Source organism: Telmatherina bonti (genome assembly GCF_933228915.1).
Source record: "Telmatherina bonti genome assembly, chromosome: 4".
Taxonomy (NCBI): domain Eukaryota; kingdom Metazoa; phylum Chordata; class Actinopteri; order Atheriniformes; family Telmatherinidae; genus Telmatherina; species Telmatherina bonti.
In genome coordinates, this window is record NC_136622.1 from 37,191,475 (window position 1) to 37,479,832 (window position 288,358).

At 43.3% G+C, this 288,358-nt stretch overlaps 7 protein-coding genes and 1 pseudogene across 8 annotated transcripts; 6 read left to right on the forward strand and 2 right to left on the reverse strand.

The window, feature by feature from the left end:
- The first annotated feature begins 5,311 nt into the window (after window positions 1-5,311).
- Window positions 5,312-18,070, forward strand: asxl1 (ASXL transcriptional regulator 1). The gene is made up of 9 exons (XM_079239007.1): window positions 5,312-5,425; window positions 5,519-5,708; window positions 7,965-8,125; window positions 8,212-8,296; window positions 10,123-10,289; window positions 10,370-10,466; window positions 13,779-13,884; window positions 13,984-14,941; window positions 15,017-18,070. Exons 1-9 carry the CDS (start codon window positions 5,339-5,341, stop codon window positions 17,651-17,653), a joined length of 4,488 nt encoding a protein of 1,495 aa, XP_079095133.1. The 5' UTR covers window positions 5,312-5,338; the 3' UTR covers window positions 17,654-18,070.
- Window positions 18,071-21,401: 3,331 nt separating this feature from the next.
- On the reverse strand, window positions 21,402-37,135 carry LOC306754586 (myelin transcription factor 1-like; the record flags this gene model as incomplete). The annotated part of the gene is made up of 22 exons (XM_079238604.1): window positions 21,402-21,545; window positions 22,387-22,530; window positions 22,947-23,050; window positions 23,178-23,269; window positions 24,405-24,626; window positions 24,970-25,053; window positions 25,778-25,840; window positions 26,041-26,109; window positions 26,862-26,924; window positions 27,159-27,307; window positions 28,366-28,581; window positions 31,051-31,253; window positions 31,398-31,615; window positions 31,699-31,812; window positions 32,497-32,587; window positions 32,740-32,859; window positions 33,297-34,110; window positions 34,264-34,379; window positions 34,555-34,775; window positions 35,584-35,652; window positions 35,737-35,773; window positions 37,084-37,135. The coding sequence occupies 22 exons, from the start codon at window positions 37,133-37,135 to the stop codon at window positions 21,402-21,404; spliced, it is 3,405 nt and encodes a 1,134-aa protein (XP_079094730.1).
- Window positions 37,136-42,341: 5,206 nt separating this feature from the next.
- Window positions 42,342-53,034, forward strand: LOC306755270 (protein-serine O-palmitoleoyltransferase porcupine-like). Its single transcript, XM_079239595.1, has 13 exons — window positions 42,342-42,382; window positions 44,586-44,722; window positions 44,849-45,041; window positions 45,189-45,232; window positions 46,393-46,574; window positions 46,646-46,776; window positions 48,448-48,573; window positions 48,637-48,737; window positions 48,808-48,884; window positions 49,207-49,270; window positions 49,351-49,436; window positions 50,797-50,907; window positions 51,591-53,034. The coding sequence occupies exons 2-13, from the start codon at window positions 44,587-44,589 to the stop codon at window positions 51,690-51,692; spliced, it is 1,353 nt and encodes a 450-aa protein (XP_079095721.1). The 5' UTR covers window positions 42,342-42,382; window position 44,586; the 3' UTR covers window positions 51,693-53,034.
- Window positions 53,035-55,472: 2,438 nt separating this feature from the next.
- On the forward strand, window positions 55,473-63,731 carry LOC306754587 (organic solute transporter subunit alpha; the record flags this gene model as incomplete). Its single annotated transcript, XM_079238605.1, has 7 exons — window positions 55,473-55,539; window positions 55,806-55,957; window positions 56,917-56,990; window positions 57,054-57,209; window positions 59,804-59,915; window positions 61,403-61,655; window positions 63,334-63,731. 7 exons carry the CDS (start codon window positions 55,473-55,475, stop codon window positions 63,729-63,731), a joined length of 1,212 nt encoding a protein of 403 aa, XP_079094731.1.
- A 1,478-nt stretch (window positions 63,732-65,209) lies between these two features.
- Window positions 65,210-173,710, forward strand: LOC306754692 (histone-lysine N-methyltransferase SUV39H1-like; the record flags this gene model as incomplete). The annotated part of the gene is made up of 6 exons (XM_079238747.1): window positions 65,210-65,255; window positions 65,717-65,862; window positions 68,305-68,964; window positions 170,241-170,387; window positions 170,470-170,599; window positions 173,577-173,710. 6 exons carry the CDS (start codon window positions 65,210-65,212, stop codon window positions 173,708-173,710), a joined length of 1,263 nt encoding a protein of 420 aa, XP_079094873.1.
- An 8,268-nt stretch (window positions 173,711-181,978) lies between these two features.
- LOC306754588 lies at window positions 181,979-199,285 on the forward strand (annotated as a pseudogene). Its single transcript has 3 exons — window positions 181,979-183,433; window positions 194,945-195,237; window positions 197,645-199,285. The product of its transcript is annotated as an uncharacterized misc_RNA (transcript).
- Window positions 194,185-195,369, reverse strand: gpr173 (G protein-coupled receptor 173; the record flags this gene model as incomplete). The annotated part of the gene is made up of 1 exon (XM_079239640.1): window positions 194,185-195,369. One exon carries the CDS (start codon window positions 195,367-195,369, stop codon window positions 194,185-194,187), a length of 1,185 nt encoding a protein of 394 aa, XP_079095766.1.
- Window positions 199,286-280,257: 80,972 nt separating the features above from the next.
- On the forward strand, window positions 280,258-286,197 carry foxp3b (forkhead box P3b; the record flags this gene model as incomplete). The annotated part of the gene is made up of 10 exons (XM_079238606.1): window positions 280,258-280,327; window positions 281,104-281,272; window positions 281,885-281,977; window positions 282,821-282,908; window positions 283,484-283,552; window positions 283,706-283,859; window positions 284,737-284,813; window positions 284,900-285,001; window positions 285,089-285,210; window positions 286,140-286,197. 10 exons carry the CDS (start codon window positions 280,258-280,260, stop codon window positions 286,195-286,197), a joined length of 1,002 nt encoding a protein of 333 aa, XP_079094732.1.
- Window positions 286,198-288,358: the final 2,161 nt, after the last annotated feature.

Below are 288,358 nucleotides of genomic sequence, written 5' to 3' on the forward strand. Positions count from 1 at the left end.
ATAATGTGATTAAATCTTTAGTTTATCATCGTCGTGTAGCTGATCATACGCCAGATGTGAGAAAGAATCTATTAAAATGCTGCGGAGTCGTTGTGTTTTCATTCAGCCTAGTTTATTTCGCTGCGACCGGTAAAGATGTTGACTGCAGACATGAGCAGAGCTGCACGTTTATTCCAGACAATCCTTTTACATTATTTTACACACATCCTGATCCAAACTTCACGGTGGATAAAATGAATCTAAACCGGAGCGTTCCTGCAGCGCGAGGAGAAAACAGCTGATCTGTATGATATGAAGCCAGTTGATGAAAAGAAGGTTTCCTCACATATAAAACGATGTTTCTAAAAGCTGATGGGAACGTTATGGAATGAAAAAGAAAATGCAACGACTTTATCACCATATTTGGTTTAGTATATTAAATACTTCAAAGCCTGTAAGACGTACTGCGAGTATTTTGTCTGAATAAAGTTTAATGGAATTCAGGGAACATTCGGAGACGTCTGTTGTATCACCATGGCGACATTGGCTATACACTACGTTTCTCCGCTTCTTTGGCTTAGCGGCTTGGGGCTGGAACCTGATGCTCACGTTGTCGTCATAAAGTCTGTCAGATCCCGGACTAAACAAGTTCAGAACCCAGCACCTCTTTCAGCGCGATATCATCCACCTTCACCAGTCTGTTTTAACTATTTATTTACGACAGCAGCCGTATTTCACCTTCCAAATATTCACAACGTCGTTGTTTATCTGCATCGGTGCCAATGTGTCAAAGCCGTCATCCTCAACAGAAATAAACTGTAGAGAAATGCTTCTTTCTTCTGAGTAAAATATAAAATGGGCACCATTTCCATTCATTCATTCATCCATTCATCATCCTAACAGTTTAGTCCGATGAAGGGTGGCGGGGAAGCTGGAGCCTATCCCAGCAGTCTCTGGGTGGAAGGTGGGGTACACCTGGACAGGTCACCAGTCCATCGCAGGGCAGTCACCGTTTTATTAACTGGTAAATATTAATGATGAATCAATGTATCAAAGCCAGCTGCATCGTATCGTTTCGCCTCTTCCTGGCGTTTGTTTTCCCCACAGGGGAAGAAATATTTAACGTCTTCACTTTTAAATGTTTGCCGAGAAATAAAAAATAAGTTTGTAAATTTATTCATCCTCTAAAAAACTAAATAACGAATCAATCCAGGATGCGGACGAGATTAAAGCGAAGCTTGGCGTCAGCAGTTGCCAGGGGCAACAGAATCACATGAGCGATGAGAGCAACCAAACTGCTTGTCGTCCCGCTGCGGTAACAAACACGGACCCTGATCTAACAGCTGTTTTTTTTGCTGCTCGGGTTTGGGTCCTGACCTGCGGCCCCACGGCTGCATATCATCCCCGACTCTCTGGAAGTGAGACAGCGGAACATGTTAAGCAGAATAAACCCGCTCCAGTCTGGAGATCCAGATCTGATCCTGATCATTTGGATCAGAACTTTATTCTGATTGATGTGAATGAAAACACTCTGAGTGGGAGAGATACTGTCTGATGTCTGTAGCATCACGGCTTTTGCATCGTTTGGTCAATAAAGTTTATTCAAATCGATAAAACTGGGTGGCGCAAAACACAACAGCTAACGGGCGTTGATTAGCGTACGATAGCGCTAGCAGCGATTATCATCTGTGTCTTTACTGGTATTCCTGCTTATCCGGCAGCTAGCTTTCCTCTCCATGTGTCTCCACCTCGCCGGAAGAAGCTTACCTCTCGTAGCTTACCTTGCTTACCATACCATAGTTAGGCCACGCCCCCTCTCCCGCCTGCTGCGTTGGCATGGCAGCAGTAGTGTCCGACAGCTGCAGCGTTTCTGGAGGTTCTGGACATTTTAAAGTTGTTAGAAACAATCTAATATTCAGCATTTTGAGGACATGACGCCACCGATATCGCCGCCACGGCAGAGTGTGTCAGGGAAACGCCGACTAGGATGTGGATATCAGCAACCTGAGTCAGCTGTAAAAGGTGACTCAGCGCTTTACAGCGTTGCAGTAGGAACATGACTCGGCCACGTCATGGCTGGGCTGGGCGATATATATCATCTGGACGATAGAAAATGTCGTTCCATATGAGGCTCTAACGTTTACGCCATAGACCTCATACAAACATAGACGCTGCATTGTATCACGCTGCCTATAGAGCTGACGTCACAAAATACGGGAATAGTTGCTGGATTGCTCTTGACTACGATTGACTCTTTTATTTACATTTATTAATTTATCAATATAGGGATACAGTTTACATACATTTCAGATACGTTGTCTGAAAATAAAGTATTGTATCAAAACTGCATTTTACCCAGAAGTTACCCAGAAAAACAGTCGGAGAGCGCAAACCTCCGCCAAGATCTGTAAAAAGTTCCTGGATCCAAACGATGATCCGGATCACCACCAAATTAAATCAGTTCTTCCTTTTCACGTTTCCAACAAGTCCTGAAAATTTCATGAAAATCCGTCCATAACTTTTTAAGTTATCTTGAACACAAACAGATAAAGCCGGTAAAAACATAACCTCCTTGGCAGAGGTAATTATGCTTCCATGTAAAACTCTTTGTGAAACATCAATATCATAAACACCTCATAGGAGTAAAATTTATCATTTGCATTTAGTAAATTATTCACTGTGTTAACATTATTTATAACCCAGTTATGTAGAAAAGTGTTTTGTTTGTGTGTAATATATACGCATTGTTCCACAGAAAACAGTTATGTGGGAAAACCCTGTGACTCTGCAGCGGAGACCCATCCAATATGGCAGCGACGTTGGTTCGCTGTCAGGCGCTCAATGAGGCGTCTGTGTATACGAGTCTCTATCGTTTACGCCACAATAAGCTGCTTCACTGCAGTATTTTACATCAAGATGCACTTTACGGCACGCTGAAATACATAAACAACATGGAGGGAGACGGTAGCAGACGTGTTTCATAGCAGGATAATTCACTAAAAGATGAGCAGCCAACCCAAACCGATGAACTTGTTCCTAAAAGAGGAGAAATTTCTGTGGCATGGATGCAGTTTAGGTATAAAAAGACAGACGTGGAACCGACAACAGACGAGCTCACAGTCCCAACAACAGACTCCATCACAACTAACTCATTTTATCACCTGCAGGAATCAGGATAAAGAATACAGAATAAAGAATAGAGTCAACCAGCAAAAGCAGCGTCAAGTGGAGGCGAAAGCTCAGAATAAACTCCAGACACAAACGCTGCAGCAGGTATTTACCTGTGGAACGGCATACGGCCATAGTTCCCCCAGATGGAAGGAGATCACTGCTGCTGTTGCCTAGCAACATCTGATACATAACTGATGACTGACACAACATTACACAGTTTTATATGGTTATGTATCGTTATGGGGGATAAGATGAGTGATATCGGGTCATATAACTTCATGTTGCATCTTCAAACTTCATCAGAATTTTCCAGAAACAAGTGAAATGTAACGATTGAAAATCTTTAAATTTCTGTTTTATTCAGAGAATTCGCTTCAAATCTATGGAAAGTTCTTATTTACACCGTTTCATCATAGAATGCCAGAGATGAGAGAGAACATCCTTCATTCCTCCAGTGAGGCAACTTGTTCGGGGGTTACGTTGGGGTCAGGGTGAGGGTCGTCTCAGGGATTGGTGTGAACTTGTTAGCGTTTCGTCGGAGCTGGAGTTAAAAACTAAAACGTCTCGCTCAGGAAAAAGCAGTTCCACGTAGAAAGTAAAACACTAAACATGGGAGGAAATAGTATTTAAAACTACAAACTGATATTTTTCTTTGATTTTCAGCTGCCAGACGTGTTTTCTCTCCACTGACGTCTGCTCACCTGTGTTACGCCACACCCGTGTCCGTGTTGCATCATCGTTAAGTTTTAACGAAAGAACTCAGGATAAATGTGATCCAGTGGAAATGAGACTAAAAAACTGGATCAAATACACAAACTTCTGGTTGCTCTTTATGCTGCTACATTTATTCACACGTTCATTTTATGTCGTTTCAGCCTCAGAATCTGCCAGCTGAGGCTGAAACGCCACGTCTGCATGCTGACTGGGGTTATAAACTGGTTTCTTCTGCTTCCAGGTGTTGGAGAACTTCTCTGATGCTCCGATGACTCCGAAACAAATCCTTCATGTCATCCAGACCAAAGGCTTGAAGGAAATGAGGTCAGAAAAATTAATCATTTTCTGGAGCGGCTCACACCGACCGAGATCTAAATGTCCCGATTATTTTCTTCACTTTATCATCAGTGTCTGGTTTTCATCAGGAGACGTCCAGAAACGATAGTTCAGATTGATAACAACAAGCAGTGTGAAGTATTTAACGACTTTCTATGTCTAGTTATGATGCACGATGTTGGATTTTTGGGCCGATAACCGAGACCGATATTCCCTCCTCATTCAGAGATGGCCTCGTTTCCTCTGTCCTTGCGTTAAAACGCAGCGTTGTCCTGCAAACTTTACCTCTTTACAAATGCTGTAAACTTAAAAAAAGCTGAGAGATGATGCAGAAAATCATTTCAGCCTGCATCGTGTGTTATCATGCACATGATGTGTACGTCCTGTGTGGTTTGGTATTTCGCTGTTTTCTACCGGAAAGCTCAGCTACCTCAAAACAGCAGATTATAGACATAAACAACGTAGAAAACGGACAAAACCGTCTGCAGACATTAATGAACCTCCAGCTACTGGTAAACTTTTAGTAAATGTGCTGGATGCTGCATCTGTCGGCAGCTTGGAGGTTTGTAAAGTCATGAATGACCACGTAGGAGCTGAACCGGTTCAGTTAGTGCACAGGTGTCAAACTCCAGTCCTGGAGGGCTGTATCCTGCAGGTTCTTGTTGTCTCCCTGCTCCAACACACCTGGCTAAAACTGATAAATGGATCCAGCTGGTTCCATTTGCATTGAACCAGCTGTGTTGGTGGAGGAAAACAACGAAAACCTGATGGATACCGGCCTTAGAGGACTGGAGTGTGACACCCCTGCGTTAGTGTGACGTTTGCCAGCGCTTTCCGCCTGATAACGCCTGGTCACCTGATAGCTGCGGCTAGTTTTCTACCAGCCAACAAGCAGAGTGACTCTGGTGAGGGTGGTCCATAGAAGTGATTTTTGCAGGCTGATTTAGTCTTTAAACATTCTTTCATCTTTCATGTTTTTCTTTTTCTTCCTGAACAACTTGACGTGCTGCTGGACGCAAACAGAAGGTAGGTAAAGTCGTAACTTTGTCTTCAGGCTAGCGCTGCTTCCAGCTGCTGTAACCGTGTATCTGTGTGGGTTCTGTCCAGCGGTACGGCTCCTTTGGCCTGTCTGGTCACCATGCTGCACTCCCAGGTGAGAGGCGACCGAGTCAAGAACAGCATCTTCTTCAAGCTCCCGGGACGAATGAGCCTTTTCACTCTGAAGGTACCGACTCGGAGAACCCGAGCTGCCGTCCGTTAGACAATCTTTGATGCCCAGGATGTGATCAAACGTGGGATCTGCTGTTATCTTCTGCAGAAAAACGCGCTCCAGTGGACCAAGGCAACCTCGGAGGCGGAGGCGCCGTCAGAGGCCGCGGGCAGCGCCACGCCGCCAGCTCCCAGCAGCAGCAGCACCCTTGCGGCGGGCCCGGTCGACTCCAATGAGGCGGCTGAGCAGGAGAGCTGTGACTCCACAGAAACCATCGTAGCTGCGATCGACAACGATGGTGAGATCTCAAGTTGATTACTGCTGCTAAGGCTGGCTGTCCTTCATCATGGTCATCATCATCCATAACGAAACATCCCGCATGTCGTAGCGTTTCATGTCGCAGACTCGTCATCATCCATAACGAAACATCCCGCATGTCGTAGCGTTTCATGTCGCAGACTTGTCATCATCCATAACGAAACGTCCCGCATGTCGTAGCGTTTCATGTTGCAGACTCGTCATCATCCATAACGAAACGTCCCGCATGTCGTAGCGTTTCATGTCGCAGACTCGTCATCATCCATAACGAAACATCCCGCATGTCGTAGCGTTTCATGTCGCAGACTCGTCATCATCCATAACGAAACATCCCGCATGTCGTAGCGTTTCATGTCGCAGACTCGTCATCATCCATAACGAAACATCCCGCATGTCGTAGCGTTTCATGTCGCAGACTCGTCATCATCCATAACGAAACATCCCGCATGTCGTAGCGTTTCATGTCGCAGACTCGTCATCATCCATAACGAAACATCCCGCATGTCGTAGCGTTTCATGTCGCAGACTCGTCATCATCCATAACGAAACATCCCGCATGTCGTAGCGTTTCATGTCGCAGACTCGTCATCATCCATAACGAAACATCCCGCATGTCGTAGCGTTTCATGTCGCAGACTCGTCATCATCCATAACGAAACATCCCGCATGTCGTAGCGTTTCATGTCGCAGACTCGTCATCATCCATAACGAAACATCCCGCATGTCGTAGCGTTTCATGTCGCAGACTCGTCATCATCCATAACGAAACGTCCCGCATGTCGTAGCGTTTCATGTCGCAGACTCGTCATCATCCATAACGAAATGTCCTGCATGTTGAGGCGTTTCATGTCGATGACGATGGAGGATGTGACGTGCAGGTGCTTCGCTGCATGATACGCTGTCATACGAGTCTCATATCGATGTGTCTTACGGTGCGTTTCTTCCTCTTCGTGTTTCCATTCCGCCATGTTGGCAGCGAGATTGTTTCACCTCTAGCCTAAAAATAAAGATGTGCTGCTGGAACACGGTAGAAAAGGATTGTCTGGTCATCTCATCCTGAAGGAAAACCACTTTACTTTCACTTAAAACAAGAGGATAGAATCGTGGATGAGGAACGAGTCGAGTTGTGCTTTTTAACCGAGTTTCTACTGTTGTGTTGTTACGCAGCAAATTAGCATAGCTGCACGTTAGCGTAGCTGCATGCTAGGATAACTGCATGTTAGCATGGCTAATGTTCTACTGGGAAAAGTTACTTTATAGATATAGTGTCCCAATTTCTGAATTCCTTTCTTTCTCTATTTATTTTGTATTATTGTTTGCATTGTGGAGTTTGCACTGCTGGAGAGGACAAAAGAGAGACAGAAAGAGAAAGAAGAGAAAACACCTCATAAATAAAGTGAAAGAGAGAAAGAGAAAAACATATATATATGTGTATATATATGTGTATATATATATATATATATATATATATATATATATACACACACACACACACTCGCCTGTATGAATACATACACACACACACACACACACACATACAAGCCAACCTTAGATTCATATTCCCCCTGCAGAGGTGTGAGCTACCAACTGTCGAAAGCCACAGAAACAAGTTGAATATAAATCAGAGACATAGCTGCATGTTAACGTAGCTGTGTGTTAGCATAACGGCATGTTAACATAGCTGTGTGTTAGCATAACTGCATGTTAACATAGCTGCGTGTTAGCATAGCTGCTTCTTAGCATAGCTGGATGTTAGCATAGCTGCTTCTTAGCATAGCTGCATGTTAGCATAGCTAGATGTTAGCATAGCTACTTCTTTTTTTCCATTATGAATGTTAAACACCAGTTTCAGTGTCTGCTCTCAGCCTGATTCTGTTTCCAGGTGTTTCCCTGCACTGCTGTGCTTGCTAGCTTGCTAGGATTCTGTTTTAATGGCTTACAGAGTCAGCATGAGGAGGAAACTGAGGAAACATCCTGCTCTCCATGTTCGCTGCAGTGCAGGCTCCCTCTGCTTTGTTTAATCAGCAGTGTTATGACAGGACTTGTTCTTGTGTGATTTCTCAGACTCGTCACTTCTAAAAATAGATTTATCTCACACATGTTTTTGTTCGTCTTCCACGCTTTAGGGAAGTATTTACACACCATTTCTTCTTCTTCTGTGCAGCTGCAACAAGCCTGACATGTTGACACTTCTCTGCTACTTGCATGACTGTTTTTCTCTAACTCTGGATTTTAGCATCGGTGGATGAGAGTTCGTCAAGCGCTTCCTGCTCCACGGAGCTGCAGACCACCAGCAACCAGCCTCAGACTCGCCTCAGCAGGGCAGCGGGACAGCAGGGACGCACAGAAACGCAGCAACCCCAACACGCCCAGACCAGACTGAGCCGTTCCAGACAGGTCAGCTCCTGGCCAGGACATTCCTCCCTCTGCAAGAAGGTCTTCCTGTATTTACCGTGTGCGTCTGCCTCTTTGTGTCTGCACAGTCGGGAAGGCAGAGGAAGAAAGCCGTCATGATGCCTCGAGTGGTCCTCACGCCTTTGAAAGTGAACGGAGAGCATGTCCCCTCAGGTAAAGATGATTACTGTCACGCGTGAGACGAGTCCGGACCTGAGGAGACGTTTTGTATTTTCATGAAACTCCTCAGCATGAACTGCTGAATTCACGCCTCAGTTCTCCTCAATGGCTACGGTTACTTGGTGGTTAATTCGGAATTAATAATTTGGAATTAAATAATTCAGATTTAACGTATTCTCCTTTGAGTCTACATGAAAACAATAATTCCAAATGGAGGTTTACATGAAACACATCCTAACCTAATTCCTCTTCAGAGCGGCGGGTTCGGAAGGGTTCTGATTGGACAGAGGGTGCACGTGACGTAAGACGTATACCGGAAATAAACAAAGTGGGCTCCCTGCTTCTCGTCTTTTCAGTCATAACTTGTAAAAACTACATATTAAGTACCAGTTTCACCGCTATTTTTATTATAAATGTGAAGTAGCAGCTCAACACGAGCATACTACTTCACTTTCTGGAGCAACTGAGAAGGAGAAGAAAGATAGAACACCAAACATGGGAGGCAAAACAACGTACGTCCTCAGGACAGGACAAGGTAACGAGCATGCTCAGAACGACCAGAATTAACTTAGAGAAGAATGAAGGTTTACATGACAGAGGAATTAAATAGTTCTGAATTAAAATGCAAATAAACCAGACACTTACGTCGGGATTAAGTTTAATTCTGAAGACATTTACATTAGGAATGAAGTGTTTACATGGTCGTTTCTCATCAGTTTAAAGCGGAATGAGCTTTTATTCGGAATTAAACAGGAATTAAAACTTCCGTACGGATTGTGCTCCACGTCTGACGGCCTTTCCTTCTTTTCGCACCTCAGACTTCATTGCATGAAAGAGTGACGTGTCACTTCCTGTGTGCACAGGTACTCGTTGGAGAACTACAGATGGAAAATCCTGGTCTGGAAGATGCATGATTAAAGTAACTTCTTGTTGTTTTCAAGGCGTCCCGTCATTGAACAAAGTGTTGTTAGCGTGAGCTGCTAACTGGGGAGCTAACGCTTTACTCCGTGTTTTCCCTGACTTCCTGCTTTTGCACGACGGCCTGCTTTTCTTTTGTCCTGCTCACGTTGGGACGGCGTTGCTTCCGTCTTTTTAACGGAAAGATGTAGAAAAGCCAAGCAGCCCTTTGCATGTTAAATCAGACATGCAGGACTTCGTTGTTCCAGTAATTCTTCTTTCTGTCGGTAGAAAACGTCATGTCTTCAAAAAATACCATCAACTATTGTAAAATTATTCAGAAAAAGTTAATTTCATGGGAAAGTTTTAAAGTGAAACTCCAGTTTTTACAGATCTGATGGTTTTCTTTTTATACAAAAATATTTGTCCATAATATCCTGATTATGCTCTGTATCATCAGTAACTGGTTTATACTGGGACATTCCCCGTTCTCCCACCAGAAGGAGCTGCAGGACCATCCACGGAGTTTAACCTGAACAGTTTTTTACTGGACAGGATGAAAAGGAGCTTCGCAGCTGTAAACAAACACAATTTGCAGAAATTCATGTAGCTTCTGTTATTTTTAAAGGAAGCAGTTTGTTTAAGAGGAAAACGACGAATGAAGATGAAATAAACACTTTTTTCCTCTGAAACTGAGCTGCACTTTGTTTCGATCATCAGTGATGCTGATTGGATGGAGAAGATGCTGCATCTTCATTGTTTCCATGGAAACGGCTCCCTGTTCAGCATCTGAACATTGATTTCCGATCAGTTTTTAGCTTTATACTTTTCTAAACAAATGAATAAATATGAATCATTAAGTGTCCCGACGGTGTCGGTGTCATTCAGACCCGGCTGGATAACCAAACCGTTTGTCGTGGCAGGACCGATGAAGAGGAGCCGAGGAGGCGTAGACGTGGACTTCGAAACCCCCGGATCCATCCTGGTCAACACTAACATCAGAGCCCTGATCAATGTTCGGACCTTCTCAGCCTTCCCGTCGCACTCGCAGCAGCAGCTGCTGCAGCTTCTGCCGGAGGTGGACAGACAGGTAGGCTGCTTCCTGTTGGCTGCCGTCTCGGCTCCGTTACTCTGGAATTCTGAAAACTTTCTCCGTACGTCTGCTCGTAGATTGGACCTGATGGTATGGCCCGGCTGAGCAGTTCTGCACTGAACAACGAGTTCTTCACCCACGCCTCCCAGAGCTGGAAAGAAAGGCTGGCTGAAGGTAAGATGTTGGTCGATCATAGCTTCGTTTTGCTACTCAGTGTAGATCCGTTTTGTCTCGTTCTGCGACTCTTGCAACATGCCGTTCTGCATGAAGTTACAATGTTTTAATATTCCGGATCTGGTTCCACTTAGACGTCACGTCGCATCAGGCTCCCAAACATTTCATGTCTGAAATTTAACTTTGTTACTAAGCAACACGACGACACAGCGCCAACCGGGATTCACCTGGAGAGTTCAGCGGGAGAGTTCGGATGATCTGGAGCTGTCCTACCGTCTTGCTCCTGTCCTGGACGTGTGACTCCACTTCTGTCCAAGTCTTTTGTTTTCTGTCAGTTTTCCTTCTTTACTTTCTGAAGCTGATCTTTTTTTTTTTTTCCCTCAAAACTTTATTAAAACAGCGTGAAGATGTATTAACATTAAAGCTGCAACTATTTGTTGACAATGAAAATTCATCGACATGAAATTTCATTGTCGACGCGTTATAAACGGCCATAACACTTCGTTAATAAAACGCTGCGCCAGGCGACTTAACACCGTGTACCAACCACGGCTTTTCAGACAGTAGAAGAACTCTAAACACCAAGCAAACGACGCAAAGCACCACAGGAAGTGCTGGGGGCGGCATCGTCCTGCAGTGTCTTTGTTTAAACAACGAAGAAGAAACTGACGGCGGCGCAACCTGTTTCCAAAGTTTGGGGACATTTCCCACTAAACAAAGTGTCAAACAGGTGAAATGTGTCGTCTGCCACACAGAGTCGGCGTACCACGGCAGCACGACAGTCATGCATGAGCATCAGGAAGGAAAGCAGCCGGAGTCGTGGTTTCCAGCGTTCAGGATAGCAAAGTTAGCATTAGCAAGTAGCAATGTGCTGCTGTTACCTTTGCCAAAGAGCTTCTGTTTTTACCGCCGTTTATCTGTTTGTGTTCAAGATAACTCAAAGTTATGGAGAGATTTCATGTAATTTCAGGAGTTGTTGGAAATGTGAAAAAGAAGAAGTGATTTAATTTAGGTGGTGATCCGGATCACCGTTTGGATTCAGGAATATTTTAAAGGCCCTTGTTTACCTACAAAACAGTTTTTTTCAAAATGTAAATAATCATTTCAATGCAATTCGATGAATATTAAGATGTTAAAATATTTATTTTATTTTCCTTTTTGAGAAAAATTCTGTCCACCTTGGATATGACACTGTAGCTAAGTTTGGATGTTTCTAAATTAATTAGTAGGAAGCTGTTAAGCTTAAATGTAATATTCAACTGGTTCAGGAGTCGTTCATTTAACTTCCTAAAGGACAATATGTTGTGACTGACTGGGACTCAGGGGGACATTCATATGATACAGATGGAGAGAGTGGGGTAAAACATACTGGAACCAGTAAAAAGATCTGCGTCAACTGGAAGCACAGATGGTGGGCGGGACAGAAATAATCCTTACTAATCTAAATAATTATTTACAGGTTAGTCGACTATGAAAATAATTGTTAGTTGCAGCCATATTGAACATTGTTCTGGCTACTACTTTGTTATCCTTTATTACATTGTAAGTAAAAGTAAGTTTGCTGTTCAGGTAAAACCTTCGGTTTGCGACTTAGATCCGACTTGTTACAAACAGACCAACAAACAAACTTGGGTTCAGGAGCCGACGCTGAGCGTGTTGGCACTGAACAGCATCAACCTCACATTGAGCCGCTTATGTTGCTGGAAATCCGACCACAGTCGTGCAAACCTACAAATGACACGATATTTAATTTCAGTTTTACTGAAGGCAAAGATGACCATGTGTCTGGGTTAAAGGATCTTTAGCGTACTAAGCGGCTGGTTATCCTGCAGGTGGCGAAACATTGGACTTTTCATGTCTCTAACACTGTGGTGATGTTTTCCTAGAACCAATAAATCCAGATAGGATGATTTAATAAGTTAGTTTGGAGGGAAATCTCCACATAAAGAATACCAACAAAGCAGCAGAAGCAGAAACAGATGTTTATCTTTGTTTTCAGTCCTGATCTCATGTTGTTTGGACATGACCCTTTATGAAAATGATCATATTAATGACACTTTATCGTGCTGTGAATTCTGAAATTCCTGTTTCCACCTCAGTTCAGTTCCATGTTTTGCTCCCAGTTCAAAGACTAGCCTGATTTAAGTCCATTTCTGCTCTTTAACGTGTAAATGTTATACATCGTCTACTCCCTTACATCTGTCGATATGCCGATTAACAGTCATTTTCCTTGGGATGAGTTGAAACGGTGGAAACACCTTTGTGGGAAAAATATTAGCATCGACATAATTCTCTTAAATATGTCCAGTATACGCGCTGGGGCTGTGAGGATATGCTTTTGTTCAGATTTTTTTTAGGGCCGATTTAATTTAAATTGCGATTCTCACAATTCTTCGATAGTGCTGATTTTTGAAGGTTAATAACAAAAAAAAATGCAGAAAACTTTTTTGCACGTCTTTTCTTTTTTTTTTGTATTTCCATGAGGAAGAAAAAAACCCGGTAGCCAGATCATCATTCTGCTGCTATAATGCCAAAGGAGATGAGTAAAAAGATAAATCAAAACAATAAAAAATTACAAAAATTTTAAAATTACAAAAATTTTATAATGAATTATTTTAACAAAAAAATCTATTTTCAAATTGTGAATAAAAAAAAATTGAGATATTCAGTTTTTCAATTAGATTTTCCCGCCCCTCGTAAAATATGTTCGTCTCAAACATGCCGTAAGTTGCTGCCCTCATACTTCCGTGCAACGTTGACATGATTACATCAGCTCATCTATCCACTGAGCATGGCTGAGCGATAGAAAGCTAAACTGCTTGAAAACAGACCAAGTTGCGCTTGTAAGCTCCGCAGGAGATGGGCAAAACTGTCCATCCATCTGCATAGTCGTCTTTGTCGAGCCTAAATGGGCTTTAAAGCAGAAGACGATCTTACGATGACTCTTGTTTTGTCTCTTTCTTTTTAATCTTCTTGTTTCTTTGCTGAATCCGAGACGTTACGTGTTCAGAACAATTCTTTATTATACTGTGAAGCGAAACTTCGCGTCCCGATGTAGACGTTGTATCGTGTCAATTTCTCAGCCTCAGGACGCTGCCTGGCAGCAGCGGCTCTAGAAGTACAACTGCTAGACGTCACTGTGTCATCGAACACGTCCAGAACATAAAGTTTAAAGGTCAGAAAGTTCCGTAATGCGTCTTTAGGATTCAGCAGCTGTAAATTAGCTGAAATGTTTCTAACCAGCAGCCTTTCTTCATGAAACTTCCTCGATTTAAAACAAAAAAAACCCTCCATGTTTTTGACCTTTTTTAGGCGAGTTCACCCACGAGATGCAGGTTCGTTTCCGACAGGAGATGGAGAAAGAGAAGAAGGTTGAAGCATGGAAGGAGAAGTTTTTTGAGGAGTACCATGGTCAGAAGTAAGAGCCAAACCGTGACGAGTTCATTGATACCAATATAATAATATATTGATCAAGCTGAATGTACAATATTCTGAGACTTACCTTGTGTCACCGCAGATCTGGATTAACACGAGAAGAGTCCCTCAAACTCACCATGAGTGAAGCCAACGAAGTCGCCAGCACCGTGCTTGAAAGTGACGTTGCCGTGGTAACGAGCGCCCCCAAGAGGCGCAGTGTGGGTCGGCGGCGGAGAGATGGCAGGATGAGGAGACGTACGCGGGCCGATCTTCGTCGCAGAGCTCGCCGGACCCTCTGCAAGGCCACGCCGGCACTGCAGCCCACGGAGGCGGCAGAGACCAGCGCCACTCTGGAAATGGCCGCCGTTTCTATTGACTCTCCGGTGTGCAACAACACGGTGGTTCACGGTGAGGTGGTGCTTCAGGCTGACTCCGGCGTGGAGCTCCCAGTGGAGAGCGCCTCCGCAGAACCTCCGGCCTCTCCTGCTCCGGAGCCGGTCACGTTGCCGCCCCCGACTCCTGCTCCAAGTCCCAGTCCGAGCCCGGCGTCCACCAGCGCAAATGAAGAGCCGGAAGTTGCTGCCCACCTGCTCCCCAAGGAAGACGCTCCCGTTCTGGCTTCAACTACCTCGCCATCCTCCTCTTCTTCTCCTTCCTCATCATCCGCCTCCTCACCTGCCTCCTCGCCCTCCTCACCTGACAGGCAGGGAGCCTTTGCAGCAGGTCTGGACTCCTCTTCCTCGTCCTCAGGCTCGTCCAGTGCCACCATTCCTGCGGACCCGCTGGATGACACCGCCTCAGTGGTCACCTCGGTCACAGGTGGGACTGCCACCAGCAGCCGCGAGAGCAGTCCGTCGGCCAGCCCAGCCACGACCCCCGTGCTCAGCAGCCAGCTCAAGGAGCAGAAGAGGAGGCAAGATGAGGCCGAGGGCCTTTCCAGCTTTCCCGAGAAAAGGCCGCGAATTGACGACCGTCAGTCCTTTCGTACCACAATCGACGGTGTCTGTTCGGAGAAGCCGCAGCCGACAACCGAAGAACCCAAGGTGCCACCAATCCGGGTAAGACGCCTCACGTTTTCCTGCATGAAGCAAATTCAAACAGTTCAAAGATTGACCTGCTGTCTTCTGTCCTAGATTCAATTATCCAGGATCAAACCTCCCTGGGTCAAAGGGCACCCCACCTACCAGATCTGCCCGCGGATTGTGCCCCCCGGCGAGGGCTCGCGGCGGTCGGGGACGGGTGGGGCGCGGACGCTGGCAGACATCAAAGCCCGCGCCCAGCAAGCCCGCGCCCAGCGGGAGGCCGCTGCTGCTGTTGCAGCCACTGGCGACGGGTCAGCGTCGGCCGGTGTCCGGCTGCGGACTCCTGCTGGGCTATCGGATAGCAGCAATGGACGACGAGCGCGAGAGCATCCAGGACCTATCGAGCCCGGAGGAGGAGGAGGAGGAGGAGCAGGAGGAGGAGGAGGAGGAGGAGGAGGAGGACGTGATGGAGATGGAAGAAGGGGAAGTGGTAGAATGGAGGAGAAGGGATCATCTTCAGACGCTAATTCGTCTGGAGCACAATTACAGCTTCACAATGTAGAACCAATGTCCCACCCTTCCCCTTCGTTGTCCAACACGTCCACTTCCATGTCTTTAGAATCCCCGCAGACTTTGAGTCCACTTCGAGATACGTCAGCTGAGGTGCCGAAGGTTGGAGAGGAAATTGAAGAAACATCTGCAACTATCCAGAGCTCCTCCAGTGGCTTCACGGACGGGGCTAGCTCTCCTTCTCCAGAGCACGATACTGTATCCGAGTCATCCGCCATAGAGTCGTCCAGGGAGAGCCAGCTGTCTGAGTCTACTACTGTCCCTTCGGAGATGCCAGACCAAGCTTGTGAAAAGCCGTCGCTAACCCAAACTTCAATCCCAGATTCCCTTCCTCGATTCGGAGCTAAAGGTGTGGACGTTACTCAAACGCTAGCTAGCTCTTGTCAGACGAAAGAGCAGGAAAAAGGGAAGGATGTTGGACTGGGGGGCGTTATCCAGCATGGTTCCCTCCATGTGGACTTGAAGGAGCCGTTCCCCAAGTCGGCCAGACAGCAAACGGACGCGTCCTCTCCATCGCATGTGGACAGTCTTAATATCTGCAGAGAAAAAGAGGAAGATGCTGCCACACACAGCGACTCGACGGAAACTGCTTCAGACTGTGAGAACGAGAGCCCAGAGGACGAGCAGCAGCAGTATTCAGATCGGGACTGGTGCTCGCAACTCAACGCCCAGCGAAACGGCCAGTTGGTCATCTGCAGCCCTCCTCCTCCCAACCAGCAGCCGGTCATCCAGGCCCACGTGTCCAGCCGCCAAGGCCAGACGGTCATTCAGCCCTGTTTCCCCAACGGTCTGCCTCAGCCGCAACGCAATCACTCCCACTCCCACTCCCAGGGCCACCTCCCTCCCCCCAAAGACAACAATGTTGTAGTGAAAATGGAGCCGGGAGATGACTGTCGGCCCTCCAGACAAACTGCTGACGAGGAGTGTCGAGGCTCTTCAAAGGTTTCTGTTGCTCATTCGAACGCTTCAGCTGCCTCCAAAAGACTGTCCAGCTCAGCGAGACCTGTGTCCAGTGTGGAGGCCAACAACCCTTTAGTGACTCAGCTACTGCAGGGCAGCTTGCCTCTTGAGAAAGTTCTTCCCTCTCACTCTGCAAACAGACTGGAGATTAGCCGATTGCCTGGACCCCCAGCCAGACCACCAGCAGCGAGAAGCACAGGGTCGCGTGGTAAGCCCGAGCCCCCGGTCCAGTCCCCTTCTCCAGACCTGAACTCCGCCTCGCATATCCTCAACAAGTCGCCAACAGGCCACCCAGTCTCCTGCTTGGTGGAGGTCCCGGCTGTGTCCCAGTCCCAGCAGGCTCCTGGTGCTGTCCCAGTCATCACCTCTGTGCCGCCCTCCTCCTCCAAAACAAAGTCCGATGTCGGCACTCCGGCTCTTGTGGAACCTGCCGTCATCAAAGAGTCTTACGGTCACCAACCTCCACAGGAAAGCACTCCTGACAGACTCCAAGCGGACCACCGAACCATACCCAACGGCCCCTTGCCCTCCCACGCAGACCCCAGTCCCCCAGAGGGGGTGACAACCATTAAGATCAACCTGCGGCCCCCACAGTCTCAGCTCTCTCACCCCCACCAACAGCAGCTGTCTCCTACGCCCGCCGTCAAGAACGAAGTCGCAGCTCGACCTTCTTGCCAGGCCCTCGCCAAATCCACCCCGACGTTACCCCTCAGCGTTGCCAAAAAGGAGCCGGGGAACTCCATGGATGGGTACCTGAGCGGCGGGGCGATGGAGGGACTCCTCAACATGGAGATGACTTTGGCGAGGATAGCAAAAAAAGAGACCGGCAAAACTCCGTACTCGTCCGGCTCTCCCTCCTCTTCCTCGCCTTCTCCTTCCTCATCCACCTCCTCCCTCCCCTTCCAGCTGTATGGAAAACTCCCCAAACAAGGCTCTGGCATGGGAGGGGTAAGCTACACGGCCAACCTGTCGATGATGGACAACGGCGGCTTCTCCCGTGGCGTGGCCGACGGTGTGCTGCAGCTGCGCCCCCGCCTGGCCTCCGGCCACGCCGCCCTCAGCATCCAGGCCTTTACGGATAGCACGGCAGAGGAGGTGGCGCTCAAGTGCTCATGCCGCCTCAAAGCCATGATCATGTGCCAAGGCTGCGGTGCCTTCTGCCATGACGATTGCATCGGACCTTCAAAACTGTGCGTGTCGTGTCTGGTGGTGAGATAGTGTGTTGACGTCGCCATGCACTGTAGAAGTGCTGCCTGAAAGCATCGGCAGCATGACCGGGCAGCTTCAGAGTGTACAGAAGCCTCATTAGTGCAGAGCACACAGGACAAGCCTGATGGGCAAGATATCGCCTTGTATGATAGTTATGTATCTTTTATTTTCAGATTTTCTTTTTTTTTATTAGCTGTATTATTATTATCATTATTATTATTGTGAATTTGGGGCATGATTAATTGTAAATTTTGCAATTTACCTCATCTTGTCTTGCTCCATCTGTCACCATTTGGAGGTCATCATTGTTTTGGTTCCTTGTTTGCTCTGCAAATCGGGACGTGTTCTTTTCTCTTTGCTCAAAGAAGTATTTTTTTAACCATTAAAAAGAGTAAATGACGTTTGTTTCACTGTTTTTGTGTTTTTGACTCATTTTATGGTTCTCTGAGACTGTGCTTACAGTTGAGTGCAATGGACAAATAAAGTGATCATTGTGTGGTAATAAGGTCCTTGAATCCTTCATGATGCTGTGTAAACATGACTGGATTTGTGTTTTGGTGCAAACTGGAAAGATGGAAGCTAATTCCAGCTAAATGTGACCTGTGAGGAGGACTTTGTATCCTGGAGAGGTAATGGAGGTGCTAGATGATGGACAGGCCACTGTTTAATTCTGGGAAAAAGAAGCAACCATGACATGCGTTAAAAACAGCCGCTGAGTTCATGTCCAGGTGTAGCGTCTCATGGTTTGTGAGAAGCTGCGATATACTTGATGTATACGTACTTAAACATCAATGTTTTGTGACATTTGTGTGTACTCACTGCAGCCAAAGTGCTTGATACTGGAGGTCATCACTAGGGGGCGGCACACCACACAGGCCGATCCGCTGGGCACGTCTTTTCCTAGCAATTCTCAAGCTTGTCTTAAGGCCTTTACACACCTACTCCAAATAATTTCACTAAATGTTAATGTTCACATCAGTAGTGAAATTCCGTCCGGTCAGTTTTAGTTTTAGTTTTTCCACAGATCTGTAATTGACCAATTGGAGAAGGCATGTTTACTGATTGATAAGCAGCTACGAGCTTTGCTGATGTGTCATTTAAACTTTGTATCATCATGGCTGAGCATCTTTATTTCTTCTCTGATTCTTACAGCTTAAACAAGCAAGGTACATAACTTGGTTGAGATGACCATGTGAATGTGGAAAATATCAGTGTCATAAATATGAGTAAAACTGATATTTTTAGTGTCAGAAATTAAACAGCAAATGTAACCCTTTAATGCCACGAAGTGCCAAAACCTCCAGTTCCCCCCTCGTCTACTAGGGGCTCCAAAATTAAATCCCCATAGACTCCCAAGTTAAAAAGACCAACTTCACAGCAGTAATAAACATATTTACAGCCTGGTTCAAACACATTTTAGGTTTAATTGGTCAGGTCAGTGACAGTGTGTTGGAAATTATTTTCTTTCTTTTCTTTTGTTTTTACAACTCTTCAGAAGTAACTTAATCTTGAAATTCGGGCACATTTAGAGGCGTGTCCTTTTGATTGACAGGTACCCGATCTCCCGCTTCAAGTCAGAAGAACGTAGAACAACTGCGGTTTTTAGCCGGTAAACAACGTGACTTAGCTTTAGCCCGCTTACCTCCGTTAGCTGGTTATCTCCTGTAATCTCCAGGTTAGCTCTTAGCTACAGAAAGCTCAGAGTTCACTCGATGTCAATCATCCACCATGATGCTAACAGACCCCCTCTCAGCTCCACATCTGTATTTTCCGGGAGTGACGACACGCGTGACGCTGCCAAAATGGCGATGGTAGGAACCGCCCACCGAGCTTCAATTAAGCTCTGTAGAAAGGTGACATCACCGAGGTTCTGCACATCCTTTATATACATTCGATGCACTTATCATATCGAGAGGGTCTTGGCTGCCACCTGGAGAATAAGGCGAAGCTGGCCCAATATCCAGCTCCCTCAACATTTTGATTGGATTAACCCCAACCCTAACTGTAACCCTAACCCCACGCCCATTTGACACCCAACCACGCCCATTGCACGTCCAACTCCACCCAATAGCCCCGCCCAATTCTCCAGGCTGCAGCCGGGGTTATTGATCATATCTGCTACATACAGCTTCTGAGTTCATTTTATTTATTCATTATCTGAACCACTTAGTCCGATTAAAAGTCGCTGGGAAGTTGGACTCTATTCCCAACAGTCTTTGGGGCGAAAGGCAGGGTACACCCTGGATAGGTCACCAGTCCATCAGAGCCTTTTTTATTTACTTCTTGTTAAAAAAAACAATAAAAATAAAACCTGGTTAAATCCGTATTTTTAACAATCAATGTCTTCTGCCCCCTGGTGGACACCCTTTGCACTACAACCAGTTTGCCACATCGCAGCAAAAACAGTAAATATACAAAAATGATCAAAATTTTGTTCAAGGGTCAAATTAAGACTTCAGTTATAACACAACAACAATTTTCTCCCCATGTAGGACTGGCTGACCTGTCATTTTTTACCCAGTTTTATTGTTCTGAGGGCATTGCTTTGGCTTTCAGAGGCACTGTGAGGAACCTTGGTGTCATTTACAACCTCATTTGTCATTTTATTTATGTTGTTTCACATTAAACAAGTTTGTGGAACAGTTTTATTCTATCTGCAGAATATTACCAATCAGGGGCGTCATGTCCAAACTGATTATATTACACCTTGAGTTGTTATCTCGTGAAGCTTGTGTTCAAACTTGTGTTTTACACCACTAGTAACCAGTCATATATTAATAAATACTGTATTAATAACCACATCCCAATCACTCCAGTTCTCATTGTGGGTTAACCTTTATTCCAAGAGGAACTTAAAGACTAATCCATTTACAACCATCATAAACACATAGACAATACAAAATAAATATTCACCATCACTTTGTTTCTCATCACCAAATAAATACCAAATATGTGCAGCTCGCTTTTTCCTAGTGTATAGCAATGTACTCAAAATAGTTCGGGGAAAATAAAAAGCAAATCATATAAACAGAAACACACAAAAAAATCTTTACAAAATTATTTAGAAACCTTTAGTTACAAAATATTTGCACGTAAAAAGATCCCAGTACTTTAAATAAAGAATAAGATATATAAAACAATTCATAGTTGATATCTTAAAATATGTCCTCTTTGTTCAACTATGCAGAGGAAGATTTCCCCCTTCTCTTGATTATTGTTTGAAAATCTTCTCAAGTAGGATTCTGAAATAAATAACTTAATAAAAACGGATAATGAATAATAAAGTGAAATAATACAGCCGACATGAGTAAGTTCGTTGTCAAACCAACGTTTTGCACAGGACTTAAATAGTTTCACATCAATATTAAAATGAAGCTACAAACTAGTGGTGGAGGTGCAACAACACTATGTTTATGTGGAACACTATCAACATTATCAGGTGAAGATGGGATCTGTTCACTAACTAAGAAATCAGCTCAGGTTGTATACTGCACTCCTGACATTGTTCTGCACTCGCTGGACCCCCCCACACCCCCTACCCCACCCACCCAACCCATAACATCTGATTCCAATGTGCAGACACACACTTTCCTGTCATAAAGCAACATGCAAACCAGAAACAAACGCAAATAACAAAGATACGAAATGAGAGGAATTAATTACGTAGAGTATCCAAAGGGTTTAGGAAAGAGAGTGGTGCAGTCACTGAGATGTGTCGTCGTCGTCCCCCAACCCCCCCCATTGCCCCTCTGCTCCATCACACCTCAATGCCCTTTACCGCCTGGTTAATGGACTCCAGCAGAGCCCGGTTCTCGGGGTTCTGGTAGCAGTCTTTATTGGTAAACATGTGGGTCAGGGTGTCCACGTAGCTGTCGAAGTTCTGCTCAGACAGCGGCTCCTCCTGAACCAAACGTCAAAAATACGAGTTAGCCGCGAAGGCAGCACGAGATGCTGCGATACAGAAGTAGGGATGGCTGATAGCAACATTTTTCCTGTCGATACCATCGCATGATGTCACGATATCTTGATACAGATATCAATATCGACACTGAAATCAATACCAATATCAACACATATGTTGATATAGATATCAGTATTGATATAGGAATCTGTATCAATGTCAACTGCTATACCAATGTTGTCACATATCAACATTGGCACCGATACCAATATTGATACAAATATGGATAAAGATACCAATATTGATACATTAGTGTTTTCTGTCCCTTAGAGCCAAATCATGATTCTACCACAGAAATATGGAAAAAATAAACTCAAGAACATCAGTACTTAAAAGAAATGGTGGTAAAACAATGAAATATATACGAGTAAATAAAAACAGATTAAACAAATCCAAACAGATCCAATCAGATAATTAAACTACAGATAATATGAGATTTTTCACATTTTTGAAAATGGAAATGAAAAAAATCAAATATATGAAAGTAAGATAAATTAAAATTCAAATGTAATAATAAATAGTAATTTGTATTAAATGTGTAATTTTAGCTAAATAAAAGCTCATCATCACTAAAAGCAGCATCGTCATCATGACATCATATCGATGAAGGTACTCTGGAGTGTCAGTATGACTATCCCAAGCAGCAATGCTAACATGTAGCATAACAACATGTTGGGGAGAAAACAAACATGAGAACATCTCTGCTACGTAGCTATGCTACATGTTAGCATTGCATTGTCAGCCTGCTGTGCTGGGGGTCCTCATGTTGTCTGATACTCACCATGGTGGGCAGGCGGATGTTGGCCAGGCTGCGGATCAAAGCTTGACTCAGACCAGATAACTCCAGGAACAAGGCCTCATTCCTCTCCTCTATCTGTTTGTTCTCCTCCTCCATGCTCTTCAGGTTCTTCTCCATTGAGGATATCTGAGTAGAGAAGACAGAACTCACTTTATCCTGGAATTTATAGCTTAATGTCAGCCAGACGACTTAAATCTTAACTATATGTGCTGAAAATATAAAGATATCTGCCTCGTAGTTACAGAAAAACATTGTTTTCATTCGCCCCTCCCTGACAGAAAAATGTGAACTACGTCTGCAAACATGTGGATGATTTCATGTGATAAAATGTGAATCACATGTTCTGTGCATGTATAGACACAGCACATGGACGCACATGGATGTTTTAAACGACCTGCAGGTTTGACATGTTTGCCTTCCACGTGTCAGCAGTTCTATTCTTTTTAATCCTTCTAGAATGGAAGAGCTGTGAATTGTTGGTTCAGACTTGGGGGGTTAGGCTACGTCCCGCAGCTGGAGCGTCTCCTGTTGAGCTTTCTCACCTGAGTGTGCAGATTCATCATGTCGGCTTCCATCTCTGAGTTGGACTCATTCAGCTCATTGATCTCCTTGTTGAGCTGCTTGATGTCTTCATCGTTGTCCAGAACTGTGGGCGAGCGGACATGTTATGGACACATCTGCAGGTGTCATCATGCTACATCGTTCAGTCTGTTCTGTCAGAACAGCGGCAGTAAAAACCTTTTAAGTATCAGGAAACAGAGGGGTCCGCCTACCGTCACTTGCTCTGAACTTTGCAGTTATATACTCGTCTCCAGGAAGCTTCGCTCTTTTCTTATTGGCGGACGCTCTGGGACAACCTGACAGGCTGAAAGAAGGAACTGGTTGAGCTCACAGCAGCAATGTTAATGTCATCAAGTTACCGATAATGTCCTGGGAGAAAGGACCGGCCTTTTCTTGTTGGACGTTCGGCTACAGAGGCCTGAACATGTTATTGGGATTAAAGGAACCACATCTGGCTGGTGGAAGCCATCTTTGTCTCTTAGATTTCATGAGTCTTCCTCATAAACCCTCCCCCGAGTGAAGGCCTTTACACACCAGGGCCGATACAGATTGCAAATAATTTGGAGGTGACATATCAACGTTTTTTTTGCAAAATTGTGAAAAAATGATGAAGATTCTCAAACAAACTCGCACAGTGACAAAAACTAACATGTATTCACATCAAGTGATGATGGTGATGCTGCAAAAGTAAAGAGGAGAACTTGTTAAGTCCAGGATCTGAAGCCGGTTGACTGAGTATCTGTCAGATACAAATATAAAGAAAAATCAACCTCTGTTGGAGAAAATAAAACTTCCCAGGATGGAATTTTGTCTGTGATGTCGAAGTTCTAGTTAACACTGATTAGTGATGAAATACTGCAGTGTGAGTGTATAATGCATGGAGTTCCTCAGGGTTCCGTGTTTAGACCGATACTTTTAATGTTTCACGTTTTAATCAGCGTTGCGTAAACGTGTCTTGTTATGCAGAAGATACTCAGATATATTTCAAATGGAATTACTCTGGATGGTATTAACTTGGCGTTCAGTACTACAGTGAGGTACCTTGAAGTTATTTTTCCTCCTTTAGCTCATATAAATCAGGTTTCTTGAACCACTTTGAGGATGAGGAGCCTCATGTCTCAGAGTGATGCAGGAAAACTGGTACATGGATTCCTTTTTTCCAGACTGGACGACAGGAATTCTTGATTATTGTTCCATCTCTGAAACATCCTGAAACGTCTCTATGACCTTCTAAGATTCTGGAGGATCTTTTGGCTCCTTTTGGAAAACAATGACTGTCCAGATGTCAGTTAATGAGAAACCTCTGCAGCGAGGCAGTTAGTCATTACTAGATCGTGTCTTTGTTGTGAACAGCTGAATAAATACCTCCGTCTGGAGGCTGGATCGGCTCAGATCGGCCGTTTACGTGATTATTTCTCAGTGTGGGATGTTCGGGATACCTGCGGTGAGTCAAGAAACTTCCATTTGCATGACCAGAGCCGTCGCAGCCTGGAGTCGGGCATGCCGGGCCCTCGGCCTTGAAGGCCTTCCAGGAGAAGGGCGTGCCGTTGAGATGCCCCTCCCTCTGCCGGCGTGCCGCCAGCGGACAGCCGTAGGCACTGCGGTGGGTGGCGTACTTCCCACTGATGTGGCCGAGGCTGTCGCAGCCAGGAACTGGACACCTGGATGCAACAGAAAACATCATTTACACGTCGAGACAAAACTGCTCCATGAAACAAGAGGCCTGGAAGTTTTAGAGGAGCAGAATGGACTTTGGCCCTCGGCCTGCAACTTTTACATGTTTGCCTACTGCAACACACCTGATTTAAATGAATGATGGCCTTTGAGGCTCCCCACCACTGCTCTAAACGGCATCAGGAGCAGCGATAAGGAATTTATCCACCCTGACAAACCAGCCTGATTTACTGAGCATGGGACTTTTATTTAATCCTTTCTGTATTATCAGGCTTCGCCATCACGCCGAGACTGTTGTCTAAACAGAGAACATAAGCAACCGTGGCTCACCTCAGCAGCTCAGAGTCCTCCTTGTCGTCCTTCGTAGGGGTTGACTTGACTCCGCCCTTCTTAGCTCGCGGACATCCTGACAAGCTGGAAGCGCAATGAAGAGAAGAGTCAACGCTTGGTTCAGCTGCTGTGTTCCCTCAGAATTCCTTCAGGATGGGAATCAGCAGGTATCACAACGTTAGTAAACTCCTTTTTCTGTCAATCCAGTAATACTTCTATCATGTAACAGTACGGCTGTGTGATACCGTCCCGCTCTGTTGCTCTTTGGACTCCTCTAGCTTTGATTCCAGAAAGACTTTCTGCTGCATCGTCTCGACAAACTTCTGCAACGTCACAACTTTTATTTCCCCCCAGAGTTGCTCTGATTTCGTCCTGACGAAGGGAGAGTTGGACATCCAGCACAGGTCTGGACTCTGGGGTATGAAAATGATCCCTGAAGCACTCCCTCACGATCCGAGCCCTGTGAGTCTTTGGACACTTCAATGCTGATCTTGGACTAGAACCTGGACCTGACCAGATCATAGACCCCCCCCCCCCCCCCACACACACACACACACACACACAGGCTTGTACAGTAACACTAGGCATGATGTCTGTCCATTCATCTGTCTCTCTTCTCCTGATGCTCCTTCACTCTGGAACAGGGTCTGGACTCATCAGACCACATGACCTTCTTCCAGCTCCTGACTCCGGTCTTTGTGCTCCTCTGCAAACTGGAGCCGTTTTTCCTCACTGGTAATGTTCTGGTTAAGGCTACGCCACACCCAGCCAGTGCACTGGCCTCAGGTCGTGTAAAATGGAGACGAACCTTCTGTGTGAGGCGTAGTTTCCCGTGATGTGTCCGGATCCATCGCAGCCTGGAGTTGGACACCTGAGGGACACACAGACATGCCTACATGAGAAAAACTGCGGCGCTTCCACTAAACACTTGAGATCTTTGATTAGATTAATTTTCTGTAAATGAGTTAGGATCAGTTCGGAGTGTTGTAGCATGAAGGGGAAGGTGGACAGAGCTGTAGATGTAGAGCGTTCAGTGAGAGTGTCGAAGACTCAGAAGAAAAGCACACATACTTCAGTTCAGCCGTATGGGCAGCCATGAGGGTCCGAAGTGATTTATCAGCAAGAGGACAGCCTGACAGACTGGAAGATCAGAAAGAGAACGTCAGAGAAGCAAACACACAACCGAGCTGCTGTGTATAACTGAAGGAAAGAGCCAGAACCTGAACTGGACTAAAGAACCAGGACAGGGTTGCACACAGAGAAGAAAAGAGTCTGGCGAAGTCGTGTAAAAGTAAAAAACGGTTACATCCAGACAGAGTAACGCGGCCTGAGTGTAACTGATCCAGCTGGGAAGTCCTCATGGTCCCTGAGCTACATCTGACCATGAGCTGATGCTCTCACCCATCATCAAGACAGAAGAGGTTGTTTTAGTCCACTAACCTTCACCAGTCTCTTCAGTAACCTACAGAAGACTACGACCCCCCTGGCGAGACCTGAGGCGGTCTGCACAGGCATGCTGACGGGCTGCATCAGCTCCCGATGGCTTCAATTCAGAGACAACAACGCCAACGTGCTTGCCAGGCCTTTACTGCATCAGAAATGTTACATTTGTCCAGACTTCTTATTTCTCGTTTGCAAGTGTTGTAAAGTCAGTAAGTAGTTTATTTTCTTCTGCTTAGAGCTGGAACAGACCAGTCTGGTCCTGAAGAGCTGCAGTCCTGCAGGTTTTAGAAGCGCTTCCCGAGCATGTTGACCCTGTCTAAACGTCTAAAACCTGCAGGACTGACCAGGTCTGGTTTGCAGCGCTGGTTACCATGACGACGTGCCGGCAAGACAAAGACAAACCAGAGGGATTAAAACCTGGGGGGCTCGGCCTGCCTGCTGGGTCTCACCTTCGATGCGAGGCGTAATTGCCAGTGATATGTCCACTTCCATCACAGCCTGGAGTCGGACATCTGAGACGAGGAGGGAGAGCTCTGATTAGTTCGGCCAACAAAGGAATTTAGCGGTTTCCTTCCCTGTCTCATGGACTGGCAACAAGCTTTCTGTCCAACTTTACTGACTGACAAGATTCCTTCTTAATCTTCAGCCTAAAAACAAACGTCATCACCAGCTGTTTGTTCAAGCAGGCTAGAATGAAATTAGGTTAAATAATGGCACCTTGAGTTGTTCCCGGAGGTTTGACTTACACTAGAACCTCTTTTTTGCTGTCTTTGGGCTGAAACTTGACCTTAAAGCTGGTGGTCGTAACTTCACCAGGGTACTTCCTGTCCTCCAGGTTTTCTTGGTCGTCTTCTTCCCCTTCAGATGAGGTATATGATGGAGCAGTAAACTCCACCTGGTAAGAGGTAACACACACACAGAAAAAGAGGTTTTATTCTGGACGTTGGTGATGAAGCAGCAACTGTGACGTGAACCAAGAAGGCAGAGAAAATGGAAACGTAAGTAAAATTAATGCATTTTCCACATATAGTCATACCTATAAACGAGCATTTTACACACAACAAATGAATTCATCACAATTAAAACCTATTAAAACATTTTCATCATTGCCCAGGACTAATACATTGGAATTAGGGGTTGTTATATATATATATATATATATATATATATATATATATATATATATATATATATATATTATATATAATATATAATATATATATTATATATTATATATTATATATTATATATATGTGTGTATATATATATATATATATGTATATATATATATATATATATATATATATATATATATATATATATATATATATATATATATATATATACACACACACACATATATATATATATATATATACACACACACACACATATATATATATATATATATATATATATATATATATATATAATATATACGCCTGGTGTAAATGGATTCCCAAGACATTGTTTCCTCACTTCAGCCAGATGTTCATCTTCCTCTTGAAACTATGATCAGTGCACCTAAACATACCTGTGTATGATCAGGTGCATGTTTTGAAATCCTAATGTTTTTAACTTGAATGTGGGATGATTTTTATATATAAATTCATAATTTGTGTTTATTGTGAACAGCACTTTAAGCTGCTTTTGTATGAAAAAGGCTGTAGAAATAAAGTTTGATTTGATTTGGTAGTGTACAGTTATCCATTTCCAAAATCGATAATGAAAAAATAAGTTAAGATGAACCTTGTCTACTTCCCTGCGAGGGTACTGCAGGAACACCCAGTTCTAATAAGTTTTGGGACACTTTTCTATATAATCCAACAGAAAACTTTCCCCAAACTTTTGTAACATTGATGCTTTTTTTTTAGATCATTTCTGGAACTTTCTTTCTTTTTATTTGCCTGCAGATTTGTGACACAGTGAATTAACCAGTGCTGTGTTCTGTACCTCCTCATGATCTTCGTCCTTGACTTCACTTGGCTTGGTGAAATCTAGAGGTTCCTCCCAGTCTGGTTGAGTGTGGCCCTGAGACAACGTGGCTCCCACGTGCTGCGAGGAGGATGAGGATGAAGACGAAGGCTCTGGGGACTGCATGCCATCCCTCTTGGTCTTCTTCATGCTGAGGTCCAAGGTGCCGTTTTCATCCACCTCGATATCCGACTCCTGCAGGGTTGAGAGACAGGGTGAAAGTGAAATGGGTCTGCTGTGAGGTGTCTCCAGCTGCTCCAGTCCTACATGAAACGTCCTCATCCTGACCACACAAAGAAGAACCTGCATAGTTCACACCACTGGTGTAATGGTCCCTTAAGAAGTGAGTTTCCTCTAAATGTTTTGCCTTTTTATAAAAGAAAAAAAGAAAAAGAGTGCTGTCGGCTGCTGGACATATAAACATCTTCATTATGTCCATGGACAGGCTGAGATTATTGGATCTGCTGCTAACTGCACCATTGTGGCATCAGTGACAGCTGAGATGCTGGTTGACGTACATTTGTTGGGATGTTTGTAACCATAAAAGCATCACAGGGGTTTTAGAAGTGGGTATACTCAATGTTATAATACTCAATGTATACCCGCTTATACCCTGGACTACACCACTGGTTCATACCTGGTTTACACCTGGTTTACACCTGGTTTACACCTGCAACACTAGTCATCAGTTTGAGGACAATTTCCATTTGAATTTAATCCAAAACTTATGACCAGAGGTGTTCATGTGTTCCATCCGTCCTGCCTATAGTGACGGGGTCCCCAAAGGGCATGGGGGGTCCCAAAGGGCACAGAGGGTCCAAAACAGCACAGAGGATTCCAAAAGGCACAAAAGGTCCCCAAAGGGCACAAGAGATCCCACAGGGCACAGAGGGTCCCAAAGGGCACAAGAGATCCAACAGGGCACAGAGGGTCCCACAGGGCACAAGAGGTCCCACAGGGCACAGAGGGTCCCAAAGGGCACAAGAGATCCCAAAGGGCACAGAGGGTCCCATAGGGCACAAGAGATCCCACAGGGCACAGAGGGTCCCATAGGGCACAAGAGATCCCACAGGGCACAGAGGGTCCCAAAGGGCACAAGAGATCCCACAGGGCACAGAGGGTCCCAAAGGGCACAAGAGATCCCAAAGGCCACAGAGGGTCCCAAAATGCACAAGAGATCCCAAAGGGCACAGAGGGTCCCAAAGGGCACAAGAGATCCCAAAGGGGAACAGGCGGTACCAAAAGGGCACAGAGGGTCCCAAAGGGCACAAGAGATCCCAAAGGGGAACAGGCGGTACCAAAGGGCACAAGAGATCCCAAAGGGGAACAGGCGGTACCAAAAGGGCACAGAGGGTCCTAAAGAGCACAAGAGATCCTGAGGGGGAACACAGGATCCCAAAGGGCACAGGGGGTCCCCAAAGGGCACAAGAGATCCCAAAGGGCACAGAGGGTCCCATAGGGCACAAGAGATCCCACAGGGCACAGAGGGTCCCATAGGGCACAAGAGATCCCAAAGGCCACAGAGGGTCCCAAAATGCACAAGAGATCCCAAAGGGCACAGAGGGTCCCAAAGGGCACAAGAGATCCCAAAGGGGAACAGGCGGTACCAAAAGGGCACAGAGGGTCCTAAAGAGCACAAGAGATCCTGAGGGGGAACACAGGATCCCAAAGGGCACAGGGGGTCCCCAAAGGGCACAAGAGAGCCCCAAGGGAAACAAGGGTCCCCAAAGGGCACAGAGGTCCCAAAGAGAAACAGAGGGTTCCCAAAGGCACAGAGGTTTGCAAAGGGCGCAGAGGGTCCCAAATGGCTTTATGTCGTGAATTTCACTTTGGCCTTATCGAAGGGCTCAGGCACCCCTAATTCCAAACCCTTTCATTTAGCAGTACATCTCAACTAATGCTAACAGAAGTCTTCTTTAAATCAACAAATACTCAGACAGAGAAGCTCAGTACTTTTTCTTCTGAAAACTACATCATCATTTCCATCACATTTTTTCACAAAATAAAAGCAACATTTCTAAGTTTCAAAAAACAACAATTGCAATTTGCACGTGTTTCCATTGAACAGTGTTTAGCGCAGAAGCATCAGTTCTCTTAAGATCTTGTCCGGCTGACAAGCTTTTATGAGGCTTATGCACGGTGGCCACGTATTTTGGGGTTTTCTACTTGCTGTGGAGAATTTGCTATGACTTTTTGAAGCTTTTCTTCCCATTTTCTTCTCTAAAACCCTGAAATTCACTGTTGTTTGTTCCACACCGCGCCATCTTTACTGGAAATGAACTGGTCACATGACCCACACGTCGCGTCTGGGGACACGTAAATGCGAAGTGTTTCCATTACACTTTTGCGATGTATTACTATATTGAAACATCTGAAAAACCACCTCATGAAAACCTTTTTAGCAATATTTCGGTTTTATTAGCAAAATTTGTGTTTTTTTTATTGCGGTATTTAGTTTTTGTGTAATTTTAGGAGTAGCAGAAATGCAGCTAATGTAGATCTCATGCAGGTAGTTCTTGCTTTCAGTCAACCTACATTCATGGCATTTTCTCTTCAGCTTCCAGGATTTTATGTTTTAGACAGATTAGGAGGTCTTGGAAACGTGACTTCTGTAAGTGGTTTTGGATTAACGCTCTGGCAGTTTGAGAAAAAAAGCTTGAATACCTTGGTGCAGGGCTCTGGAGGTTTGGTGCTGAGGGTTTCTGGTCTCTCCCAGCAGCGAGTAGACAGATTGAGGATGGCTGTTGCTGCCATGTGCGCTGCCTCTGCATCTTGGCTGTAGTCATAACTACTTGAGGACAGATTGCTCTTGGAAAAGCTTCCAGATACGCACTGAGTGGGGGACGACTCCTTGGGAAATGATTTAGCTGTGTGCAAATAAAGCAGAAAGGATTTAGAGAAACAACTGCAACAGAGCTGAGTACTGCGTATCCTCTGAGGTATTTAACTGGTTGCATACAAGTTTTGTCTACAACTTTCAGGCATCACGGGGTCTGGAGTTCAGGTCTTACACTTGAATGCTTTGGGCGATGTGTCAGCATTGCTGGGTGTCTTTGGAATGATCATCCGCTTTCCAAACACCTGCACGTCAAAGCTTGCATAGTCAAACGACACCTTGGAGTATTTCTCCAGCTCCTTGGCCAGGTTGGCTCGAGGTGTGGTGGTCACCGTGTTGGGCCCGTAGCTGCCATACTGAGGGATCTCCAGCTGCTTCACAAAGCACATGGGTCTGCAGGAAGAGTCAGACGTTACATACGCCGTCGTCCATGTCAGCATTACCAGATGAGATTAAAAATGGCCGCTGCGTCTTACCTCAGAACCCTGTCAGAGTTGGAAGAAGGTTCGGTGGTTGAAGGCTGTAAATGGACCTGTTTGTCCTGGTTCTTGTTCAGCTTAGCTGCTGCAGCTATGGGGCAGCCCGACAGACTGCCGGAGGGACACACATTCACGTTTGCACCTCATAAAACTCTCATTAACCGGCACATTTTGGTTAAAAAGTATAAGTACGTGTTAGTTATATTAACCCTCGAGGCACTGTCGAGAACCAAACGTGTAGCTATGGCTCATCTCGTGTTATTGATTTGCAGTTTTTGCTTCAGTTTAAAGCCCAAATAACTAGATTACAAATATGTTTCGATACTAATATTAATACTACAGAATACTACATATTCTGTGTTGTTCTGTTTCCGTTACAGCAGGGGTGTCCAGCTCCGGCCCTCCAGGGCCACAATCCTGCAGACTTTCCAGGTATCCCTGATGCAACACACCTGACCTAAATGAACGACTCATTGTGCCGAACATCATAGGCTGTTGAATCCATTTAATTTTATTCAGGTGTGTTGAAGCAGGGACACACTGAAAACCTGCAGGACTGACTTCTCATCCAGAGGACAGAGAAAGTCTGAATCAGACCAGGTCTGGTTACCATGACGAGGACCGACTTTGGACGCCCCTGCTTTAAAGTCGAGGGAATAAAAGCCTAAAAATACTTTTATTTTTATGGTTTTGTCTGATTTCCACGTTTTTATGAGACTTTTCTGAGAGTTGTATGTTGTTTCTGAAAGGTGCCTGGAGGGTTAGTAGATATTTAGTTTCTGGGTGTTTATTAACCTGCGGTGTGTGTTGCGGTTGCTGTTCACATGGCCCTGGCCTGTGCAGCCTGGAGTGGGACACTTCAACACATTCTCATGCATGGCGAGGACTACGGACACACAGCAGTCAGTACGTTTAGTTTCTTCCACATGTGAGTACAAGTAGGATTAAAAGTATCTGCAACAGGAAGATGAGCTGAGAAAGCAGCTGAGACGCGAGTCATGTGACCTGTGTGTTCTGGTTGCAGTCTCGTGTACTCACTCTCCGGTGGGATTCTGTCTTTGTGAGGACATCCGGACAGACTGCGGTGGTGAGGATACAAGCCGGTCACATGACCCGTCCCGTCGCAGCCTGGAGTCGGACACTTCACTTCCTTCTTGTCTGAATGGGAGAGTTTAGGATGTAGAGGTTAAAGCAGAAGTTCAGGCTGGACGCCGGAGCCGTTTTACCAGAAACCATCAGAGTTTACTGGCCAAACTGAAGGGAAGCAGGGAGGGAATTTAGCTGAACGTTTTAGTTTTAGAGTCCCAGTGATAATAATGAGACGCACCGCGTGGCTACATGGAAACTAAACATACGGAATATGACTTTAAATCTGACATTTACAACTTTGACGACTTTTTTCTCATTTTAAATGTTTCTCAGAAGAAAAACTATCTGAAAATACTTCCTGTGAAGTTTTTTTTTGCCATATCAGAGTGTTTTAGGACATTTTTATATTTCTGTGTTTACATTGGTTCAGAATCAGATCACGTTGCCATGGCAACGGCGTCCCGGCAACACGAGGCGTTTCTGATGCCCGTCAGCAGCCAGCCTACCTTTGCTGTAGTGCGTGGGCCGGCGGGCCGCGGACGCCTCGCAGTTCTTCACGGAGGAGCCGAACGGCTGGTAGTCCGGGGAGCTCCGGGCCTCCTGCCCCCCCTGCACCTCCTCCGCCTTCAGCGCAATGGCCTGCTCCAGCAGCCCCAGGTTACCCCGGGTCATGTCCCAATTCTCCGAGTCGTCGGTGATTCCTGAGCCCTCTGAGGCACGATCCTGCTCCTCTCCTTCCTCCTCCTCATCCTCCTCCTCTTCCTCCTCCTCCTCCTCCTCCTCCTCCTCGTCCTCCTCCTCGGAGCGGACTTCTATGACCACCGTACCGGGAGACGCTTTGCTGGAGTCTCGGTCCTCCTCTTCGTCTTCCACTTCGCACTCCTCCTTCTCCTGCCTGTCGTCCTCCTCCTCCTCCTGCTCTTCATCCTCCTCGTCTTCCTCGGTGATGAGGGTGCTGACCTTTTCTTCCCTGAGTGACACGGCGGTTTCAGATCCCTGAGTGGTCGGACTCATAGTGTATGGGGTGTCAACCTCTCTCTCATCTCCCTCCTCCTCTTCCTCCTCCTCGTGTTCCTCCTCCTCCTCCTCCTCTTCCTCCTCCTCCTCCTCCTCCTCCTCCTCCTCTTCCTCCTGCTCCTCCCTTGAACGCTGCTCCTGTTTTGATTCTTTGGCCTGCAGGTTGTAGTCGCCGCTGGAGTACTGGTGGTCCGTGTTTTCCTGCCTCATCACCTGCCTTCCAACCTCCCTCTCTGCCTCCTGCTGCTCTTCCTCCTCCTTCTCCTCCTCTTCCTCCTCCTTCTCCTCCCCTTCCTCCTCTTCCTCTTTTGTAAATTGTAGTTGAAGAGTTTCTTCTTCAGGTTGCTCTGACGTCAGCAGCTGGACCTCCTCCTCCTCCTCCTCCTCCTCCTCCTCCTCCTCCTCCTCCTCCTCCTCCTCTTCCTCCTCCTCCTTGGGCTCCGTTTGCTCCTGGACGGGCTCTTCGGCGAGCGGCTCCTCCTCCTCAGCAGTTTTCGGCGTCTCCGAGGCGGCGCCGTCGTCCAGAGGAGAAGCTACTTCTGCGTCCTGTGTCTCCACCAGGAGAGCGTCTGCTGTGGAAGGAGAGAAAACACCAACATGATGACAAACAGGTGGACTTTACCTTCCATCACAGCTCGTCCTCATGTCTGCTCACGCTGCTCCTGATTGGACGAGTCTGACAGCTGAAGCTCTCTGATTGGTGGAAAGTTTCTGAGGAAAAGTCCTGATGAAGAGGAGATTTCTTACTTTTTGTTAACTCCATTTCGCTCTTTTCTTGGTGTTTCTCCGTGTCTTTGATGGCGTCTTTAGCCTCCTCTTCCTCCTCTTTCTGCTCCTCCTCCTCAGCCGTGTCGCTGTCTTCATCGGCACGTTTCACAGGCTGGTTCCTCCGTTTGGATGCAGACTGGTTCTCCTCAGCTTCGGCCTCCTCCAGCTTCCTCTTTTTCACCAGCGGGCAGCCCAGCACGCTGAGGAGAGGAAGATGAGGAAGATGTCATGAGGTGCTTTAAGGTCCGGTTACTGGTTACCAGTAATGAACAGGGAAATGTTTCCTCTACATGCAATTGGGCTGAATCCTATCGGACAGCTGTGAGGGGAGACGTGATAACATCCACGTTGCTTCTGGTAAAACTGGAAAAACTGGCTTTACTGGAACTAGAAATTCTACTAAAAACACGAGTCAGAAGCAGGAATAATAAAGACAGCTGCTGGTTGAATGAAAGCAGCAATAAACCAACAGGAGACGCTGTTTCTACTCAGAAAAGCCAGAAATAGGAACACAACATTGGAACAAATGAAACAAAAAGAAAAAGAGGTGAAAATAGTCAATTTTACGTTAGTTTATGTGACATAGTTTTTAATAAAAAAAAAACATGGATATAACTTCATTTTAAACTATTATTAATACTAATGTTCAGCTATTGATGTAACAGCTAGAGAAGTTGAATGAATGAATGAATAGATGAATGAATGAATGAATGAATGAATGAATAGATGAATGAATGAATGAATGAATGAATGACTCTGTGTGAATAAGAGCGAATAAAAATCCCACTGTAAATTTTTTTTATCAGATTTTATTTGGTTGATAATTTAAATGCTAAAAATGTTTGTAGTCTTTTCAGTAAGAGGTAAAATAGAGAGAAATAAACTCTAATGTCCATTTTCTGATCATCTAAATGAAAACATTTCTCTGGTTTAGTTTCTTTTATTTTCCAGGCTGCAGACTCGCTGCATCCTGCAGGGTTTTACCGTCATTACGGAGCAGCGTCATACCTTCTGTGTCTGGAGTATCGTCCACTGACGTGTCCTTTTCCGTCACATCCAGGGGTGGGACAACTGCTGCTGATCACACAACAAGACAAATGAACACACATGAACAATTTAACCATCACTGTGGTCTTCGCTCCATGCATGATGTCTGTTTACCTTAATTCCAGCTTCATCTCCTGTCCGACCTGCTCCGCTGACACTGGAGGTAAAGCAGCAGGAACACACGAAGGAAGAAAAACTTTCATCATTATTATACAAGTACTGCTGTGTGTGTGTTGTTACATGTGCTGTGTGTGTGTGTGTATGTTGCTACATGTGCTGTGTGTGTGTGTGTATGTTGCTACATGTGCTGTGTGTGTGTGTGTATGTTGCTACATGTGCTGTGTGTGTGTTTGTACAACAATTTGTCTCAGTCACTTCTCGCATCAGAAGTTTAACTCAGTTATCAGCAGGATAGTAACCAGAATGTTGCCAGGTTCCACACCTATCTTTGATATCTTGGAAAACCTGTTATAAACACACACATGTATGTGTGTGTTTATAACACATGATTGTGTGTTTATAACACTTGAATGTGTGTTTATAATACATGTATGTGGGTTTATAACACATGTATGTGTTTATAACATGTATGTGAGTTAATAATTGCATGTATGTGGGTTTATAATGCGTGTATGTGTATATATAACACATGTAAGTGTGTTTACAACACATATATGTGTGTTATAACATGTGTATGTGTATGTGTACACGTTTGTGTGTTGATAACACATTTGTGGGTTTATAACCCATGTCATTGTGTTTATAACACATGCATGTGTGTTTATAACACATGTATCTGTGTTTATAACACATGTATGTGTGTTTATAACACATGTATCTGGGTTTATAATGTATGTATGTGTGTTTATAACACATGTATGTGTGTTTATAACACATGTATCTGGGTTTATAATGTATGTATGTGTGTTTATAACACATGTAAGTGTGTTTACAACACATATGTGTGTTGTAAACACACTTACATGTGTTATAAACACATATCCATGTTATAACACATATATGTGTGTTATAACATGGGTATGTGTTTATAACACGTTTGTGGGTTTATAACCCATGTCAGTGTGTTTATAATACATGTATATGTGTTTATAAAACATGTATGTGGGTTTATAATGCATGAATGTGTGTTTATGACACATGTATCTGGGTTTATAATGTATCTATGTGTGTTTATAACACATGTATGTGGGTTTATAACACATGTGGTTATAACACATGTAGGTATGTTTATAACACATGTATGTGGATTTATAATGCATGTGTGTGGGTTTATAACATATATGTTGGTTTATAAGACATTTATGTGTGTTCATAAGACATATGTGTGTTTAAAACACATGTATTTCGGTTTTTACACATGTAAGTGTGTTTATAAGACATGTATGTCTGTTCATAGCAAATGCATGTGTGTTTATAACACATTTGTGTGTTTCTACTAACCACGGATGGCTTTAGAGCGACTTCTTGTTCTGGTCTCTGTGTCCTGACTCATCTGAAGAACAGAAGATAGTTAGATTAGATGGATGGATGGATGGATGGATGGATGGATAGATGGATGGATGGATAGATAGGTACTTTGTCTCTGAGGCTCGTCCTCTGGTAGATTTTCTCTCTCCGTTCACCTCTGGGTTTATTCTCTGCAGGATGAAACACAACCAGACCGTCAGCAGCCGGACAAACAAACAAACAAACAAACAAACAGTGCTGTGTTCCTGGCAGCTGGTCTAAATGAGGGCGGGAGTTTTTATGGATCTACAGGTCTCAGCTGTGAAGATCTTTGTGTTCCCTCTGCGCCACCATCAGGATTTGTCTGGAATCTGGGCTTCTAGAGGTTCCTGGGAAACTACCTGGCTCATTAAGAAAGTCACGAACAGCTCTTTAAGTGCTTTCTACAGCCTGAAATGTTTCCAGCCTACTGAAAGGTTGACTTTTCTCTGATGATATTAATTATGTCTGTCATGTCTCCATCCACCCTGACTTTTCTGCTATGGCTCTAAAATAATTTCAGAAAAATGTTTGACTCTGAACATTATGGTGTATTATAGCTCCAGAAGATTCTGGAGGAATCTCTGTATGTCGGGACAAGGCTTGATGCAGGTAAACAGGATCCGGAAACACGCCGTCTTCTCTGGACCAAAGCTCATTTAAAATGTTCTGAGTGGAAACCTGGATGAAGATGTGGAATAGTTTGTGGACAGCATGGACGGCGTGTCCTGCAGACTAAAGAGGAGAGGGAGCATCCAGCTTGTTATCAGCCTGCATCTCTGATGGGGTTGCATTAGTGCCGATGGCGTGGGCAGCTTCCACATCTGGGAAGCTCCATCAATGCTGAAACATCTGCTCCCATCCAGACAACGTCTCTTTCAGGGAAGACCTTGCAGGTTCCACCATGCTGGACCACATCCTGCAGCTCCAGGACTGGATGAACGGCTAGAAACCTGCATCAGACCAGAATGGGACATTCCTCTCCAGCAGCTGGGCTCCTCGAGGGGTCCAACACGATGCTAAATATCACCCTGGAGCTACTTTTTACACATGCTAATAGATGCTAACAATGCTAAACATTACCCTGGAGTTGCTTTTTACACATGCTAATAGATGCTAACAATGCTAAGCATTATCCTGGAGCTGCTTTTTACATATGCTAATAGATGCTAACAATGTTAAACATTACACTGGAGCTACTTTTTACATATGCTAATAGATGCTAACAATGTTAAACATTACCCTGGAGCTACTTTTTACACATGCTAATAGATGCTAACAATGCTAAACATTATCCTGGAGCTACTTTTTACATATGGTAATAGATGCTAATAATGCTAAACATTACCCTAGAGCTAATTTTTACACATGCTAATATATGCTAACAATGCTAAACATTACCCTGGAGCTACTTTTTACATATGCAAATGGATGTTAATAATACTAAACATTACACTAGAGCTAATTTTACACATGCTAATAGATGCTAACAATGCTAAACATTACCATGGAACTACTTTTTACACATGCTAATAGATGGTAAGAATGCTAAACGTTACCCTACAGTTACTTTTTACAGATTCACAGTGAGCTCATATTTTCATCGAATGATGAAATGTCTCTTTCATCATCTGACATATTTGTGTTCTGTTAGGAATAAAATCTGGCTTGGTGAGGTTTTATTTTTTTCCATTTTCATACAGTTTCGACTCTTTTAGAATTGAGATGGAAAGAACAACAGAAATATTAATGCTGTGTTCACAGACAGTAATTTCTGAAGTCTCCCTATTGACTTCCATGAAGTCATTACAAATAGGAAATCCTTTCTGGTTTTAATGCTGGAGATCACCATCTGGCCTTTTCCTGTGCATACAGAGATTTCTTCTGATTCTCTGAATCTTTTCGTGACATTTGGATTTTCAGTCTTTATGATGGTATATTGAATAAAATACGAGACCCAGTTGGAGTTTCCATCTGAGAGACTCTGCCTCCCTGAAATGCTCCTTTTACACCAACATGGTTACCGAATGCTCCTCTGCTTGGTTTTCATTTGTTTCAGTTACTTTTCACGCCTTTTGTTGCTCCTGGTCCAACTTTTCCCAGATGTGTTGCATCAAATTAACAATAAGCTCATAGTTTCCATCAAATGATGCTCATCTTGTACTGGGAATAAAATCCCAGTTAGCAAATGGTTTTATCTACGATTTCCTCCCAACTTTTTGGAGATGAAGTCAACTGAAGACAGAAAAGTCTTTTATGTGAGTTTTTGTCCATCAGGACATGGATGCATCGCTGGAGCACCAGCTACGTGACAGCTTCGGTCCATTTCTCCCAACGGGACGCAGCTCCGCTCCTGTGCGGGGTTTGTTGCGCCAGAAGTCACTGCGGCAACATTTCCAGCGACTTTTACTGGCTGCTTCTCTGACATCTGACATGAGAAGGCGAGCAAGGAGAGGATGCTGACAACAGATGCAGGCCGGGCTGCTGAGGCCTTCATCGCTCCTCAGCTGGCACGCGGACAAAACCAGCAAACAGCCCAAAGCAGCCGCATGCGCCGCTTCACAAAACGCACGTCCTCATGGGGGCTGAAGGTGAAAAGGGGGCGACAGGAGTCAAACACCCCCGCGCGAAAATCATGGAAATAATCGCTTTAAAGAGCCCGGCCGCGCGCACGTTTGGACCGAGCTGTAATTCCTCCTTGCGGGGGTAAAACCGCGAGAAAAGCCGGTGACACGGCGCGGGGTGACCCCGCAGCGCGTGCCGTCCCGCCCGGTGTGCGGTGCGCCGGAAAGTCCGCAGCTCAGGCCTCAGAAAACAGCAACAAACACAGTTCTTTGTCAGCGGGACATAAAGCCTTACCTTCCGCTCAGACTACTGTCCTCCCCTCCCCCTCCGCCTTGACATCTCCGGGCTGGAAGGCTCAGACTCACGCGCTCCTCGGACCACGGAGACCCCCGCAGCTCGACAGGAGGGTCTGGATCAGCGCGACAGCCCCGCAGACATGGCCCTGGACCCCTGAGCTCTTTCAGCACCCCGGACAGAGCCGAATCTTCAGCACCATGGACAGAAGCCCCGCTGCACTGCCCCCTGCAGGCGTCCAGGAGGGCTGCAGCCGGAGATAGAACCCCCCCCATCCCTCCACCCGGACCGCCAGGAGCCCCCACCTCAGTATTTAAAGAGCCAAACAGCAGCAGGCTGACAGGCGGACAAAGAAGCAGCTTTTCTCTTCATTTTACTGAGTTTATTCACTTCATATAAAGCATTCTTTTTTCTGACAAACTCAAAACAAAAACAAACAAACAAATAAATAGATAAAAACAAACAAACAAACAAACAAATAAATAAATAATAAAATGAATTAAAACAAACAAATAAATAAAAACAAATGAATAAATAAAGATAAATAGATAAAAACAAACAAATAAATAATAAATAAATAAATAAAAACAAATAAATAAATGAATTAAAAAAAACAAAGCTGGGACTCCTCAGAAAACTACAGTTAGTTTTCTGTTACTACTGCTAATGTAATGTGAGGCTATTAGCCTGTTAGCGGCTATGTAGCAGTTATGATCTGATGCTATGCTAACACCAGATCATTTTTAAGATAATGTGGAGAAACTTTCATATTTAGTTTTCAGGAAGTATATTTAGAAACAACATATCAATAAGTTGGAGCTGAACTATAAAGGAAGCTATATAAACTATAAAGATGCCGAAAGATTAGCTTTGTGCTGACCAAGCTAGCGCTACATAGTCCAGTTAAAACAGGAGGCTAGCATGGTGCTAGCTGGTTGTAAAGTAGCTACAGCATGAAAATGTGGCGAAATATATTCTGTAAACAGTCTGATTGTGTAAGGAGGTATGTAAACGGGGATAATATCTCTAGGGAACCCTAGTTGAGAAGAGTATAAAGAGTTTTCTTCTTGTACATAACCGTCCTCTTCATCAGGCCGTTTCTTCAGAACTGCCTGAATTTTTGATGTGATTGAACACGGTGGAGATTTTTCTCCCTTTTGACTTGAAGCATCACAGAGTTAACGCAGATTATTTATCCCAGTTTGAACCAGTATTTATTTGACTTCCTGTTGCCTTTCTATCATCTCCAACCAGTGCGGGACAAGCTGGTTGCAGTTTGTGGCTGTTATGGTGAAACATGGCATTTTGTACACTTTGTACCTCTGTTCTGGATGTAAAATGTCGTTGCTGGTCTATAAGGCTCTAAAGTCCTGAATATAGATCCGATCTACTGATGCCAGATAAGCCATCGAGGTCATCTGGGTCAAGTTTGCTTTTCATACAAAGAGTTCAGACCAAAACCGTAAGTCTGACCCAAACCCAAGTTTTTTTTTTAACTGAATCTTAAAATGTTTTTATTTTGCACAACTTTTATTAAAGATGGATGTTTTTCATTTTATTTCGAAAATATTTTCTTGCACATGTTCACTGAGAGATTATGCCTGATTATCTAATTTCTTGTCAGTTTCTGTCCATTTTAACTTGTTCCAACTATATCTATGTTGTGAAATTTTATGTTCTGACTTAGATTTTCATATATTTCATAGTCCTAGCGTATATTCATTTCTGATTATGGCTTTGTGGGCTTTCTGAAAAGATCATGATGAACTTAAGAACTTAAGCTTAGTTACTCAGTGTCTGCTTATTTCCCTTTACAGACATAGTAATGTGTAGAGAGCCTGACATGTCTGCATTCAGACATCTGGGATCTGATTAGTTAGAACACTCTCTTCCTTGAAGAGGGTTACAGCTAACAGACATTTCTTGTTTAGAATAACAGATTCAGAGCAGACACTTGACACGCTTTTGGATGGTTCAGCCTGGAACTCAGGTAGAGAATTTGGCCTTGTCGGACCTCTGGACTGTCTTTCCAAATTCCAATTTGTATTATTCTATACTTTAATTTCTGTTCAATAAACTTTGTAATCTCTTTCACTTCAGAACCAAACTCCTTGTCATTGACCGACTTTTTCCCATTAACTATATCTAATCTATTTTATTCTTGTTAATGAGTTTAGATTCTGGTCTGGGCCCCATAAAGGCCCGGTTCGGCTCTGAAACCAGACAGGGAAACAGCAGGAACAGCTGATGAACGTGTTGTAATTCACCACAGCGCCGCCTGCAGTTCTCCGGTCTCGCCAGCAGGTGGCGGTAAGGCGCCAGAAAAGCGGTCAACCACCGTAAACCTCCGAAGAGGAAGAAAAGAAAGCTCCGTTCTGCAGCAGCAGCGGTTCAGGTTTGTCTGAAAATAACAGAAAATAAACAATAAAACCCTCTTTCAGGTGTTAAAACGGACCAGAAACTGGACCGTGTTTAGATGACGGAGTTACTTTCCCGTCGCAATAAGAAGTTAACTAGTTTAATAAGTCTTTGTTAGGAAAGTTGGAGGCGTCGGCAGAGTATTAATTAGTCCTAGTTAGGTACTAACTAGTCCAGATAACATGTATTTATATTCATTTCTACGTGCTAGAGGTGAATTAGCCTGTGTGCTAAACCAACCAGTTCTGTGGTGGTTTCTACACCTTTACGAGCAGTAAAGTCAGGATATGTACTGGTCAGACTGGGATGTAACCAGTTCTGTGGTGGTTTCTACACCTTTACCAGCAGTAAAGTCAGGATATGTACTGGTCAGACTGGGATGTAACCAGTTCTGTGGTGGTTTCTACACCTTTACCAGCAGTAAAGTCAGGATATGTACTGGTCAGACTGGGATGTAACCAGTTCTGTGATGGTTTCTACACCTTTACCAGCAGTAAAGTCAGGATATGTACTGGTCAGACTGGGATGTAACCAGTTCTGTGATGGTTTCTACACCTTTACCAGCAGTAAAGTCAGGATATGTACTGGTCAGACTGGGATGTAACCAGTTCTGTGGTGGTTTCTACACCTTTACCAGCAGTAAAGTCAGGATATGTACTGGTCAGACTGGGATGTAACCAGTTCTGTGATGGTTTCTACACCTTTACCAGCAGTAAAGTCAGGATATGTACTGGTCAGACTGGGATGTAACCAGTTCTGTGATGGTTTCTACACCTTTACCAGCAGTAAAGTCAGGATATGTACTGGTCAGACTGGGATGTAACCAGTTCTGTGATGGTTTCTACACCTTTACCAGCAGTAAAGTCAGGATATGTACTGGTCAGACTGGGATGTAACCAGTTCTGTGATGGTTTCTACACCTTTACCAGCAGTAAAGTCAGGATATGTACTGGTCAGACTGGGATGTAACCAGTTCTGTGGTGGTTTCTACACCTTTACCAGCAGTAAAGTCAGGATATGTACTGGTCAGACTGGGATGTAAACAGTTCTGTGATGGTTTCTACACCTTTACTAGCAGTAAAGTCAGGATATGTACTGGTCAGACTGGGATGTAACCAGTTCTGTGATGGTTTCTACACCTTTACCAGCAGTAAAGTCAGGATATGTACTGGTCAGACTGGTCAGACCGTGTTAGGTCAGACTGGGATGTAACCAGTTCTGTGATGGTTTCTACACCTTTACCAGCAGTAAAGTCAGGATATGTACTGGTCAGACTGGGATGTAACCAGTTCTGTGATGGTTTCTACACCTTTACCAGCAGTAAAGTCAGGATATGTACTGGTCAGACTGGGATGTAACCAGTTCTGTGATGGTTTCTACACCTTTACCAGCAGTAAAGTCAGGATATGTACTGGTCAGACTGGGATGTAACCAGTTCTGTGATGGTTTCTACACCTTTACCAGCAGTAAAGTCAGGATATGTACTGGTCAGACTGGGATGTAACCAGTTCTGTGATGGTTTCTACACCTTTACCAGCAGTAAAGTCAGGATATGTACTGGTCAGACCGTGTTAGGTCAGATGTTCTGGTTTTCTGATGTTTAACAGCAGTTTGGTCCGATGCAGCTCAGTGAGCCTCATTATGTGATGTGTGTGACGTGACGGTGTGTGTGTTCCCGCTGCAGGATGGACCTCCCCAGCAGGCTGATGTGTGTGTGACGTGACGGTGTGTGTGTTCCCGCTGCAGGATGGACCTCCCCAGCAGGCTGATGTGTGTGTGACGTGACGGTGTGTGTGTTCCCGCTGCAGGATGGACCTCCCCAGCAGGCTGATGTGTGTGTGACGTGACGGTGTGTGTGTTCCCGCTGCAGGATGGACCTCCCCAGCAGGCTGATGTGTGTGTGACGTGACGGTGTGTGTGTTCCCGCTGCAGGATGGACCTCCCCAGCAGGCTGATGTGTGTGTGACGTGACGGTGTGTGTGTTCCCGCTGCAGGATGGACCTCCCCAGCAGGCTGATGTGTGTGTGACGTGACGGTGTGTGTGTTCCCGCTGCAGGATGGACCTCCCCAGCAGGCTGATGTGTGTGTGACGTGACGGTGTGTGTGTTCCCGCTGCAGGATGGACCTCCCCAGCAGGCTGATGTGTGTGTGACGTGACGGTGTGTGTGTTCCCGCTGCAGGATGGACCTCCCCAGCAGGCTGGCCGTGTGGCAGCAGCTGGCTGAGAGCTGTGGACTGAGCATGCTCCAGCAGAGCGTCCAGCAGGTGTGGACGCTGCTGCTCCTCTGCCTCGCCTGCAGACTCTGCTTCAGGCTCGGTGAGCTGCAGGACTGACCCTAAACACCATCTTCCAGCAGTCTGGGAATGTGTTGTCATGGAAACCAGTTCTACAAGCTTTGACTCGCTGTGGTTTTAACTGGCGTCCGTCCCGTTCTACCTCCAGACGTGACCTCCAGCGTGAAGCACGCGGCATCGGCGCTGGCCGGGGCATACGGCCTCTTCCTGTTCTTCGAGCTGCACACGCTCTGGGTGCTGCTGCTCGCCGGCCTCTCCTACCTCATCCTGCTGCTCAGCAGACGCTCCGGTAGCTCAGGACTCTTCCTCTCCGCCGTCATCCTCGTCTACCTCCTCATCGGGTGAGAACGCTGCGGATCATCATCATGATGACGATGCTTCTCCTACATCTGAGTCGGTCTGATGTTTTATTTAGGTGTCCTCCCCACGTGGTCTCCTTTATTTACTCATGTTTGGACTCTTGTGATGTTTTCTCCTCTCGTCTTCAGGGAGCTGCATCTCATCGACATGGTGACCTGGCATAAGATCAGAGGTCAGTTCCGTCATCCGTCCATCCATCATATAAACCTGAAACACCAGCAGCGTGGAACTGTGATGGTCATGTGACCCTCCAGCTGGTCTACGGAGGTTTTCCAGCGTTTCTATTCGTCCAGGAGGTTTACAGTCCAGACACAACATGTAGTGTTTATTCAGAGACTCTAGATGGTAAATCCACCATTATTTATCACATCTTCATCACTACTAGGGACGATACGCTTTTGTCCCGATTCCATTTAAATGTCGATTGTCACAATTCTCCGATATTACTGATTTTTTTTAGATTAAAAACAAAAAAAATGTAGAAAACTTTTTTTTTATTTGTCATTTTTCTTCATTTCAATAAGGAAAAAACCACCCAGCAGCCAGACCACCATTCTGCTGCTGTAATGTCCAAAAGAGAAGTTAAAAGATCAATAAAAATTTTTTATAGTGCATTCATTTGATTTATTTGAAAAAAAATTTGATTATTTAAAAAAAAAATCTATTTTAAAATTGTGAAGAAGAAAATCCCGATTTCCGATTTTTTGATTTGATTTTCCCGCTTCGAATCACGACCATGTTGCTAAGAGACATCTACTTTCTCCTGGACATGAGGATGAAGACACTTCCTGTCAGACTTTCCGCCGGCTGAAAGCTTCCTCCGCGCCGACACCCGTGTGGAGGGCTTGTATCTGTGGAAGTTTTAGGGGGTTGGGGTGGAAATTGTGGGACTGTTTATATATGTCTATGATAAATGGTTAGCTCCCATTAATAAGCTAAAGATAGTTTCTCGGGAGTCCAAGTATAAAATGTATTTATTGGTGTGTCACTGTATTGTCATTAGTAAAAATGAAATAAACTAACGTCACTGTATTTTAATGTGATTAGTAAAAATGAAAATGAAAGCAGTTCCAGTAGATGGGTGCAGACCGGACAGGCCTGATGAAGTGGACCAGTCAAACTGGGGTCCAAACGCCCGCAGGGCTTCCAGCAGAGGTTCAGAGGGTCATCAGCTCATCTACATTAACGACGAGGGAACTGACATTACTGATAAATAAATGAGAGCTGCAAGGTGCCGTTTGGGTGGTAGCTCAACAGCATCGGGACCGTCTGGACAAGGCGGCGAGGGGTTTTTGGTGACGTCTGTGTTGACTTGGAGTCTTTTCCCTCCAGGTTCCCAGATGGTGGTGGCCATGAAGGCCATTTCTTTGGCCTTTGACCTGGACAGGAAGGCGGTGGACCTCCTGCCCTCCCCGGTGGAGTTCCTGGGCTACGTTCTCTTTGTGGGCACCGTGGTCTTCGGTCCCTGGATCAGCTTCTCCACCTATAAGGACGCCGTTGACGGAGCCAAACTGGTGCGTGTCGCTCAGCTGCGCGTGTGTGTGCACGTTTTGGCGCGTTGATAATCAGCTGATTTGCTCCTCAGAGCTGGTTGTGGCTTCGCACGTCCTTCACCAACCTGCTGAAAAGCCAGGTCTGCCTGCTGGTGTCCAGCTGCGTCGCCCCGTACCTGTTTCCTCTCTTCGTCCCGCTCTACGGCAACGCGCTCACGCAGAAGTAAGACTCCTCCTCTGTTTGGCTGGGTGGACCGCCGCTTACTTTCACTGCACGCTGCGTGTGTTTCCTGACATGCAGGAAGGCGAGGTTTCCGTGTTCCGTGTTTGCAGAACACGTTTCTGTCTCGTCCGCTTCCTTTTCATGCAGAATGAATTTGTTTTATGGAAAGTTTAGAGTTTTTAAATGACAGACACACGTTGTGCACGCTGCTGGAGGCCGGCAACCCTGCAAGTTTTAGATGTTTCCCTGCTTCACATCAACCAGTTGGTAAACTGGAAAAGGTGAGAAACCAGTTTGAGGCAGCTTGGAACCGAACAGCAGGTTTCCATTAGGTCTGGTTAATTAATCAGATTTTAATCTCAGTACGATCTGGGTTTTCATCGATGATAAGAATAAAACGGTGTCATTATTTCTCTCTCTGCAGTTTCCTCTCCTGCTGTCTTCAGCTGCTAATCGAGCGTCTCTGGCGTTGCAGCGCTGTGCTGTAAACTCCTCCCACAGCCGCTTTGCTTTCATTCAGACACTGTTGCCAACTTGGAGACTTTCTCACTAAATCTGGAGACTTTTTTTGTTAAAAGCGACAAATCTAGCAGCTTTTACTGGAGTTATTAGAGACTTTTCTGGTGTTTAGGCGACTGACTTGAAGGCACATATTGTTCTGCAGTTACTGTAAGGAAGGAGCAGCGGGAGCCTCTCCCGTCCTAAAGCACTCCCAGGCGGCCAGTCTCAGTCGGCTCCGGCTGCAGGTCAATGTAGAATAACTGCAGTAGGTTGTGGAAGTTCACCTAAACATAGTTTATACCATTGTCAGTGACAACTGGCTGCATTATTTTCCTATACATAGTTCGGCCAGTTAAACGCTGTAATATCCCTCCATCACGGGGCGTTACCATAGCAACGCGTTAACCAGCTGGTTCAGATCAGCCGTCTTTTAACAGGTGAATGAGAATAACGCGCTGCAGCCTGAAAGCGGTTGTTTGGTATAAAAACGTACATCCAGGCCAACATGAAATAGTTCCTATATAAGCGGTTAAATCAGATTAAACAACTCATAACCGTGCATTAGACGGTTATAATGCACGGCACGGAGTCTAGAACACCACGACGCGCCACGTTGTTTATAAATACTGGATAATCGTGTTGTCATCATCCAGCAGCCCTAGTTTCCATCCAGTGTTGCCGTTTTCACATGAACACCTGAGGAATGAGGCAGGATGAGAACCGTTCTCAGCGCCGCCATGTTGGCACTAAACGCCGCTGTTATGACAGCTAATGTTCTGTTTCATCACACCCAGTACGACCAGACTTCACGCTTTCCAAACTAGTTTAGCTTTTATGAGTTCAGATCAGCAGCAGCAACGCATCAGTTTGGGTATGATTCACCTGCAGGAATGGACCAATAGGAGGCTTCCGCCTGCTAGCTCGGTAAATCCAGGTGAATCAAAGCGCAGATCGTGCTTCTATAAGGTAGAAGCATCTGTTCCATCCGGTAGCTCGACTCCGTCTTGCTTCTTGCACAACGTGAGCCAGACACAAGCCAGGGTGTTGAACGTGTGACCGAACCCATCAGATCAGCAGATGACTGCTCATTTTCGTCCCGTTCGCAGCGGTTTGAGCAGGAAGGATGAACCTTTTCCGTTTGGGTGGAAATGATGTCGTGACCTTCCACAGGTGGCTGCACGCCTACGAGAACGCCGCTTCCTTCCACTTCAGCAACTACTTCGTGGGCCACCTGAGCGAAGGGACGTGCGTGTTGGCCGGAGCCGGCTTCAGCGAGGAGAAAGACAAGACGCGATGGTAAATACCTGTCAGCGTGGTCATTCTCCCTCTCAGCAGCTCTGACGCTCTGCTTCCTGGCAGGAACATGAGGGTGGTGGATCCTCTGGCCGTGGAGATGCCTCGCTCCATGGTGCTGGTGGTGACGTCCTGGAACATCCCCATGTCCCGCTGGCTGAAAACCTGTAGGTCCTGCACGCCCCACGGTGCTCGCTGCGCCCAGACATGTTGTTTACTGTCCTCTGCTTGTCCCAGATGTCTTCAAAAGCTCCGTGAAGCTGGGAACCTTTCCTGCCATCCTGGTGACGTACACCGCCAGCGCCCTGCTACATGTTAGTAAACCAGTTCTATACGCTGCCAACTGGAACTCACTGGTGTGTTTCAGGTCGCTCTGCAGACAAGCAACCGCAGGCCAGTCTCTGGAAGCGGGTGATCGCTGCTGCCAACAGCTCTGTGTGAAAGGTGGTGTTTCTGACTGGTTGTGATGGCGTGATGCAGATGTGTTTCAGGCCGTCCTGCTTTCTGGTCACACCATCAGAACGAGTCGGAACCGAGCTTTCTGACGTCACAAACCTTCATGCTGCTCAGAAAGAAATGAATGCGCTGCTCAGAGTGGATGTTGGAGCATGACTCTGTGCTGTTGGCTTCCTGCAGGGCCTCAGTTTCCACCTGGGAGCTGTCCTGCTCTCGCTGGGATTCATCACGTATGTGGAACATGGTACGCAGCCTCCTCAGAGCCGTGTCCGACCCTGACGGACAGCAGCAGAGACAGATTCTGCTTCTTGTTTTGTTTTGCAGTTCTGAGGAAGAAGCTTGCGTCCATCTTCAGCGCCTGCATCCTGTCCAGGCCGTGCAGCTCGGACTGCAGCCATCAGCACAGGAAGGTACAGCCAGACCCCGTAGCGCTGTCTTTTCCTTGAGGATGTCTTAAAATCTTTCATCTGTTGGTGCAGCATTGTCAGACGTCTGCTTGGTGAGGAATAACAGCAGCTGCTGGGTGTTCTCTCTTCTTCAGACCTTCTCTGGGAACCCTGGAGACGGTTGTGGGTGAAAATCCCAGTAAATACTCAGACCAACAGCCTTAAAGCTCCTTTCTTCCTCATTCTGATGTTTGAAGTTGTCTTCGCCATGTCTGCAGCCAACAGGTTGTAGGTTTTTAGCCAGCTAACAGCGTAGCTTTAGCCTGTCTACCTCCAATAGCTGGTTAGCTCCTGTTAGCTCTGGGTTAAATCTTAGTTACAGGCAGAGTTTGATGAATGTTAATAATTCTCCCCCACACTCTCAACTTCACCTCTTTGCCCATCTTTTTTCAAGCAGCAACCTCCCGGAGAGGGTCTTGGCTGCAGACTGGAGAATGAAGCAGGGCTGGATGTCCAGCCCTAACCCCCACAACATTTTGATTGGTGACCATTGCTAACCCTGACCCCTAACACCCACTGCCAGTCAAACTAGGCCCATTCGACATTTAACTCCAGCCGGGGGTTATTTACCTCCAGCGGTTAAAAGTGGAAGTGCCAAAACCTGCAGTTCTCCCTTCATCCACTACAAGCACCAAAACTCCCCATAGACTCCTCATAGACTCCCATGTTAAAAATACCAACTTCACAGTAGAAATAAACATGTTTACAGCAGAAATAAACATGTTTACGGCCTGGTACAAAAATCCATTTTCGGTTTCATAGGTCAGGTTTACCTTCATGACAACTGTGGGGGGAGTGAATTTCTTTCTAACTCGCCCGTTTAAAAGTAATTTAATCTTGAAGTTCGGCATATTTAGGGGCGTGTCATTTTGATTGACAGGTACCCGATCTCCCGCTTCAAGTCAGATGAACGTAGAACAGCCGCAGTTTTTAGCCAGTTAACAACGTGACTTAGCTTTAGCCCGCTTACCTCCGTTAGCTGGTTAGCTCCTGTTATCTCGGGGTTAGCTTGGTTAGCTCTTAGCTACAGAAAGCTCGGAGTTCGCTAGATGTCAATCATCCACTGTGACGCTCACAGCCCCCCTCTAAGCTCCTCCTCTTTGCCCATATTTATATTTTCCGGGCGAGACAACACGCATGCCCCTGCGAAGATGGCAACGGTAGGAACCGCCCACCGAGCTTCAATTCAGCTCTTCAGAAACCAACGGGTCACGGAGGCTCCGCCCATCTTTTTATATACAGTCTATGATCTGCATGGATGCGAGTATGAAGAGCTGTGTTATTAAAGTCCATGATTTTAGCTGTTTTTCCTTCTTCTCTGTAGAATTATTGGGTGAAGATGCTGAATCTAATCTTTAGCTTCCTGGTGGTCTTCCATCTCACCTACCTGGGCTCCATGTTTGATCCTGGAAGTGACGAACAGGAAGCAGAAGAGGTAACTTTAGCAGCAACTAAACTACAGTTTAGTGTTAAATGGTTAAATGGCATGCAGAGCAGCGGCTGTTAGCCACAAACAAAGGCGAAACAAAGCTTTTGTAGGCCCCTAGGTGGTGCCAAAGCTTGGTTAACACATACTATGTTACTGTTATCTGTGAGAAGCGTAGGTGCAATGCGACCTCCCACCACGTGGTGGCGTAATGTGTCAATCTGCTGTTTAATAAACTCCAATCTGCAGATGTTAAGCTAGCTGCTAGCCTCTAGTGAACATGTTTAAAATGATTAAGACAAAGTTGTCCCAAACTCCCCAATTAGGCAAACATTAAGGTGAAGACACATAAATAGATGATTTCAACACTTTATTTCAGTACATAAGCTGTAGTTTTTATTTGAATTTATTTACATTTAAAAAGAGATTAAATTGTATTGTTAACATCACATCATTTCATTTGTAACAGCGATTAACTGAAAAATTAGGTTTTTATGTGTCTAAATGGGACATTAAAACAATAACATCAAGTCGCCAAACTATCATTTAAAGGGTTAAATTCTTCGGACGTTTGGTAGTTTTTAGCAGGACTGAAAGTTTACTGGAAATATGTGAAGTGCAGCATTTCTTCACATTAAACAAAACACAGACTTATTTTTTTATTTTTGTTTATTTTCTTCTCTCGTTTGAAGGGTTACACAGCCATTCATACCATCCAGAGGTGGTCCGAGCTGAACTGGGCGAGCCACTGGCTTGTGTTCGCGTGCTGGGTCTTATATCGTTTAATTCAGTGACGTCGTTCCAGCAGATGGGAAAGCTGACAGACACTCAGGACAATGACACCCGACAGCCAGTAGAAACCAGGATCCTGTTTTCTGACAGAGCTTTGAACAGAAATAAATCTACTTTCGGAAACCAATGTGTTGTTTAGCAAATGGCTAAAAGTAAACAAGATAAAGTATTAGGAAAAGTAGAACTTCCTGATGAACAGATCAGACCTAAACAAGCTGTTTTATCGGTCATACAGAAGGCCTGGAGGGCAGATTTTCTGTAGAATCGAGTTACTGCCGGTAACCTGCAGAGCTAGCACTCCCATAAACACACCAGCGATTTAGGAACAAAGTCCCGCTAACCGTATGCTAGTTGCAGAAGTGTTTACGTTAATAAAATCTGCTCCAAATGCAGAAAATCTGTCCACAGAGCCTCAGCTGATTGGTGCAGGCCTGGAACCTCCATACGTACAACTCTGCGTGACTTCAGTGCATCCGTGCACGGTGCTAAACAACACGTGATCCTCTAAGCTGCTGCGTTGCCAGTTCTGCCATGAAGCCGCTTTGAAACTTCACAATAATCAGTCAGCTGCAGATGTTAGCATCTGGACGGATACGTTCCAAGGAGGAAAGCGGAACAGTTAGCCAGCTAGATGCTAGCCTGAAGCTAACTGAGGCTAACTAGCTGGTATAGCGCGGTAGAAATCGTATGTTGGTGTTTGTAACCCTTCCCTCCCCTCAACCCCCCAACTAGCTTGTGGTATGCAGAATGCGAGGTGCTGAACCTGAAATTGCCGCCTCAACGTATGCGATTCCACCTGGTTCCATCGCAGACGTCGTGTTTATATGTTTATACAAACATTTTATAATCGGACTGATTCAGACCTGAGAGTCTGCAGACTGTCGGCTGCACCATCACGAGCATGCCGACCTTCACCGACGTCCACCGACGTTCACCGACGTCCACCGACGTTCACCGATGTTCACCGACGTTCACCGTGCCCAGAAGTGTGCGGTTGGTCCTCCCTGTCGGGGGGAGCAGCGTTGTGTTCACACCAGGAGGTTTCTCCGGGCTGCAGCGGCCTCTGGATGAGCGGGTTGTGTGTAAAGGACAGATTGGCATCGTGTGAGCAGGCCGGGTGAACGGGGTGATGAGTTCAGGTGAGGTGGAACACCTGAGGACTCGTGTAGAACAGGTTTTACCTGAAACGCTCCCCGTCTGGACGATAGGAACTTCTCTTTCCTCCAGCAGGACGGGATCTTTGTTCTCTGCTGGTTTCTAAGGTTTCAGACTGGAACTGACTCCACATCCAGACTTTTTCTACATTTTTATTGTTCTTGTCATAAATAAAGGTACTTCCTCGTATTTCTGCTTCCCTTCATATTTTCTCTCATTTTGCTTCAAAAATACATAAAATGTTGGAAATAAGAACAGAAAACTTAAAGAAGAGAAACTTCAATCTGTTTCAGCTTTCCTATAAATCTATGAATGTAAAATGATAGATTTTATATCAGATACGTACGACTAAAGTGCACGATGAGTTACTGTGGGGGGTGTTGATGGCGACCCATCCAGGTGCTGCTTTAGATGTAAACAATGCCGGTTACATTATGACCCTTAACGACATTAAACCATAAGGTCCCAGTTAAAACAGTAAATCATGAAGGAAATGTCAGCAGAAGATTTAAAAGTTGCAACAGAAGAATTTAATGCCGAAACGCCTTTAAAAGTCACATTATTAACATGTTGCTGTCGTCGTTTCAAGCAAAATTCCATCTTTAGTCCTGCTTTCCTTCTCGTCCAGTTGTTTCTGCAACCAAACAGTCATTTCTAGACTCTGCTCCATGTTTGGCAGCTGAGCTGAGATTTGTTCTCACGTTGCTGAGCTGTGACGAGCACGAATACGTATAATTTTATTCTGGACTTGCACAGTTAACTTGTGTCCTTTCACGTCATTTTTCCATCATGTTTCTGGTTTTTACTTCTTATGGGATGAATTTTCTGCACTTTGACATTCAGATTTCCTTTTTCCTAAATGTAGACGGGACACGGTGGACAAACGAACAAGCTTTCAGCTCATTACAGGACAAAAAGTCATCAAATATGTGGCTTTATAAGAGGTTTTGACTTCACTCACAATAAAAATACCACATATGAAATTATTTAAATAATCTTAACAGTTTAATTACAACCTAATTACATGATGTCACGACTTTCAGAGAAATTTCTATATATAGAAAATGTTAACTAATGGGGATTTATTAAAGATTAAATGCTTTTAATTTTTTTAATTAAAGAACATTTTAAACATATCTGCTGCAGCAAACACACATTTTATGGAAAATAACTCTTTTTAGGCTTCATCTCTTCATACAATGATATGTAATTACATGCACTTTATGTATTTATTTTAGACCCAGAAGGATCCACATCACAACAGAAATAATCTAATGAGAAAATAAAATACGATATAAAACCAGCACAAAACACTCCAAAAACTCAGAAATGGAATGAACATTTTACTTTCATAGTAAAATATTAGAGAATTTTAATCAGGAATGAAGCTTTCATTTGACAAAAAGTGGAAAAATTATAAATCTGTCATGGTAATGTCTTGGGGGAACATTTCTGACCTCTGATGTCCTGAACAGGTCGTGAACTAAAGCTACCCATGAGGGTGAAAACGGATCATTTTCCACGAGCTTTTCGACTTTAATGAACTTTTAACATAAGATTAAATGATGACATATTTCACTCCTTGACTTAATGTTTCTGAGACCTTTTGCATCACTTAACTTTGTTAAAACGTAGTTTCAACCTGTCTGATACCTGTCTTCTGCCCCCTGCTGGACACCTGTTGCACATCAGCGGTTTGTATACAAACTGGTTTTTTCCCCATTTTTGTAGGTTTGGTCTTTAAAGGATGGATAGTTTTGTAGGAGGAAGGTGTTCATGAGTAGGACTGCAGCCTGGATTCATTTATTACCTGCTGCGAATCGTTCATAAGTAATACAGTTGTGCTCATATGTATTCATCTCCTTTCATTAAAGAAAAAGCTGAATTTACAACAGTCACTCAAAAAACTGGAGACTTAAAAAAGGAGCAATAACTAAAAATTTGCAAAAATATAATTTAGTAATATAAGACACTGTTTTTTTTAAATTTAATTGATTGAAGAAAAAACAAACAAACAAACAAATTGGTTCTGGATAAATTAGAGCCCTTTTCTGTTGAACAGTGGGACAAAATACCTGTCAACAGGTGCAGAAGTCTGACTGAGAGGAACAGAAAACACCTGACTGGAGCGGAAACATTACAGGATTCTTCAACTAAATATTACTTTATGACTGATGTAATGTGTAATAAATTCTCATTTGTTTGCTTTTTAAAAAAAATATTTCTATTGAACCAGGATTAGAAAATAATGTCATGATTTTCATAAAATTTTTATTTATTATTACTTTTATTATTTTTACTTTTACTTATTTTACTTTTTATTTATTATCAATTTCATCTTATTTTACAGGCAGCTGTTTTTTCCTTCTTTAATGAATGAATAAATATGAGCACAACTGTATATATATAAGGTGAGATGAAAGACATAAATCTGTTGGGTGGATTTGGATCCCTCACCTGTCAGCTTACCTGGACCTGTCAATCATTAATGTGCTGGTGGACAGGGAAGCAGCAGGACGCACCCAGCTGAGCTTATCATCCTCCATACGGGAGGTCAAAGGTCAGATGGGCGCTGCCTCGCACCGCAGCAGCTGAGCAGCGTAACGTCGGCTCCTCCTGTGTGGGAAATGGGAAGGGGGGGCAACTGCAGCTGGATGGGGCCGGAGATCCCCCTGTCCTCCCAGGTTCTCAGCGGTAAGTAAAGTTTTCCTGGAGACAGACTTTGTTTTCTCTGTTTGAAGCAGACAGAAGGAGGCTTGTCTGTACGGAAGCCCGTTAGCGCCACAAAGCTCCTTAGAGTTACAGGAAAAACACGTTTTTTTTCGCATAACTTTGGCTTTTTATCTGAGAATTCTGATTTTATTTTCATCTTAATGAAGAGTTCCTCTCATCATCTGAGTTTCCTGGAGGAGGCGGGATGCACGTCTCAGACCTCGCTCTGGTTTCTTCGTCTTTTTCAGCCGTTAAAGACGAGCTGTGGCTCTTCCTCCTCCCAGCCGGGCTGGCGCTCATCCTGCTGGGGGTGTTCCTGGAGGAGGTGGGCTTCTTCCTGCGCCACGCCGCCCCCCCCAGGAGAAAGCGCCTCAACCTCTGGATACTGGGGATGTACCCGGTAAGCCCGTCGTCCTGCTGGACTGGTCCACGCTGGACTGGTCCACGCTGGACTGGCTCTGGTTCTTGCGACTGGTTCTGGTCCACGCTGGCCCGGCTCTGGTCCACACTGGCCCGGATCTGGTTCTTACGACTGGTTCTGGTCCACGCTGGCCCGGATCTGGTTCTTACGACTGGTTCTGGTCCATGCTGGACCGGCTCTGGTCCACTCTGGCCCGGAACTGGTTCACTCTGGACCGGCTCTGGTCCACTCTGGCCTGGTTCTGGTCCACTCTGGCCCGGCTCTGGTCCACTCTGGCCTGGTTCTGGTCCACACTGGACCGGCTCTGGTCCACTCTGGCCTGGTTCTGGTCCACACTGGCCCGGCTCTGGTCCACTCTGGCCTGGTTCTGGTTCACTCTGGCCTGGTTCTGGTCCACACTGGACCGGCTCTGGTCCACTCTGGCCTGGTTCTGGTCCACTCTGGCCCGGCTCTGGTCCACTCTGGCCTGGTTCTGGTTCACTCTGGCCTGGTTCTGGTCCACTCTGGCCCGGCTCTGGTCCACTCTGGCCTGGTTCTGGTTCACTCTGGCTTGGTTCTGGTCCACACTGGCCCGGCTCTGGTCCACTCTGGCCCGGTTCTGGTTCATTCTGGCCTGGTTCTGGTCCACACTGGACCGGCTCTGGTCCACTCTGGCCTGGTTCTGGTCCACTCTGGCCCGGCTCTGGTCCACTCTGGCCTGGTTCTGGTTCACTCTGGCCTGGTTCTGGTCCACTCTGGCCCGGCTCTGGTCCACTCTGGCCTGGTTCTGGTTCACTCTGGCCTGGTTCTGGTCCACACTGGCCCGGCTCTGGTCCACTCTGGCCCGGTTCTGGTTCATTCTGGCCTGGTTCTGGTCCACACTGGACCGGCTCTGGTCCACTCTGGCCTGGTTCTGGTCCACTCTGGCCCGGTTCTGTGGAGTAACGGTTTCTCCCCAGGTCTTTGCGGTGACCTCGCTGATCGCGCTCTTCGTCCCACGCTCCTCCTCGCTGTGTAACTTCATCGCCTCACTGTGAGTTGACAGACATGAGTCTGGTGCAGCTGCAGCTGCTGTCTGAATGCTCCACCTGTGCAGGTATCACTGCGTCACGCTGCTGAAGTTCATGGGACTCATCACCGACTTCTTTGGAGGGAAAGCTCGAATGCTGGCGGCTTTGTCGGGACAGCAGGTTTCTCCAGATCATTTCCCTTGCTGCTGCTGCTGCTGTCTCCCCCTGGTGGCCATCAACAGGTACTTCTTCCATCTCATGTCCAAATGCAGAATATCGATCAAACCTGGACATTAATATCAATAAAACACATTAAAGGACTAAAATGTTGAATTATTTCTGTTTAATTTGCTCTAACAGCTAAAAGAATCCATTTATGTTTTTATTATGATGGCTTGAAGTCCACAGTCCGGTTTAATAACGTGATCTCAACCAGTTGTTCCCAAACTGGGGTCCCTGACCCCCCAAGGGGTTCCATACAGCACAAGCTTCTGATTGTAGAACCTGTGTGTTTGTTAAAGTCCAGACGAGCTGAGGTGTGTTTGTATCAGATGGGAATCTGGACCCAGTCTGTCCCTGTGTATGGGCTTACATTGGATGGATTTGGTCGTTTTTTACCAGACATTCCATGAGCGGAACACCAATGAATCAGTATTTTCCTCCGTCGGCATCAGAGGAACAGAAACCGTCTGCTGAGGACAAAATGGCCAAAGAGTCTGGATGAGTTGGGAAGAGACTGACAAGGTTTGATAACATGAGACAGGTAAAAAAACACGAGAAGAAAACAGTCCTAGTTGCAACTGGAGATGTTCAGAAGATCTGACAGAGTTGTGAAGAGGTTCGGATCTGAGGAAGACGCCCGTAGTTCTGGCAAACCTGTTGTTTCCTTGGACACATGATCTCATCCCAGACTGGTACCAGAGCGTCTGGCAGCTTCAACTCCAGATGTTTGGCAGGTGACCTGGAGGACACTGCAGCCATTTCACGTCATGCAGACGGATCACACAGATAATGTGGACAAAGTCCTGCTAGGAAGGCGATCAGGTCCAACTGTGCTCAAACCTCCGGAGTGTCTCAAGAGCCTTTTAATATGAGCAGCAAGAATAATACATGGAGTTAATACAAGTATCTAAGGTAACATTCGAGATTAATGTCTGACATGAAATTTCCACATCGGAAAAAAGGAAGCGAGCTGCAGGTCTCTCCATCCAAAGCCTGGGATGTTCCCATGATCTGCTCGTTACCATGGAAACAGCTGGATATTTGGGTGCAGCAGATGGTCCGAAACTACAAGAATGATTCCTAAAATCCAGCTGTGGACTGCCAATGATGATCTGTGTCCCGGTTTCACAGCATGTCTGCTTTCTTTCCCGGCAAGGTTTAGCTTAGTCTAGGACAGGTGGGCCGGTTTAGTCTAGGACAGGTGGGCCGGTTTAGTCTAGGACAGGTGGGCCGGTTTAGTCTAGGACAGGTGGGCCGGCTTAGTCTAGGACAGGTGGGCCGGTTTAGTCTAGGACAGGTGGGCCGGTTTAGTCTAGGACAGGTGGGCCGGCTTAGTCTAGGACAGGTGGGCCGGTTTAGTCTAGGACAGGTGGGCCGGCTTAGTCTAGGACAGGTGGGCCGGCTTAGTCTAGGACAGGTGGGCCGGTTTAGTCTAGGACAGGTGGGCCGGTTTAGTCTAGGACAGGTGGGCCGGCTTAGTCTAGGACAGGTGGGCCGGCTTAGTCTAGGACAGGTGGGCCGGTTTAGTCTAGGACAGGTGGGCCGGTTTAGTCTAGGACAGGTGGGCCGGTTTAGTCTAGGACAGGTGGGCCGGTTTAGTCTAGGACAGGTGGGCCGGCTTAGTCTAGGACAGGTGGGCCGGCTTAGTCTAGGACAGGTGGGCCGGTTTAGTCTAGGACAGGTGGGCCGGTTTAGTCTAGGACAGGTGGGCCGGTTTAGTCTAGGACAGGTGGGCCGGTTTAGTCTAGGACAGGTGGGCCGGTTTAGTCTAGGACAGGTGGGCCGGTTTAGTCTAGGACAGGTGGGCCGGCTTAGTCTAGGACAGGTGGGCCGGCTTAGTCTAGGACAGGTGGGCCGGTTTAGTCTAGGACAGGTGGGCCGGTTTAGTCTAGGACAGGTGGGCCGGTTTAGTCTAGGACAGGTGGGCCGGCTTAGTCTAGGACAGGTGGGCCGGCTTAGTCTAGGACAGGTGGGCCGGTTTAGTCTAGGACAGGTGGGCCGGTTTAGTCTAGGACAGGTGGGCCGGCTTAGTCTAGAACAGGTGGGCCGGCTTAGTCTAGGACAGGTGGGCCGGTTTAGTCTAGGACAGGTGGGATGGCTTAGTCTAGGACAGGTGGGCCGGTTTAGTCTAGGACAGGTGGGCCGGTTTAGTCTAGGACAGGTGGGCCGGTTTAGTCTAGGACAGGTGGGCCGGCTTAGTCTAGGACAGGTGGGCCGGTTTAGTCTAGGACAGGTGGGCCGGTTTAGTCTAGGACAGGTGGGCCGGCTTAGTCTAGGACAGGTGGGCCGGCTTAGTCTAGGACAGGTGGGCCGGCTTAGTCTAGGACAGGTGGGCCGGTTTAGTCTAGGACAGGTGGGCCGGTTTAGTCTAGGACAGGTGGGCCGGTTTAGTCTAGGACAGGTGGGCCGGCTTAGTGACTAAGAGGTTTTACAGGTTAGCTTCAGGTGAGCTTTCGGCCGTGATGGTCGGCGTTGGTACACCTGAAATAATAAAAGTGCCATAAAACTCCTGCTTTCCTGGATGTTGGGACTTTTCTCTGCAGGTCGCCGTCTTTGTTTGCATGATGATAAGTTTCAGGTCTCTGATCGACCTCGTCTCCGGTCTCGTGTGCAGAAGCAGCCGAGCCTGGATGATGGCGGCCGTGCTGCAGCTCTCTGTGGTCCGTAGCATCTTGTTCTTCGTTACTCTGGTCCTCTGGACGGATGAGCAGTACGACTATGGTGATGTACGTGATTTTTACCCAAACGATAACGTTTTCATTCAGACTGGAGGTTGTGTGATTATCTGCATATTCAGGTTAAGGGCAGTTGTTAAAGCTTCTGTATCCACATGAAGGTGGATGTTTTACAGTGATCAATATCGCTTTCCCATCACTCAGTTTCATTTCAACCTATTTAGATACAGGTCATAGTTACATACGAAAACCTGGACCTTGTTTGCAACCTAAACAAAACAAGCAGGTTTCAACCTTTAGTTTTCATTGTACATTTAATTTCTGAAAATTGTTTTGAAATAAGGAAGGAAATTTTCATTTTTAAAACACAAAAATCCCTTTTTCATTGTTATAGTTTTATATATTTATTCTGTAATAAATCTTTGCTGCTGCTCAGACGCAAAGATGCAGCAGCTTGTTATTAAAGTGTAAATAACTCCTAATCAAGCGGCAGCCTCCAGCGGTTAAAAGTGAAGCCTTTGCGGAAGTACATAAAACTGCAGTTCCCCCTTCATCCACTAGGGGCTGCAAAACAGCAAATCCCCATAGACTCCCATGTTAAAAATACCAACTTCACAGCAGAAATAAACATGTTTACAGCAGAAATAAACATGTTTACAGCAGAAATAAACATGTTTACAGACTGGTACAAAAATCCATTTTCGGTTTAATAGGTCAGGTTTACCTTCATGACAACTGTGGGGGGGGTGAATTTTTTTCTAACTCGCCCGTTTAAAAGGAAATTATTCTCAAAATTCGGCATATTTAGAGGCGTGTCATTTTGATTGACAGGTACCCGATCTCCCGCTTGAAGTCAGAAGAACGTAGAACAACAATTTGTTAAAATGATAATAGTATGATGATTTCATAGCAGCTGTTATTTTAGGAGAAGAAGGTTGAGAAAACCCTGCTGGCCTACTTTACATGCTTACTTCTGCTTCTCCTTTTGGACATTGTAATGTTTATAAGTTCGGCTTTAAATCTCAGGACAATAAACATAAATATTTCTGGAAATCATGAAAAGGAGAATTATTTGTAGAAGTGTACAGAATCCCCGTCATGCTGTGACAACAGCTCGGTACAGTTGCTTCTTACATCCAGTCGATGGAGATGAAGCCTAAAGCAGCTGGAGGCGTCGTCTGATGCTTCACCTGCCCGTCACTATCAATCAGCAATCAGTTTGACATATTTATCAGGCATTTTTATCTGGTTCACCTTCTAGTACCAGCCGGGCTGGACTCTTCTTTCCCTTCTTTCCTTTTCAGTTGATCCTAGGCAGCATGCTGCTCATGCTCAGACCCAGGTGGAGGTCTGATCAGCCCCGGCTGGGTCGCCCAGGTGAGGAAACACCTGATGACCCTGTAAAAACATCACTGATGATGTGTCTGAGTGCATTTGAACATGCATCCCATAAACAAACAGGCGTACCTGATAGTGTTGGAGGTGAGTGTTCATCATCGTGCCTACATCCTTGTAACGTTCCCGTCACTGTGTTCCAGGTGGATTCAGTCAACCCCAACCTGTACGTCAACGCTATAATCGGCGTGTCGACCTTTGTGTCGTTTTATGGCCACCTTCTGTTCTACAAAGCCACCAAGAGTGCTCTTCACGGCTACGGACTGAGAGCCAAGTTCATCTGCATCATCGCTGTGCTGGTGCTATGTGGCCTGCAGAACGGCATCCTGGAGACCATGGGTGCGCTTGAGGTTATCCCCTGCACACCTCCATTCTCAGTGCTGACCCGCTCGCAAAGTAGGTTTTTACTGAAACCCCAGAAATCTTCTTTTAGAGTTGTTTCTGTTCCCTGGATGTGAGTTGTTGCCGTCAGCTCTGCATGTTTCTGTCATAACTTCTGCCTGGGAGGTGGTAGGGGTTGTGTCCTTGCTGCCGTTTGCCTGCTTGTCTGTTTCTTCACAACTTTACATGAAACCTGCTGCAGGAGCTTCATAATGTGTCTCAGAGAACCGGTCCTGGTCTTACTTAGACTCTGGAATGTTGGGAAGGATTCTTCCTCATTGTGAGATTTTCAGTATATCTGCCTGTAACTCCACAATAAATGATGAGAAGTTCCCAACTGGTTTTCCAAGATATCAAAGATAGATGTTGATCCCGGCAACAGGAAGGTACTTCATGTACGGGTTTCTTTCACAATAAAAACACTGACAAATAGAAGACGTGTGTTTGACAAGTATTTCCCAAGAATGTCATGAAACTATCAATGAGTTATAGAATATAGACATTGATTTTACTTTGTACAGTGTTGCAACAGATTTGGTCATAACTTATATCATTTTTTAAAATCAATTTATCATCAACAATAACTCCTAAAAACTAAGTATCCTGTGTGATTTTTATCCGTGTGTGTAAAAGCAGCACATGGTGGCCTGCTGCTTGCTGCTTGTTTCTCCCAGGACAACACGATTTTCACAGCTAAAACGCATGAGACTAACAAATTTGTCCCTTTCAGCTACCGTATTCAAAGATGGCGATGCAACTTGGCTGCCTTCTGCTGGGGGCGCCGCCAACTATGTACTTAGAGATATGTCATTCTAAACTACAAGAACACTTTCGTTTGGATGTGATTGTGATTAGACTTCAGTAAAATTTGTCTTTATTAAAGCAATACTTAATTTTGGTGATTAAAAAGTAAAATGGGCTTTAAGAAAATAAAATCGTTGATGTGAATAAAAAAATAGAAGATTAAAAGTATAAATATACAACGAATGGAGTCATAATCATAAAAATGTGTTCCATCATCCATCCATCCATCCATCCATCCATCCATCACGCATCCACCCACCCACCCATCCATCCATCCATCACGCATCCACCCACCCATCCACCCACCCATCCATCCATCCATCACGCATCCACCCACCCATCCACCCACCCATCCATCCATCCATCATGCATCCATCCATCCATCCATCCATCCATCACGCATCCACCCACCCATCCACCCACCCATCCATCCATCCATCACGCATCCACCCACCCATCCACCCACCCATCCATCCATCCATCACCCATCCACCCACCCATCCACCCACCCATCCATCCATCCATCACGCATCCACCCACCCATCCACCCACCCATCCATCCATCCATCATGCATCCATCCATCCATCCATCAATCCATCATGCATCCATCCATCCACCCATCAATCCATCATGCATCCACCCACCCATCCATCCATCCATCATGCATCCATCCATCCATCCATCAATCCATCATGCATCCATGCATCCACCCACCCATCCATCTTGCGGGAAGCTGGAATTATCTCAGCAATGTGTAATTGTTACAAATAAACTTAATAATTTAGTAATTCTTCTTTTCTTTAACTTGCTCTGAAGCCAAATAATCACACCTACAGTTGTTGTTTGTGTCTTTCCAACCTGCATCTTGTGTTTTCTTTCCATTCTTAGTGATCTACCACTACAGTGTGATCGTGGAGATGTTCTGCATCGGCCTGTACGCCCGTCATACTTTCCGTAAGGTGGAACCCAACGTTGGGGTGGACGCTGAGGGTCACGTCTCCACCTGGAAGATGGAAAAGGCTGTTCAGACAGAGGATCTCCTCATCACACATCACCAGCCCGGCCGATGTCTCGTCAGCGTCTCCAACCCCGGCTACGACAGCGATAGCGAGGACAGCCTGTGCAGAATAGAGCATACGCCACTGGAGGGTTTCCACTTCCCTCAGACCCAAAGTCAGCACCCAAGCAGAGCAGAAGCTGCAGAGCAAGGCTCTCCAGATTCAACCTGCATCACAGTCAGAGCTGATATAAACTACCAAGACTCTAAAGATGTGACAGTGGTTTGACCAGGGAAGCATGTTTCACTGCAGAGGACATTATTCATTCATTCTGTCTGCAAAAATGCACGTAATGTTTTAAAAAAGAGGAAACCGGACACAATCCACAACGACCAGCCAGATCCGATAGGAGACTGTTAAATATCAATAACATTGGAATAAATGTTTGTACTGAGGTTTAGTTGTTCTTTCTCTCCTGCATGTCCCGACAGACCCAGACCCAAAGGCAGAAGATTTAGTAAAATATGGACGATAAAGCATTTGTTTTCCAAGTTCATCTGGTCTTTTATTACCGTAGTTAAATTAAAAAAAGTATAAATTACTCTAAAAATGTATTTGACTGAATATACTCTTTAATTTTAGCTGTGTAAAATTTCTTTTTTTTGTTACTGTTCCATAGTTTCTATTAATTCATGAACTTGTGCTGTCTTCATGATATCCTGGTGAATGCAGAATAATGCGAGTCACAGATGCACGATGGACAAGTTCTCTGCCTGCAAAAAGAATTCCAAACAACATCCATCAGGGTTGATGGTAGAAAACTTCCCGGACTTCTGCATCTTTCACCAGGCCAAAAAGTCAACTATAAAGTTATAGTTATGCAAAGAATATGTGTTGTTTATGTTCAGCAGCAGAAAAATACACCACTTTTATAAATGAAATCAATCTGCTTTTCTTAGTTAAATAAATTATTCAACTAGTTATCTTATGTGCATTGTGTTATTTGTGTGTTTTTTATGTGTCTGGTATGTGTCTATTTACTGGTATTTCAGAATAAGAATCAGAATCAGAAAGACTTGTATTGCCATTGTCTTTAACCAAATTAACAGACTAGGTACTTGTTTCGGTGATAAGGTGCTGAGTGATAAAAATAATAATAAAAACACTGAATAACCAATATAAAAGTAGAAATACAGCTATTTTACAAATAAGGTAAGAGCACACAGAGAAATTTTTTGTTATCTTGTTTTACATTTTATTTTTTTATGTTATTTTATTTCATATTTTATTTTTTATTTTAAAAAATAAAAATTTAAAAAGAAATTATTTTTTAATGTAATTGTATCTATCTATCTATCTATCTATCTATATCTATATATATATATATATATATATATATATATATATATATATATATATATATATATATATATATATATATATATATATATATATATAATATTTTATTTGATATTTTATTTATTTATTTATTAATTTATTTTTTTTTATCTAGCTATCAGCCTATCAGCGCCCCTCGCCAGGCTTTGAACCAATGACGAGCAGGGAAGAAGGTGGAGCTTATCTGTTAAATGGAGGGAAGAGATGGAGGGAGGAGACTCCGCCTACTCCGCGAACGAGCCTATTGTCTGCCCTCCTACTGCGCTGCACTACTTCGTAACAAATGAGAAGCCAGATGGATGACGCTCGTCCAATCAGCAGCCGTGACGTCTGCTGTGAGGCGGGACCTCCTTCCTCAGTGTGGCTTCATGTATTTTGGCGGTTGTGTGGAAAACATGGCGGAAAATTTGAAAGGTAACTTTATGCGTTTAACTTTATTTTAAGTTATATTTTTACTTACCGAGGTGAACTCCCTCGGTATGAACTATTAAAATAACATTTGCTGTCCTGTCGCGGGGACATAATAAACATGGCGACTGCAAGAGTTGCTGCTGTTGTTCTTATTGCGGTGAAAAGATCACGAAGTAACGTGGATGCATGCTGATTCAGAGACAAGGGGTCGGCTTGTAAAGCTGGACCTGCAGCAGGTTTCCTGCAGTCTTTCCAGGCTCGCGCAGCTCCTTGTTGCACATGTTTAAAGGCTTCTGCTGCAGATGTTTAAAGGCTGCAGATGTTTAAAGGCAGCAGCCTGCCTGCTGGGACACCGAGCTGGACACTGTTGCCTTTAGGTTCCTCTCTGGTTTTCCGAGCCCATTTCCAGCCGTCGTGAACACAAATCGTGAATGTGAAAAGTGACCTATGTGTTGCTGTGTCAGCTTGCAGCGTGCCCTGTAAGATGAGCTGGGATGAGCTGGAGGCCCTGTGTCGCACTGAGAGGCTCCACTGCAAGCAGCTGGGAGTGAGCAGAGCCAATGTCAATGACTATGAGGTGGAATTCCTCTGTGACTACAGGAAAACTAAGGTATGGGGTCCAAGTCTCACATGTGAAAGGCAATAATCAGCCAGTTTGTTTATGATGCACATCACAACAACCTTGTTAATATCATACTGCATGTCACCGGTGATATTTCTGACTGAACAGTTTAATTACAGAAGCATGAGGAGGTGATATGAACACTAATGTGTGTGTGTGTGTGTGTGTGTGTGTGTGTGTGTGTGTGTGTGTGTGTGAAATGCAGAAGTCAGATGGTTTGCACCACATCTTCCTGTCAGGTTTGTAAGACAGCAGACAAACGCAGGTGTTGAATCTTATCGCATACTGTACCAAGAAAACCTGCTTTTAAACACTTCAGTCCATTAAGTTGAGCTCAGGTGTGTTGCAGGACCTCCTCCTACTGCTGGACTGGTGCACGCTGGTTTCCTCTCAGTCAGGGTGGGCTACTTCAGTCCTGCAAGTGTTCAGAGTTTCCCTGCTGCAACACGCCTGACAGAGCCGCAGGGAAACACATGCAGGACTGAGACCGTGGAGGGCCTGGTTGCCCGCCTCTGTTCTAAGTCCAGCCCTTCAAACTCTGAGGAGTCTTTTGTTGTTTGGTCTGGATTAGGGCTGCAACGATTACTCAGGTAACTCAAGTAATCAGAGTACAAAAATTGATCCATTTGATCCGTTTAATTAACATCAGGTGGTGATATATGTTAATTTCTGCATCATGGCGGCGTTCTCAGACCACTGCGCTGTTCGGAGGGACGACATCACTGTTTCAGTAAACATATAAAACATCTAAACATGTATAAAATCTATAAAAGCAGAACCTGTGGCCTACGGTGTGTCTGTACAGTCTGACTGTTTCAGCCGGACTGATGACGGACATTTCCACCAGCAGCGGCGAGCGCTTTGCTTTCTGTCTGAAGATCCTCCTTGCTTTGGTCTCTAATGGCAGAGAATGAAGAAGAGGGGAGGAAAAGACCAAAAAAGTGGCAGTGTGGGACCATTTCACACTGAAAAGGACAGAAAACGTAGTGCAGTGTGTGTGCTGTAAAGCAGGTCTTAATGCTGGAAGGAACCCCCCCCCCCCACACACACACACACACTTCACCGCTCCAGGAGGAGATCCAGCTTTCTGATTTATACCAGCAGCAGCAGCGGCTGGTAAAATGTACAGAGTTCTAACCTGTGATATCAGTCAGCAGTGACGAGGCATGGCGAGGTGTCGGCTGCTAACGCACGCTAACCGTCTGGTAATCTGTCCCTCATCTGTCTCTCCTGCACACACGCAGAGTCAAAGCGCATGTTTTAGGCAGCGTGTGGCGGAGCCTCTGTTCCTGCAGCAAACTTTTATTCCGGATTAAACAGACACACTTTTAACAGGCGTGTCGTCCACCAAGACATCGGCTACTTCTTACTGTGGACATGTTTACAAGTCACTCCTTCTTTCTACGGGAATTCTTATTTTAATCTTTTAAAAGGCACGATCAGTTGAAAATTGTTTCTCCACACATGGAGCACAAACACGTTGGCTGCACCAAATCCTCATGCATTAGGTCGTAACAACACATGCATCAGCTTCACAAATATACATTTATAGATGTACTTTGGTTGAGTTTCTAGTATTTCTTTTACAAATTATAATAAAATATATAATCATTAGAGTACTCGATTACTCGTAGAAAGACAGAGGTTCCAAAAGTACTGGATAGTTGCAGCTCTAGTCTGGATCAGAATATTTTGTTCCTGCGTTTAAACGTCTGAATAATCTCCATGAGAAGTCAGCCTGTGGAAATGAGAGGTGTGCTGCCCTGAACTAAGGCTGCAGGGGAATCGCATGATCCTGTAGGAGTCCCAGGTCTTTATTCATGCTCACGTCTTCCAGATCCTTCTGCTAGAAAAGCCCGACAGCTGCCATTTCTACAGAACACAGGACTGTGTGCAGGAACGATGTGCCACGTTACCAACATCACCGTGGTAACCGCGTGCAGACTACCTGGAGCTACGATGCGTAGTGACCAGTCGCCCGGCGGGCTGTAACTCCGGCGCCGTTGGGTCTTACCAAGCAGAAATGTTTCTTTTGCCGCTGATAAATTAAAGTAGTCCTGCAAGTAATCAGATTACATACGTTCATCTTTTGGACGCCTTGCTTTTGTTTTTCAAACATAACATTTGTTTCCCTTCGTTAACAGAATCGTGCAGGTTAGAGGTCATATTAAAGTCACTTAGAAAAGTGATTTATTGTTTTGGTTTTCTAATGTTTTTACAGGTGTGTGTGTGTGTGTTCTTGTTTTACATCACCTTTATGACAGTAAAACTGACATTTGCTTATGAAGCGTCTCACTGCATCAAACGTTCGTTTAGGCAGGAAAGAGCTGAGTTTTTATTCTCCGCACTCATGATGATGACGATGATGATAACGATGATGATGATGATGATGATGACGATGACGGTGACGACGACGATGATGTCTTTCAGGAGGAGGAGCTGTACTTGGTGAAGTGGAAGGGCTTCCCTGAATCTGACAATTCCTGGGAGCCGAAGAGAAACCTGAAATGTCCCAAACTGATAAAGCTGTTCCACCTGGACCTGGACAGGGAGCTGAAGCGCCACCGGAGACGCTGCATTCCCAGGAAGTTAGACCGGGATGTCGCCACCTTCCTGGTGCAGAAGGCCAAGTTACGCCAGAGCCTGCGCCGCTGGGAGGACCACTTGAATTACACTCGCAACCACCCCGGTCGCATTTTCGTCACCAACGAGGTGGACTTGGAGGGGCCGCCAAAGAGCTTCACCTACATCAACAACTACAAGGTCGGTCCAGGCATCGTGCTGAATGAGATGGCCGTCGGCTGCGAGTGTAAGAACTGTTTTGAGGATCCGGTGAACGGCTGCTGCCCCGGCGCCTCCCTGCACCGCATGGCCTACAATGACCGGGGCCAGGTCCGGCTCCGGCCCGGAGAGCCCATATACGAGTGCAACTCCCGCTGCAACTGCGGCGCCGACTGCCCCAACAGGGTGGTGCAGAAAGGCATCCAGTTCGACTTGTGCATCTTCAAGACGGAGAACGGGCGAGGCTGGGGGGTCCGCACGCTGCAGCACATCAGGAAGAACACCTTCGTCATGGAGTACGTGGGAGAGGTGAGAGCGGGGCGCCGTCGGGTTGTGCTGGTGTTCGGTCTGAGGCTGGAGTTCTGTCGGAGCTACGCAGCGTTCAGGATGTAGAACACTCGTTTACACGCGTATCTCTGGCTAGAAGTACACAGATAAAACACACGTTTACACGCGTATCTCTGGCTAGAAGTACACAGATAAAACACACGTTTACACGCGTATCTCTGGCTAGAAGTACGCAGATAAAATACACGTTTACACGTGTATCTCTGGCTAGAAGTACGCAGATAAAATACACGTTTACACGCGTATCTCTGGCTAGAAGTACGCAGATAAAACACGTTTACACGCGTATCTCTGGCTAGAAGTACGCAGATAAAACACACGTTTACACGCGTATCTCTGGCTAGAAGTACGCAGATAAAACACGTTTACACGCGTATCTCTGGCTAGAAGTACACATATAAAACACACGTTTACACGCGTATCTCTGGCTAGAAGTACACAGATAAAACACGTTTACACGCGTATCTCTGGCTAGAAGTACGCAGATAAAACACGTTTACACGTGTATCTCTGGCTAGAAGTACACATATAAAACACACGTTTACACGCGTATCTCTGGCTAGAAGTACACAGATAAAACACACGTTTACACGCGTATCTCTGGCTAGAAGTACGCAGATAAAACACACGTTTACACGCGTATCTCTGGCTGGAAGTACGCAGATAAAATACACGTTTACACGCGTATCTCTGGCTAGAAGTACACAGATAAAAACACGTTTACACGCGTATCTCTGGCTAGAAGTACGCAGATAAAACACACGTTTACACGCGTATCTCTGGCTAGAAGTACACAGATAAAACACACGTTTACACGTGTATCTCTGGCTAGAAGTACGCAGATAAAACACGTTTACACGCGTATCTCTGGCTAGAAGTACACAGATAAAACACGTTTACGCGCGTATCTCTGGCTAGAAGTACACAGATAAAACACACGTTTACACGTGTATCTCTGGCTAGAAGTACACAGATAAAACACGTTTACACGCGTATCTCTGGCTAGAAGTACACAGATAAAACACGTTTACACGCGTATCTCTGGCTAGAAGTACACAGATAAAACACACGTTTACACGCGTATCTCTGGCTAGAAGTACACAGATAAAACACACGTTTACACGCGTATCTCTGGCTAGAAGTACACAGATAAAACACACGTTTACACGCGTATCTCTGGCTAGAAGTACACATAAAATAGACGTTTACACGCGTATCTCTGGCTAGAAGTACACAGATAAAACACACGTTTACACGTGTATCTCTGGCTAGAAGTACACAGATAAAATACACGTTTACACCTGTATCTCTGGCTAGAAGTACGCAGATGAAATAAACGTTTACACGTGTATCTCTGGCTAGAAGTACACAGATAAAACACACGTTTACACGTGTATCTCTGGCTAGAAGTACGCAGATAAAACACACGATTACACGCGTATCTCTGGCTAGAAGTACACAGATAAAACACACGTTTACACGCGTATCTCTGGCTAGAAGTACACAGATGAAACACACGTTTACACGTGTATCTCTGGCTAGAAGTACACAGATAAAACACACGTTTACACGTGTATCTCTGGCTAGAAGTACACAGATAAAACACACGTTTACACGTGTATCTCTGGCTAGAAGTACACAGATAAAACACACGTTTACACGTGTATCTCTGGCTGGAAGTACACAGATTAAATACACGTTTACACGCGTATCTCTGGCTAGAAGTACACAGATTAAACACACGTTTACACGTGTATCTCTGGCTAGAAGTACACAGATAAAATACACATTTACACGCGTATCTCTGGCTAGAAGTACACAGATAAAATACACATTTACACGTGTATCTGGCTAGAAGTACACAGATAAAATACACGTTTACACGTGTATATCTGGCTAGAAGTACGCAGATGAAATAAACGTTTACACGTGTATCTCTGGCTAGAAGTACGCAGATAAAACACACGATTACACGCGTATCTCTGGCTAGAAGTACACAGATAAAACACACGTTTACACGCGTATCTCTGCCTAGAAGTACACAGATAAAACACGTTTACACGCGTATCTCTGGCTAGAAGTACACAGATAAAACACACGTTTACACACGTATCTCTGGCTAGAAGTACACAGATAAAACACACGTTTACACGCGTATCTCTGGCTAGAAGTACACATAAAATAGACGTTTACACGCGTATCTCTGGCTAGAAGTACACAGATAAAACACACGTTTACACGTGTATCTCTGGCTAGAAGTACACAGATAAAATACACGTTTACACCTGTATCTCTGGCTAGAAGTACGCAGATGAAATAAACGTTTACACGTGTGTCTCTGGCTAGAAGTACACAGATAAAACACACGTTTACACGTGTATCTCTGGCTAGAAGTACGCAGATAAAACACACGATTACACGCGTATCTCTGGCTAGAAGTACACAGATAAAACACACGTTTACACGCGTATCTCTGGCTAGAAGTACACAGATAAAACACACGTTTACACGTGTATCTCTGGCTAGAAGTACACAGATAAAACACACGTTTACACGTGTATCTCTGGCTAGAAGTACACAGATAAAACACACGTTTACACGTGTATCTCTGGCTAGAAGTACACAGACAAAATACACGTTTACACGCGTATCTCTGGCTGGAAGTACACAGATTAAATACACGTTTACACGCGTATCTCTGGCTAGAAGTACACAGATTAAACACACGTTTACACGTGTATCTCTGGCTAGAAGTACACAGATAAAACACACGTTTACACGCGTATCTCTGGCTAGAAGTACACAGATAAAATACACATTTACACGTGTATCTGGCTAGAAGTACACAGATAAAATACACGTTTACACGTGTATATCTGGCTAGAAGTACGCAGATGAAATAAACGTTTACACGTGTATCTCTGGCTAGAAGTACACAGATAAAACACACGTTTACACGTGTATCTCTGGCTAGAAGTACGCAGATAAAACACACGATTACACGCGTATCTCTGGCTAGAAGTACACAGATAAAACACACGTTTACACGCGTATCTCTGGCTAGAAGTACACAGATAAAACACACGTTTACACGTGTATCTCTGGCTAGAAGTACACAGATAAAACACGTTTACACGTGTATCTCTGGCTAGAAGTACACAGATAAAACACACGTTTACACGTGTATCTCTGGCTAGAAGTACACAGACAAAATACACGTTTACACGCGTATCTCTGGCTAGAAGTACACAGATTAAATACACATTTACACGCGTATCTCTGGCTAGAAGTACACAGATTAAACACACGTTTACACGTGTATCTCTGGCTAGAAGTACACAGATAAAACACGTTTACACGCGTATCTCTGGCTAGAAGTACACAGATAAAATACACATTTACACGTGTATCTGGCTAGAAGTACACAGATAAAATACACGTTTACACGTGTATATCTGGCTAGAAGTACACAGATAAAACACACGTTTACACGTGTATCTCTGGCTAGAAGTACACATAAAATACACGTTTACACGTGTATATCTGGCTAGAAGTACACACATAAAACACACGTTTACACGTGTATATCTGGCTAGAAGTACACAGATAAAATACACGTTTACACGTGTATATCTGGCTAGAAGTACACAGATAAAACACACGTTTACACGCGTATATCTGGCTAGAAGTACACAGATTAAACACACGTTTACACGCGTGTCTCTGGCTAGAAGTACACATAAAATACACGTTTACACATGTATCTCTGGCTAGAAGTACACAGATAAAACACACGTTTACACGTATATCTCTGGCTAGAAGTACACAGATAAAAAACACGTTTACACGCGTATCTGGCTATAAGTACACAGATAAAACACACGTTTACACGTGTATATCTGGCTAGAAGTACACAGATAAAACACACGTTTACACGCGTATCTCTGGCTAGAAGTACACATAAAATACACGTTTACACATGTATCTCTGGCTAGAAGTACACAGATAAAATACACGTTTACACGTGTATCTCTGGCTAGAAGTACACAGATAAAACACACGTTTACACGTGTATCTCTGGCTAGAAGTACACAGACAAAATACACGTTTACACGTGTGTATCTGGCTAGAAGTACACATAAAATACATGTTTACACGCGTATCTCTGGCTAGAAGTACACAGATAAAACACACGTTTACACGTGTATCTCTGGCTAGAAGTACACATAAAATACACGTTTACACGTGTATATCTGGCTAGAAGTACACAGATAAAACACACGTTTACACATGTATATCTGGCTAGAAGTACACAGATAAAATACACGTTTACACGTGTATATCTGGCTAGAAGTACACAGATAAAACACACGTTTACACGCGTATATCTGGCTAGAAGTACACACATAAAACACACGTTTACACGCGTATCTCTGGCTAGAAGTACACATAAAATACACGTTTACACGCGTATCTCTGGCTAGAAGTACACAGATAAAACACACGTTTACACGCGTATCTCTGGCTAGAAGTACGCAGATAAAACACACGTTTACACGCGTATCTCTGGCTAGAAGTACGCAGATAAAACACACGTTTACACGCGTATCTCTGGCTAGAAGTACACAGATAAAATACACGTTTACACACGTATCTCTGGCTAGAAGTACGCAGATAAAACACACGTTTACACGCGTATCTCTGGCTAGAAGTACGCAGATAAAACACACGTTTACACGTGTATATCTGGCTAGAAGTACACAGATAAAATACACGTTTACACGTGTATATCTGGCTAGAAGTACACAGATTAAACACACGTTTACACGCGTATGTCTGGCTAGAAGTACACAGATTAAACACACGTTTACACGCGTATCTCTGGCTAGAAGTACACAGATAAAACACACGTTTACACGTGTATCTCTGGCTAGAAGTACACAGATAAAATACACGTTTACACCTGTATCTCTGGCTAGAAGTACGCAGATGAAATAAACGTTTACACGTGTATCTCTGGCTAGAAGTACACAGATAAAACACACGTTTACACGTGTATCTCTGGCTAGAAGTACGCAGATAAAACACACGATTACACGCGTATCTCTGGCTAGAAGTACACAGATAAAACACACGTTTACACGCGTATCTCTGGCTAGAAGTACACAGATGAAACACACGTTTACACGTGTATCTCTGGCTAGAAGTACACAGATAAAACACACGTTTACACGTGTATCTCTGGCTAGAAGTACACAGATAAAACACACGTTTACACGTGTATCTCTGGCTAGAAGTACACAGATAAAACACACGTTTACACGTGTATCTCTGGCTGGAAGTACACAGATTAAATACACGTTTACACGCGTATCTCTGGCTAGAAGTACACAGATTAAACACACGTTTACACGTGTATCTCTGGCTAGAAGTACACAGATAAAATACACATTTACACGCGTATCTCTGGCTAGAAGTACACAGATAAAATACACATTTACACGTGTATCTGGCTAGAAGTACACAGATAAAATACACGTTTACACGTGTATATCTGGCTAGAAGTACGCAGATGAAATAAACGTTTACACGTGTATCTCTGGCTAGAAGTACGCAGATAAAACACACGATTACACGCGTATCTCTGGCTAGAAGTACACAGATAAAACACACGTTTACACGCGTATCTCTGCCTAGAAGTACACAGATAAAACACGTTTACACGCGTATCTCTGGCTAGAAGTACACAGATAAAACACACGTTTACACGCGTATCTCTGGCTAGAAGTACACAGATAAAACACACGTTTACACGCGTATCTCTGGCTAGAAGTACACATAAAATAGACGTTTACACGCGTATCTCTGGCTAGAAGTACACAGATAAAACACACGTTTACACGTGTATCTCTGGCTAGAAGTACACAGATAAAATACACGTTTACACCTGTATCTCTGGCTAGAAGTACGCAGATGAAATAAACGTTTACACGTGTGTCTCTGGCTAGAAGTACACAGATAAAACACACGTTTACACGTGTATCTCTGGCTAGAAGTACGCAGATAAAACACACGATTACACGCGTATCTCTGGCTAGAAGTACACAGATAAAACACACGTTTACACGCGTATCTCTGGCTAGAAGTACACAGATAAAACACACGTTTACACGTGTATCTCTGGCTAGAAGTACACAGATAAAACACACGTTTACACGTGTATCTCTGGCTAGAAGTACACAGATAAAACACACGTTTACACGTGTATCTCTGGCTAGAAGTACACAGACAAAATACACGTTTACACGCGTATCTCTGGCTGGAAGTACACAGATTAAATACACGTTTACACGCGTATCTCTGGCTAGAAGTACACAGATTAAACACACGTTTACACGTGTATCTCTGGCTAGAAGTACACAGATAAAACACACGTTTACACGCGTATCTCTGGCTAGAAGTACACAGATAAAATACACATTTACACGTGTATCTGGCTAGAAGTACACAGATAAAATACACGTTTACACGTGTATATCTGGCTAGAAGTACGCAGATGAAATAAACGTTTACACGTGTATCTCTGGCTAGAAGTACACAGATAAAACACACGTTTACACGTGTATCTCTGGCTAGAAGTACGCAGATAAAACACACGATTACACGCGTATCTCTGGCTAGAAGTACACAGATAAAACACACGTTTACACGCGTATCTCTGGCTAGAAGTACACAGATAAAACACACGTTTACACGTGTATCTCTGGCTAGAAGTACACAGATAAAACACGTTTACACGTGTATCTCTGGCTAGAAGTACACAGATAAAACACACGTTTACACGTGTATCTCTGGCTAGAAGTACACAGACAAAATACACGTTTACACGCGTATCTCTGGCTAGAAGTACACAGATTAAATACACATTTACACGCGTATCTCTGGCTAGAAGTACACAGATTAAACACACGTTTACACGTGTATCTCTGGCTAGAAGTACACAGATAAAACACGTTTACACGCGTATCTCTGGCTAGAAGTACACAGATAAAATACACATTTACACGTGTATCTGGCTAGAAGTACACAGATAAAATACACGTTTACACGTGTATATCTGGCTAGAAGTACACAGATAAAACACACGTTTACACGTGTATCTCTGGCTAGAAGTACACATAAAATACACGTTTACACGTGTATATCTGGCTAGAAGTACACACATAAAACACACGTTTACACGTGTATATCTGGCTAGAAGTACACAGATAAAATACACGTTTACACGTGTATATCTGGCTAGAAGTACACAGATAAAACACACGTTTACACGCGTATATCTGGCTAGAAGTACACAGATTAAACACACGTTTACACGCGTGTCTCCGGCTAGAAGTACACATAAAATACACGTTTACACATGTATCTCTGGCTAGAAGTACACAGATAAAACACACGTTTACACGTATATCTCTGGCTAGAAGTACACAGATAAAAAACACGTTTACACGCGTATCTGGCTATAAGTACACAGATAAAACACACGTTTACACGTGTATATCTGGCTAGAAGTACACAGATAAAACACACGTTTACACGCGTATCTCTGGCTAGAAGTACACATAAAATACACGTTTACACATGTATCTCTGGCTAGAAGTACACAGATAAAATACACGTTCACACGTGTATCTCTGGCTAGAAGTACACAGATAAAACACACGTTTACACGTGTATCTCTGGCTAGAAGTACACAGACAAAATACACGTTTACACGTGTGTATCTGGCTAGAAGTACACATAAAATACATGTTTACACGCGTATCTCTGGCTAGAAGTACACAGATAAAACACACGTTTACACGTGTATCTCTGGCTAGAAGTACACATAAAATACACGTTTACACGTGTATATCTGGCTAGAAGTACACAGATAAAACACACGTTTACACATGTATATCTGGCTAGAAGTACACAGATAAAATACACGTTTACACGTGTATATCTGGCTAGAAGTACACAGATAAAACACACGTTTACACGCGTATATCTGGCTAGAAGTACACACATAAAACACACGTTTACACGCGTATCTCTGGCTAGAAGTACACATAAAATACACGTTTACACGCGTATCTCTGGCTAGAAGTACACAGATAAAACACACGTTTACACGCGTATCTCTGGCTAGAAGTACGCAGATAAAACACACGTTTACACGCGTATCTCTGGCTAGAAGTACGCAGATAAAACACACGTTTACACGCGTATCTCTGGCATGAAGTACACAGATAAAATACACGTTTACACACGTATCTCTGGCTAGAAGTACGCAGATAAAACACACGTTTACACGCGTATCTCTGGCTAGAAGTACGCAGATAAAACACACGTTTACACGTGTATATCTGGCTAGAAGTACACAGATAAAATACACGTTTACACGTGTATATCTGGCTAGAAGTACACAGATTAAACACACGTTTACACGCGTATCTCTGGCTAGAAGTACACAGATTAAACACACGTTTACACGCGTATCTCTGGCTAGAAGTACACATAAAATACACGTTTACACATGTATCTCTGGCTAGAAGTACACAGATAAAACACACGTTTACACGTGTATCTCTGGCTAGAAGTACACAGATAAAACACACGTTTACACGTGTATCTCTGGCTAGAAGTACACAGATAAAACACACGTTTACACGCGTATCTCTGGCTAGAAGGACACAGATAAAATACACGTTTACACGTGTATCTGGCTAGAAGTACACAGATAAAACACACGTTTACACGTGTATCTGGCCAGAAGTACACAGATAAAACACACGTTTACAAGGGTATCTCTGGCTAGAAGTACACAGATAAAACACACGTTTACACGTGTATCTCCGGCTAGAAGTACACAGATAAAACACACGTTTACACGTGTATATCCGGCTAGACGTACACACATAAAACACACGTTTACACTTGTATCTCCGGCTAGAAGTACACAGATAAAACACACGTTTACACGTGTATCTCTGGCTAGAAGTACACAGATAAAACACACGTTTACACGTGTATCTCTGGCTAGAAGTACACAGATAAAACACACGTTTACACGCGTATCTCTGGCTAGAAGGACACAGATAAAATACACGTTTACACGTGTATCTGGCTAGAAGTACACAGATAAAACACACGTTTACACGTGTATCTGGCTAGAAGTACACAGATAAAACACACGTTTACAAGGGTATCTCTGGCTAGAAGTACACAGATAAAACACACGTTTACACGTGTATCTCCGGCTAGAAGTACACAGATAAAACACACGTTTACACGTGTATATCCGGCTAGACGTACACACATAAAACACACGTTTACACTTGTATATCCGGCTAGAAGTATACAGATAAAACACACGTTTACACGTTTATCTCTGGCTAGAAGTACACATAAAATACACGTTTACACATGTATCTCTGGCTAGAAGTACATAGATAAAACACACGTTTACACGTGTATCTCTGGCTAGAAGTACACAGATAAAATAAACGTTTACACGTGTATCTCTGGCTAGAAGTACACAGATAAAACACACGTTTACACGTGTATCTCTGGCTAGAAGTACACAGATAAAACACACGTTTACACGCGTATCTCTGGCTAGAAGTACACAGATAAAATACACGTTTACACGTGTATCTGGCTAGAATTACACAGATAAAACACACGTTTACACGTGTATCTGGCTAGAAGTACACAGATAAAACACACGTTTACACGTGTATCTCTGGCTAGAAGTACATAGATAAAACACACGTTTACACGTGTATCTCTGGCTAGAAGTACACAGATAAAATACACGTTTACACGTGTATCTCTGGCTAGAAGTACGCAGACAAAATAAACGTTTACACTTGTATCTCTGGCTAGAAGTACACAGATAAAACACACGTTTACACGTGTATCTCTGGCTAGAAGTACACAGATAAAACACACGTTTACACGCGTATCTCTGGCTAGAAGTACACAGATAAAATACACGTTTACACCTGTATCTCTGGCTAGAAGTACGCAGATAAAACACACTTTTACACGTGTATCTCTGGCTAGAAGTACGCAGATAAAACACACGTTTACACGTGTATCTCCGGCTAGAAGTACACAGATAAAACACACGTTCACACGCGTATCTCTGGCTAGAAGTACGCAGACAAAATAAACGTTTACACGTGTATCTCTGGCTAGAAGTACACAGATAAAATACATGTTTACACGTGTATCTCTGGCTAGAAGTACACAGATAAAACACACGTTGACATGCGTATGTCTGGCTAGAAGTACACAGATTAAACACACGTTTACACGCGTATCTCTGGCTGGAAGTACACAGATAAAACACACGTTTACACGTGTATCTCTGGCTAGAAGTACACAGATAAAAAACACGTTTACACGCGTAACTCTGGCTATAAGTACACAGATAAAACACACGTTTACACGTGTATATCTGGCTAGAAGTACACAGATAAAACACACGTTTACACGCGTATCTCTGGCTAAAAGTACACATAAAATACACGTTTACACATGTATGTCTGGCTAGAAGTACATAGATAAAACACACGTTTACACGTGTATCTCTGGCTAGAAGTACACAAATAAAATACACGTTTACACGTGTATCTCTGGCTAGAAGTACACAGATAAAAAACACGTTTACACGCGTATCTCTGGCTATAAGTACACAGATAAAACACACGTTTACACGTGTATATCTGGCTAGAAGTACACAGATAAAACACACGTTTACACGCGTATCTCTGGCTAGAAGTACACATAAAATACACGTTTACACATGTATCTCTGGCTAGAAGTACACAGATAAAATACACGTTTACACGTGTATCTGGCTAGAAGTACACAGATAAAATACACGTTTACACGTGTATATCTGGCTAGAAGTACACAGATAAAACACACGTTTACACGTGTATCTCTGGCTAGAAGTACACATAAAATACACGTTTACACGTGTATATCTGGCTAGAAGTACACAGATAAAACACACGTTTACACGCGTATCTCTGGCTAGAAGGACACAGATAAAATACACGTTTACACGTGTATCTGGCTAGAAGTACACAGATAAAACACACGTTTACACGTGTATCTGGCTAGAAGTACACAGATAAAACACACGTTTACAAGGGTATCTCTGGCTAGAAGTACACAGATAAAACACACGTTTACACGTGTATCTCCGGCTAGAAGTACACAGATAAAACACACGTTTACACGTGTATATCCGGCTAGACGTACACACATAAAACACACGTTTACACTTGTATCTCCGGCTAGAAGTATACAGATAAAACACACGTTTACACGTTTATCTCTGGCTAGAAGTACACATAAAATACACGTTTACACATGTATCTCTGGCTAGAAGTACATAGATAAAACACACGTTTACACGTGTATCTCTGGCTAGAAGTACACAGATAAAATAAACGTTTACACGTGTATCTCTGGCTAGAAGTACACAGATAAAACACACGTTTACACGTGTATCTCTGGCTAGAAGTACACAGATAAAACACACGTTTACACGCGTATCTCTGGCTAGAAGTACACAGATAAAATACACGTTTACACGTGTATCTGGCTAGAATTACACAGATAAAACACACGTTTACACGTGTATCTGGCTAGAAGTACACAGATAAAACACACGTTTACACGTGTATCTCTGGCTAGAAGTACATAGATAAAACACACGTTTACACGTGTATCTCTGGCTAGAAGTACACAGATAAAATACACGTTTACACGTGTATCTGGCTAGAATTACACAGATAAAACACACGTTTACACGTGTATCTGGCTAGAAGTACACAGATAAAACACACGTTTACACGTGTATCTCTGGCTAGAAGTACATAGATAAAACACACGTTTACACGTGTATCTCTGGCTAGAAGTACACAGATAAAATACACGTTTACACGTGTATCTCTGGCTAGAAGTACGCAGACAAAATAAACGTTTACACTTGTATCTCTGGCTAGAAGTACACAGATAAAACACACGTTTACACGTGTATCTCTGGCTAGAAGTACACAGATAAAACACACGTTTACACGCGTATCTCTGGCTAGAAGTACACAGATAAAATACACGTTTACACCTGTATCTCTGGCTAGAAGTACGCAGATAAAACACACTTTTACACGTGTATCTCTGGCTAGAAGTACGCAGATAAAACACACGTTTACACGTGTATCTCCGGCTAGAAGTACACAGATAAAACACACGTTCACACGCGTATCTCTGGCTAGAAGTACACAGATAAAACACACGTTTACACGCGTATCTCTGGCTAGAAGTACACAGATAAAACACACGTTTACACGCGTATCTCTGGCTAGAAGTACACATAAAATAGACGTTTACACGCGTATCTCTGGCTAGAAGTACACAGATAAAACACACGTTTACACGTGTATCTCTGGCTAGAAGTACACAGATAAAATACACGTTTACACCTGTATCTCTGGCTAGAAGTACGCAGATGAAATAAACGTTTACACGTGTGTCTCTGGCTAGAAGTACACAGATAAAACACACGTTTACACGTGTATCTCTGGCTAGAAGTACGCAGATAAAACACACGATTACACGCGTATCTCTGGCTAGAAGTACACAGATAAAACACACGTTTACACGCGTATCTCTGGCTAGAAGTACACAGATAAAACACACGTTTACACGTGTATCTCTGGCTAGAAGTACACAGATAAAACACACGTTTACACGTGTATCTCTGGCTAGAAGTACACAGATAAAACACACGTTTACACGTGTATCTCTGGCTAGAAGTACACAGACAAAATACACGTTTACACGCGTATCTCTGGCTGGAAGTACACAGATTAAATACACGTTTACACGCGTATCTCTGGCTAGAAGTACACAGATTAAACACACGTTTACACGTGTATCTCTGGCTAGAAGTACACAGATAAAACACACGTTTACACGCGTATCTCTGGCTAGAAGTACACAGATAAAATACACATTTACACGTGTATCTGGCTAGAAGTACACAGATAAAATACACGTTTACACGTGTATATCTGGCTAGAAGTACGCAGATGAAATAAACGTTTACACGTGTATCTCTGGCTAGAAGTACACAGATAAAACACACGTTTACACGTGTATCTCTGGCTAGAAGTACGCAGATAAAACACACGATTACACGCGTATCTCTGGCTAGAAGTACACAGATAAAACACACGTTTACACGCGTATCTCTGGCTAGAAGTACACAGATAAAACACACGTTTACACGTGTATCTCTGGCTAGAAGTACACAGATAAAACACGTTTACACGTGTATCTCTGGCTAGAAGTACACAGATAAAACACACGTTTACACGTGTATCTCTGGCTAGAAGTACACAGACAAAATACACGTTTACACGCGTATCTCTGGCTAGAAGTACACAGATTAAATACACATTTACACGCGTATCTCTGGCTAGAAGTACACAGATTAAACACACGTTTACACGTGTATCTCTGGCTAGAAGTACACAGATAAAACACGTTTACACGCGTATCTCTGGCTAGAAGTACACAGATAAAATACACATTTACACGTGTATCTGGCTAGAAGTACACAGATAAAATACACGTTTACACGTGTATATCTGGCTAGAAGTACACAGATAAAACACACGTTTACACGTGTATCTCTGGCTAGAAGTACACATAAAATACACGTTTACACGTGTATATCTGGCTAGAAGTACACACATAAAACACACGTTTACACGTGTATATCTGGCTAGAAGTACACAGATAAAATACACGTTTACACGTGTATATCTGGCTAGAAGTACACAGATAAAACACACGTTTACACGCGTATATCTGGCTAGAAGTACACAGATTAAACACACGTTTACACGCGTGTCTCTGGCTAGAAGTACACATAAAATACACGTTTACACATGTATCTCTGGCTAGAAGTACACAGATAAAACACACGTTTACACGTATATCTCTGGCTAGAAGTACACAGATAAAAAACACGTTTACACGCGTATCTGGCTATAAGTACACAGATAAAACACACGTTTACACGTGTATATCTGGCTAGAAGTACACAGATAAAACACACGTTTACACGCGTATCTCTGGCTAGAAGTACACATAAAATACACGTTTACACATGTATCTCTGGCTAGAAGTACACAGATAAAATACACGTTCACACGTGTATCTCTGGCTAGAAGTACACAGATAAAACACACGTTTACACGTGTATCTCTGGCTAGAAGTACACAGACAAAATACACGTTTACACGTGTGTATCTGGCTAGAAGTACACATAAAATACATGTTTACACGCGTATCTCTGGCTAGAAGTACACAGATAAAACACACGTTTACACGTGTATCTCTGGCTAGAAGTACACATAAAATACACGTTTACACGTGTATATCTGGCTAGAAGTACACAGATAAAACACACGTTTACACATGTATATCTGGCTAGAAGTACACAGATAAAATACACGTTTACACGTGTATATCTGGCTAGAAGTACACAGATAAAACACACGTTTACACGCGTATATCTGGCTAGAAGTACACACATAAAACACACGTTTACACGCGTATCTCTGGCTAGAAGTACACATAAAATACACGTTTACACGCGTATCTCTGGCTAGAAGTACACAGATAAAACACACGTTTACACGCGTATCTCTGGCTAGAAGTACGCAGATAAAACACACGTTTACACGCGTATCTCTGGCTAGAAGTACGCAGATAAAACACACGTTTACACGCGTATCTCTGGCATGAAGTACACAGATAAAATACACGTTTACACACGTATCTCTGGCTAGAAGTACGCAGATAAAACACACGTTTACACGCGTATCTCTGGCTAGAAGTACGCAGATAAAACACACGTTTACACGTGTATATCTGGCTAGAAGTACACAGATAAAATACACGTTTACACGTGTATATCTGGCTAGAAGTACACAGATTAAACACACGTTTACACGCGTATCTCTGGCTAGAAGTACACAGATTAAACACACGTTTACACGCGTATCTCTGGCTAGAAGTACACATAAAATACACGTTTACACATGTATCTCTGGCTAGAAGTACACAGATAAAACACACGTTTACACGTGTATCTCTGGCTAGAAGTACACAGATAAAACACACGTTTACACGTGTATCTCTGGCTAGAAGTACACAGATAAAACACACGTTTACACGCGTATCTCTGGCTAGAAGGACACAGATAAAATACACGTTTACACGTGTATCTGGCTAGAAGTACACAGATAAAACACACGTTTACACGTGTATCTGGCCAGAAGTACACAGATAAAACACACGTTTACAAGGGTATCTCTGGCTAGAAGTACACAGATAAAACACACGTTTACACGTGTATCTCCGGCTAGAAGTACACAGATAAAACACACGTTTACACGTGTATATCCGGCTAGACGTACACACATAAAACACACGTTTACACTTGTATCTCCGGCTAGAAGTACACAGATAAAACACACGTTTACACGTGTATCTCTGGCTAGAAGTACACAGATAAAACACACGTTTACACGTGTATCTCTGGCTAGAAGTACACAGATAAAACACACGTTTACACGCGTATCTCTGGCTAGAAGGACACAGATAAAATACACGTTTACACGTGTATCTGGCTAGAAGTACACAGATAAAACACACGTTTACACGTGTATCTGGCTAGAAGTACACAGATAAAACACACGTTTACAAGGGTATCTCTGGCTAGAAGTACACAGATAAAACACACGTTTACACGTGTATCTCCGGCTAGAAGTACACAGATAAAACACACGTTTACACGTGTATATCCGGCTAGACGTACACACATAAAACACACGTTTACACTTGTATATCCGGCTAGAAGTATACAGATAAAACACACGTTTACACGTTTATCTCTGGCTAGAAGTACACATAAAATACACGTTTACACATGTATCTCTGGCTAGAAGTACATAGATAAAACACACGTTTACACGTGTATCTCTGGCTAGAAGTACACAGATAAAATAAACGTTTACACGTGTATCTCTGGCTAGAAGTACACAGATAAAACACACGTTTACACGTGTATCTCTGGCTAGAAGTACACAGATAAAACACACGTTTACACGCGTATCTCTGGCTAGAAGTACACAGATAAAATACACGTTTACACGTGTATCTGGCTAGAATTACACAGATAAAACACACGTTTACACGTGTATCTGGCTAGAAGTACACAGATAAAACACACGTTTACACGTGTATCTCTGGCTAGAAGTACATAGATAAAACACACGTTTACACGTGTATCTCTGGCTAGAAGTACACAGATAAAATACACGTTTACACGTGTATCTCTGGCTAGAAGTACGCAGACAAAATAAACGTTTACACTTGTATCTCTGGCTAGAAGTACACAGATAAAACACACGTTTACACGTGTATCTCTGGCTAGAAGTACACAGATAAAACACACGTTTACACGCGTATCTCTGGCTAGAAGTACACAGATAAAATACACGTTTACACCTGTATCTCTGGCTAGAAGTACGCAGATAAAACACACTTTTACACGTGTATCTCTGGCTAGAAGTACGCAGATAAAACACACGTTTACACGTGTATCTCCGGCTAGAAGTACACAGATAAAACACACGTTCACACGCGTATCTCTGGCTAGAAGTACGCAGACAAAATAAACGTTTACACGTGTATCTCTGGCTAGAAGTACACAGATAAAATACATGTTTACACGTGTATCTCTGGCTAGAAGTACACAGATAAAACACACGTTGACATGCGTATGTCTGGCTAGAAGTACACAGATTAAACACACGTTTACACGCGTATCTCTGGCTGGAAGTACACAGATAAAACACACGTTTACACGTGTATCTCTGGCTAGAAGTACACAGATAAAAAACACGTTTACACGCGTAACTCTGGCTATAAGTACACAGATAAAACACACGTTTACACGTGTATATCTGGCTAGAAGTACACAGATAAAACACACGTTTACACGCGTATCTCTGGCTAAAAGTACACATAAAATACACGTTTACACATGTATGTCTGGCTAGAAGTACATAGATAAAACACACGTTTACACGTGTATCTCTGGCTAGAAGTACACAAATAAAATACACGTTTACACGTGTATCTCTGGCTAGAAGTACACAGATAAAAAACACGTTTACACGCGTATCTCTGGCTATAAGTACACAGATAAAACACACGTTTACACGTGTATATCTGGCTAGAAGTACACAGATAAAACACACGTTTACACGCGTATCTCTGGCTAGAAGTACACATAAAATACACGTTTACACATGTATCTCTGGCTAGAAGTACACAGATAAAATACACGTTTACACGTGTATCTGGCTAGAAGTACACAGATAAAATACACGTTTACACGTGTATATCTGGCTAGAAGTACACAGATAAAACACACGTTTACACGTGTATCTCTGGCTAGAAGTACACATAAAATACACGTTTACACGTGTATATCTGGCTAGAAGTACACAGATAAAACACACGTTTACACGCGTATCTCTGGCTAGAAGGACACAGATAAAATACACGTTTACACGTGTATCTGGCTAGAAGTACACAGATAAAACACACGTTTACACGTGTATCTGGCTAGAAGTACACAGATAAAACACACGTTTACAAGGGTATCTCTGGCTAGAAGTACACAGATAAAACACACGTTTACACGTGTATCTCCGGCTAGAAGTACACAGATAAAACACACGTTTACACGTGTATATCCGGCTAGACGTACACACATAAAACACACGTTTACACTTGTATCTCCGGCTAGAAGTATACAGATAAAACACACGTTTACACGTTTATCTCTGGCTAGAAGTACACATAAAATACACGTTTACACATGTATCTCTGGCTAGAAGTACATAGATAAAACACACGTTTACACGTGTATCTCTGGCTAGAAGTACACAGATAAAATAAACGTTTACACGTGTATCTCTGGCTAGAAGTACACAGATAAAACACACGTTTACACGTGTATCTCTGGCTAGAAGTACACAGATAAAACACACGTTTACACGCGTATCTCTGGCTAGAAGTACACAGATAAAATACACGTTTACACGTGTATCTGGCTAGAATTACACAGATAAAACACACGTTTACACGTGTATCTGGCTAGAAGTACACAGATAAAACACACGTTTACACGTGTATCTCTGGCTAGAAGTACATAGATAAAACACACGTTTACACGTGTATCTCTGGCTAGAAGTACACAGATAAAATACACGTTTACACGTGTATCTGGCTAGAATTACACAGATAAAACACACGTTTACACGTGTATCTGGCTAGAAGTACACAGATAAAACACACGTTTACACGTGTATCTCTGGCTAGAAGTACATAGATAAAACACACGTTTACACGTGTATCTCTGGCTAGAAGTACACAGATAAAATACACGTTTACACGTGTATCTCTGGCTAGAAGTACGCAGACAAAATAAACGTTTACACTTGTATCTCTGGCTAGAAGTACACAGATAAAACACACGTTTACACGTGTATCTCTGGCTAGAAGTACACAGATAAAACACACGTTTACACGCGTATCTCTGGCTAGAAGTACACAGATAAAATACACGTTTACACCTGTATCTCTGGCTAGAAGTACGCAGATAAAACACACTTTTACACGTGTATCTCTGGCTAGAAGTACGCAGATAAAACACACGTTTACACGTGTATCTCCGGCTAGAAGTACACAGATAAAACACACGTTCACACGCGTATCTCTGGCTACAAGTACGCAGACAAAATAAACGTTTACACGTGTATCTCTGGCTAGAAGTACACAGATAAAATACATGTTTACACGTGTATCTCTGGCTAGAAGTACACAGATAAAACACACGTTGACATGCGTATGTCTGGCTAGAAGTACACAGATTAAACACACGTTTACACGCGTATCTCTGGCTGGAAGTACACAGATAAAACACACGTTTACACGTGTATCTCTGGCTAGAAGTACACAGATAAAAAACACGTTTACACGCGTATCTCTGGCTATAAGTACACAGATAAAACACACGTTTACACGTGTATATCTGGCTAGAAGTACACAGATAAAACACACGTTTACACGCGTATCTCTGGCTAAAAGTACACATAAAATACACGTTTACACATGTATGTCTGGCTAGAAGTACATAGATAAAACACACGTTTACACGTGTATCTCTGGCTAGAAGTACACAAATAAAATACACGTTTACACGTGTATCTCTGGCTAGAAGTACACAGATAAAAAACACGTTTACACGCGTATCTCTGGCTATAAGTACACAGATAAAACACACGTTTACACGTGTATATCTGGCTAGAAGTACACAGATAAAACACACGTTTACACGCGTATCTCTGGCTAGAAGTACACATAAAATACACGTTTACACATGTATCTCTGGCTAGAAGTACACAGATAAAATACACATTTACACGTGTATCTGGCTAGAAGTACACAGATAAAATACACGTTTACACGTGTATATCTGGCTAGAAGTACACATAAAATACACGTTTACACGTGTATATCTGGCTAGAAGTACACAGATAAAACACACGTTTACACGTGTATCTCCGGCTAGAAGTACACAGATAAAACACACGTTTACACGTGTATATCCGGCTAGACGTACACACATAAAACACACGTTTACACTTGTATCTCCGGCTAGAAGTACACAGATAAAACACACGTTTACACGTGTATCTCTGGCTAGAAGTACACAGATAAAACACACGTTTACACGTGTATCTCTGGCTAGAAGTACACAGATAAAACACACGTTTACACGCGTATCTCTGGCTAGAAGGACACAGATAAAATACACGTTTACACGTGTATCTGGCTAGAAGTACACAGATAAAACACACGTTTACACGTGTATCTGGCTAGAAGTACACAGATAAAACACACGTTTACAAGGGTATCTCTGGCTAGAAGTACACAGATAAAACACACGTTTACACGTGTATCTCCGGCTAGAAGTACACAGATAAAACACACGTTTACACGTGTATATCCGGCTAGACGTACACACATAAAACACACGTTTACACTTGTATCTCCGGCTAGAAGTATACAGATAAAACACACGTTTACACGTTTATCTCTGGCTAGAAGTACACATAAAATACACGTTTACACATGTATCTCTGGCTAGAAGTACATAGATAAAACACACGTTTACACGTGTATCTCTGGCTAGAAGTACACAGATAAAATAAACGTTTACACGTGTATCTCTGGCTAGAAGTACACAGATAAAACACACGTTTACACGTGTATCTCTGGCTAGAAGTACACAGATAAAACACACGTTTACACGCGTATCTCTGGCTAGAAGTACACAGATAAAATACACGTTTACACGTGTATCTGGCTAGAATTACACAGATAAAACACACGTTTACACGTGTATCTGGCTAGAAGTACACAGATAAAACACACGTTTACACGTGTATCTCTGGCTAGAAGTACATAGATAAAACACACGTTTACACGTGTATCTCTGGCTAGAAGTACACAGATAAAATACACGTTTACACGTGTATCTCTGGCTAGAAGTACGCAGACAAAATAAACGTTTACACTTGTATCTCTGGCTAGAAGTACACAGATAAAACACACGTTTACACGTGTATCTCTGGCTAGAAGTACACAGATAAAACACACGTTTACACGCGTATCTCTGGCTAGAAGTACACAGATAAAATACACGTTTACACCTGTATCTCTGGCTAGAAGTACGCAGATAAAACACACTTTTACACGTGTATCTCTGGCTAGAAGTACGCAGATAAAACACACGTTTACACGTGTATCTCCGGCTAGAAGTACACAGATAAAACACACGTTCACACGCGTATCTCTGGCTAGAAGTACGCAGACAAAATAAACGTTTACACGTGTATCTCTGGCTAGAAGTACACAGATAAAATACATGTTTACACGTGTATCTCTGGCTAGAAGTACACAGATAAAACACACGTTTACATGCGTATGTCTGGCTAGAAGTACACAGATTAAACACACGTTTACACGCGTATCTCTGGCTGGAAGTACACAGATAAAACACACGTTTACACGTGTATCTCTGGCTAGAAGTACACAGATAAAAAACACGTTGACACGCGTATCTCTGGCTATAAGTACACAGATAAAACACACGTTTACACGTGTATATCTGGCTAGAAGTACACAGATAAAACACACGTTTACACGCGTATCTCTGGCTAAAAGTACACATAAAATACACGTTTACACATGTATGTCTGGCTAGAAGTACATAGATAAAACACACGTTTACACGTGTATCTCTGGCTAGAAGTACACAGATAAAAAACACGTTTACACGCGTATCTCTGGCTATAAGTACACAGATAAAACACACGTTTACACGTGTATATCTGGCTAGAAGTACACAGATAAAACACACGTTTACACGCGTATCTCTGGCTAGAAGTACACATAAAATACACGTTTACACATGTATCTCTGGCTAGAAGTACACAGATAAAATACACATTTACACGTGTATCTGGCTAGAAGTACACAGATAAAATACACGTTTACACGTGTATATCTGGCTAGAAGTACACAGATAAAACACACGTTTACACGTGTATCTCTGGCTAGAAGTACACATAAAATACACGTTTACACGTGTATATCTGGCTAGAAGTACACAGATAAAACACGTTTACACGTGTATATCTGGCTAGAAGTACACAGGTAAAATACACGTTTACACGCGTATATCTGGCTAGAAGTACACAGATAAAACACACGTTTACACGCGTATATCTGGCTAGAAGTACACAGATTAAACACACGTTTACACGCGTATGTCTGGCTAGAAGTACACATAAATTACACGTTTACACATGTATCTCTGTCTAGAAGTACACAGATAAAACACACGTTTACACGTGTATCTCTGGCTAGAAGTACACAGATAAAACACGTTCACACGTGTATATCTGGCTAGAAGTACACAGATAAAACACACGTTTACACGCGTATCTCTGGCTAGAAGTACACATAAAATACACGTTTACACATGTATGTCTGGCTAGAAGTACATAGATAAAACACACGTTTACACGTGTATCTCTGGCTAGAAGTACACAGATAAAAAACACGTTTACACGCGTATCTCTGGCTATAAGTACACAGATAAAACACACGTTTACACGTGTATATCTGGCTAGAAGTACACAGATAAAACACACGTTTACACGCGTATCTCTGGCTAGAAGTACACATAAAATACACGTTTACACATGTATCTCTGGCTAGAAGTACACAGATAAAATACACATTTACACGTGTATCTGGCTAGAAGTATACAGATAAAATACACGTTTACACGTGTATATCTGGCTAGAAGTACACAGATAAAACACACGTTTACACGTGTATCTCTGGCTAGAAGTACACATAAAATACACGTTTACACGTGTATATCTGGCTAGAAGTACACAGATAAAACACGTTTACACGTGTATATCTGGCTAGAAGTACACAGGTAAAATACACGTTTACACGCGTATATCTGGCTAGAAGTACACAGATAAAACACACGTTTACACGCGTATATCTGGCTAGAAGTACACAGATTAAACACACGTTTACACGCGTATGTCTGGCTAGAAGTACACATAAATTACACGTTTACACATGTATCTCTGTCTAGAAGTACACAGATAAAACACACGTTTACACGTGTATCTCTGGCTAGAAGTACACAGATAAAACACGTTCACACGTGTATATCTGGCTAGAAGTACACAGATAAAACACACGTTTACACGCGTATCTCTGGCTAGAAGTACACATAAAATACACGTTTACACATGTATGTCTGGCTAGAAGTACATAGATAAAACACACGTTTACACGTGTATCTCTGGCTAGAAGTACACAGATAAAATACACGTTTACACGTGTATCTCTGGCTAGAAGTATGCAGACAAAATAAACGTTTACACGTGTATCTCTGGCTAGAAGTACACAGATAAAACGCGTTTACACGTGTATCTCAGGCTAGAAGTACACAGATAAAACACACGTTTACACGCGTATCTTTGGCTAGAAGTACACAGATAAAATACACGTTTACACGTGTATCTGGCTAGAAGTACACAGATAAAACACACGTTTACACGTGTATCTGCCTAGAAGTACACAGATAAAACACACGTTTACACGCGTATCTCTGGCTAGAAGTACACAGATAAAACACACGTTTACACGTGTATCTCCGGCTAGAAGTACACAGATAAAACACACGTTTACACGTGTATCTCCGGCTAGAAGTACACAGATAAAACACACGTTTACACGTGTATCTCTGGCTAGAAGTACACATAAAATACACGTTTACACATGTATCTCTGGCTAGAAGTACATAGATAAAACACACGTTTACACGCGTATCTCTGGCTAGAAGTACACATAAAATACACGTTTACACATGTATCTCTGGCTAGAAGTACACATAAAATACACATTTACACGTGTATCTGGCTAGAAGTACACAGATAAAATACACGTTTACACGTGTATATCTGGCTAGAAGTACACAGATAAAACACACGTTTACACGCGTATCTCTGGCTAGAACTACACAGATTAAACACACGTTTACACGTGTATCTCTGGCTAGAAGTACACAGATAAAACACACGTTTACACGTGTATCTCTGGCTAGAAGTACACAGACAAAATACACGTTTACACGCGTATATCTGGCTAGAAGTACACAGACAAAATACACGTTTACACGCGTATCTCTGGCTAGAAGTACACAGATAAAACACACGTTTACACGCGTATCTCTGGCTAGAAGTACACATAAAATACACGTTTACACATGTATCTCTGGCTAGAAGTACACAGATAAAATACACATTTACACGTGTATCTGGCTAGAAGTACACAGATAAAATACACGTTTACACGTGTATATCTGGCTAGAAGTACACAGATAAAACACACGTTTACACGTGTATATCTGGCTAGAAGTACACATAAAATACACGTTTACACGTGTATATCTGGCTAGAAGTACACAGATAAAACACACGTTTACACGTGTATATCTGGCTAGAAGTACACAGGTAAAATACACGTTTACACACGTATATCTGGCTAGAAGTACACAGATAAAACACACGTTTACACGCGTATATCTGGCTAGAAGTACACAGATTAAACACACGTTTACACGCGTATGTCTGGCTAGAAGTACACATAAATTACACGTTTACACATGTATCTCTGTCTAGAAGTACACAGATAAAACACACGTTTACACGTGTATCTCTGGCTAGAAGTACACAGATAAAACACACGTTCACACGTGTATATCTGGCTAGAAGTACACATAAAATACACGTTTACACGCGTATCTCTGGCTAGAAGTACACAGATAAAACACACGTTTACACGTGTATCTCTGGCTAGAAGTACACAGATAAAACACACGTTTACACGTGTATCTCCGGCTAGAAGTACACAGATAAAACACACGTTTACACGTGTATGTCCGGCTAGGAGTACACAGATAAAACACACGTTTACACGTGTATCTCTGGCTAGAAGTACACAGATAAAACACACGTTTACATGTGTATGTCTGGCTAGAAGTACACAGATAAAACACATGTTTACATGTGTATCTGGCTAGAAGTACACAGATAAAATACACGTTTACACGTGTATCTCTGGCTAGAAGTACGCAGACAAAATAAACGTTTACACGTGTATCTCTGGCTAGAAGTACACAGATAAAACACACGTTTACACGTGTATCTCCGGCTAGAAGTACACAGATAAAACACACGTTTACACGCGTATCTTTGGCTAGAAGTACACAGATAAAATACACGTTTACACGTGTATCTGGCTAGAAGTACACAGATAAAACACACGTTTACACGTGTATCTGCCTAGAAGTACACAGATAAAACACACGTTTACACGCGTATCTCTGGCTAGAAGTACACAGATAAAACACACGTTTACACGCGTATCTCCGGCTAGAAGTACACAGATAAAACACACGTTTACACGTGTATCTCCGGCTAGAAGTACACAGATAAAACACACGTTTACACGTGTATCTCTGGCTAGAAGTACACATAAAATACACGTTTACACATGTATCTCTGGCTAGAAGTACATAGATAAAACACACGTTTACACGCGTATCTCTTGCTAGAAGTACACAGATAAAACACACGTTTACACGTGTATCTCCGGCTAGAAGTACACAGATAAAACACACGTTTACACGTGTATCTCCGGCTAGAAGTACACAGATAAAATACACGTTTACACGTGTATCTCTGGCTAGAAGTACACATAAAATACACGTTTACACGTGTATCTCTGGCTAGAAGTACACAGATAAAATACACGTTTACACGTGTATCTGGCTAGAAGTACACAGATAAAACACACGTTTACACGTGTATCTGGCTAGAAGTACACAGATAAAACACACATTTACACGTGTATCTCTGGCTAGAAGTACACAGATAAAACACACGTTTACACGTGTATCTCCGGCTAGAAGTACACAGATAAAACACACGTTTACACGTGTATCTCCGGCTAGAAGTACACAGATAAAACACACGTTTACACGCGTATATCTGGCTAGAAGTACACAGATAAAACACACGTTTACACGCGTATCTCTGGCTAGAACTACACAGATTAAACACACGTTTACACGTGTATCTCTGGCTAGAAGTACACAGATAAAACACACGTTTACACGTGTATCTCTGGCTAGAAGTACACAGACAAAATACACGTTTACACGCGTATATCTGGCTAGAAGTACACAGATAAAACACACGTTTACACGCGTATCTCTGGCTAGAAGTACACATAAAATACACGTTTACACATGTATCTCTGGCTAGAAGTACACAGATAAAATACACATTTACACGTGTATCTGGCTAGAAGTACACAGATAAAATACACGTTTACACGTGTATATCTGGCTAGAAGTACACAGATAAAACACACGTTTACACGTGTATCTCTGGCTAGAAGTACACATAAAATACACGTTTACACGTGTATATCTGGCTAGAAGTACACAGATAAAACACACGTTTACACGTGTATATCTGGCTAGAAGTACACAGGTAAAATACACGTTTACACGCGTATATCTGGCTAGAAGTACACAGATAAAACACACGTTTACACGCGTATATCTGGCTAGAAGTACACAGATTAAACACACGTTTACACGCGTATGTCTGGCTAGAAGTACACATAAATTACACGTTTACACATGTATCTCTGTCTAGAAGTACACAGATAAAACACACGTTTACACGTGTATCTCTGGCTAGAAGTACACAGATAAAACACACGTTCACACGTGTATATCTGGCTAGAAGTACACAGATAAAACACACGTTTACACGCGTATCTCTGGCTAGAAGTACACATAAAATACACGTTTACACATGTATGTCTGGCTAGAAGTACATAGATAAAACACACGTTTACACGTGTATCTCTGGCTAGAAGTACACAGATAAAATACACGTTTACACGTGTATCTCTGGGTAGAAGTACGCAGACAAAATAAACGTTTACACGTGTATCTCTGGCTAGAAGTACACAGATAAAACACGTTTACACGTGTATCTCAGGCTAGAAGTACACAGATAAAACACACGTTTACACGCGTATCTTTGGCTAGAAGTACACAGATAAAATACACGTTTACACGTGTATCTGGCTAGAAGTACACAGATAAAACACACGTTTACACGTGTATCTGCCTAGAAGTACACAGATAAAACACACGTTTGCACGCGTATCTCTGGCTAGAAGTACACAGATAAAACACACGTTTACACGTGTATCTCCGGCTAGAAGTACACAGATAAAACACACGTTTACACGTGTATCTCCGGCTAGAAGTACACAGATAAAACACACGTTTACACGTGTATCTCTGGCTAGAAGTACACATAAAATACACGTTTACACATGTATCTCTGGCTAGAAGTACATAGATAAAACACACGTTTACACGCGTATCTCTGGCTAGAAGTACACAGATAAAACACACGTTTACACGCTTATCTCTGGCTAGAAGTACACAGATAAAACACACGTTTACACGTGTATCTCCGGCTCGAAGTACACAGATAAAACACACGTTTACACGTGTATCTCCGGCTAGAAGTACACAGATAAAACACACGTTTACACGTGTATATCTGGCTAGAAGTACACAGATAAAACACACGTTTACACGCGTATATCTGGCTAGAAGTACACAGATTAAACACACGTTGACACGCGTATCTCTGGCTAGAAGTACACATAAAATACACGTTTACACATGTATCTCTGGCTAGAAGTACACAGATAAAACACACGTTTACGCGTGTATCTCCGGCTAGAAGTACACAGATAAAACACACGTTTACACGTGTATCTCTGGCTAGAAGTACACAGATAAAACACACGTCTACACGTTTATCTCCGGCTAGAAGTACACAGATAAAACACACGTTTACACGTGTATCTCCGGCTAGAAGTACACAGATAAAACACACGTTTACACTTGTATCTCTGGCTAGAAGTACACAGATAAAACACACGTTTACACGCGTATCTCTGGCTAGAAGTACACAGATAAAACACACGTTTACACGTGTATCTCTGGCTAGAAGTACACAGACAAAATACACGTTTACACGTGTATCTCTGGCTTGAAGTACACAGACAAAATACACGTTTACACGTGTATCTCTGGCTTGAAGTACACAGATAAAACACACGTTTACACGCGTATCTCTGGCTAGAAGTACACAGATAAAATACACGTTTACACGTGTATCTGGCTAGAAGTACACAGATAAAACACACGTTTACACGTGTATCTCTGGCTAGAAGTACACAGATAAAACACACGTTTACACGCGTATCTCTGGCTAGAAGTACACAGATAAAATACACGTTTACACGTGTATCTGGCTAGAAGTACACAGATAAAACACACGTTTACACGTGTGTCTGGCTAGAAGTACACAGATAAAACACACGTTTACACGCGTATCTCTGGCTAGAAGTACACAGATAAAACACACGTTTACACGTGTATCTCCGGCTAGAAGTACACAGATAAAACACATGTTTACACATGTATCTCTGGCTAGAAGTACACATAAAACACACGTTTACACGTGTATCTCTGGCTAGAACTACACATAAAATACACGTTTACACGTGTATCTCCGGCTAGAAGTACACAGATAAAACACACGTTTACACGTGTATCTCTGGCTAGAAGTACACAGATAAAACACGTTTACACGCGTATCTCTGGCTAGAAGTACACAGATAAAACACACGTTTACACGCGTATCTCTGGCTAGAAGTACACATAAAATAGACGTTTACACGCCTATCTCTGGCTAGAAGTACACAGATAAAACACACGTTTACACGTGTATCTCTGGCTAGAAGTACACAGATAAAACACACGTTTACACGTGTATATCTGGCTAGAAGTACACAGATAAAATACACGTTTACACGTGTATATCTGGCTAGAAGTACACAGACAAAATAAACGTTTACACGTGTATCTCTGGCTAGAAGTACACAGATAAAACACACGTTTACACGTGTATCTCTGGCTAGAAGTACACAGATAAAACACACGTTTACACGCGTATCTCTGGCTAGAAGGACACAGATAAAATACACGTTTACACGTGTATCTGGCTAGAAGTACACAGATAAAACACACGTTTACACGTGTATCTGGCTAGAAGTACACAGATAAAACACACGTTTACAAGGGTATCTCTGGCTAGAAGTACACAGATAAAACACACGTTTACACGTGTATCTCCGGCTAGAAGTACACAGATAAAACACACGTTTACACGTGTATATCCGGCTAGACGTACACACATAAAACACACGTTTACACTTGTATCTCCGGCTAGAAGTATACAGATAAAACACACGTTTACACGTTTATCTCTGGCTAGAAGTACACATAAAATACACGTTTACACATGTATCTCTGGCTAGAAGTACATAGATAAAACACACGTTTACACGTGTATCTCTGGCTAGAAGTACACAGATAAAATAAACGTTTACACGTGTATCTCTGGCTAGAAGTACACAGATAAAACACACGTTTACACGTGTATCTCTGGCTAGAAGTACACAGATAAAACACACGTTTACACGCGTATCTCTGGCTAGAAGTACACAGATAAAATACACGTTTACACGTGTATCTGGCTAGAATTACACAGATAAAACACACGTTTACACGTGTATCTGGCTAGAAGTACACAGATAAAACACACGTTTACACGTGTATCTCTGGCTAGAAGTACATAGATAAAACACACGTTTACACGTGTATCTCTGGCTAGAAGTACACAGATAAAATACACGTTTACACGTGTATCTCTGGCTAGAAGTACGCAGACAAAATAAACGTTTACACTTGTATCTCTGGCTAGAAGTACACAGATAAAACACACGTTTACACGTGTATCTCTGGCTAGAAGTACACAGATAAAACACACGTTTACACGCGTATCTCTGGCTAGAAGTACACAGATAAAATACACGTTTACACCTGTATCTCTGGCTAGAAGTACGCAGACAAAACACACTTTTACACGTGTATCTCTGGCTAGAAGTACGCAGATAAAACACACGTTTACACGTGTATCTCCGGCTAGAAGTACACAGATAAAACACACGTTCACACGCGTATCTCTGGCTAGAAGTACGCAGACAAAATAAACGTTTACACGTGTATCTCTGGCTAGAAGTACACAGATAAAATACATGTTTACACGTGTGTCTCTGGCTAGAAGTACACAGATAAAACACACGTTTACATGCGTATGTCTGGCTAGAAGTACACAGATTAAACACACGTTTACACGCGTATCTCTGGCTAGAAGTACACAGATAAAACACACGTTTACACGTGTATCTCTGGCTAGAAGTACACAGACAAAATACACGTTTACACGCGTATATCTGGCTAGAAGTACACAGATAAAACACACGTTTACACGCGTATCTCTGGCTAGAAGTACACATAAAATACACGTTTACACATGTATCTCTGGCTAGAAGTACACAGATAAAATACACATTTACACGTGTATCTGGCTAGAAGTACACAGATAAAATACACGTTTACACGTGTATATCTGGCTAGAAGTACACAGATAAAACACACGTTTACACGTGTATCTCTGGCTAGAAGTACACATAAAATACACGTTTACACGTGTATATCTGGCTAGAAGTACACAGATAAAACACACGTTTACACGTGTATATCTGGCTAGAAGTACACAGGTAAAATACACGTTTACACGCGTATATCTGGCTAGAAGTACACAGATAAAACACGTTTACACGCGTATATCTGGCTAGAAGTACACAGATTAAACACACGTTTACACGCGTATGTCTGGCTAGAAGTACACATAAATTACACGTTTACACGTGTATATCTGGCTAGAAGTACACAGATAAAACACACGTTTACACGTGTATCTCTGGCTAGAAGTACACATAAAATACACGTTTACACGTGTATATCTGGCTAGAAGTACACAGATAAAACACACGTTTACACGTGTATATCTGGCTAGAAGTACACAGGTAAAATACACGTTTACACGCGTATATCTGGCTAGAAGTACACAGATAAAACACGTTTACACGCGTATATCTGGCTAGAAGTACACAGATTAAACACACGTTTACACGCGTATGTCTGGCTAGAAGTACACATAAATTACACGTTTACACATGTATCTCTGTCTAGAAGTACACAGATAAAACACACGTTTACACGTGTATCTCTGGCTAGAAGTACACAGATAAAACACACGTTCACACGTGTATATCTGGCTAGAAGTACACAGATAAAACACACGTTTACACGCGTATCTCTGGCTAGAAGTACACATAAAATACACGTTTACACATGTATGTCTGGCTAGAAGTACATAGATAAAACACACGTTTACACGTGTATCTCTGGCTAGAAGTACACAGATAAAATACACGTTTACACGTGTATCTCTGGGTAGAAGTACGCAGACAAAATAAACGTTTACACGTGTATCTCTGGCTAGAAGTACACAGATAAAACACGTTTACACGTGTATCTCAGGCTAGAAGTACACAGATAAAACACACGTTTACACGCGTATCTTTGGCTAGAAGTACACAGATAAAATACACGTTTACACGTGTATCTGGCTAGAAGTACACAGATAAAACACACGTTTACACGTGTATCTGCCTAGAAGTACACAGATAAAACACACGTTTACACGCGTATCTCTGGCTAGAAGTACACAGATAAAACACACGTTTACACGTGTATCTCCGGCTAGAAGTACACAGATAAAACACACGTTTACACGTGTATCTCCGGCTAGAAGTACACAGATAAAACACACGTTTACACGTGTATCTCTGGCTAGAAGTACATAGATAAAACACACGTTTACACGCGTATCTCTGGCTAGAAGTACACAGATAAAACACACGTTTACACGCTTATCTCTGGCTAGAAGTACACAGATAAAACACACGTTTACACGTGTATCTCCGGCTCGAAGTACACAGATAAAACACACGTTTACACGTGTATCTCCGGCTAGAAGTACACAGATAAAACACACGTTTACACGTGTATATCTGGCTAGAAGTACACAGATAAAACACACGTTTACACGCGTATATCTGGCTAGAAGTACACAGATTAAACACACGTTGACACGCGTATCTCTGGCTAGAAGTACACATAAAATACACGTTTACACATGTATCTCTGGCTAGAAGTACACAGATAAAACACACGTTTACGCGTGTATCTCCGGCTAGAAGTACACAGATAAAACACACGTTTACACGTGTATCTCTGGCTAGAAGTACACAGATAAAACACACGTCTACACGTTTATCTCCGGCTAGAAGTACACAGATAAAACACACGTTTACACGTGTATCTCCGGCTAGAAGTACACAGATAAAACACACGTTTACACTTGTATCTCTGGCTAGAAGTACGCAGATAAAACACACGTTTACACGCGTATCTCTGGCTAGAAGTACACAGATAAAACACACGTTTACACGTGTATCTCTGGCTAGAAGTACACAGACAAAATACACGTTTACACGTGTATCTCTGGCTTGAAGTACACAGACAAAATACACGTTTACACGTGTATCTCTGGCTTGAAGTACACAGATAAAACACACGTTTACACGCGTATCTCTGGCTAGAAGTACACAGATAAAATACACGTTTACACGTGTATCTGGCTAGAAGTACACAGATAAAACACACGTTTACACGTGTATCTCTGGCTAGAAGTACACAGATAAAACACACGTTTACACGCGTATCTCTGGCTAGAAGTACACAGATAAAATACACGTTTACACGTGTATCTGGCTAGAAGTACACAGATAAAACACACGTTTACACGTGTGTCTGGCTAGAAGTACACAGATAAAACACACGTTTACACGCGTATCTCTGGCTAGAAGTACACAGATAAAACACACGTTTACACGTGTATCTCCGGCTAGAAGTACACAGATAAAACACATGTTTACACATGTATCTCTGGCTAGAAGTACACATAAAACACACGTTTACACGTGTATCTCTGGCTAGAACTACACATAAAATACACGTTTACACGTGTATCTCCGGCTAGAAGTACACAGATAAAACACACGTTTACACGTGTATCTCTGGCTAGAAGTACACAGATAAAACACGTTTACACGCGTATCTCTGGCTAGAAGTACACAGATAAAACACACGTTTACACGCGTATCTCTGGCTAGAAGTACACATAAAATAGACGTTTACACGCCTATCTCTGGCTAGAAGTACACAGATAAAACACACGTTTACACGTGTATCTCTGGCTAGAAGTACACAGATAAAACACACGTTTACACGTGTATATCTGGCTAGAAGTACACAGATAAAATACACGTTTACACGTGTATATCTGGCTAGAAGTACACAGACAAAATAAACGTTTACACGTGTATCTCTGGCTAGAAGTACACAGATAAAACACACGTTTACACGTGTATCTCTGGCTAGAAGTACACAGATAAAACACACGTTTACACGCGTATCTCTGGCTAGAAGTACACAGATAAAATACACGTTTACACGTGTATCTGGCTAGAAGTACACATATAAAACACATGTTTACACGTGTATCTCTGGCTAGAAGTACACAGATAAAACACACGTTTACACGCGTATATCTGGCTAGAAGTACACAGATAAAACACACGTTTACACGTGTATCTCCGGCTAGAAGTACACAGATAAAACACACGTTTACACGTGTATCTCCGGCTAGAAGTACACAGATAAAACACACGTTTACACGTGTATCTCTGGCTAGAAGTACACAGATGAAACACACGTCTACACGTGTATCTCCGGCTAGAAGTACACAGATAAAACACACGTTTACACGTGTATCTCCGGCTAGAAGTACACAGATAAAACACACGTTTACACGCGTATATCTGGCTAGAAGTACACAGATAAAACACACGTTTACACGCGTATCTCTGGCTAGAACTACACAGATTAAACACACGTTTACACGTGTATCTCTGGCTAGAAGTACACAGATAAAACACACGTTTACACGTTTATCTCTGGCTAGAAGTACACAGACAAAATACACGTTTACACGCGTATATCTGGCTAGAAGTACACAGATAAAACACACGTTTACACGCGTATCTCTGGCTAGAAGTACACATAAAATACACGTTTACACATGTATCTCTGGCTAGAAGTACACAGATAAAATACACATTTACACGTGTATCTGGCTAGAAGTACACAGATAAAATACACGTTTACACGTGTATATCTGGCTAGAAGTACACAGATAAAACACACGTTTACACGTGTATCTCTGGCTAGAAGTACACATAAAATACACGTTTACACGTGTATATCTGGCTAGAAGTACACAGATAAAATACACGTTTACACGCGTATATCTGGCTAGAAGTACACAGATAAAACACACGTTTACACGCGTATATCTGGCTAGAAGTACACAGATTAAACACACGTTTACACGCGTATGTCTGGCTAGAAGTACACATAAATTACACGTTTACACATGTATCTCTGTCTAGAAGTACACAGATAAAACACACGTTTACACGTGTATCTCTGGCTAGAAGTACACAGATAAAACACACGTTCACACGTGTATATCTGGCTAGAAGTACACAGATAAAACACACGTTTACACGCGTATCTCTGGCTAGAAGTACACATAAAATACACGTTTACACATGTATGTCTGGCTAGAAGTACATAGATAAAACACACGTTTACACGTGTATCTCTGGCTAGAAGTACACAGATAAAATACACGTTTACACGTGTATCTCTGGCTAGAAGTACGCAGACAAAATAAACGTTTACACGTGTATCTCTGGCTAGAAGTACACAGATAAAACACGTTTACACGTGTATCTCAGGCTAGAAGTACACAGATAAAACACACGTTTACACGCGTATCTTTGGCTAGAAGTACACAGATAAAATACACGTTTACACGTGTATCTGGCTAGAAGTACACAGATAAAACACACGTTTACACGTGTATCTGCCTAGAAGTACACAGATAAAACATACGTTTACACGCGTATCTCTGGCTAGAAGTACACAGATAAAACACACGTTTACACGTGTATCTCCGGCTAGAAGTACACAGATAAAACACACGTTTACACGTGTATCTCCGGCTAGAAGTACACAGATAAAACACACGTTTACACGTGTATCTCTGGCTAGAAGTACACATAAAATACACGTTTACACATGTATCTCTGGCTAGAAGTACATAGATAAAACACACGTTTACACGCGTATCTCTGGCTAGAAGTACACAGATAAAACACACGTTTACACGTGTATCTCCGGCTAGAAGTACACAGATAAAACACACGTTTACACGTGTATCTCCGGCTAGAAGTACACAGATAAAATACACGTTTACACGTGTATCTCTGGCTAGAAGTACACATAAAATACACGTTTACACGTGTATCTGGCTAGAAGTACACAGATAAAACACACGTTTACACGTGTATCTGGCTAGAAGTACACAGATAAAACACACGTTTACACGTGTATCTCTGGCTAGAAGTACACAGATAAAACACACGTTTACACGTGTATCTCCGGCTAGAAGTACACAGATAAAACACACGTTTACACGCGTATATCTGGCTAGAAGTACACAGATAAAACACACGTTTACACGCGTATCTCTGGCTAGAACTACACAGATTAAACACACGTTTACACGTGTATCTCTGGCTAGAAGTACACAGATAAAACACGTTTACACGTGTATCTCAGGCTAGAAGTACACAGATAAAACACACGTTTACACGCGTATCTTTGGCTAGAAGTACACAGATAAAATACACGTTTACACGTGTATCTGGCTAGAAGTACACAGATAAAACACACGTTTACACGTGTATCTGCCTAGAAGTACACAGATAAAACACACGTTTACACGCGTATCTCTGGCTAGAAGTACACAGATAAAACACACGTTTACACGTGTATCTCCGGCTAGAAGTACACAGATAAAACACACGTTTACACGTGTATCTCCGGCTAGAAGTACACAGATAAAACACACGTTTACACGTGTATATCTGGCTAGAAGTACACAGACAAAATAAACGTTTACACGCGTATCTCTGGCTAGAAGTACACAGATAAAATACACGTTTACACGTGTATCTGGCTAGAAGTACACATATAAAACACATGTTTACACGTGTATCTCTGGCTAGAAGTACACAGATAAAACACACGTTTACACGCGTATATCTGGCTAGAAGTACACAGATAAAACACACGTTTACACGTGTATCTCCGGCTAGAAGTACACAGATAAAACACACGTTTACACGTGTATCTCCGGCTAGAAGTACACAGATAAAACACACGTTTACACGTGTATCTCTGGCTAGAAGTACACAGATGAAACACACGTCTACACGTGTATCTCTGGCTAGAAGTACACAGATAAAACACACGTCTACACGTTTATCTCCGGCTAGAAGTACACAGATAAAACACACGTTTACACGTGTATCTCCGGCTAGAAGTACACAGATAAAACACACGTTTACACTTGTATCTCTGGCTAGAAGTACACAGATAAAACACACGTTTACACGCGTATCTCTGGCTAGAAGTACACATAAAATACACGTTTACACATGTATCTCTGGCTAGAAGTACACAGATAAAACACACGTTTACGCGTGTATCTCCGGCTAGAAGTACACAGATAAAACACACGTTTACACGTGTATCTCTGGCTAGAAGTACACAGATAAAACACACGTCTACACGTTTATCTCCGGCTAGAAGTACACAGATAAAACACACGTTTACACGTGTATCTCCGGCTAGAAGTACACAGATAAAACACACGTTTACACTTGTATCTCTGGCTAGAAGTACACAGATAAAACACACGTTTACACGCGTATCTCTGGCTAGAAGTACACAGATAAAACACACGTTTACACGTGTATCTCTGGCTAGAAGTACACAGACAAAATACACGTTTACACGTGTATCTCTGGCTTGAAGTACACAGACAAAATACACGTTTACACGTGTATCTCTGGCTTGAAGTACACAGATAAAACACACGTTTACACGCGTATCTCTGGCTAGAAGTACACAGATAAAATACACGTTTACACGTGTATCTGGCTAGAAGTACACAGATAAAACACACGTTTACACGTGTATCTCTGGCTAGAAGTACACAGATAAAACACACGTTTACACGCGTATCTCTGGCTAGAAGTACACAGATAAAATACACGTTTACACGTGTATCTGGCTAGAAGTACACAGATAAAACACACGTTTACACGTGTGTCTGGCTAGAAGTACACAGATAAAACACACGTTTACACGCGTATCTCTGGCTAGAAGTACACAGATAAAACACACGTTTACACGTGTATCTCCGGCTAGAAGTACACAGATAAAACACATGTTTACACATGTATCTCTGGCTAGAAGTACACATAAAACACACGTTTACACGTGTATCTCTGGCTAGAACTACACATAAAATACACGTTTACACGTGTATCTCCGGCTAGAAGTACACAGATAAAACACACGTTTACACGTGTATCTCTGGCTAGAAGTACACAGATAAAACACGTTTACACGCGTATCTCTGGCTAGAAGTACACAGATAAAACACACGTTTACACGCGTATCTCTGGCTAGAAGTACACATAAATAGACGTTTACACGCCTATCTCTGGCTAGAAGTACACAGATAAAACACACGTTTACACGTGTATCTCTGGCTAGAAGTACACAGATAAAACACACGTTTACACGTGTATATCTGGCTAGAAGTACACAGATAAAATACACGTTTACACGTGTATATCTGGCTAGAAGTACACAGACAAAATAAACGTTTACACGTGTATCTCTGGCTAGAAGTACACAGATAAAACACACGTTTACACGTGTATCTCTGGCTAGAAGTACACAGATAAAACACACGTTTACACGCGTATCTCTGGCTAGAAGTACACAGATAAAATACACGTTTACACGTGTATCTGGCTAGAAGTACACATATAAAACACATGTTTACACGTGTATCTCTGGCTAGAAGTACACAGATAAAACACACGTTTACACGCGTATATCTGGCTAGAAGTACACAGATAAAACACACGTTTACACGTGTATCTCCGGCTAGAAGTACACAGATAAAACACACGTTTACACGTGTATCTCCGGCTAGAAGTACACAGATAAAACACACGTTTACACGTGTATCTCTGGCTAGAAGTACACAGATGAAACACACGTCTACACGTGTATCTCCGGCTAGAAGTACACAGATAAAACACACGTTTACACGTGTATCTCCGGCTAGAAGTACACAGATAAAACACACGTTTACACGCGTATATCTGGCTAGAAGTACACAGATAAAACACACGTTTACACGCGTATCTCTGGCTAGAACTACACAGATTAAACACACGTTTACACGTGTATCTCTGGCTAGAAGTACACAGATAAAACACACGTTTACACGTTTATCTCTGGCTAGAAGTACACAGACAAAATACACGTTTACACGCGTATATCTGGCTAGAAGTACACAGATAAAACACACGTTTACACGCGTATCTCTGGCTAGAAGTACACATAAAATACACGTTTACACATGTATCTCTGGCTAGAAGTACACAGATAAAATACACATTTACACGTGTATCTGGCTAGAAGTACACAGATAAAATACACGTTTACACGTGTATATCTGGCTAGAAGTACACAGATAAAACACACGTTTACACGTGTATCTCTGGCTAGAAGTACACATAAAATACACGTTTACACGTGTATATCTGGCTAGAAGTACACAGATAAAACACACGTTTACACGTGTATATCTGGCTAGAAGTACACAGATAAAACACACGTTTACACGTGTATATCTGGCTAGAAGTACACAGATAAAATACACGTTTACACGCGTATATCTGGCTAGAAGTACACAGATAAAACACACGTTTACACGCGTATATCTGGCTAGAAGTACACAGATTAAACACACGTTTACACGCGTATGTCTGGCTAGAAGTACACATAAATTACACGTTTACACATGTATCTCTGTCTAGAAGTACACAGATAAAACACACGTTTACACGTGTATCTCTGGCTAGAAGTACACAGATAAAACACACGTTCACACGTGTATATCTGGCTAGAAGTACACAGATAAAACACACGTTTACACGCGTATCTCTGGCTAGAAGTACACATAAAATACACGTTTACACATGTATGTCTGGCTAGAAGTACATAGATAAAACACACGTTTACACGTGTATCTCTGGCTAGAAGTACACAGATAAAATACACGTTTACACGTGTATCTCTGGCTAGAAGTACGCAGACAAAATAAACGTTTACACGTGTATCTCTGGCTAGAAGTACACAGATAAAACACGTTTACACGTGTATCTCAGGCTAGAAGTACACAGATAAAACACACGTTTACACGCGTATCTTTGGCTAGAAGTACACAGATAAAATACACGTTTACACGTGTATCTGGCTAGAAGTACACAGATAAAACACACGTTTACACGTGTATCTGCCTAGAAGTACACAGATAAAACATACGTTTACACGCGTATCTCTGGCTAGAAGTACACAGATAAAACACACGTTTACACGTGTATCTCCGGCTAGAAGTACACAGATAAAACACACGTTTACACGTGTATCTCCGGCTAGAAGTACACAGATAAAACACACGTTTACACGTGTATCTCTGGCTAGAAGTACACATAAAATACACGTTTACACATGTATCTCTGGCTAGAAGTACATAGATAAAACACACGTTTACACGCGTATCTCTGGCTAGAAGTCCACAGATAAAACAGACGTTTACACGTGTATCTCCGGCTAGAAGTACACAGATAAAACACACGTTTACACGTGTATCTCCGGCTAGAAGTACACAGATAAAATACACGTTTACACGTGTATCTCTGGCTAGAACTACACATAAAATACACGTTTACACGTGTATCTGGCTAGAAGTACACAGATAAAACACACGTTTACACGTGTATCTGGCTAGAAGTACACAGATAAAACACACGTTTACACGTGTATCTCTGGCTAGAAGTACACAGATAAAACACACGTTTACACGTGTATCTCCGGCTAGAAGTACACAGATAAAACACACGTTTACACGCGTATATCTGGCTAGAAGTACACAGATAAAACACACGTTTACACGCGTATCTCTGGCTAGAAGTACACAGATAAAACACACGTTTACACGTGTATCTCCGGCTAGAAGTACACAGATAAAACACACGTTTACACGCGTATATCTGGCTAGAAGTACACAGATAAAACACACGTTTACACGCGTATCTCTGGCTAGAACTACACAGATTAAACACACGTTTACACGTGTATCTCTGGCTAGAAGTACACAGATAAAACACACGTTTACACGTGTATCTCTGGCTAGAAGTACACAGACAAAATACACGTTTACACGCGTATATCTGGCTAGAAGTACACAGATAAAACACACGTTTACACGCGTATCTCTGGCTAGAAGTACACATAAAATACACGTTTACACATGTATCTCTGGCTAGAAGTACACAGATAAAATACACATTTACACGTGTATCTGGCTAGAAGTACACAGATAAAATACACGTTTACACGTGTATATCTGGCTATAAGTACACAGATAAAACACACGTTTACACGTGTATCTCTGGCTAGAAGTACACATAAAATACACGTTTACACGCGTATATCTGGCTAGAAGTACACAGGTAAAATACACGTTTACACGCGTATATCTGGCTAGAAGTACACAGATAAAACACACGTTTACACGCGTATATCTGGCTAGAAGTACACAGATTAAACACACGTTTACACGCGTATGTCTGGCTAGAAGTACACATAAATTACACGTTTACACATGTATCTCTGTCTAGAAGTACACAGATAAAACACACGTTTACACGTGTATCTCTGGCTAGAAGTACACAGATAAAACACGTTCACACGTGTATATCTGGCTAGAAGTACACAGATAAAACACACGTTTACACGCGTATCTCTGGCTAGAAGTACACATAAAATACACGTTTACACATGTATGTCTGGCTAGAAGTACATAGATAAAACACACGTTTACACGTGTATCTCTGGCTAGAAGTACACAGATAAAATACACGTTTACACGTGTATCTCTGGCTAGAAGTACGCAGACAAAATAAACGTTTACACGTGTATCTCTGGCTAGAAGTACACAGATAAAACACGTTTACACGTGTATCTCAGGCTAGAAGTACACAGATAAAACACACGTTTACACGCGTATCTTTGGCTAGAAGTACACAGATAAAATACACGTTTACACGTGTATCTGGCTAGAAGTACACAGATAAAACACACGTTTACACGTGTATCTGCCTAGAAGTACACAGATAAAACACACGTTTACACGCGTATCTCTGGCTAGAAGTACACAGATAAAACACACGTTTACACGTGTATCTCCGGCTAGAAGTACACAGATAAAACACACGTTTACACTTGTATCTCCGGCTAGAAGTACACAGATAAAACACACGTTTACACGTGTATCTCTGGCTAGAAGTACACATAAAATACACGTTTACACATGTATCTCTGGCTAGAAGTACATAGATAAAACACACGTTTACACGCGTATCTCTGGCTAGAAGTACACAGATAAAACACACGTTTACACGTGTATCTCTGGCTAGAAGTGCATAGATAAAACACACGTTTACACGCGTATCTCTGGCTAGAAGTACACAGATAAAATACACGTTTACACGTGTATCTGGCTAGAAGTACACAGATAAAACACACGTTTACACGTGTATCTGGCTAGAAGTACACAGATAAAACACACGTTTACACGTGTATCTCTGGCTAGAAGTACACAGATAAAACACACGTTTACATGTGTATGTCTGGCTAGAAGTACACAGATAATACACACGTTTACACGTGTATCTGGCTAGAAGTACACAGATAAAACACACGTTTACACGCTTATCTCTGGCTAGAAGTACACAGATAAAACACACGTTTACACGTGTATCTCCGGCTAGAAGTACACAGATAAAACACACGTTTACACGTGTATCTCCGGCTAGAAGTACACAGATAAAACACACGTTTACACGTGTATATCTGGCTAGAAGTACACAGATAAAACACACGTTTACACGCGTATATCTGGCTAGAAGTACACAGATTAAACACACGTTTACACGCGTATCTCTGGCTAGAAGTACACAGATAAAACACACGTTTACACGCGTATCTCTGGCTAGAAGTACACAGATAAAACACACGTTTACACGTGTATCTCTGGCTAGAAGTACACAGATAAAATACACGTTTACACCTGTATCTCTGGCTAGAAGTACGCAGATGAAACACACGTTTACACGTGTATCTCCGGCTAGAAGTACACAGATAAAACACACGTTTACATGCGTATCTCTGGCTAGAAGTACACATAAAATAGACGTTTACACGCCTATCTCTGGCTAGAAGTACACAGATAAAACACACGTTTACACGTGTATCTCTGGCTAGAAGTACACAGATAAAACACACGTTTACACGTGTATCTCTGGCTAGAAGTACACAGATAAAATACACGTTTACACCTGTATCTCTGGCTAGAAGTACGCAGATAAAACACACGTTTACACGTGTATCTCCGGCTAGAAGTACACAGATAAAACACACGTTTACATGTGTATCTCCGGCTAGAAGTACACAGATAAAACACACGTTTACACGTGTATCTCCGGCTAGAAGTACACAGATAAAATACACGTTTACACGTGTATCTCTGGCTAGAAGTACACATAAAATACACGTTTACACGTGTATCTCTGGCTAGAAGTACACAGATAAAATACACGTTTACACGTGTATCTGGCTAGAAGTACACAGATAAAACACACGTTTACACGTGTATCTGGCTAGAAGTACACAGATAAAACACACGTTTACACGTGTATCTCTGGCTAGAAGTACACAGATAAAACACACGTTTACACGTGTATCTCTGGCTAGAAGTACACAGACAAAATACACGTTTACACGCGTATATCTGGCTAGAAGTACACAGATAAAACACACGTTTACACGCGTATCTCTGGCTAGAAGTACACATAAAATACACGTTTACACATGTATCTCTGGCTAGAAGTACACAGATAAAATACACATTTACACGTGTATCTGGCTAGAAGTACACAGATAAAATACACGTTTACACGTGTATATCTGGCTAGAAGTACACAGATAAAACACAAGTTTACACGTGTATCTCTGGCTAGAAGTACACATAAAATACACGTTTACACGTGTATATCTGGCTAGAAGTACACAGATAAAACACACGTTTACACGTGTATATCTGGCTAGAAGTACACAGGTAAAATACACGTTTACACGCGTATATCTGGCTAGAAGTACACAGATAAAACACGTTTACACGCGTATATCTGGCTAGAAGTACACAGATTAAACACACGTTTACACGCGTATGTCTGGCTAGAAGTACACATAAATTACACGTTTACACATGTATCTCTGTCTAGAAGTACACAGATAAAACACACGTTTACACGTGTATCTCTGGCTAGAAGTACACAGATAAAACACACGTTCACACGTGTATATCTGGCTAGAAGTACACAGATAAAACACACGTTTACACGCGTATCTCTGGCTAGAAGTACACATAAAATACACGTTTACACATGTATGTCTGGCTAGAAGTACATAGATAAAACGCACGTTTACACGTGTATCTCTGGCTAGAAGTACACAGATAAAATACACGTTTACACGTGTATATCTGGCTAGAAGTACACAGATAAAACACACGTTTACACGCGTATATCTGGTTAGAAGTACACAGATTAAACACACGTTTACACGCGTATCTCTGGCTAGAAGTACACATAAAATACACGTTTACACATGTATCTCTGGCTAGAAGTACACAGATAAAACACACGTTTACACGTGTATCTCTGGCTATAAGTACACAGATAAAACACACGTTTACACGTGTATGTCCGGCTAGGAGTACACAGATAAAACACACGTTTACACGTGTATCTCTGGCTAGAAGTACACAGATAAAACACACGTTTACATGTGTATGTCTGGCTAGAAGTACACAGATAAAACACACGTTTACACGCTTATCTCTGGCTAGAAGTACACAGATAAAACACACGTTTACACGTGTATCTCCGGCTAGAAGTACACAGATAAAACACACGTTTACACGTGTATCTCCGGCTAGAAGTACACAGATAAAACACACGTTTACACGTGTATCTCCGGCTAGAAGTACACAGATAAAACACACGTTTACACGCCTATCTCTGGCTAGAAGTACACAGATAAAACACACGTTTACACGTGTATCTCTGGCTAGAAGTACACAGATAAAACACGTTTACACGCGTATCTCTGGCTAGAAGTACACAGATAAAACACACGTTTACACCTGTATCTCTGGCTAGAAGTACACATAAAATAGACGTTTACACGCCTATCTCTGGCTAGAAGTACACAGATAAAACACACGTTTACACGTGTATGTCCGGCTAGGAGTACACAGATAAAACACACGTTTACACGTGTATCTCTGGCTAGAAGTACACAGATAAAACACACGTTTACATGTGTATGTCTGGCTAGAAGTACACAGATAAAACACACGTTTACACGTGTATCTGGCTAGAAGTACACAGATAAAACACACGTTTACACGCTTATCTCTGGTTAGAAGTACACAGATAAAACACACGTTTACACGTGTATCTCCGGCTAGAAGTACACAGATAAAACACACGTTTACACGTGTATCTCCGGCTAGAAGTACACAGATAAAACACACGTTTACACGTGTATATCTGGCTAGAAGTACACAGATAAAACACACGTTTACACGCGTATATCTGGCTAGAAGTACACAGATTAAACACACGTTTACACGCGTATCTCTGGCTAGAAGTACACATAAAATACACGTTTACACATGTATCTCTGGCTAGAAGTACACAGATAAAACACACGTTTACACGTGTATCTCTGGCTAGAAGTACACAGATAAAACACACGTTTACACGCGTATCTCTGGCTAGAAGTACACAGATAAAACACACGTTTACACGTGTATCTCCGGCTAGAAGTACACAGATAAAACACACGTTTACACGTGTATCTCCGGCTAGAAGTACACAGATAAAACACACGTTTACACGTGTATCTCTGGCTAGAAGTACACAGATAAAACACACGTCTACACGTTTATCTCCGGCTAGAAGTACACAGATAAAACACACGTTTACACGTGTATCTCCGGCTAGAAGTACACAGATAAAACACACGTTTACACGTGTATCTCTGGCTAGAAGTACACAGATAAAACACACGTTTACACCTGTATCTCTGGCTAGAAGTACACATAAAATAGACGTTTACACGCCTATCTCTGGCTAGAAGTACACAGATAAAACACACGTTTACACGTGTATCTCTGGCTAGAAGTACACAGATAAAACACACGTTTACACGTGTATCTCCGGCTAGAAGTACACAGATAAAACACACGTTTACACGCGTATATCTGGCTAGAAGTACACAGATAAAACACACGTTTACACGCGTATCTCTGGCTAGAACTACACAGATTAAACACACGTTTACACGTGTATCTCTGGCTAGAAGTACACAGATAAAACACACGTTTACACGCGTATCTCTGGCTAGAAGTACACAGATAAAATACACATTTACACGTGTATCTGGCTAGAAGTACACAGATAAAATACACGTTTACACGTGTATCTCTGGCTAGAAGTACACATAAAATACACGTTTACACACGTATATCTGGCTAGAAGTACACAGATAAAACACACGTTTACACGCGTATATCTGGCTAGAAGTACACAGATAAAACACACGTTTACACGCGTATCTCTGGCTAGAACTACACAGATTAAACACACGTTTACACGTGTATCTCTGGCTAGAAGTACACAGATAAAACACGTTTACACGCGTATCTCTGGCTAGAAGTACACAGATAAAACACACGTTTACACGCGTATCTCTGGCTAGAAGTACACAAAATAGACGTTTACACGCCTATCTCTGGCTAGAAGTACACAGATAAAACACACGTTTACACGTGTATCTCTGGCTAGAAGTACACAGATAAAACACACGTTTACACGTGTATCTCTGGCTAGAAGTACACAGATAAAACACACGTTTACACGTGTATCTCCGGCTAGAAGTACACAGATAAAACACACGTTTACACGCGTATATCTGGCTAGAAGTACACAGATAAAACACACGTTTACACGCGTATCTCTGGCTAGAACTACACAGATTAAACACACGTTTACACGTGTATCTCTGGCTAGAAGTACACAGATAAAACACACGTTTACACGCGTATCTCTGGCTAGAAGTACACAGATAAAATACACATTTACACGTGTATCTGGCTAGAAGTACACAGATAAAATACACGTTTACACGTGTATCTCTGGCTAGAAGTACACATAAAATACACGTTTACACACGTATATCTGGCTAGAAGTACACAGATAAAACACACGTTTACACGTGTATATCTGGCTAGAAGTACACAGATAAAATACACGTTTACACGTGTATATCTGGCTAGAAGTACACAGATAAAACACACGTTTACACGCGTATATCTGGCTAGAAGTACACAGATTAAACACACGTTTACACGCGTATCTCTGGCTAGAAGTACACATAAAATACACGTTTACACATGTATCTCTGGCTAGAAGTACACAGATAAAACACACGTTTACACGTGTATCTCTGGCTATAAGTACACAGATAAAACACACGTTTACACGTGTATGTCCGGCTAGGAGTACACAGATAAAACACACGTTTACACGTGTATCTCTGGCTAGAAGTACACAGATAAAACACACGTTTACATGTGTATGTCTGGCTAGAAGTACACAGATAAAACACACGTTTACACGCTTATCTCTGGCTAGAAGTACACACATAAAACACACGTTTACACGTGTATCTCCGGCTAGAAGTACACAGATAAAACACACGTTTACACGTGTATCTCCGGCTAGAAGTACACAGATAAAACACACGTTTACACGTGTATCTCCGGCTAGAAGTACACAGATAAAACACACGTTTACACGCCTATCTCTGGCTAGAAGTACACAGATAAAACACACGTTTACACGTGTATCTCTGGCTAGAAGTACACAGATAAAACACGTTTACACGCGTATCTCTGGCTAGAAGTACACAGATAAAACACACGTTTACACCTGTATCTCTGGCTAGAAGTACACATAAAATAGACGTTTACACGCCTATCTCTGGCTAGAAGTACACAGATAAAACACACGTTTACACGTGTATGTCCGGCTAGGAGTACACAGATAAAACACACGTTTACACGTGTATCTCTGGCTAGAAGTACACAGATAAAACACACGTTTACATGTGTATGTCTGGCTAGAAGTACACAGATAAAACACACGTTTACACGCTTATCTCTGGCTAGAAGTACACAGATAAAACACACGTTTACACGTGTATCTCCGGCTAGAAGTACACAGATAAAACACACGTTTACACGTGTATCTCCGGCTAGAAGTACACAGATAAAACACACGTTTACACGTGTATATCTGGCTAGAAGTACACAGATAAAACACACGTTTACACGCGTATATCTGGCTAGAAGTACACAGATTAAACACACGTTTACACGCGTATCTCTGGCTAGAAGTACACATAAAATACACGTTTACACATGTATCTCTGGCTAGAAGTACACAGATAAAACACACGTTTACACGTGTATCTCTGGCTAGAAGTACACAGATAAAACACACGTTTACACGCGTATCTCTGGCTAGAAGTACACAGATAAAACACACGTTTACACGTGTATCTCCGGCTAGAAGTACACAGATAAAACACACGTTTACACGTGTATCTCCGGCTAGAAGTACACAGATAAAACACACGTTTACACGTGTATCTCTGGCTAGAAGTACACAGATAAAACACACGTCTACACGTTTATCTCCGGCTAGAAGTACACAGATAAAACACACGTTTACACGTGTATCTCCGGCTAGAAGTACACAGATAAAACACACGTTTACACGTGTATCTCTGGCTAGAAGTACACAGATAAAACACACGTTTACACCTGTATCTCTGGCTAGAAGTACACATAAAATAGACGTTTACACGCCTATCTCTGGCTAGAAGTACACAGATAAAACACACGTTTACACGTGTATCTCTGGCTAGAAGTACACAGATAAAACACACGTTTACACGTGTATCTCCGGCTAGACGTACACAGATAAAACACACGTTTACACGCGTATATCTGGCTAGAAGTACACAGATAAAACACACGTTTACACGCGTATCTCTGGCTAGAACTACACAGATTAAACACACGTTTACACGTGTATCTCTGGCTAGAAGTACACAGATAAAACACACGTTTACACGCGTATCTCTGGCTAGAAGTACACAGATAAAATACACATTTACACGTGTATCTGGCTAGAAGTACACAGATAAAATACACGTTTACACGTGTATCTCTGGCTAGAAGTACACATAAAATACACGTTTACACACGTATATCTGGCTAGAAGTACACAGATAAAACACACGTTTACACGCGTATATCTGGCTAGAAGTACACAGATAAAACACACGTTTACACGCGTATCTCTGGCTAGAACTACACAGATTAAACACACGTTTACACGTGTATCTCTGGCTAGAAGTACACAGATAAAACACGTTTACACGTGTATCTCCGGCTAGAAGTACACAGATAAAACACACGTTTACACGCGTATCTCTGGCTAGAAGTACACATAAAATAGACGTTTACACGCCTATCTCTGGCTAGAAGTACACAGATAAAACACACGTTTACACGTGTATCTCTGGCTAGAAGTACACAGATAAAACACACGTTTACACGTGTATCTCTGGCTAGAAGTACACAGATAAAATACACGTTTACACCTGTATCTCTGGCTAGAAGCACGCAGATAAAACACACGTTTACACGTGTATCTCCGGCTAGAAGTACACAGATAAAACACACGTTTACACGTGTATCTCCGGCTAGAAGTACACAGATAAAACACACGTTTACACGCGTATATCTGGCTAGAAGTACACAGATAAAACACACGTTTACACGCGTATCTCTGGCTAGAACTACACAGATTAAACACACGTTTACACGTGTATCTCTGGCTAGAAGTACACAGATAAAACACACGTTTACACGCGTATCTCTGGCTAGAAGTACACAGATAAAATACACATTTACACGTGTATCTGGCTAGAAGTACACAGATAAAATACACGTTTACACGTGTATCTCTGGCTAGAAGTACACATAAAATACACGTTTACACACGTATATCTGGCTAGAAGTACACAGATAAAACACACGTTTACACGTGTATACTCTGGCTAGAAGTACACAGATAAAATACACGTTTACACGTGTATATCTGGCTAGAAGTACACAGATAAAACACACGTTTACACGCGTATATCTGGCTAGAAGTACACAGATTAAACACACGTTTACACGCGTATCTCTGGCTAGAAGTACACATAAAATACACGTTTACACATGTATCTCTGGCTAGAAGTACACAGATAAAACACACGTTTACACGTGTATCTCTGGCTATAAGTACACAGATAAAACACACGTTTACACGTGTATGTCCGGCTAGAGTACACAGATAAAACACACGTTTACACGTGTATCTCTGGCTAGAAGTACACAGATAAAACACACGTTTACATGTGTATGTCTGGCTAGAAGTACACAGATAAAACACACGTTTACACGTGTATCTGGCTAGAAGTACACAGATAAAACACACGTTTACACGCTTATCTCTGGCTAGAAGTACACAGATAAAACACACGTTTACACGTGTATCTCCGGCTAGAAGTACACAGATAAAACACACGTTTACACGTGTATCTCCGGCTAGAAGTACACAGATAAAACACACGTTTACACGTGTATATCTGGCTAGAAGTACACAGATAAAACACACGTTTACACGCGTATATCTGGCTAGAAGTACACAGATTAAACACACGTTTACACGTGTATCTCTGGCTAGAAGTACACAGATAAAACACACGTCTACACGTTTATCTCCGGCTAGAAGTACACAGATAAAAACACACGTTTACACGTGTATCTCCGGCTAGAAGTACACAGATAAAACACACGTTTACACGTGTATCTCTGGCTAGAAGTACACAGATAAAACACACGTTTACACATGTATCTCTGGCTAGAAGTACACAGATAAAACACACGTTTACACGTGTATCTCTGGCTAGAAGTACACAGATAAAACACACGTTTACACGCGTGTCTCTGGCTAGAAGTACACAGATAAAACACACGTTTACACGTGTATCTCCGGCTAGAAGTACACAGATAAAACACACGTTTACACGTGTATCTCCGGCTAGAAGTACACAGATAAAACACACGTTTACACGTGTATCTCTGGCTAGAAGTACACAGATAAAACACACGTCTACACGTTTATCTCCGGCTAGAAGTACACAGATAAAACACACGTTTACACGTGTATCTCCGGCTAGAAGTACACAGATAAAACACACGTTTACACGTGTATCTCTGGCTAGAAGTACACAGATAAAACACACGTTTACACCTGTATCTCTGGCTAGAAGTACACATAAAATAGACGTTTACACGCCTATCTCTGGCTAGAAGTACACAGATAAAACACACGTTTACACGTGTATCTCTGGCTAGAAGTACACAGATAAAACACACGTTTACACGTGTATCTCCGGCTAGAAGTACACAGATAAAACACACGTTTACACGCGTATATCTGGCTAGAAGTACACAGATAAAACACACGTTTACACGCGTATCTCTGGCTAGAACTACACAGATTAAACACACGTTTACACGTGTATCTCTGGCTAGAAGTACACAGATAAAACACACGTTTACACGCGTATCTCTGGCTAGAAGTACACAGATAAAATACACATTTACACGTGTATCTGGCTAGAAGTACACAGATAAAATACACGTTTACACGTGTATCTCTGGCTAGAAGTACACATAAAATACACGTTTACACACGTATATCTGGCTAGAAGTACACAGATAAAACACACGTTTACACGTGTATATCTGGCTAGAAGTACACAGATAAAATACACGTTTACACGTGTATATCTGGCTAGAAGTACACAGATAAAACACACGTTTACACACGTATATCTGGCTAGAAGTACACAGATTAAACACACGTTTACACGCGTATCTCTGGCTAGAAGTACACATAAAATACACGTTTACACATGTATCTCTGGCTAGAAGTACACAGATAAAACAAACGTTTACACGTGTATCTCTGGCTATAAGTACACAGATAAAACACACGTTTACACGTGTATGTCCGGCTAGGAGTACACAGATAAAACGCACGTTTACACGTGTATCTCTGGCTAGAAGTACACAGATAAAACACACGTTTACATGTGTATGTCTGGCTAGAAGTACACAGATAAAACACACGTTTACACGTGTATCTGGCTAGAAGTACACAGATAAAACACACGTTTACACGCTTATCTCTGGCTAGAAGTACACAGATAAAATACACGTTTACACGTGTATCTCCGGCTAGAAGTACACAGATAAAACACACGTTTACACGTGTATCTCCGGCTAGAAGTACACAGATAAAACACACGTTTACACGTGTATATCTGGCTAGAAGTACACAGATAAAACACACGTTTACACGCGTATATCTGGCTAGAAGTACACAGATAAAACACACGTTTACACGCGTATATCTGGCTAGAAGTACACAGATTAAACACACGTTTACACGCGTATTTCTGGCTAGAAGTACACATAAAATACACGTTTACACATGTATCTCTGGCTAGAAGTACACAGATAAAACACACGTTTACACGTGTATGTCTGGCTAGAAGTACACAGATAAAACACACGTTTACACGCGTATCTCTGGCTAGAAGTACACAGATAAAACACACGTTTACACGTGTATCTCCGGCTAGAAGTACACAGATAAAACACACGTTTACACGTGTATCTCCGGCTAGAAGTACACAGATAAAACACACGTTTACACGTGTATCTCTGGCTAGAAGTACACAGATAAAACACACGTCTACACGTTTATCTCCGGCTAGAAGTACACAGATAAAACACACGTTTACACGTGTATCTCCGGCTAGAAGTACACAGATAAAACACACGTTTACACGTGTATCTCTGGCTAGAAGTACACAGATAAAACACACGTTTACACGCGTATCTCTGGCTAGAAGTACACAGATAAAATACACATTTACACGTGTATCTGGCTAGAAGTACACAAATAAAATACACGTTTACACGTGTATATCTGGCTAAAAGTACACAGATAAAACACACGTTTACACGTGTATCTCTGGCTAGAAGTACACAGACAAAATACACGTTTACACGTGTATCTCTGGCTAGAAGTACACAGATAAAACACACGTTTACACGCGTATCTCTGGCTAGAAGTACACAGATAAAATACACGTTTACACGTGTATCTGGCTAGAAGTACACAGATAAAACACATGTTTACACGTGTATCTCTGGCTAGAAGTACACAGATAAAACACACGTTTACACGCGTATCTCTGGCTAGAAGTACACAGATAAAATACACGTTTACACGTGTATCTGGCTAGAAGTACACAGATAAAACACACGTTTACACGTGTGTCTGGCTAGAAGTACACAGATAAAACACACGTTTACACGCGTATCTCTGGCTAGAAGTACACAGATAAAACACACGTTTACACGTGTATCTCCGGCTAGAAGTACACAGATAAAACACACGTTTACACGTGTATCTCTGGCTAGAAGTACACATAAAATACACGTTTACACGTGTATCTCTGGCTAGAACTACACATAAAATACACGTTTACACGTGTATCTCTGGCTAGAAGTACACAGATAAAACACACGTTTACACGCGTATCTCTGGCTAGAAGTACACAGATAAAATACACGTTTACACGTGTATCTGGCTAGAAGTACACAGATAAAACACATGTTTACACGTGTATCTCTGGCTAGAAGTACACAGATAAAACACACGTTTACACGCGTATCTCTGGCTAGAAGTACACAGATAAAATACACGTTTACACGTGTATCTGGCTAGAAGTACACAGATAAAACACACGTTTACACGTGTGTCTGGCTAGAAGTACACAGATAAAACACACGTTTACACGCGTATCTCTGGCTAGAAGTACACAGATAAAACACACGTTTACACGTGTATCTCCGGCTAGAAGTACACAGATAAAACACACGTTTACACGTGTATCTCTGGCTAGAAGTACACATAAAATACACGTTTACACGTGTATCTCTGGCTAGAACTACACATAAAATACACGTTTACACGTGTATCTCCGGCTAGAAGTACACAGATAAAACACACGTTTACACGTGTATCTCTGGCTAGAAGTACACAGATAAAACACGTTTACACGCGTATCTCTGGCTAGAAGTACACAGATAAAACACACGTTTACACGCGTATCTCCTGCTAGAAGTACACATAAAATAGACGTTTACACGCCTATCTCTGGCTAGAAGTACACAGATAAAACACACGTTTACACGTGTATCTCTGGCTAGAAGTACACAGATAAAACACATGTTTACACGTGTATCTCTGGCTAGAAGTACACAGATAAAATACACGTTTACACCTGTATCTCTGGCTAGAAGTACGCAGATAAAACACACGTTTACACGTGTATCTCCGGCTAGAAGTACACAGATAAAACACACGTTTACACGCGTATCTCTGGCTAGAAGTACACATAAAATAGACGTTTACACGCCTATCTCTGGCTAGAAGTACACAGATAAAACACACGTTTACACGTGTATCTCTGGCTAGAAGTACACAGATAAAACACACGTTTACACGTGTATCTCCGGCTAGAAGTACACAGATAAAACACACGTTTACACGTGTATCTCTGGCTAGAAGTACACAGATAAAACACACGTCTACACGTTTATCTCCGGCTAGAAGTACACAGATAAAACACACGTTTACACGTGTATCTCCGGCTAGAAGTACACAGATAAAACACACGTTTACACGTGTATCTCTGGCTAGAAGTACACAGATAAAACACACGTTTACACGCGTATCTCTGGCTAGAAGTACACAGATTAAACACACGTTTACACGTGTATCTCTGGCTAGAAGTACACAGATAAAACACACGTTTACACGCGTATCTCTGGTTAGAAGTACACAGATAAAATACACATTTACACGTGTATCTGGCTAGAAGTACACAGATAAAATACACGTTTACACGTGTATATCTGGCTAGAAGTACACAGATAAAACACACGTTTACACGTGTATCTCCGGCTAGAAGTACACAGATAAAACACACGTTTACACGTGTATCTCTGGCCAGAACTACACATAAAATACACGTTTACACGTGTATCTCTGGCTAGAAGTACACAGATAAAACACGTTTACACGCGTATCTCTGGCTAGAAGTACACAGATAAAACACACGTTTACACGCGTATCTCTGGCTAGAAGTACACATAAAATAGACGTTTACACGCCTATCTCTGGCTAGAAGTACACAGATAAAACACACGTTTACACGTGTATCTCTGGCTAGAAGTACACAGATAAAACACATGTTTACACGTGTATCTCTGGCTAGAAGTACACAGATAAAATACACGTTTACACGTGTATCTCTGGCTAGAAGTACACAGATAAAATACACGTTTACACCTGTATCTCTGGCTAGAAGTACGCAGATAAAACACACGTTTACACGTGTATCTCCGGCTAGAAGTACACAGATAAAACACACGTTTACACGCGTATCTCTGGCTAGAAGTACACATAAAATAGACGTTTACACGCCTATCTCTGGCTAGAAGTACACAGATAAAACACACGTTTACACGTGTATCTCTGGCTAGAAGTACACAGATAAAACACACGTTTACACGTGTATCTCTGGCTAGAAGTACACAGATAAAATACACGTTTACACCTGTATCTCTGGCTAGAAGTACGCAGATAAAACACACGTTTACACGTGTATCTCCGGCTAGAAGTACACAGATAAAACACACGTTTACACGCGTATCTCTGGCTAGAAGTACACAGATAAAACACACGTCTACACGTGTATCTCCGGCTAGAAGTACACAGATAAAACACACGTTTACACGTGTATCTCCGGCTAGAAGTACACAGATAAAACACACGTTTACACGTGTATCTCTGGCTAGAAGTACACAGATAAAACACACGTTTACACGCGTATCTCTGGCTAGAAGTACACAGATAAAACACACGTTTACACGCGTATCTCTGGCTAGAAGTACACAGATAGAATACACATTTACACGTGTATCTGGCTAGAAGTACACAGATAAAATACACGTTTACACGTGTATATCTGGCTATAAGTACACAGATAAAACACACGTTTACACGTGTATCTCTGGCTAGAAGTACACATAAAGTACACGTTTACACGTGTATATCTGGCTAGAAGTACACAGACAAAATAAACGTTTACACGTGTATCTCTGGCTAGAAGTACACAGATAAAACACACGTTTACACGTGTATCTCTGGGTAGAAGTACACAGATAAAACACACGTTTACACGCGTATCTCTGGCTAGAAGTACACAGATAAAATACACGTTTACACGTGTATCTGGCTAGAAGTACACAGATAAAACACACGTTTACACGTGTGTCTGGCTAGAAGTACACAGATAAAATACACGTTTACACGCGTATCTCTGGCTAGAAGTACACAGATAAAACACACGTTTACACGTGTATCTCCGGCTAGAAGTACACAGATAAAACACACGTTTACACGTGTATCTCCGGCTAGAAATACACAGATAAAACACACGTTTACACGTGTATCTCTGGCTAGAAGTACACATAAAATACACTTTTTCACGTGTATCTCTGGCTAGAAGTACACATAAAATACACGTTTACACGTGTATCTCCGGCTAGAAGTACACAGATAAAACACACGTTTACACGTGTATCTCTGGCTAGAAGTACACAGATAAAACACGTTTACACGCGTATCTCTGGCTAGAAGTACACAGATAAAACACACGTTTACACGTGTATCTCTGGCTAGAAGTACACAGATAAAACACACGTTTACACGTGTATCTCTGGCTAGAAGTACACAGATAAAATACACGTTTACACCTGTATCTCTGGCTAGAAGTACGCAGATAAAACACACGTTTACACGTGTATCTCCGGCTAGAAGTACACAGATAAAACACACGTTTACACGCGTATCTCTGGCTAGAAGTACACAGATAAAACACACGTTTACACGTGTATCTCTGGCTAGAAGTACACAGATAAAACACACGTCTACACGTGTATCTCCGGCTAAAAGTACACAGATAAAACACACGTTTACACGTGTATCTCCGGCTGGAAGTACACAGATAAAACACACGTTTACACGCGTATGTCTGGCTAGAAGTACACAGATAAAACACACGTTTACACGCGTATCTCTGGCTAGAACTACACAGATTAAACACACGTTTACACGTGTATCTCTGGCTAGAAGTACACAGATAAAACAGACGTTTACACGCGTATCTCTGGCTAGAAGTACACAGATAAAATACACATTTACACGTGTATCTGGCTAGAAGTACACAGATAAAATACACGTTTACACGTGTATCTCTGGCTAGAAGTACACAGATAAAACACGTTTACACGCGTATCTCTGGCTAGAAGTACACAGATAAAACACACGTTTACACGCGTATCTCTGGCTAGAAGTACACATAAAATAGACGTTTACACGCCTATCTCTGGCTAGAAGTACACAGATAAAACACACGTTTACACGTGTATCTCTGGCTAGAAGTACACAGATAAAACACATGTTTACACGTGTATCTCTGGCTAGAAGTACACAGATAAAATACACGTTTACACCTGTATCTCTGGCTAGAAGTACGCAGATAAAACACACGTTTACACGTGTATCTCCGGCTAGAAGTACACAGATAAAACACACGTTTACACGCGTATCTCTGGCTAGAAGTACACATAAAATAGACGTTTACACGCCTATCTCTGGCTAGAAGTACACAGATAAAACACACGTTTACACGTGTATCTCTGGCTAGAAGTACACAGATAAAACACACGTTTACACGTGTATCTCCGGCTAGAAGTACACAGATAAAACACACGTTTACACGTGTATCTCTGGCTAGAAGTACACAGATAAAACACACGTCTACACGTTTATCTCCGGCTAGAAGTACACAGATAAAACACACGTTTACACGTGTATCTCCGGCTAGAAGTACACAGATAAAACACACGTTTACACGTGTATCTCTGGCTAGAAGTACACAGATAAAACACACGTTTACACGCGTATCTCTGGCTAGAAGTACACAGATTAAACACACGTTTACACGTGTATCTCTGGCTAGAAGTACACAGATAAAACACACGTTTACACGCGTATCTCTGGTTAGAAGTACACAGATAAAATACACATTTACACGTGTATCTGGCTAGAAGTACACAGATAAAATACACGTTTACACGTGTATATCTGGCTAGAAGTACACAGATAAAACACACGTTTACACGTGTATCTCCGGCTAGAAGTACACAGATAAAACACACGTTTACACGTGTATCTCCGGCTAGAAGTACACAGATAAAACACACGTTTACACGCGTATCTCTGGCTAGAAGTACACAGATAAAACACACGTCTACACGTGTATCTCCGGCTAGAAGTACACAGATAAAACACACGTTTACACGTGTATCTCCGGCTAGAAGTACACAGATAAAACACAAGTTTACACGTGTATCTCTGGCTAGAAGTACACAGATAAAACACACGTTTACACGCGTATCTCTGGCTAGAAGTACACAGATAAAACACACGTTTACACGCGTATCTCTGGCTAGAAGTACACAGATAGAATACAGATTTACACGTGTATCTGGCTAGAAGTACACAGATAAAATACACGTTTACACGTATATATCTGGCTATAAGTACACAGATAAAACACACGTTTACACGTGTATCTCTGGCTAGAAGTACACATAAAGTACACGTTTACACGTGTATATCTGGCTAGAAGTACACAGACAAAATAAACGTTTACACGTGTATCTCTGGCTAGAAGTACACAGATAAAACACACGTTTACACGTGTATCTCTGGGTAGAAGTACACAGATAAAACACACGTTTACACGCGTATCTCTGGCTAGAAGTACACAGACAAAATACACGTTTACACGTGTATCTCTGGCTAGAAGTACACAGATAAAACACACGTTTACACGCGTATCTCTGGCTAGAAGTACACAGATAAAATACACGTTTACACGTGTATCTGGCTAGAAGTACACAGATAAAACACATGTTTACACGTGTATCTCTGGCTAGAAGTACACAGATAAAACACACGTTTACACGCGTATCTCTGGCTAGAAGTACACAGATAAAATACACGTTTACACGTGTATCTGGCTAGAAGTACACAGATAAAACACACGTTTACACGTGTGTCTGGCTAGAAGTACACAGATAAAACACACGTTTACACGCGTATCTCTGGCTAGAAGTACACAGATAAAACACACGTTTACACGTGTATCTCTGGCTAGAAGTACACAGATAAAATACACGTTTACACGTGTATCTCCGGCTAGAAGTACACAGATAAAACACACGTTTACACGTGTGTCTGGCTAGAAGTACACAGATAAAACACACGTTTACACGTGTATATCTGGCTAGAAGTACACAGATAAAACACACGTTTACACGTGTATCTCCGGCTAGAAGTACACAGATAAAACACACGTTTACACGTGTATCTCCGGCTAGAAGTACACAGATAAAACACACGTTTACACGCGTATCTCTGGCTAGAAGTACACAGATAAAACACACGTCTACACGTGTATCTCCGGCTAGAAGTACACAGATAAAACACACGTTTACACGTGTATCTCCGGCTAGAAGTACACAGATAAAACACAAGTTTACACGTGTATCTCTGGCTAGAAGTACACAGATAAAACACACGTTTACACGCGTATCTCTGGCTAGAAGTACACAGATAAAACACACGTTTACACGCGTATCTCTGGCTAGAAGTACACAGATAGAATACACATTTACACGTGTATCTGGCTAGAAGTACACAGATAAAATACACGTTTACACGTATATATCTGGCTATAAGTACACAGATAAAACACACGTTTACACGTGTATCTCTGGCTAGAAGTACACATAAAGTACACGTTTACACGTGTATATCTGGCTAGAAGTACACAGACAAAATAAACGTTTACACGTGTATCTCTGGCTAGAAGTACACAGATAAAACACACGTTTACACGTGTATCTCTGGGTAGAAGTACACAGATAAAACACACGTTTACACGCGTATCTCTGGCTAGAAGTACACAGACAAAATACACGTTTACACGTGTATCTCTGGCTAGAAGTACACAGATAAAACACACGTTTACACGCGTATCTCTGGCTAGAAGTACACAGATAAAATACACGTTTACACGTGTATCTGGCTAGAAGTACACAGATAAAACACATGTTTACACGTGTATCTCTGGCTAGAAGTACACAGATAAAACACACGTTTACACGCGTATCTCTGGCTAGAAGTACACAGATAAAATACACGTTTACACGTGTATCTGGCTAGAAGTACACAGATAAAACACACGTTTACACGTGTGTCTGGCTAGAAGTACACAGATAAAACACACGTTTACACGCGTATCTCTGGCTAGAAGTACACAGATAAAACACACGTTTACACGTGTATCTCCGGCTAGAAGTACACAGATAAAACACACGTTTACACGTGTATCTCTGGCTAGAAGTACACATAAAATACACGTTTACACGTGTATCTCTGGCTAGAACTACACATAAAATACACGTTTACGCGTGTATTTCCGGCTAGAAGTACACAGATAAAACACACGTTTACACGTGTATCTCTGGCTAGAAGTACACAGATAAAACACATGTTTACACGTGTATCTCTGGCTAGAAGTACACAGATAAAATACACGTTTACACCTGTATCTCTGGCTAGAAGTACGCAGATAAAACACACGTTTACACGTGTATCTCCGGCTAGAAGTACACAGATAAAACACACGTTTACACGCGTATCTCTGGCTAGAAGTACACATAAAATAGACGTTTACACGCCTATCTCTGGCTAGAAGTACACAGATAAAACACACGTTTACACGTGTATCTCTGGCTAGAAGTACACAGATAAAACACACGTTTACACGTGTATCTCCGGCTAGAAGTACACAGATAAAACACACGTTTACACGTGTATCTCTGGCTAGAAGTACACAGATAAAACACACGTCTACACGCGTATCTCCGGCTAGAAGTACACAGATAAAACACACGTTTACACGTGTATCTCCGGCTAGAAGTACACAGATAAAACACACGTTTACACGTGTATCTCTGGCTAGAAGTACACAGATAAAACACACGTTTACACGCGTATCTCTGGCTAGAAGTACACAGATTAAACACACGTTTACACGTGTATCTCTGGCTAGAAGTACACAGATAAAACACACGTTTACACGCGTATCTCTGGTTAGAAGTACACAGATAAAATACACATTTACACGTGTATCTGGCTAGAAGTACACAGATAAAATACACGTTTACACGTGTATATCTGGCTAGAAGTACACAGATAAAACACACGTTTACACGTGTATCTCCGGCTAGAAGTACACAGATAAAACACACGTTTACACGTGTATCTCTGGCTAGAAGTACACATAAAATACACGTTTACACGTGTATCTCTGGCCAGAACTACACATAAAATACACGTTTACACGTGTATCTCCGGCTAGAAGTACACAGATAAAACACACGTTTACACGTGTATCTCTGGCTAGAAGTACACAGATAAAACACGTTTACACGCGTATCTCTGGCTAGAAGTACACAGATAAAACACACGTTTACACGCGTATGTCTGGCTAGAAGTACACATAAAATAGACGTTTACACGCCTATCTCTGGCTAGAAGTACACAGATAAAACACACGTTTACACGTGTATCTCTGGCTAGAAGTACACAGATAAAACACATGTTTACACGTGTATCTCTGGCTAGAAGTACACAGATAAAATACACGTTTACACGTGTATCAATGGCTAGAAGTACACAGATAAAATACACGTTTACACCTGTATCTCTGGCTAGAAGTACGCAGATAAAACACACGTTTACACGTGTATCTCCGGCTAGAAGTACACAGATAAAACACACGTTTACACGCGTATCTCTGGCTAGAAGTACACATAAAATAGACGTTTACACGCCTATCTCTGGCTAGAAGTACACAGATAAAAGACACGTTTACACGTGTATCTCTGGCTAGAAGTACACAGATAAAACACACGTTTACACGTGTATCTCTGGCTAGAAGTACACAGATAAAATACACGTTTACACCTGTATCTCTGGCTAGAAGTACGCAGATAAAATACACGTTTACACGTGTATCTCCGGCTAGAAGTACACAGATAAAACACACGTTTACACGCGTATCTCTGGCTAGAAGTACACAGATAAAACACACGTCTACACGTGTATCTCCGGCTAGAAGTACACAGATAAAACACACGTTTACACGTGTATCTCCGGCTAGAAGTACACAGATAAAACACACGTTTACACGTGTATCTCTGGCTAGAAGTACACAGATAAAACACACGTTTACACGCGTATCTCTGGCTAGAAGTACACAGATAAAACACACGTTTACACGCGTATCTCTGGCTAGAAGTACACAGATAGAATACACATTTACACGTGTATCTGGCTAGAAGTACACAGATAAAATACACGTTTACACGTGTATATCTGGCTATAAGTACACAGATAAAACACACGTTTACACGTGTATCTCTGGCTAGAAGTACACATAAAGTACACTTTTACACGTGTATATCTGGCTAGAAGTACACAGACAAAATAAACGTTTACACGTGTATCTCTGGCTAGAAGTACACAGATAAAACACACGTTTACACGTGTATCTCTGGGTAGAAGTACACAGATAAAACACACGTTTACACGCGTATCTCTGGCTAGAAGTACACAGATAAAATACACGTTTACACGTGTATCTGGCTAGAAGTACACAGATAAAACACACGTTTACACGTGTGTCTGGCTAGAAGTACACAGATAAAACACACGTTTACACGCGTATCTCTGGCTAGAAGTACACAGATAAAACACACGTTTACACGTGTATCTCCGGCTAGAAGTACACAGATAAAACACACGTTTACACGTGTATCTCCGGCTAGAAATACACAGATAAAACACACGTTTACACGTGTATCTCTGGCTAGAAGTACACATAAAATACACTTTTTCACGTGTATCTCTGGCTAGAAGTACACATAAAATACACGTTTACACGTGTATCTCCGGCTAGAAGTACACAGATAAAACACACGTTTACACGTGTATCTCTGGCTAGAAGTACACAGATAAAACACGTTTACACGCGTATCTCTGGCTAGAAGTACACAGATAAAACACACGTTTACACGTGTATCTCTGGCTAGAAGTACACAGATAAAACACACGTTTACACGTGTATCTCTGGCTAGAAGTACACAGATGAAATACACGTTTACACCTGTATCTCTGGCTAGAAGTACGCAGATAAAACACACGTTTACACGTGTATCTCCGGCTAGAAGTACACAGATAAAACACACGTTTACACGCGTATCTCTGGCTAGAAGTACACAGATAAAACACACGTTTACACGTGTATCTCTGGCTAGAAGTACACAGATAAAACACACGTCTACACGTGTATCTCCGGCTAGAAGTACACAGATAAAACACACGTTTACACGTGTATCTCCGGCTAGAAGTACACAGATAAAACACACGTTTACACGCGTATCTCTGGCTAGAAGTACACAGATAAAACACACGTCTACACGTGTATCTCCGGCTAGAAGTACACAGATAAAACACACGTTTACACGTGTATCTCCGGCTAGAAGTACACAGATAAAACACAAGTTTACACGTGTATCTCTGGCTAGAAGTACACAGATAAAACACACGTTTACACGCGTATCTCTGGCTAGAAGTACACAGATAAAACACACGTTTACACGCGTATCTCTGGCTAGAAGTACACAGATAGAATACACATTTACACGTGTATCTGGCTAGAAGTACACAGATAAAATACACGTTTACACGTATATATCTGGCTATAAGTACACAGATAAAACACACGTTTACACGTGTATCTCTGGCTAGAAGTACACATAAAGTACACGTTTACACGTGTATATCTGGCTAGAAGTACACAGACAAAATAAACGTTTACACGTGTATCTCTGGCTAGAAGTACACAGATAAAACACACGTTTACACGTGTATCTCTGGGTAGAAGTACACAGATAAAACACACGTTTACACGCGTATCTCTGGCTAGAAGTACACAGACAAAATACACGTTTACACGTGTATCTCTGGCTAGAAGTACACAGATAAAACACACGTTTACACGCGTATCTCTGGCTAGAAGTACACAGATAAAATACACGTTTACACGTGTATCTGGCTAGAAGTACACAGATAAAACACATGTTTACACGTGTATCTCTGGCTAGAAGTACACAGATAAAACACACGTTTACACGCGTATCTCTGGCTAGAAGTACACAGATAAAATACACGTTTACACGTGTATCTGGCTAGAAGTACACAGATAAAACACACGTTTACACGTGTGTCTGGCTAGAAGTACACAGATAAAACACACGTTTACACGCGTATCTCTGGCTAGAAGTACACAGATAAAACACACGTTTACACGTGTATCTCCGGCTAGAAGTACACAGATAAAACACACGTTTACACGTGTATCTCTGGCTAGAAGTACACATAAAATACACGTTTACACGTGTATCTCTGGCTAGAACTACACATAAAATACACGTTTACGCGTGTATTTCCGGCTAGAAGTACACAGATAAAACACACGTTTACACGTGTATCTCTGGCTAGAAGTACACAGATAAAACACATGTTTACACGTGTATCTCTGGCTAGAAGTACACAGATAAAATACACGTTTACACCTGTATCTCTGGCTAGAAGTACGCAGATAAAACACACGTTTACACGTGTATCTCCGGCTAGAAGTACACAGATAAAACACACGTTTACACGCGTATCTCTGGCTAGAAGTACACATAAAATAGACGTTTACACGCCTATCTCTGGCTAGAAGTACACAGATAAAACACACGTTTACACGTGTATCTCTGGCTAGAAGTACACAGATAAAACACACGTTTACACGTGTATCTCCGGCTAGAAGTACACAGATAAAACACACGTTTACACGTGTATCTCTGGCTAGAAGTACACAGATAAAACACACGTCTACACGCGTATCTCCGGCTAGAAGTACACAGATAAAACACACGTTTACACGTGTATCTCCGGCTAGAAGTACACAGATAAAACACACGTTTACACGTGTATCTCTGGCTAGAAGTACACAGATAAAACACACGTTTACACGCGTATCTCTGGCTAGAAGTACACAGATTAAACACACGTTTACACGTGTATCTCTGGCTAGAAGTACACAGATAAAACACACGTTTACACGCGTATCTCTGGTTAGAAGTACACAGATAAAATACACATTTACACGTGTATCTGGCTAGAAGTACACAGATAAAATACACGTTTACACGTGTATATCTGGCTAGAAGTACACAGATAAAACACACGTTTACACGTGTATCTCCGGCTAGAAGTACACAGATAAAACACACGTTTACACGTGTATCTCTGGCTAGAAGTACACATAAAATACACGTTTACACGTGTATCTCTGGCCAGAACTACACATAAAATACACGTTTACACGTGTATCTCCGGCTAGAAGTACACAGATAAAACACACGTTTACACGTGTATCTCTGGCTAGAAGTACACAGATAAAACACGTTTACACGCGTATCTCTGGCTAGAAGTACACAGATAAAACACACGTTTACACGCGTATGTCTGGCTAGAAGTACACATAAAATAGACGTTTACACGCCTATCTCTGGCTAGAAGTACACAGATAAAACACACGTTTACACGTGTATCTCTGGCTAGAAGTACACAGATAAAACACATGTTTACACGTGTATCTCTGGCTAGAAGTACACAGATAAAATACACGTTTACACGTGTATCAATGGCTAGAAGTACACAGATAAAATACACGTTTACACCTGTATCTCTGGCTAGAAGTACGCAGATAAAACACACGTTTACACGTGTATCTCCGGCTAGAAGTACACAGATAAAACACACGTTTACACGCGTATCTCTGGCTAGAAGTACACATAAAATAGACGTTTACACGCCTATCTCTGGCTAGAAGTACACAGATAAAAGACACGTTTACACGTGTATCTCTGGCTAGAAGTACACAGATAAAACACACGTTTACACGTGTATCTCTGGCTAGAAGTACACAGATAAAATACACGTTTACACCTGTATCTCTGGCTAGAAGTACGCAGATAAAATACACGTTTACACGTGTATCTCCGGCTAGAAGTACACAGATAAAACACACGTTTACACGCGTATCTCTGGCTAGAAGTACACAGATAAAACACACGTCTACACGTGTATCTCCGGCTAGAAGTACACAGATAAAACACACGTTTACACGTGTATCTCCGGCTAGAAGTACACAGATAAAACACACGTTTACACGTGTATCTCTGGCTAGAAGTACACAGATAAAACACACGTTTACACGCGTATCTCTGGCTAGAAGTACACAGATAAAACACACGTTTACACGCGTATCTCTGGCTAGAAGTACACAGATAGAATACACATTTACACGTGTATCTGGCTAGAAGTACACAGATAAAATACACGTTTACACGTGTATATCTGGCTATAAGTACACAGATAAAACACACGTTTACACGTGTATCTCTGGCTAGAAGTACACATAAAGTACACTTTTACACGTGTATATCTGGCTAGAAGTACACAGACAAAATAAACGTTTACACGTGTATCTCTGGCTAGAAGTACACAGATAAAACACACGTTTACACGTGTATCTCTGGGTAGAAGTACACAGATAAAACACACGTTTACACGCGTATCTCTGGCTAGAAGTACACAGATAAAATACACGTTTACACGTGTATCTGGCTAGAAGTACACAGATAAAACACACGTTTACACGTGTGTCTGGCTAGAAGTACACAGATAAAACACACGTTTACACGCGTATCTCTGGCTAGAAGTACACAGATAAAACACACGTTTACACGTGTATCTCCGGCTAGAAGTACACAGATAAAACACACGTTTACACGTGTATCTCCGGCTAGAAATACACAGATAAAACACACGTTTACACGTGTATCTCTGGCTAGAAGTACACATAAAATACACTTTTTCACGTGTATCTCTGGCTAGAAGTACACATAAAATACACGTTTACACGTGTATCTCCGGCTAGAAGTACACAGATAAAACACACGTTTACACGTGTATCTCTGGCTAGAAGTACACAGATAAAACACGTTTACACGCGTATCTCTGGCTAGAAGTACACAGATAAAACACACGTTTACACGTGTATCTCTGGCTAGAAGTACACAGATAAAACACACGTTTACACGTGTATCTCTGGCTAGAAGTACACAGATGAAATACACGTTTACACCTGTATCTCTGGCTAGAAGTACGCAGATAAAACACACGTTTACACGTGTATCTCCGGCTAGAAGTACACAGATAAAACACACGTTTACACGCGTATCTCTGGCTAGAAGTACACAGATAAAACACACGTTTACACGTGTATCTCTGGCTAGAAGTACACAGATAAAACACACGTCTACACGTGTATCTCCGGCTAGAAGTACACAGATAAAACACACGTTTACACGTGTATCTCCGGCTGGAAGTACACAGATAAAACACACGTTTACACGCGTATGTCTGGCTAGAAGTACACAGATAAAACACACGTTTACACGCGTATCTCTGGCTAGAACTACACAGATTAAACACACGTTTACACGTGTATCTCTGGCTAGAAGTACACAGATAAAACAGACGTTTACACGCGTATCTCTGGCTAGAAGTACACAGATAAAATACACATTTACACGTGTATCTGGCTAGAAGTACACAGATAAAATACACGTTTACACGTGTATCTCTGGCTAGAAGTACACAGATAAAACACGTTTACACGCGTATCTCTGGCTAGAAGTACACAGATAAAACACACGTTTACACGCGTATCTCTGGCTAGAAGTACACATAAAATAGACGTTTACACGCCTATCTCTGGCTAGAAGTACACAGATAAAACACACGTTTACACGTGTATCTCTGGCTAGAAGTACACAGATAAAACACATGTTTACACGTGTATCTCTGGCTAGAAGTACACAGATAAAATACACGTTTACACCTGTATCTCTGGCTAGAAGTACGCAGATAAAACACACGTTTACACGTGTATCTCCGGCTAGAAGTACACAGATAAAACACACGTTTACACGCGTATCTCTGGCTAGAAGTACACAGATAAAACACACGTTTACACGTGTATCTCTGGCTAGAAGTACACAGATAAAACACATGTTTACACGTGTATCTCTGGCTAGAAGTACACAGATAAAATACACGTTTACACGTGTATCAATGGCTAGAAGTACACAGATAAAATACACGTTTACACCTGTATCTCTGGCTAGAAGTACGCAGATAAAACACACGTTTACACGTGTATCTCCGGCTAGAAGTACACAGATAAAACACACGTTTACACGCGTATCTCTGGCTAGAAGTACACATAAAATAGACGTTTACACGCCTATCTCTGGCTAGAAGTACACAGATAAAACACACGTTTACACGTGTATCTCTGGCTAGAAGTACACAGATAAAACACACGTTTACACGTGTATCTCTGGCTAGAAGTACACAGATAAAATACACGTTTACACCTGTATCTCTGGCTAGAAGTACGCAGATAAAACACACGTTTACACGTGTATCTCCGGCTAGAAGTACACAGATAAAACACACGTTTACACGCGTATCTCTGGCTAGAAGTACACAGATAAAACACACGTCTACACGTGTATCTCCGGCTAGAAGTACACAGATAAAACACACGTTTACACGTGTATCTCCGGCTAGAAGTACACAGATAAAACACACGTTTACACGTGTATCTCTGGCTAGAAGTACACAGATAAAACACACGTTTACACGCGTATCTCTGGCTAGAAGTACACAGATAAAACACACGTTTACACGCGTATCTCTGGCTAGAAGTACACAGATAGAATACACATTTACACGTGTATCTGGCTAGAAGTACACAGATAAAATACACGTTTACACGTGTATATCTGGCTATAAGTACACAGATAAAACACACGTTTACACGTGTATCTCTGGCTAGAAGTACACATAAAGTACACGTTTACACGTGTATATCTGGCTAGAAGTACACAGACAAAATAAACGTTTACACGTGTATCTCTGGCTAGAAGTACACAGATAAAACACACGTTTACACGTGTATCTCTGGGTAGAAGTACACAGATAAAACACACGTTTACACGCGTATCTCTGGCTAGAAGTACACAGATAAAATACACGTTTACACGTGTATCTGGCTAGAAGTACACAGATAAAACACACGTTTACACGTGTGTCTGGCTAGAAGTACACAGATAAAACACACGTTTACACGCGTATCTCTGGCTAGAAGTACACAGATAAAACACACGTTTACACGTGTATCTCCGGCTAGAAGTACACAGATAAAACACACGTTTACACGTGTATCTCCGGCTAGAAATACACAGATAAAACACACGTTTACACGTGTATCTCTGGCTAGAAGTACACATAAAATACACTTTTTCACGTGTATCTCTGGCTAGAAGTACACATAAAATACACGTTTACACGTGTATCTCCGGCTAGAAGTACACAGATAAAACACACGTTTACACGTGTATCTCTGGCTAGAGTTACACAGATAAAACACGTTTACACGCGTATCTCTGGCTAGAAGTACACAGATAAAACACACGTTTACACGTGTATCTCTGGCTAGAAGTACACAGATAAAACACACGTTTACACGTGTATCTCTGGCTAGAAGTACACAGATGAAATACACGTTTACACCTGTATCTCTGGCTAGAAGTACGCAGATAAAACACACGTTTACACGTGTATCTCCGGCTAGAAGTACACAGATAAAACACACGTTTACACGCGTATCTCTGGCTAGAAGTACACAGATAAAACACACGTTTACACGTGTATCTCTGGCTAGAAGTACACAGATAAAACACACGTCTACACGTGTATCTCCGGCTAGAAGTACACAGATAAAACACACGTTTACACGTGTATCTCCGGCTGGAAGTACACAGATAAAACACACGTTTACACGCGTATGTCTGGCTAGAAGTACACAGATAAAACACACGTTTACACGCGTATCTCTGGCTAGAACTACACAGATTAAACACACGTTTACACGTGTATCTCTGGCTAGAAGTACACAGATAAAACAGACGTTTACACGCGTATCTCTGGCTAGAAGTACACAGATAAAATACACATTTACACGTGTATCTGGCTAGAAGTACACAGATAAAATACACGTTTACACGTGTATCTCTGGCTAGAAGTACACAGATAAAACACGTTTACACGCGTATCTCTGGCTAGAAGTACACAGATAAAACACACGTTTACACGCGTATCTCTGGCTAGAAGTACACATAAAATAGACGTTTACACGCCTATCTCTGGCTAGAAGTACACAGATAAAACACACGTTTACACGTGTATCTCTGGCTAGAAGTACACAGATAAAACACATGTTTACACGTGTATCTCTGGCTAGAAGTACACAGATAAAATACACGTTTACACCTGTATCTCTGGCTAGAAGTACGCAGATAAAACACACGTTTACACGTGTATCTCCGGCTAGAAGTACACAGATAAAACACACGTTTACACGCGTATCTCTGGCTAGAAGTACACATAAAATAGACGTTTACACGCCTATCTCTGGCTAGAAGTACACAGATAAAACACACGTTTACACGTGTATCTCTGGCTAGAAGTACACAGATAAAACACACGTTTACACGTGTATCTCCGGCTAGAAGTACACAGATAAAACACACGTTTACACGTGTATCTCTGGCTAGAAGTACACAGATAAAACACACGTCTACACGTTTATCTCCGGCTAGAAGTACACAGATAAAACACACGTTTACACGTGTATCTCCGGCTAGAAGTACACAGATAAAACACACGTTTACACGTGTATCTCTGGCTAGAAGTACACAGATAAAACACACGTTTACACGCGTATCTCTGGCTAGAAGTACACAGATTAAACACACGTTTACACGTGTATCTCTGGCTAGAAGTACACAGATAAAACACACGTTTACACGCGTATCTCTGGTTAGAAGTACACAGATAAAATACACATTTACACGTGTATCTGGCTAGAAGTACACAGATAAAATACACGTTTACACGTGTATATCTGGCTAGAAGTACACAGATAAAACACACGTTTACACGTGTATCTCCGGCTAGAAGTACACAGATAAAACACACGTTTACACGTGTATCTCCGGCTAGAAGTACACAGATAAAACACACGTTTACACGCGTATCTCTGGCTAGAAGTACACAGATAAAACACACGTCTACACGTGTATCTCCGGCTAGAAGTACACAGATAAAACACACGTTTACACGTGTATCTCCGGCTAGAAGTACACAGATAAAACACAAGTTTACACGTGTATCTCTGGCTAGAAGTACACAGATAAAACACACGTTTACACGCGTATCTCTGGCTAGAAGTACACAGATAAAACACACGTTTACACGCGTATCTCTGGCTAGAAGTACACAGATAGAATACACATTTACACGTGTATCTGGCTAGAAGTACACAGATAAAATACACGTTTACACGTGTATATCTGGCTATAAGTACACAGATAAAACACACGTTTACACGTGTATCTCTGGCTAGAAGTACACATAAAGTACACGTTTACACGTGTATATCTGGCTAGAAGTACACAGACAAAATAAACGTTTACACGTGTATCTCTGGCTAGAAGTACACAGATAAAACACACGTTTACACGTGTATCTCTGGGTAGAAGTACACAGATAAAACACACGTTTACACGCGTATCTCTGGCTAGAAGTACACAGATAAAATACACGTTTACACGTGTATCTGGCTAGAAGTACACAGATAAAACACACGTTTACACGTGTGTCTGGCTAGAAGTACACAGATAAAACACACGTTTACACGCGTATCTCTGGCTAGAAGTACACAGATAAAACACACGTTTACACGTGTATCTCCGGCTAGAAGTACACAGATAAAACACACGTTTACACGTGTATCTCCGGCTAGAAATACACAGATAAAACACACGTTTACACGTGTATCTCTGGCTAGAAGTACACATAAAATACACTTTTTCACGTGTATCTCTGGCTAGAAGTACACATAAAATACACGTTTACACGTGTATCTCCGGCTAGAAGTACACAGATAAAACACACGTTTACACGTGTATCTCTGGCTAGAAGTACACAGATAAAACACGTTTACACGCGTATCTCTGGCTAGAAGTACACAGATAAAACACACGTTTACACGTGTATCTCTGGCTAGAAGTACACAGATAAAACACACGTTTACACGTGTATCTCTGGCTAGAAGTACACAGATAAAATACACGTTTACACCTGTATCTCTGGCTAGAAGTACGCAGATAAAACACACGTTTACACGTGTATCTCCGGCTAGAAGTACACAGATAAAACACACGTTTACACGCGTATCTCTGGCTAGAAGTACACAGATAAAACACACGTTTACACGTGTATCTCTGGCTAGAAGTACACAGATAAAACACACGTCTACACGTGTATCTCCGGCTAGAAGTACACAGATAAAACACACGTTTACACGTGTATCTCCGGCTGGAAGTACACAGATAAAACACACGTTTACACGCGTATGTCTGGCTAGAAGTACACAGATAAAACACACGTTTACACGCGTATCTCTGGCTAGAACTACACAGATTAAACACACGTTTACACGTGTATCTCTGGCTAGAAGTACACAGATAAAACAGACGTTTACACGCGTATCTCTGGCTAGAAGTACACAGATAAAATACACATTTACACGTGTATCTGGCTAGAAGTACACAGATAAAATACACGTTTACACGTGTATCTCTGGCTAGAAGTACACAGATAAAACACGTTTACACGCGTATCTCTGGCTAGAAGTACACAGATAAAACACACGTTTACACGCGTATCTCTGGCTAGAAGTACACATAAAATAGACGTTTACACGCCTATCTCTGGCTAGAAGTACACAGATAAAAGACACGTTTACACGTGTATCTCTGGCTAGAAGTACACAGATAAAACACATGTTTACACGTGTATCTCTGGCTAGAAGTACACAGATAAAATACACGTTTACACCTGTATCTCTGGCTAGAAGTACGCAGATAAAACACACGTTTACACGTGTATCTCCGGCTAGAAGTACACAGATAAAACACACGTTTACACGCGTATCTCTGGCTAGAAGTACACATAAAATAGACGTTTACACGCCTATCTCTGGCTAGAAGTACACAGATAAAACACACGTTTACACGTGTATCTCTGGCTAGAAGTACACAGATAAAACACACGTTTACACGTGTATCTCCGGCTAGAAGTACACAGATAAAACACACGTTTACACGTGTATCTCTGGCTAGAAGTACACAGATAAAACACACGTCTACACGTTTATCTCTGGCTAGAAGTACACAGATAAAACACACGTCTACACGTGTATCTCCGGCTAGAAGTACACAGATAAAACACACGTTTACACGTGTATCTCCGGCTAGAAATACACAGATAAAACACACGTTTACACGTGTATCTCTGGCTAGAAGTACACATAAAATACACGTTTACACGTGTATCTCTGGCTAGAAGTACACATAAAATACACGTTTACACGTGTATCTCCGGCTAGAAGTACACAGATAAAACACACGTTTACACGTGTATCTCTGGCTAGAAGTACACAGATAAAACACGTTTACACGCGTATCTCTGGCTAGAAGTACACAGATAAAACACACGTTTACACGTGTATCTCTGGCTAGAAGTACACAGATAAAACACACGTTTACACGTGTATCTCTGGCTAGAAGTACACAGATAAAATACACGTTTACACCTGTATCTCTGGCTAGAAGTACGCAGATAAAACACACGTTTACACGTGTATCTCCGGCTAGAAGTACACAGATAAAACACACGTTTACACGCGTATCTCTGGCTAGAAGTACACAGATAAAACACACGTTTACACGTGTATCTCCGGCTAGAAGTACACAGATAAAACACACGTTTACACGTGTATCTCCGGCTAGAAGTACACAGATAAAACACACGTTTACACGTGTATCACTGGCTAGAAGTACACAGATAAAACACACGTCTACACGTGTATCTCCGGCTAGAAGTACACAGATAAAACACACGTTTACACGTGTATCTCCGGCTAGAAGTACACAGATAAAACACACGTTTACACGCGTATCTCTGGCTAGAAGTACACATAAAATAGACGTTTACACGCCTATCTCTGGCTAGAAGTACACAGATAAAACACACGTTTACACGTGTATCTCTGGCTAGAAGTACACAGATAAAACACACGTTTACACGTGTATCTCCGGCTAGAAGTACACAGATAAAACACACGTTTACACGTGTATCTCTGGCTAGAAGTACACAGATAAAACACACGTCTACACGTTTATCTCCGGCTAGAAGTACACAGATAAAACACACGTTTACACGTGTATCTCCGGCTAGAAGTACACAGATAAAACACACGTTTACACGTGTATCTCTGGCTAGAAGTACACAGATAAAACACACGTTTACACGCGTATCTCTGGCTAGAAGTACACAGATTAAACACACGTTTACACGTGTATCTCTGGCTAGAAGTACACAGATAAAACACACGTTTACACGCGTATCTCTGGTTAGAAGTACACAGATAAAATACACATTTACACGTGTATCTGGCTAGAAGTACACAGATAAAATACACGTTTACACGTGTATATCTGGCTAGAAGTACACAGATAAAACACACGTTTACACGTGTATCTCCGGCTAGAAGTACACAGATAAAACACACGTTTACACGTGTATTTCTGGCTAGAAGTACACATAAAATACACGTTTACACGTGTATCTCTGGCCAGAACTACACATAAAATACACGTTTACACGTGTATCTCCGGCTAGAAGTACACAGATAAAACACACGTTTACACGTGTATCTCTGGCTAGAAGTACACAGATAAAACACGTTTACACGCGTATCTCTGGCTAGAAGTACACAGATAAAACACACGTTTACACGCGTATCTCTGGCTAGAAGTACACATAAAATAGACGTTTACACGCCTATCTCTGGCTAGAAGTACACAGATAAAACACACGTTTACACGTGTATCTCTGGCTAGAAGTACACAGATAAAACACATGTTTACACGTGTATCTCTGGCTAGAAGTACACAGATAAAATACACGTTTACACGTGTATCTCTGGCTAGAAGTACACAGATAAAATACACGTTTACACCTGTATCTCTGGCTAGAAGTACGCAGATAAAACACACGTTTACACGTGTATCTCCGGCTAGAAGTACACAGATAAAACACACGTTTACACGCGTATCTCTGGCTAGAAGTACACATAAAATAGACGTTTACACGCCTATCTCTGGCTAGAAGTACACAGATAAAACACACGTTTACACGTGTATCTCTGGCTAGAAGTACACAGATAAAACACACGTTTACACGTGTATCTCTGGCTAGAAGTACACAGATAAAATACACGTTTACACCTGTATCTCTGGCTAGAAGTACACAGATAAAACACACGTTTACACGCGTATCTCTGGCTAGAAGTACACAGATAAAACACACGTCTACACGTGTATCTCCGGCTAGAAGTACACAGATAAAACACACGTTTACACGTGTATCTCCGGCTAGAAGTACACAGATAAAACACAAGTTTACACGTGTATCTCTGGCTAGAAGTACACAGATAAAACACACGTTTACACGCGTATCTCTGGCTAGAAGTACACAGATAAAACACACGTTTACACGCGTATCTCTGGCTAGAAGTACACAGATAGAATACACATTTACACGTGTATCTGGCTAGAAGTACACAGATAAAATACACGTTTACACGTGTATATCTGGCTATAAGTACACAGATAAAACACGTTTACACGTGTATCTCTGGCTAGAAGTACACATAAAGTACACGTTTACACGTGTATATCTGGCTAGAAGTACACAGATAAAACACACGTTTACACGTGTATATCTGGCTAGAAGTACACTGATAAAATACACGTTTACACGTGTATATCTGGCTAGAAGTACACAGACAAAATAAACGTTTACACGTGTATCTCTGGCTAGAAGTACACAGATAAAACACACGTTTACACGTGTATCTCTGGGTAGAAGTACACAGATAAAACACACGTTTACACGCGTATCTCTGGCTAGAAGTACACAGATAAAATACACGTTTACACGTGTATCTGGCTAGAAGTACACAGATAAAACACGTTTACACGTGTGTCTGGCTAGAAGTACACAGATAAAACACACGTTTACACGCGTATCTCTGGCTAGAAGTACACAGATAAAACACACGTTTACACGTGTATCTCCGGCTAGAAGTACACAGATAAAACACACGTTTACACGTGTATCTCCGGCTAGAAATACACAGATAAAACACACGTTTACACGTGTATCTCTGGCTAGAAGTACACATAAAATACACGTTTACACGTGTATCTCTGGCTAGAAGTACACATAAAATACACGTTTACACGTGTATCTCCGGCTAGAAGTACACAGATAAAACACACGTTTACACGTGTATCTCTGGCTAGAAGTACACAGATAAAACACGTTTACACGCGTATCTCTGGCTAGAAGTACACAGATAAAACACACGTTTACACGTGTATCTCTGGCTAGAAGTACACAGATAAAACACACGTTTACACGTGTATCTCCGGCTAGAAGTACACAGATAAAACACACGTTTACACGTGTATCTCTGGCTAGAAGTACACAGATAAAACACACGTTTACACGCGTATCTCTGGCTAGAAGTACACAGATTAAACACACGTTTACACGTGTATCTCTGGCTAGAAGTACACAGATAAAACACACGTTTACACGCGTATCTCTGGTTAGAAGTACACAGATAAAATACACATTTACACGTGTATCTGGCTAGAAGTACACAGATAAAATACACGTTTACACGTGTATATCTGGCTAGAAGTACACAGATAAAACACACGTTTACACGTGTATCTCCGGCTAGAAGTACACAGATAAAACACACGTTTACACGTGTATTTCTGGCTAGAAGTACACATAAAATACACGTTTACACGTGTATCTCTGGCCAGAACTACACATAAAATACACGTTTACACGTGTATCTCCGGCTAGAAGTACACAGATAAAACACACGTTTACACGTGTATCTCTGGCTAGAAGTACACAGATAAAACACGTTTACACGCGTATCTCTGGCTAGAAGTACACAGATAAAACACACGTTTACACGCGTATCTCTGGCTAGAAGTACACATAAAATAGACGTTTACACGCCTATCTCTGGCTAGAAGTACACAGATAAAACACACGTTTACACGTGTATCTCTGGCTAGAAGTACACAGATAAAACACATGTTTACACGTGTATCTCTGGCTAGAAGTACACAGATAAAATACACGTTTACACGTGTATCTCTGGCTAGAAGTACACAGATAAAATACACGTTTACACCTGTATCTCTGGCTAGAAGTACGCAGATAAAACACACGTTTACACGTGTATCTCCGGCTAGAAGTACACAGATAAAACACACGTTTACACGCGTATCTCTGGCTAGAAGTACACATAAAATAGACGTTTACACGCCTATCTCTGGCTAGAAGTACACAGATAAAACACACGTTTACACGTGTATCTCTGGCTAGAAGTACACAGATAAAACACACGTTTACACGTGTATCTCTGGCTAGAAGTACACAGATAAAATACACGTTTACACCTGTATCTCTGGCTAGAAGTACACAGATAAAACACACGTTTACACGCGTATCTCTGGCTAGAAGTACACAGATAAAACACACGTCTACACGTGTATCTCCGGCTAGAAGTACACAGATAAAACACACGTTTACACGTGTATCTCCGGCTAGAAGTACACAGATAAAACACAAGTTTACACGTGTATCTCTGGCTAGAAGTACACAGATAAAACACACGTTTACACGCGTATCTCTGGCTAGAAGTACACAGATAAAACACACGTTTACACGCGTATCTCTGGCTAGAAGTACACAGATAGAATACACATTTACACGTGTATCTGGCTAGAAGTACACAGATAAAATACACGTTTACACGTGTATATCTGGCTATAAGTACACAGATAAAACACGTTTACACGTGTATCTCTGGCTAGAAGTACACATAAAGTACACGTTTACACGTGTATATCTGGCTAGAAGTACACAGATAAAACACACGTTTACACGTGTATATCTGGCTAGAAGTACACTGATAAAATACACGTTTACACGTGTATATCTGGCTAGAAGTACACAGACAAAATAAACGTTTACACGTGTATCTCTGGCTAGAAGTACACAGATAAAACACACGTTTACACGTGTATCTCTGGGTAGAAGTACACAGATAAAACACACGTTTACACGCGTATCTCTGGCTAGAAGTACACAGATAAAATACACGTTTACACGTGTATCTGGCTAGAAGTACACAGATAAAACACGTTTACACGTGTGTCTGGCTAGAAGTACACAGATAAAACACACGTTTACACGCGTATCTCTGGCTAGAAGTACACAGATAAAACACACGTTTACACGTGTATCTCCGGCTAGAAGTACACAGATAAAACACACGTTTACACGTGTATCTCCGGCTAGAAATACACAGATAAAACACACGTTTACACGTGTATCTCTGGCTAGAAGTACACATAAAATACACGTTTACACGTGTATCTCTGGCTAGAAGTACACATAAAATACACGTTTACACGTGTATCTCCGGCTAGAAGTACACAGATAAAACACACGTTTACACGTGTATCTCTGGCTAGAAGTACACAGATAAAACACGTTTACACGCGTATCTCTGGCTAGAAGTACACAGATAAAACACACGTTTACACGTGTATCTCTGGCTAGAAGTACACAGATAAAACACACGTTTACACGTGTATCTCTGGCTAGAAGTACACAGATAAAATGCACGTTTACACCTGTATCTCTGGCTAGAAGTACGCAGATAAAACACACGTTTACACGTGTATCTCCGGCTAGAAGTACACAGATAAAACACACGTTTACACGCGTATCTCTGGCTAGAAGTACACAGATAAAACACACGTTTACACGTGTATCTCCGGCTAGAAGTACACAGATAAAACACACGTTTACACGTGTATCTCCGGCTAGAAGTACACAGATAAAACACACGTTTACACGTGTATCACTGGCTAGAAGTACACAGATAAAACACACGTCTACACGTGTATCTCCGGCTAGAAGTACACAGATAAAACACACGTTTACACGTGTATCTCCGGCTAGAAGTACACAGATAAAACACACGTTTACACGCGTATGTCTGGCTAGAAGTACACAGATAAAACACACGTTTACACGCGTATCTCTGGCTAGAACTACACAGATTAAACACACGTTTACACGTGTATCTCTGGCTAGAAGTACACAGATAAAACAGACGTTTACACGCGTATCTCTGGCTAGAAGTACACAGATAAAATACACATTTACACGTGTATCTGGCTAGAAGTACACAGATAAAATACACGTTTACACGTGTATCTCTGGCTAGAAGTACACAGATAAAACACGTTTACACGCGTATCTCTGGCTAGAAGTACACAGATAAAACACACGTTTACACGTGTATCTCCGGCTAGAAGTACACAGATAAAACACACGTTTACACGTGTATCTCCGGCTAGAAATACACAGATAAAACACACGTTTACACGTGTATCTCTGGCTAGAAGTACACATAAAATACACGTTTACACGTGTATCTCTGGCTAGAAGTACACATAAAATACACGTTTACACGTGTATCTCCGGCTAGAAGTACACAGATAAAACACACGTTTACACGTGTATCTCTGGCTAGAAGTACACAGATAAAACACGTTTACACGCGTATCTCTGGCTAGAAGTACACAGATAAAACACACGTTTACACGTGTATCTCTGGCTAGAAGTACACAGATAAAACACACGTTTACACGTGTATCTCTGGCTAGAAGTACACAGATAAAATACACGTTTACACCTGTATCTCTGGCTAGAAGTACGCAGATAAAACACACGTTTACACGTGTATCTCCGGCTAGAAGTACACAGATAAAACACACGTTTACACGCGTATCTCTGGCTAGAAGTACACAGATAAAACACACGTTTACACGTGTATCTCCGGCTAGAAGTACACAGATAAAACACACGTTTACACGTGTATCTCCGGCTAGAAGTACACAGATAAAACACACGTTTACACGTGTATCACTGGCTAGAAGTACACAGATAAAACACACGTCTACACGTGTATCTCCGGCTAGAAGTACACAGATAAAACACACGTTTACACGTGTATCTCCGGCTAGAAGTACACAGATAAAACACACGTTTACACGCGTATCTCTGGCTAGAAGTACACATAAAATAGACGTTTACACGCCTATCTCTGGCTAGAAGTACACAGATAAAACACACGTTTACACGTGTATCTCTGGCTAGAAGTACACAGATAAAACACACGTTTACACGTGTATCTCCGGCTAGAAGTACACAGATAAAACACACGTTTACACGTGTATCTCTGGCTAGAAGTACACAGATAAAACACACGTCTACACGTTTATCTCCGGCTAGAAGTACACAGATAAAACACACGTTTACACGTGTATCTCCGGCTAGAAGTACACAGATAAAACACACGTTTACACGTGTATCTCTGGCTAGAAGTACACAGATAAAACACACGTTTACACGCGTATCTCTGGCTAGAAGTACACAGATTAAACACACGTTTACACGTGTATCTCTGGCTAGAAGTACACAGATAAAACACACGTTTACACGCGTATCTCTGGTTAGAAGTACACAGATAAAATACACATTTACACGTGTATCTGGCTAGAAGTACACAGATAAAATACACGTTTACACGTGTATATCTGGCTAGAAGTACACAGATAAAACACACGTTTACACGTGTATCTCCGGCTAGAAGTACACAGATAAAACACACGTTTACACGTGTATTTCTGGCTAGAAGTACACATAAAATACACGTTTACACGTGTATCTCTGGCCAGAACTACACATAAAATACACGTTTACACGTGTATCTCCGGCTAGAAGTACACAGATAAAACACACGTTTACACGTGTATCTCTGGCTAGAAGTACACAGATAAAACACGTTTACACGCGTATCTCTGGCTAGAAGTACACAGATAAAACACACGTTTACACGCGTATCTCTGGCTAGAAGTACACATAAAATAGACGTTTACACGCCTATCTCTGGCTAGAAGTACACAGATAAAACACACGTTTACACGTGTATCTCTGGCTAGAAGTACACAGATAAAACACATGTTTACACGTGTATCTCTGGCTAGAAGTACACAGATAAAATACACGTTTACACGTGTATCTCTGGCTAGAAGTACACAGATAAAATACACGTTTACACCTGTATCTCTGGCTAGAAGTACGCAGATAAAACACACGTTTACACGTGTATCTCCGGCTAGAAGTACACAGATAAAACACACGTTTACACGCGTATCTCTGGCTAGAAGTACACATAAAATAGACGTTTACACGCCTATCTCTGGCTAGAAGTACACAGATAAAACACACGTTTACACGTGTATCTCTGGCTAGAAGTACACAGATAAAACACACGTTTACACGTGTATCTCTGGCTAGAAGTACACAGATAAAATACACGTTTACACCTGTATCTCTGGCTAGAAGTACACAGATAAAACACACGTTTACACGCGTATCTCTGGCTAGAAGTACACAGATAAAACACACGTCTACACGTGTATCTCCGGCTAGAAGTACACAGATAAAACACACGTTTACACGTGTATCTCCGGCTAGAAGTACACAGATAAAACACAAGTTTACACGTGTATCTCTGGCTAGAAGTACACAGATAAAACACACGTTTACACGCGTATCTCTGGCTAGAAGTACACAGATAAAACACACGTTTACACGCGTATCTCTGGCTAGAAGTACACAGATAGAATACACATTTACACGTGTATCTGGCTAGAAGTACACAGATAAAATACACGTTTACACGTGTATATCTGGCTATAAGTACACAGATAAAACACGTTTACACGTGTATCTCTGGCTAGAAGTACACATAAAGTACACGTTTACACGTGTATATCTGGCTAGAAGTACACAGATAAAACACACGTTTACACGTGTATATCTGGCTAGAAGTACACTGATAAAATACACGTTTACACGTGTATATCTGGCTAGAAGTACACAGACAAAATAAACGTTTACACGTGTATCTCTGGCTAGAAGTACACAGATAAAACACACGTTTACACGTGTATCTCTGGGTAGAAGTACACAGATAAAACACACGTTTACACGCGTATCTCTGGCTAGAAGTACACAGATAAAATACACGTTTACACGTGTATCTGGCTAGAAGTACACAGATAAAACACACGTTTACACGTGTGTCTGGCTAGAAGTACACAGATAAAACACACGTTTACACGCGTATCTCTGGCTAGAAGTACACAGATAAAACACACGTTTACACGTGTATCTCCGGCTAGAAGTACACAGATAAAACACACGTTTACACGTGTATCTCCGGCTAGAAATACACAGATAAAACACACGTTTACACGTGTATCTCTGGCTAGAAGTACACATAAAATACACGTTTACACGTGTATCTCTGGCTAGAAGTACACATAAAATACACGTTTACACGTGTATCTCCGGCTAGAAGTACACAGATAAAACACACGTTTACACGTGTATCTCTGGCTAGAAGTACACAGATAAAACACGTTTACACGCGTATCTCTGGCTAGAAGTACACAGATAAAACACACGTTTACACGTGTATCTCTGGCTAGAAGTACACAGATAAAACACACGTTTACACGTGTATCTCTGGCTAGAAGTACACAGATAAAATGCACGTTTACACCTGTATCTCTGGCTAGAAGTACGCAGATAAAACACACGTTTACACGTGTATCTCCGGCTAGAAGTACACAGATAAAACACACGTTTACACGCGTATCTCTGGCTAGAAGTACACAGATAAAACACACGTTTACACGTGTATCTCCGGCTAGAAGTACACAGATAAAACACACGTTTACACGTGTATCTCCGGCTAGAAGTACACAGATAAAACACACGTTTACACGTGTATCACTGGCTAGAAGTACACAGATAAAACACACGTCTACACGTGTATCTCCGGCTAGAAGTACACAGATAAAACACACGTTTACACGTGTATCTCCGGCTAGAAGTACACAGATAAAACACACGTTTACACGCGTATGTCTGGCTAGAAGTACACAGATAAAACACACGTTTACACGCGTATCTCTGGCTAGAACTACACAGATTAAACACACGTTTACACGTGTATCTCTGGCTAGAAGTACACAGATAAAACAGACGTTTACACGCGTATCTCTGGCTAGAAGTACACAGATAAAATACACATTTACACGTGTATCTGGCTAGAAGTACACAGATAAAATACACGTTTACACGTGTATCTCTGGCTAGAAGTACACAGATAAAACACGTTTACACGCGTATCTCTGGCTAGAAGTACACAGATAAAACACACGTTTACACGCGTATCTCTGGCTAGAAGTACACATAAAATAGACGTTTACACGCCTATCTCTGGCTAGAAGTACACAGATAAAACACACGTTTACACGTGTATCTCTGGCTAGAAGTACACAGATAAAACACACGTTTACACGTGTATCTCTGGCTAGAAGTACACAGATAAAATACACGTTTACACCTGTATCTCTGGCTAGAAGTACGCAGATAAAACACACGTTTACACGTGTATCTCAGGCTAGAAGTACACAGATAAAACACACGTTTACACGCGTATCTCTGGCTAGAAGTACACAGATAAAACACACGTTTACACGTGTATCTCCGGCTAGAAGTACACAGATAAAACACACGTTTACACGTGTATCTCCGGCTAGAAGTACACAGATAAAACACACGTTTACACGTGTATCTCTGGCTAGAAGTACACAGATAAAACACACGTCTACACGTGTATCTCCGGCTAGAAGTACACAGATAAAACACACGTTTACACGTGTATCTCCGGCTAGAAGTACACAGATAAAACACACGTTTACACGCGTATGTCTGGCTAGAAGTACACAGATAAAACACACGTTTACACGCGTATCTCTGGCTAGAACTACACAGATTAAACACACGTTTACACGCGTATCTCTGGCTAGAAGTACACAGATAAAATACACATTTACACGCGTATCTGGCTAGAAGTACACAGATAAAATACACGTTTACACGTGTATCTCCGGCTAGAAGTACACAGATAAAACACACGTTTACACGTGTATCTCCGGCTAGAAATACACAGATAAAACACACGTTTACACGTGTATCTCTGGCTAGAAGTACACATAAAATACACTTTTTCACGTGTATCTCTGGCTAGAAGTACACATAAAATACACGTTTACACGTGTATCTCCGGCTAGAAGTACACAGATAAAACACACGTTTACACGTGTATCTCTGGCTAGAAGTACACAGATAAAACACGTTTACACGCGTATCTCTGGCTAGAAGTACACAGATAAAACACACGTTTACACGTGTATCTCTGGCTAGAAGTACACAGATAAAACACACGTTTACACGTGTATCTCTGGCTAGAAGTACACAGATAAAATACACGTTTACACCTGTATCTCTGGCTAGAAGTACGCAGATAAAACACACGTTTACACGTGTATCTCCGGCTAGAAGTACACAGATAAAACACACGTTTACACGCGTATCTCTGGCTAGAAGTACACAGATAAAACACACGTTTACACGTGTATCTCCGGCTAGAAGTACACAGATATAACACACGTTTACACGTGTATCTCCGGCTAGAAGTACACAGATAAAACACACGTTTACACGTGTATCTCTGGCTAGAAGTACACAGATAAAACACACGTCTACACGTGTATCTCCGGCTAGAAGTACACAGATAAAACACACGTTTACACGTGTATCTCCGGCTAGAAGTACACAGATAAAACACACGTTTACACGCGTATGTCTGGCTAGAAGTACACAGATAAAACACACGTTTACACGCGTATCTCTGGCTAGAACTACACAGATTAAACACACGTTTACACGTGTATCTCCGGCTAGAAGTACACAGATAAAACAGACGTTTACACGCGTATCTCTGGCTAGAAGTACGCAGATGAAATAAACGTTTACACGTGTATCTCTGGCTAGAAGTACACAGATAAAACAGACGTTTACACGCGTATCTCTGGCTAGAAGTACACAGATAAAATACACATTTACACGTGTATCTGGCTAGAAGTACACAGATAAAATACACGTTTACACGTGTATCTCTGGCTAGAAGTACACAGATAAAACACGTTTACACGCGTATCTCTGGCTAGAAGTACACAGATAAAACACACGTTTACACGCGTATCTCTGGCTAGAAGTACACATAAAATAGACGTTTACACGCCTATCTCTGGCTAGAAGTACACAGATAAAACACACGTTTACACGTGTATCTCTGGCTAGAAGTACACAGATAAAACACACGTTTACACGTGTATCTCTGGCTAGAAGTACACAGATAAAATACACTTTTACACCTTTATCTCTGGCTAGAAGTACGCAGATAAAACACACGTTTACACGTGTATCTCAGGCTAGAAGTACACAGATAAAACACACGTTTACACGCGTATCTCTGGCTAGAAGTACACAGATAAAACACACGTTTACACGTGTATCTCCGGCTAGAAGTACACAGATAAAACACACGTTTACACGTGTATCTCCGGCTAGAAGTACACAGATAAAACACACGTTTACACGTGTATCTCTGGCTAGAAGTACACAGATAAAACACACGTCTACACGTGTATCTCCGGCTAGAAGTACACAGATAAAACACACGTTTACACGTGTATCTCCGGCTAGAAGTACACAGATAAAACACACGTTTACACGCGTATGTCTGGCTAGAAGTACACAGATAAAACACACGTTTACACGCGTATCTCTGGCTAGAACTACACAGATTAAACACACGTTTACACGCGTATCTCTGGCTAGAAGTACACAGATAAAATACACGTTTACACGTGTATCTCTGGCTAGAAGTACACATAAAATACACGTTTACACATGTATATCTGGCTAGAAGTACACATAAAATACACGTTTACACGTGTATATCTGGCTAGAAGTACACAGATAAAATACACGTTTACACGTGTATATCTGGCTAGAAGTACACAGATAAAACACACGTTTACACGCGTATATCTGGCTAGAAGTACACAGATTAAACACACGTTTACACGCGTATCTCTGGCTAGAAGTACACATAAAATACACGTTTACACATGTATCTCTGGCTAGAAGTACACAGATAAAACACACGTTTACACGTGTATCTCTGGCTAGAAGTACACAGATAAAAAACACGTTTACACGCGTATCTCTGGCTATAAGTACATAGATAAAACACACGTTTACACGTGTATATCTGGCTAGAAGTACACAGATAAAACACACGTTTACACGCGTATCTCTGGCTAGAAGTACACATAAAATACACGTTTACACATGTATGTCTGGCTAGAAGTACATAGATAAAACACACGTTTACACGTGTATCTCTGGCTAGAAGTACACAGATAAAATACACGTTTACACGTGTATCTCTGGCTAGAAGTACGCAGACAAAATAAACGTTTACACGTGTATCTCTGGCTAGAAGTACACAGATAAAACACATGTTTACACGTGTATCTCTGGCTAGAAGTACACAGATAAAACACACGTTTACACGCGTATCTCTGGCTAGAAGTACACAGATAAAACACGTTTACACGTGTATCTCCGGCTAGAAGTACACAGATAAAACACACGTTTACACGTGTATCTCTGGCTAGAAGTACACATAAAATACACGTTTACACATGTATCTCTGGCTAGAAGTACATAGATAAAACACACGTTTACACGTGTATCTCTGGCTAGAAGTACACAGATAAAACACACGTTTACACGTGTTATCTCTGGCTAGAAGTACGCAGACAAAATAAACGTTTACACGTGTATCTCTGGCTAGAAGTACACAGATAAAACACACGTTTACACGTGTATCTCTGGCTAGAAGTACACAGATAAAACACACGTTTACACTCGTATCTCTGGCTAGAAGTACACAGATAAAATACACGTTTACACGTGTATCTGGCTAGAAGTACACAGATAAAACACACGTTTACACGTGTATCTGGCTAGAAGTACACAGATAAAACACACGTTTACACGTGTATCTCTGGCTAGAAGTACACAGGTAAAACACACGTTTACACGTGTATCTCCGGCTAGAAGTACACAGATAAAACACACGTTTACACGTGTATCTCCGGCTAGAAGTACACAGATAAAACACACGTTTACACGTGTATCTCCGGCTAGAAGTACACAGATAAAACACACGTCTACACGTGTATCTCCGGCTAGAAGTACACAGATAAAACACACGTTTACACGTGTATCTCCGGCTAGAAGTACACAGATAAAACACACGTTTACACGCGTATGTCTGGCTAGAAGTACACAGATAAAACACACGTTTACACGCGTATCTCTGGCTAGAACTACACAGATTAAACACACGTTTACACGCGTATCTCTGGCTAGAAGTACACAGATAAAATACACATTTACACGCGTATCTGGCTAGAAGTACACAGATAAAATACACGTTTACACGTGTATCTCTGGCTAGAAGTACACATAAAATACACGTTTACACGCCTATCTCTGGCTAGAAGTACACATAAAATACACGTTTACACGTGTATATCCGGCTAGAAGTACACAGATAAAACACACGTTTACACGCGTATCTCTGGCTAGAAGTACACAGATAAAACACACGTCTACACGTGTATCTCCGGCTAGAAGTACACAGATAAAACACACGTTTACACGTGTATCTCCGGCTAGAAGTACACAGATAAAACACACGTTTACACGTGTATCTCCGGCTAGAAATACACAGATAAAACACACGTTTACACGTGTATCTCTGGCTAGAAGTACACATAAAATACACTTTTTCACGTGTATCTCTGGCTAGAAGTACACATAAAATACACGTTTACACGTGTATCTCCGGCTAGAAGTACACAGATAAAACACACGTTTACACGTGTATCTCTGGCTAGAAGTACACAGATAAAACACGTTTACACGCGTATCTCTGGCTAGAAGTACACAGATAAAACACACGTTTACACGTGTATCTCTGGCTAGAAGTACACAGATAAAACACACGTTTACACGTGTATCTCTGGCTAGAAGTACACAGATAAAATACACGTTTACACCTGTATCTCTGGCTAGAAGTACGCAGATAAAACACACGTTTACACGTGTATCTCCGGCTAGAAGTACACAGATAAAACACACGTTTACACGCGTATCTCTGGCTAGAAGTACACAGATAAAACACACGTTTACACGTGTATCTCCGGCTAGAAGTACACAGATAAAACACACGTTTACACGTGTATCTCCGGCTAGAAGTACACAGATAAAACACACGTTTACACGTGTATCTCTGGCTAGAAGTACACAGATAAAACACACGTCTACACGTGTATCTCCGGCTAGAAGTACACAGATAAAACACACGTTTACACGTGTATCTCCGGCTAGAAGTACACAGATAAAACACACGTTTACACGCGTATGTCTGGCTAGAAGTACACAGATAAAACACACGTTTACACGCGTATCTCTGGCTAGAACTACACAGATTAAACACACGTTTACACGTGTATCTCCGGCTAGAAGTACACAGATAAAACAGACGTTTACACGCGTATCTCTGGCTAGAAGTACGCAGATGAAATAAACGTTTACACGTGTATCTCTGGCTAGAAGTACACAGATAAAACAGACGTTTACACGCGTATCTCTGGCTAGAAGTACACAGATAAAATACACATTTACACGTGTATCTGGCTAGAAATACACAGATAAAATACACGTTTACACGTGTATCTCTGGCTAGAAGTACACAGATAAAACACGTTTACACGCGTATCTCTGGCTAGAAGTACACAGATAAAACACACGTTTACACGCGTATCTCTGGCTAGAAGTACACATAAAATAGACGTTTACACGCCTATCTCTGGCTAGAAGTACACAGATAAAACACACGTTTACACGTGTATCTCTGGCTAGAAGTACTCAGATAAAACACACGTTTACACGTGTATCTCTGGCTAGAAGTACACAGATAAAATACACGTTTACACCTTTATCTCTGGCTAGAAGTACGCAGATAAAACACACGTTTACACGTGTATCTCAGGCTAGAAGTACACAGATAAAACACACGTTTACACGCGTATCTCTGGCTAGAAGTACGCAGATAAAACACACGTTTACACGTGTATCTCAGGCTAGAAGTACACAGATAAAACACACGTTTACACGCGTATCTCTGGCTAGAAGTACACAGATAAAACACACGTTTACACGTGTATCTCCGGCTAGAAGTACACAGATAAAACACACGTTTACACGTGTATCTCCGGCTAGAAGTACACACATAAAACACACGTTTACACGTGTATCTCTGGCTAGAAGTACACAGATAAAACACACGTCTACACGTGTATCTCCGGCTAGAAGTACACAGATAAAACACACGTTTACACGCGTATCTCTGGCTAGAACTACACAGATTAAACACACGTTTACACGTGTATCTCCGGCTAGAAGTACACAGATAAAACAGACGTTTACACGCGTATCTCTGGCTAGAAGTACGCAGATGAAATAAACGTTTACACGTGTATCTCTGGCTAGAAGTACACAGATAAAACAGACGTTTACACGCGTATCTCTGGCTAGAAGTACACAGATAAAATACACATTTACACGTGTATCTGGCTAGAAGTACACAGATAAAATACACGTTTACACGTGTATCTCTGGCTAGAAGTACACAGATAAAACACGTTTACACGCGTATCTCTGGCTAGAAGTACACAGATAAAACACACGTTTACACGCGTATCTCTGGCTAGAAGTACACATAAAATAGACGTTTACACGCCTATCTCTGGCTAGAAGTACACAGATAAAACACACGTTTACACGTGTATCTCTGGCTAGAAGTACACAGATAAAACACACGTTTACACGTGTATCTCTGGCTAGAAGTACACAGATAAAATACACGTTTACACCTTTATCTCTGGCTAGAAGTACGCAGATAAAACACACGTTTACACGTGTATCTCAGGCTAGAAGTACACAGATAAAACACACGTTTACACGCGTATCTCTGGCTAGAAGTACACAGATAAAACACACGTTTACACGTGTATCTCCGGCTAGAAGTACACAGATAAAACACACGTTTACACGTGTATCTCCGGCTAGAAGTACACAGATAAAACACACGTTTACACGTGTATCTCTGGCTAGAAGTACACAGATAAAACACACGTCTACACGTGTATCTCCGGCTAGAAGTACACAGATAAAACACACGTTTACACGTGTATCTCCGGCTAGAAGTACACAGATAAAACACACGTTTACACGCGTATGTCTGGCTAGAAGTACACAGATAAAACACACGTTTACACGCGTATCTCTGGCTAGAACTACACAGATTAAACACACGTTTACACGCGTATCTCTGGCTAGAAGTACACAGATAAAATACACGTTTACACGTGTATCTCTGGCTAGAAGTACACATAAAATACACGTTTACACATGTATATCTGGCTAGAAGTACACATAAAATACACGTTTACACGTGTATATCTGGCTAGAAGTACACAGATAAAATACACGTTTACACGTGTATATCTGGCTAGAAGTACACAGATAAAACACACGTTTACACGCGTATATCTGGCTAGAAGTACACAGATTAAACACACGTTTACACGCGTATCTCTGGCTAGAAGTACACATAAAATACACGTTTACACATGTATCTCTGGCTAGAAGTACACAGATAAAACACACGTTTACACGTGTATCTCTGGCTAGAAGTACACAGATAAAAAACACGTTTACACGCGTATCTCTGGCTATAAGTACATAGATAAAACACACGTTTACACGTGTATATCTGGCTAGAAGTACACAGATAAAACACACGTTTACACGCGTATCTCTGGCTAGAAGTACACATAAAATACACGTTTACACATGTATGTCTGGCTAGAAGTACATAGATAAAACACACGTTTACACGTGTATCTCTGGCTAGAAGTACACAGATAAAATACACGTTTACACGTGTATCTCTGGCTAGAAGTACGCAGACAAAATAAACGTTTACACGTGTATCTCTGGCTAGAAGTACACAGATAAAACACATGTTTACACGTGTATCTCTGGCTAGAAGTACACAGATAAAACACACGTTTACACGCGTATCTCTGGCTAGAAGTACACAGATAAAACACGTTTACACGTGTATCTCCGGCTAGAAGTACACAGATAAAACACACGTTTACACGTGTATCTCTGGCTAGAAGTACACATAAAATACACGTTTACACATGTATCTCTGGCTAGAAGTACATAGATAAAACACACGTTTACACGTGTATCTCTGGCTAGAAGTACACAGATAAAACACACGTTTACACGTGTTATCTCTGGCTAGAAGTACGCAGACAAAATAAACGTTTACACGTGTATCTCTGGCTAGAAGTACACAGATAAAACACACGTTTACACGTGTATCTCTGGCTAGAAGTACACAGATAAAACACACGTTTACACTCGTATCTCTGGCTAGAAGTACACAGATAAAATACACGTTTACACGTGTATCTGGCTAGAAGTACACAGATAAAACACACGTTTACACGTGTATCTGGCTAGAAGTACACAGATAAAACACACGTTTACACGTGTATCTCTGGCTAGAAGTACACAGGTAAAACACACGTTTACACGTGTATCTCCGGCTAGAAGTACACAGATAAAACACACGTTTACACGTGTATCTCCGGCTAGAAGTACACAGATAAAACACACGTTTACACGTGTATCTCCGGCTAGAAGTACACAGATAAAACACACGTCTACACGTGTATCTCCGGCTAGAAGTACACAGATAAAACACACGTTTACACGTGTATCTCCGGCTAGAAGTACACAGATAAAACACACGTTTACACGCGTATGTCTGGCTAGAAGTACACAGATAAAACACACGTTTACACGCGTATCTCTGGCTAGAACTACACAGATTAAACACACGTTTACACGCGTATCTCTGGCTAGAAGTACACAGATAAAATACACATTTACACGCGTATCTGGCTAGAAGTACACAGATAAAATACACGTTTACACGTGTATCTCTGGCTAGAAGTACACATAAAATACACGTTTACACGCCTATCTCTGGCTAGAAGTACACATAAAATACACGTTTACACGTGTATATCCGGCTAGAAGTACACAGATAAAACACACGTTTACACGCGTATCTCTGGCTAGAAGTACACAGATAAAACACACGTCTACACGTGTATCTCCGGCTAGAAGTACACAGATAAAACACACGTTTACACGTGTATCTCCGGCTAGAAGTACACAGATAAAACACACGTTTACACGTGTATCTCCGGCTAGAAATACACAGATAAAACACACGTTTACACGTGTATCTCTGGCTAGAAGTACACATAAAATACACTTTTTCACGTGTATCTCTGGCTAGAAGTACACATAAAATACACGTTTACACGTGTATCTCCGGCTAGAAGTACACAGATAAAACACACGTTTACACGTGTATCTCTGGCTAGAAGTACACAGATAAAACACGTTTACACGCGTATCTCTGGCTAGAAGTACACAGATAAAACACACGTTTACACGTGTATCTCTGGCTAGAAGTACACAGATAAAACACACGTTTACACGTGTATCTCTGGCTAGAAGTACACAGATAAAATACACGTTTACACCTGTATCTCTGGCTAGAAGTACGCAGATAAAACACACGTTTACACGTGTATCTCCGGCTAGAAGTACACAGATAAAACACACGTTTACACGCGTATCTCTGGCTAGAAGTACACAGATAAAACACACGTTTACACGTGTATCTCCGGCTAGAAGTACACAGATAAAACACACGTTTACACGTGTATCTCCGGCTAGAAGTACACAGATAAAACACACGTTTACACGTGTATCTCTGGCTAGAAGTACACAGATAAAACACACGTCTACACGTGTATCTCCGGCTAGAAGTACACAGATAAAACACACGTTTACACGTGTATCTCCGGCTAGAAGTACACAGATAAAACACACGTTTACACGCGTATGTCTGGCTAGAAGTACACAGATAAAACACACGTTTACACGCGTATCTCTGGCTAGAACTACACAGATTAAACACACGTTTACACGTGTATCTCCGGCTAGAAGTACACAGATAAAACAGACGTTTACACGCGTATCTCTGGCTAGAAGTACGCAGATGAAATAAACGTTTACACGTGTATCTCTGGCTAGAAGTACACAGATAAAACAGACGTTTACACGCGTATCTCTGGCTAGAAGTACACAGATAAAATACACATTTACACGTGTATCTGGCTAGAAATACACAGATAAAATACACGTTTACACGTGTATCTCTGGCTAGAAGTACACAGATAAAACACGTTTACACGCGTATCTCTGGCTAGAAGTACACAGATAAAACACACGTTTACACGCGTATCTCTGGCTAGAAGTACACATAAAATAGACGTTTACACGCCTATCTCTGGCTAGAAGTACACAGATAAAACACACGTTTACACGTGTATCTCTGGCTAGAAGTACTCAGATAAAACACACGTTTACACGTGTATCTCTGGCTAGAAGTACACAGATAAAATACACGTTTACACCTTTATCTCTGGCTAGAAGTACGCAGATAAAACACACGTTTACACGTGTATCTCAGGCTAGAAGTACACAGATAAAACACACGTTTACACGCGTATCTCTGGCTAGAAGTACGCAGATAAAACACACGTTTACACGTGTATCTCAGGCTAGAAGTACACAGATAAAACACACGTTTACACGCGTATCTCTGGCTAGAAGTACACAGATAAAACACACGTTTACACGTGTATCTCCGGCTAGAAGTACACAGATAAAACACACGTTTACACGTGTATCTCCGGCTAGAAGTACACACATAAAACACACGTTTACACGTGTATCTCTGGCTAGAAGTACACAGATAAAACACACGTCTACACGTGTATCTCCGGCTAGAAGTACACAGATAAAACACACGTTTACACGCGTATCTCTGGCTAGAACTACACAGATTAAACACACGTTTACACGTGTATCTCCGGCTAGAAGTACACAGATAAAACAGACGTTTACACGCGTATCTCTGGCTAGAAGTACGCAGATGAAATAAACGTTTACACGTGTATCTCTGGCTAGAAGTACACAGATAAAACAGACGTTTACACGCGTATCTCTGGCTAGAAGTACACAGATAAAATACACATTTACACGTGTATCTGGCTAGAAATACACAGATAAAATACACGTTTACACGTGTATCTCTGGCTAGAAGTACACAGATAAAACACGTTTACACGCGTATCTCTGGCTAGAAGTACACAGATAAAACACACGTTTACACGCGTATCTCTGGCTAGAAGTACACATAAAATAGACGTTTACACGCCTATCTCTGGCTAGAAGTACACAGATAAAACACACGTTTACACGTGTATCTCTGGCTAGAAGTACACAGATAAAACACACGTTTACACGTGTATCTCTGGCTAGAAGTACACAGATAAAATACACGTTTACACCTTTATCTCTGGCTAGAAGTACGCAGATAAAACACACGTTTACACGTGTATCTCAGGCTAGAAGTACACAGATAAAACACACGTTTACACGCGTATCTCTGGCTAGAAGTACGCAGATAAAACACACGTTTACACGTGTATCTCAGGCTAGAAGTACACAGATAAAACACACGTTTACACGCGTATCTCTGGCTAGAAGTACACAGATAAAACACACGTTTACACGTGTATCTCCGGCTAGAAGTACACAGATAAAACACACGTTTACACGTGTATCTCCGGCTAGAAGTACACACATAAAACACACGTTTACACGTGTATCTCTGGCTAGAAGTACACAGATAAAACACACGTCTACACGTGTATCTCCGGCTAGAAGTACACAGATAAAACACACGTTTACACGTGTATCTCCGGCTAGAAGTACACAGATAAAACACACGTTTACACGCGTATGTCTGGCTAGAAGTACACAGATAAAACACACGTTTACACGCGTATCTCTGGCTAGAACTACACAGATTAAACACACGTTTACACGCGTATCTCTGGCTAGAAGTACACAGATAAAATACACATTTACACGCGTATCTGGCTAGAAGTACACAGATAAAATACACGTTTACACGTGTATCTCTGGCTAGAAGTACACATAAAATACACGTTTACACATGTATATCTGGCTAGAAGTACACATAAAATACACGTTTACACGTGTATATCTGGCTAGAAGTACACAGATAAAATACACGTTTACACGTGTATATCTGGCTAGAAGTACACAGATAAAACACACGTTTACACGCGTATATCTGGCTAGAAGTACACAGATTAAACACGTTTACACGCGTATCTCTGGCTAGAAGTACACATAAAATACACGTTTACACATGTATCTCTGGCTAGAAGTACACAGATAAAACACACGTTTACACGTGTATCTCTGGCTAGAAGTACACAGATAAAAAACACGTTTACACGCGTATCTCTGGCTATAAGTACACAGATAAAACACACGTTTACACGTGTATATCTGGCTAGAAGTACACAGATAAAACACACGTTTACACGCGTATCTCTGGCTAGAAGTACACATAAAATACACGTTTACACATGTATGTCTGGCTAGAAGTACATAGATAAAACACACGTTTACACGTGTATCTCTGGCTAGAAGTACACAGATAAAATACACGTTTACACGTGTATCTCTGGCTAGAAGTACGCAGACAAAATAAACGTTTACACGTGTATCTCTGGCTAGAAGTACACAGATAAAACACATGTTTACACGTGTATCTCTGGCTAGAAGTACACAGATAAAACACACGTTTACACGCGTATCTCTGGCTAGAAGTACACAGATAAAACACGTTTACACGTGTATCTCCGGCTAGAAGTACACAGATAAAACACACGTTTACACGTGTATCTCTGGCTAGAAGTACACATAAAATACACGTTTACACATGTATCTCTGGCTAGAAGTACATAGATAAAACACACGTTTACACGTGTATCTCTGGCTAGAAGTACACAGATAAAACACACGTTTACACGTGTTATCTCTGGCTAGAAGTACGCAGACAAAATAAACGTTTACACGTGTATCTCTGGCTAGAAGTACACAGATAAAACACACGTTTACACGTGTATCTCTGGCTAGAAGTACACAGATAAAACACACGTTTACACTCGTATCTCTGGCTAGAAGTACACAGATAAAATACACGTTTACACGTGTATCTGGCTAGAAGTACACAGATAAAACACACGTTTACACGTGTATCTGGCTAGAAGTACACAGATAAAACACACGTTTACACGCGTATCTCTGGCTAGAACTACACAGATTAAACACACGTTTACACGTGTATCTCCGGCTAGAAGTACACAGATAAAACAGACGTTTACACGCGTATCTCTGGCTAGAAGTACGCAGATGAAATAAACGTTTACACGTGTATCTCTGGCTAGAAGTACACAGATAAAACAGACGTTTACACGCGTATCTCTGGCTAGAAGTACACAGATAAAATACACATTTACACGTGTATCTGGCTAGAAATACACAGATAAAATACACGTTTACACGTGTATCTCTGGCTAGAAGTACACAGATAAAACACGTTTACACGCGTATCTCTGGCTAGAAGTACACAGATAAAACACACGTTTACACGCGTATCTCTGGCTAGAAGTACACATAAAATAGACGTTTACACGCCTATCTCTGGCTAGAAGTACACAGATAAAACACACGTTTACACGTGTATCTCTGGCTAGAAGTACTCAGATAAAACACACGTTTACACGTGTATCTCTGGCTAGAAGTACACAGATAAAATACACGTTTACACCTTTATCTCTGGCTAGAAGTACGCAGATAAAACACACGTTTACACGTGTATCTCAGGCTAGAAGTACACAGATAAAACACACGTTTACACGCGTATCTCTGGCTAGAAGTACGCAGATAAAACACACGTTTACACGTGTATCTCAGGCTAGAAGTACACAGATAAAACACACGTTTACACGCGTATCTCTGGCTAGAAGTACACAGATAAAACACACGTTTACACGTGTATCTCCGGCTAGAAGTACACAGATAAAACACACGTTTACACGTGTATCTCCGGCTAGAAGTACACACATAAAACACACGTTTACACGTGTATCTCTGGCTAGAAGTACACAGATAAAACACACGTCTACACGTGTATCTCCGGCTAGAAGTACACAGATAAAACACACGTTTACACGCGTATCTCTGGCTAGAACTACACAGATTAAACACACGTTTACACGTGTATCTCCGGCTAGAAGTACACAGATAAAACAGACGTTTACACGCGTATCTCTGGCTAGAAGTACGCAGATGAAATAAACGTTTACACGTGTATCTCTGGCTAGAAGTACACAGATAAAACAGACGTTTACACGCGTATCTCTGGCTAGAAGTACACAGATAAAATACACATTTACACGTGTATCTGGCTAGAAATACACAGATAAAATACACGTTTACACGTGTATCTCTGGCTAGAAGTACACAGATAAAACACGTTTACACGCGTATCTCTGGCTAGAAGTACACAGATAAAACACACGTTTACACGCGTATCTCTGGCTAGAAGTACACATAAAATAGACGTTTACACGCCTATCTCTGGCTAGAAGTACACAGATAAAACACACGTTTACACGTGTATCTCTGGCTAGAAGTACACAGATAAAACACACGTTTACACGTGTATCTCTGGCTAGAAGTACACAGATAAAATACACGTTTACACCTTTATCTCTGGCTAGAAGTACGCAGATAAAACACACGTTTACACGTGTATCTCAGGCTAGAAGTACACAGATAAAACACACGTTTACACGCGTATCTCTGGCTAGAAGTACGCAGATAAAACACACGTTTACACGTGTATCTCAGGCTAGAAGTACACAGATAAAACACACGTTTACACGCGTATCTCTGGCTAGAAGTACACAGATAAAACACACGTTTACACGTGTATCTCCGGCTAGAAGTACACAGATAAAACACACGTTTACACGTGTATCTCCGGCTAGAAGTACACACATAAAACACACGTTTACACGTGTATCTCTGGCTAGAAGTACACAGATAAAACACACGTCTACACGTGTATCTCCGGCTAGAAGTACACAGATAAAACACACGTTTACACGTGTATCTCCGGCTAGAAGTACACAGATAAAACACACGTTTACACGCGTATGTCTGGCTAGAAGTACACAGATAAAACACACGTTTACACGCGTATCTCTGGCTAGAACTACACAGATTAAACACACGTTTACACGCGTATCTCTGGCTAGAAGTACACAGATAAAATACACATTTACACGCGTATCTGGCTAGAAGTACACAGATAAAATACACGTTTACACGTGTATCTCTGGCTAGAAGTACACATAAAATACACGTTTACACATGTATATCTGGCTAGAAGTACACATAAAATACACGTTTACACGTGTATATCTGGCTAGAAGTACACAGATAAAATACACGTTTACACGTGTATATCTGGCTAGAAGTACACAGATAAAACACACGTTTACACGCGTATATCTGGCTAGAAGTACACAGATTAAACACACGTTTACACGCGTATCTCTGGCTAGAAGTACACATAAAATACACGTTTACACATGTATCTCTGGCTAGAAGTACACAGATAAAACACACGTTTACACGTGTATCTCTGGCTAGAAGTACACAGATAAAAAACACGTTTACACGCGTATCTCTGGCTATAAGTACACAGATAAAACACACGTTTACACGTGTATATCTGGCTAGAAGTACACAGATAAAACACACGTTTACACGCGTATCTCTGGCTAGAAGTACACATAAAATACACGTTTACACATGTATGTCTGGCTAGAAGTACATAGATAAAACACACGTTTACACGTGTATCTCTGGCTAGAAGTACACAGATAAAATACACGTTTACACGTGTATCTCTGGCTAGAAGTACGCAGACAAAATAAACGTTTACACGTGTATCTCTGGCTAGAAGTACACAGATAAAACACATGTTTACACGTGTATCTCTGGCTAGAAGTACACAGATAAAACACACGTTTACACGCGTATCTCTGGCTAGAAGTACACAGATAAAACACGTTTACACGTGTATCTCCGGCTAGAAGTACACAGATAAAACACACGTTTACACGTGTATCTCTGGCTAGAAGTACACATAAAATACACGTTTACACATGTATCTCTGGCTAGAAGTACATAGATAAAACACACGTTTACACGTGTATCTCTGGCTAGAAGTACACAGATAAAACACACGTTTACACGTGTTATCTCTGGCTAGAAGTACGCAGACAAAATAAACGTTTACACGTGTATCTCTGGCTAGAAGTACACAGATAAAACACACGTTTACACGTGTATCTCTGGCTAGAAGTACACAGATAAAACACACGTTTACACTCGTATCTCTGGCTAGAAGTACACAGATAAAATACACGTTTACACGTGTATCTGGCTAGAAGTACACAGATAAAACACACGTTTACACGTGTATCTGGCTAGAAGTACACAGATAAAACACACGTTTACACGTGTATCTCTGGCTAGAAGTACACAGGTAAAATACACGTTTACACGTGTATCTCCGGCTAGAAGTACACAGATAAAACACACGTTTACACGTGTATCTCCGGCTAGAAGTACACAGATAAAACACACGTTTACACGTGTATGTCCGGCTAGAAGTACACAGATAAAACACACGCTTACACGTGTATCTCTGGCTAGAAGTACACAGATAAAACACACGTTTACACGTGTATCTCTGGCTAGAAGTACACAGATAAAACACACGTTTACACGTGTATCTCCGGCTAGAAGTACACAGATAAAACACACGTTTACAGGTGTATCTCTGGCTAGAAGTACACATAAAATACACGTTTACACGTGTATCTCTGGCTAGAAGTACACATAAAATACACGTTTACACGTGTATCTCCGGTTAGAAATACACGGATTAGCTGTAGACAGAAATATTTGTAGGAAACAAGTCGACAGTTCAGGATTTTCCTAAAGCGACTTCATCCTCCTAATGTTTCCATGGTTTCCTGCTTTGTTTAGGGAGGGTGTGTGTTTTTCATCATGTTTGCAGAGGAAGGCAGACTGTATTTGTGTGTTTAATATGGTGTTTACTGTGGTTTTAGCTTTAAATATGTCCAGTAATACTAACAGTAATAAAGTTACTCTTACTGTTGTTATGATTATTATTATATATGAAATAATTGGAAATTATAATGTAATAAACGGTCCCCCTCACAGCTTCCTGCTGCAGGGTTAGTGGTGCAGCAGTGAAAATGGTCCCCCTCACAGCTTCCTGTCGTGCTGTGTTCCCAACGCTGACTTTATTCACACTGACGTCTGCAGAGTCAGACACATGAATATGAATCAGACGAACATTTAGATGTCTGGATGTCAGAAAATAAACGTTTGCAAGAAACCGGTTTGTGCCGTCCTGTTGGATCTGACCCAATGAGACGTAAACTCTCCCACGGCTCAGTCATACACCTGGTCTGCTGTACAGGTGTGCTTATTCAGGTCAGTTTAACCAGAAACGTCTGAGATTTACAGGAAAGCAGCTTTAAACCGGCTCAGTCCTGGTGGTGCTGTGCCACTTGGTTCCACACCTGCCCAGTTTGTCCCAGTGGTGGTTTGTGAGTAACCTGAGATATTTCTCTCAGATCATCACGACGGATGAAGCGGAGAGGCGGGGCCACTTCTACGACTGCCAGGGCTCCACGTACCTGTTCGACCTGGATTATGTGGAAGACGTTTACACGGTGGACGCAGCGCATCTCGGGAACATTTCCCACTTTGTCAACCACAGCGTGAGTGTTTACACACACACACACACACTCGGCTGTGTGGTTGCGCCTGCAGGTGTCCTGATGCGTGTGTTTTCTGTCGCAGTGTAACCCCAACCTGCAGGTTTTTAACGTGTTCATCGACAACATCGATGAGCGGCTGCCGAGAATCGCTTTGTTTTCCACACGAGCGATTCGGGCAGGCGAGGAGCTCACCTTCGACTACAAGATGCAAAGTAAGTTTTTTCCTTTAGAGAAGAGTTCAGTAACCAGCAGCTGGGACGGCGGGAAACAGGAACACTTCATGGCGACGCGGGTCCAGGCGGTCCCAGTTATTTTACCGCAGCTTGTTTCCTTGTTAAACTGGTGGCTCCTTGTTACTGGGATCAGAGTCCGCTGGTAAAGCTGGTGCTTTGGTGACACTTCCAGTCAAAGATGATGAGCTACATGTAGTTACTTGTATTTATATTGATATCCATCATCAGATACATAAATGCCAGAAAATCCTCAAACATCCATATTTATTAGTTTATTTTTATTCCTTCCATCAGGAATCAATTTAACAATGTAAGATTTTCTCACAACCATCAATATTCAATCATTTTAGGACTTTTAACCCTTTAGATGCATGTTAGAAGCTGGATGTAGTTCTCCCCTCATCAACTAGAGCAGGGATCCCCAATCCTGGTCCTCAAGGACTGGTGTCCTGCAGGTTTTCCAAGTGTCCCGCTGCAACACACCTGATCCAAATCAATGTGTATTTAGCAGACATCTGCAGAGCTTGTCTGAGTCTGAGTCAGGTGTGTTCCAGCAGAGAGAGTCGGATGCAGCAAGGAAACCTGGCTCGTTTTTGTGCTGCCAAGTCAAGAGAGAGCAGACCTCTACCGCCGTGTTGCCTTTTGCACAGTTTGCTGAAAACCTCGATCTACTTAGCGCTGAATTTACCCGACAATCTGCCGACTTTGAAGCCAAAAAATGTAGATTTGAACGTTTTAGCGACCTGTTTGCTGTTGACGTGAAAAGTGCACCAACCAGCCTCCAAATGGAGCTTATTGAGCTACAGTGTAATGACACGCTCAAGACAAAGTATGACTCTGTCGGTGCTGCGTAACTTCCACCTTACCTCCTCGACATGCTGCCCCAACTCCGAGCCAAAGCTGCTCAAATGCTCTATGTGTTCGGCAGCACATATCTGTGTGAGAGACTGTTTTCTTTAATGAAGATGAACAAAACATTTGATGCACTTGCATGTAAACAGTGACGCCAAGTATCAGAAATGGACCCATGTGCATCATCAGAGTAAATGGAAGTAAACTAAACTGCATAAATATGTTATTTACTGAAGGTATGGTCTGTTCAAAGTTGAAAGAGATATTTGTTATTTTTTTAGGTGTTGGCCTTGATGAAAAGATTTAGGTTACAATTAAAATTAATAAAAAGTTCCAGATAAAGAGGCCTGATATTTATTTCAGTTTTTTTTTTTAAGCCTGTTCTGCGTTCAGTGTTTAAGTAAAAATAGACATAACTATTATTTGATATATGAAAATGTTTAACACAGTACTGTATCTCAAAGATAATAAAACATGAAAAATAGCCGTCACTTTCTGAATACAAAAAAAAAGTTTGGCCCTCGACTTTGTTCCTCTTTTTAACTCTTATTATGTTGGAAAAAAATCACATTGGTTATGTTGCGGGTCATTTTGACCACACTGTGTAAATCTACTCACAACATTTAAAAAAACCTGCTTAAACCAAGAATAACTTTTTTCAGATTATGAAAACATCATATTTAAGAACAATCTTCCCTCTTCACAAACACTTTTAACTTGCCCCATATTCTCTGATGTTCTCACTTTGAACATTATCAATGTCCTCCAGATGACGGACAGACAGTAACTGTGTGTTTTCTGCAGATGTAATTCTTGCAAGTTCTGGCTTGTTTTTTTTTTGTTTTGTTTTACTGTTACAAACATATAGTTTCTCTTTAGAAGTTCATCTCCAAGGCAGTAGGATGTAAAGAAGTTGTCACATGTGATGTTACGCATCTCCAGGTGGCTTTCCAGTGTACACTTACATATTCTATGCATGGCTGGATGTTGAATCACAGGCTATCTATATTTTTATGCCATACTTGGCAGGATTGTTGGGCATGTACTGTTGGAAAAGACAGCACTGCCTGAATGAAATAAGGCGCTCATCGACAGTAACATTGCAAACCAAGATTGTACAACAAGGTAGAATTTCAACCAATTTAACATCTGATTCAGCTAGCTTGTCTTTTTCATGTCAATCCGCTCTGGTGTTTCGGTTGTCAAATCAGATGACTCGAGATTTTATGTCAGATGTCTCCAGAGACATTGTTGCTGGAAAGATCTTCATTCCACAGACTTAAAGTACAGAAAGTTTATCCCCGAGACACACCTGAGTGTCTTTGTATGAATGTCTATTCTAAAGCATTAAAAACATAAATAAGCAATCAAATTTAAGTACATTAAAGAGACATTTTTTTACTCTAATCAGCAACTTACCCACACTCAAGTGTCCAACATCATCATTGCATACAAACACTACACATCAAAGTCTCCAAATTTCACTCAAAAGTTCATGAACCCAGAAAAGGAAAAGAAAGATTAACCAGTAGCTTGTTCATCACAAAATCTGACCTTTAACATAATATAAAGGTTCATTTTGGCCCTCTGTGAATTTGAGTTTGACACTCCTGCAGGGCGTAGGCAGACGCTTCTCCGACTGCTTTGTCCAGGTAATATCAGAGGAATAAAATATAGAAATCTGCAGCAACGTATAATAAATATCAGAAGTTGGTGTCTGGAGATATGTCAAACCAAATCGATTTGTCGTCATCAGAAACTCCGTTGTGGTTAAAAATGTCCCATTGATTCCATTTAAACCACATGTTTTAATAGGACAAACATCCCAGTTACTGTCGGCGTTGTGATGGTTGACATTTTTACTGGGTTCCACCTGGTTTAACTGGTTTCCCGTTACAAGCAGATGCAGGAAGTTCTGGTATTTTTTCTGTTCACATATTTTCTGTTAGACCACCGGGGACGCCGGGACTTACTTGTGTGTGTGTGTGTGTGAAAGCATTTCTGGTTGTGTGTGAGGAATCTTTCTATTTTGTCTGCTTTTGTTTAGAAAAACCATCAATGTCTGAAAGACTAAATAAATATTTGGCTTTTCGTTTGTTTCCAGTTGACCCAGTAGACACAGAAAGCACCAAAATGGACTCCAGTTTCAGCCTAGCGGGACTCCCTTCGTCCCCGAAGAAGCGGATCCGTGTGGAGTGTCGATGCGGATCGGAATCCTGTCGGAAGTATCTGTTCTGACCTGGAGACACCAGGAACATTGTGAAAACTACAGATTTTTATTTTTTTATTTGTACATAAATATATATGTTAAATTTTTAATCGTGAACGCAGCATCAACGTTTTATTCCTGGCAGATTCTCTCAAGACTAACTTTCAGTTTTTAAAGTTTTAAAGAAGCAAAGGAATATTTTTATCCTTCCAAGTTTTACAGCCACCAGGTTTGGTAGCTGCCGGACTCGGTCGCATCGTGGAAACGACTCCTGGCGAGTTAAAACTACTCACCAGGAGACGGCAGACCTGCGTTTTAGTAAAAACTTTTCTCGGTAAAAGGCCTCTGCGTCGTCCCTGCTGCAGGTGTTCTGCTGTCGTTTCAGCTTGTTTTGGGTTTGATGAAGACAGCCTACAAAGAGGAGGAAGAGGAAGCCACCTTCGCACCTCTTCGTTGATTCACCGACCAATCAGGGAGGCTCAGGATGCTGAGCTGTCTGCGCGTTGTCATGGCAACCAGTGGGATGGAAAGGCGCAGCCGGTCCATCCTGATCACGCTGGATCCAACGCCTTGGCTTTGTCTGTACAGATTTTGTAGTTTTAATCAAATCATTTCGACACGTTTGGATGCGACACAGAAGCAGACTTTCTGCTTAAAGATGTCTGTGCTTTTTCAGCCTGTCAATCAGGAATCGAACCGCCAACCTGCTCCTCGGCCTGCTGGCGGCCTAATGCCTGAACGGCTTGGCGGGTTTTAGGTGCATGAACGGGCTAACAGCAGCGGAGGAGGGAAACGTTTGGTGTCGCTGCAGCAACATCCCTCCTACCAAAGAAAATCCCTCTGCGAACGTAGCAGCGTCTCAGCAGGAGTCTCTCTGTCTCCATTTGTACAGTTTTAGTCCTGAAATAGCGGCTTAATGTTTGTATGGAAACATTCTGACTTGAAACTTTGAACTTTTTTACTGTGACTTGATGGAAAAATGATGTAAATAAATGTTTAAAGTGGATGTTTGAGGTGTTGTTAGTATGAATGGGTGTGTCTGTTTCTTTCCCAGTTTGAAATAAACTTCAGATGTCCCACCTTTACACCGGTAACCCATACGCACCCTGCTCACAGTCAGCCTTGAGGCTCCTGGAAGGTGAAACGACAAAAAGCCTTTGAGCAGGTGGAAACTGATGTGTAGTATTGTCAGCATGTACCAGGCGATTCGTGAACACGTATGAAGCGATTTACAAGCCTTCATTAACCTCTAACTTTTAGATTTGTGAGGTTAAAGGTGGAAATGGGCATAAAATACTAACTATTGTCTGTGCACATGTAATCTTTATGTACATTTCAACATGCATTTGGAAAGTCACCAGAACATGGTTTCTATGGTTACTTACGCATAAAAGTACCAATACATAACCTAAAGTTGGTTCTAAATACGGAGCTGAGGAAGTTCTGCCCAAAGCGTCTCGGCTGTACCCAAGTACAGAGTACTTTTAACAGTCAGCTATGTTCTGCTGGCGCCGCTTCATGGCTGTTGCTACGGTGACAGTGTTGCGTTTAGTCTGGGTGATGTTTTCTCCATGTTTCTGAGCGTCACCTCCTTCATGGTGACGTAGTTGCCCTGCAGGGTTTCTCCATGTCCGAGGAAGGGGCCCGAAACGCCCCTTTGTTGTCTTACTAAACATATCGGGAGATACCTCTAGTGTGCGGACCTACATTTCTCTTTTTGCCACTATTTGTCTTTGGATCCGGCGCCTAGTTTTATGTTACCAAGGATGCGTGTGATTTAAACTTTCATTTCCATGTTTGCCTTTGGTCAGAAGCTGCAAACTCCGCCCCTTTTATGTGAGCGCTCTCAGATCTTGATGGAAAACCCTGGTTGGGTTACCAAGTTAACAAGCTTTGTAGTTCTACTCAAGCAGACGTCTGCACGAGTCAACCAGGTGACGGAGAGAAATCTGGACACGTAAATCTCGCTTCGTAGTCCAGACTTTAGGTGGACGATGATGACATCTGCACAAGATCCTGATCAATGCCGCTGTGAATCTACTTATTCTGTCTGCAGCCAGTAACATTTTACATGAATTTTCAGGTGTACCACCTCACCTGTGCTCTCATCATCATCATCTGCTCTGGAAGCGTGATCATAATTATAACAAGTATCTGTAGCAGCTAAAGTTCTGATTAGCTTTAGCATGTTAGCCTAGCTACGCAGTGGGCTGTTCAGTTATATTGGATGGATTGATATTACTTCGTCCAGACATATACTTAGTATTCTCTGGCTGTTCTCTTCTTACCTCCGGATGTTTTCCACTTTATTATTAATCACTTTAACCATGTTGTAAAGATCAGTGTCATGCTAACTTTCTGCTGCCGGGAGAAAAATTAGTACAATAGAACGAAGCTCAATCAGCAAATGTGGTTTGAATGTGGGTTTTAGAAGTAGACAAAGTATCTGGACTAATAGCCAAATGTTAAAATCCAGATTATTCCAATAAGCTTCTGCTTATTTTGCTTCAAAGATGTGAAGTGGCGCTAAACAAATAAAGCTGAATTGAATGAAATGCATAGTGAAGCTGAGACCAGGCAGATCTGACATTTTTCGTTTAGGATTGTATAAAAGATTCCTTCCTCCGCAGGGTGGCCGGGCTCTCCCTTAGAGATAGGGTGAGGAGCTCGGTCATCCGGGAGGAGATCAGAGTAGAGCCGCTGCTCCTCCGTATCGAGAGAAACCAGTTGAGGTGGCTCGGGCATCTGGTCAGGATGCCTCCTGGACCTCCCTGGTGAGGTGCTCCAGGCACGTTCCTCTGGGAGGAGACCCCAGGGAAGACCCAGGACATGCTGGAGGGATTATATCTCTCGGCTGGCCTGGGAACGCCTCGGGATACCCCGGCAGAGTTGGCAAATGTGGCTGGGGAGAGGGAAGTCTGGGCTTCCCTGCTTAGACTGCTGCCCCTGCGACCCGACCCCAGATAAGAAGATGGATGGATGGATAAGTTCAGTAAGAAACCAAACTGTAAATCTGTCAAGATTTCAGGAAGTGAAGAGTATTTGTGTTGATGCAGATCTCTTTACCTCGGATACCATAGATCCTGCACGAGAGCTGGTTTGTGGCAAGATGGTTGCCGATGATGTCGTTTGTAAAGCATCCACTGTGTTATACACATCTACAGCCACCAGGGTGTTGCTAGGCTCTGGTCAGTTTTGGACATCTCTTGACCTTCGCAGCTGACCTTGGTTGGGCTCTGTTAAGTTTAAACCCTTAACAGCTTAACATAGTTATCATTAAATAAGAAGGAAGCCAGACGAGACAATCTTGCTTTACTTGCAAGGAGGCTCATGTCCGAAGCCTGAGCTTCACAAAACCTGCAAGCCCTTTATTGAAAGGTACCACGTGACATTCATGCAATATGATACAATACAATGTATATGTACATGCACAAACAGTGCACGTATGTGGGTGCGATTTCAGTACATGTGAGTGTGTGGACAATGTGTGTGTGTGCGTGTGGCTATGCTTGGTTCAGAAGTTCAATGTGTGTGCGTAATTCTTTTCCCGTAATCGTTCTTCTGGGGGCCAGATGTTTCCCACGACCGCTGTTCGATGTTCCATGGCATATCGCGCAGACATCCTGTTTATCCAAACTGAAGTCTTCTTACGCACACAGAAACCTTTTAACTTGTACATGACAAGTAACATATCAGTGTGAGAGATTAATGAGAAGTTATAATATAAACTAAGAATGATATAAACTGAAATACCCAACAGGCTCTGATGGAAGATCCATGTAATGAGCGCGTGGCTGCACATGCTAGTTTCACCTGTTGCTACCTGATGTCCTTTTAGATCTGATTGTAGTTTGTTTTTCAGTCTCTTGCATGCTACATGTGTTAGCGGTTAAATTTAGGTTAATATTTCAGCTCTGAATATGACAGCAAAGGGAATAAAATCTCCTTGTTGTGTAGCAAATAGATGCAGTTAAAACTTAATGATACGGTCCGACATAATGTGGTCATTAAAAAAATCAAACTGAATAAATTATTGAAGGTTGGATGTCTCGATATTATAAATGATAGAGTCAAACGTGTGATGTTTTACATAGCTATTGTATTAATGCAGGCAGGATTATTCCGCACGTATCCCAGGATAATGACACTGAAAAGGGTTAAAATAATTGATAATATACCTTTTATATGAACATCACTGTGTAAAACTGGAGTTTATTTCTTAAAGTCTCACAACTAGCAGATCCGTTTGTAACGCCTTAAGTAACCAGAGTAAGCGGGAGCTTACGGCATCCTTCCAGATCTCATCCTCGTGGGACCATGACACGAGCTGGATGAGGATCTGGCGGTTGGACCGGGGTCCCAGCAGTTGGTCTTTAGTGTTAGGGGAAACGGTAGAAGAAGAGATGGATCCAGTCTGCTTAGGGATCCCTGTGACCTGGAGGTTCCGTCGTCTCTTATAGGCTCTACGTCCTTCGATTTTCTGCAAAACACAGTTGTTCCTTTCTGCAGCATTTTAAACGATGGTATGCAGACTATAAGCCTTTTTTGTTTCGTTTCCACCCACATTTCATGGAATCCTGTGAAGCTCTGCAGGTCAGGGAGTAGCGTTCGTCCAGGAGGAATAGCCAGTGGCCTACAGCCCAACAGCGCTGACTTATGTACGGATGTGGGAAATTCAGTAGACCTTGCATGTTAAAACTCACCACACACCGCTCTAGAGACGGTGTTTAAGACAGAATTCCAGAAGGCTCCACCGAGACAACGGAAGAGCCTTCAACCCTACGACCTGCAGGTCGACCACAAGCCTGGAAGGATATCTTCATTGCAAACCAAGTCGAGCTAACCTGAAGGAAAAACCAGAGCATTTCCTGGAGGATGAGCTACACGTCAGTGCCATGTGGTCCGGGGAGGCTGCCTCACCTGTCATGAATTTAAAAACGGAAAAAAGTTCATACAATAAATGTTAATATTTTCCATTAATCTGTATTTAAAATACATTTTCAGTTTTACTACATATGTATTTCTGACATTTTATCACAAAAAATTTGCCAAATTTGAGTTATCACTGATGGCAGAAACCCTGGGTGAGGCAGTGGCAAGTGATGCCTCACATCTGAAAGCACAATCCAATACAAACTGGGTAGAATGATGCGTGCCCGTTCCTCGGCCTATTGCTAATATGAACTTTACATAAATATTAATTATACACCATGACTTTCTACAGTCTGTGTAATGTCTTTTATGTATGTGTGAGAGTTATCCTTGCCGATCGTACGATAAAGTGCAAAGAAAAGTCAGCCGGTGAGGCACGCAGTACTCTGTCTCACCTCAAGGGGGCGTACGCTATCTGGCAGGTGCTTTCTAGCTGCAGCGGCTTCAGCAGAGGGAACTGAAAGTCGGGGCCAAGCTGAAGCCAGCGGCTATTTAATACTCTGCCTGATCCATCTCATTATGGAGGATTATATTTCAACACTAAAAAATGTCTTAAAACTTGGATTTCCAGTCTAAACAGAAGGCGATACGTGATGGAAGACCAACGCCGGAGCTAAAAGGTTTGCTTCAAAATGCGGGGCAGAAGAGTCGTTCTTTTCAAACTGAGTGGTACAAGCGAAGACTGGCTGTGTGGAAAGGTGCTGTTTTTTCCATTTCTTACATTTGTAAATCTGATTTGAGAAGTCAGTGCCTCACCAGCCTTGAACCTCACTGCACGTCACTGTTACAGGTCATCTTGGAGCAGCTCAGCGGCTGGTCTCACAACAGCAGCTGATAGAAATGCAGCTACGGTCCGAGCAGGAGGGCTGGAAGTATGTCATGTACCAGCAGACATCAGAAAATAACGGACCTTCAGAGGGGAACTTGCACGTTTTGATGGTCGGCTCTTTAAGAACACAAGACCTGTCAGCAGCCGCGCTGGCGAGCATCCATCAGGCTCATCTTGGAGTGGTAGAATGTCAGAAGGCCAAAAGGTGTCATTTTCTGGTCCAGCACGACGAAGGAGACTCAAGACGTTACAATGTTTCTTACACATTCAGGCGCTGCAACATCTGCCGTGACGTTCCACAGAGTCCGGGCAAAGGTTGCAGTGGATCTGTTCCACTAGGTGATAATCTGCTGCGTGCAGACCATGACTCAAAGCGTTCGGAAATGGCCAAACTCACTGGGACGACCAGCCGACATGTGATAACAACCCGCAAATAGATTTTTGCGAGACCCAGCAGGTTGTGTTAGACAGTGATCCACAATTCAGAGCTGGGAGTTTGTGCATCACATGTGGTCCTAGATACCCCGAGTCTGACTGCAGGGAGGGAGCCATTCAGAACTAAGTTACTCTGTAGGAACACAGGACTGAAAACCAGACGGCCAGCGTCATCCCAGCTGTAGAAGTATGTACAGCATGAAGCGGATAAAACTGGATAAACATGTTCATTGCTTACAATCCTGCAAGTTTTATGATGAAAATAAGACGTTGAAAGTTTCATCTCCTGCATTAATGCAGCAGATCACAATAACATGGACTGTAAACTAGTGTCCACGCTTCCAGAGCTCGCTGCAGGAAGGTCACAAAAGCGGAACGCAGGGCAATGGAGAGACCGTTATCACTCACATCTCCTTCCAATCCCTCACATCATCTCTGTCAGGTTTCCTGTGAACGTTCACAGAAGCTGTTTTATTGCCAGAAGTGATGACTTTAATGTCAGCTGGTGTCCGTGAGGATCTGCTCTGCAGCTGATCGAACCGGACTGGATCTAGGTCTGTGGGACAAAGCTGATCTCAGGGTGTATGACTCCATGCTGGATGCGTGCACTTATTTACTGTCACACGCTCCTATTGCTGTACTTATTCCGTAACCATATTATTTATTACTGCACAACTTAAAGCAGCAGACGGACAGAACTGCACATCTTCTCCCTCTGGACCGGACCTGCATGCAGCGCAGGACTCTGCAGCCACCCTCTTCCTCTTCCTCACCTCTGCTTCATTCTCAGATGTTTAAGGAGGCTTGTGGCCTGCAGACATCAAGCTGCACATTGTTGCCGTTTGTGGAACTGAAATATCTCCATTGTTACTGTCGGGCTGATCAGCCGGCGGTGAGTGAACCCACTGCCAGTGGGCCACTGGGTGGGACGAAGCTAACTGGCAGCCAGCAGCAGTTACTGTGTCTGATAAAGGAGGAAATAGTCACAGTTTACTACATGATAAAAAAAAAAAAAAAAAACTTGTGTGAAATATTTATTTTAGAACAAAGGTTGGAACTTTGGGCCAGTCGGCAGTCACTAACGACACAGATTTGGTCCGCGGGCCGTGAGTTGAGAAATGCTGTCTTACACAATCATTTTATGAGGCTGTTAAAGGTCAGCAGTATTTTCCACGACACCTGAAATAAAAGTGAAGGTTTGTCAGATCAGAGCTGCAGTCGAAGCAAATCTGTGTGTTTCTGTGTGAAGGACAAGAAACCGAGTTCATCTGTTCTTTCTCAGCTACTGACTCCAATACTGGAGTGTACAGCTGATCATTTTTACTGATTTTCAACAAAATGGAGGGCAAAGTTCAACTAGAAGTTTCTCCTCATAAACTGGATCAGAAACTTCCAGATCCGGACTACCAGTTGTTCATATTTGTCCTCAGTGGAGGACATCTGTAAACCTGAACATGTCCATCCTCCTGCACGCTACTGACCCAACTCCTACTGAAACTCTAAAGACCACATTTACAGCTTTAAATGATGGCACACCTGTACAGGTGGAGTTTGGGAACTTCCTGTTTCTTGTCAGAGTAATGGCGTCTATTCTGTGGACATTGGTGCCTGCAGATGGCTGACTGTCCTTGAGCCGGGTTCTGCCGGAGGTTTCCTTCCTGTTAAAAGGGAGTTTTTTCCTTCCCACTGTCGCCAGTGTGCTTGCTCAGGATGGGAGATTGAGTTGGAACCTCCAACCCAATCTGTTGGTTTCTTTATATAGGCTATTATGAATTGACTTTAAACAGGGGTCACCAAGTCCGGTTCTCGAGGGCGACCATCTTGCAGGTTTAAGTGTTTCCCTGGTACAAAAGACTTGATTAACATGAAAAGGTTCTCCAACAACTTGTCATCATCTTCTGCACCTGCCTGGTAATGAGCCGTTGGTTTGGGTTAGGTGTGGTCAGAGAAAGTCCTCCTGAACCCACAGCCGTCAAAAGGTTGGACAACGAGCCACTGTCCACCTCGTCCTCTGCCTTTTGCACCGAGCCAGTTAAATGTTGAGTAATAACACTGAGATGTCTGTTTAAATGTTGTTTTTCTGACTCCTCAGAGGTCAGACATGTCTGCTGGCAGCAACCAGAGATCTGAGGACCAGTTTCTGTGCTCCATCTGTCTGGAGGTCTTCACTGATCCAGTCTCCACACCATGTGGACACAACTTCTGCAACAAGTGCATCAGCCAACACTGGGATGTCAACGTTCTGTACAAGTGTCCCCTGTGTAAAGAGGCTTTTCCCTCCAGACCTCAGCTGAAGATCAACACCTTCATCAGAGAGATGGTGGATCAGTTCAGACATGAAGCTCAGCAGGAAGCCAGAAGCAGCTCAGAGCAACAAGCTGCCAAACCAGGAGAAGTTCCCTGTGACGTCTGCACTGGAACCAGACTGAAGGCCCTGAAGTCCTGCCTGGTGTGTCTGACCTCCTACTGTCAGACTCACCTGGAGCCTCATCTGACGGCTTCAGGTCTGAAAAGACATCAGCTGGTGGAGCCTGTGGAGAACCTGGAGGACAGGATCTGCAGGAAGCACGTTAAACCTCTGGAGCTGTTCTGTAAGACCCACCAGACATGTGTCTGCTCGCTCTGCTCTGTTTTAGACCACAAGACTCATGAGTTTGTTCCTCTGAGAGAAGACTATGAAGGAAAGAAGGCAGAGCTGGAGAAGACAGACGCTGAAGTTCAGCTGATGATCCAGAAGAGACGACTGAAGGTTCAGCAGCTCAAAGAGTCGATGAAGATCAGTAGAGATGCTGCAGACAGAGAGACAGCAGAAGGTGTTCAGGTCTTCACTGCTCTGATGGAGTCTGTTCAGAGAGGCCTGGAGGAGCTCCAAGAGGAGATCCAAGACAAGCAGAAAGCTGCAGAGAAACAGGCTGAAGACTTCATCAAAGATCTGGAACAGGAAATCTCTGAGCTGATGAAGAGGAGCTCTGAGCTGAAGCAGCTCTCGCGCTCTGAAGACCACCTCCACCTCCTCCAAAGCTTCTCCTCCCTGAACGCTGCTCCACCCACCAAGAACTGGACGGAGGTCTGAGTCCGTCCAGCATGGTATGAGGGGACTGTGGTGAGAGCTGTGTCTCAGCTGGAGGAGACACTCAGGAAACAGATGAAGATGATGTTTGAGCTGAAGAAGGTCCAGCAGGATGCAGTGGACGTTACTCTGGATCCTGATACAGCACATCCTCACCTCGTCCTGTCTGATGATGGAAAACAAGTTTATTCATCATACCGAGACCTCAGGATGGTTTGTGGACTGTGTGTCTGATAAATGGAAATGAGTACAAAGCTCTGGCTGATCCTCCAGTCCGTCTCCATCTCCAGTCTGGTCCTGAGAAGGTGGGGGTGTTTGTGGATTATGAGGAGGGTCTGGTCTCCTTTTATGATGTTGATGCTGCAGCTCTGATCTTCACCTTTACTGGCTGCTACTTCACTGACAAACTCTACCCGTTCTTCAGTCCCTGTAGTAACGATGGTGGTAAAAACTCATCTCCTCTGATCATCTGTCCTGTCAATCAAAGTGTCTGATGGTTTTCCTAAAGAAGCTCCGTGACCAGTGAATCTGAACCAGTTCCAGTCTGAGTTGTACTTGTAGGAGCCATAAATGTAGTTTATGTTGGGAATTATCACTGGTGGATGGTTGATGTTATATTGTTGTCATGGTGATATGAATTGGGGTCACGTGGATGTGGAGCGGTATAGGGCTGAGGAGTTAAAAGGGCACTGTCAGCCAGTCACTCAGGGTTTTTTGCTAGAGAGGAGGGCTGGGAAGCTGTAATTTTTGTTGACCGCTCTAGATACATACTTGACGTTGCACACTGTGACATATTATGCTGGTGAAATAACATCGTACCCGATCATCAGGCAGTATATGTAACACTTCCAATAAATAAATCCTCGATATCTGCGACCTATGTGCGTCATTTATGGGAACCATCAACAGCGCGTCAAACAAATAGACCGGACCCAGTCGTCGCCTCAGGTAGCAACTGTGGAAGTCGCTACAGTACTGGTGGAGAGATGAGGTTCACATCTGGATTATTCTGCAGCTGGTTCCACTTCTGCCTCATGACGGATCAGATGGTTGTTATGATGAATGTTGACTTTCTGTCTTGTTTTCTTCTTTCATGTGTCCCATGTTGGATTGTCCCCTCTGGGACGCCGTAGTCGTCGTCACCAGCAGGAAGTCAGGAGGTCTCAACAAGTTTTAAAGCAACACTGAATGAAATGTTTGTTTTTTTCTCCCATTAAACATGTTGTTCATTTATTCTGGAACAGAAATCAAAGAAATGTGTGAAAAGTTCATTTTAACATGATTCTGATGTTCATGATGAGTGTAAATACGTTTCTGATCACAAATTCATGTTGATCATCAATAAAACAACAGAAACTGGTTTTCTGTCTGTTTGGGGCTTTTTCATCACATTGCTGGGAAGTCCAGACCTGAACTGGAACAAGTCTTCAGGTCTGACGAGTCCACACGGACCCTGTTCCAGACTCGTCATGTGGTCTGACGAGTCCACACGGACCCTGTTCCAGACTCGTCATGTGGTCTGACGAGTCCACACGGACCCTGTTCCAGACTCGTCATGTGGTCTGACGAGTCCACACGGACCCTGTTCCAGACTCCTCATGTGGTCTGACGAGTCCACACGGACCCTGTTCCAGACTCCTCATGTGGTCTGACGAGTCCACACGGACCCTGTTCCAGACTCCTCATGTGGTCTGACGAGTCCACACGGACCCTGTTCCAGAGTGATGAAGTGATGAAGACATCATGTCTTGTGTTACTGGACCAAACTGTGGGGGAAGTCTGTGATCTGGGGTTGCTGTAGGTTATCTGGTCTAGGTTCAGGTCTTGGATCAGGTCTAGTATCAGCTTCAGGTTCAGGACTAGGTCCAGGTCTGGGTTCAGGTCTAGGTTCAGATCTAGGATCAGGTCTAGGTTTCGGTCTGGGTTCAGGTCTAGGACTGGGTCTAGGATCAGGTCTAGGTTAAGGTCTAGGTTCAGGTCTGGGTTAATGTCTGGGTTCAGGTTTAGGATCAGGTATAGGTTCAGCTCTGGGTTCAGGTCTAGGTTCCGGTCTAGGATTAGGTCTAGGTTCAGGTCTAGGATTAGGTCTAGGTTCAGGTCTAGGATCAGGTCGAGGTTCAGCTTTGGTTTCAGGTATAGGTTAAGGTCTAGGTTCAGATCTGGGTTCAGGTCTAGTATTAAGTCTATGTTTCAGTCTAGATTCAGGTCTACATTCAGGCCTAGGCTCAGGTCTAGAATCAGGTCTAGGTTCAGGTTGACATTTAGGTTTAGGTTCAGTTCTGGGTCCAGGATCAGCAGACTACCAGAACATCCCGAATGAGCAGGTTTTTCCATCTTCCTCCAGGATTCATGGGGGTCAGGTTGTGACAGACTGGTTCAGGGAACAGGAGACTTCATTTCCACAGCACAAAGTCCAGACCTGGACCCCATGGAGGGTCTCTGGGATGTGCTGGAGGTCAGACTCCCATCATCAGCAAGGGATCTTGGGGAAAACAACAAGTGTTCTGTGTCTAAAATGGTCTTAATACATTTCTTTTGAGCCGACTTTCTTTTTATTATTAAAATCAACAAAAATATAAGTTGAAAAATGTGGTGAAGTCGTAGGAGGGCATACTGATTGCTGAATAAAGCCGGTAAAAGTCCTGGTATGCAAAGGGATAGAATTTAAAAGTGCCAGTACTGCGTACCGCTGTGTACCAGCCCAATTAAAGCACTGGGTATCAGACCATGACGTCTTCCAACCAGGTATTAGAACGGGACATCTTCCAACCAGCTATTAGACCGTGACATCTTCCAACAAGGTATTAGAGAGTTACATCTTCCAACCAGGTATCAGACCGTGACGTCTTCCAACCAGCTATTAAAGAGTTACGTCTTCCAACCAGGTATCAGACCGTGACGTCTTCCAACCAGGTATTAAAGAGTTACATCTTCCAACCAGGTATCAGACCGTGACGTCTTCCAATCAGGTATCAGACCGTGACATCTTCCAACCAGGTATTAAAGAGTTACATCTTCCAACCAGGTATCAGACCGTGACGTCTTCCAATCAGGTATCAGACCGTGACGTCTTCCAACCAGGTATCAGACCGTGACGTCTTCCAACCAGCTATTAAAGAGTTACATCTTCCAACCAGGTATCAGACCGTGACGTCTTCCAACCAGGTATTAAAGAGTTACATCTTCCAACCAGGTATCAGACCGTGACGTCTTCCAACCAGGTATTAAAGAGTTACATCTTCCAACCAGGTATCAGACCGTGACGTCTTCCAACCAGGTATTAAAGAGTTACATCTTCCAACCAGGTATCAGACCGTGACGTCTTCCAACCAGCTATTAAAGAGTTACGTCTTCCAACCAGGTATCAGACCGTGACGTCTTCCAACCAGGTATTAAAGAGTTACATCTTCCAACCAGGTATCAGACCGTGACGTCTTCCAACCAGGTATTAAAGAGTTACATCTTCCAACCAGGTATCAGACCGTGACGTCTTCCAATCAGGTATCAGACCGTGACATCTTCCAACCAGGTATTAAAGAGTTACATCTTCCAACCAGGTATCAGACCGTGACGTCTTCCAATCAGGTATCAGACCGTGACGTCTTCCAACCAGGTATCAGACCGTGACGTCTTCCAACCAGCTATTAAAGAGTTACATCTTCCAACCAGGTATCAGACCGTGACGTCTTCCAACCAGGTATTAAAGAGTTACATCTTCCAACCAGGTATCAGACCGTGACGTCTTCCAACCAGGTATTAAAGAGTTACATCTTCCAACCAGGTATCAGACCGTGACGTCTTCCAACCAGGTATTAAAGAGTTACATCTTCCAACCAGGTATCAGACCGTGACGTCTTCCAACCAGGTATTAAAGAGTTACATCTTCCAACCAGGTATCAGACCGTGACGTCTTCCAATCAGGTATCAGACCGTGACATCTTCCAACCAGGTATTAAAGAGTTACATCTTCCAACCAGGTATCAGACCGTGACGTCTTCCAATCAGGTATCAGACCGTAACATATTCCAACCAGGGATTAGACCGGGACATCTTCCAACCAGGTATCAGACCGGGACATCTTCCAACCGGGAATTAGACCATGACATCTTCCAACTAGCTCTTAGACCTCGACATCTTCCAACCAGCTATCAGACCGTGACGTCTTCCAACCAGCTATTAGGCAGTTACGTCTTCCAACCAGGTATCAGACCGCGACGTTTTCCAACCAGGTATCAGACCGTGACGTCTTCCAACCAAGTATCAGACCGTGACGTCTTTCAACCAGCTATTAGACCGTGATGTCTTCCAACCAGATTTTAGACCGGGACATCTTCCAACCAGATATCAGACCGTGACGTCTTCCAACCAGATATCAGACCGTGACGTCTTCCAACCAGGTATTAGACAGTTACGTCTTCCAACCAGGTATTAGACAGTTACGTCTTCCAACCAGGTATCAGACTGACGTCTTCCAACCAGGTTTTAGACCGGGACATCTTCCAACCAGATATCAGACCGTGACGTCTTCCAACCAGATATCAGACCGTGACGTCTTCCAACCAGGTATCAGACCGTGACGTCTTCCAACCAGGTATCAGACCGTGACGTCTTCCAACCAGGTATCAGACCGTAACATATTCCAACCAGGGATTAGACCGGGACATCTTCCAACCAGGTATCAGACCGGGACATCTTCCAACCAGGTATCAGACCGGGACATCTTCCAACCAGGTATCAGACCGGGACATCTTCCAACCGGGAATTAGACCATGACATCTTCCAACTAGCTCTTAGACCTCGACATCTTCCAACCAGCTATCAGACCGTGACGTCTTCCAACCAGCTATTAGGCAGTTACGTCTTCCAACCAGGTATCAGACCGCGACGTTTTCCAACCAGGTATCAGACCGGGACATCTTCCAACCAGATATCAGACCGTGACGTCTTCCAACCAGATATCAGACCGTGACGTCTTCCAACCAGGTATTAGACAGTTACGTCTTCCAACCAGGTATCAGACTGACGTCTTCCAACCAGGTATTAGACAGTTACGTCTTCCAACCAGGTATCAGACTGACGTCTTCCAACCAGGTATCAGACTGTGACGTCTTCCAACCAGGTATCAGACTGACGTCTTCCAACCAGGTATCAGACCGTGACGTCTTCCAACCAGGTATCAGACCGTGACGTCTTCCAACCAGGTATCAGACCATGACGTCTTCCAACCAGGTATCAGACCATGACGTCTTCCAACCAGGTATTAGACCGTGACATCTTCCAACCAGGTATCAGACTGTGACGTCTTCCAACCAGCTATTAGACCTCAACATCTTCCAACCAGGTATCAGACCGTGACAACTTCCAACCAGGTATCAGACTGTGACGTCTTCCAACCAGGTATCAGACTGTGACGTCTTCCAACCAGCTATTAGACCTCAACATCTTCCAACCAGGTATCAGACCGTGACAACTTCCAACCAGGTATCAGACTGTGACGTCTTCCAACCAGGTATCAGACCATGACGTCTTCCAACCAGGTATTAGACCGTGACATCTTCCAACCAGGTATCAGACTGTGACGTCTTCCAACCAGCTATTAGACCTCAACATCTTCCAACCAGGTATCAGACCGTGACAACTTCCAACCAGGTATCAGACCGTGACGTCTTCCAACCAGGTATCAGACCATGACGTCTTCCAACCAGGTATTAGACCGTGACATCTTCCAACCAGGTATCAGACCGTGACGTCTTCCAACCAGCTATTAGACCTCAACATCTTCCAACCAGGTATCAGACCGTGACAACTTCCAACCAGGTATCAGACCGTGACAACTTCCAACCAGGTATCAGACCGTGACGTCTTCCAACCAGGTATCAGACCGTGACGTCTTCCAACCAGGTATCAGACCGTGACGTCTTCCAACCAGGTATGAGACCGTGACATCTTCCAACCAGGTATCAGACCGTGACAACTTCCAACCAGGTATCAGACCATGACGTCTTCCAACCAGGTATCAGACCGTGACGTCTTCCAACCAGGTATCAGACTGTGACGTCTTCCAACCAGGTATCAGACCGTGACGTCTTCCAACCAGGTATCAGACCGTGACAACTTCCAACCAGGTATCAGACTGTGACAACTTCCAACCAGGTATCAGACCGTGACAACTTCCAACCAGGTATCAGACCGTGACGTCTTCCAACCAGGTATCAGACCATGACGTCTTCCAACCAGGTATCAGACCGTGACGTCTTCCAACCAGGTATGAGACCGTGACATCTTCCAACCAGGTATCAGACTGTGACAACTTCCAACCAGGTATCAGACCGTGACAACTTCCAACCAGGTATCAGACTGTGACAACTTCCAACCAGGTATCAGACTGTGACAACTTCCAACCAGGTATCAGACTGTGACGTCTTCCAACTAGCTACTAGACCTCAACATCTTCCAACCAGGTATCAGACTGTGACAACTTCCAACCAGGTATCAGACCGTGACAACTTCCAACCAGGTATCAGACTGTGACAACTTCCAACCAGGTATCAGACTGTGGCGTCTTCCAACCAGGTATCAGACTGTGACGTCTTCCAACTAGCTATTAGACCTCAACATCTTCCAACCAAGTATCAGACTGTGACAACTTCCAACCAGGTATCAGACCATGACGTCTTCCAACCAGGTATCAGACTGTGACATCTTCCAACCAGGTATCAGACTGTGACAACTTCCAACCAGGTATCAGACCGTGACAACTTCCAACCAGGTATCAGACTGTGACAACTTCCAACCAGGTATCAGACTGTGACGTCTTCCAACCAGGTATCAGACCATGACGTCTTCCAACCAGGTATTAGACCTCGACATCTTCCAACCAGGTATCAGACCATGACGTCTTCCAACCAGGTATCAGACCGTGACAACTTCCAACCAGGTATCAGACCGTGACGTCGTCCAACCAGGTATCAGACTGTGACGTCTTTCCAGACATGTGCGTTTTCGTGAGGTTTTAGCTTGTTGAACTTAGTGATTTTGCTTTAGTTACTAAAATGAAATGAAACTAAATGTGTTGATATTTGAATGATCTAGAAACTTTGAGCTGGAAAAGTTGATCCCCAAAACTTATTATCCTTCAAGTTATGTTTGCATATGGTGTGACACAGCGATGTTCAGATATGTGAGTGATAACATGTAGATATGATTTGTAGTGATCAAGGATTTGTGTGTGTAATGTTTTTATGTGGTGGTTTGTGTGAAGCTGATGTCCCCTGACACCCGGTTGCCTCCAGGACTGACTTAAGCATCTATTCTATTCTATTCTATTCTATGTTGTTGGTAGTTTATGTGGAGCGGTATCTGAGCTTGTTAAAACAACCACAAAGCATCTGGACAACAGATAACGCCGTCACACTTCTGAGGACATCTATGCTGTTGGAAGCAAAGGTCGCACATGTGACGTCATGGTATTTCTGTTGCAGACGGTGATGCTTCTAACCCTAAAACTCTGGTTGTAAATGGATTTGGGATCAGTTTCTTCTGCTCAGAGTTAAATAAGGTGAAATTGGTTTGTGATGTGTCTTTTCAGAAAATTTTATGCTAATTTTATGTCCTCCAATCATTGAGGTAGTTTATTTACACGCCAGCTGTATTTGGTAGTGGGACCCAAACTCAAGTCGTCTGGATGGACTTCATATAAACGACTGAAATCATTGAGAAAAAGGACTTTGCATCCAACCAGCACTGCAAGATCGCAGATGAAATGGGAATGGTTAAAATACACCGTATGTCATTACTTCCTGTTCATTGGCTGCACTCAAAGAGGCTGTTTCAGATTAAGGCCACATGAACTCATTTGTAGAACTGGTTTTTCCTCACTGCAGGATGATTATGTGCCAAGATAATTCAGATTAAAAACACAAAAACAAAACATTTCTCTGTTTGCTTTGCAGAACCGTATTATTTCTATTGATGTTTGGTTGTTTTTTTCTCCTGTTGGACTTTTATTACTCGACAAGTTTCTCAGAGCAGCAGTCAGATGTGTTGAATCATCGTACAACCTGACAGTTCCTCTGTTTAGTTGATAAATTCAGATTTCAGGCAGGAATAATCCTCTGTGCATCTGCAGGCAAGAACTCATAGAAAGGAATGACGACACCATCTGATCGTCAACACTCCATAATGCAGCCTGTTGACGGTTCTGTTCTGGTTATCAGGTAACATTAAAGTCGGATCAGGTGCACAGATCCAGATGTAGAAAAAAAAAAGAGAGTTGGACTTGATGGGACGGTTCGGTAAACTTTGATCTCTGTTGCTACAGCTGGTCGCTAGGCATCATATCAGCTGCATAGTGGTAACATGTCAGCGACATAACAGCATGATGTCATATCCAGAGGTGTGTAAAGTAGAAATAGAAAGTAGAAGGCTTTACAACAGAGTTTCACTTGCTAGCAACTGGACATCAAGACACTGGCTGTTTTAAACCCATAGCGTGGATGATTCTTTAAATAAATAAACTAAAACTGAAGAGGAAAAGATGAGAAAGAAAGTGACATAAGAGATAAGACAAGAGTCAACAGTGGACTGACTTTTACTGGCTGGAGAGATCTCAGAGAAGAGACAGGATGAAGACAATCCTGGATCAGCTGTTGTTAGGGGCAACTCTACCAGAATACTGTTATGCCTCTTTAATCCTCTTTGTTCCTCCTTCTGATGCTCAGTTTGAATGAAACATTAGATGCAGCATAAAAAGCAACCAGAAGAAGAAAACAGAACTTTGTAGAAATAACACACAGATCAACAGAGACCAAGATAAATAATGTTATCATGGATAAATCATTATGGATTTACCACATAGAGTCTGATGCTTCCTAAGGGAGGGGAAAATCTGAACTTTATTATCTGCATGTCAAAAGAGTCTCTACATTAACATTGTTGCAGTGGGACTGAATAAGATGTGACACACAGGAAGTGTGCAGGCACCAGTGTGAGCACATGTAGGTGAGTTGCTGAAAGGTAAATAAATCATTCTGTCCAGCTGGGTGGGAATAAGTCCTTCTGCAGTCTGAGTGTGTGAAAAAGACCAAGAGAAACAGGCTGAAAGGAAGAAAACAAGGAAAACTAGTCTTCTAGTCTGGTGTAGTTCCCGTGTGTGTCCAGCAGAGGGCAGCAGAACAACTACTATCAGGAAAAGACATTTCCTCCACAAACTCCAACTTCCTGTCCTTTAGTTCAAGGAAAAAGACACGAAAAGGACTAAATGAGAACAGCAGGACATTACACAACTAAATATGAGAGTAAATGATGCTGGATTGAAGAAAGAGCTGAAGTACAGACTTCATCCTGATGATTTTAGCTCTGCAACAAGCTGCAGTTTATTCTCCTGCATTTTAAACCCATTCTGGCATCATCTGGTGTTTTCAGCTGTAATCATGTCTGAACCTGAAGAGGAGGAACAACCCGGTTCAGGAAGAGGTGCAGCAACAAACCAGTTTCTCTGGTTTCCTGAAATAAAAGTCAAGGTTTGTCAGATCAGAAAATGTGGACCGATCCGATGGGATATTCTGGTGCCGTCGCAGTTTTTTCTGTGGAAATGTTCCAAACATGGCTTGTCATCAGAAAATGAATTTCCTGTACTGAAGAAGGGATGGACATGGTCAGGAACCATGCCACGTTCAGTGACTCGAAGTAGTGCTATGAACTTTCTGACCTTAAATACACGTTTCTGACTTATGATAATACAGCGACATTTATTATCTACATTTCCTCAGATGTTGTTGCCGTGCGCTGAGAAAACACTCCAGGACGCAGCATCACATTATAGCCGAGTTTCACTTGCTAGCAACTGGACATCAACACACTGGCTGTTTTAAACCCGTACCGTGGATGATTCCTTAAATAAAAAATTTAAAATTGAAGAGGAAAAGATGAGAAAGAAAGTGACATAAGAGATAAGACAAGAGTCGACACTGGACTGACTTTTACTGGCTGGAGAGATCTCAGAGAAGAGACAGGATGAAGACAATCCTGGATCAGCCATTGTTAGGGGCAACTCTACTGGACTACTATTGTGTCTCTTTAATCCTCTTTGTTCTTCAATCTGATGCTCAGTTTGAACTTCAGCAAATCGTCTTCACCATGTCATTCATTCATTCATTCATTCATCATTTATTCATTCATCATTCGTACTGCTTAGTCTGATTAAGGGTCACGGGGGAACTGGAGCCTATCCCAGCAGTCTCTGGGCGAGAGTCGGGGTACATCCTGGGCAGGTCACCAGTCCATCGCAGGGCGTCTTCATCATGTCTACGTGACTAAATGCTGCCATGTGATTGGCTGGTTAGATATGCGTCATAACATGCGGTTAAACCCGTGGAGCAGATAAAGTGGCTGCTGAGTGTATGTAGCGTACTTCCTGCAAATGAAACAGTGTGTAAAATATGTGATGTTTATGCACTAGATGCCTTTAAAAGGTGTAGCTATGGAATCAGCAGCAACGTGTGCACCATAATGCTTTTGGTTAGGGTTAGCCATTATGAAACGGCACGCCTGCCTTCAGGCCAGCTGCCTCGCCTTGTTTTCGCTTCAGCAGGAACCAGAATTACCGGATACAAACAGAAATCCTCCCACACTGCAGTATCGAGTGTCTCTGCTGTGAAGTCCTGTAATTCTCAGTTATGGAAATTAAGCACAAGCAAGACGATGAATTTTGTTTTAAATCTCAAATTTACCAACTAAAATTTCACATTTCTCACACAAACTTCGGTGCACCAGCATCTTCATACGTGTGCTGTCTGAGCCACATGCATATGATATGATTCACACCCTTCTTTTCCCAACAGCAGCATCGTACAATACAGCTTCAACCGAGGCCTGACTTTCAGTCCACACAGTTCTGATTTAGAGATACGTGACGGTGGAAAACCTGTTGGGCTTTGGGGTAAACCTTCCTTCTGCTGCTCCTCGGGCTTCTGTAGATGAAGCGTTTAACCATTTCCTCCCTTTTACAATCCTTATTTGTAGTTAGAGCTCGTCTAATTTGAACATTCCTTCTTAAGCAGCTCATTTTGGGTTTTACCATGAAAGATTAGTGAAAATGCGTTTCAATACATTCTCAGCACTCCAGTGTTTTAAGCTCACCGCTTCATAACAAATGCTGCGATAACTAAAGAAAAGACAAAAGGTATGAGCTGGCGGCCCCTTTGTTTTCCTCTCCGTCTACAGACCATCGTCTCTGCTTACATGACACAGTAAGGCTCTGGTGGCAGATGAGGTTTAGTCCTGCAGCAGGCTGGTAGGTGTGAAAGGAGCCCTTTCTTCAAGTCTCTATTCAGGAAGAAACAGACAATAGGGTTGACCCCGGCTTGAGCGAAACTCATCCACACGGTGGTGGAGAGGTACCGGTGTGGTATCGTACAAGCCTTGACAAACACCCTCCAATAGCAAGCCACAATGTAGGGGGACCAGAGCAGCAGGAACAGCAACGTTATCACGTAGAACATCCTGCCGAGCTGTTTCTCCGCCCTGAACTCCTCCATGCCCAGAAGGCGGCGGTTCTGGTTGTGTAAGCTCTGCCTGATTCCCAGCAGAGTCGGCGGCATGGGGCCCCTTCCAAAACCCGCAATCCAGTTGGCTGCTGCTTGGCCTGTAGCTCCCGGCCCGTGAAAGGTCCAGTTCTGACTGATAGCTGGCACCATTTGGACCGGTTTCATCTTGCGGTGCTTGTACTCGAAGAGCAGCAGCTTCATGTAGACCACATGTGTGGCTAGAATGAGCACGGCCAGCATCAGCATGAAGCCTAGAGTGTCGTTCGCCTTGAAGTGGCGATGCTCAAATATACACTGGTCCTCCTCACGGATGAATTTGTAAGTTCCCACATCAAAAACGGGTGGGAAAGCCATGGCCACGGATAAGGTCCACACCATGCACACCACCGCGACGCACGTCCAGAACGTCATGCGCTTGGAGTAAAAACGGTGGTGTGCGATGGCCATGTAGCGCGTTACGCTGATGCAGAAGAGCATGAAGGCGGCGTGGAAGCAGAAGAGAACTGCCATGAAGGCTACCACTTTGCAGCTCAGCACACTGTAGGTCCAGGCCGAGCCATTCCGTATCGACACCAGTACAAAGGGAAAGCAGATGGCCGAGCGGATGCTGTCTGCCAGGCACAGGTCCAGCAGGAAGTAGTATGGTGCCTTGTGGAGAGTTCGGTCCCGCAGGACGAGCAGCGACACCAGCAGGTTGCCCACCAGGCTGATGCAGATGATCAGCCCCAACAGCACCAGTTTGATGTAAGTGGAGACGGCTGAGGAGGAGCTGTCTGCTGCCATACCTGCTGCAGTAGCCACCATCGCTGCCATGGGCCCCGCAGGCCCTTCACTGCTCTCGCTTCCATTGGCCATCCCAAGAAACCCCCCACCCATACCACCGTTTCCTCAAACACCACCGCTCCTCCTCCGCTGCCCCCTCCTGCTGCTTGTCCCGTCGTCCTCGTGGCTGCTTCCTTCCTGGAGTTCACAAGGAACAAAAACACTTCAGTCCACATCGCTCCATCTCAAGAAGGTCCCTTTTCAGACATCTGTTTTCATTGGTCCTCTTCAGGAGCCTGAAAGCCAATCAGAGAAAAGTATCAATCAGACATGTCAATAAAAAGTCAGAGTTGCAACAACAAGTAAAACAAACACAAACAACATCATGCCTTGTGACTGCTGATGCCGTTTATATCTGGACAATTTATGTCTTCTACTTTATTTGATTAAAATGTGGCTTAAAGATCAGTGAAGTTTAATTTAATGTTTTCATGTGATGTTTCTATCAGGATGTTGCTGCATATTCCAGTTGTTTTAATGTGAAAATCCTTTTAATCCCAGTCAGCATGCAGACATGATGTTGTCAGGTTATGAGACAAATATGATGTAAAATGAAACAATAGATGCAGCATAAAAAGCAACCAGAAGAAGAAAACAGAACTTTGTAGAAATAACACACAGATCAACAGAGACCAAGATAAATAATGTTATCATGGATAAATCATTATGGATTTACCACATAGAGTCTGATGCTTCCTGAAGGAGGGAAAAATCAGAACTTTATTATCTGCATGTCAAAAGAGCCTCAACATTAACATTGTTGCAGTGGGACTGAATAAGATGTGACACACAGGAAGTGTGCAGGCACCAGTGTGAGCACATGTAGGTGAGTTGCTGAAAGGTAAATAAATCATTCTGTCCAGCTGGGTGGGAATAAGTCCTTCTGCAGTCTGAATGTGTGAAAAAGACCAAGAGAAACAGGCTGAAAGGAAGAAAACAGGGAAAACTAGTCTTCTAGTCTGATGTAGTTCCCGTGTGTGTCCAGCAGAGGGCAGCAGAACAACTACTATCAGGAAAAGACATTTCCTCCACAAACTCCAACTTCCTGTCCTTTAGTTCAAGGAAAAAGACACGAAAAGGAATAAATGAGAGCAGCAGAACATTACACAACTAAATATGAGAGTAAATGATGCTGGATTGAAGAAAGAGCTGAAGTACAGACTTCATCCTGATGGTTTCAGCTCTGCAACAAGCTGCAGTTTATTCTCCTGCATTTTAAACCCATTCTGGCATCATCTGGTGTTTTCAGCTGTAATCATGTCTGAACCTGAAGAGGAGGAACAACCCAGTTCAGGAAGAGGTGCAGCAACAAACCAGTTTTCTCTGGTTTCCTAAACTGAAAGTCAAGGTTTGTCAGATCAGAGCTGCAGTCGAAGCAAATCTGTGTGTTTCTGTGTGAAGGACAAGAAACCGAGTTCATCGGTTCTTTCTCAGCTACTGACTCCAATGCTGGTGAGTACAGCTGATCATTTTTACTGAGTTTCAACAAATCAGAGAACAAAGTTCAACTGGAAGATTCTCTCTCAGAAACTGGATATACCGCCAACTGCAGGCGCGTGCACGTGATACAAGCACGTTAAAATAAGACAGAGAATCTTGTGATTCTTGTTTAGAAATGACCTTCTTCTGGTCAATTTCAGCAATATATTTTGCATTGGAAGTCAGTAATCACACATTCATGTAAAAGTTTGAAACCAGATCCATATTGTTTTTTTCTCAACTTGTACATAAATATTTAGAGACAGAAGTGGGACATTTCAGGCAGTCTGAACCCGACTACATGTCCCTCCAACCCTGCTATAGAACCCCCCCCCCCCCCCTGGTTAGGGAATCACTGTGTTAGCTGAAGTTTGTTTGCTTCTGATTCATCACATGTGTAAAGGGCGATTTCGCTGCATGTCTGGGAACCTAGACCACATTTCGTGATCTGTTCAAAGATCCGGTCTTTTTGACTCTGCTAAAAGAGTCAACATTTTTAGCTCATTTTGACTTCCTAAATTGTTCTTCATTTAATATGATTATTTATTTTCATAAGACTTATTTTGTGCATTTTTTTAAAAATCTATTTTAATACAGAATCACATAAAACTAATTCACAAAATAAAGACAAATCTAAACATATTAAATTAGTTCATTTAAGTACCCTTGTGATGTATGTTTTTGTTGGTTTACATGCTTGTACCACATGCCTCGTGTTTACCGTTCCAACCGCGCCACTTTTGCAACCAATAAAACGCCACAATGGAGAAACTTAAGGATCACATAGAAATAAAATGTTGAACAATAACGACGAGATGTCTGTTTAAATGTTGTTTTTCTGACTCCTCAGAGGTCAGACATGTCTGCTGGCAGCAACCAGAGATCTGAGGACCAGTTTCTGTGCTCCATCTGTCTGGAGGTCTTCACTGATCCAGTCTCCACACCATGTGGACACAACTTCTGCAACAAGTGCATCAGCCAACACTGGGATGTCAACGTTCTGTACAAGTGTCCCCTGTGTAAAGAGGTTTTTCCCTCCAGACCTCAGCTGAAGAACAACACCTTCATCAGAGAGATGGTGGATCAGTTCAGACATGAAGCTCAGCAGGAAGCCAGAAGCAGCTCAGAGCAACAAGCTGCCAAACCAGGAGAAGTTCCCTGTGACGTCTGCACTGGAACCAGACTGAAGGCCCTGAAGTCCTGCCTGGTGTGTCTGACCTCCTACTGTCAGACTCACCTGGAGCCTCATCTGACGGCTTCAGGTCTGAAAAGACATCAGCTGGTGGAGCCTGTGGAGAACCTGGAGGACAGGATCTGCAGGAAGCACGTTAAACCTCTGGAGCTGTTCTGTAAGACCGACCAGACATGTGTCTGTTCGCTCTGCCCTGTTTTAGACCACAAGACTCATGAGTTTGTTCCTCTGAGAGAAGAATATGAAGGAAAGAAGGCAGAGCTGGAGAAGACAGACGCTGAAGTTCAGCTGATGATCCAGAAGAGACGACTGAAGGTTCAGCAGCTCAAAGAGTCGATGAAGATCAGTAAAAATGCTGCAGACAGAGAGACAGCAGAAGGTGTTCAGGTCTTCACTGCTCTGATGGAGTCTGTTCAGAGAGGCCTGGAGGAGCTCCTAGAGGAGATCCAAGACAAGCAGAAAGCTGCAGAGAAACAGGCTGAAGACTTCATCAAAGATCTGGAACAGGAAATCTCTGAGCTGATGAAGAGGAGCTCTGAGCTGAAGCAGCTCTCGCGCTCTGAAGACCACCTCCACCTCCTCCAAAGCTTCTCCTCCCTGAACGCTGCTCCACCCACCAAGAACTGGACGGAGGTCTGAGTCCGTCCAGCATGGTATGAGGGGACTGTGGTGAGAGCTGTGTCTCAGCTGGAGGAGACACTCAGGAAACAGATGAAGATGATGTTTGAGCTGAAGAAGGTCCAGCAGGATGCAATGGACGTTACTCTGGATCCTGAGACAGCACATCCTTACCTCGTCCTGTCTGATGATGGAAAACAAGTTTATCATAGTGATGTGAAGAAGAATCTTCCAGATAATCCAGAGAGATTTCCTGTTGTTTATGTTTTAGGACGTCAGAGTTTCTCTTCAGGCAGATTTTACTTTGAGGTTCAGGTTAAAGGAAAAACTAGATGGATTTTAGGAGTCGCCAGAGAGTCCATCATCAGGAAGAGAGACATCCCACTGAGTCTTCAGGATGGTTTGTGGACTGTGTGTCTGATAAATGGAAATGAGTACAAAGCTCTGGCTGATCCTCCAGTCCGTCTCCATCTCCAGTCTGGTCCTGAGAAGGTGGGGGTGTTTGTGGATTATGAGGAGGGTCTGGTCTCCTTTTATGATGGAGATGTTGCAGCTCTGATCTTCACCTTTACTGGCTGCTGCTTCACTGACAAACTCTACCCGTTCTTCAGTCCCTGTAGTAACGATGGTGGTAAAAACTCATCTCCTCTGATCATCTGTCCTGTCAATCAACATGTCTGATGGTTTTCCTAAAGAAGCTCCGTGACCAGTGAATCTGAACCAGTTCCAGTCTGAGTTGTACTGGTGGAGAGATGAGGTTGACATCTGGATTATTCTGCAGCTGGTTCCACTTCTGCCTCATGATGGATCAGATGGTTGTTATGATGAATGTTGACTTTCTGTCTTGTTTTCTTCTTTCATGTGTCCCATGTTGGATTGTCCCCTCTGGGACGCCGTATCACATGAGGACAGATGTGACATCGCCTTTTATCACCTAAAGAACATCTGGAGGATTAAAGACTGATGACTCTGCAGGTTTTCTGCATTTATCTCCAGTAGACTGGACGACTGGAACGCTGTCCTTCCAGGTCTCTCTAAAGTCCATCAGACAGCTGCTGTTAGTCCAGAACGCTGCTGATCCAGACCTCACTAAGACCTGGAAACTGGATCATGCAAGTCCAGTCCTCAGATCTTCACACTGGTTTCCTGTCTGCTGTTGGTTTATAAAGAACTGAATGGTTTCAGGATCTTCTGGTTTGTTCTGGACCAAGCAGATCCCTAAGGCCATTTGGGTCTGGTCTACTTCCTGGTCCCAGATTCAGAGCTAAACATGGAGACTACGTTCAGTTTCTGGAACAAACTCCCAGAAACCTGCAGGTCTGCAGAAACTCTGCTGCTTTAAATCGGTTGGAAACGTCGTCATCTTTAATGGAACCAGTAAACTCCTCATGGTGGAACCTTCATGCATTTTATCAGTTTTTCTCTTTGATTTCTTTCATTCCTTTTTACTGCTTCCTGCATCCTGCTGAGATGCTTTTAATGTTTAATGTACAGCAACCTCCCAAGGCCGAATTAACCCCCGAGTCAGATGAGGACTCAGGACTTTCTACTTCAAAAGGAAGTCCATCCACACATCTCCAAAACAGAGCTCAATGAAAGCCCTAAAAATCAGATCCATCTTTATCTGGGTAGACAGACCTCCACTTTAAACCAGGAACCCTGCTGGTTTTATCTTGTTCCTGGTAGGAAATGTCTACACAGACAGACCGTGGCACCCTTCTGAAGTTGGACCCTGGTAAGAGCCTGTTGTCCATCACCCCAGGAGGTCCCTTTGTATCCACAGCACACAGAGACCAAATTCCAGAGCAGGACCTTTAAGCTCTGAATTCTAAACTGTATAAAATACTGGATGTATCCTCAGCACACCTGGATAAATGGACTCTCCTTCCTTTCTAAATTAATCCAAGACTTTAACTGTTTTTCAGATGTGAAATCCACATCTGAAAAACGGCAAGTTAGCAAGTTAGTTCATTTCTGTGATTCCTTGGATGGAGCAATGGCGCCATCTAGCAGACACCCTCGAACAGGTTGAGATATGCATTTCAGGCTGATTAAATACACAGTGATTAACATTATATGCTGTTGTTATTAACGACTCTGACTCAAAGTAAGAACTTGTTGTGTGGAAATGATGTCTTGACCCACCAGGTCCGTGGAAAGTGAAAATCATTGATGAGGTGTATTGAAATGTCTTGTACGTGTTAACAAACCTTTTCCCCATTTGACATCAGCAAAACTGTTTTAAGGTTCATGTTTATAAGGATCATTCATACTTCTTCTCATCTATAAATGGATTTATAGACATGTTTTGAGGTTGGAAAAATGTTAAGTTTAATTCCCCAAGAACTTAGTATTTTGAGCAAACCTTCAGACCCCATGTCCTGACCCCTGCGCTCTGATTGGATAATCTAAGGTCCGCCCCAGAGCGCTGGCAAATTTAACTGGGGGTCTTCCCGGAACTCGCTCTCTTCTTTTTTTTTCTCCTCTCTTGTTTTTCTCTTTTTTTTCTTCTCTTTTTTTTTTGTTTTTTCCCTTCGTTTTCGTTTGATGTTTGCTTTAGTCGTGTTTTTGTCTGTCTGACGCCGTGTTCATTTTTTATTACAGAAAGCTCGCTCGACTGCTTAACACCAGAAAACTCATCCAATTCTGGCTGAACAATTTTTGCTTCTGACACGCCATCGAAGCTGCTCTCCCGGCCCACAAAGACTGTGACCAGTAACGTACGGACGACCCAAACATTACTGCTCCAGCTGATCCCAGGACTTTGCCGGCACCCGTGACCCGTGGATTCTAATCAGAGTTAAGTCCAGCTTCAGACGTTGAACCAGGCGGTTCCAGGCGAGCTCCTGACTTCTGTGGAGGTCCCCTTTGGACAAGTTTTAGGACGACCACTGAATCCTTGCCCACTGGACCCAAGGTTCGGGTTCTCGACCACCAAGGCGCTGAAGTATAGCCGACCCATTATTCCACTGTCTCCGATCCAGCTGGTGTCTTAGCAGAAGCCCTTTTTATATCCATTCCCCCGGTATCCTCCTGATAGTCTACCCTGACATAGTTAGTTAACTTCATTAGACTTGCCATCTTTCCAACCTTCCTAGTTCTGTAAGTTATGTAAGCTGCTTACATAGCTTTACCTTTAAGAGTTATATTTATTACATTTTGGTTGCTGGCTCGGCTCGAGCTTCCATACTCTCTCTCTCTCATCTTGGCTAATTCAGTATTTGATGCTTGCTGACGCTATTTCTGGTTTACATTATTAATTTCATTTGTGCCTGATGATTTTAACCGGTGTGGGTTTTAATAAAGTGTGTATATTTTAAGAAGTCGTGGTAGCGTGATCGATCTTTAAGGAAGTGATTTGTTCCCTCTGACGAGAACTTACAGTAAGCGTATTTTGAGACTGATGGTTATCTGTTATTAGACAAATATCATTGTCATATTACGGTATTCCCTGCCTGACCGTATAACAAATTTAGGGCTGGGTGGTGCCCCGAGATCGTCCACTTGTCTAAGGACACAGCGAATTAATAATAAAAACACCCACTGTCGCTCCGACATTGGATCCCAGGTTAATGATAATGATAATACGCTACAAATGTAAAGCTCTTTTAACTGTCTTGTACATGAAATGTCTGAAAACACTAAACTTACTTTGCTGTCAAATAAACCAAAGTCTGGTTTTGCTGTTTTGTTTCGATCTTTGTTCTACACATCCTGGCCAAGAGAAACTTCTTCACCTGGATTTAATTACGCTAACAGGTCGGAGCCTCCTATTGGATCATTTCTACAGTAGAAAACAGCAAACCAATCATCGTCTCTGTGTGGCCCTGCGATGGAGTGGCTCCTCCAAGACATAGGCTTTGTGTCTTGGAGGAGGGGCTTTGTGAAGCTGGAACGTGGTTGGTGGTGGAGGGCAGAGTCACCGTCAGGAGCTGGGTAGCAACAGCAGCCCCATACCTCTGGCTTGATGTTGGCATGAGGAGGAGGTGAGGGAGCGGGCCTCCCCCCGACATGAGGTCTGATGAGGACATGGGGGGGCTACCAGATGCTGCAGTCCAGACCTGAAGCCTCTCAACTGTCCCCCCCAGGCTTCCATACAGGGAACATGCACCAAACATGATGGTTGTCCCAGAGCCAGATGGGAAATCCATCTGCGGGAGGGGGGGGGGGGGGGGGGTATGGGCTGCAGAGTCGGGCCTGCACGCTACAAACTGCAGGAACGTAGGAACTAGAGGGACTAGAGGGGGTGTGAGGAAATGGTCGCCATGCTGGGGGGGTCTTACCTGCTGAGGGGGGCGGGCGTCTCGGGACGTCTGCAGGAAATGTCCACCTGTCTGCAGCAGCAGGAAGCAGTTGTGTAGAAATGTGTCAAACTGAAGGCAGCTGCAGATCAGAAACGGCTCCCTCCTCTCGCGCGTGTCATGTGTCGCGCGCTAACCCCCCCAGTCCCGCTGACGGCTCCCACCGACGCATCCTGTGTCCGCGCGCCTCGTGCCAGCTCCTTTCTCCAGCGTTGACACGAGCCCAGACCTCCGAGGCATGTCAGAGCACCGGTAAGGCCACGTCTCCCCGGAGCTCGCGCACACCCGCAGCCGCCACGCGAGGCTTCTCCGTGTGGCGCACGCGCAGCCGCATTGCTCCGGTCGCACCGAAGGGAAGCGGGACAGCGTGGACCAGAGTCCGGCGCGTGCCGGGAACCAAGACTTCCAAAACGCTTATCCGGTCATATCGCGGCTCCAGCAGCGTCACGCGCAAGCGGAAGTGTGGGGAAAGCGCGTGGAAGGGGAGACCCTGCGTGACACATCCCGGACCGGCAGGTGAACGCGCAGTTTGGGGGCTGATGCTGATGCTGCTCGGTGTGTTGCAGGAATGAGGAGCAGTCCGTGGACAGGGGCGGCTCTGAGCTTTCCTGAGGTGCGGGGCCCTCAGCCCCAAGGAGGCTGACAACCTGGGGGAATATTTAGTTTAATTTATTCTGTCAGTTTGTTTATTGTTTATCAACCCTGAAATAAAAAGATTTTTAAAAAGAGTTAAGGAGAAATAAGGAATATAGTTCTAGAATATAGACTTCACATCCTGACACAAATTGGTGACACACTTATACAGCCTCTCTTCAAATGTTCCCATCATGTCTGGTCAGTTGGTGATGTTGTTCTCCAACTTATTCTGTCTTCTCTCGCTGTTTTATAGTTTCTGCTTTGTCTTCTTCCTGTTCCTCTTCTTCTCAGGTTTGTTCCTTTTTGCTGGATGTCGGTCAGCTACAACTCAGTGTTGCCCCTGTGATTCCCGGTCATACTGCTATATTTTCAGCGCCAACTGAAAAATAGCTTAGCTGCTTGAAAATGGACTAAATTACAGATGGAGGAGACGGACAACCAGACCAAGTGGTGACCTCTTGCGGTTAACAGTGAAGCCTATCATGCACAAGTGCCAAAACCTGCAATTCCCCCTTCATCCACTAGGGGCTCCAAAACAGAGCAAATCTCCATAGACTCCCATGTAAAAAAGACCAACTTCACAGCAGAAATAAACATGTTTACAGCAGAAGTAAATATGTTCACAGTAGAAATAAACATGTTTACAGCAGAAATAAACATGTTTACAGCCTGGTACAAAAATCCATTCTAGCTTTGATGGGTCAGGTTTGTCTTCATGACAACTGTGGGGGGGAGTGAATTTTTAAACTCATCTGTTTATAACCAATTTTATCTTGACATTTAGCATATTTGGGGCACCTGTTTGACTGACAGGTACCTGGCATCCTGCTGCAAGAAGAAGGAATGTAGCACAACTGCAGTTTTTAGTCAGAAGCGTGATTTAGCTTTAGCCTCTGTTCCATCTGTTGGCTGGTTAGCTCCTGGTAGCTCCAGGTTAGCTTGGTTAGCTCTTAGCAACAAGGAGCTTGATTGATTCAATCATCCACCATGACGTCACAGCCCCCCTCTCAGCTCCACCTCTTTGCCCATATTTGTATTTTCCAGTCAAGACGACATGCATACCCCTGCCAATATGACGACGGTAGGAACCGCCCACCAAGCTTCAATTCAGCTCTTCAAAAACCTACGGGTGACATCACGGTGGCTCCGCCCACCTTTTATAGCTGTAATTCTGTGTGAGTCATCTGAAACGCATATCCTACATATATTAACATCTGATGGCGACAACTTGCAGCCACAATGTTGCACATGACGCTTGTTATAAAGGAGAAATCTAGCATTAACTAGCATTAGATGTTGTTTCCTTGGTATCCTCATGTCTTCAGCTCAATGCCTCCGATGGCTTCTCAAACAGTCCTGGATGTTTCAGTGTTTTGTCTTGCCATCTTCAGCCCTGTCTGGCTGGTTTCCTTTGGCTGATTTTGCTTTTAAGAGCTTCATCCACACTGAGGATGTAAATAACAAGCTAAACCAAGTGGATCCTTTAAAAGACCTTGCTAGTACTCGCTTTATTGTGAAATCAGTTCGGAAGTGTTTATGTACCGTGTATTATTGATACAGCTAAAGCTTTTATTTTGAAAGGGTTAGGAAGATTAAGGTGTCAAAAACCGACAGCAATTGCTGAAAAAGGTATGCAGCAGCAGCGTGAAGTCCCATGTGTAAAAGAAAGTCCCCCATGGTTACAAAGGGAAACCGCTAAAGTCAATACATAAAGAATGTGTCTTAGCACCTGGTTGATGAGGGAACAAGGTCAATATTTCTGTTTTGTTATGTAAATGCAATTTGTTCAATTTTACCGAAGTTTGCTGTGTTCTGCAAAGTGTAAAGTTGAACGGCTTTTGGCCACTAGATGCTGCTCATGCTTTTGATAAAGACCATTCTTATTCAGAAACGTACAATTATACTAAATCAGATGTTTAATCAATGTAAATTTAAATACAGTTGCAACATGTGGGTAATTTTGTGTTATAACACAGATAAAAACAATGTTAAAATGTTTAATAAATATAAATGGTAATAGCACTCAGAATAGAGATTGTTAAAGTGGATTTAAGGAAAGAAATTCATAAGTTGTAACAAATAAGGTAAAAACATACATATTAGGGTGCAAATTGTATTTTATTTATATTTGTAGCTCTTACGGTGTGTTTACATACACGGCTGCTCAATAAAGGTTGTGAACCATCAGTTTGAGAGACCATCTTATCAGTCGGGGATGCTACAGAGTGCAGCTTTCTTGACACCTTAACACATTCCATTCTAGATTGCGCCGTCTGATGGCAGCAAATTGTAGTAGCTCTGACTTGCTATCTTGATTTTTTTAAAAGTAAAAACTCTTCTCACAGATATTACCTCTAATTAGGTATTTTCTTCTGAGGATTTCATGCCGGTTCGGAGGGTGTGCTGCAAGGAAGATTTTTCTGCATATTTTTGGCTCTTTTAAGACTTGTTATGATGAGTCTCCATGGCAATGAAAGACTTGTTTACAAATCAGGATTACCAGCAAAACAACACATCAAATCCCAATAGAGTTGAAAAGAAAGAGAAGAGGATGCAGAGCGGGAGTGAGACAGAGGAGAAAGAGATTTAAACCATTTCTCCCAACCGTCTTAATGGGTAATGTGAGATCGCTAGCTAACAAAACGGATGAGCTTGAGATGCTAACAAGGTCTCAGAAAGAATACAGAGAATGCAGTATTATGTGCTTCACCGAGACATGGCTGCATGAACACATCCCTGACTGTAATGTGTCTGTACCGGGCTTTAAAACGGTCCGTGCAGACCGCAGTAGACAACACAGTGGAAAGCTAAAGGGTGGTGGAATTGCAGTGTTGGTTAACCAGCGTTGGTGTCATCGTGGACATGTTACTGTCAAGGAGAAGATATGTACAAGGGACATGGAACTGTTAGCTGTGAGCTTACGTCCATATTATTTACCCAGAGAGTTTACCTGTGTTATTCTGGTAGCGGTTTATATAATACCTGGTACCGCACCAGACACAGCCTGTGACGTCATCAGCTCCGTCGTTGCTCGGCTACAAACACAGCATCCAAACTCATTCATGGCGATCTCCGGAGACTTCAACAACGTCTCCCTCTCTGCAACTCTACCAACATTCCAGCAGTTTGTCAGCTGCTCCACCAGAGAAAATAAGATGTTGGGCTCATTTTATGCAAATATGAATAATGGATACAGTTGTTCTGCCCTGCCTCCTTTAGGAAGATCTGACCATAATCTGGTTCTTCTCACCTCCACCTACAAGCCCATTGTTGGGAATTTCAGTTTATTATATTATTTTCAGTTTATATTATGATAATTTCTCATTAATCTTATATTGGTATATTATTCCTTAATCTTCATGTACAGGTTAAAAGGTTTCCTCTGTGTGAGAGAAGGCTTGGGAACTGTTTGAATAACAGGAAATTCTAGAGGACAATGGACTGACTGACATTGGAAAAACATCAGGTTCCCATTAGAACGCTTACGGGAAAAGGAATACGCACACACATCGAACTTCTGAACCCACCACACAACACACACACCCACATGGACTGATTCACACACACATACATGCACAGTCGTGTATCTAATACACATTGTATTGTATCAACTTGTATGAATATCACGTGGTATCTTTCAATTACCTCTCCCTGAGCCGTCACCTTATCGTGGTGGAGGGGTTTGTGCGTCCCGAAGATCCTAGCAGCTATGTTGTCGGGGGCTTTATGCCCCTGGTAGGGTCACCCATGGCAAACAGGTGTCTAGGGGAGGGACCAGACCAAGCACGGCTCATAGACCCCTATGACGATGACAAACCTGGGCATAAATGTTCCCTTGCCCGGACGCGGGTTACCGGGACCCCCCTCCGGAGCCAGGCCTGGAGGCGGGGTACGAGAGCGAGCGTCTGGTGGCCGGGCCTTCGCCTATGGGGCCCGGTCGGGCTCAGCCCGAAAGGGTTACATGGGCCCCACCTCCCGTGGGCTCACCATCTGCGGGAGGAGCCGTAGGGGTCGGGTGCAATGTGAGCTGGGCGGCAGCAAGGGGCGGGGACCCTGGCGGTCCGATCCCCGGCTGCAGAAGCTGGCTCTAGGGACGTGGAACGTCACCTCTCTGGTGGGGAAGGAGCCTGAGCTTCTGCGCGAGGTTGAGCGGTTCCGACTAGATATAGTTGGACTCACCTCGACGCATGGCTTGGGCTCTGGAACCAGTACCCTCGAGAGGGGCTGGACCTTCTTCCACTCTGGAGTTGCTCATGGTGAGAGGCGCCGAGCAGGTGTGGGCATTCTCATCAGCCCCCAGCTTGGTGCCTGCACGTTGGGGTTTACCCCGGTGGATGAAAGGGTAGTTTCCCTCCGCCTCCGGGTGGGGGGACGGGTCCTGACTGTTGTCTGTGCTTATGCGCCGAACAGCAGTTCAGAGTACCCACCCTTTCTGGGGTCCTTGGAGGGAGTGCTGGAGGGTGCTCCTTCTGGGGACTCCATTGTTCTGCTGGGGGACTTCAATGCTCACGTGGGCAATGACAGTGAGACCTGGAGGGGAGTGATTGGGAGGCATGGTCCCCCCCCTCTGAACCCAAATGGTGTTTTGTTATTGGACTTCTGTGCTCGTCATGGATTGTCTATAACGAACACCATGTTCCAGCATAAGAGTGTCCATATGTACACCTGGCATCAGGATTCCCTGGGCCGCAGTTCAATGATCGACTTTGTAGTCGTATCGTCGGACCTGCGGCCACATGCCTTGGACACTCGGGTGAAGAGGGGGGCGGAGCTGTCAACTGATCACCACCTGGTGGTGAGTTGGCTCAGATGGTGGGGGAGGAAGCCGGTCAGAGCTGGCAGGCCCAAACGTGTTGTGAGGGTCTGCTGGGAACGTCTGGCTGAGTCCCCCGTCAGAGCGAGCTTCAACTCCCACCTTCAGCAGAGCTTCGAACATGTCCCGGGTGAGGCGGGGGACATTGAGTCCGAATGGGCTGTGTTCCGTGCCTCTATTGCTGAGGCGGCCAGCCGGAGCTGTGGCTGCAAGGTCGTTGGTGCCTGTCGTGGCGGTAATCCCAGGACTCGTTGGTGGACACCAGCAGTGAGGGATGCTGTCAAGCTGAAGAAGGAGTCCTATCGGGCCTTCTTGGCCTGTGGGACTCTGGAGGCAGCTGATGGGTACCGACGGGCTAAGCGGCATGCGGCTTCGGCCGTTGCCGAGGCAAAAACTCGGGCATGGGAGGAGTTCGGCGAGGCCATGGAGAAAGACTTCCGGACGGCTTCGAGGAGATTCTGGTCCACCATCCGGCGGCTCAGGGGGGGGAAGCAGTGCTCCATCAATACTGTGTACAGTGGAGATGGGGAGCTGCTGACCTCAACTCGGGACGTTGTGGGTCGGTGGAGGGAATACTTCGAAGACCTCCTCAATCCTACCAACACGGCTTCCCATGAGGGAGCAGAGCTGGTGGACTCAGGGGTGGACTCTCCTATCTCTGGGGCTGAAGTCGCTGAGGTGGTCAAAAAGCTCCTTGGCGGCAAGGCCCCGGGGGTGGATGAGATCCGCCCGGAGTTCCTTAAGGCTCTGGATGCTGTGGGGCTGTCCTGGCTGACACGCCTCTGCAGCATCGCGTGGACATCGGGGGCAGTACCGCTGGATTGGCAGACTGGGGTAGTGGTCCCCCTTTTTAAGAAGGGGGACCGGAGGGTGTGTTCCAATTACAGGGGAATCACACTCCTCAGCCTCCCTGGTAAGGTCTATTCAGGGGTCCTGGAGAGGAGGGTCCGCCGGATAGTCGAATCCCGGATTGAGGAGGAGCAGTGTGGTTTTCGTCCTGGTCGCGGAACAGTGGACCAGCTCTATACCCTCTCTGGGGTCCTGGAGGGGACATGGGAGTTTGCCCAACCAGTCTACATGTGCTTTGTGGACCTGGAGAAGGCATTCGACCGTGTCCCCCGGGGGCTCCTGTGGGGGGTACTCCGGGAGTATGGGGTACCGGACCCCCTTGTACGAGCTGTCCGGTCCCTGTACGACAGGTGTCAGAGCTTGGTCCGCATTGCCGGTAGTAAGTCGGATTCGTTTCCGGTGAGGGTTGGACTCCGCCAAGGCTGCCCTTTATCACCGATTCTGTTCATAACTTATATGGACAGAATTTCTAGGCGCAGCCGAGGGGTTGAGGGGATCCGACTTGGTGGCCTCAGGATTGGGTCCCTGCTTTTTGCGGATGACGTGGTCCTGTTGGCTTCGTCTGGTCGTGATCTCCAGCTCTCGCTTGAGCGATTCGCGGCCGAGTGTGAAGCGGCTGGGATGAGAATCAGCACCTCAAAATCTGAGACCATGGTCCTCAGCCGGAATAGGGTGGATTGCCATCTCCGGGTCGGGAGTCAGGTCCTGCCTCAAGTGGAGGAGTTTAAATATCTCGGGGTCTTGTTCACGAGTGAGGGAAGGATGGAGCGTGAGATCGACAGACGGATCGGTGCGGCGTCTGCAGTAATGCGGGCTCTGCGCCAGTCTGTCGTGGTGAAGAAGGAGCTGAGTCAGAAGGCGAAGCTCTCGATTTATCAGTCGATCTACGTTCCTACCCTCACCTATGGTCATGAGCTGTGGGTCGTGACCGAAAGAACGAGATCTCGTATACAGGCGGCTGAAATGAGTTTCCTCCGCAGGGTGGCCGGGCTCTCCCTTAGAGATAGGGTGAGGAGCTCAGTCATCCGGGAGGGGCTCAGAGTAGAGCCGCTGCTCCTTCGCATCGAGAGGAACCAGTTGAGGTGGCTCGGGCATCTGGTCAGGATGCCTCCTGGACGCCTCCCTGGTGAGGTGTTCCAGGCACGTCCCTCGGGGAGGAGACCCCGGGGAAGACCCAGGACACGCTGGAGGGATTACATCTCTCGGCTGGCCTGGGAACGCCTCGGGATCCCCCCCGCAGAGTTGGCAAATGTGGCGCCTCGTCTGGCCTCTATCTTATTTTTATTTATTTATTTTTTGTCTTATCCAGCATTTAAGCAAACAGACTGATGTTCTGGATGCTGTTTTCTGCTGAGCAAATTTATTTTGCCAAGGGGAACTTTTATAGATGTAATGATCCCCTTGTATTTCTTGATTCTTATTTTATTTTTCTATTTGCTTTGGATAATAGCTTGTATTACAGAGTTTATGCTGCTGGACCTGAGCGGAAAGGACAGGAAAGGGGCAGAAAAAGAACAGAAAAGAGAACAGAAAAAACAAAAGAAAGAGATCAATGCATACACGTATATGCACATACATACCCACCTACATATGTATGTATATACACTCGCACATACAATATATATATATATATATATATACATATATATATATACATATACACACACATACACATGCAAACACACACATAGACACATATACATACACATACATACATATATATATATATATATATATATATATATATATACATACACACACATGTATATATATATATATATATATATATATATATATATACATACACATATATACATATACATATATACATATACACACACACATATATATATATATATATATATATATATATATATATATATATATATATATATATATGTGTGTGTATGTATATATATATATATATATATATATATATATATATATATATATATATAGGCAGACAGGGCAGACAGAGCGCAGGCCCCAGGGCCCCAAGAGCCCGAGAGCAGCCCCCTGCCCCCGCAGGCAGAGGGCACAGCCCACAACGACAGAGGACCAGGATCCCCAGACCGCCACCTAGCGGCAGCCAGGTCGCACCCCCAGTGCACCAGCTGCGCTCCCCGGGTACAGGACACCCCCCCCCCACCAACAAACCACACACACATATACATGCATACCCTCCCTCCCCCAACACGCACTCCCCTCTCAACCCCCATCCACACACCCCTCCGCAATCCACACACATCCCCCATCACATACACAACCCCACCCCACCTCTACTCACTCACCCATACCAATTCACACAAACCCCAACCAACCCCTCCCCCACACACGCTCACACCCCGCCACCCCATCCCTCTACTTCTACCCAACCACACATGCCCCACCAAACACCCCTCCACCCCCCACAGCCCCCCCTCCAAACTTCACCCTCACTCACACATCCCATTCCCCATGAATGGGATGTGTGGGGCATGAGGACAGAGAAGAGGAGGGGCGGCAGAAGGGGAATCCCAGACCGATTGTCCACCGCCCCCTCACTCACAGAGGACACCCCCACCAGGGGATATGAAGTCCCCCCTTGTCCACACATCGGCACTTTCACGCACATCCGCCACTGTCTCAGCACACACACCTACAGCCACACACACACACTTCCCGACACATACAGGTCCACCCAGCCACATGTTCAGCCCACCCTCAAAACCATCCTCCTGACCCCCACGTCACATCCAAATCTCCCCCACCCCCATCCATCACATCTACACTCATCCACCAACCCACCACACACATGCACCACCCACTCCCCCATACATACACCCCTGCCCCATCGCCCCCCCCCCCCCCCCCCACACACACACACAGACAGCACGCCCCCCACACACACACACAGACACACACACCCACCCGTATACATGCACCACTGCCACTCCCCCCACACACGCATCATCACACTTCCCCACCCACACACATCCACACACCTATGTACCGCCACCAGTCCTCAACACACACCCCTCCACACACACACACACATCCCATCCAAACTATCAATCCCCCGGTCCCAGGGTCGCAACCAGGCACCAGAGCATGTACCTGCCCGCCGCTGCAGCGGCAGGTCTAGGTCAGCCCAGCCCTCCCCCGGCACAAGCCGAGCCCCCACCCCCAAGAGACAGGGGACAACCCCGGGCACCGGAGCCCGGGACCCCGCCCAGCCCACCCCACGGCGGCACAGGCACCCGTCATGGAGTCAAGCCCGCCAACCCATCACCCGCCAGCGGGTCTTATTTTCTGGATGGACGGGAAATTGAAACGACCTTTAAAAAATGCCTGACATATGACTGGTCGAGAGTCCAGGAACAATAGACTGGCACACGGGCAAATGGAACTGTGCTAAATCACATGGAGCAGGCTTTAGTTGACCAGGTAGGGGCAGTGTATGATCGATTGAGACAGACATTTCGACCGACGTCAGACTTTAACAAAATAGCCCAGTGTAAACAGGCTGAAAATGAGGACGTCTATGCGTATAGAAATCATCTGGAGGACATTTTTCAAAAACCCAGCGGAATCCCGGAACAGGCAGGGGAGGACACTCCTTATATGAAACAGCAAAAGCAAGCACTGATGTCTGGGTTACAACCATGCGTTGCCAACTTTATCAGAAAACATGACGTTAATCATGCAACAGGAACTCTGACAGAGTGCATGAATTGGGCGCAGCACGCTCAAACTGTTATTCAAGGGAAGAAATCTCAGAAGAATCTCACAACTGAATTAATTTTTGTGAGTGAGACAAACGGTGTGGAACAGCCACAAGTGTTCTATACAGGGCCGTCAACCAGAGGTTGGATGGGAAAAAGCAAAATCAGTTTGGGAGAGACTTGGAGTGCTCGAGATGCGGCCAGAAAGGTCACATGGCGAGGAACTGCAGGGTCCACCCAGCTGAATTCAATAGACCGCCCCCACATAACTCATCAGGGCAGGATGACATGTGAAAATCACAGGGAGCTCCACAGGAGCAGCTAGGATCTGTCTGCATTGTAGACATCTCTGCAGCAGAAATAATGTTTTTTGACCAAAGCATGAAGAGAAAACCCATGATCACCCTAAAAGTAAATGGGAAAAAAAATTTCCTTTTTATGTGATACAGGAGCAGATAGATCAGTCTGAAATTCCAGAGTGCCAGGTCTAACTTTATCAGATGAAACTTTCTGTCTGTCAGCAAATGGCCAGCTCAGCTTACAACACATGACAGATCCACAATGGTTCAAGGAACCAAAATCTAATTAAGCAGTGGAATGTTCTGCAATGTAGGCACCAGAATGCCCAATAAATTTGATAGGTAGGGATTTATTACAGAAATTAGAGATTTCAATCATTCCCACTAGTCATGGTTGCAGTCTGTGGAAGGGAAAGTCAGGAAGGATTTTTTAAGGGCATCAGAGAGCCATATTTTTACTGGTCCTTAGATATTTCACAGGAGAACAATTCATATACACCACTTGAGTTAATCCAATTTGCAGAAGAACGCCAACAGACAGCTCATGATACTCATAAGCCAACTGAGTTACACTTCACTCTTAGATTTAAAGAGGAATCAGGGCCTGACCCCACTTATGAGATGCAAGTTCAAGATTTAGGTCCTCAGAAAATCACAGTGCAGACACTTTATGTAGACTTCTTAGGAAATTCAGGATGTACCGTGTTGATCTCACCTGAAACTCAGAGGTTATTCAGAGGGAAAACCTTTCATCATCTCTCACTCACCAAGCAGCCAACTTCCACTTAGCAGGAAGTTGGTCACATGGTGTCAGAAGGAGACCAGCAGGAGCACTGGCAGCCAGAGGAAAAGGGGTGGGAGGTGAACAGGGAAAGACATGTATCGGAAACACTTGGGGTGGGTTTTCAATACAACTCCACAGACACACTTGGAAGAACCCAGCTGTTCAACAGCAGAGAGATATTTGGTGGATTTAAATTCATACCCTGAGTTAAAAGGAATTCCAGAAACTATGTGGGCAAAAGGGAAAAATGATGTAGGGTTAATGACCACAGCTCAGCCAGTTGTCATAAAACTCAAATCAGATTATAGGCCAAGAATCAGACAGTACCCTTTAAAACCAGATGAAATTGAAGGAATCAGACCGGTCATAGAGGATATGAAAAAGACAGGAATTATTGAAGAAAATGGAGATGTGTGTTGTAGCTCCCCAATCTTCCCAGTTAGGAAGGCAGATGGAAGTTGGAGACCTGTACAGAATCTTAGAGCAGTGAATGCAGCAGTAGAGAGTCATGCTCCGAATGTCCCTGATCCATACACGGTTCTTAACAATTTGAAACCTTCACAGAAATTTTTTATAGTGATCGATTTAAGTAACGCATTTTTATTAATTCCGGTTTCATGAAGAGTCTAGAGGTTGGTTCGGGTTTACGTTTGAAGGCAAACAGTACACATTTACTAGGTTACCACAAGGTTTTTGTGATTCTCCAACTATTTTTGCAGCAGCTATCCAAAACTGTTTGGCTGGATTTAAAGTCCCCGCCCATTCACAGGTAATTTCCTACATCGACAATATGGTCGTAGCTTCGAATTGCGAAGAAAACTGTAGAGAAACGTCGCTCAAACTTCTCAGATTCTTAGCTGACACTGAAAATAAAGTCTCACTTAAGAAACTCCAGTGGGTAAAAAAGGAAGTGAAGTTCTTAGGCCATTTAATAAGCAGTGATGGGAGATGGTTTTGTGAGGACAGGAAGGAAGCGATACTAAATGTACCACGAGTAGTGACCAAGAAACAAATGATGGAGTTTCTTGGTCTGTGTAATTTTTGTCGAGCTTGGATTCCTAACTATGCAGAAATTACTCAGCCCTTATTGGATATGACATACGAGCAACCAAAGTCCATGTCAGATGTGCTGACCTGGACACCAGAGGCCTTACAGGCTTTACAGGATCTGAAACAAGCCATGACAAGTTCTACAGTTCTGAGTTTGCCAGATTACTCAAAGCCATTTATTCAAACTGTGGACTGTAAAGGAAATTTCATGACTTCAATGTTAGCTCAAGAACATGGAGTGAAACTAAAACCCATCGGGTTTTATTCTAAAAGACATGATCGCGTGTCCAGCGCATTACCTCTGTGCATCAAAGTAGTGTGTGCGTCCGCCGTGGGGGTCCAAGCAACAGCTGAAATTGTCTTGTTTCATCCATTAACATTATTAGTCCCTCACAAGGTGGAAATTCTTCTCATGCAAACAAAAATGTCTTTTCTGTCACCAGCTAGACATTTATCTTTAGTTGCCACATTATTGTCTGCAGAAAAACGCACCTATAGCTGAGAAGCAGCTGTGGTTAACTGCAGGAGCCGAGCTGAAGAATGATTATTTTATTTTATCCAAGACAAACCAGTATTACAAAAAAGTCTTTTTAAAACTGCTGCTATATTAAGCCATGGTCCAGCACATGTTGCTACAGCTATTATGAATGATATTGTGTCAAGACATTTTTATGCTATGTTTTGTTTCTTTTTCAAAGAATTTTTGCAGAGCTTGTCTTATTTGTTGTAAACACAATTCCCAAGGAAATGTCAGACCAAAGAGAGGAGAATTTCCCAAAGCAGAACATCCTTTTTAGTTTTTGCACATGGATATTATTGAGTTGAATGCATGTCAACAATATAAGTATTGCTTAGTACTTATTTGTCCCTTTTCTAAATGGGTTGAAATAGTGCCCAGCATGCTGATGCACTAGTGGCAAAAGCCATATGTAAGATTATAATTCCAGAACATGGAATTCCTGAACGACTCTTTTTGGACAACGGGTCTCATTTTACAAATAGTCATTTCTGAAATTGCAGTTAATTTAGGAATCACCTTAAAGAACCACTGTTTGTATCATCTACAATCTGCAGGGTTAGTTGAACGAACAAACTATACTATAAATCTTAGGTTACGTAAGACAATGGAACACAAAGAACGCAATTGGGTTGACTGTTTAGACTTAGTTAAACAGTATATCCTCTTTCTTTGCAGGAACCACCGGTCCTGGCCCCGGGAGATTTGGTCCTGGTACGCATTCTCAAGCGGAAATGTTGGGCTTCTCCAAGATGGGCAGGTCCATTCCGTGTCTTACTCGCAACCCCCACCGCTGTAAAACTTGAAGGAAAATCTTCCTGGACTCATGCATCGCATGTGAAGCGTGTGTTTCAGTTCCCAACCAAAAAGGAGGATGCTGACTAGTGTCTTACCTAACATGGCAGGAACGACTGTGTGGCACACCTGAGAAGCCTCTCCTCTGTGGAGGATTGAGGACTGGAGGAGCGATCTAACTGTGTTTTACAGGGCGGGGGACTCTGAGGGACCTATGCCATGGAGAAGAGTCGTGAAGAACCGTATCTGGACATTTCCTCTTGGTGGTTCGGAGTCGTTGGTATCTGTAGAAAAGTTGAGCTAAGGTTTTTCCCTTAGTAGATCCAAATTGAAGTGCTAATGTGTTTTGGAGATTCTGTGTTCATTTATGTCATGATGTGGTTTCATTCGGTGCCTTAGTTTCTGGTTTCCTGTTTTATTTTGTAGTTTTTCCTGTTTAGTTCTCTTGGTTCTTGTTTAGCTTCATGGATTTTCTGTTGATGTAGTTCACCTGGGTTCATTTACTAAATTTGTTTCACCTGTTTCTTGTTTGGTTTTCCAGTGCATTTATACCCCTCTGTTTCAGTTTGTTGTTGTTGGTTCATTTTGTTAGTTCTGCCCTCATCTTGTTCGGGACTAAAGCTATCTTCGACCTGCATCCTGTTTTCCCTCATATCTGCATTTGGGTACACACCACATCTCTACTGCCACCGTGACAATTTATTCGTGGTCTATTCATCCCATCTTACGGATAACTTTATGTACTGCATAGCCACATGTGTTTCTTTGCAAGATGGCCAAAGTAATGAAAATAAAGACACTTGGCCTACTACCATGTATACAAGTGATATGATGTAACTTTAGAAAATGCTTTGGCAAGTGAAGGCAACTGATGTTGACATAACTTGTGTATTTTACTGTCAAAAAAGGGGTGAATGATGGGAATTTCAGTTTATTATTTTCAGAATACGCACACACATCGAACTTATGAACCCACCAAACAAGCACACATACTGTATAGGAAAATTGTTATGAGTTTGGTTTGTATTAAGTATTAGACATATATGCATTGATTTGCTGTGATCCTGCTGTGTTTTGTGTCTATGCACAAAGCTTTCTTTAAGCTATATGATCCTTGTCTGGAATGTGCAGACAAAGTCTGAGACAGGACGAGTTTCCTGCAGGGCATCTGTTTTTGTCAGCTGCTTGGTTGACCAGTTGCTTAAGGTTAAAGGTCATAAAGTAATATAGTGAGTGATTGATGCTTAGTGAGCTCAGTTAAGCAAGGTTTATAATCGGGTGTTACTTCAGCATCTGCAGAGAGAGTTCTCTCTCCAAGCTCCAGCGTGTGCTTGTGTTAGTTTATAATAAAATGTTCATTGTAAGAAGACAGTTGACTCTTAGAAGTGTTACAACTTCTCAAGACCAGAGTATTTTTCATCACAGTTTTTGGGGGCTCGTCTCGGGATCCTGCGTCAGTCCGCCCAGGTTGGGGATAGACGGGTTGGCCACCTGAATCCACAGATTCATCCTAAGAACCTCACTTAGAGAATTTCAGAGGACAGGACGTCTTTCTCCCACCCGTGGTCGACTACGCCAGGACTCCTTCTGAACCAGTGTGAAAAGGCAATGGTGAGAAGTGTTATTCTAAATTTACATTAATTTTCAGACTCAAACTGGAGTCAAACATTACTAGAAATTTATCACAAATTAATAATCAATATTTTAATTAATAATCACAATATTTTTTCTGTTTTGTGGTCAATTGTCTTCATTATTCTCATTGTGACAGGGATTCTCCTCCTCACCTCCTCATCGAAATAATAACTCAAGGGATAAGAGAATAACTTAAGACGAGATCAGGTTGACGTCATAAATAAAATCCTGTGAGTTTAAGTTAAGTTTAAGTTAAAGTTTAAGTTAAAAATCGTGAGTAACAAGACCAAGTCGTAAGTGCTGTGAGCTAGACGTAGCAAGACCAGACCAGTAAATCTTGTGAGTTACAAGACCGAGACCAGTAAATTAGTCAGTAAGTCCTGTGAGCTCGAGAAGCAAGACCAGGCCAACCTTGAGTTAGAAGACTGAGAGGAAAGCCATCTTGAGTGAGGAGGAACAGAGAAGAAACTGTGTGGGCTGGTTTCTGGAGACATTGAGAATTTTGCCTGATAATTCTACAAAGGTGTGGGATTGACCCTCTGTGTACATCCGCTGCAAACAGAACTAGTTCCTTTGCAGTAGGAGGTTGATGTACAGCACCATTAAGAAGTTGAAATCTCTGTCTTCATGTGAGGGGAAACTGGGGTGGTTGTGTAAAATTTCCTGTGTTAAACTTGATTGGACTGATTGTGTGGAGAATTAAAACCACGTCTTGTGAAGCCACACCGGACTCTCGCAGGAGAGCCTAGAAGCTTGTGTGGGGGTAGACAAACGTGGGGGCACGACCCATTCACATGCATTCATCCAACTGTTGAAGTGAATTGTTTGTGTAAAATCTAATTTACTGCAGTAAGAAAAAAAAAAAACAAACAACAAAAAATGTATGAGAGAGGGAAGTGAGGAAAAGAGTGTGTTCATTAAAGGCCTTCTGCTCACTGAAGGAGATGATGTCATAGCATGTTAGGCAGAAACAAACATATAAATCCTGTGTAAAATAGCTGCTTGTGCTTTTCTTCCTAAAGCTTTTATAAGAGCATAAAAGCCACTCCCTGTATGAATGTGGAACCTTTTCCTAAAGGAAAAGCAATTCTTTATTATCACCTGAGAACATTTTAAAGAGCAACAACATATTAAGAATGAAAAATCAGAAATGTGAGAGATGTGATTTATAGTATTAGGAACTTATTATGTTAAATTACTGTACATTGTGTAGGTAATAAGCTTAGGTTTCTGTCTGTTCCCTTTCAGACATTCATAAGGTGATTTTCATTCTTTTACTACTGCTATTATAAATTTACACCTAGCATGTCTAAATAAATCTAGATAAACTGGAAATAAATAATGCAGCTGAAGGATGCTGAAAATAAGCATAATGTTAGGAAAAAAAAGAAAATTCTTGACCTTAAAATAGGAATGGTGAACCAACGTAACTTTGCTAGAGTAAATTTCCCTTGCAATAAATTCACTTTAACTAAATGTGAGCTAACGGCGAGAGGAGAAGTTCTCAGAACAAGTGTATCTTCTTAGCAAGATCATGTTCAGCTTTCCCAGGAGAGAACTGAGTTATGAATCCACTGATAATATAGTCTCACACACACACAATTACAATGTAATATTCAAGTTACATGATGTTCACAGCACAGAACATGGTTCACATAATATGTTTGCCACAGGATTCAGAAGAAAACTATTATAATTATGAGGCTATGATCTTTATTTTCCCCTTACTGGAGAAGAAAATACACCACATGACCAAATGGTTCAGTCTCAAAAGCTCGTCTGCTGTATGGTGTTGGACACATTGCAGCGTTCCCTTCTAAACCCTTGTCAGCATGCAGCTTGGTCCACAGGGTCCTAAAATTGTCTATCCTGCCTGAGGGGATTCAGAGGAGGGGCTGGGGGAGAGTGAGTTCTTGATCCGGGTCACTGCAGAGTTCTGGGTGTCACACATGTGGTCAGTCAGGAAACTGGAGCAGAAACGGTCCCTACAACCTACAGCATCATTCCACCTCCCTTCTGTGTCAGCTCTGAGTCCTGGAGCAGAACCTGATATGCAGATGTGGCTGCATGGACCCGGCCGCTGCTGATGGGGCCCGGAGATCCCAGAACCAGAGGGTCTGGCAGAGCCCTGTTGGTTGTGACTGTGAACAGTGTGGATATGGCTCCTATGGTGGACATTTGAGCTAGATTTTCACCTTTGACCTCTGGAGGTGATGGATCCTCCTTGTCCTCAGACTGTGTTTCAGTTGTGGGATTTTCTGGAAGTAAAAGACTAACGGATGTGGCCGGCAGGCAGCACAAATCCCACCCCGACTACAGAGTCAGATGATGTTTTCTGGAATAAGCTGCACCCTGATTCTGTCAGAAAGACTGTTGGGTTCACTCAGTTCTCTGTGGAAAACCTGGATCTGCTTCCTGGAAATTTTGCCCACTCTCTGATCCTTTACATGTCTCTCTTTGTTATTTATACATATGAACCTGATTTATCTACCAGGAAGCTTTGATGAACATGCGTCGGGCACTTCCTGGCATGAATTTCTGCTTGTATGCTGATTGGAGGAGAGCATGGTGGCTGTGGCGCGTCTGACTCCTGAGCAGATCGAGTGATACGAGCTGAATGATTATCCACAAGACCAGGCCAAGGAATGAGGCCCTACAACCAAACATTTACTCACTGTTTCTGCTTAGCTTTATACCACATTTATGAGCATGTATAAAATTTTGCACTCCTGCAGACTTCTGCAACTGAACAATGTCACAGACATCTCTGCTCTGCTGCAGAGAAGCTGAACAGTTTATACAGACAAGTTAACTTCTGGCACGCTGTGCCTTTTCAAAAAAAAAAAAAAGTGATGAATACTAAGTTTTTAATGTTTGAGACAGAATAGATGTCAAGAGAAAACAAAAACACGAGAAAAAAATAAGCCACCATATGACATACAATAAGAAGGTAGTTTTGTAATTTCCCGACTTCAGTGAATGCAACACAAGTACAACAATCTCCGTGTTTTATTTGCTGACAGCTGGTGTTTTATCCCTAATCTGAATTCACTATTTTGAATTAAAGCAGATATGCTCAGTGGTTAAAATACACATCAGATGACTTTTGTTTAAAGAGTAGAACCAACTCTTGCGATGGCTGCCAGTAAACAGACCAGTCTCTTAGTTAACACACTTAATAGGTAAATAAACAAGTCATTTAAGCCCTGTATGTCCTCAAAATAACATGAATATGAGGCAGATTATTTGTAACAGTATTGATACTTCCAAAGTTAAGCTAACTATGCTAAACCGTTAGCCTTGGCCTTTCCTGTTACACACGTTTGCATTAAAATCATTAAGGAAGAAGTGCTGCTGTGAGTGTGTGCACGTACATGCGTGTGTCGTGTTGTTGTAGAGGAAAACAGTTTTGCCATCACTATTAGAAGTTTGTTTCTAAATGCTGCTTTAGTTCAAATGTAGATAGAAAACAAACAGCTTTATTATGACCTGAAGGTCTCTGGCTGTTCAGTACCTGAAGTCCAGCTGTTAAAGATGGTTTTACATCTTGTTGCTTTATGCTTATGCTTATGTTTACAATATATTTGGAATAGAAAGCCAGTCTTATCATGATCTCAGTTTTGTCTGTGTTATGCATTAATGAGGATGCTGGCTGTTGCATGTGTGTGTTGCTCCTGAATGGGTCTGTTGGAGTCTAAGAGAGACAAATCAGAGTAAACCATGAGACTAAACTAGACTACATTACTGATTAAATCAACAGTTCTGAATGAGCTTTATTTAATATTTGCAGAGATTCTTCAGTGTGGTTCTGCTTCTGTCATTTAGCAGACATGACATAAACAACACGAGCAGTAAATCAGAAAGGAAATTCCAGCATGGATAAGTGTTGGTCAGACTGCTGGGAGTACAGTTTGACACATGTCCTGCTATGCAGTACTCGAGGATTTTTCTGGTTGTTGGTTAAGATGAGACTACCTGATAGGAACTTTGCAATAATTAATTAAATGAATTTGGTTACTTTGAATGATTACCTACCAGATAACTGAGTGGCCCTAACTGTTGCTTTGTATTGTTCATGTTTTACTCCATGACTGTTTAGCTGAAACTGACTATCTTCTGCACCCCCCAGGCCTGGCCCCTGACCGACCTCTAGTTGACCCTGACTTGATTTTCCTTTTGATGCTGTTTGCTCTGACTGTGACACGGTGGAGGCTGCAGCTCTCCCGTCTCAGTTCTCGTTACTTGAGCTTACTCTTTAGCTGAAAACAAGTCCATGTTTTGGCGCTCTCTTATGAATGACTTTCTGGATGCCATTTTCCTGAATGTTTTCCTCCCACAGGTTGCAGACGGGGAAATTTCCTTCTGGCTCTCTTTTCAGGTCTTCCTTGGACCAAAAGTACTTTCTCTGGTTCTGATGTACATGCGCATGCGTAACATGGAAACATGGGCCTTTTTGTGATTCTTTTTGCAGGACCCTCACCCAAGTGGGCATGGTTCCTTCCAAGACTGCCTGTTCAGACACAGCTCTGTGTGAAAGTAATGTTTTAACATACTGTCCTGACCTCATAAGAACCCTTTTCAGGCATTTGCACACAGGTGAAAGCTGCCCTTCATGAATCAGCATCTACGCAGCTCTATTCACTTCAGCCTGGAGATTTTGTCCTGATAAGAAGCTTTAAACATCAGCGCTGGAACCAACATCGATGGTTTAGGCCATTTCAGGTTTTCCTGACGACCCAGACAGCGGTAAAGGTCGCAGAGTGAGCTGCTTGGCACTACAGATTGCTCTTCAGTCTGAAGTTACGGAAGAATAACGCACCACCCAACAAAGGGCAGAATAATCCCTGTGGTTGCGTGGGTAAGTGAGATAGTCTACTCTCACACCTGAAGACCAGCCTTCGCTCTCAAGCAAGATCGGTGAGACGTGAAAGAAGCGCTCCACTGCGACTGTGACATGCCAAGTCCCACCAGAACGCCGACAGTGTCTTCACTACACCTCTGTCACCCCCGAAGAGGAATGATTTGTTTCCACTTTTCTTACATTTATCCTTAGACTCAGAGTTTGAAGCTGAAGTGAATGGCTCCTCACTATTGTCATTTCTGAAGGATTCTTTTAAAACCCGACAGGCATGAGGCTCCTGATGTTTTGAGAATGTTGTCTTCTGTCTCTGTATTTTTGCGTTCTGATAACAATTTCTCTTCTTATTGTTGGTCCTGTAGGATCAAAACGGGGGAAGTGTATAGGAAAATTGTTATGAGTTTGGTTTGTATTAAGTATTAGACATATATGCATTGATTTGCTGTGATCCTGCTGTGTTTTGTGTCTATGCACAAAGCTTTCTTTAAGCTATATGATCCTTGTCTGGAATGTGCAGACAAAGTCTGAGACAGGACGAGTTTCCTCCAGGGCATCTGTTTTTGTCAGCTGCTTGGTTGACCAGTTGTCTAAAGGTTAAAGGCAATAAAGTAATATAGTGAGTGATTGATGCTTAGTGAGCTCAGTTTAGCTTTGGAGGAGAGAATGATTGTTTTCTGTGGTCTGCCCAGCAACTAGGAGGAGTTAAGCATGGTTTATAATCGGGTGTTACTTCAGCATCTGGAGAGAGAGTTCTCTCTCCAAGCTCCAGCGTGTGCTTGTATTAGTTTATAATAAAATGTTCATTGTAAGAAGACAGTTGAATCTTAGAAGTGTTACAACTTCTCAAGACCAGAGTATTTTCCATCACAATACCCACATAGACTGAGTCACACACACATACATGCACAGTCGTGTACCTAACACACATTGTATTGTATCAACTTGTATGAAAGTCACGTGGTATCTTTCAATTAAATGCAAGTGGTTTGTTGAAGGTCAAGTTTGCTGGTTGTAGCGACCGACCGGGTGAACTCCCTTGCAAGTTGAAGAACGCCTTGTCTGGCCTGTATTTTATTCAATGATTATTATGTTGAGATGTTAAGGGTTTAAACTTAACACCCATCGTTCAGCAGCAACCAGTCATCACAAAGACTATCAAAATCTGGTCTGCTGAAGCTAAAGATGCTCTTAGAGGAGGCTTTGAGGCTACAGACTGGAACGTCCTCTGTGAACCTCATGGAGACGACATCAACGCCATGACTGAGTGTGTGACAGATTACATAAACTTCTGTGTGGACAGCATCGTCCCAACAAGAACAGTGAGGTGCTTCCCCAATAACAAACCCTGGATCACCAGTGACCTGAAAAGCTGCTGAACATCAAAAAGAAAGCCTTCAGGGATGGAGACAGGGAGTTATTGAGGGCAACACAAAAACAACTTAAAACCCAAACTAAGAAGTGCAAGGAGGACTACAGGAAGAAGTTAGAAAGTCAGCTCCAGCAGAATAACCTGAGGGATGTGTGGTCTGGAATGAAGAAGATCACCGGTTTCAAGTTAAAGGGGGACCAGCCTGATGGAGGTCTGGACAGAGCTAATGAGCTGAACATATTCTTCACCAGGTTCAGTTCACCCCCTACCTCCAGCCCAACAGACCACACACCCTCCATAAGCCCACTGCTTTCCTGTCACGCCTCCAATCTGTCACCCTGCAGCTCAGTCATGGACCAGAACACAGCTTCATCTCCCTCCACATCAGGACATCCTGAGACCTCCACCTTGTTTGTCTCCTGCAATCAGGTTAAGAAGCAACTTGAGAAACTGAACCAGAACAAGGCTGCAGGTCCAGATGGTGTCAGTCCCAGAGTTCTCAAGACCTGCTCAAAACCACTATGTCCGATTCTCCAGCACCTTTTCAACACCAGTCTGAGACTAAATAGAGTCCCAGTGCTGTGGAAAACCTCCTGCCTTGTTCCAGTGCCTAAAAAAACACAACCAGCTGAACCAAGTGACTACAGACCAGTTGCCCTGACATCTCACATCATGAAAGTCCTGGAGAGACTCTTACTGGCTCACCTCAACAAGCAAGTAAACACTGGAGCCGCTGGAGCTGATTGTCCAAAGAAGAATGCTGCACAAGCTGATGAAGATGATGGAGGATTCTTCACACCCTCTCCACAACACAGTGAAGAAACAACAAGGTGTGTTCAGTGAGAGGCTTCTTCAGGTCCGATGCAAGACTGAAAGATACAGAAGATCATTCCTGCCAGCAGCCATCAGCCTCCGGAAGAAGACCTCCTCAAATGAATTATTATTTACTACAATATTGAATTTCCCTTTGGGGATTAATAAAGTATTTTTCTCATTTTCATTTTTTCATTTCATTTAATTTAAACAAGGGCTATCTGACTCCGCCCCACAAGGACAGCAGCCCTACGGGTTTTCAACATATCCCTGCAACAACACAGCTGACTCAAATTAATGAGTCGTTATACAGAATTTTTTTGATCCATTTAATTTTGGTCAGGTGTGTTGAAGCAGGGATACATTGAAAACCTGCAGGTCTGCGGCCCTCGTGGGACCAAGCAGTGTCTTATATGCAATGGAAAGTAGGACAGAACCTGTTGCTTTCCTGTGGATTTACTGACAGCTGATTGGTTAACTCTGTTTTTCTTCAATGACCAATCATGCTTTAGGCTGGACACGCCCACCTCATTAGCATACATGGAGAAAAGGGCAAGGAAAAGTAATTATTTGCGAGGAGAAAATGTACATGAGGAAAAGTAGGAAAGTTAAAACAGGAACTAAATAAATAAATGAGAAACTTAAAATGAAAACGAAATAACTGTAAAATAGTTCATGCATAACAAATGTAGGAGCCGATTTTTAACTGTGTTTTAATTGGTGCTGTTAGGGGGCGCTGTATTGTTACCTGGGCAGGTGACGCATATAGGAGGAACACGTCACTAGTTGGGTAGATCTTTTGGCCCAGAAGGCAAATGGTTTTTGACCGCAGGGCGCGACGTGTAACTGGCACAAGAATCTTGGAAATGGAATAAAAGATGGATGAACCAAAAACTAAGGAATCAGAGTGAAATCAATCACGGTAACACGGCGCGTCAAAACATCTTCGGGCCAAGTTGTCTCAGTGGCTTTGATTTAGACTTAGCCCCTTCAACAAATATTTCAATTATTATTAAAACATTTATTCACTTTGTCATATATTAACTATTTTTGATTGTTTGCTTTGGTTTTCAAAACAAATGGCAGCTTTGGGAGGCAAATTAGGCCAAAAATAAGATCTGGACAGAAACTTTCCAAACTTTTCAATATTGTGTGTTATCAGTAATATCATGGTATATTTGTTTTTTTCCTGGACACTACAAAAATACACGAGGAAGAAAAGGGGTGGGGAAGGTAATAACATGGAAGAGGAGGAAAAGAAGAATATCTACATAAGGAGAAGTAGGAAAGTTAAAATATAAAAATAAATGTGAAAATAACTCAATGTTAAAATATTTTACAAATGTGGAATTATTATTATTGATTCTGTTGCTATTATCAGTATCATTGCACATCACTTTATCTTCAGTACACTTAATTATTAACCACATGTGCTTCATTCCCATTAGCTATTTATCATTTTAGCACTTTTGTTTTACTTTTCCCATTTATTTATTTATTTGTTTGTTTGTATCATCCTCTTGACATACTCTTGTATGTATGTTGTTTATAATCATCAATTTTTTTTCTTTATCATTTGCATGCCTGTCCCTTTTTGTAATGTTTGACTTGCTGCTTCCCTCTCCAGTATGTTTGTATGTCGCCTCACATCACTTCATCCTTTCTTATTGTTTTTTATTTTGCCAGTTTTGGTCCTCTGTGTAAGTAGAGGTATACCAGAAACGTCTGACATTCCTTTCCAGTTGGACACAAGCTGGGTTTTCTTTTCACCAGAAAGCCATAAGGAAGTGAAGCAGACACGTTGCTTTTTATTGGTTGAATTGAAAATCACCACAAGGGGACAGCAGAAGCTACATGGTTGTTGTTAAGCTCATCAGAAAACTAAAGATAAACCCCCAAATAAAACCATGTCCTTTGTAGTTGGAACGACATGGAGAAAATACAGATTCATCTGCTTTAATCTCTTTAAAGGAAATTCTATGATTTTACAGTTCATTTCTTTATTGTAATGGCAATGTGGAAGAAACAATACATTCATTTTCCTAACTGCTTAATCCAAGGAAGGGTCAAGGGGAAGCTGGAGCCTATCCCAGCAGTCTTTGGGTGAAAGGCAGGGTACACCCTGGACAGCTCACCAGTCCATCGCAGGCCCACACACAGACAAACACCTCTCACACTCACACTCACTTCTATGGGCAATTGAGAGTAAACAGTCAACCTAACATGCATGTCTTTGGACGGTGGGAGGAAGCCGGAGAACCTGGAGAGAACCCATATACGGAACATGCAAACAAAGGATCGAACCAGCAACCTTCTTGCTGTGCTAACCACTGTGCCGCCGTGCAGCCCTGTGAAAAAACTATTTCTATTTCTATTTTCTGAATATAGTCTACAAATGACTATAAATAAATATAGAATATATAAATGAATAAACTGAATGAAAATAAGATGAAATTAAATCACTTTAAAATGATAAAATGACAGCAAATGAATGTAGGATTATTTAAAAGTTTTAAAATAAACTGAGAAAATATGATATGTAATTTAAAAAAAAAACATGATGCTCAAGAACCTTCACTGTATAGTTATAAAACAACATTACTTATGTTCATCATCATCATCATCAGGGACTGCAGATGGAAACTAGCTAAGGCTAAATCTGGTGTAAGGCATCTTTTGTTGGTGTTTACACATTTTTCATGAGACATGCAAGCCGTGGAAGGTGTACGCTGTGGCTTTGCATGTCACTTTAATGCCTAAAACTCAGAGGTGAAACCAAATTACATGTATTTGTACTAGCATGGTAGTATCTCAAGAGTATCAATACACCCTTCCCTCATAGAAAATGTATTTAGAAGTGATGCTGCTGTTGAATGGCTTCGCTGATCTCATTTAGTGTTTTTAACAAATTGATTTGCAGAATTCAGAATTCATGACAATATTAAATAAAGTTATTTATCAACAGAACTGGTTTTCCTGGGACATTCCACATCAAAGTGTGTCATCTTAATATGTAAATCAAAATCTAATAATTATTATTATAGCATAAAATAACATATAATCTCAAATGACTGCTTGATGTTTGTTGTTTTATCTTGCTGCAAAAGACTTTTTCTTTGGAGGTCTAGAACTCAGGCTACCCAGCGCGCTGCCAAACAACATAATTAGCATTATTTTACAAAGATCACATGAATATTTGTAAATAAGTAAAAACACAAATACATAAAAACAACCCGGCAACCAAACAAAGAAAAATACAAGACATAGTTTAAATGAACATTATTTCCATAATAACTGTATACGCTGACAGTTATATAAATAAAATACAGTAAAAATCATATCATGATGTGGATGATATCATGATTAATGGTCAGAGAGCTTTTTAAAAGAACTTTAAATAACTATCTTTTGTTTTCATTAATAATGTATCCTGGCAGCGTGTTCCATAAGAGCATGGATCTGTACATTTTGCTTTTCTTTGCATTATTTGTTTTTGCTCATGTCTGAGTTTACATGACAGTAGATAAAAATCTGAACAGCTCACATTGCTTTGTACTCCCCTATACGGGCTCCTCCCCTGGCTTGGCCCCTCCCCTGTCCTGGCTCCTCCTCATTGTCTTGGCTCCTCCCCTGGCTTGGCCCCTCCCCTGTCATGGCTCCTCCTCATTGTCTTGGCTCCTCCCCTCTGGTTCTGCTCCTCGCGTGATCCGAGGCTGTTTTATTCGCAGCTTTTTCCACCAACGATTTTCTCTTTTTTAGCTGTTTAGTGGGAGGAGACAAATAAACCGAGCCGGGTCAGGAAATCCTTCCTGCTTTTTATCAGCCATGTTTGTCTTCCGAGTTTCTTCTTCACTACTTTGTATTTTCATCCTAACACGCTGTTTATATGCAGGGTGTGGCTATCAGGTATGTGCCGCTGGAGGGGGAGGAGGGGAGCTGAGAGAAGAAGCTACGAAACATGAGAAATGAACAACTCCATTTGTGTCCGAACGTTTTGATTGGTCAGTTTTTGACAGATTTACAGTAAACTGAGGGGTCTAACTATAGTGCTTATTGTTCATGATTAAAGAATGTATAGACTACTATCAGGACAAGGAACCACTTCACCCAGAGGAAAATGTCTCAGAGAAACATTACCTATGGAGCTTCAATGGAAAAGTGTGAACAAACAGATAGATAAGCCTCACAGCTAGAGGCTAGCTTAGTCAGCATTTTTTGCTTATTTTCAGCTCAAGTGTGAATATCTTGATGAACTAAGTTAGTGTGTCGTACCAACAGTAAATACACTCATGTACTGAAAAGTACACATGACTGTTTGCCCTAAAATCTAGTGCTAGCATAGAGCTAGATTTCAGTGCTACATAGCATCATGCTAACTAACAGACTTACAAAAACATGACAAGCTGAACATGCACAGGGACAAAGTGTATTAATACTGGTGATACTGGTGATCCATGCAGGTCTAGAAAGATGTTTCTGACCTCCCCTTCCAGCAACCTGTCAATCATCTAAGCTGTCCGGTCAGATTTCTTTGTGCCACCGTGCCCCAGCTGCAGCTGCTGATGCTTTGTGTTCTCTGTGTTTTAGAAAGATGCTCAGTAACCGGTTTTCATTCCTGTGACTTCCAGCTCCATGCAGGTTCTCAGCCTTGAGTCAGAGACATTTCATATGCAAAACCTGCAGCTTTCAGCTCACAACATTTTTGCTGAATGTGTTCACATCTCGAAACACGCTTCACACACACTGAACTGTTCCGTCAACGTTTCTCATCTTGTCAACTTTCATTCTTGAAAACATGGTTCATAAAACATCTCAGAGACATGCAGTCATTGAGGTCAAAGTGTGAAAACATGCACATGCTGCATGTTAGAGAGCATATTGGGACGTACTCATAGGTGGTGGTGGGGTATGTGGAGGGGCTGCATGAGGATTCTGCTCTACAGTCGCTTAGCAGACGCTTTGCTCCACTGCAACTTACATCTGAACATCAGCTGTCTATGATATTTATGTATGAATATTTGTTCATGTTACCTTTACTTTTGCTTTTAAAAACATCTATTTTACTCTAAATGTTCTGCATGTTTATATAAAAGTTTGAACTCAAAATACATTGTTTTAAATAAAATTAAATGACTTAATGCTTCCTATAGTCTGAATCTGTGTGTATCTGGATATTATAAGTAAAACTGATACAGTTTTTATATAATATGCATGATTTTGTGTGCTTTACCTGTGTGAGTGTGTGAAAGATGATTTTATGTGTTTTGTTTATAATATAATGTTTCACTTTTTTTTCCACCTAGTTGGTAGATGATAACTTCATGCTAACAATATTTTCATAAACATGTAGTTGCGATGCTGTAAACCAAGTTTTTGTTTGAACATATATTTTTAGTAGTGACTAATTTGTATTTTATGTTTTGAATAAATCATGTTTCATTAATAAACTGAATTTCCAGTACTTTTCAACAAAGATTAGCATGACGCCAATAGGACTTTGTAGCTTAGCGATTAAAGATGCAAGCATTATTTCTATAATCCATTATGAAGAACCTAAAATAACAAAAATTAAGACAAAAATTGTCCTAAACATCCTAAAATGTAAACATTTTTATGGTTTAGTAAATGGAGGTAATGAGTGTATGAAGGGCTCGCTAACGCTAGCTAATGCTAGCTAACGCAAGATCACTGTATCTTTGATGAAAATGAAACCAAACATCCAAAAGCCTCTCAAAATTTTCAGCAAACCATAAACACAAATGAAATTAGCTACAGATGCAGAAAACATCTGTCATGTCTGGCAACTTTCAAAATAAGACAAATAATTGTTTAATTAAACATTTTGCATTAAAATAGATAAATGAATTCTGAATGTTTTTACTTTTATTTAATTTTACAATTTCATTAATTTGATTTTTTTTTGTCACTGCATCATTTTGATGATTAAATTTCTGTATTTCTCTTTCAGTTTCTTTGAGATAAATCATGTTCATTTGTCAATGAGCAAAATACACACATTAATGTCTGTGTGAACTGCTATTTTGTTGTTTTGAACATTCATTCATTCATTTTCTTTTCAGCTTGATCCAAGTCAGGGCTAAATGTCTCAGTGTTAGCTTTTGCTTTGGGAATGGTTGGTCCTATATTTATTAATGCCTTAACTTTACATATTTTAGCCTGATAATAAAATAACTGAGGCTGTCCTGATGACATAATGTCTGGATGTTGACTTGGATTTAAAGGATTCAGCTTCTACTGGTGGCCTTTTAGTTTTTATTTGTCTGAAGGCAGATCAGGTGTTAAAAACTTTTTAGTATCAGAGTTTTTCTCTGAGAACTCGGAAACAGAAGCATTAGGCGTGAAATTAAAACAGCAGAAACTAAAGCCTTCATTTCATGGCGTGTATGATTTTTTTCATGTTTTTTTGTCTGCATGATTAAAAAACATGTTTCCTACAGAAAAGCACAAACAGTTCATGGAACAGGCGATAAAGTCCTCAGACCACAGCTTACCTAATAAGGTTAATAGTAATGGCAGAGCGCTGATGCTTCCGTTGTTCGCGTTCTGTTAGCTGAGATGACCTTTTGCCAACATAAAAAAATAACCTCAGAAGTTGCTGTTGACACCTGTTAGAATGTCATGCAGCAGGTTACTGGGCTTCCCCACGGCTCTCTGCTCTGATTGCTTCCTCTGAAAAACACACGGCTGTAACATTTAAGCTTGTTGATGCTCAACTTTTTCACTTTACAGAGAACAATGGTTCTGACACCAGGAAATACTGTTTCCACACAAAATACTCTTTTACACAATAATCCCATTTCTCAGCATGACAAACTAATAGAACATTCTTTCTGGAGCAGCTGTCAAATCTGAGGCGCAGCATTTACACAATGTTCAGTTAAAGGAAACTTCCACAAACAATTACATGTTTAATTTTATAATATTTATAACAAGATACAGGTGAGATATTTACCTGCAGATCATGATGTACTGTGTACACAGTGAGTGTTTTCTGAGGACAATGTTCCACTGAAATGTCACCCAGGCTGAAAAAAATTAATATTGAGAATTTAGTATTAACCTCTAGCTGAAGTCAGCACTGTCAGAGAGAGAATATGTACAGAAAACGAAAGCTGGAAAGTGGAAAACACCTAAAAATAGATGTTTCTGAACGGTGCAATATACAAACCAGCAGCCCTGACTGGAACATGTGCACCGGGATGGTCTGAAAAGACGCTGTTGTTATCTTTGATATGGATATATCTTTAATATCCTCTTTTCTTAAAGTACACTATTTTTTACTTTTAAAACTAGAAAAAAGATTATTATTTATTGGTGCACTTTTGTACATGGGATTTTGGGTTTTAAACTTATAAAATCTAACAAATAAAATACATTTTAAATCGTAAAAAAAGTAAAATATTCAGCTGTAAACATAAAAAAACTTTTCACTTTTCAGATCAGAAATGAATACAGAAAAAGTCTGAAACGTTTATCTTTTCAGGGAGAAAATGTTGTTAAAATAAAAGAAATCTTTTCCTCAGATTACCGACCAGTAGAAGGATGGAAGGAAGATATTTGATTATTATTATTATTATTAATAATATAAATTATTATTCTTTTAAATTCATATTAAACAAAAATTGATGTTTAGAAAAGGATAAATGAATGCTGGGAGTGAGGCATGGTGTGAGATACATAAATGTGTTTAATGCAGCTTCATGTGCATACGGTCAGGTGGAGCAGTTTTAGCCCCCTGCAAGGATGTTGAGCCTTTTTCTCCGTTCAGACCTGCAAAGCTGCTGTTTACCTTCTGGTTTACACGATTTAGCAGTTTCCATCCAGCTAGCGCTCAGCTGGGGGAAGAAAAGAGGCTGCAAGCAGCAGTGAGCAGGTTTCAGGTCTGATAAAATCAAAAACAGTCTCAGAAGATGTGAAGATGGCACGCCATATATTGGAGGTTGTTTTTGAATTACTTTTGTTTTATTTGTTCATGCAGTAAAAACACAACAAATTAGCTCAAATTTACATAAAAATCTTTAAGAGATTTATTAACTGAATATGATTTACTGAACTTGTCTTATTATGTAAAAACAATAAACAAATATGTGAATTTTCTGCTTTTATTCTCATTTGCAGACTCAGTTGTGTTTGCCCAAATGGGTTTTAGGTTGGTTCTGACTAGATTTCAGTTGAAGTCCTTTTAGCAAGCCCACACGGGTCCCCATGCCCACTTAGTCCACCTACATCCTTAAAGCCCACACGGGTCCCCATGCCCACTTAGTCCACCTACATCCTTAAAGCCCACACGGGTCCCCATGCCCACTTAGTCCACCTACATCCTTAAAGCCCACACGGGTCCCCATGCCCACTTAGTCCACCTACATCCTTAAAGCCCACACGGGTCCCCATGCCCACTTAGTCCACCTACATCCTTAAAGCCCACACGGGTCCCCATGCCCACTTAGTCCACCTACATCCTTAAAGCCCACACGGGTCCCCATGCCCACTTAGTCCACCTACATCCTTAAAGCCCACACGGGTCCCCATGCCCACTTAGTCCACCTACATCCTTAAAGCCCACACGGGTCCCCATGCCCACTTAGTCCACCTACATCCTTAAAGCCCACACGGGTCCCCATGCCCACTTAGTCCACCTACATCCTTAAAGCCCACACGGGTCCCCATGCCCACTTAGTCCACCTACATCCTTAAAGCCCACACGGGTCCCCATGCCCACTTAGTCCACCTACATCCTTAAAGCCCACACGGGTCCCCATGCCCACTTAGTCCACCTACATCCTTAAAGCCCACACGGGTCCCCATGCCCACTTAGTCCACCTACATCCTTAAAGCCCACACGGGTCCCCATGCCCACTTAGTCCACCTACATCCCAAAAGCCCACACGGGTCCCCATGCCCACTTAGTCCACCTACATCCCAAAAGCCCACACGGGTCCCCATGCCCACTTAGTCCACCTACATCCTTAAAGCCCACACGGGTCCCCATGCCCACTTAGTCCACCTACATCCCCAAAGCCCACACGGGTCCCCATGCCCACTTAGTCCACCTACATCCTTAAAGCCCACACGGGTCCCCATGCCCACTTAGTCCACCTACATCCCAAAAGCCCACACGGGTCCCCATGCCCACTTAGTCCACCTACATCCTTAAAGCCCACACGGGTCCCCATGCCCACTTAGTCCACCTACATCCTTAAAGCCCACACGGGTCCCCATGCCCACTTAGTCCACCTACATCCTTAAAGCCCACACGGGTCCCCATGCCCACTTAGTCCACCTACATCCCAAAAGCCCACACGGGTCCCCATGCCCACTTAGTCCACCTACATCCTTAAAGCCCACACGGGTCCCCATGCCCACTTAGTCCACCTACATCCCAAAAGCCCACACGGGTCCCCATGCCCACTTAGTCCACCTACATCCCAAAAGCCCACACGGGTCCCCATGCCCACTTAGTCCACCTACATCCTTAAAGCCCACACGGGTCCCCATGCCCACTTAGTCCACCTACATCCTTAAAGCCCACACAGGTCCCCATGCCCACTTAGTCCACCTACAACCCTAAAGCCCACATGAGCCTATAAAACTGAAACCACCTGCAACATTTGCACAGTCCAAGCCCACTTAGTGCCAAAATAGCAGTGTCAGAACTTTTAGTATATACTGAGTATGTCACCGTTGTTGTTCTGTTTCCTGTTTTATTTGTACTTTTCAGAACACCTGGTTTATTTGCTTCACCTGCTCCTTGTTAGTTGTCCTCCAGATAGATCCCACTTGGTTTCCACCACACCATTGCTGAGTTTCCTCTGTTTTATCAAGACCTTCAGCTGCTTCTACATGTATCGGGCCAATACCTGATCCAGATATTAGGTTACATCATACAGTGCTGTGAGCCAAGTTTTTACCATTAAGTGGTGCAAAAGGTCTCAGAAACTTTATCAGGTAGAGTAATCTTTATTCTGGTTTCAACGTGTTCTGCTGAATCCATTTCTTATTTGTGGAAGTCTGAGAAACGACGTAAAACGGAGAATAAATGTGTTCTACTGTTGGTGGCGGCTTGTTGGCAGGATCTAAGGGACCCTAACGCTCTGTATTTGCTCCATGGAGGTGGTCTAGTGGTCATTCACTATCACACATGCGGTCATCCTATTCCTCTGCAGGTTTCATGATCAATATTTACACATCTGTCCTCATTGTTGCTGGTGTTCTGTTCCCATAGATGCTCCTAATGATTGTCTGCTTTCTTACCAAGGTTGTTGCTTTCTGTTTGGTTTCCTTGCAGGTAGCTGCTGAGGTTTGTACTACAAAGTGTGACTAACAAACTATGGCTTTCCTAGGCTGACTTCTCCAGGCTCTCAGGACCCTGATAAGCACTACTTCTAATCTGGTTGTCAGGTCAGTAAGTCAACCAGAGTTCTTCTATCGGGAGCATCCTCACATAAAGGAGTGTCTGACCAGTCAGACATGGAAAAACCCTGCAGAGCAGCTACGTTAGCATGGAGCAGCAGACTTCAAGCTCATCCAGACTAAAACCAATACTGTTGCCATAGCAACAGCCAGGAAGGCATGCTGGCTCTGTTGACACATCAGGCGTTTCAGGCAGAACTTCCATTCAGTTCCTGTGAAGCATTTGGTGTGGAAGCTCCTCACTGACACCCTGTGTGGTTGTGTTCTATAAATTCTTTAGTTCTGCATGTGAGAGCAATGATTCTTTCAGGTACAACTGTTGTGGTGCTGAACTGACTCAAAGACATACAAACATGCGTCTTTTACTCAAATGATGCATCTGTTCCTGAAAACTCTCTGGACTCCCCTCTAGACCCAAACAGCTGTCATCAGATCCTTTTCCAAGAGACCAGGTTGGTCAGGAGGCGGTGCTTTTATACTCCAGATCCAGAGCATAGGCAGCTCTGGGGCAGGTTAGCCGTTCAGTGTACGTTACCATGGTGATTTACTGGGTAAGAAGTGCACCAGCGCCGTAGGAAAAGCTGGAGGTAACCGTGAAGTTGCCTCCATAAGAGGAAACCAGCGTAGTTGTCCAGACGTATGGTTGGTGTTTGAGTTTCAGGTTTGATTCCAGTTTGTTGCCTTTTTCTGTAATAAGCAAATGGGTGGAAAAAAGAACTATTTATTATTTACTAATAAAACAATAGAGAGGGGAGAAGCAATCTGTAGGTATCAGGGGAGACTTGTAGCTGTGAAAAGAGCTTGTTTGGTGGAACACATCAACCAGACCATGTTCCTGTTTGCCATGATGCCTGGCAGCACAAAGTAGACAAAAACTAAACAAAACCACTAATCTTTTTATTTTATTATTATTTATTATTTTATTTTATATAGGCTGTTATGAATTGGCTTTCATTATGTTTTCCCCTCTGTCTGTAAAGCGTCTTGAGATGGCATTGCTGTGATTTGACGCTATATAAATAAAGTTGAATTGAATTGAATTGAATTTATATTTAAATCCCTGAATCCATAATCAATATGTTTAAAAGAAGTCAGCTGCATCAGGCACCACCAAGCCAGAGCGGCTTTAAGTCGTTAAGTCTCGAGACGACGAAGGAATTTCAAGACACGGCTGTGAAACAAAGCAGTTTTCTTTGAAATTGTGAATTCAGGACTTTCATTATGAAATGTCATCTTCACTGCTAGAATTTGACATGTTTTCAGATGTGGACTGAATCAGCTAAGTCAGCCCTCACATGAACCCTCGCGAAGGAAGGAGTGAATCATTGGCATCTCCATGAAGCATCGTACCTCTGATTCACACACACTGAGAGGACACCATCGTTCTCGGTGCACAGCCCCGTCAGCAAGTAGCAAAACTTGCATTTTCACCTCATCATCAGAGATGTGAAATTACAAAGTCAAAACTTTTCCCACAGTGGATATTTAGAGAAGAGCATCGTTGTCACGGCGCCGCACGCTATTGGCCGTCTCATGCACGCTCTGTCTCCAACACTGCGTCACGTCGTAGAAAGGTTATCTGAATGAGATAAGCGTTTAAAGATGTCAGGCCGATGCGCGATGCAACAGGCCGCGAGTCTGCAGGTGACTCGTTTCATCAAGGCGCTTTCTGTTACCCGACTGGTTCGTTGTGGATCCTTTCTGACAGCAGCCGCCAGCTTCCCATGGTCCGTTTCCCGGCTACAGTCTAAAGTCTGCACGTTCACACGCATGCAGGCAGATTACTTTACATAAACACATAAAAGAATCACGCCTCTGCAGAAAAACGCTCCATAAACGGCTCTTATATAGAAAATATGGATACATATAGACTGACTGGAAGCAGAAACGTTGCCGTGGTGTTCGGGTGAAGATAGCGGCCATGGTGACCTCACTCAGACATTTTATTTCATAACATTTGTTTTGGCTTCATTTCATGTAAAATACCTTTTAGCCTGCTGGTGGTTTATATTTATACACCACATCCTTATTAAACATTCATATCTCTGCTTGTTTTGTCTGCATCTTCATTTTTTTGTTCATTTGAGTCGTCGTTTGCCACTGCGACCACAATAAATCCGTCTGTTCGATGCTGAAGCAGTTTTTTGCTGATTCATGATAAAAATGGGTGGTGTGTGTGTGTGTGTGTGTGTGGTCTGTATTATAACCAGCTTTAATGGAAAATAATGTAAATGATTGTGTTAACATGTCGTGTTAGTGTGTTGGAGAACTGGTACTGCTGGCTTTTGCAGTCTGTGACGTTTCTCCAGCAGTTTCTTTGGACCACATTGGTTGGAAGAGGTCGGTGATTGGACCATTTCCCTCATTGTTCGTGTTCGTAGAAAAGTTGCTGATGCAGCGACCAGTCCTCCCAGTTTATCAGTGTGTTTGTTCCAGTTTATTCTCGTGTCTGTAATGTTTCACAGGCTGGTGTTTTAGCTACGTGGTCATGTTGTCGAGAACGTTTCAGACGAACAAACTTTCCAGTGTTAAACGTTCTGATTTGCTTTGATGGCTGAAATTACGTTATTCCCTCAAGCCGTCGTTTTCTCAAAGCATCCCAAGGCTGGAGCTGCATTTTACAACACCTTTACGGCACCACGTCTTACACTCATCAAGATGCTGCTTGTTTTAAATGAGGATCAGATTTCAGCCACAACATCGGCTTCTTGACACAGAAGCTTTCAGTTTATTTACATTATTCATTAAATTAATTTAATTTAAATCAGGCCCGTTTAGCAGCTGAGAGGCAGGTGATGGGTAGGTGATGGGCAGCTGAGAGGCAGGTGAGGGGTAGGTAAGAGGTAGGTGATGGGCAGGTGAGAAGCAGGTGAGAGGTAGGTGAGGGGCAGGTGAGAGGCAGGTGAGAGGTAGGTGAGGGGCAGGTGAGAGGCAGGTGAGAGGTAGGTGAGGGGCAGGTGAGAGGTAGGTGAGGGGCAGGTGAGAGGCAGGTGAGAGGTAGGTGAGGGGCAGGTGAGAGGTAGGTGAGGGGCAGGTGAGAGGTAGGTGAGGGGCAGGTGAGAGGCAGGTGAGAGGTAGGTGAGGGGCAGGTGAGAGGTAGGTGAGGGGCAGGTGAGAGGCAGGTGAGAGGTAGGTGAGGGGCAGGTGAGAGGCAGGTGAGAGGTAGGTGAGGGGCAGGTGAGAGGTAGGTGAGGGGCAGGTGAGAGGTAGGTGAGGGGCAGGTGAGAGGCAGGTGAGGGGCAGGTGAGAGGTAGGTGAGGGGCAGGTGAGAGGCAGGTGAGGGGCAGGTGAGAGGCAGGTGAGAGGTAGGTGAGGGGCAGGTGAGAGGTAGGTGAGGGGCAGGTGAGAAGCAGGTGAGAGGTAGGTGAGGGGCAGGTGAGAGGCAGGTGAGAAGCAGGTGAGAGGTAGGTGAGGGGCAGGTGAGAGGCAGGTGAGGGGCAGGTGAGAGGCAGGTGAGAGGCAGGTGATGGGCAGGTGAGAGGCAGGTGAGGGGCAGGTGAGAGGCAGGTGAGAGGTAGGTGAGGGGCAGGTGAGAGGTAGGTGAGAGGCAGGTGAGAGGTAGGTGAGGGGCAGGTGAGAGGCAGGTGAGAGGTAGGTGAGGGGCAGGTGAGAGGCAGGTGAGAGGTAGGTGAGGGGCAGGTGAGGGGCAGGTAAGAGGTAGGTGAGGGGTAGGTGAGGGGCAGGTGAGGGGTAGGTGAGGGGCAGGTGAGAGGTAGGTGAGAGGCAGGTGAGAGGTAGGTGAGGGGCAGGTGAGAGGTAGGTGAGAGGCAGGTGAGAGGTAGGTGAGGGGCAGGTGAGAGGCAGGTGAGAGGTAGGTGAGGGGCAGGTGAGGGGCAGGTGAGAGGTAGGTGAGGGGCAGGTGAGAGGTAGGTGAGAGGTAGGTGAGGGGCAGGTGAGAGGCAGGTGAGAGGTAGGTGAGGGGCAGGTGAGAGGCAGGTGAGAGGTAGGTGAGGGGCAGGTGAGAGGTAGGTGAGGGGCAGGTGAGGGGCAGGTAAGAGGTAGGTGAGGGGCAGGTGAGGGGTAGGTGAGAGGTAGGTGAGGGGCAGGTGAGGGGCAGGTAAGAGGTAGGTGAGGGGTAGGTGAGGGGCAGGTGAGGGGCAGGTAAGAGGTAGGTGAGGGGTAGGTGAGGGGTAGGTGAGGGGCAGGTAAGAGGTAGGTGAGGGGTAGGTGAGGGGCAGGTGAGGGGCAGGTAAGAGGTAGGTGAGGGGTAGGTGAGGGGTAGGTGAGGGGCAGGTGAGAGGCAGGTGAGGGGCAGGTAAGAGGTAGGTGAGGGGTAGGTGAGGGGCAGGTGAGGGGTAGGTGAGGGGCAGGTGAGAGGCAGGTGAGAGGCAGGTGAGGGGCAGGTGAGGGGCAGGTGAGGGGTAGGTGAGGGGCAGGTGAGAGGCAGGTGAGTTGCGCCGGCCCAAGGCCACTGAGAAGCCGAATCCAGATATGATTGTTGTTTGGGTTCCAGGCGAGGAAAACAATTTGCCCTCGGCCTTGAGTCCATAGCCGATCTCAGGCAGGCAGCTCCAGACAGCCGAATGGGGGGGTCAATTTCCACCGATTCAAGCAGACATCTTCTCCATGTTGTTGTCGATTCTGCGGACCAGCTCCGGGACCTCGGCCAGATGACCAGTATGAACCAGACTGGCATCCTGCTTACGGTCGAGTCCGGTCAACGCAAGAGTCTGTGCACTGCTAGCCCGGCACATACCGTTACAGAATTCTGGCAGCCTGCCAGTTGTTGCCAGAATCTCACGGGTCTTCAGGTAGATCAGGACTCCACCAGCGCCAATCAGGAGAATCCCAATCACCAATAATCCAAAGATATCAACATCCTCCACGTCCTCAGAGGACAGAACCGCCAGACACATTGGTCTCCACCTGGCCCATGAGTCCTGAACATATCCAGCTGGAAGCGTCCCCTCAGGACATGTGGGCTCCCCTCTGCCCGATCTTCGGGTTGAGAAAATTTGATCAATTGCGTTGAGAGACCAGCCGATCAGATCCATGATGTAGTTTGAGTGGAAGTAAAGAAATGTAAAAAGAGGCTCCGAGTCAGACAGGACAAAGTCGCAGAGTGGGAGGAGAGGGAGGAAACAGGAACCCAGAGAGAAGCGTCCTCCTTCGCTGAGAGCAGGAGTGGAATGTTATAACAATGTGTCACAACAAGTTGCGTCTGGCTGGGACTGAAGTCTTCCCAGTTGAGACCAGTGGGATCAGCTGACTGGTTTACGTCAGTCTGGATGTTTGGGATGAAAAGCAGCTCCATGTGAGCAGCTACTGACTGACGTGAGCTTTGCAGAACTCCTGCAGTCCCGACCTTCCTGCCCGTCTCCTCGTGCAGCTTCAGCACAGTTCTCCTTCCTGCTGGTGCTCCTGATCGTTGTCTACCATGTTTCCTTAGAGGTCTTTTCAGGCGTTTCACTCATCCTGCTTGTTTTCCTCTCTTCGCTTTTCTCTAATGTTCAGCTTGTTGTTCCTCTGGTCCCGTCCAGTGTTTTGTGTAAATGACTGAAAAATAAATCCATAAAATGAAATACTAACAACGATAACATTGAAATATTGAAGGGGAGGGTGGTCCGACCTCAGAGACCCTCAGCTCCTTCAGATCCCAACCAGGCTTCTGGTTTTATCTCCCTGCTCTCCACGTCCCAGACTTACCTGTAAACGTATAAAACACCCAACACAAGCTTCAACATAATGAATCTGATCTGCAGAACTCAGAAATACATCACATATTCAGATTTGCTTGAGTTTGAACGGATTTCATGTTTTTTTTTTCTGTCTTACGTTTTTTCTCTGTTGAGGACGTGAAGATGAGCGTCCTTCGTCTTCGTCTCAGGGTATAAATACTGCTGGATATGTCGCAGCTGCCTTTTCCTCTGACTCTCATGTCAGGTGTTTCTCTCTTTGTTAGTCTATTTTCCACTCTAGTCTCAACATCCAGCACTGAAAGCATTTAAACATGGTAAGATGAGCAAATATTTTCACATAATTAACTTTAACTAAACTAAAATTAAACCAGGAAACAAAGCAGACCTGACTCACCAGTAACATTCATGTGTTTAGCTTTGTTCTTTTATTCTGATGTTTTTTGTGATTTTAAGAACATTTTAAGCTTAATGTTGCCTTAAAACCATATTTCCTGTGGAATAACTCCCCCTCAGAGTATCTCTGTCGAAGAATCAGAGAAAAGGCAGCCTGAAGCAGCAGCAGGAGGATCTGCACGCGGCGCCGCCGTAAGTAAAGAAAATATGTGTCTGTTTGTTTCAGAAGCTTTAAGTCAGAATCAGACCTTAAAAGCTTTTAATGGATCAAGTTATGGCAGTTTTACAGTCAGTATATGTCCAAATATTCAGATCAGAAGGTAAGAAAATACAGAAAAAACTCTAAAAAAAAGAAGTAATTTTCCTGGTTTCAGATAAAAAGTTTAGTTTTTACAGAGAAATCTCCTGAAATGTTGCTGCAACATTTGCTTTTTATTGTAATTAAAGAATAAAAATAGAAACAATCCACTATTTATAGTTTTCATCTTCAGTAAATTCATGTAAATTTCCATCATAAAGCACGTCTAGTTGATCACAGACTTTCAGGTCTGTTTGCTTTCAGGAGGATTTTTAAAGTAAATCAGTGAAATATCAGTAAAATAAAACATTTCTATAATTTCATTTTCATTACTGACGAGGTCAGATCAGCGTTTAGATTCCACATTACTCTGTTTCAAAGTGAAATGTCAGATTAAGCAGAATTTCCAGACTGAAAACCACACGCTCACGCAAAAACACACAGCTTCCATTTTCAGCCGTGACACATTCGTCCCTGTCAGCGCTCAGCTGCAGGTGTGGAGCTGAACCGCCGGGCGACTTCACCGCCGGGCGTCTCCACCGCCGGGCGTCTCCACCGCCGGGCGACTTCACCGCCGGGCGTCTCCACCGCCGGGCATCTCCACCGCCGGGCGTCTCCACCGCCGGGCGACTTCACCGCCGGGCGTCTCCACCGCCGGGCGACTTCACCGCCGGGCGACTTCACCGCCGGGCATCTCCACCGCCGGGCGTCTCCACCGCCGGGCGACTTCACCGCCGGGCGTCTCCACCGCCGGGCGTCTCCACCGCCGGGCATCTCCACCGCCGGGCGTCTCCACCGCCGGGCGACTTCACCGCCGGGCGTCTCCACCGCCGGGCATCTCCACCGCCGGGCGTCTCCACCGCCGGGCGACTTCACCGCCGGGCGTCTCCACCGCCGGGCGACTTCACCGCCGGGCGACTTCACCGCCGGGCATCTCCACCGCCGGGCGTCTCCACCGCCGGGCGACTTCACCGCCGGGCGTCTCCACCGCCGGGCATCTCCACCGCCGGGCGTCTCCACCGCCGGGCGACTTCACCGCCGGGCGTCTCCACCGCGGGGCGACTTCACCGCCGGGCGACTTCACTGCCGGGCATCTCCACCGCCGGGCGTCTCCACCGCCGGGCGACTTCACCGCCGGGCGACTTCACCGCCGGGCATCTCCACCGCCGGGCATCTCCACCGCCGGGCGTCTCCACCGCCGGGCGACTTCACTGCCGGGCGTCTCCACCGCCGGGCATCTCCACCGCCGGGCGTCTCCACCGCCGGGCGACTTCACTGCCGGGCATCTCCACCGCCGGGCGTCTCCACCGCCGGGCGACTTCACCGCCGGGCGACTTCACCGCCGGGCGTCTCCACCGCCGGGCGTCTCCACCGCAATGTCCTGGTTGCGCTGTGTTCCGGTTGCTCTATGTCCTGGTTGCTCTGTGTCCTGGTTGCTCTGTGTTCTGGTTGCTCAATGTCCTGGTTGCTCTGTGTCCTGGTTGCTCTGTGTTCTGGTTGCTCAATGTCCTGGTTGCTCTGTGTCCTGGTTGCTCTGTGTCCCAGTTGTTCCGTGTCCCGGTTGTTCCGTGTCCAGGTTTTTCCGTGTCGCGGTTGTTCCATGTACCGGTTGTTCAGTGTCCCGGTTGTTCCGTGTCCCGGTTGCTCTGTGTCCCGGTTGTTCCATGTCCCGGTTGCTCTGTGTCCCGGTTGCTCTGTGTCCTGGTTGCTCTGTGTTCCGGTTGTTCCGTGTCCCGGTTGTTTCGTGTCCCGGTTGTTTCGTGTCCCGGTTGCTCTGTGTCCTGGTTGCTCTGTGTCCTGGTTGTTCCGTGTCCCGGTTGTTCCGTGTCCAGGTTTTTCCGTGTCCCGGTTGTTCCGTGTCCCGGTTGCTCTATGTCCCGGTTGCTCTGTGTCCCGGTTACTCTGTGTCCTGGTTGTTCCGTGTCCTGGTTGTTCCGTGTCCTGGTTGCTCTGTGTCCCGGTTGTTTCGTGTCCTGGTTGTTCCGTGTCCCAGTTGTTCCGTGTCCTGGTTGCTCTATGTCCCGATTGCTCTGTGTCCTGGTTGCTCTGTGTCCTCATTGTTCCGTGTCCTGGTTGTTCCATGTCCTGGTTGCTCTGTGTCCCGGTTGTTCCGTGTCCCGGTTGCTCTGTGTCCCGGTTGCTCTGTGTCCCGGTTGTTCCGTGTCCTGGTTGTTCTGTGTCCTGGTTGTTCCGTGTCCCGGTTGTTCCGTGTCCCGGTTGTTCTGTGTCCTGGTTGTTCCGTGTCCCGGTTGTTCCATGTCCCAGTTGCTCTGTGTCCCGGTTGTTCCGTGTTCCGGTTGCTCTGTGTGCCGGTTGTGCCGTGTCCTGGTTGCTCTGTGTCCCGGTTGTTCCGTGTCCTGATTGCTCTGTGTCCTGGTTTTTCCGTGTCCTGGTTGGTCCATGTCCCGGTTGCTCTGTGTCCCGGTTTTTCCGTGTCCCGGTTTTTCTGTGTCCTGGTTATTCTGTGTCCCAGTTGCTCTTTGTCCCGGTTGTTCCGTGTCCTGGTTGCTCTGTGTCCTGGTTGTTCCGTGTCCTGGTTGTTCCATGTCCCGGTTGCTCTGTGTCCCGGTTGTTCCGTGTCCCGGTTGCTCTGTGTCCTGGTTGTTCCGTGTCCTGGTTGCTCTGTTTCCTGGTTGTTCCGTGTCCTGCTTGTTCCGTGTCCTGGTTGCTCTGTGTTCTGGTTGCTCAATGTCCTGGTTGCTCTGTGTCCTGGTTGCTCTGTGTCCCAGTTGTTCCGTGTCCCGGTTGCTCTGTGTCCCAGTTGTTCCGTGTCCCGGTTGTTCCGTGTCCAGGTTTTTCCGTGTCGCGGTTGTTCCATGTACCGGTTGTTCAGTGTCCCGGTTGTTCCATGTCCCGGTTGCTCTGTGTCCCGGTTGTTCCATGTCCCGGTTGCTCTGTGTCCCGGTTGCTCTGTGTTCCGGTTGTTCCGTGTCCCGGTTGTTTCGTGTCCCGGTTGCTCTGTGTCCTGGTTGCTCTGTGTCCCGGTTGTTCCGTGTCCCGGTTGTTCCGTGTCCTGGTTGTTCCGTGTCCTGGTTGTTCCGTGTCATGGTTGCTCTGTGTTCTGGTTGCTCAATGTCCTGGTTGCTCTGTGTCCTGGTTGCTCTGTGTTCCGGTTGCTCAATGTCCTGGTTGCTCAATGTCCTGGTTGTTTCGTGTCCCGGTTGCTCTGTGTCGCGGTTGTTCCATGTACCGGTTGTTCAGTGTCCCGGTTGTTCCGTGTCCCGGTTGCTCTGTGTCCCGGTTGTTCCATGTCCCGGTTGCTCTGTGTCCCGGTTGCTCTGTGTCCTGGTTGCTCTGTGTTCCGGTTGTTCCGTGTCCCGGTTGTTTCGTGTCCCGGTTGTTTCGTGTCCCGGTTGCTCTGTGTCCTGGTTGCTCTGTGTCCCGGTTGTTCCGTGTCCTGGTTGTTCCGTGTCCAGGTTTTTCCGTGTCCCGGTTGTTCCGTGTCCCGGTTGCTCTATGTCCCGGTTGCTCTGTGTCCCGGTTACTCTGTGTCCTGGTTGTTCCGTGTCCTGGTTGTTCCGTGTCCTGGTTGCTCTGTGTCCCGGTTGTTCCGTGTCCTGGTTGTTCCGTGTCCCGGTTGTTCCGTGTCCCGGTTGCTCTATGTCCCGATTGCTCTGTGTCCTGGTTGCTCTGTGTCCTCATTGTTCCGTGTCCTGGTTGTTCCATGTCCTGGTTGCGCTGTGTTCCGGTTGTTCCGTGTCCCGGTTGCTCTGTGTCCCGGTTGCTCTGTGTCCCGGTTTTTCCGTGTCCTGGTTGCTCTGTGTCCTGGTTGTTCTGTGTCCCGGTTGCTCTGTGTCCCGGTTGTTCCGTGTCCCGGTTGTTCCGTGTCCTGGTTATTCTGTGTCCCGGTTGCTCTGTGTCCTGGTTGTTCCGTGTCCTGGTTGTTCCGTGTCCCGGTTGCTCTGTGTCCCGGTTGTTCCATGTCCTGGTTGCTCTGTGTCCCGGTTGCTCTGTGTCCCGGTTGCTCTGTGTCCCAGTTGTTCCGTGTCCTGGTTGTTCTGTGTCCTGGTTGTTCCGTGTCCCGGTTGTTCCATGTCCCAGTTGCTCTGTGTCCCGGTTGTTCCGTGTTCCGGTTGCTCTGTGTCCCGGTTGCTCTGTGTCCCGGTTGTTCCGTGTCCTGGTTGTTCTGTGTCCTGGTTGTTCCGTGTCCTGGTTGTTCCGTGTCCTGGTTGTTCTGTGTCCTGGTTGTTCCGTGTCCCGGTTGTTCCATGTCCCAGTTGCTCTGTGTCCCGGTTGTTCCGTGTTCCGGTTGGTCTGTGTGCCGGTTGTGCCGTGTCCTGGTTGCTCTGTGTCCCGGTTGTTCCGTGTCCTGATTGCTCTGTGTTCTGGTTTTTCCGTGTCCTGGTTGGTCCATGTCCCGGTTGCTCTGTGTCCCGGTTTTTCCGTGTCCCGGTTTTTCTGTGTCCTGGTTATTCTGTGTCCCAGTTGCTCTTTGTCCTGGTTGTTCCGTGTCCTGGTTGCTCTGTGTCCTGGTTGTTCCGTGTCCTGGTTGTTCCATGTCCCGGTTGCTCTGTGTCCCGGTTGTTCCGTGTCCCGGTTGCTCTGTGTCCTGGTTGTTCCGTGTCCTGGTTGCTCTGTTTCCTGGTTGTTCCGTGTCCTGCTTGTTCCGTGTCCCGGTTGCTCTGTGTCCCGGTTGTTCCGTGTCCTGGTTGCTCTGTGTCCTGGTTGTTCCGTGTCCCGGTTGTTCCATGTCCCAGTTGCTCTGTGTCCTGGTTGTTCCGTGTTCCGGTTGCTCTGTGTGCCGGTTGTTCCGTGTCCTGGTTTTTCCGTGTCCTGGTTGTTCCATGTCCCGGTTGCTCTGTGTCCCGGTTGTTCCGTGTCCTGGTTGCTCTGTGTCCTGGTTGTTCCGTGTCCTGGTTGCTCTGTGTCCCGGTTGTTCCGTGTCCTGGTTGCTCTGTGTCCTGGTTGTTCTGTGTCCTGGTTGCTCTTTGTCCTGGTTGTTCCGTGTCCTGGTTGCTCTGTGTCCTGGTTGCTCTGTGTCCCGCTTGTTCCGTGTCCTGGTTGTTCCGTGTCCCGGTTGCTCTGTGTCCCGGTTGCTCTGTGTCCCGGTTGTTCCGTGTCCTGGTTGTTCCGTGTCCTGGTTGTTCTGTGTCCCGGTTGCTCTGTGTCCCGGTTGCTCAGTGTCCCGGTTGTTCCGTGTCCTGGTTGTTCCGTGTCCTGGTTTTTCCGTGTCCCGGTTGTTCTGTGTCCCGGTTGCTCTGTGTCCTGGTTGCTCTTTGTCCTGGTTGCTCTGTGTCCTGGTTGTTCTGTGTCCTGGTTGCTCTTTGTCCTGGTTGTTCCGTGTCCTGGTTGCTCTGTGTCCTGGTTGCTCTGTGTCCCGCTTGTTCCGTGTCCTGGTTGTTCCGTGTCCCGGTTGCTCTGTGTCCCGGTTGCTCTGTGTCCCGGTTGTTCCGTGTCCTGGTTGTTCCGTGTCCTGGTTGTTCTGTGTCCCGGTTGCTCTGTGTCCCGGTTGCTCAGTGTCCCGGTTGTTCCGTGTCCTGGTTGTTCCGTGTCCTGGTTGCTCTGTGTCCTGGTTGTTCTGTGTCCTGGTTGCTCTTTGTCCTGGTTGTTCCGTGTCCTGGTTGCTCTGTGTCCTGGTTGCTCTGTGTCCCGCTTGTTCCGTGTCCTGGTTGTTCCGTGTCCCGGTTGCTCTGTGTCCCGGTTGCTCTCTGTCCCGGTTGTTCCGTGTCCTGGTTGTTCCGTGTCCTGGTTGTTCTGTGTCCCGGTTGCTCTGTGTCCCGGTTGCTCAGTGTCCCGGTTGTTCCATGTCCTGGTTGTTCCGTGTCCTGGTTTTTCCGTGTCCCGGTTGTTCTGTGTCCCGGTTGCTCTGTGTCCTGGTTGCTCTGTGTCCTGGTTGGTCCGTGTCCCGGTTGCTCTGTGTCCCGGTTGTTCCGTGTCCCGGTTGCTCTGTGTCCTGGTTGTTCCGTGTCCTGGTTGCTCTGTGTCCTGGTTGTTCCGTGTCCCGGTTGCTCTTTGTCCCGGTTGTTCCGTGTCCTGGTTGCTCTGTCTCCTGGTTGCTCTGTGTCCCGGTTGTTCCGTGTCCCGGTTGCTCTGTGTCCTGGTTGTTCCGTGTCCTGGTTGCTCTGTCTCCTGGTTGCTCTGTGTCCCGGTTGTTCCGTGTCCTGGTTGCTACGGACCTGTGGAGGTTTTGGTTGCAGATAAATCTATATTTTACATGTTTTGCGCCACCTGAAGCCTGAGATGCAGTAAATCAGGGTGTCCGAGATCGGTCCTTGAGGGTCGCTGTCCTGCAGATTTTCCAACAGTTCTGTTGAGTCAGGCGTGTTGGAGCAGGGATGCATGGGAAACCCAGAGCTGCAGCACTGTAGCGTCTTTTATTCCAGCAGCAGCTGAAGTTGCAGCAGAAACTTGGATCAACGTTTTATTCCAATATGTGTGAAACCTGACATGTCGACATGCCGACTTTCTAACCTGCTGATTATAAACAACATTATTTGGTGTGAGGCTCTAAATATCCAGAAAACTCGCTCTATGTCCTGATCTAAAGTCTATAAATGGAAACTGAATCATCTTTTAATAATTTTTTGTCCATTTTTGTCAAAGATCAGTTAGTTTTTTATTTAAATGTCTGATTGATCCGGAATGAAACGATGTTTTGGACATTTCAGCGACTACAGAAGCCTGTTAGGGCCTGGTTCGCTTTGCTGCTTGCTGCTGTGCTTAGAGCTTCTGCTTTCACTCAGATGGAGGTTAATGGGTTAAATCAGCAGTGATATTGTATCGTATCAATAATGGATTCTGAATCTACTCAAATCCTGCTGGAAACTGACATCAGATCATTATAGACTAAATCAGTTGGATCAATAAATCGTTGATAAATTAGTGTTTATTCATTATTCAACATATGATGCCTTGATTTAAGGATTAAAAATTAAATTAATATTAGAATTATGTGATGATACTAATAGAATTGTATGATGATACAAGGTTAAGTAGATAATAATTTGGCTGGCTTTACAGATTGATCCATTAATTAAAATGAGAGTTTCACAGCTGATTTAACACGACGACCAATGAGACTTTTGTTGAGCTTTAAGATGTTTTCATCACGGAAACACAACTCGTTTCTATTTATGGACATTAACTCAGCATGAACGGAAACTTTCGGAGTCTCGGAGAGTTTTTACCGGGTTGGAACGTCCTCTTGTATCATGCAAACATTCTGAACCTCCAACTGCAAATGGAAAGCAGTTGATCTATCATTACTGCTTCAGCTTTTAGGATCAATGCATGGCTCACTGACCATTCAGTCTGTTTTGATTTGAAGTTTTCTTCTTGTAAGAAGAGAATTTAGAGGCTTTGGGGAGGTTTTGGGTTTACTTTAGTGGTGATCTGAAAGCAGGAGTGTAAACCTGTGATTGGAGGAGAGCAGCAGCAGCGGTCTGATTCAGATCAGGATGAAGCGATGCAGGCTGCAGGTCGGTGACGTTCCTCAGCATCATGCAGCAGGGCAACGTCACCTTTACCTTTACCTTCAGCCCAACATCTTCCATAAAACATCTCCATTTGGGGAAACCAGAACAGTGGTATCACGTTAAGCCTTCGATGCCGTATGTTTCGTACAGAAGAAATCCAGACTCTGAGACCTTTTGCATGACTTTGTAGTAAAAACTGTTGCACAGAATCAGGTACTTCTTGTCCTAGTGGACACATACACAACAGTTCTCCACAGCACAACAACAACAACATAGTATACTTAAATAAACAGAATGCTTGTATTTTATTTTTACATTTTATTAAAAGGCCACATAAAGAAAAATGAGACTTTTCTCCACATTGAAGCTTGGCAGGATGAAGTTGAGCCAGAATGGATGAACCAAAGAGGAATATTAATATATTCATAATAAAATAGATATATATAATAGATATATTAGGTATATATATATATTATGTGTGTGTGTGTGTGTGTGTGTGTGTGTGTATTTTTTTTACTCAGTAATAAACAAGAAATAAAATTCCAACTTTATTTTTATTGCATAGAAACTGACAGTGCAGTTTCCTGGTACACCAATTGCACTCATGCACACGATGGACCTCCAATAATACCTGGTATTTAAGAGACTTTGGAAAAGTTTCAAGATTTTTCTGGTGATATTGGCGACTTTTGATGACTGATGTAAAAGAAAGTTTGCTCCTCATTGTTAGCATCAGTGGCTGCTGCGTAAGCCCCTCCCCCGTCCAGAAGAACTCTCTAGAAACTGCGTAAGCCCCTCCCCCGTCCAGAAGGACTCTCTAGAAACTGCGTAAGCCCCTCCCCCGTCCAGAAGGACTCTCTAGAAACTGCGTAAGCCCCTCCCCCGTCCAGAAGGACTCTCTAGAAACTGCGTAAGCCCCTCCCCCGTCCAGAAGGACTCTCTAGAAATGGCATAAGCCCCTCCCCCATCCAGAAGAACTCTCTAGAAACTGCGTAAGCCCCTCCCCCGTCCAGAAGAACTCTCTAGAAACTGCGTAAGCCCCTCCCCCGTCCAGAAGGACTCTCTAGAAACTGCGTAAGCCCCTCCCCCATCCAGAAGAACTCTCTAGAAACTGCGTAAGCCCCTCCCCCGTCCAGAAGGACTCTCTAGAAACTGCGTAAGCCCCTCCCCCATCCAGAAGAACTCTCTAGAAACTGCGTAAGCCCCTCCCCCGTCCAGAAGGACTCTCTAGAAACGGCATAAGCCCCTCCCCCATCCAGAAGAACTCTCTAGAAACTGCGTAAGCCCCTCCCCCGTCCAGAAGGACTCTCTAGAAACTGCGTAAGCTCCTCCCCCGTCCAGAAGAACTCTCTAGAAGCTACGTAAGTCCCTCCCCCACCCAGAAACATGGAGAACAAGATGGAGACTGGAGTTCCTGGTCCTGAACTGGATATTTTAACTTCAGGCTGTTCAGTTTTGGTCTGGAAAATGTGAAAAATCGTGGTGAGATTCATGGGTTTGCTGTCAGTCTGGGTCTTTGCTCTTCACTCAGAAGTATTAATAATAAGCCAGAAAATCCACCTGATCTGATCACAAAGCTTTACAGATATTTCATCGTACAGCGTGTAGTGGTTAGCGTGTCGCTATGAACAAGTTGCCATCAGAATATTATCAGCTAAAAGGAAAACTATGACAGCTTGTGTGGGCTCACTTTTTGTTCCTCCTGATAATCTGTAGGTTGTCTGAGGACTGAGATCAGCAATGAGACAATATGCAGAACTAAACCTGTTCAGGTCAGACAGTGTGATGTTGATCTGGTTTCACACCAAGCTCCGGTCGTATTCAGCTAGCTTAGCCTGATGAAGCGTGTTTAATATAAAAAAGACTGAAAAAACCTGTTTTACTCATAAAGATTTCATCAAGAAGAAATGAAAACAAGGAATTTCCACTTGGTGCTGATGTGATCAAACATGAAAGAAGTAAACCCACACATCCAGTGTGTAGTAGTACTACGAGGCTCGTGTATCTGATTGCAGCATCCAGTCAGGAAATACTTCCTGAAAGCCGCTTGTGCAGACAGCCTGAGCGCTTCCCGCCGCGGTGAAGCTGCAGGGCTGCAACCAGAGCCCTCCTCCCTGCTCTCACTTTCATCTGAATTCCTGTTTCTGTGGGTGTGCGTCTGCATCAGACTTGTTTGCTTGTCTACATGCACGCCATCGCTGACATAACCACATCGCTGAGCTGAAAACCGGGACAGACCCCCGCCGCTCCATTGGTCCGCTCTCCATGTTTCATTTTAGCTGATTAGAGTTTAGAGACGGAACCAGATGGAAGGAAACCAGCAGCACAACTCAGGACCAGGAAGACCGGTTCCACATGAACAATGTGAAGGAACCGCTGTGGAGCCAGAAGACCAGAACCAGCAGAAAGACCGGACTCTGGAACTGGAAGAAGTCCAGATCCACCCTGTTCCAGACTAGTCCAGACTATGTGGTCTGATGAGTCCAGATGGATCATGTTCCAGAGTGATGGAGGTCTGGGTTCAGGTCTAAGTTCAGGTCTAGGATCAGGTCTGGGTTCATGTCTAGGTTCAGATCTAGGATCATGTCTAGGTTCAGGTCTATGTTCAGGTCTAGGATCAGGTCTAGGATCAGGTCTAGGTTCAGATCTAGGATCATGTCTAGGTTCAGGTCTATGTTCAGGTCTAGGATCAGGTCTGGGTTCATGTCTAGGTTCAGGTCTAGGATCAGGTCTAGGTTCAGGTCTATGTTCAGGTCGAGGATCATGTCTAGGTTCAGGTCTAGGATCATGTCTAGGTTCAGGTCTAGGATCAGGTCTAGGTTCAGGTCTATGTTCAGGTCTAGGATCATGTCTAGGTTCAGGTCTATGTTCAGGTCTAGGATCATGTCTAGGTTCAGGTCTAGGATCAGGTCTAGGTTCAGGTCTAGGATCAGGTCTAGGTTCAGGTCTAGGATCAGGTCTGGGTTCAGGTCTAGGTTCAGGTCTAGGATCAGGTCTAGGATCAGGTCTAGGTTCAGGTCTAGGTTCAGGTCTAGGATCAGGTCTAGGTTCAGGTCTAGGTTCAGGTCTAGGTTCAGGTCTAGGATCAGGTCTAGGTTCAGGTCTAGGATCAGGTCTGGGTTCAGGTCTAGGTTCAGGTCTAGGATCAGGTCTAGGATCAGGTCTAGGTTCAGGTCTAGGTTCAGGTCTAGGATCAGGTCTAGGTTCAGGTCTAGGATCAGGTCTAGGTTCAGGTCTAGGATCAGGTCTAGGTTCAGGTCTGGGATCAGGTCTAGGTTCAGGTCTAGGATCAGGTCTAGGATCAGGTCTAGGTTCAGGTCTAGGTTCAGGTCTAGGATCAGGTCTAGGTTCAGGTCTAGGATCAGGTCTAGGATCAGGTCTAGGTTCAGGTCTAGGTTCAGGTCTAGGATCAGGTCTAGGATCAGGTCTGGGTTCAGGTCTAGGTTCAGGTCTAGGATCAGGTCTAGGATCAGGTCTAGGTTCAGGTCTAGGATCAGGTCTAGGTTCAGGTCTAGGATCAGGTCTAGGATCAGGTCTAGGTTCAGGTCTAGGTTCAGGTCTAGGTTCAGGTCTAGGATCAGGTCTAGGTTCAGGTCTAGGATCAGGTCTAGGTTCAGGTCTAGGATCAGGTCTAGGTTCAGGTCTAGGATCAGGTCTAGGTTCAGGTCTGGGTTCAGTGCGTTGGGAGTGTGCACGGTGGCGCTGCGCTTGTTTCACACGAGGCCAGAGGTCGGCCACGTTGCACCTGCTGGAGAAGCTGCTGTTGTTGGTTTGTACTCATGGTGGCGACACCCCCCCCCACCCCCCCCCAGGGAAGTGGTGTCGCCACACGCCTCAGGAAGTCAGGCGTGCAACATGTGACATCACTAAATGCAGCAAACTTTACCACTTCCTAAACACACAGATCCAATATTTCACTGCCTCGTCTGAGTGGAAGAATCACTCTGTTGACATTCACACATGTATGCATGTAGGCCTGCACACACACACACACACACACACACACACACACACACACACACACACACACACACACACACACACACACAAGGTATCTTGAGCTTCTGGTTTGATGACTGAAACCAGTAAAACCAGTAAAGCTGAACTCTATCTGACGTTCTGTAAATGTTTTAACACACTTTTCCCTCTGACGATGTGATCAACCACAAAACACCATGAATCATCTGCTGCCATGGCAACTCGTATCTGAACAGTCATCTTCATCCTCTTCACATTTTGACATCATCCAGCCGAGGCTACAGGACGACTGGTTGACACAGTGATGTTCTGGGTTGCGGTTCACCCACCCTGTTAGCAACAGTAACGGTGGAGTTACTGTACGTGATTCTACGTAAACGTCCGACACTCAGGACCTGACGGAAACTCTAACTCTGTTCTGGAAGTTGGACCTGAACAGGATTGTTTGTGTGTGTAGCTGCAGGTGGTGTTATGTCACACGCTCACACTGCAGAAACGGCTGTAACTTCCTCCTCAGGTATCCTGCAGAGCAGCAATAGAAGCAGTGTCACAGCTCTGTCGGCTTTTCCAGGAATTTCCAGGAAATATTGAAAAGCAGGAAGAGAAACGTGTGAAGCTCTGAACCAAACCGGCTGCCGTGGCGGGAAACGGAGAGCAGTCAGATGAGTTTTTACTGCAAAAACTAAATCATTCATGGGTTCATGTTCAGCTCAGTCTGTAAAGAAAATGGTCTCATTCTACCTCTGAGCCAGATCACAGTGAGGTCCAGACGCTCCAGCCGGACTCTGCAGACTCCACATCTCTGTGCAGCCAGCATGTCGGCAAGCGGCGTGTTTATCTGGGAACATGAAGACAAAGTAAAAGGACGATTTTCCTCTCGTTCATGTTGAAAAGCAAATAAGAGGCAGTAGAAATGCTCACCTAGGAGTTAGAAGCCAATAAAAACCAGTAAGACCAGCAGGAAAATGGCCGCCATGCCACATGTCCAGTCTGTCCCAGTGAAGGGCCTGAAATAGGACATTTTCTTGGTGGACAATTCGCCTTCGGACGTTTTGTACCAGACGTTCCATGAGCGGAACAAGAGACATAAATCAGAAATCAGAGGAACAGAAACAGATTTTATTCTGCTGACATCAGAAGCAGGAAGAGAGCTGCAGGTCTCTGAGGTCCTGCTGCGGGTCTCTGAGGTCCTGCTGCAGGTCTCTGAGATCCTGCTGCAGGTCTCTGAGGTCCTGCTGCGGGTCTCTGAGGTCCTGCTGCAGGTCTCTGAGGTCCTGCTGCGGGTCTCTGAGGTCCTGCTGCAGGTCTCTGAGGTCCTGCTGCGGGTCTCTGAGATCCTGCTGCAGGTCTCTGAGGTCCTGCTGCGGGTCTCTGAGGTCCTGCTGCGGGTCTCTGAGGTCCTGCTGCAGGTCTCTGAGATCCTGCTGCAGGTCTCTGAGATCCTGCTGCAGGTCTCTGAGGTCCTGCTGCAGGTCTCTGAGGTCCTGCTGCGGGTCTCTGAGGTCCTGCTGCAGGTCTCTGAGATCCTGCTGCAGGTCTCTGAGGTCCTGCTGCAGGTCTCTGAGGTCCTGCTGAGGGTCTCTGAGGTCCTGCTGCAGGTCTCTGAGGTCCTGCTGAGGGTCTCTGAGGTCCTGCTGCAGGTCTCTGAGGTCCTGCTGAGGGTCTCTGAGGTCCTGCTGAGGGTCTCTGAGGTCCTGCTGAGGGTCTCTGAGATCCTGCTGCAGGTCTCTGAGGTCCTGCTGCAGGTCTCTGAGGTCCTGCTGAGGGTCTCTGAGATCCTGCTGAGGGTCTCTGAGATCCTGCTGCAGGTCTCTGAGGTCCTGCTGAGGGTCTCTGAGATCCTGCTGCAGGTCTCTGAGGTCCTGCTGCAGGTCTCTGAGGTCCTGCTGAGGGTCTCTGAGATCCTGCTGCAGGTCTCTGAGGTCCTGCTGAGGGTCTCTGAGGTCCTGCTGCAGGTCTCTGAGATCCTGCTGCAGGTTTCTGAGGTCCTGCTGAGGGTCTCTGAGATCCTGCTGCAGGTCTCTGAGATCCTGCTGCAGGTCTCTGAGGTCCTGCTGCAGGTCTCTGAGGTCCTGCTGCAGGTCTCTGAGATCCTGCTGCGGGTCTCTGAGATCCTGCTGCGGGTCTCTGAGGTCCTGCTGAGGGTCTCTGAGGTCCTGCTGCAGGTCTCTGAGATCCTGCTGCAGGTCTCTGAGGTCCTGCTGCAGGTCTCTGAGGTCCTGCTGCGGGTCTCTGAGATCCTGCTGCGGGTCTCTGAGATCCTGCTGCGGGTCTCTGAGGTCCTGCTGAGGGTCTCTGAGGTCCTGCTGCAGGTCTCTGAGGTCCTGCTGACGGTCTCTGAGATCCTGCTGCAGGTCTCTGAGGTCCTGCTGAGGGTCTCTGAGGTCCTGCTGAGGGTCTCTGAGGTCCTGCTGCAGGTCTCTGAGGTCCTGCTGCAGGTCTCTGAGGTCCTGCTGAGGGTCTCTGAGGTCCTGCTGAGGGTCTCTGAGGTCCTGCTGAGGGTCTCTGAGGTCCTGCTGCAGGTCTCTGAGGTCCTGCTGCGGGTCTCTGAGGTCCTGCTGCAGGTCTCTGAGGTCCTGCTGAGGGTCTCTGAGGTCCTGCTGCAGGTCTCTGAGATCCTGCTGCGGGTCTCTGAGGTCCTGCTGCGGGTCTCTGAGGTCCTGCTGCGGGTCTCTGAGGTCCTGCTGCGGGTCTCTGAGGTCCTGCTGCGGGTCTCTGAGGTCCTGCTGCGGGTCTCTGAGGTCCTGCTGCAGGTCTCTGAGGTCCTGCTGCAGGTCTCTGAGGTCCTGCTGCAGGTCTCTGAGGTCCTGCTGCAGGTCTCTGAGGTCCTGCTGAGGGTCTCTGAGGTCCTGCTGCAGGTCTCTGAGGTCCTGCTGAGGGTCTCTGAGGTCCTGCTGCAGGTCTCTGAGGTCCTGCTGCAGGTCTCTGAGGTCCTGCTGCAGGTCTCTGAGGTCCTGCTGAGGGTCTCTGAGGTCCTGCTGCAGGTCTCTGAGGTCCTGCTGAGGGTCTCTGAGGTCCTGCTGCAGGTCTCTGAGGTCCTGCTGCAGGTCTCTGAGATCCTGCTGCAGGTCTCTGAGGTCCTGCTGAGGGTCTCTGAGGTCCTGCTGCAGGTCTCTGAGATCCTGCTGCAGGTCTCTGAGGTCCTGCTGCAGGTCTCTGAGATCCTGCTGCAGGTCTCTGAGGTCCTGCTGAGGGTCTCTGAGGTCCTGCTGCGGGTCTCTGAGGTCCTGCTGCAGGTCTCTGAGATCCTGCTGCAGGTCTCTGAGGTCCTGCTGCAGGTCTCTGAGGTCCTGCTGAGGGTCTCTGAGATCCTGCTGCAGGTCTCTGAGGTCCTGCTGCAGGTCTCTGAGGTCCTGCTGAGGGTCTCTGAGATCCTGCTGCAGGTCTCTGAGGTCCTGCTGAGGGTCTCTGAGATCCTGCTGAGGGTCTCTGAGGTCCTGCTGCGGGTCTCTGAGGTCCTGCTGAGGGTCTCTGAGGTCCTGCTGAGGGTCTCTGAGGTCCTGCTGAGGGTCTCTGAGGTCCTGCTGCGGGTCTCTGAGGTCCTGCTGCGGGTCTCTGAGGTCCTGCTGCAGGTCTCTGAGGTCCTGCTGAGGGTCTCTGAGATCCTGCTGCAGGTCTCTGAGGTCCTGCTGCAGGTCTCTGAGGTCCTGCTGCAGGTCTCTGAGATCCTGCTGCAGGTCTCTGAGGTCCTGCTGCAGGTCTCTGAGGTCCTGCTGCAGGTCTCTGAGGTCCTGCTGAGGGTCTCTGAGGTCCTGCTGCAGGTCTCTGAGGTCCTGCTGCAGGTCTCTGAGGTCCTGCTGAGGGTCTCTGAGGTCCTGCTGCAGGTCTCTGAGGTCCTGCTGCAGGTCTCTGAGGTCCTGCTGCAGGTCTCTGAGGTCCTGCTGCAGGTCTCTGAGGTCCTGCTGCAGGTCTCTGAGGTCCTGCTGCAGGTCTCTGAGGTCCTGCTGAGGGTCTCTGAGGTCCTGCTGCAGGTCTCTGAGGTCCTGCTGCAGGTCTCTGAGGTCCTGCTGAGGGTCTCTGAGGTGCTGCTGCAGGTCTCTGAGGTCCTGCTGAGGGTCTCTGAGGTCCTGCTGAGGGTCTCTGAGGTCCTGCTGCAGGTCTCTGAGGTCCTGCTGAGGGTCTCTGAGGTCCTGCTGCAGGTCTCTGAGGTCCTGCTGCAGGTCTCTGACGTCCTGCTGAGGGTCTCTGAGGTCCTGCTGAGGGTCTCTGAGGTCCTGCTGAGGGTCTCTGAGGTCCTGCTGAGGGTCTCTGAGGTCCTGCTGCAGGTCTCTGAGGTCCTGCTGAGGGTCTCTGAGGTCCTGCTGCAGGTCTCTGAGGTCCTGCTGCAGGTCTCTGAGGTCCTGCTGAGGGTCTCTGAGGTCCTGCTGCAGGTCTCTGAGGTCCTGCTGAGGGTCTCTGAGGTCCTGCTGCAGGTCTCTGAGGTCCTGCTGAGGGTCTCTGAGGTCCTGCTGAGGGTCTCTGAGATCCTGCTGCAGGTCTCTGAGGTCCTGCTGAGGGTCTCTGAGGTCCTGCTGCAGGTCTCTGAGGTCCTGCTGAGGGTCTCTGAGGTCCTGCTTGATGTTTTATTCGGCTTCTCGGGGAGGTTAGAAGAACCTCTGTCATCTCTAATGATTCTCTTCTCTTCTGCATCCAAGTCAGATGTTTCACCAGAATGTAAAAAATCCCACGTTCAACGTGAAGAACGATGCAGAAAGGCGCTTCTGACCGCCTTCGTTGTTACAAACATGCGCGATGACGGATGCATAAATTACAAAAAGGGTCTACATCCCAACTGATTTAACACAACTTCGACAGATCCAAACTTTCCTCCCTTTTAAACTAGTTTCCACGACTTAGTTATAATAACCAGACTCGTATAGTAACGTTATTCAGCATTTTCCTCATAGAATTTGCATTTTTTTCGTTGGTGCAACAAAGAAAATGTTAAAATATAATCAACATTTATCAATGAAAGGATGCATCAGTGTGGATTGTTACATTTTGGTTCTGCATTTATTCTCTTAGCTTTCATTTTAAACTTCATAACCAGAACCTGGTTCAGTTATTTTTCTTCCCTTGAACACAGCAGATGACATGAATGACTTTCCTTCCAGGGTTGGAGAAGCATGGAAGACGTCACCAGACAGAAGCAGAAGAGGCCGTCTGTTCTGCGTCAAGTTGCCCAAACTGCTTCCAGACAGCAGCATGGTATGAACATGTCTCCTCACGCAACAAGCATTCTTTTAACCGCTTAGAGGTCACAGCTGCAGTCTGTCCCAGCTCCCAGCAGTCACCAGGTGAGAGGCAGGGACACCTGGAAGGGTTGCTAGTCCGCCAAAGGGACAAACAACCACACTCACATTCATTCTGGGCAGATCTAGAGCGATCAATCACTCTAAATGGGAGGAAGCAATTAACCACTGCTAACAGGTTAACATCCAACATGCAACATCCAACATGTAACATCCAACATGTAACATCCAACATGTAACATCCAACATGTAACATCCAACATGCAACATCCAACATGTAACATCCAACATGCAACATCCAACATGCAACATCCAACATGTAACATCCAACATGTAACATCCAACATGCAACATCCAACATGCAACATCCAACATGCAACATCCAACATGTAACATCCAACATGCAACATTGAAACATGTAACATCCAAAATGCAACATCCAACATGTAACATCCAACATGCAACGTCCAACATGTGACATCCAACATGTAACATCCAACATGTAACGTCCTACATGTAACATCCAACATGTAACATCCAACATGCAACATCCAACATGTAACATCCAACATGTAACATCCAACATGCAACGTCCAACATGTGACATCCAACATGTAACATCCAACATGTAACATCCAACATGCAACATCCAACATGTAACATCCAACATGCAACATCCAACATGCAACATCCAACATGTAACATCCAACATGTAACATCCAACATGCAACATCCAACATGCAACATCCAACATGCAACATCCAACATGTAACATCCAACATGCAACATTGAAACATGTAACATCCAAAATGCAACATCCAACATGCAACATCCAACATGCAACATCCAACATGCAACATCCAACATGTAACATCCAACATGTAACATCCAACATGCAACATCCAACATGCAACATCCAACATGCAACATCCAACATGTAACATCCAACATGCAACATTGAAACATGTAACATCCAAAATGCAACATCCAACATGTAACATCCAACATGCAACGTCCAACATGTGACATCCAACATGTAACATCCAACATGTAACGTCCTACATGTAACATCCAACATGTAACATCCAACATGCAACATCCAACATGTAACATCCAACATGTAACATCCAACATGCAACGTCCAACATGTGACATCCAACATGTAACATCCAACATGTAACATCCAACATGCAACATCCAACATGCAACATCCAACATGTAACATCCAACATGCAACATTGAAACATGTAACATCCAACATGCAACATCCAACATGTAACATCCAACATGTAACATCCAACATGCAACATCCAACATGTGACATCCAACATGTAACATCCAACATGTAACGTCCAACATGTAACATCCAACATGTAACATCCAACATGCAACATCCAACATGTAACATCCAACATGTAACATCCAACATGCAACATCGAACATGCAACATCCAACATGTAACATCCAACATGTAACATCCAACATGCAACATCCAACATGCAACGTCCAACATGTAACATCCAACATGTGACATCCAACATGCAACATCCAACATGTAACATCCAACATGTAACATCCAACATGTAACATCCAACATGCAACATCCAACATGTAACATCCAACATCCAACATGCAACATCCAACATGTAACATCCAACATGTAACATGCAACGTGTAACATGCAACATGTAACATCCAACATGTAACATGTAACATCCAACATGCGACATCCAACATGTAACATCCAACATGTAACATCCAACATGCAACACCAAACATGCAACATCCAACATGTAACATCCAACATGTAACATGTAACATCCAACATGTAACATCCAATATGTAACATGTAACATCTAACATGCAACATCCAACATGCAACATCCAACACGTAACATCCAACATGCAACATCCAACATGCAACATCCAACATGCAACATCCAACATGCAACATCCAACATGCAACATCTAACATGTAACATCCAACATGCAACATGCAACATGTAACATGCAACATGTAACATCCAACATGTAACATCCAACATGCAACATCCAACATGTAACATGCAACATGTAACATCCAACATGCAACATCCAACATGTAACATCCAACATGCAACATCCAACATGCAACACCCAACATGCAACATCCAACATGTAACATCCAACATGTAACATGTAACTTCCAACGTGTAACATCCAATATGTAACATGTAACATCCAACATGCAACGTCCAACACGCAACATCCAACACGTAACATCCAACATGCAACATCCAACATGCAACATCCAACATGCAACATCCAACATGCAACATCCAACATGCAACATCTAACATGTAACATCCAACATGCAACATCTAACATGTAACATCCAACATGTAACATGCAACATGTAACATCCAACATGTAACATCCAACATGTAACATCCAACATGCAACATCCAACATGAAACATGCAACATCCAACATGTAACATCCAACATGTAACATCCAACATGTAACATCCAACATCCAACATGCAACATCCAACATGCAACATTGAAACATGTAACATCCAACATGTAACATCCAACATGCAACATCCAACATGCAACATCCAACATGTAACATCCAACATGTAACATCCAACATGCAACATCCAACATGTAACATCCAACATCCAACATGCAACATCCAACATGTAACATCCAACATGTAACATGCAACGTGTAACATGCAACATGTAACATCCAACATGTAACATGTAACATCCAACATGCGACATCCAACATGTAACATCCAACATGTAACATCCAACATGTAACATCCAATATGTAACATGTAACATCTAACATGCAACATCCAACATGCAACATCCAACACGTAACATCCAACATGCAACATCCAACATGCAACATCCAACGTGCAACATCTAACATGTAACATCCAACATGCAACATGCAACATGTAACATGCAACATGTAACATCCAACATGTAACATCCAACATGCAACATCCAACATGTAACATGCAACATGTAACATCCAACATGCAACATCCAACATGTAACATCCAACATGTAACCTCCAACATGCAACATCCAACATGCAACACCCAACATGCAACATCCAACATGTAACATCCAACATGTAACATCCAATATGTAACATGTAACATCCAATATGCAACATCCAACATGCAACATCCAACATGTAACATCCAGCATGCAACATCCAACATGCAACATCCAACATCCAACTTGCAATATCCAACATGTAACATGCAACATGTAACATCCATAATGTAACATCCAGCATGCAACATCTAACATGTAACATCCAACATGCAACATCCAACATGTAACATCCAACATGTAACATGCAACATGTAACATGCAACATGTAACATCCAACATGTAACATCCAACATGCAACATCCAACATGCAACATCAAACATGTAACATCCAACATGCAACATTGAAACATATAAAATGCAACATCCAACATGCAACATCCAACATGTAACATGCAACATGTAACATGCAACATGCAACATCCAACATGTAACATCCAACATGCAACATCCAACATGTAACAGCCAATATGTAACATGTAACATCCAATATGCAACATCCAACATGCAACATCTAACACGTAACATCCAACATGCAACATCCAACATGCAACATCCAACATGCAACATCCAACATGTAACATCCAACATGCAACATCCAACATCCAACACGTAACATCCAACATGCAACATTGAAACATGTAACATCCAAAATGCAACATCCAACATGTAACATCCAACATGTAACATCCAACATGCAACGTCCAACATGTGACATCCAACATGTAACATCCAACATGTAACGTCCAACATGTAACATCCAACATGTAACATCCAACATGCAACATCCAACTTGTAACATCCAACATGCAACGTCCAACATGTGACATCCAACATGTAACATCCAACATGTAACATCCAACATGCAACATCCAACATGCAACATCCAACATGTAACATCCAACATGCAACATTGAAACATGTAACATCCAACATGCAACATCCAACATGTAACATCCAACATGTAACATCCAACATGCAACGTCCAACATGTGACATCCAACATGTAACATCCAACATGTAACGTCCAACATGTAACATCCAACATGTAACATCCAACATACAACATCCAACATGTAACATCCAACATGTAACATCCAACATGCAACATTGAAACATGTAACATCCAACATGCAACATCCAACATGTAACATCCAACATGTAACATCCAACATGCAACATCCAACATGCAACATCCAACATGTAACATCCAACATGTAACATCCAAAATGCAACATCCAACATGCAACGTCCAACATGTAACATCCAACATGTAACATCCAACATGTAACGTCCAACATGTAACGTCCAACATGTAACATCCAACATGCAACATCCAACATGTAACATCCAACATGTAACATCCAACATGTAACATCCAACATGCAAGATTGAAACATGTAACATCCAACATGCAACATCCAACATGTAACATCCAACATGTAACATCCAACATGCAACATCCAACATGCAACATCCAACATGTAACATCCAACATGCAACATCCAACATGTAACATCCAACATGTAACATGTAACATCCAACATGCAACATCCAACATGCAACATCCAACATGTAACATCCAACATGCAACATCCAACATGCAACACCAAACATGCAACATCCAACATGTAACATACAACATGTAACATGTAACATCCAACGTGTAACATCCAATATGTAACATGTAACATCCAACATGCAACATCCAACACGCAACATCCAACACGTAACATCCAACATGCAACATCCAACATCCAACATGCAACATCCAACATGCAACATCCAACATGCAACATCTAACATGTAACATCCAACATGCAACATCTAACATGTAACATCCAACATGTAACATCCAACATGCAACGTCCAACATGTAACATCCAACATGTAACATCCAACATGCAACATCCAACATGCAACATCCAACATGTAACACCCAACATGCAACATCCAACATGTAACATCCAACATGCAACATCCAACATGTAACATCCAACATGTAACATCCAACATGCAACATCCAACATGTAACATCCAACATGTAACATCCAACATGCAACATCCAACATGCAACACCCAACATGCAACATCCAACATGTAACATCCAACATGTAACATGTAACTTCCAACGTGTAACATCCAATATGTAACATGTAACATCCAACATGCAACGTCCAACACGCAACATCCAACACGTAACATCCAACATGCAACATCCAACATGCAACATCCAACATGCAACATCCAACATGCAACATCTAACATGTAACATCCAACATGCAACATCTAACATGTAACATCCAACATGTAACATGCAACATGTAACATCCAACATGTAACATCCAACATGTAACATCCAACATGCAACATCCAACATGAAACATGCAACATCCAACATGTAACATCCAACATGTAACATCCAACATGTAACATCCAACATCCAACATGCAACATCCAACATGCAACATTGAAACATGTAACATCCAACATGTAACATCCAACATGCAACATCCAACATGCAACATCCAACATGTAACATCCAACATGTAACATCCAACATGCAACATCCAACATGTAACATCCAACATCCAACATGCAACATCCAACATGTAACATCCAACATGTAACATGCAACGTGTAACATGCAACATGTAACATCCAACATGTAACATGTAACATCCAACATGCGACATCCAACATGTAACATCCAACATGTAACATCCAACATGTAACATCCAATATGTAACATGTAACATCTAACATGCAACATCCAACATGCAACATCCAACATGCAACATCCAACATGTAACATGCAACATGTAACATCCAACATGCAACATCCAACATGTAACATCCAACATGTAACCTCCAACATGCAACATCCAACATGCAACACCCAACATGCAACATCCAACATGTAACATCCAACATGTAACATCCAATATGTAACATGTAACATCCAATATGCAACATCCAACATGCAACATCCAACATGTAACATCCAGCATGCAACATCCAACATGCAACATCCAACATCCAACATGCAATATCCAACATGTAACATGCACCATGTAACATCCATAATGTAACATCCAGCATGCAACATCTAACATGTAACATCCAACATGCAACATCCAACATGTAACATCCAACATGTAACATGCAACATGTAACATGCAACATGTAACATCCAACATGTAACATCCAACATGCAACATCCAACATGCAACATCAAACATGTAACATCCAACATGCAACATTGAAACATATAAAATGCAACATCCAACATGCAACATCCAACATGTAACATGCAACATGTAACATGCAACATGCAACATCCAACATGTAACATCCAACATGCAACATCCAACATGTAACAGCCAATATGTAACATGTAACATCCAATATGCAACATCCAACATGCAACATCCAACACGTAACATCCAACATGCAACATCCAACATGCAACATCCAACATGCAACATCCAACATGTAACATCCAACATGCAACATCCAACATCCAACACGTAACATCCAACATGCAACATTGAAACATGTAACATCCAAAATGCAACATCCAACATGTAACATCCAACATGCAACATCCAACATGTAACATGCAACATGTAACATCCAACATGCAACATCCAACATGTAACATCCAACATGTAACATCCAACATGCAACATCCAACATGCAACACCCAACATGCAACATCCAACATGTAACATCCAACATGTAACATGTAACTTCCAACGTGTAACATCCAATATGTAACATGTAACATCCAACATGCAACGTCCAACACGCAACATCCAACACGTAACATCCAACATGCAACATCCAACATGCAACATCCAACATGCACCATCCAACATGCAACATCTAACATGTAACATCCAACATGCAACATCTAACATGTAACATCCAACATGTAACATGCAACATGTAACATCCAACATGTAACATCCAACATGTAACATCCAACATGCAACATCCAACATGAAACATGCAACATCCAACATGTAACATCCAACATGTAACATCCAACATGTAACATCCAACATCCAACATGCAACATCCAACATGCAACATTGAAACATGTAACATCCAACATGTAACATCCAACATGCAACATCCAACATGCAACATCCAACATGTAACATCCAACATGTAACATCCAACATGCAACATCCAACATGTAACATCCAACATCCAACATGCAACATCCAACATGTAACATCCAACATGTAACATGCAACGTGTAACATGCAACATGTAACATCCAACATGTAACATGTAACATCCAACATGCGACATCCAACATGTAACATCCAACATGTAACATCCAATATGTAACATGTAACATCTAACATGCAACATCCAACATGCAACATCCAACACGTAACATCCAACATGCAACATCCAACGTGCAACATCTAACATGTAACATCCAACATGCAACATGCAACATGTAACATGCAACATGTAACATCCAACATGTAACATCCAACATGCAACATCCAACATGTAACATGCAACATGTAACATCCAACATGCAACATCCAACATGTAACATCCAACATGTAACCTCCAACATGCAACATCCAACATGCAACACCCAACATGCAACATCCAACATGTAACATCCAACATGTAACATCCAATATGTAACATGTAACATCCAATATGCAACATCCAACATGCAACATCCAACATGTAACATCCAGCATGCAACATCCAACATGCAACATCCAACATCCAACATGCAATATCCAACATGTAACATGCAACATGTAACATCCATAATGTAACATCCAGCATGCAACATCTAACATGTAACATCCAACATGCAACATCCAACATGTAACATCCAACATGTAACATGCAACATGTAACATGCAACATGTAACATCCAACATGTAACATCCAACATGCAACATCCAACATGCAACATCAAACATGTAACATCCAACATGCAACATTGAAACATATAAAATGCAACATCCAACATGCAACATCCAACATGTAACATGCAACATGTAACATGCAACATGCAACATCCAACATGTAACATCCAACATGCAACATCCAACATGTAACAGCCAATATGTAACATGTAACATCCAATATGCAACATCCAACATGCAACATCCAACACGTAACATCCAACATGCAACATCCAACATGCAACATCCAACATGCAACATCCAACATGTAACATCCAACATGCAACATCCAACATCCAACACGTAACATCCAACATGCAACATTGAAACATGTAACATCCAAAATGCAACATCCAACATGTAACATCCAACATGTAACATCCAACATGCAACGTCCAACATGTGACATCCAACATGTAACATCCAACATGTAACGTCCAACATGTAACATCCAACATGTAACATCCAACATGCAACATCCAACATGTAACATCCAACATGCAACGTCCAACATGTGACATCCAACATGTAACATCCAACATGTAACATCCAACATGCAACATCCAACATGCAACATCCAACATGTAACATCCAACATGCAACATTGAAACATGTAACATCCAACATGCAACATCCAACATGTAACATCCAACATGTAACATCCAACATGCAACGTCCAACATGTGACATCCAACATGTAACATCCAACATGTAACGTCCAACATGTAACATCCAACATGTAACATCCAACATACAACATCCAACATGTAACATCCAACATGTAACATCCAACATGCAACATTGAAACATGTAACATCCAACATGCAACATCCAACATGTAACATCCAACATGCAACATCCAACATGCAACATCCAACATGTAACATCCAACATGTAACATCCAAAATGCAACATCCAACATGCAACGTCCAACATGTAACATCCAACATGTAACATCCAACATGTAACGTCCAACATGTAACGTCCAACATGTAACATCCAACATGCAACATCCAACATGTAACATCCAACATGTAACATCCAACATGCAAGATTGAAACATGTAACATCCAACATGCAACATCCAACATGTAACATCCAACATGTAACATCCAACATGCAACATCCAACATGCAACATCCAACATGTAACATCCAACATGCAACATCCAACATGCAACATCCAACATGCAACATCCAACATGTAACATCCAACATGCAACATCCAACATGTAACATCCAACATGTAACATGTAACATCCAACATGCAACATCCAACATGCAACATCCAACATGTAACATCCAACATGCAACATCCAACATGCAACACCAAACATGCAACATCCAACATGTAACATACAACATGTAACATGTAACATCCAACGTGTAACATCCAATATGTAACATGTAACATCCAACATGCAACATCCAACACGCAACATCCAACACGTAACATCCAACATGCAACATCCAACATCCAACATGCAACATCCAACATGCAACATCCAACATGCAACATCTAACATGTAACATCCAACATGCAACATCTAACATGTAACATCCAACATGTAACATCCAACATGCAACGTCCAACATGTAACATCCAACATGTAACATCCAACATGCAACATCCAACATGCAACATCCAACATGTAACACCCAACATGCAACATCCAACATGTAACATCCAACATGCAACATCCAACATGTAACATCCAACATGTAACATCCAACATGCAAGATTGAAACATGTAACATCCAACATGCAACATGTAACATCCAACATGCAACATCCAACATGTAACATCCAACATGTAACCTCCAACATGTAACATCCAACATGCAACACCCAACATGCAACATCCAACATGTAACATCCAACATGTAACATCCAATATGTAACATGTAACATCCAATATGCAACATCCAACATGCAACATCCAACATGTAACATCCAGCATGCAACATCCAACATGCAACATCCAACATCCAACATGCAATATCCAACATGTAACATGCAACATGTAACATCCATAATGTAACATCCAGCATGCAACATCTAACATGTAACATCCAACATGCAACATCCAACATGTAACATCCAACATGTAACATGCAACATGTAACATGCAACATGTAACATCCAACATGTAACATCCAACATGCAACATCAAACATGTAACATCCAACATGCAACATTGAAACATATAAAATGCAACATCCAACATGCAACATCCAACATGTAACATGCAACATGTAACATGCAACATGCAACATCCAACATGTAACATCCAACATGCAACATCCAACATGTAACAGCCAATATGTAACATGTAACATCCAATATGCAACATCCAACATGCAACATCCAACACGTAACATCCAACATGCAACATCCAACATGCAACATCCAACATGCAACATCCAACATGTAACATCCAACATGCAACATCCAACATCCAACACGTAACATCCAACATGCAACATTGAAACATGTAACATCGAAAATGCAACATCCAACATGTAACATCCAACATGTAACATCCAACATGCAACGTCCAACATGTGACATCCAACATGTAACATCCAACATGTAACGTCCAACATGTAACATCCAACATGTAACATCCAACATGCAACATCCAACATGTAACATCCAACATGCAACGTCCAACATGTGACATCCAACATGTAACATCCAACATGTAACATCCAACATGCAACATCCAACATGCAACATCCAACATGTAACATCCAACATGTAACATCCAACATGCAACATTGAAACATGTAACATCCAACATGCAACATCCAACATGTAACATCCAACATGTAACATCCAACATGCAACGTCCAACATGTGACATCCAACATGTAACATCCAACATGTAACGTCCAACATGTAACATCCAACATGTAACATCCAACATACAACATCCAACATGTAACATCCAACATGTAACATCCAACATGCAACATTGAAACATGTAACATCCAACATGCAACATCCAACATGTAACATCCAACATGTAACATCCAACATGCAACATCCAACATGTAACATCCAACATGTAACATCCAAAATGCAACATCCAACATGCAACGTCCAACATGTAACATCCAACATGTAACATCCAACATGTAACGTCCAACATGTAACGTCCAACATGTAACATCCAACATGCAACATCCAACATGTAACATCCAACATGTAACATCCAACATGTAACATCCAACATGCAAGATTGAAACATGTAACATCCAACATGCAACATCCAACATGTAACATCCAACATGTAACATCCAACATGCAACATCCAACATGCAACATCCAACATGTAACATCCAACATGCAACATCCAACATGCAACATCCAACATGCAACATCCAACATGTAACATCCAACATGCAACATCCAACATGTAACATCCAACATGTAACATGTAACATCCAACATGCAACATCCAACATGCAACATCCAACATGTAACATCCAACATGCAACATCCAACATGCAACACCAAACATGCAACATCCAACATGTAACATACAACATGTAACATGTAACATCCAACGTGTAACATCCAATATGTAACATGTAACATCCAACATGCAACATCCAAAATCAACATCCAACACGTAACATCCAACATGCAACATCCAACATCCAACATGCAACATCCAACATGCAACATCCAACATGCAACATCTAACATGTAACATCCAACATGCAACATCTAACATGTAACATCCAACATGTAACATCCAACATGCAACGTCCAACATGTAACATCCAACATGTAACATCCAACATGCAACATCCAACATGCAACATCCAACATGTAACACCCAACATGCAACATCCAACATGTAACATCCAACATGCAACATCCAACATGTAACATCCAACATGTAACATCCAACATGTAACATCCAACATGCAAGATTGAAACATGTAACATCCAACATGCAACATCCAACATGTAACATCCAACATGTAACATCCAACATGCAACATCCAACATGCAACATCCAACATGTAACATCCAACATGCAACATCCAACATGCAACATCCAACATGCAACATCCAACATGCAACATCCAACATGTAACATCCAACATGCAACATCCAACATGTACCATCCAACATGTAACATGTAACATCCAACATGCAACATCCAACATGCAACATCCAACATGTAACATCCAACATGCAACATCCAACATGCAACACCAAACATGCAACATCCAACATGTAACATCCAACATGTAACATGTAACATCCAACGTGTAACATCCAATATGTAACATGTAACATCCAACATGCAAGATCCAACACGCAACATCCAACACGTAACATCCAACATGCAACATCCAACATGTAACATCCAACATGTAACATCCAACATGCAACATCCAACATGCAACATCCAACATGCAACATCCAACATGCAACATCCAACATCTAACATCCAACATGCAACATCCAACATGTAACATCCAACATGCAACATCCAACATGTACCATCCAACATGTAACATGTAACATCCAACATGCAACATCCAACATGTAACATCCAACATGCAACATCCAACATGCAACACCAAACATGCAACATCCAACATGTAACATCCAACATGTAACATGTAACATCCCACGTGTAACATCCAATATGTAACATGTAACATCCAACATGCAACATCCAACACGCAACATCCAACACGTAACATCCAACATGCAACATCCAACATCCAACATGCAACATCCAACATGCAACATCTAACATGTAACATCCAACATGCAACATCTAACATGTAACATCCAACATGTAACATCCAACATGCAACATCCAACATGTGACATCCAACATGTAACATCCAACATGTAACGTCCAACATGTAACATCCAACATGTAACATCCAACATGCAACATCCAACATGTAACATCCAACATGTAACATCCAACATGCAACATCCAACATGTAACATCCAACATGTAACATCCAACATGCAACATCCAACATGCAACATCCAACATGTAACATCCAACATGTAACATCCAACTTGCAACATCCAACATGCAACTTCCAACATGTAACATCCAACATGTAACATCCAACATGTAACATCCAACATGTAACGTCCAACATGTAACATCCAACATGCAACATCCAACATGTAACATCCAACATGTAACATCCAACATGTAACATCCAACATGCAAGATTGAAACATGTAACATCCAACATGCAACATCCAACATGTAACATCCAACATGTAACATCCAACATGCAACATCCAACATGCAACATCCAACATGTAACATCCAACATGCAACATCCAACATGCAACATCCAACATGTAACATCCAACATGCAACATCCAACATGTAACATCCAACATGCAACATCCAACATGTACCATCCAACATGTAACATGTAACATCCAACATGCAACATCCAACATGCAACATCCAACATGTAACATCCAACATGCAACATCCAACATGCAACACCAAACATGCAACATCCAACATGCAACATCCAACATGTAACATGTAACATCCAACGTGTAACATCCAATATGTAACATGTAACATCCAACATGCAACATCCAACACGTAACATCCAACATGCAACATCCAACATCCAACATGCAACATCCAACATGCAACATCCAACATGTAACATCCAACATGTAACATGCAACATGTAACATCCAACATGTAACATCCAACATGTAACATCCAACATGCAACATCCAACATGTAACATGCAACATCCAACATGTAACATCCAACATGTAACATCCAACATGTAACATCCAACATCCAACATGCAACATCCAACATGCAACATTGAAACATGTAACATCCAACATGTAACATCCAACATTTAACATCCAACATGTAACATCCAACATGCAACATCCAACATGTAACATCCAACATCCAACATGCAACATCCAACATGTAACATCCAACATGTAACATGTAACATCCAACATGTAACATCCAACATGCAACACCAAACATGCAACATCCAACATCTAACATCCAACATGTAACATGTAACATCCAACATGTAACATGTAACATCCAACATTTAACATCCAACATGTAACATCCAACATGCAACATCCACCATGTAACATCCAACATGCAACGTGTAACATGCAACATGTAACATCCAACATGTAACATCCAACATGCGACATCCAACATGTAACATCCAACATGTAACATCCAACATGCAACACCAAACATGCAACATCTAACATCCAACATGTAACATGTAACATCCAACATGTAACATGTAACATCCAATATGTAACATGTAACATCCAACATGCAACATCCAACATGCAACATCCAACACGTAACATCCAACATGCAACATCCAACATCCAACATGCAACATCCAACATGCAACATCCAACATGCAACATCTAACATGTAACATCCAACATGCAACATGCAACATGTAACATGCAACATGTAACATCCAACATGTAACATCCAACATGCAACATCCAACATGTAACGTGTAACATGCAACATGTAACATCCAACATGTAACATGTAACATCCAACATGCGACATCCAACATGTAACATCCAATATGTGACATGTAACATCCAACATGCAACATCCAACATGCAACATCCAACACGTAACATCCAACATGCAACATCCAACATCCAACATGCAACATCCAACATGTAACATCCAACATGTAACATCCAACATGTAACATCCAACATGCAACATCCAACATGCAACATCCAACATGTAACATCCAACATGCAACATCCAACATGCAACATCCAACATGCAACATCCAACATGCAACATCCAACATGTAACATGTAACATCCAACGTGTAACATCGAATATGTCACATGTAACATCCAACATGCAACATCCAACACGTAACATCCAACATGCAACATCCAACATGTAACATCCAAAATGCAACATCCAACATGCAACACCAAACATGCAACATCCAACATGTAACATCCAACATGTAACATCCAACATGCGACATCCAACATGTAAAATCCAACATGTAACATCCAACATGCAACACCAAACATGCAACATCCAACATCTAACATCCAACATGTAACATGTAACATCCAACATTTAACATCCAACATGTAACATCCAACATGCAACATCCAACATGTAACATCCAACGTGTAACATGCAACATGTAACATCCAACATGTAACATGTAACATATAACATCCAACATGTAACATGTAACATCCAATATGTAACATGTAACATCCAACATGCAACATCCAACATGCAACATCCAACACGTAACATCCAACATGCAACATCCAACATCCAAAATGCAACATCCAACATGCAACATCCAACATGCAACATCTAACATGTAACATCCAACATGCAACATGTAACATCCAACATGTAACATCCAACATGCAACATTGAAACATGTAACATCCAACATGTAACATCCAACATGCAACATGTAACATGCAACATGTAACATCCAACATGTAACATCCAACATGCAACATCCAACATGTAACATCCAACGTGTAACATCCAATATGTAACATGTAACATCCAACATGCAAGATCCAACACGCAACATCCAACACGTAACATCCAACATGCAACATCCAACATGTAACATCCAACATGCAACATCCAACATGCAACATCCAACATGCAACATCCAACATGCAACATCCAACATGCAACATCCAACATGCAACATCCAACATCTAACATCCAACATGCAACATCCAACATGTAACATCCAACATGCAACATCCAACATGTACCATCCAACATGTAACATGTAACATCCAACATGCAACATCCAACATGTAACATCCAACATGCAACATCCAACATGCAACACCAAACATGCAACATCCAACATGTAACATCCAACATGTAACATGTAACATCCCACGTGTAACATCCAATATGTAACATGTAACATCCAACATGCAACATCCAACACGCAACATCCAACACGTAACATCCAACATGCAACATCCAACATCCAACATGCAACATCCAACATGCAACATCTAACATGTAACATCCAACATGCAACATCTAACATGTAACATCCAACATGTAACATCCAACATGCAACGTCCAACATGTGACATCCAACATGTAACATCCAACATGTAACGTCCAACATGTAACATCCAACATGTAACATCCAACATGCAACATCCAACATGTAACATCCAACATGTAACATCCAACATGCAACATTGAAACATGTAACATCCAACATGCAACATCCAACATGTAACATCCAACATGTAACATCCAACATGCAACATCCAACATGCAACATCCAACATGTAACATCCAACATGTAACATCCAACATGCAACATCCAACATGCAACTTCCAACATGTAACATCCAACATGTAACATCCAACATGTAACGTCCAACATGTAACGTCCAACATGTAACATCCAACATGCAACATCCAACATGTAACATCCAACATGTAACATCCAACATGTAACATCCAACATGCAAGATTGAAACATGTAACATCCAACATGCAACATCCAACATGTAACATCCAACATGTAACATCCAACATGCAACATCCAACATGCAACATCCAACATGTAACATCCAACATGCAACATCCAACATGCAACATCCAACATGTAACATCCAACATGCAACATCCAACATGTAACATCCAACATGCAACATCCAACATGTACCATCCAACATGTAACATGTAACATCCAACATGCAACATCCAACATGCAACATCCAACATGCAACATCCAACATGCAACATCCAACATGCAACACCAAACATGCAACATCCAACATGCAACATCCAACATGTAACATGTAACATCCAACGTGTAACATCCAATATGTAACATGTAACATCCAACATGCAACATCCAACACGTAACATCCAACATGCAACATCCAACATGTAACATCCAACATGCAACATCCAACATGTACCATCCAACATGTAACATGTAACATCCAACATGCAACATCCAACATGCAACATCCAACATGCAACATCCAACATGCAACATCCAACATGCAACACCAAACATGCAACATCCAACATGCAACATCCAACATGTAACATGTAACATCCAACGTGTAACATCCAATATGTAACATGTAACATCCAACATGCAACATCCAACACGTAACATCCAACATGCAACATCCAACATCCAACATGCAACATCCAACATGCAACATCCAACATGCAACATCTAACATGTAACATCCAACATGCAACATCTAACATGTAACATCCAACATGTAACATGCAACATGTAACATCCAACATGTAACATCCAACATGTAACATCCAACATGCAACATCCAACATGTAACATGCAACATCCAACATGTAACATCCAACATGTAACATCCAACATGTAACATCCAACATCCAACATGCAACATCCAACATGCAACATTGAAACATGTAACATCCAACATGTAACATCCAACATTTAACATCCAACATGTAACATCCAACATGCAACATCCAACATGTAACATCCAACATCCAACATGCAACATCCAACATGTAACATCCAACATGTAACATGTAACATCCAACATGCAACATCCAACATGTAACATCCAACATGCAACACCAAACATGCAACATCCAACATCTAACATCCAACATGTAACATGTAACATCCAACATGTAACATGTAACATCCAACATTTAACATCCAACATGTAACATCCAACATGCAACATCCACCATGTAACATCCAACATGCAACGTGTAACATGCAACATGTAACATCCAACATGTAACATGTAACATCCAACATGCGACATCCAACATGTAACATCCAACATGTAACATCCAACATGCAACACCAAACATGCAACATCTAACATCCAACATGTAACATGTAACATCCAACATGTAACATGTAACATCCAATATGTAACATGTAACATCCAACATGCAACATCCAACATGCAACATCCAACACGTAACATCCAACATGCAACATCCAACATCCAACATGCAACATCCAACATGCAACATCCAACATGCAACATCTAACATGTAACATCCAACATGCAACATGCAACATGTAACATGCAACATGTAACATCCAACATGTAACATCCAACATGCAACATCCAACATGTAACGTGTAACATGCAACATGTAACATCCAACATGTAACATGTAACATCCAACATGCGACATCCAACATGTAACATCCAATATGTGACATGTAACATCCAACATGCAACATCCAACATGCAACATCCAACACGTAACATCCAACATGCAACATCCAACATCCAACATGCAACATCCAACATGTAACATCCAACATGTAACATCCAACATGCAACATCCAACATGCAACATCCAACATGTAACATCCAACATGCAACATCCAACATGCAACATCCAACATGCAACATCCAACATGCAACATCCAACATGTAACATCCAAAATGTAACATGTAACATCCAACGTGTAACATTGAATATGTAACATGTAACATCCAACATGCAACATCCAACACGTAACATCCAACATGCAACATCCAACATGTAACATCCAAAATGCAACATCCAACATGCAACACCAAACATGCAACATCCAACATGTAACATCCAACATGTAACATCCAACATGCGACATCCAACATGTAAAATCCAACATGTAACATCCAACATGCAACACCAAACATGCAACATCCAACATCTAACATCCAACATGTAACATGTAACATCCAACATTTAACATCCAACATGTAACATCCAACATGCAACATCCAACATGTAACATCCAACGTGTAACATGCAACATGTAACATCCAACATGTAACATGTAACATATAACATCCAACATGTAACATGTAACATCCAATATGTAACATGTAACATCCAACATGCAACATCCAACATGCAACATCCAACACGTAACATCCAACATGCAACATCCAACATCCAAAATGCAACATCCAACATGCAACATCCAACATGCAACATCTAACATGTAACATCCAACATGCAACATCCAACATGTAACATCCAACATGCAACATGCAACATCCAACATGTAACATGCAACATGTAACATCCAACATGCAACATCCAACATGTAACATCCAACATGTAACATCCAACATGCAACATCCAACATGCAACACCCAACATGCAACATCCAACATGTAACATCCAACATGTAACATGTAACTTCCAACGTGTAACATCCAATATGTAACATGTAACATCCAACATGCAACGTCCAACACGCAACATCCAACACGTAACATCCAACATGCAACATCCAACATGCAACATCCAACATGCAACATCCAACATTTAACATCCAACATGCAACATCCAACATGCAACATCCAACATGTAACATCCAACATTTAACATCCAACATGTAACATCCAACATGCAACATCCAACATGTAACATCCAACATCCAACATGCAACATCCAACATGTAACATCCAACATGTAACATGCAACGTGTAACATCCAACATGTAACATCCAACATGCAACACCAAACATGCAACATCCAACATCTAACATCCAACATGTAACATGTAACATCCAACATGTAACATGTAACATCCAATATGTAACATGTAACATCCAACATGCAACATCCAACATGCAACATCCAACACGTAACATCCAACATGCAACATCCAACATGCAACATCCAACATGCAACATCCAACATGCAACATCCAACATGCAACATCTAACATGTAACATCCAACATGCAACATGCAACATGTAACATGCAACATGTAACATCCAACATGTAACATCCAACATGCAACATCCAACATGTAACATGCAACATGCAACATGTAACATCCAACATGCAACATCCAACATGTAACATCCAACATGTAACATCCAACATGCAACATCCAACATGCAACACCCAACATGCAACATCCAACATGTAACATCCAACATGTAACATCCAATATGTAACATGTAACATCCAATATGCAACATCCAACATGCAACATCCAACACGTAACATCCAACATGCAACATCCAACATGCAACATCCAACATGTAACATCCAGCATGCAACATCCAACATGCAACATCCAACATGCAACATCCAACATCCAACATGTAATATCCAACATGTAACATGCAACATGTAACATCCATAATGTAACATCCAGCATGCAACATCTAACATGTAACATCCAACATGCAACATCCAACATGTAACATCCAACATGTAACATGCAACATGTAACTTTCAACATGTAACATCCAACATGCAACATCCAACATGCAACATCAAACATGTAACATCCAACTTGCAACATTGAAACATATAACATGCAACATCCAACATGCAACATCCAACATGTAACATGCAACATGTAACATGCAACATGCAACATCCAACATGTAACATCCAACATGCAACATCCAACATATAACATGCAACATCTAACATCCAACATGCAACATGCAACATGTAACATGCAACATGTAACATCCAACATGTAACATCCAACATGCAACATCCAACATGTAACATCCAACATGTAACATCCAACATGCAACATCCAACATGTAACATCCAACATGTAACATCCAACATGCAACATCCAACATGCAACACCCAACATGCAACATCCAACATGTAACATCCAACATGTAACAGCCAATATGTAACATGTAACATCCAATATGCAACATCCAACATGCAACATCCAACACGTAACATCCAACATGCAACATCCAACATGCAACATCCAACATGTAACATCCAACATGCAACATCCAACATGCAACATCCAACATCCAACATGTAATATCCAACATGTAACATGCAACATGTAACATCCATAATGTAACATCCAGCATGCAACATCTAACATGTAACATCCAACATGCAACATCCAACATGTAACATGCAACATGTAACATGCAACATGTAACATCCAACATGTAACATCCAACATGCAACATCCAACATGCAACACCCAACATGCAACATCCAACATGTAACATCCAACATGTAACATCCAATATGTAACATGTAACATCCAATATGCAACATCCAACATGCAACATCCAACACGTAACATCCAACATGCAACATCCAACATGCAACATCCAACATGTAACATCCAGCATGCAACATCCAACATATAACACACAACATCTAACATCCAACATGCAACATCCAACATGCAACATTGAAACATATAACATCCAACATGCAACATCCAACATGTAACATGCAACATGTAACATGCAACATGCAACATCCAACATGTAACATCCAACATGCAACATCCAACATGCAACATCCAACATGTAACATCCAACATGCAACATCCAACATGCAACATATGAAATGTAACATGCAACATGTAATATCCATCATCCAACATGTAACATGGAACACTGTACATGTAACATCCAACATGCAACAAATAACATCAAGCATCCAACATGTTACATGTAACATCCAACATGCAACAAGTAACATCAAGCATCCAACATTTAGATGTTCCCTGCTTGTGTTTTGAAGCAGTGGTTCCCACCCGGAGGGCCCCAAGGCAGCACAAGGGGTCTCCAAGCTTTGTCCAGAACCATTGTGTTTTAAATGAAGTTTTATTCTGATCCCTTACGAATGTAAATGAGAACATCCATTTTTAACATTGTCATACGTCTCCGTTCTCATACTTCCATGTGTCTTTTATGTTGCCATGGTTGTTAAGTCAGTTTATCCACTTGGGGGCAGAGTTCGCTTCTACGTTCTGACGGCGGTTGGAAGCGGTAACACACCGCTATAAAGTAGTTAACAACCATCTGAACACACCAGAAGAAGATGACAACCACAAAGCTGTTTGCTGTTCTCCTCAACTCCTTCAGATGCTTTTTATTTGATGATTTCTGCATCCTCTTCTTGTTCTGTGATTTGTTCCCTTTGCTGGTTGTGTGTCAGCCATACAACTCAACTCTGCCTCCTGGGATTTCTGCTGGTATTGCTCCGTTTTCTGCGTTAAGTGATGGATAGCTAAGCTCCTTGAAAACCAACCAAGACGCAGGAGGTGGATGAAACTGTCCATCCATCTGTGTATCTGTCTTCTACGTCCAGCGTTAACGGACTCCACACAGAGACAAGCTGAAGGGGATTTGCTGGTTTCTCATCATTTCTGTGTTTTGTTGACATTTTGTTGTTTTGTTTTGGGAGCCTGAAAACTCTTTCTTTGTGTTATTTTATCGGTGAAAATGTCTGAAAAATGCCACAGAGCAGATGATTGGACTTTATTTTGGGTTAGGGTTAGGAGGAGTGTATTTCCTTATATAAAGGAAAAGGAAAGCTGAACTTTGATTCTATTAAAGGAAACGAGTCATTATGGTGAAGAGCAGCTAATGAAGCATAAAACCAAGCAGGGTTTCAACACGGTGGGGGTTCACAGCTTTTTGATAGTTACATGAAGGGGGTCTTCAGGGAACACAGGACCAGTGTGGTAAAGCCCAGATGACAAACTCCAGTCCTCCAGCAGCATTCAGTCACTTGTTTGACATTGAGCTTTTCCTCCCTCCAGTACTTCCAGAGAGCAGCGGATCCATCTCCGTACTGAAAGAAGAGGTGGATGCAGGACATCATTCCCAGTCAGCTTCAGCAGGCATTCGCTCAAGATCGAGCCTCCACCTGCTTCCTGTGAGAGACGAAGATCCAAAGCACACCCCAGCTGAGGCCAGGCTTCATGATGGGTGACTGCCTCATATTTACACTCGATAACAAGTCAGTCAGAAGAGTCACCAATAGTTTGATAAAATATGCTGTTATGAAGTTTTCTGAGTATCATTTTATATTGTCACGCTGATATCAGTGATACCGATATCAGCCTTGGTATTGATACTATTGATATTTTGATCAATCTTACCAGTCCTAATGACTGGTCATTTAAAAGGTCTAAACTGCTGCTGTCGCATCAACCAACCTGATTGGTTTTTACACCACGAGCCGAAGCAATGACAGGAAAACGCAACAGGAAGTGATGTATCGCCATCACTTCTACAAATGTGTTGAGAAATATGACATCATCATCTGATCCACAGGTGTCAAACTCCTGGAGGGTCAGTATCCTGCGGGTTTTTGTTGTCTCCATGCTCCAACACACCTGGCCAAAATTCATAAAACGGTTGACAAGAAGCTGCTGGATCCATTTGATTTGAATCAGCTGTGTTGGTGGAGGGAAACAATAAAACCTGCTGGATACCGCCCTCCAGGACTGGAGTTTGACACCCCTAAATCCACCGATATGTTATAAGAGAAAAGATGTGTGAAAAAGTGATCGACAGGTAAACATGTCTTTCCAACAGTGCTGCTGACAGGACCAGTGCTCTGTTTGGAAGTGGCGTCTGTCGCTGGCCCGGCTGCGGCGCAGTCACCGAAGATTTCTCCACCTTCCTTAAGTAAGTAAATGAGTTATCACTTCCAGACAGCAAATATCCATCCATGTAGCAGTGTTAGCATGTAGCTCTTTTTCCATGCATGTAGCAGTGTTAGCATGTAGCTCTTTTTCCGTCCATGTAGCAGTGTTAGCATGTAGCTCTTTTTCCATGCATGTAGCAGTGTTAGCATGTAGCTCTTTTTCCATCCATGTAGCAGTGTTAGCATGTAGCTCTTTTTCCATGCATGTAGCAGTGTTAGCATGTAGCTCTTTTTCCATGCATGTAGCAGTGTTAGCATGTAGCTCTTTTTCCATCCATGTAGCAGTGTTAGCATTTAGCTCTTTTTCCATCCATGTAGCAGTGTTAGCATGTAGCTCTTTTTCCATGCATGTAGCAGTGTTAGCATGTAGCTCTTTTTCCATCCATGTAGCAGTGTTAGCATGTAGCTCTTTTTCCATGCATGTAGCAGTGTTAGCATGTAGCTCTTTTTCCATGCATGTAGCAGTGTTGGCATGTAGCTCTTTTTCCATGCATGTAGCAGTGTTAGCATGTAGCTCTTTTTCCATCCATGTAGCAGTGTTAGCATGTAGCTCTTTTTCCATCCATGTAGCAGTGTTAGCATGTAGCTCTTTTTCCATGCATGTAGCAGTGTTAGCATGTAGATCTTATTCCATCCATACATCCCAGATCAGCCGTATGAGGCTGTACGTCTCATAGCGGCCGTATGAGGCCCAGAGTGGCTCTCACAGGAAGGCGGGTTGGTTGGGTTGAGGATTAAAAGCTTCACTGAGCTGCTGTTCCTTGATGAAAACTAGACTCCTGAACCTGATGTTGCCTTACTAACATCATCCTGTTGTCCTCCAGGCATCTCCACTCAGAACACAGACCTGATGACAGAAGCGTCGCCCAGTGGAGGGTCCAGCAGGATATCGTCCAGTACATGGAGCGTCAGGTGGGAAGTTGGGAATCCCAGAAGCTTTACTGGTTTAAAGCCATGCCATGGACACGCCAGTCCAAAGCGTTCACCACTGGTTACGGGAAGCAGGCGCTGTGCTACCGGCTCATGTTCCAGATGCCCTGCTGACCCTGAATGAGGGTTGGATGAGCTGCTGGAAGCGTTGTTGGCTGTGCAGCAGCTATTTGGGTTTTCTCACAGTAACGGGACTCCTTAATGTCTCAGAGTTCTATATCTTTTGTTTGGGGAACTCTCTACAGCCACTGGTCTGATTCCCATTCTGCCACTGAACATTTAGAAGCCTTTAACCACGGTCAAGCTTTTAATTCTGCTCCTGTGAGGTGCGACTCAGGTCAATGTGCTGGGAAGCTGAGTCTCCATCAGGGGGAAGTTCTGGAGGTTTGTGAACCAGGATTTTGAACCATCTTGCAGGTCTTGAGCACCAAGAGGCACTTTATATTTAAAAGCCTGTCTCTCTGGGCTGGCCCCGGCAGTGCTGAACTGGTTTGGAAAGTTTCCTGGCGACATGCTGGCTGCAACAAGGCTCTGAATTGTTCTGCTTCTTCTTCCAGCTTGTTGTGGAAAAGCAGAAACTCACTGCGATGCAACTTCATCTGAATGAACACAAATATTCTGACCAGGTATGGAGCTCCATTCGGTCTCTCATGTTTTCACTCATTGAAAGATGTTCGTAGAGTAATCTGGAACCGATGAGAATTCCTCGTATGATTCCTTATTTAACCCGTAAAAAAGGAACTGAGCTTTTCTCTTCATGCTTTCCTCCATGACGGCAGAAAGTGGCTTCAGAGTGGCCGTACAGCCTTCCCCTGCTGCTGCCTCCGTCTCAGGTAACCGACGACGACCGGATGCAGCCGTGGGGCATCAAACATCTGGAGGAGTTGGTCCAACATGGCTACACATCTACTGGTCCAGCTCATCTTCTACCAGGTCAGATAGTTACCTCTCCTCTGGTTTTATCAGTTTTACGGTGAAGATGTAAGACGGGAGAATCTGCGAGCAGGTTGGAGCTCGTCGGGGTGTCTCAGAACCAGTGAAGAAGCATTTCTGCTCCCTTTTCTGTTTCAGACGTCGCTGCCCTCATGTTGTCATGCGCCGCTAACATTAGCATGGTTGTTATCCAAAACATCCACTAGAGGGCAGTGCAGAGTTCACCTCCAAGTTCTGACAAGTTTCAGACAACACAGACGATGGTGGAGATGAAGATGATGAAGATGATTATTCTCAGAAAGACATATCCAATTAAAGCAGTGCAGTAGCTTCTTCTTCTTTGTTTCTTATATTGGTCACACATTAGTGGTCCTGCTCAGCACTGCCCCCCCCCCCCCCCCCTGGTTTCCAGTGGTATTACGATGTTTGTTCCATCAGGGTGTGGATCTGGAAGGGCTGAAAACTGACCAAATTCTGCTCGTAAAGGATGCAGAAGATGGAGGAAATCCGTCTTAAAATGAACTGGAGACAATCTGACGATTAGTTTTTGCTCCAGAACTCCTGCCTCTGTTTTGGGATCTAAATAAACTCCCAACAAGCCAGCAGCTGCGGGTTAAAACACTCTGCTGGGTATAAATGAAACCCTAATGGATTGATCGTGCTTGCAGTGATGACCAGAGGCCTCCTTTTACCACCCTGACAGCAGGCTTGGACTGCAGATTATTATGCTAGCAGACATTTTAGCTTCCTAAAAGCCCACATGCACCATCTGGATGCAAATACTGGAAGAGGAGCTGTAGCTAGTAGTCCTCCAGTCATGAAGATCCTTATCTGATTAAACTGACAATTTTTGATTCAGGATTGTTGTTGTTTACAGATTTGGTTCCAAGCGTCGAGTGCTACAAATACAACAACATCCGGCCTCCGTACACCTACGCTTACCTGATCCGATGGGTAACTAAGTAAACCTTCAGATCTCATTCACAGCGCTGAAAGAGAGCTTTGCATGTACATAACCGCGACTTCCTCTCATTTCTCAGTCCATCCTGGCGTCTCCAGACAAGCAGCGAAGTCTGAATGAGATCTACAACTGGTTCACCACCATGTTCTTCTACTTCAGACACAACACGGCTACGTGGAAGGTCTCACCTGCTCACACCTGGCAGATTAACAGCAGAATGACTCGCAAACAGAAGCCTGAAGCAGATGTTGTCATTTCTCCTACGCAGAACGCAGTCCGCCACAACCTCAGCCTGCACAAGTGCTTTGTGCGTGTGGAGGGAGGGAAAGGAGCCGTGTGGACGGTGGACGAAAGGGAATACCAGAGGAGGAAGGGACAGAAATATCACAGGTACGAATGTTTTCACACACTGCTGTGTGTTCGGTGGGTTCCACATCCAGAACAATCTGGTCTCCAGTCTCTCCGACCAGTTAGGCAGCTGCATAACCATTTTTATTAAAAAGATCATCAAGATGTTTATTTAATAAAGAATCCTTTATTCTTCCAGAACAACCTGAAGTTTCTGTTTGTGTATTTATACGTTCTCAGTGACGTTCTGCTCATAGGTTCATGTCAGACAGCTCGCTGGTGATCAAGACCTGCATGATTCCCACAAAACTGCCACCTGACCCAGATTTAGCTCGGCAGCACGTCCACGCTCAGCGGGTCAGGTTGACAGGAGTAAAAGCGGCTGGAGGTTTAGAAATGTCTGCTGGCAGGATGGGAACCAGACCTCCAGCGGTGAAAGTCTTTCCTCCTGAAGAAATGTGACGTAGAAATGAGGGTCGTCTCTGTGTTTTATTTCACAGCTGTTTATCGACCCCTCCCCCTGCATTGACTCCTCCCTCAGTGCCTTGACCCCTCCCCCTGCATTGACTCCTCCCTCCTAGCATTGGCCCCTCCTTCTATGCCTTGACTCCTCCCCCTGTCTTGGGGGGGGGAGGGAGGAGGGGAGCCGGGAGAAGAAGCTACGTAATATAAGAAATGAACAACTCCATTTGGGTCGGAACGTTTGGATTGGTCAGAGTTTTTACAGATTTACAGTAAACTGAGGGGTCTAACTATATTTCTTATTGTTCATGATGACAGAATGTATAGACTACTATCAGAACGAGGAACCGCTTCACCCAGAGGAACATGTCTCTCAGCAACGATACATACTAGAGCTTTAACTGATCCATCCGGTGGGCCAGATTGGACCTTCTGGCAGGACGGGTTTGGCCCACGGGCCATATGTTTTACACCCCTCATGGCGTGTGTGTTTCATGCTGTGTTTTCAGGGATTGTCCCGTGAAGTGGCTGACGTCCTTCTCCCGCTACTGTCCAGAAGACCCGTGAAGAGCTGCAGAACCAAGCCGCTGCGTCCCCATCCAGACAGAACAGAACGTTTCAGACGCACAGGAAGCTTCACAGGACGTTAAACAACTTGCTGCAGGACACGACTGACGGCGTCACGTCATTGTTACACGAAGCGATGACGTCACGGCGGAACAGTCCCATTTCCCCCTAACAAACACGACGTCACAGCGGAAAAGATGGAAACATTTTCATATTTTTATGCTAAAATGACTCGAATGATGTTAAAAAAATAAAGTTTGACATGATTGTTTGGTTTATTTCAGGTGTATTAAATAAGCTTTTCACAGACGTTGTGTTGAAATCTTTATTTGTAAAGAAATGAGTTCCAGCCAGAAGAGAACATCTGGAACGGCTGGATGTCTACAGATGTTCCGGCTTCCTGTATCTTTCTCAGAAAATCCTCATTAGAATATGTTTTTCACCGCGCAGAAGGAACCACAATCCCCGTCTGGTCTGACGAGAGTCTGGATGCTTGTTGCTCTGTGAAAACATGCATCACCATCATCATCCTTGGCATCCCTGAGCCTTCTGCAGACTGATGACGTGTTTCACACAGAGCTGTGAGGTCGACTCCAGTTTCTGCCTTTTTTTTGCACATTTTCATTTGACTTTTCCTGCTTTCACACATTTCGCTTTTCTTTTTTTCTTTTTCTTTTTTTTTTTTTTGTCTTGTCTTGTCTAGTATTTCAGCAGCAGACTGATGTTCTGGATGTTCTGCTGAGGAAATTTATTTTGCCAAGGGGAACTTTTATAGATGTAATGATCCCCTTGTATTTCTTGATTCTTCTTTTATTTTCCTATTTGTTTTGGATAATAGTTTGTATTACAGAGTTTATGCTGCTGGACCGGACTGGAAAGGACAGGAAAGGGGCAGAAAAAGAACAGAAAAGAGAACAGAGAAAACAAGAGAGTGCTTAGTGTCTTCTTGTCCAGATGTAAGACACATCTGTCTGGAAGCCACAAACATCTTTGTCACTTTGTCACATCGGCATGATCTCTCTTCTCTGAACACGTTCCACTCTGTATGTTCTCCATGTGGCACAGTCACTGAGTCGCCTGCAGGTTTATTTACTGACAGCAGCTGGTTTTCTTCCTGTATGTCTGATCTAGTTTGTGAGCTCTGGGTTTTCCTGATAGTTGATGGCTTCGTCCTCCTGCAGGGGGAACATGACTCCAGTGTGTATAGGTGTACGGATGTGTGTATATATAGGCGGGTGTGTATGTGTGCTTATGTACATTGTATGTACGTTGTTCTCCGTCTCATTCTTTCTTACGAGGTGTTTTTCTGTTTTCTCTTCTTCTCAGATCTCTTTCTGTCCCTCTTCTGTCCTCTCCGGTCCGGTCCAGCAGTAAAAACTTTGTAATACAAACAATTATGCAAAATAAACAGAAAAATAAAATAAGAACCCAGAATATCAAGGGGAGCATCATATCTATAAAGTCCCCCTTTGTAAAGTAAATTTGTTCAGCAGAACACAGCATCTAGATAATCATTCTGCCTGCCTAAATGCTGGACAAGAAAAAGAATAAGAAAAAAATTAAAATAAAAAAACTGAGTCTGTTGCAAAAAAAGATGTTTCACCAGGAAATCATTTGTCTTTCTGTTTCTAAAGAATTTATGTTACTTCGGCTAACGAAAGATAACGACTTCATATTTTAGAAACTATATCTGCAGAAGATTTCTTGGAAAGAAACTGTCTCCTTAACCGCAATGGAAAAAGTAGAATAAAGAGGAATTCTTTGATATTATTACTTTTTTTAATGAACAAACTGAATCCAATCCAAACTGGGCTCTTGCACTGTGAATGACGCCCGTATTAAAGCATCTCTAATGAACCGGATTCGTGCTTGAATAATAGTTTATTAGCTTTGATAAATTTAGCTGCAGAACACTATTTAAAATTAAAATAATCAAATTCCATCAGGTAAAGGTAAACAGGTTAGTAAAATAAGTATGAGAGGTAGTTCAGATATGAAAAAAATCACACTTAGGTAAACAGCTCTTCTTTTTCCTCATTTTTTAAGCTAAATGCCTGTTTTTGTGTGAAATGACCAAAAAGACCTCCGCTGCAGGAGCTGCAGTTACGCGCCAGGCCACCAGGTGGCGGAAGTGACGCTTTACGTCCTCTGCTTTACGTCA

What these genes read in the sequence shown, in the direction of transcription:
- asxl1 (XM_079239007.1), top strand. Translation starts at nt 5,339, where the DNA reads ATGCTGCACTCCCAGGTGAGAGGCGACCGAGTCAAGAACAGCATCTTC. An exon ending in GAAAGAAAGGCTGGCTGAAG is followed by an intron (nt 10,467 to 13,778) that starts GTAAGATGTTGG and finishes GACCTTTTTTAG; the next exon opens with GCGAGTTCACCCACGAGATG. An exon ending in CCAAGGTGCCACCAATCCGG is followed by an intron (nt 14,942 to 15,016) that starts GTAAGACGCCTC and finishes CTTCTGTCCTAG; the next exon opens with ATTCAATTATCCAGGATCAA.
- LOC306755270 (XM_079239595.1), top strand. Translation starts at nt 44,587, where the DNA reads ATGGACCTCCCCAGCAGGCTGGCCGTGTGGCAGCAGCTGGCTGAGAGC. An exon ending in GAGAAAGACAAGACGCGATG is followed by an intron (nt 48,574 to 48,636) that starts GTAAATACCTGT and finishes GCTTCCTGGCAG; the next exon opens with GAACATGAGGGTGGTGGATC. An exon ending in GTCCCGCTGGCTGAAAACCT is followed by an intron (nt 48,738 to 48,807) that starts GTAGGTCCTGCA and finishes TGCTTGTCCCAG; the next exon opens with ATGTCTTCAAAAGCTCCGTG.